At 41.2% G+C, this 288358-nt stretch overlaps 1 protein-coding gene across 2 annotated transcripts; it reads right to left on the reverse strand.

Annotated features, from left to right (window-relative positions):
- Positions 1 to 1747: 1747 nt before the first annotated feature.
- Positions 1748 to 204949, reverse strand: PDE3A (phosphodiesterase 3A). 2 transcript variants are annotated; one of them, XM_054281858.1, is made up of 16 exons: positions 204854 to 204949; positions 71865 to 71915; positions 30106 to 30366; positions 27450 to 27604; positions 24106 to 24221; positions 21553 to 21772; positions 19104 to 19189; positions 18496 to 18665; positions 17455 to 17592; positions 14942 to 15053; positions 13571 to 13684; positions 11945 to 12144; positions 10130 to 10333; positions 9648 to 9803; positions 5591 to 5831; positions 1748 to 2248 (listed from the first exon to the last, which is right to left on the reverse strand). In XM_054281858.1, exons 1-16 carry the CDS (start codon positions 204938 to 204940, stop codon positions 2001 to 2003), a joined length of 2559 nt encoding a protein of 852 aa, XP_054137833.1. In that variant the 5' UTR covers positions 204941 to 204949; the 3' UTR covers positions 1748 to 2000. The 2 variants fall into 2 exon arrangements, with proteins under 2 accessions (XP_054137833.1, XP_054137834.1); XM_054281859.1 differs by lacking the exons at positions 71865 to 71915; positions 204854 to 204949 and adding an exon at positions 68667 to 69133.
- Positions 204950 to 288358: the final 83409 nt, after the last annotated feature.

Genomic DNA, 288358 nt, shown 5'->3' on the forward strand with positions numbered 1-288358 from the left:
GAAGTGATAGCACACCTGTGATTGGCTTTGATAGAGACTTTTTTCCAACATTTTGGGGAGGTGCCAATGGGACCATGAAATTTGGTGAATGTGTAACAATAGCAAAAAGTGATGGGTGTAATGCCAGAAATTTAATACAGAAACGACTTCTACAAACTCTGCCTTTCACAAGGAATCTTACTCTCACAAGCAACCCTCCCTCTTGGTGATGGGCTGCAGAATCAAACTAGAAAAAGCATACATAGTCAAAGGAGTTCTGAGAGATACTGAAGTTTATATATATAACTCTTTCTGTGGGAACAAATCTCTAAATTGTGGGGTACTGCTTGGTGCTGCCAGTCCCCAAGAGCATTAATATTTTAAAGCCTTGATCCTGTAGACTGCTGGTTTCCCAGAAGGGTCTATACAGATTACTCAAGACTTTATTTGTGGGGTTTGAAAATGGCTACACTGTATAAAAATGCTTTTGTATTTATTTTTTAAAAAATTATCTTTACAAAACAACTTTTCCCTTTTTTTCTTTTTCTTTTTTTTTTTTCTTAAAGATATCATTATCTACAGGAACCCATAAAAATTTTTCCATATTTACATCTAGATAGCTAATCATTGACAAATATATCATGAAATAAAATATTGAAAGTGAATATCCAACCTTTTAAATAGACATTTGGCTCACAGCATAAACAACAGAGAAAACAAATGAACAGAATAACAACAACAACAAAAAGATCTGCTGTTCTTACAGGCATGATCTTTTTCTTTCTGTTAAAAAAAAAAGAAGAAAGAAGAAAGGAAAAACATATTGGTGGGATCAAACATGCTGCTCCTAAGCAGAATGCCAGCAGCAAACTGGCACTAAAAACCCGAGTTCTGTGAAGCCCATGGGAGCAGGTCCTGGGACACCGAGTGCCCAGCCCAGGCAGGACTGGCACCTGTGCCCAAGCAGCTCCTCATGCACCTTTACCTTCTTCCCATGGCCCCCACGCTCCCCTTCCTTTGTCCCCCAGCAGTTTAGCTTTGTTCTCAATGCCACATTTGGTGGTGGATGCCCAGAGGCAGGGTGAGGGCATGACAGGACAGCGTGCCCATACACGCGGGCGGCCCCGCGGCGCGTTCCCCCTGCAGAGCACGGGCAGGGCCAGCCTTCTGCAGGGCACAGGCTGCTGTGCCAGGCACTGCCCCCTCTGCAAACAGCCCTCCTGGCACATCCCTGTCACCAGCAGTCCTGGAGCTGCCCAGGAGGAGGAGGATGAGGTGGTGGTGCCAGCACAGCTGGTAGGACCAGAGCAGCGCCTGGGCTGCTGCTGAACGGAGGCTGCCCGCAGCTGGAGTGCAAACTGGGACTGGAGGGAAAGCAAAGCTCCTCAAAATTGTTCCCTTGCAGGCACAAATTCTCTAAAATTCTGGCCTTCTGTTTGTTGTGGTATGCTGGGACATGTGCTACAGCTAGTGTGATAAGAACTCAGAGCATGCTGTATTTCCTCACATCCACTCACACTTGCAAACACCCCCTCACTCACACATATGTGTTGGCAGGATACATCAGCATTCATGTAAAGCTTTGGAACTTTTATCCCTCAGCATTAAGAGCAAAAAAGCTACTTAACTGGTACCTTACTGTTAACTGCAAATGTGCTTCAGAAGCAGCATTTCCTCAGATAACTTTCTCCTGTAAATATCACAGTGACCATAATATATCATTAAATGTAATTTGCTGAAGTGTGCAGCCAATAACCCTGGCTATATATATATTTATATAATTCCACCCACCCCCAAATCTCTTCAAAGAAAGTCTGTAAAGCCAGTGTTGCAGAGTGAAAGCTTCCTTGAGCATAGGAGTTTAAACAATGTACCTCACCATAAAAAGGAAAGAGAAACAAATGAAACAGCTGTAGGCGCATTATCCCATACTTCTACAGTGTTGTGTCTAAATGCTGTGCTGGCTTGAGAAAGAGTCTGTGCACGAGTCAATCTGTCGTAAAATACTGCTGTAAATATTGTCATTGGTTTGGTTCTACAGTTGTGTTCTCCTCTTCATCCTTCTTGGCCTTGCCTTTCTCCTCCTCCTCCTCCCTGATGGCCTGGATTTGCTCTGAAGATTGGTGCAGTGGGGATTGCTCTGTGCCTTGCTTCTCCGACCCAGCTAACCTCTCCTCATCCTCAATCACCTTCTGCCACATCTTGTGGTTCTGAAGCAGGTGCTGAGTGATCTGACAGTAGATTTTCCTCCTCTTGAACTTCTTCTTTCCTGTAAAACACCATGTGACATTAATGTGCTGGTTTCTACCGGAGAAGGAAAAGCGACTGAAGGCATAGGAAGCAGACAGAGTGTGCTATGACAGATTTTTAAACCCCAACATTTGAACAGTATTAAAATTCAGAAAGGTGTGCCTCTCCAGATCTTGGGGAAAGTTTCCTGTACAGTTTTTTCCCCGACTTCATCCTATGCCAAGGCTGCATGTTGTGCCTGACTCAGCTGCTTACAGAGGTATCTCGTCTTTGAATGATTATGCAGAAAACACGTTGCTGAGTTGTTTCTGCTCATTTTACATCAAGTTCTAAAGACTCTGATCAACACCCATTCAATTCTGTGCCCTCCTCACCCCCAACAGATCCCTGCTGATTGTCCTAGGGGAAAAAATTGTGATTTTTTTTTTTCCTGTATTGTATTCCATTTTCAAATTTATCCATTGCTCCCCCATCACAGTGGAGGTGACCTTAAAGCCTAAGCACAACATTGCTCTGGCAGCAGCCTGAGCACTAAAGACGCACCCATACAGCCAAATACTAACACAAGAGCTTGCTTCTTTTTGCTTTTGAAGCACCAGGCCCCTGCTCTCAGCCTATGAAGTGTTTTTGTCCCTGGTGGTTCTCACGGCTCCTGACACACACTAAAAGTCTGAAGAGGGTTTTTTTTCCTGTCAATATAGTCTGTCCAATACAGATTCTTAACTCCTTAGCAGTACAAAGTTTGAAAAATTTTCCTGGTCATTAGCAGTGACAATGGCCATCACAGAACTGAAGTAACAGCCTCTCCAAAGACAACTGCTGCTTTTTCTTTAAAGGAGGTGACGTAGAGGAATGTTTTGTACCAGATAAATTTGCGTGGATTAGTACTTGCAGGTTGCCTGAAGTATGTCTGTGTCAGGATCCAAAATGTTTAGCCCTTGAAGCTTTTGAACTGGAAACAAAGAGCTTTTCACTGAGCACAGACCAAATCCAATTCAATCCTTCATTAGAAAGCCCTTGGTTCCCTGTAGGAAACCTTCAGGTTTAGCACTAATAAGAAGCCCCTCTGCTGCCAATGCTACAGCAGGACATTCTCTCCTGGGTTTCCCAGGTGATCCCACATCTTGTTTCTCTCTGCAGACACTTGCTGTGGAGTTAAAAATGTCTGAATCACTAAAGACTGAGTCTGTTTAATTCTTATACTTGCATGAAACCTTCACGACAAGTAATTGCTCCTATATAGTAAAAAAATTACTTAAGGCTACTTCAAGGCTATAACTCTTAAATTTATCTCAACCTCTTCAGTGAATTATCAGGACCTAGATGAAGTGTTTTCTGCCATAATTGTATTTCTATCTGCTTGTAAGGCATTGTCATCAAAAGATCTTTACCAACATCTATGCCAGTCTTAAAAGTCTGTGCATCTGACATTTCAACCTTTTACTGTTTCATTGAGAAAGTTTAGAAAGTCCAAAATTGGGTTGGCCACAGGCACACACTTCTAAGGAACTATGAGGCCCCTATATTGACACAAACAATGGCACAAAATCCTGAGTAAGGTTCACACAGCCACTGAGAATTCAGGAGACCTGAAGACAACAATTTGTCACACATTAGTATGATGGAGAAGAGGAGCATCCCCTATTCGGTATGAAGGAAGTAGAAAGAATTTATGGAATATTTCAAAACTTCTCATACATTAATTTTCAAAGCTTTGAAAAACATAGTCTAAAACACTATAGTATTAGGGTGCTATAACAAGGTAAAGAAGAAAACAGAAAATCACTAAAATCAGTCTTTTTGCAATGTGAAAAGGGTTAATAATGATCCGTACTTTTAACCTAAAAACAGCATTATTTGACTACACTAATGGTGATACAGAAGATAAGTGAATAGAGACATTAAATGAAAGGAAACCAAGGATTTCAAAGTCAGGTTAGAGACATCATGGATATATGAGAACATCCTTCATTTTTTTTTTAATACAGCAGTATCAGTTTCAGGCTTTGGGTTCTGTGTTAATTACCAGCTACATACATTTCCTCCTAGCAGGGACTTCCAGAAAGGCCAATCTGCCACAGAAATGTGGCTCTGCCTGTTACAGAACTGGCAGATCATAAAGTGATAAATTAATCCATGGATTTTAAATTACTTGATGCGTACTGTTCTCTAAGAGATTTTTTTGTGCATGTGAACGTGCTAAATCTAAAATATGCGCAAGGGGTGTGTGTGTGTGTATTTGCGTGTGTGAAAAATACCAATGATTTTTTAAATAAAAACTGTTTACCACTGGATCTTACTAGAGGTAAAAGGTTAATTCTGCACATCAGGAGACACAGATATGGTTAGGTTCCACATCCAAATGTGACTTACTGCACTCACTAAATCCTTCTCAGCTTTCCCAACAGAAAACAGGGATAACACCCAGGCAGGGCATGAAAGAACATGTGTGGGAAAGAGCAGAAAAAGTGAGGCTGCTGAGGGAAAAAAATATTGGTATTTCATGAGTGCAATTTAGGCTGCTGTTTCCTAAAACTTCTGGATACAGGGGAGAGAGAGAAAGATGACTCAAAGGAGGGAAATAAAGGAACAGCAGTAGAAAATTCAGCAGGAGAAAGAACATGAAAGGAAGAAAAAGGTAAAGCAGGATTGAACTGATTAAAGGAAGAGGTCTACAGTAATTTCTCTTAAAAATCACTTCCCACAAATGCCTGAAATCTCCTTTCAAGGTAAAAACTTTCAACTCAGTACAGCAAATATTGGCAGTGTTGCCTTTCTAGAGAAGAACATGAGCTTCAGTTACTGGTTAGCCAAGTGATGCAGCTCCCAGCACACAACACAGCAATGCTCAGTGCCAACTCTCTTCCCCCTCTTCTCCGTGTTACCTTGAGAGATGTGCATTAAAATGATTCCATTGTCAAAAACTCCTTTACTCCATCAGCATTTCAGATCCTCATTCTATTATTCCTCTTTGTCATGTTAACTCATGGAAATGATGAGTGTTTTCCTTGCAAAATATTTTCCCAAACATCCTTTTTTCAACTGAAATTCTTGCAGTCTACCAACACCAGTCCTGAAAGAGTCTAGAAAGCCCTCATGCACAGATGATCCACCACCAGAAACCCCAGCTAAGGTAGAAATAAGTGGTGGATCTGAACCACATTGGTGCTGAAACCATGGAGCATCTCCATTCACAATGTAAGTGGCTACAGCTCCTCCAAGGACAGCCAAGGACACCAAGGACTCACTGTCACTCTGGAGGAGGCCCATGCTGAACCTGCCCAGCTCACAGCCTCTGCTTAGTGTTTTGGTCACTACATGGAACTTGTTTTGTTGGAAAAGGGAAGTGTCGAGCACTTACTGGATTCGGCGTTTTCACAAGTTTCCATTTCTGCTGTTTCCTCCTCCTCCTGCTCATCAGTGTCTCCTGACTCATCACTCTCTTCTATCCACTTTCCTGGCATCAGCCCTGCTGAGTCATAGGAGTTGCAGAGTGGTCCCACGATGTGGGTGATGAAGGACTCCTGCAGGTGTGCCAGCTGGGGAGCAGAGCGGTCCATGAAAGGGCTGATGGGCAGCCCCAGGCTGGCCTCTTCATCACCCTGCAGATGAAAAAGAGCTGTCATTCCTCACAGATAAATGAAACAAAACCATGCCACAAAAAGGAGCAAAGCATATCCAGCCAATTAAAAATGCTGAAAGGACAACATCTGTTGTATTTGAGGGGCACCCCGTGGCAGGAAGGAATGATGAATCTGACTCCATATTCTCAGAAGGCTAATTTATTATTTTATGATACTATATTATACTAAAGAATACAGAAAGGATACTTACAGAAGATAATAAAAAAAGATAAAATAATGAAGATAATAATGAAAGTTCGCGACTCTTTCCAGAGCCCCGACACAGCTTGACCCTGACTGGCCAATGAGTCAAAACAATTCACATGAAACCAATGAAACAATCACCTGTGGGTAAACAATCTCCAGACACATTCCTAAGAGGCAAAAGACAGGAGAAGCAAATCAGATAATTATTGTTTCCCTTTTTCTCTGAGGCTTCTCAGCTTCCAGGAGAAAAATCCTGGGCAAAGGGATTTTTCCAGAAAATGTGAATGCCACACCAGCCTGGCACTTCCATCGTGACAGTGCCATCGTGTCAAATGGGCACAGTCACAGCTCTTTTCTTGTAGGAGCTGGTACCAACCCACTATCAATAATGTGAATTTAACAAGGATGAATTTAACAATGACTCTGCAGGAGGATGCCCCTAGCCCTGGACTTTACACTGTGTGAAAACTTGAAAATTGTTATTTCATTTCTTTCTTCACATTATTTAAAAAAAAATCCCTTCTGACTGTGTGATTGTTAATTCAGAGCAACCTTGTTTACAGGGAATAAGAAAACTTCTACAAGACAGGGCTATCTCACCAGACTAGTTTTGTTATTGATTTCTCCTTATTAAAAGTAACCTGGAGATGTCCTTTTGGCTTTGGGTCATAAATATTTGTTTCCTGTGACTATTAGAATGATCCCAATTAAAGCAATGTATGACACTCATTTGCTCAAAACCAGTAAATCTTTCCCACAAAGCTTTTTTTGGGGGAGACAGGGAGGCATAAGATGAGGTCTTTTTCTCTTTTCTCATGATGTAAAATAAAACTTCACTGCAGAGCCAAATCTGATATACTCAATTCCCTATCACAAAGCTTCTGGTGATATCAGTGAGTTGTCAGCTGAGCAGACACGACCAGACCAGATGCCATCTCCCCCCCAAAAAAATCTAACCCCCAAAAATATGACCTCCCAAATCAAGTCTGATATGTAACTGATTGCTATAATACAATACAGAGTTCTACATTATGGGATACATGTTAGAATTTGGAGATGCATTTTCAGTTTCCATTATGTTTGCTTATATTTATCTCCTTGTAATGTAAATTTTTCAAAAATAATGGTCTTCACCTATCAGTATCTGTATTTGGTGAAGGCCAAACAATGAGAGCTAAATTTTGGAGTATGTACAGCAAATATCTCATTTCCTTGTGTTTTCTTTGCTTTATTTTATAATAACCAACCCTGAAATGTTATGTGCTATCATTAAAAACAAAATATTTGTGTTGACAAAACACTGAAACATGCCATCCATTCTTGAAATAGCAAGCACATTAAGAGGAGGTGACAGTTTGCTCTTCTTTACAGAAACACCTCTGAGATTTCCTAGCTGTGAACTGGGAGAAATGCTGACTGTTGAAATGTTTACAAATTCTTCTTTATTTTTCTGTTAAACCATGATTTATTATGAGAAACATCTTGCAGTGTGGGTTTTTTAAATTCTAATATGTCTGTCTTCAAATAATTCTACTGGACTTGTGAAGAGAAGGAAACATCCTGCAACAATATGACACAGGATTTTGAATATTGTTATACAACACATTTTTAATAAGCAGTTTTTATTTATATGGGAGTGAAATTCTTCAAAGGAATTAGTGTTTATTGTAAAAAAGATACTTCATTATTTTCACAGCATAGGTTGAATTCACATATGTGTGTTTTTTGATAATACCTCCAGGGAAATTCAAATTTCCCATAAAATTCTCCTTTTTAGAAATGAGAATATGAAGACTTTTCCAGTTGCAGAAAAAAATCTAATGCTCAAAATCACGTGAACAGGGTTTGATACACCTCTTGTAGCATATTAAAGTAAAGAAAAATAGATTTTAATAGAGATAAAAGTAACTGAGAATCTAGCTTATCCTCCTTAATGCCAAAACCAAATCCAAGAAAGAGCATGTTCTCTGTTTTGGATCCCATTTCTAAATGATGGAAAATAACACAAGCTCATACTGTGAAACAGGTAACACAATATCTTCCCACATCTGTATCCTCACAAGCTTGATTCAAGGCTTTGCTGATGTTAATATATTGGGACACTTCACTCTGATACAGCTTATATTGGAAAAAAGGAAAGTCATATCCTACATCTGATTAACTGCTTCTGTCTGCATGCACTAGTCACCCACACAAGCTATGATCATCACCAGAACTGTGAAGCACATTGTTGGGACAGTGGTAATGAAGAACAAAAGCATTTCCTGAAAGAAAATTTGGGGCATGAAGGTTGTTTTGGGACACTCTCTCTTTATTTAATGAAAAAAAAGAAAACAGAAATGGAATCAGCTATATTCATACTATAGGTAAGGTTCATTGTACTTTCTTTTTCTTGGGAGATTTCAAAGGAATGAAGAAGCTTCAGGTCAATGCCTGAATTATGTCCCTTTCCCTGTCTCCTTACATTCTCCAGAAGGCAGTAGCAAATCCTGGTTGGAATTTTTTTTTTCCAAACTGTAAGTGCAGTAAATTTAAGGAAAGCTGAAAAAGCTCTAAAAGGGATTAGTCTGTGACTCCAAGTTACTGCACAGTCTCCCTGAGAAGTCTGTGGGTTGTCCTTTTCAGGGACTGAGCCTGTTTGCCTTGTCTGGAAAAGAAAGGATATGGAGTTTAATCTGAGAAGAACATTCAAAATGTTCCCACTCAGGAAACAGAGGAACAGTGTGGGAACAGCCCTGACCCTTGCACTCAGCAGGGCTAAATAGGTTAAAATGAGAAAATTAGGTTCAATTAAGGGCTCCTTTACACCTAGAAAGAGAGGAGCAGTGCCTGGCTGTATTCCCAGGGTTTCTACATCCATCTGTGCCTGTCCTCCTTCCTTGTGCCACCAGCATGCCCTGCATAATGAGTGCAGCTGTACTGACCAACCTCTGAGAGCTGCAAGGGCTGTCTTAAAACTGAAATATGGCTCTGGGAGCAGCTGTGGTTGGCCTGTGATTAACTGAAAGCCAGTGCTGCAGTCCTGCTCAGCACATAAAGGTTCTGGTTGTGTGAACAGAGGTGAGGCCTGCAGAGAAGCTGAAACAATCCCACTGCTCTGTTTAGACCATCAGAACAAGGACATTGTGACACTACATGTCAATAAAAGTGTGAGACTGCAGAGGAGAGCCATGAGAACCAGCTAAAAGAACACAGAAGGAAAGGTGAAAACATGGTTTGCACTAAAGAAGAGGGAAATGACAGCCATGATGGAAAGGAAAAATCAGGAGAAAAAGAACAGGGAAGAAAAGAGGAAAAACAGGAAAAAAACAACAGGAAAAAGAAAGAGGAAAAGAACACTTGTTCACCATGCCAGTGCTTGTCCACAGTGCCAGACTTGAACAGTCCAGCCTGTAGAGACACCATCACCAGAGGTCTCTGAGGACACATCAGAAACTTCAGTGACAAATGGACTTACACTTGTCTGGCAAAAAAATGGATTAATGTGACTCCAGCCAACATTTTCACCCCTACTCTCTGTGATTTTTCACTGGCCAGCAGCACTGCCATGCCCCAGAACACAGGCAGGCAGCTCTGGAATGCCTTTACCTGCTCATAGAACTCGTTGACAATGCCCTCTGTCCACTGCAGGTGCAGGTCCTTGCACTTGGCAGGCCCATTGATGTCAGCCAGCTTGATGCACATCTGGCACACCAGCAGGCGGTCATTCTCGTTGGTCCAGTCAATGCCAACATCATCGTTCACCTGGAGACACGGAAAGGGAAACAGGATGGTGATGTGAGGAAGAAGAGGAAAATCTGATCTGGGGTATTGCAATATTTAGCTGTTCAACAAAATCACTAGCATAAGCAGGTGAGCTAAGACCAGGCTGGAACTAACAATGTGGAAAGGGAAAAAGAAGTGAAAAGCAATATAATATATTATTATATATATATTATTTATCATATATAAATATATTATAATAGAGCAGCCAAAAGGACATTCAGAGGAAACAGAAATCCTTCTTGCTGGATGCTCCCAAGGCCCACAGTCTTTTCTGACCATGCCCCAGAAACCCAAACTGATCTCACCTTGGCGTTGAACTTGGCCACGAAATCAAAGTGCTTCTTCAGGTCAGTAGCCAGGATGGCCTCGATGACAAGGAAGCGGAAATGCTTGAACTCCACGTGGTCCAGGTTGACCAGGAAGTTGTACTCTGGCCTGGACATGAAGAGGTTCCAGGCAGCAGCAGCGTGGTGGTTCTCCAGCACGGAGCGGTCATTGTACAGCACCGCCTGTGGAAGCAGCACAAGGGAGGAATATATTGGCAAAATCATCTTGGCAAAACCATCTACACAAAACCATCCTAGCAAAATCACCTCAGTAATACCATCTCGGTAGAACCATCTTGGCAAAACCCTCTCAGCAAAATGATCTCAGCAATACCATCTCAGCAAAGCCATCTCAGCAAAATCATCTTGGCAATACCATCTTGGCAATACCATCTTGGCAAAACCATCTTGGCAAAACCCTCTTGGCAAAATCACAGCAATGGATCATCCTGTTTCAGGCCACAGGTTGATGGCTAATGTAACATATGTGTGTGCATCCCTGATTGTCAGAATGAACCTCACTTAATGAATTACTGCTCTTTGCTAATTGCGCCAGGCAGTGGTGTCCATGTAGGACTGATTCCAAACACAGAAACAGGTGAAATTCCAGTTTGCAACCCAAAAACACATACTCAGCCTGACAGATATGTCAGGGCTGAAATCTCAAATGGGTCAAATCTTTATCAAAATAAGATGCTGAACTCTCATAGGGATGGTAATTCCAGTCAGAAAATAACAAGAAAATTATTTTTTCCTATTAATTTAATTTTAAACTAGAGTAAATACAAAAAGGCTAATCACCTAACTTCCTTTTCTGATTTTTAAAAGCACAGAGCTATAGCACTTGTTTCTTACAATTAGATTTAAAGATAATAAGTATCTTCTCCCAGTCTATTTACCTGGCCAAAGTATCAAACGTTTTGATCACAGAAATGCATTGCAAGGATGAGAAGCATTACTATCAATTCACAGACACAAAGTGATACCAGAGTGAGTTCAGGTGACTTGCTCTTGGTGACAGAGGAATTTTGGTTGCAAGCTGGGGAGTAAATCCAGAATTTCTGCATCCCTGCCTGACCCGCAACCATTAAGAGATATATATATATATATTTTAAAATTTCCTCATCAATAGAAGTATTTTTCAGCACAGTGTGCTGAAGCCAGGCAGGTCAGCTATGTAAAGCAAGGAAAGATGATCTCATAATTAAGCCAATAAAGAGTGATTCACAATTGCGGAATTCAACTCTCAGGATTGGCAGTAACTTCTGTGTAACCTTAAGCAAGCCTGAATTCTACATTTATAACATTGAGATTATTTTCCACTCCCTGCTTCCAAATACTTTCATAAAAAGACTGAAGCTGCTCATATTCTAGAATTATTAAAATATTCATAGAAGCAACAGAAAATGTGTTCTGATCATGCACAATTAACTTGCAAAGCACAGTCAGCTACACAACTGGGATGTTTTATTATATTTAATCATTCTGTGCATTACTTGGTAGAACAATTCTTCCATTCTTCCACAGTTACAGGTTCTCTTTCAGTCAGCAGAGCTTTACTTTCTTCACTGGCACAGTTTATCAGTACCTTTCTCAACAGCTCTGCTAACTGAGGGTGTGTAAGACTCTTACCAGCAATCCCCAAGTGAAGTGATTATTTCTGTCACTTCGACAAGCTGTTTCAAAATATTTGGCAGCCTTGTGCTTAATGGAAGCCACAGGCACCACCAGCAAGGAAAAGCTGTCATGGAGCCCTTCCAAACTGCACAGCAACACTGCCTGAGGGTTATTTACCTGAGGAGCACTGGTTGCTACCAAGAAGGCATTGGTCCTTCCTGGGTGGTCATAGTCATGCATGGCTGCGGCCACATAAAGAGCCATCAGCTCCAGGGCAGGGATGTTGCCAGCCAGGCACCCGTAGCTGTCATCTGTAGGTGTGTATGTCTTGGAAAACACGTATCCCATGTGGCCGTGGGTGATCCCACTGTCAGAATCTGAGCAGAAAGAAAGAAATCGAAACAGTGAAAAATCCAGGGCCACTCTTTCAGTGAGGGAAGCAATAAAGCAGGGAGAGGAGGAGTGAATTTACAGTAAGGATAAATGCAGCCTGACCTCAGTGCTTTCTGTGCCTCTGATCCAGTACAATAAGGGAAACAATTGGAAAGGAATAAATTCTGATCCCACCTGGGGATCTTCCAGCCCTTCCAAAACCTGTTCTCCAACTATGTAAGTCACAAGCAGTAAAACATGGATTGACAGCCACGCTGGAACTTTTTGGGAAACTTGATCTTCCTGCTCCTTTCTGTAATTTCTTTCATCATGTAGACAAGTACAGGAGACACTTGTAGTCCTTAAAGCAATGGACTAGAATTTAGTAATTAAATTACAGTGGGTGTTTTTCAATACAAATGTCTAGACTTTGGATCTTTACTGATAATTCTCTTATCATCCTCTTTTTGAAAGATCTTGAGCATACCTGTCAGAGACAGATACTGAGATGCTTTGCTAATTTAATCTCAACGACCTCGAATGGATCCTGCATGCAGCTGAACAATGTCTTTCAAATAACAAACATCAAAAAGCCCCAGAACTCAACCCCTTTCATTCCACCTCACCTACAAAGCCACTGAAATCCCTTGCTAATAAATTTTTTCTGGGAATAAAACCCTTTACCACCACACAAAACAAAAACAAACAAAAAACTCAACAAAACCCAAACCAAACAGTAAAAAAAGAAGCGGAAATGGAACAAACTCCTGCTTTTCCAGCAACTCTCTGAGAACTCCCATGAAACACAGACAGGTCTTCTAGTTATCATACTGAACATGGAGAAATTAATATAAAAATGCAAGAAGAACAGCTGTAGTGAGCAATCATAAAACAGAAGAAGAGTGGTCTTGTAAAGCAATTGCCAGATGGTAAAAAGAGATTGAGAGGAAAAGCGAAGAACACTTCATGAGAGCCAAGCAGAGGCAAGTGCACAGCACTGCCTGCATGCCCCAGAAATTGTAGAATAGCAAAACAATGAAGAGTTTAGGGATTTAATGAAGAGTTTAAGGATTTAAATCTACAGTGCCTCTGATATAGCCCTGAAAAGCACTAATAATGCAGTTTTCCTAGGCAAATACCTTTTGCAAAAATCAAAACCTTTTGCAAAAATCAAATGGTAACAAAGATCTGTCGTTAAAGGTGGCCACAAAAGCTTGCATTCACACATCATTAAATGTCAAGTATTAAGTTTTGGAGGAACAATTCCATTCCCTTCAAAGTTACACAAACACACCTGAACACTTCAAACACCCATTATGCTACTGAACTTTAACACTGTGCTACAAATTTCAAAAAATTCTGCATGCAATCCCCAGCTGTTGACACCAAATTTCACGAGAGAAACTTGAGGGTGCCAACATTTAAAGATACCTGAATCACTGGCCGAGCCGTGGTCATTGATGACAGTGGGGAGTCCCGGGATGGGCTGGGTTGTGAGGTACCACACGGCGTGCAGCACATCCGTGGCATGGATTCGGTTGTGATCTGTGATGGGGAGAAAACCAGGCAGCTGTGAAACACCAGGCACTGCTGACAGAGGGCTGCCAGCACCATCTAGTGGGCACCGTGTGCCAAAATCCAGCAGAGACAAAACCAACATCAGCACGAGCAGCAGAGCTGTTTCTGCCTTTTTCACAGAAATGAAAAAAGGAAGATAATTCGATCTTGTATTAAAAAGATATTCTTCTTTAGTAAAACAAAACAAAACAAAAAATCACTTAAGAAAAAACCAAGGAAATAGAGTGCTAGGTTCACAAAAATCCCAGAGACTCTATGAATAGTTAAATGTTTCAAACAGAAAGGAATGGCTTCAGCAGAACAGGCTGTGGGACTTCCATCTCTGACCTCCTCAGGCTGTGATCTGCTGCTTTTGATCCGTGATCCAGATCAAACACAAGGAAAGGATCAAAACTGGGGGTCTCACTTTCCCAGAACAGACTCCAAACCACCTGCCTGAAGGCATTTTGAGGTATTTTTCCTTAAATCCTTCCTACTGTTTGAGATAGCTTTCCTTAAATCCTTCCCACTGCTCCAATTGGTATTTAATATTTGACAGAGAGACTACATGACTTATAATGATTTCTCCCACATTTTTGTGCAAGTGCAGAGAAAACAGGGTGTTCTGTATTCCTCAGTGTTGGGTTTATCTGCCACTAAAATGGGTAATAACTCTTTCCTCTTGGGAAAACAGGAGTCTTTTGCAGCTGAAGCACTTTGATAAATTTGATTTGAATTAGTAAATACTTTGGGGATGACTGAAAACAGGTTTTTCAGGGAATAGATGTTTCCCACTGAAAAATATCAGCTGAGCTGTAGTAACAGAAAATTCATGTTCAGTAATAGTTCACTCATGTTTTGGGCATATTTTTTCTGCTTATAAAGCTCATCTCATTTGGTAGCATAGCATGCTACTGTGTAAAAGTCCAAGTTGCCTTTAGAGAGTTAAATGTTTCAAAAACTCCAACTGGAGCACTGGGGTACACTTGCACTATAAGGAAACAGTCTTTACTAATAATAGCTTTATATGATTTCTGGATTTCTGGCAGATTTTGCCATGAATTGTGAAACAATGTAAAAAAAAATAACAGGCTGTGGTTCAGCACCAGCCTCTGCCTAGCCATCCACTTGGTCATGATGTACTGGAAGAGAAAAAGTAGTTTTATAATGCAAGAAGAAAGGCTTCAACACAAAATCCCCAAAACTTGAGGGAATCATCATAATGTGCCAGGAATTTTTACTTACAAGGTATCTCTCGGTATCCACACTCCAAGGCATGAAAGTAGTTCATAAATTCCCTCACTGGTATTTTAAAGGTTTCAAACAGCCCCATGTCATCAAAAAGCCTGTATGATACCTGAAAAAAAAAAACAACAACAAAAAAATCTATGTTGCTAAGTAGATGAGAAAAACTCTTCAAATTAGATATAAAACTCCTTAGGTTGAATTACCCCATAAAAAGTGTTTAGTGTGACTGAAGATATTACTGAATTTTATGGTCTCTTATGAAGCAACAGCTTAGTTCTGAGAGCTTGGCTTTGTTTCTGAAATGAGACTGAATTTATTTGTCACTGCCACATTGACTGAGCTTGCCACTCCGGTTTGCACAGATGCTTTCATGGCTCCTGACTGGTTTGGGGTCCTTTCATATGTCTGAATCAATTTAACATTCCACAAAGAAGGAACAGATATCTCAAGCAGCTTCAAAGATGCTAAGCCAGCATTTGCCTTCTAAACTGAATGCTTCCCTGGAGGCATGTGTCAACTCTGCTTTGTTCCATCTCATAAATTTAACCTAGCATGGCAAACACAGTTAATTCAGCTTTTTAATGTACTTTTTTTTTTTTTTTAAATGGGTTAGTCCATTTGATAGCAAAATACTGAGAATAAATCATTAGAGCTTTTGTTTACCTTTGTTAATAATATCCCAGGATTTAAAAATCAAACCAGGGAAAAAATAGCGCTTTTGGCAGAAAAAAAATTTATTTTAGTCTCCTGATTTCTGAAAATATTTTCATTAGCAACATCTGAGTAGGTGGGGGTAATAAGGATCTCTGTTTTGTGAACAAGGTAGAACTTGCTATATTCTGCTTTTAGGGAGAGGGAGTTATAAACAGCTGTTACAAAAAATGCTGAATTTTCATCACAAATATTAAAGCTTCCCTATTTTATTTCTCAAGTCTCATTCTGTGGAACTGTTAAGTGGAGAACATGTTGAGAACCTGTGCAAAAACCACATTTTGGGAAGTAGAGTGAGGAGCTTTAGTGCAATTTGAGGGAAGCACAGAGGACTTGTGTCCAGAGCTACAGAAGCCCATTCAGCTTGGAGAAGTGCTTAAAGCCTACAGAGACACCCAGGTAAAACCAGAACAAATTCTGCCTCATCCAAACTGTTCTTTTTGTCATTAAAAGACAGTTCTGGTTCTCCTTATGTTTCATTCATCACTCCATTATCATTCCATGCTATTAGAAAGATGAGTAGTATGATCTAGGAGAGCATTTCAATCCCAAACTCACTGTCCGGTGCAAAAGTGCCTCAATGAGCACCACTGAGTTTATCCAATAAATATATCCAATATCCACAGCTTGCCTATTTTTCTAAAGTGAACCTAGAGACTCGGCAGGCTGGTCAAATTCAGATGTTGCTCGCCAAGCTGCAGAACACAAAAAAGCAGAGCAGAGAATAAATCTGAATTCATGCCACGGTTCTCCTTGTTGACCACCAGATAATTGAGTGTAGCTGAATAACAGGTAACCACCAAGGGACTGTGGTTTGATCCAGCATTCTCTGGAGCTTGTTACACTGAAATCTGCCTGACACACTGACCTCTGTGTTTCTGGGGGGCTGATAATTGTACCACATTGTACCAATTAACTTTATCTCTTCTTTCCAGCACTCATCACTACATAATGCCTTGTAAAGTGATCTGACTGATTCTCTGGGGCTTTTTTTCCCTTTCATCCCTAAATAATAATAAAAATAATTACTTGCTTTTCCTGTTTAATAATCTTCAATAATTTTATAAGAAAAAGTGACTAATTTGTCAGTGTTCCAGGAAAAGGGGCATAACTGAGTAGTCAGTTCAGCCAAGAAAGTGATTATGGAGGTGACACCAATCGTGCTGGGTAGGCACAGGCTGTGTCAGCAACTGAATTAAAGCTCCAGGAAGGAATAAAAACCTGAGAGCTGAAAGAAAGACTAGTAAGCTCTCCCAACTCATAGCAAATCTTCCCTACATAATATTATATTAATTTTTTCTCAAAGTTCTGATTCTTTAAAAATGAGGAAATATAGTAAGGATTCTTTCTACCCCCACTTCCTCAAACCTTGCTTTCTTTCCCAGCCTGAAATCTGAAACCTTTTATTTCTGGGATCTTATACTGAAATCTTCAGTATAAAAGAGGACCAAAACTCTCTATATCTTTCATCCACTGAATGTATTTACTGTTTAGCCCTCCCTTGCTAAACCCCATGAGAAATCCTTTCCCAAAGAACTCAGTAAGGGCTGGAAGCATCTCAGGAGAATATTCAGAAGAGCAGAGAGCAGAAAGCAAAATAGGTGCATGATTTTTGTCTTTCACATTTTTAAATTTAAAAATAAAGACATTCAAAAATAAGGAATATAATGAGACAGAGTTCATGTTGTCAGCTTTGAATTAGGTGTCAGGGCTCATCAGCTTGTAAGGACAATGCCTTTAACATGTCTGTGTCTAAATCTGCCAACATTTAGACCCTGCAGACAAGGTGCACCTCTCACCTGACTCAGAATCCGACCGCATTTCTTCCCAATTTTTTCCACCAAATCAAAGATTGGGAAGTTCCAACTATTTAGCTGCTCCATCAGGGGATCCAAGTTGTCCATAACCAGAGGCTCAGGAGCCAGTACAGGCTTGTCCTGTGCCAGAAATCAGAATAAAAAGGATTGTTAGTTCAGTGAAGCATCTCAAGCAAAAACTGATGCTCTTAAAAGCTAAAGTCACATTAGCATCATGTGTAGGTCTGTAATACTTCACTCAGCTCAGATAGATGTCCTCATTTCTTGCAGCCCTGCAGCTACTCACTCTCCTTTATAACGTGTTTCACTTGAATGGATAGGAAATTCTGTTTATGAAACAGCAGTGCCTGCACTTAGCACTGAGACTCATTCATTCATTCCTGGGAATCATTCATTCATTTCCAAGGGAGGCTGCCTTCATTGTGAAATTCACTGTGGCACAGACAGAAAAGCTCTCAGCTTCTGCTTCTGCATCAGGACCCATTCACTACACTCTGGCATGGCTAACAGAGCTCAGTCCAAGTGAAGATTTGTAGTCCTTAAACTGAAACCTACCTGTTTTTCAAGGTCTGCAAATGAAAAGTTGGGTTGTGCCCCTCCTTTCACATTTCCCCCGTATACTCCCTGGAATTTCATTTTACTTAGAAACTGGAGATGAGGAAATGTTAGAACATTTCAAGCAAAATGCCTCCTCTCAGCAGATTACAATAAATTTTTCAAGATCTCCTGCCAACTGCAGATTATTAATTCAGTTGTACAACAGACTGTGGAAAACTTAACTAAACAGAGCTTTCCCTCTGCAGCTCAACCAAGCTCACAGCTGAATGCTGAGAGACAATCATCACTTGTTCATCACACTGCAACATTTGTTCTTTAAGACAATAACACCTTGCAGCACCCTTAGACCACAGTTTTCTGTGGGGATCTGGGTTTTTGGCTAGTTTAGTTTTCATTTTGGTTTTTTTTCCCCCTCAGTGCAGCATACACTCATTCTGTTGTGCTGGGGGAACTTAGAGGAGCTACCTCAGGTGGTGTCAAGGGATGCAGGATGATGGTCTCAGGTGTGTACGACCTACAGCCAGATCCCTTCCGTGGCTGCTCCTTGGAGCAATCCGTGTCATCGTCATTCTGCACAATGTCACTGCTGTCGCTGTTGTTGGTCTCGTAGTCAGAGGTGGCTTGGGCAGGATCCTCTGCAAACACAAATCACAAAGCTTGTGTTGTGAACAGCAAGGGTTTCATGGAAGCCAGCCTGTGGCCTTCTGAGTAGCAGCAACTGACTCACAATACATATGTGCTGCTTGGCTGGCTCTGTAGTCGGACAATCTGTCCAAGAGCATTAAAGATTTACCCTGCAGAGTGTAAAAAATGGCAGCAGGGAATGAAGAGAGAAAAAATTCTGAGGAACATTATTTAAGTAAATTGAGGGGAACAGTATCTCCTTCATAACTTAACTCCATAAGCATTTTGTACATAGGAAAAGGGAAGGTGCATTTGGACATGAAATTGTCCAAGACAATTTGTATGGACTCACCTGGGTGTGTTCTCCTTTTATGGCAGACAAGCTCATTGCCCTTTTAGTGGATAATTACTTAATTTGAGGGAACAAGGTGTTTTTGACAAAGAATTACCTGTTCTGTTCAGGGTGTGTGTAGTAGCATCATTTCTATTTAGTGTCCCATCACCAGCTTCTATTTGGTTGTAGGGTCTGCCACAGCTGAAATACATCAACAAACACAGACAATATGAAGAACCACGTGCCTTAGACAGTCCTGTGTAAAAGGATTTCCCACTGGCAGTGTGAGATTATGTCATGCAGTCTAAGTCATGGTCCAGGGTATGTTCTACAGACAAAATCACAGGAGAATAATAAAGTTTTATTGGATCTCGGGACAAAAATACAGAAAGAACTTGGATTAATTGCCCAACACCATTAAATGTGTGAATTGGTGTTTTCAGCAGTAAACCCGAACAATGTGATTTCTTTAAATATTTTTTTTTATTCTGCAAGTATACCAGCACAAAATAAACCCTCTAGATCTATATCTACAGCTGCCCTATAAACATGAATTAAAATTATGAAACTGTGCCAGAGTCTCATACAATCTTGCAGAATTCAGTTTGAACACAGTTATGATCTGGTTGCACTCTTCTTGCCTAAAATTTGAATATGTTCTTCTTAAGGAGGAAAATTATATTTAATCATTACTTCAGTGACAGCATACCAAGTACATAAGAACCAAGAGGGCAGAGTTTGCTTCATCATTTCCAGAACATAAATACATTTCAGGACAGACCACAATATCATGACCTTTTCAAATGACTGGCTCTTCCCTTCCATTAAAAAGCTTTATTCTTTGTGTATAGTTCCCTTTAAACCCTAATTACAATGTGACATTTTCTCTGGTTTAAGTCAGCATTTTGTGGCATATCTTATATACAACAGTCTTCACAAAGCAACTATTACAGAATTATTTGGATTGGTCAAACTTTGTACTAGAACCTTTGCACCATTTTAAGTTCAATATATAAAAATGGCATAACTCCTGGGCCAGTTAGCTTTTGGCTGGGTCATCCAAACATATCCTGGAGCTGGGTATGCCCTGCAAACAGCATGAGTTCTTGAAAGATTTCCAGATTAAAATGCTCATCTGTATTCAACGATACTTGTAGTGCATAGCCAAGCAAATAAATCTTGCATCAGTCAGATTCATAAACAAGATGAAAAAGTTATTAATTTCATTACTATCTACAACAAGCTTACATTGATTCTTTTCTGATATTTTAAATGCAATTCTTAGTTCCTTTTAATAGAAGGCTTCCAGAAATGAATTCCACTTGTGAAATAACAGTATTTTCCTGAAGCGATAATAAAGGCACAGCTTAGTAAGACTCCAGCACCTTTATGCTTTATTTCTGTTGTGTAATATACTTTTAATTTCAAATGAACTTCTCCAAATCCCAATTCAGGTATACCTTTGGAAAACTTAAAAGCACTTAAGTTTCTATTTAGTAATCTAAATCCATCTCAAAAGCCTGTTTGGATCTGACTCCAAACTCCAGTGAGGATGACTCCCTTGAGCAAAGCTCGAGTCTCAATTTTGACTTTCTCACAGCCACTTCCTAGCCTTACACACAGCACACTGAGACACATCCAAAATCATGTGACTGAAGGCAGAAACTAAAAACTATTTCCATAGATAGTCAAACTTGATAACAGCCATGCTCTCTGCTGGCTGGCCACTCGTGCTATGGCCAAAAGTAACATCTGGTGAACAAAGCAACCTTGAAACTGCACTGGAACAGACTTGGGAATACCAGTGCTTTCCACTGTTCTGAACTGGACACATATTGCAAACTCCAGTATTTGATTTAGCAACTGAATCCTTTCTGAGAAGATAAGCAGAACAACTTTCTTTCCAAAAATGCTAATTTTGCAAAGTAGGTGTGGTCTGTGTTCCCTAATAAAGGGGTAATTTAAAGTAAGAAATTAAACTGTGTTACTGGAGCTCTTAGCAGTAGAAAGAACTCATCTGCAGTTGACTTCTGGAAAAAAAAATATCCCCACAGTACCTAATCTGACTCTTCCTAGGGAAGACAGGACCCACTCCTCCAGAGAGAATGGGCTCCTCAGTGATTTTGAGAAGGCTCAAAATCACAGAGTCTTCAGGCACTTCTGGCCATAGCAGTCAGATCTTTCTATGCACATCAGGTGCCTGCTGTGCAAGCCTTGGCCTGTGCCCTAAAGGTGACTGCTCATGCCAAGGGCATGGCTCCAGAAACACAAGCTGCAAACATGAAATCCAACTTTGGGATCTGCAGGTCCTTGACAAAGAATTTGTTTAGGAATCAGGCTGTCCACCTGACAGGAGCAATAAACATAGGAATAAACACAGCCAACAGTCTCCCATTTTTAAAGAATTTTGTAGCATTGATCTACACATTTACTGAAGTACTATAAACCTGAAAAATCAATATAAATACTGCAGTAAAACACAAAAAACTTGTATGTGGGCCAACAGAACATGTTCATGAGAACAGCATGAAATGATTGCAAGGCATGTCAAATTATCATCTCACCTGCTGCAGATGATGGAGGGGCTGATAACAGGGTCTGACAGGGTAGGTGCACTCTGAGTAGAAGTTAAGACCTTGTGTGGCTTTAGGCCCTGCTTGGTGTCAGTGTCTGTGGGTTCTGGAAATGACACAGAAGATGTTTTCCCAGTAGGACTCGTGGCAGGCGTCCCCTGAATCGGCGAATGGCACGGGGAGGTGAGAGGTGAAATATTTGGTGGGATACCTGGCCAAGGACAAGAGGAGTGTTATCAATTGTGTTATCAATTATCAGAAGTGGCAGATGCTTGTATTAGTTCACTGTGCAGAAATACTCTTCTTGATATGCACCAGCATAGTCTCCAAAACCAAAATAGATAAAGAGAATTCCCTTCTCCACCCTGAGCCAAGCCCAGGGCTGTCACAGAGTGAGGAACTTCCATTGCTATCAGCCACTTTTACCTGCTGAAGATCTGGCCCAAAACACAAAGCATATTTTCCCTGGTGAGCAGGATGCACTGAGTGGACAGGCATGAAATGACAGAGGAGTTTGTGGCACCACTGTTGGTATCAACATGTGCTAGTGACAGAGACACAGCCCAAACAGGCAGCTCCCAGAGCCATCTGCAGCTCCTCTCTCACCATCTCTAAAGCAGGATCACACACATTCCCACAAAATTTGGATTTCTATAGGTTTGTAGGCTAGCAATAAAGCAAAAGAGCAATTTTTAGTAGCCATTCATTATATAAAATACTGCACTTCTGGGGCCATTTCTTAAAGATTTTGGCCTTGATCTTTAGTTTGAATTGATTTTTCTATATCTGTTGCTCACTAAGGGAGAATTGCAACCATTTCAGCAGCACACAGTACTGTACACCTGAGCTAGAGCACAGGAACTGCCAATATCCACATGTGCAACACCAGCAAGGTGTGGTTCTCTCAGTCCCTTACTCCACCTGAGCACCACTGCCAAGGTGAAATGCATCCAGTGTTTAATCAAAGTGTTGCTTTCTCTTGGAATCCACTTTACAATTCCTAGTCTCAGACAAAATGAGACTCAAAGTGCAAACTTCATCTATCTTGAAAGGAAATGCATGGAAATTGAGTTAGCTCCTGTTCGGAAGTTTGCAGGAACTCAGCCCCAGTGAATTTACCACATTCATCTTCACAGCCAAAGGATAGCAAGGCCTTAGGAACTTGAAGGGGTTTTATGTTTGAATTTTGCCCCCTATCTAAATGCATTCCAGACACAAAAATTATCTTAAAAGAAGGCAATATGTTGATCTAAGTTTATGAAATATTATCCTTGCAAGATATACATGCACAGTTCCAGTGTTTTTTCCCTGATAGAAACTTACTGTGATGGGAGGCTAAAATCTGATTTACTGTTGACAATCCAAGAGTTTAAAAAATGAAAAAAATCTGATTTACTGTGCTGTAGTTTAGAGATATTCAGCATCTCTGTTTTGATTAAGAGGATTTCTCCAGCAAATGCGGTATGTATTTAGTGTCTTGATTCAATGATTGCAAGTAGGATATAATGGCAATCTTGAGATCAGAACACTACAGCCTTCAGAGCAATTAAAATGTTATCAGATGGCCATGACACAGGGAAATGGCTTTAAAATACAGGAAACCTCTGTTTCACATTTATGAATTCATTGAGATATCAGCTTTCCATCCACCAAAAATGTGTCTTTAAAAACATTTCACAGTCTATTAGTTGCACAGGGGATTGAGCTGGATTATTGTCCATCTTTGAGATATAGGTTACCAAGGAATATTCATAACTCATACAGGATGCAATACACATGGTCTTTCAACAATTTGAACCAAGTCCTGAGAATTTAAACAGCACTTCTCACAATAATGTCTCTAATCACAGCAAGCTTTCTCCTGCTGGCAGAGATCCGGTCTCTTGAAATATTTTTGTTGTGTGTACTTTTGGGGTTTTTTTAAGGAACTAATTTACCAGGGAAGGTAAACACAAATAAAATTACCAGAAAAAAGCAAAACTTTTTTTCAATAATCCAACATTCAGCCATTTCCTGGCAAAAGTGAGAGAAAATGTGTCTTGCTACAGCAAGGATTTTTTCACAATCAAGATAAGAAAAGCATAAAAATACAAAGAGTGTTATTTAAGTACATCCATGCACTTAGGTCCTCCAGAACTACTTCAAATGTGCAGTGTTGAAGATATAAACAGATACAAACCAATGACTTCAATGTGATGCAAAACTACATATGAAAACACTTGAGTTTTTTCCAAAATAGGAAGACATAGCAGTATTTTAAAATGTGATGATGAGATAGAAAAATGAAAACTATCTCTCACAAACAACTTTCCCTGCATGTACGCATCAGGGGTTTGAGTGACCAGTCAATACAGAACAACTTGTTAATAACCAATAAAGTGATTGGCAAGAAAGCTCCTGACCAATTGGAGTCACACATGAGGTCTGTAAAACTGCACAAAAAAGTGAATAAAGACTGGGCTTTTTCCACCATGAAGAAAGCAGAGCCCATGTGATTTGCTGGCATGGTCAGGCCAGGCTGGCAGAGCTGGGGGTGCCACTCACCTTGGCGGCTCTGCCTTTTGGCATTCAGGTGGTTGGTGGAGGACACGGCGTAGGAGGTGGAGAAGGACCTGCTCTTGGTGATTGTCATCAGAATGGAGCTGTTCCACGAGTCAGAGCTGCCAAACCAGAGCACAAACAAGAAACATTTAACACAGGAAAAAGCCTCTTTAATGGCAGATCTTATCAAGTGAGGAGCTGCAACAAGGAGTAGGTGATACTGAGATAGCTCAAAATCTGGTGAGGGAAATGACATCCATGAGCTGGCTGAAGTGGTGTTTGTGAGGCACTCAGTACCACCTCCAGCAAAAATAGTTACAATGCAGCCAGTCTAAAGCTGGACTTCCCTCAGTGCTGACTACTATTTGCTTTATTTATACAAAGATGCCTTCATTATATTGTTCTGACAGCACAAAGAGGTTCAAAAGTTGGCTTGAAATAAGTTAAATTTATGTTCTCTTTTAACACCTCCTTAAAAGAGCCAGAAATGACACAAGTTCTCAGCAGAACTGGAAACCCAGTGTCCTCTGCTGCTGGCACCACAGCAGGCACACAACAACCCTTGGGGCACTGGAGGAACTCCTCAGGAGCCTGGGAAGGACTGGAAGCATCCTGTGTGGCTGTGCATAGTGGTGTGCCCCTTCATACCCTAACCAGGTGAAATACCTGCTGAACTCCCCAAAAAATGCCCCTCTCCAACCCTGGAGACATCAGTGCAAGGGAATTTGTGCTGAAGGAATCTAAGTGCACGTATCCTTGTGTGTGGGGAGCAGTGTTAGTCCCCTGCAGCAGCATGGGCTATGATTTTAGCCTTTGGGTGGTAATTGTATGCCAGAAGAGGCAAAAATTTTCTGCACAGCAAGAAAACTGTATTTATAATGAGTTTCCTGAATGACACCCATCAAATGTCAGCTTCTTGCAGGGATGCAGCACTGGCTCTTATCAAGCTGTGAGCTCTCTGGAGAGGTCTGCCAGGCAGCCCAGGCCCCACATTTCTCCTCACAGCCTCTCATCCAAGGGATGAAGTGACACTCAATGCTGAAGACAGACTTTTGATGTAGCACAGCTCCAGCTGAGCTTGAAAAAAATAAACTTGAAGGAAAAAAAATCATTCTGAAAGAAAAAGGCATGTGGTGCTGTGTTACCTCTGCAAACATGTTGTTTTGGACTATAAGTACTACCTACAAAAATACTTGCTGGCTGTCTTCATGGGCCCAAATTCTTAAAATCTGTGATGAAGTGAGGCAAAGAAAGAATACAGATGTTTAAAAAAAAAGTTTTGCTTTGTTTTTTCATTGTCATGAAGAATATAACACACTGGCCCACTGTACAGTAAAATAACCCAAACCAAAGCAAAAATCTCTGACACACATTCTTTGAGTTCCTACAGGCAAATCACCTGCTATAAAAGTGGGTGAGGGAAAGAATGTGGGAGCTCTATTATTTTTCCAGCATAATGTCTACCCAGTACAGTGACACGGGGTTGGAAGAATACAGAATTCTAATCTCAAACTGACAGTTATGGGGGATTTTTGCAAATATGTGACTCCAGAAATTCAGAAGTTATGTCCCACATTGTGAGGAACAAGCTGTATGTTTTGTAACTAGAGAATCTGCCACAGGGCAATTCCAGTGTCAGCCTCTCTCCTACTGTTCAACTTATGAAATGTTTCTTTCTCTGTGACCAGTGGAGTGCTTGAATTTGGTACAGGGGAAGTGGCAGATAACCAAGATATATTTTTTCTCTTCTGTTCAAAATTCTTCTCCTTGAAAGCAGATCTCTCTTGGTCTGCCAAAATTTTTAAAGGATTTTTTATAGGATTCATTTTCCCCCTTTCTGGAATACACATTGTTTCTCCTACTGTGAAAGAAGGAGTGCAAACAGTAGGCTGGGAGGCTTGACAGAGCTATAATTACACCACTGGCTATGACATCAAACATAGGAAGAATTGATAGCCTGCTTAGCTGGCTCCTCATGCAGAGTTATATAACAACCACAGGGAAGGACCAACAATAATATTTAATTGCTCTCCCTCACCCTCTGATTCCCATCTTGGGACACTTACACACTACGTGAGAGTGGGATCAACAGCATAAATCAAATGCACCCCCGGAACCACAGGTCTGGGAGTGAGGAACATTTGCATTTGGTTACAGCTTCCTTATATTTACTTTTACTGAGGCAGATGGGACTTCTCACAAAGGGAACTTTGGCAAACCACGTGTTTTTCTTGCATGAGGCTTTCAGGGTACTCTGCAGGCTGCCTTGAGCACCTCCACACCCTGTGTGACAGCCTCATCCACGGGACACATTTAGGTATCCAAAAAAAGGCCAACCTTAGAAGGAAGCTGCTCTCTGGAGCTGCATTCCCCCAATCTATCCAACAGCCAACACTGGTGATGTTGGGCCTTCCAAGGTCCTATCTCTTTCCCCAAATTTTGAATTTCAGAAAAGCACATGAGTCTTCTGATGTCCCAGCTCTGAATTCTCCTCTTGAACGTAGTGCTTTCACTCTGATCTTCCTTTCCCCGGTGTCGCCACACTCCTTCTTCATCCACCAGCCCCAAGGTGATGGCCCTTGCTGAGGTAGGGAGGGGACCTGAACTTCGTTCTCACAGGGTGGTACCACAACTGGCTGCTCTCCACCTTCCTTTGATGGCTCTGCTCCTCTCTGACCAGAACAGAAAAGTATTCACAGAGCCAGAAGGGAGGAAATCTTGTTGTAATGACATGGGGTTGAGGTAGTACAACTTTTATTAAAATCTCTGCACATTCCGCAAACAAGCTGGCTCCTGGCTATAAGCAGCTGAGCAGACACAACTCTCTCTCCATTCCATAGGAGAAATTCGTAGGATTCCTGAGCTGGAATCGTGTGCTTCAGGATTCCAGCTCAGGGATTAGACCCTGAGAAGAATGGGAGATGGAGAAGTGCTTTAGGAACTGGTTTAATGACAGGACCACATCAGTAGGTGTGTTCTTAGAAATTGCTGATGTAATTGCTGCAGTTTTTCTAGGCTGAGCAATAACCATCTAAGCAACCCCTACATCTCAAGAAAACTTTAACCAGATATCTTAGCCTTTCTTCCAATTTTATTGGGCAGTTCTGCACTCCATTAACATAAATAGTTCTTTTTTAAAATTTATTTTTCTACCCAATAATATGAATAATTTTGGCATAACCTGACAGAAAATGGGAATGCTGCTTCTTTGTCAAATCCATTTAGAGAAACATGAAGAAGTAACTCTAACACAGTTCACAGCCAGCATTTCTGAATGCATTTTGCACACAGAACCAAAGAAATCTGCCCGAAGAGAAAGATAAAAGAGAGAGGAGGCTATGTGTAACCTGGATGACGAAGATTCGTGAGGTTTGATGCTGGCACTGCGGTCCCTCCTGACTGGAGCTGGCTCCAGGGTGGGCAGTCCTGTGGCTGATGTGGTGGTGGTCCAGGTGGAGGACACTCGTCTCAGCAGTCCTGGAGGCAAACTCCTCCGTAAGCGCTGTGGGGAAACCAGGGCCCTTCAGTTGGTACAGCTGCAAAACCTCTGCACATGCACAAATAAACCACTTCCATTGGCTTCATTCCGCCAGACAACACCTTTAAATCTGGGTTCTCCCACGGATTATTCATTTCAAACACAGCCAATGCTTTAAATGCTTCGACAGTCTGGACCATCCTCCCTATCTCAAGTTTAAAAACAGGTATATATACATCAATATCTATATATATATATGCACAGCCCCATAGCCACACATGTTCAACACCTGATGTGGCCAAAGGTACTTAAACAAGTTAGCAAGGCCATAAAAGTGATTGAAGCATCTGTCATGAAAGGAAAGGCTGAGGGAGTTGGAATTGCTCAGTCTAAAGAAAAGTCTCAGGGTAGATCGTACCAGTGTACACAAATACCTAAAGGGAGGGTGTAAAGGAGAAGGGTCTTTGCAGGGATGCCCAGTGACAGGACAAGAGGCAGTGGAGCAAGAACTGAAGTACAAAGAATTTAATTAAAATTTAGAAAAATATTTTTTTTACTGTGAGGAGGCCTGAACACAGAGAAGTTGCCTGAAGAAGCTGTGAAATCTACATTAACGGAGATACTCAAAACCCAACTGGACATCTTCCTGAGCAACCTGATCAAGGCTGAGCCTAGAGAAACTTTCTCCTCAATGAGCTGAGGGACAGGACTGGACTAGACAATCTCCAGATGCACTTTCAACCTCAACTACTCTGATTTAAATTGTCATGGATCCTCAGAATCAGAGATTCAAGCCAAGAAAGTCTGTAAGAAAAATAAGGCAGGGGAGCTCCAACTTTTTTCCCTGCCATATCTACTCAATCCACTGAAATAAAACTTTCATGCTCTGGGATGTGATGTCTCAAAAAGCTTAGAGGAAGCATCACTGTTTACAGTAGATTTTTCTTAACCACCCCTGCATTTTTCTTTCACCTGTCTCCTCCATTTCTCCAAATAACAGGATTCACATGTTTTTTTTCAAATTTTTGAGTGCAAAGATAATAAAGGATCTTTTTTGGAGCCAGATTTGCTGTTGCAGATCCTATAACTTTGTAAGCTGTTTCTCTTGTGAAGTTCTCGTGAAATGTTTATAGCTAAGAACTAAAATAAATATATCTGCAATGGAGAGCTTGGACTTTGCCAGAGGGTTAAGAAATATGAGATGGAAGACATCTGTGGTTCTGAAGCTCAAAGTTGCAGATAAATATGTTAACACATTATCTCCTTACACAAAATGCTCAGTGTCAGATGGTTAAGGTGAAGGTCCTATATCTGCTTTTAGACACTTTAAATAAAGACATGCAAACTATTTATTTTATGAACCGTGATATATTCAGGTCAATGAATTCTTCAATCTAATTAGTTCTCTGTAGCATTAACTCATTTCTTCATCCTTCATTTCTCTCCTCCTCATAGGGTATTATGCAACAGCAAACTTGTATCTGTTCCCTGTGTGTGCTCATGTGATAGCAGTGCTCTTCCACTTAACTCTTCCCCTCAGAGCCTGGGGTACAGCCATTATAGATATGGTCACTAAAATAAACTGGGAAATGTGCTTAAAAACCTGTGAACATCCATTTTGTACATACAGCTGCTAAACAGGCAAATAGGGTGGCAATTATCATCACACTAAGCTGTAATAAAAGAATCACGAGCATTGCAATTCAGATGCCTGGAAATGCTGGAATGAATGACTGGCTGTGCCATTTAAACTGTAAAAACATAAAAGCATTTGACTGTGCAATGTACTCTGCCTATATTTAATTTTACAAGGGAAGCTGCAGTACAAAAGCATTTTGGTTTAGTTTCAGAAATGAAATGTAAGCCTTGCAGGACAGCTAATTAGCAACAAACCTACAATTCATACTACTTCAAATCTGATGTGCTCTTTCTAGCTGTTCACTTGCTAAGTGTGGGTGGTTAACACTGGTTATTTCCTGCCTGATCCCTGAGCATTCATAAAGCCATTTTTCAAGGCAGCATTACATTTATATTTATGGTTGTCATCTTTTTCTTCTCAAGACAACTTCCATGAGCTCACAGTATTTGTCATACTAATGATTGTGATATTTTTGTTAGTCATGAAGGTCATCAATAGAAACTTTTTAATTGACTTCTGTAGAGGACACAGTTTCCAGCTACATCAGGGAAGGTATAGGTTGGATATTAGGAAGAAATTTTTCACCAAAAGAATAATAAAGTACTGGAATGCTCTTCCCAGGGAGGTGTAGAATCACCATCTCTGGATGTGTTTAAAAAAAAGGACTGGACATGGCACCTGGTGCTACAGTCTAGCTGAGGTGTTAGCACACAGGTTGGACTTGATGATCATAAAGGTCTCCTCCAACCTCATCATTCTGTGATTCTGTAGGTTTCACCTTTCTAATTAAGGGAAGGAAGAAGAGATGGCAGTTCACACAAAAATCCCAGTGACATCTGACAGCCCAATGACATCCCTTTAGGGAGAGGCAGGCTCCAGCACTCACCTTGGGAATTGCCAGTTTCTCTCCCTTCTCGGGACATTCCTCCGAGTCGGAGCAGGTGTAGTTCTCGCTGAAGGACACCAAGGGATTCACCCTGGGCTTGTGGATGGCCTGGAAGGTCAGCTGTGTGTTGAGCAGGTTGCTCACTGTCCTCAGGGACGTGCAGACGTTGGGGGGCAGTGAAGGATCAGCCAGGAGATCTGTGATGAGCCCGTGGGCCTCTCCCATGACAGCGATGTCCACCGTGATGCTGGTGCCAGAAGACTAAAGACGAGAGAAATAATACAGGTGAGAAAACAGCAGTGAACAACCTGCTGGGCACTGCCTCAAGCTGTGGTGAACTCTTCACAGCTTCTGCTAAAGCATCTGCAGGTGGAAAAATAATAACATGAAATAATTCTTTAAATACAGAGAACAATGCTGAATAGATCGATCATCGGTCTACAAAGACTTTGGAATTCCATCATATCTGATTTCACAGCTTCCACCATCTGCAGCTGACTCAGCCCATCTGAATAAATTGTTCAGGCTCCCTGTGGAGACGTGGTCAATAGCCAGGGCCTATTTGCACAAACAGTTTTTTGGAGACATGGCTTGGGATGGGAGGAGACTCTCCTGAGAGATGCCTGAGTACTAACTACAGAACAACTAATCTAGAAAACTAATGCTCAGTGCTTAGGCCCAGATAAATGAAATTAATCCCAAGCATATACTGGGATTTGTAAAATATCTCCATTCAACTAAATTACAGTATTCTGGTATGGTAGCAACAACATTCTTCTCCAAGCAATTGCATATTGGGCAGCTATATCAAAACTGAAATGGAGTAAACAAGTAGATTTGTTTAAACCTTGAAGTTGTCAAGTCTTTGAATTGACAGCTATAGAGTACAATTGCAAAGGTCTGAGGATCTTTAAACTCCAATAAACAACAGTGAGACTTGGATGCATAGAGAATTAAAACACCTAAAAATGCAGAAGGCATATGGAATTTCAATGCAGAAGTGACATTTCAGCCCCACTAGCTGGTGCACTAAAACCCTCCATAAATTCTGCATGGAGTTGCTGTTTCAAGGCACTCCAAGAGTGACCATTTTCCCTTTGTTGTGTCTCTGACACATAAGCTCAGTCCTGCTGCTCCTGTTTGGGGTGTAGCAGGTGTACGTGCAGTTTCCCAGAGAGACCATTGCAGCAGATTTTGTGCTAATTTGCTTTCATGTATTTCTTAGAAAAAGCTAAAATACATAGTTTGCTTAATGGGGAAGTTATGTCTGTGAAAAGAATGTACAAGTTGCTTGGAGTGGCAAGCAAAGAGCATGGAGAATTGGTCAGACTGAGAAGGAGAGTGATTAAAGCCCCAGCCAGGAATGACTCATGACAGCATTCATGGACCTCAAAACACAAAGAACAGAGTAACACAATTTGACACTGCTTCGTTCTCAGAAAAGCCTTTACAGGCAAATAAAAAAGCATTTTTGAGGAAAATGGCGTATTAGTTAAGTAAAGCTAAACCCCTTCCCTCTGTCTTCCCAGTTGCATAACGTGGACATCAGTCCCTTGGCAAACAGATGTTTCACTCCATGGATCCCTCCTCATGTCCTGCTTCTTGCTAAGACTGAGGTAAGCTGCAGGACCAGAAGATGGGCTTCCTCACTCACCATCCTCTCCTGCAGCCAGAGAACCAGCCAGCCTCTTCCCACATTTCTCTGCCATGCTATGAAATAACATAAACCAGAAACTGCTTAATCTACTGGAGCGCCATTTCATCCAACTGAAAAAAAAAAAATAATGCCTGAATTTAACTTAATGGCTTTTTCATTGCTTAACATCTCAGGAGTGCACACAGAAGATTCTGGCAGATGCTAAAGAAAATCCCTAAATTAAAGAACAAGGCTTGAGATGGGAGTAATTAATTATCTAAACCTCAGCCATAGCAAATGGACCAAAGGGGAGTGAGGCAGAATACATCACTCGAAATGCGATAGAAGCCTCATATTTTCAGCAAAACTGTGTCATCCACTGCCTGAAATTCTATTAAGCCTGGAGTAGTTGACAATCAGAGGCAGAGATTAATACTTCTATGAAGTAAACAAGTCTGACTCAGTGGGATATAAGCAGAGGTTCTGAGCAGCAGTACTGATATTTTGCAAAGCAGCCAGCATTGTTCTCCATGATTAGTACCAAGGGGGGAGAGGGAGAGCCCTTCTCCATGGATTTCTGCCTCCAGCTCCCTGTGCTGCCATGTGCGTTGGTGACCCCTGCCTTAATTCTAAGACCCAGTCAAAAAGTAGGAATGGTTAATCTATCTCAGGGTCAATTTACAGCACCATCAGACTAGTCTGACTAGGTAAAATTACAGCCATTTAAATTATTGTTTTCTAAAAAATATTACAAATTGAATGCATGAGAACATTTTAAAACATTTTACTTTTCAGAGTCTGTGCTAAAAAACAGTAGAGAGCTGCATATGCTTTGCAGACCATTACTCAGAAAATAGATGACAATGTGTTTCCCTATAGGGCAAGGAAACTTGGAATTTAGTGTAAATCACTGTGGTGATGTGAAAGCAAGAGAGAAAACTGCTGAAAATTTGAGATTAATGTAATCACATACATGCATATGTATTGTATATATGCACATGCACTCAGATAGATATGCAGGTAGTCTTCTTTTAGGGTAAAAGTGCAGACAAAATCCTTGCTCAGTCTTTTAAAGTTGTTTTTTACTAAGTGCATAGCCTCTGCACGAACTGATTTGGATTCTTTGGATTTGGATTCTTTCCAAAGCACTTTACTCATTGAAGCTCCAAGGCCGGATACTCGGGAATTGTGGCATGAACAACATTTGCAAACAATAACAAACAACTAATTTGATAAAACAAAACAAAACAACGAGGAGCTAAGATAAGGTGGACTTAATTTCACAATGGTCATTGTTCATTTGCTCATCTATGCCAATAATTGTGAATGCAGTTCCCTTCCATGACTTTTGGATAAGACTGGCTTGCTGTTCATTTTGTGACTTCATTCCAACCCTGATTTTAGCAATGTCATGCAGTGAGTAAAACCGAAATGCTCTGGGGCATGAGAATGAGAAAGCAAACAGGCTGGGAACAAAAGCAAAACTAAACAGGCTCATTTTTAACTAAGATAAGAAGAAAAAAATAATTCCTTACAATGCTGAAAAACAGCTGGTTTAGGCCACATTGCCATCTGGAATTCCTAAGTAGGCCCAAATGCACTTGCTGCATGTTTTGAGGCTTCCTTTTATGTACAGAAATTAAAAAAAACAAACAAACCTAAAACACACTGCTGCATGTGCAGGATCAAACCACAAAAGTAGCATGTCCCAGTATCACACAGATGATTTTTGTCAAGGCAGGAAACAACTCTAAGGAACACTCTTATATTCAATATGAAAACAGTACCCTGGAAAATTTTAATATACTTTAAAATTTTTAGTTTTAAATTATTTGTTTTGGAGTCTGCAACATGACTAGAAAAGTTCTCAAAATTTTCATAACCTTCACTGGGCTTTTCTATGATAGTCCACAAAATTCCCTTTGTTTTCTTCTGTTAAATTATATTATGCACAAAGCTCGAAGAATAGCTTTTTTACTCAGTAGGAGGAAAAAGCAGATAAAACTGTGCAGGAAAAATGAATTTTGGAAAATAGGAATAACAAGTTCCTTGAGCCGTAAGACCAGATAGATAAATTTAGGTATGAACTACTTGTGTTGGCTCACCTGGGGAGCACATTTGACATCTATACACTCAACAAATGCCTTACCACAAAGAAAAGTCTTCCCCCTCCCCATTCATGTTTTGCATATGATTCTCATCCAGCTTGACTAAAAACCACCACTCTCTCCATCCTACAAAGGGGTGATTATCATGACAACACAAAACCAGTCGAAACTTATGCAAAGGGGAAAAAAAACCCCAAACCAATTATCAAACACAAACCACAATTCATTTCACACAGCCTCATGTTAGGGAGACATAAAATCTTCATTTGCTGTGGCTTGTACAAGGAAAAGCAATGAAGGCAGAGATGTTGGCCTTTCACCACGTTGCACTCAAGAGCACTCTGTAAGCAAAAGAATGGGGGAGGCAAAGAGGAAAAAAAAAAGCAAAGGAAAGCAGCATCCAGCCTATCTTCAATCTTCACACAATTACCAGCAGCTATAAATCACTATTTGATATGGTTTCCAAGTCACATCATAAATGTTCAGGCCAAGCTGTCTGGAAACAAAATTAAAAGCAAATATAATTCTCCATTATTTTAATGTCCACAGAGCAATTTGAAGGATAAACATCAATTGGCTTCTATGGAAATAATGAATCATTTTAAAGGCGCCACAGACTTAACTACTCCACCTTCCACTGAATGACTAAGGGAAAAAGCGTGCATGCAATTCTTTCACATTTCACTTTTCTCTATTTAAAGCTCTAGAAACTGAGTATTTTTATTTTTATTTCTCTCTTATTTTGTACCAGCACAAGATCTCAGATTTTGTCTTCTTTGGTGAGCAAAGAAGATGTTTATGAGACTTTTCTCCAGCTTAATGAAGCACAGCATTCCCACTGCTCTCTGGAGGTCAACCAGCCACAGGCTCTGCAAGGCACACTCTTTGGTAGGGCTGGAAAGAGCATCTTCCTGTTGTCTCATCACATTGATCAAAGAAATCCTTTCCAAGGCATCTATGTAGCCCCTGGCTTTGCTGATGAGTCTTTAAAGCACCCAGGGCCACATAACCATAAACCAGACACAGAGGCACAGAAGATGAGCCCACAATGAAGGAAACTCTAAATCTTGCCTGAGACATAATGATTTGAGTTTTAATCCTGGTTCCAAGATGCTGGGGATGGCACCAGCACAGCAAAGCAGAGCTACCTGACAGCAATTACACTGAACTCTGATCTGCAGGGCAGAAAGTGCCATGACTGCCACATCAAGTGTGTCTGTAATGCCAGGAAGGTGCCAGAGTCCAAGGATCACAGAGCAGCCAGAGGAAGTGTTTCAAAGTAGTTCTGCAAAGGCAGGATCTGATGAAATGGGTCTCATTAAAGAGTCACATTTTTTGTCCCCTCCCTGTATTGCAGTGAGCCCTTTCCCAAGCAACCCTGAGCCACAGAGTGATCAGCAGGCAGCCCAGCCTGGGGCTGTCTGTGCATGGATTGAGCAGCCTCTTGCAGGGCTGGCTCTGTCATCCCTCAGTATATTAAAATACCACTCTTCTACTACTACCAAGCAAGGCCACTGATTTGGACCTTCCTCCTGTATCCCGCCACTGGCTAACATAAAATTCCTAGGAAGAAAATAATCTCTGAAACTTGCTCCCACCCATCTGCCACATTTGTTTGAAACTGCCACAGAGTAGTATGACTACTTTCTTTAGAAAACCAGGATGACAACACCACCATTCTTTAAGAAAGAGACACTCATTTGAGAAGTAAATACTTTTTTCCCCCTTCTTATAAAACCTGTGGAATGTATCACTGTCTGTAGCAGGCTTTGTCTGGGGAGGCAGCTGCAATCCCCACATCCTGCATCTCCACCTTAGGTGACACCACTCACCAGGCTCACAGTTACAGCTGACTAACTTTCTTCCATTACAGGATCTTTCAGTTCGTGACAGCTTTGTCAGCCAAAGAGCTCAGACTGAAACACACACTGCCAGGTATTTGTCTGGGGTGAATTATTTCAGTGTTTGAGAAAAATTGTTCAGACATTTACAAGGAGACTGTTGGAGTCTTTTATCCATCCTAAAAAACTCCTGGTAAACTGATACCACTTAATCTGCAGCAGGCACTGGAGGTGCAGTAAGGCCTTTTTTGCTTTCCCTGCCCTGATATGTCCAGATTTGGTTGTGAAGTCCTTGGGAAAAATGAAACCAAAGCTGGCCCTGCATGACCTCTGTGAGTTGTCAGAAACCCACCATGGAAGTGCTCACCCCTACACAGTGCACACGTGTCCTCCTGCACTGTGTAAAATATTCCAAAGGGCAAAGGATCACATTCAAGAAACAGAGAACACACTGGAGCTGTTTTGCAGTTTTGGTGCCGTCTGTAACTTTCGAGGGAGGCTATGGGTTCTTGCTTTCGGGTCACCTAGCAGGCTTTTCCAGATTTGTTACACACACAGAGAAGGAAAATATCCTCGTGGTCACTAGCAACCAAGCAACAATAAAAAGATAGATGCAGAAATAATCTCAAGGAGTGGGAGGACTGGATTTGTCCAGCTTCAAGACCTACAGAGTAGGAAAGTCTGAACCCATGTGGACGCAAATACTGGACACAACCCAGTGTAACGTAATTAAATCCCTGTCATTTATATCTGACAGAAAGGACCTCACATGAACTAACTCCACTGGTACTGACATCAAGTGGTGCTTAATTTTCCACATTTCCTCCTGCCACAGCTGTAGAGCACAGCTGGAAACCCTGGAAGGCAGAGGAAAAGGGACAGGGCGTGCTGGGTGGCACAGCGTGGCAAGGGGCACAGCCATACATGTGCTCTGCCCTGGGCTCCTCGGGAAATCCCAGTCCAAGTGAAGACACTCAGCCAGTTGGGATGACCTCCTGCCATGAGGAGGATCCAGGGAAAGCAGCTCCTGGAAGGAGGGGAAAGCACAGGCTGAGCTCCCTGGCTGGGAGCCGCCGGTCACAGCTTGCGAACCTCGTGGAAACTCTGACGCTGGTATTTGATGTTCTCAGCAGAGCCCTGGGGACACAGTCACCCAGTTCCAAGGGACTTTCCGTGCTATTTGGCTGCCTAAAAACATTAAAACATCACGACTCTCCAGCCCAAAGAACTACTTGATGATGTAGAGCAGATCACAGAGTCAGTCACAGTCAGGGTTGATTACTTACAAAGTGGACGCCACTCCAACCAAACTAGGAACTTTAAAAATTATTGCTTTTAATTAAAGCACAGCAGATGGGAAAAATTAAACTCTAAATGGGACTCAAATCTGCTTTGAGTAACGCAGACCAAGGAGAACAATTCTGTGTTTCAGAGGCTGTCCTCAATTGTCTTACATTATTGTTCTCCAATTTGTACATCAGATGGTCACAAATTGGTAGCTTGAAGCTGATAGTTTGTGTTCATATGCAGAAAACAGTGACAACTGTCTTCAGCCTCAACTTGAGCTGCAGCAACACAAGTGGGACCCAGCAGGAGTGGGGTGCTGGGTGCACATACAGGAAGAATAAACCATCTATCAATACCTGGTGATCCTACTCGTTTGAGTTTACAGCTCCAACAGGCCTGCTCAGCATGGAGAGCTATTTTAATGCTATGGTGAACTAAAACAGAGCAGCCAAATTCACAGCATGAGTTAAAAAAAGATCCATTGAAAGCAATAATCACTGCTCTGCCTTCTGTGTACTAACTAATCCTCCCACATTCTCAACTTGACAGCCTCAGTTACACCAGAGCAAAGCCAAAGGAGCCACGTTCTGCCATATTTTCTCCCTTTCAAAGCACTTCAGGCTCTTTTGGGATGCAATTTGAGAAGCAACCTCACAATTAGCAGCAAACTGCAGAAATATGTATGAAAATAAACCCAGCTATTCACATCCATCCCAGCCCTTCACTAAGAACTGTGGAACAGTATGAGGAAGAGAATTAACAAATATCATTAAAATTTTAATGCGAATAAATGCAGCCTCTAAATGAGGACAAAAGATTGGCGGGGTGGAATGAAGATTTGCTACGCAGGGTGTCAAATATATTTTCAATTACTAAAAAGGAGTTGTCATAGGAGAATAAAGTAAAAAAAAGCAAACCTCATAAGGTTTTAAGAATGAGTGTTGAAAACCAGAATAAGTAAAAATTAGAAACTAGGAAGCAATTATCAGTGAAGCTGGAGATTAAGAGCCTTTAATGTTCAGTCTGTTCTTACTGGAATTCCAACAGGGATCTGGAAATGACAGCAGGAGCCAGATGTATATCTTGGGCCATGTTTCCCATATGCTGCAGCAGCAGAGCAGAAGGCTCCCATGAAATTCTCCAGTGACCATGAACACTACTGATATGTACTGGTCCGTTTTTAAGAACAGGCTTTCTGTGAAGCCAAAGGCAAGCAGTGATGTTCTGAACCCTTTGAAAAGGATAAATCCTCTGCACATCAGACTCCAGTGAGAGCTTCACTGCAGACAAATTGGTCCAACTTGAGCATTTTTTTCTTCTCCATCAGACCTTGTGGTTTGCATTATTTCAGTTCTCCTGACTTTAGGCACTCACACTAATACCAGTTAATAGCCACTGAGTGCTAGAGATGCCTCCTCCTCTTTCTCATGACTTTATGTCACTAATGAACTCCTCTGTAAAAAGAATTAATCATTTTTCTGTAACACTTGGCTTTGGATTCTTGTATTATGACTCATTAAAAAAAAAACCCCAGCTGTAGCCCTAGGGACTGGCAGCCCCCAAATCCTTCATCATAGCTGCTGCAGAGCTATTATTTCTCTAAAGAACAAGCTACTAACATCCAAAGCCATGACCTGCAAAAGTCACATTTAAGCATGCACTAGATGTGAAAATCCCCCACCTCTCCTGGATTATTTATTGGCAGACTCTTCAACGAAGATCAGAACAGAGAGAACCAGTAATTCATGTACAAGAAATACAAAACACTATCCTCTGCATGCCTTCTGTGATATTAAAATATTTTTTTTTTCACTTACCACAGATACAAACTGACAGAGCAGCAAGCCCTGAGGACTGCTTTCAACCTACTTCATCCTTGACCTGCAAGGACCAACTTAAAGACACACAAGGTTAGTTTATACTGTGGGCTTATTTTGCCTTTGCTGTCACAAATGAAACAGAAAAAAAAAATACTGCCTGCTGAGATACAAGGTAGACATCTGACAACCACAGGTCAATGTCTGCATCAGATGGCCATTTTCAGGACTACTGTTCTGCCCTTTAATCTACACATGGATGCTAAAGGCTGTAAGATTTTCTAAGTCATTTCAGCAATCTCTAATTTCTTCCATGTAGCTGGTGACAGATTTGTCTTGTGCACAGTTTTAATCTAAGAAAAGTCTTACTTACAACTGGTGTATTTTAGGTTGTGAGCAGTGCTTAACTTGCACTTTAGAAAAAGAAAAAAGTAAAATGCATGTAATATTCCTAATTATGACAGCCTGGCTGCTTCTCAATTCTAATTAGAGATAGACCCAATCTGTACTTCTGCATCATTAATATCTCCCCATACTGAACTCTGACTTTCTGGCTCAGGGTCTGCACTATTTTATGAGGGCCAAACACTTCTGTGTTTTTGGAAAGCTTGGATTCAAACTCACATCTAAATATAACAGCACCAGCTTCTCATTTACAAAAGGCAACAGAGCCATAGAGACCAGAAAACAGACACAGATCATGAAGCACTGGTGCTTATGCTGGCAACCACACTTGACAATGATTTCTATCTCCACTGTGAGTTATGTTTTCTGCTTCATGTGGACATTAAGGGAAAGAAAAATAAACTGTGGGTTGCACATGGGGCCTTTTTAAATGTTAAATATCCTTCTGAAGCTGAACTTCAGTAGTTCATCTGAATCTACTGCAGTAATAAATCAGTGATGATGCACCAGTAAGTGCAATAGAAGCACTTACTACCACTGAGTAGGTACACTACATAGGTCCTGGCAGACAGGTTAAAAGCCTCAACTGAATTTTTGTAAGGAGTTTGAATTTTTGAAAAAAAATTGGAATTAAAAGTCCTAATTGACTTTTTATATAAGGAGGTATAGAAAAGAAGTGTCAACACACAAATCTGTTTTACCATCTAAAATCAAAGACTTGGGAAGATACATCAACACAGAGACTTGACATTTTAGCTCAGAACTGATGCTGTTAATTGGTGCACACAGTATTGGGCTATTTGCTGATGAGATTTATCATCACATGATTCTGCCCCAGAGCTCTCTAACACAGAGAACAGTGTGGTGTCCTCACCAACGAGAAACAGCAGCTCAAGGATTCTGAGTGCACTGACAACTTCAGGCAAACACAAACAGTATTTTGTACTGACAGAAAAATTATTGGTTTTGGAATTGCTGGTGACAGAAAGGGCTTATTTTGGCTTTGCTTCAGCAATTTTAGGACAGTTTTATTAAAAGATAGGAACACGAAACTGCATCAACTTCTCAAAACTTAAATCTTTAGTTTGAAAATGATGAAATGAAGTTCCTTAGTTGTTTTTTTTTTTTAAAAAGGTTATGGCTTCTCTTTGTGAAGAACAGCCTGGTGCCCATATTTGCATTGTTTTCTGCATTAGACTTCTGCAGAAGCTTAGTGTGTCCTTTGTGGTCAGAGGCTCACAATTGAATTAAGTGGGATCCATAATGGATTAGACTCCAAAATAATTTCAATATTCAGGTTTGTTAACACTGGTGATCTAAGGCAGAGTATTGAAGCAAAAGATCCTCCCAAAAATCAGTTTAACTTTGAGGGGTTAAGCTCAGAGCAACACAGATAAAAGACCAGTTTCATCACAAGAAAACACTTGACTTCACAGGCCTGACCTTGGTGAGCAGTCACATGCAGCTCCCGTCACAATGCTCTGTGTAACATATTTGTTAACAAATTGGAGCAGACCACATGCTGGATTGTTTGCCATACGGTCCTCTGGCTGATCAGCTGATGAAGCATATGGATTGTGTCTTCCTAATGCTCCAGGATCTTCCTGACTGCTTCCATCTGAGTCTTACCAGTGGCCCCAGATATCCCATTTATCCCATTAAAGCAAAAGAACCAAAGACATAAATTGCTGATCAATTCTCTCAGTACACCTCCTTCTCCTAATGCATTTGAGAGATTTTGGCAACAACATTAGGAAACAAGCTTCTCTAGAAAGAGGAATCACTTCATTTAAATGATTTGTTCTTTTAATTACTGTCATTCCTACTTAACACAGAGCAGAAAATGCATATCAATAATGCTCACTGTGCAACAGGTTGGCATTTTCCCAAGAATCTGAAGACTACCCTTAATCTAAGTAAAAATTTATTTGTATCCATTTCCTCTTTTAATGCAAGCTACAACTGCTGTGGAGAGTAAAGCTGAAGCATTCTGTATGATGCTACAGCAAGATAAAATACCCAACCAAATTAATTACGGGCAATCCTCTTATGCACTTGCCCTTTTATGCACTGACAGATCAAAGAAACATTCTTGGTTTCCAATCAATAAAATCAAGGTGGCACAAGAAGACAACATGATGAGTACCCACTTCTTCTGCCTTTTAGGAAAGATGCCTTCCATTAGGATGGCACTTTTCTGGCATGATATAAACATGTCTATAATAATTACTAACTATATAATTATTTAATTCTATACAGAGCCACAGTAATATACCTCACACACATGCTAATAGCTCAGTTTAAATAAGGGAAGGGGAACTGATTGGAAATAAATGAATTAACATTTAGTTAGTCTTTTTTTTTAAACTGAGAAAAAAATGCAGACCAAAACCTGTCTCTAAAGACTGTTTAATGTTTTGTGTAGGCCCGTGCCAGCTACAAACAAACAGACATGTTACAAATAGGACTTCACACTCAACTCTGAAACTCGCTTTGTGTGGGTTTGGGTATACTTTGAAACCAGTCAAACAAGACAAAACCATGTTCTGACCCTACATAAAATACAGGGTCTGCTTTAAGGGCTTGCTGATGCGACCAGCCTAAATGCAAACCAGCCAAAGGACATTCCACCACATGCACAAAATATTTTTTTTAAAAAAAGAACCTGTCCATGGGCAGCTTCTAACCACACACAGTAACTATTTCTGCTTGTAAAAGGACGTTCATTAGCTCTGTATAAGCAATTAATGAACCCACCTTTGACAGAAGACAACCTTTTCCCCCGGCACCAAGCTGCCAGCCAGGGAAAAGCCCACATGGCTCCAGAGCAGCAGCTGAACTCTGCTTCCCCCCAGGCAGCAGCAGCCCTGGTGAGGATTAGGAATTGGCAGGAGCAGGGAGGTCATTCTGCCCCTGCACCAGGCACTGGTGAGGGCACACCTGAGTGCTGTGTCCATTTCTGGCCCCTCAGTTTGGGAAGATGTTGAGATGCTCGAGTGCATCCAGAAGATGCAATGAGGGATTGGGAACACAAACCCTGTGAGGAATGTTTGAAGGAGCTGGGGCTGTTTTGTCTAGAGAAGAGGAGGCTCAGAGGTGACCTTATTGCTCTCTGCACCTTCCTGAAGGGAGGCTGCAGACAGGTGGGGTTGGTCTCTGACAGAACCAGAGGACACAGTCTCAAGCTATGTCAGGGAAGGTATAGGTTGGATATTAGGAAGAAATTTTTCACCAAAAGAATAATAAAGTACTGGAATGCTCTTCCCAGGGAGGGGGCAGAATCCCCACCTTTGGATGTGTTTAAAAAAACACTGGACATGGTATTGGTGCTACAGTCTAGCTGAGGTGTTAGGGCACAGGTTGGACTTGATGATCTTAGAGGTCTCTTCCAACCTCATCATTCTGTGATTTGCACGCCAGCCCCTCATTACTGACAGGACATAATGAGGCAGGAGATCAGGGAGCAGCTCTGGGCTGGAACCCAGCCTCAGCCTTGCGCCTAGGAGCCAAGCCAGGCAGACTGGGAGCTCCCAGGGGATGGACCAAGGGAGCCCAAACTGTCCCTCCTCTCTCCAAGGGTCTCTGCCTGTCCACCGGTCTCTCACAGGGTCAGCAGCACAGTGAGAGGTGGAAGGGCAGGAGCACAGATGTGAGCACATCCAGCTGCACTGTGAAAATCAGACCAGGATAATGGGATGGCAGTGAGAAAATTACATTCAGACCTAGTCTGAACAGCTGTGCCATGCTGGAGCACAAATACTTCCAAAAATGAGCACACACCTTGTGCCAGGTGACCACTCCAGGTGAGTCAGTGCCTCAGGAGAAGGTGTGAGGTAAAAGCCATGGTACACCTGAGAGCAGAACTCTTCACACAGGCATCATCCTTTATGATCCTGCTGCTTTAGGTGCAGAAAAGCCTTTCCCAGGGATCACCAGATGGCACTACTCCTCCTTCAAATCAGGACTGTAGCTCTGCTGTGTCCGTGAAATGCCATCATCGATTTGGGAGGAAAAAGATCTTAATCCATGGTTTTTTATATATTAGCTCAATAATCTCTCACTGCTCGCATTCTTTCCAACGATCTTGCAGATCTTGTACAAACAACAAAGAAATTGCTGCATCTGGGGGAGGTGGAGGGAGCCTCATAGCACTTTGAACTGACTCTCATACTAAAATATTCCATTGCAGAAGGATTGCAGAAGTTTCTCTAGGAACACAAAACTCCCCAGCAATACGTGCAGTGCCTGTATTAAGAAAGCAGAATTCCTTTCACAGAAATAAGTCCAACACATAAGGTTAACATATACATGCCTCTCTCTTCTCCCCATCTTCTGTTTCTGTCTGTTATCAGAGCTGTTGAAGATGCTAAACTCTACCTGTAACTGTGAAGTGTTTCAGCATGAAAGTATTTTCTAATCTAATTAGAAAAATTTCTAATTTTTCTAATTTGGTTGAAGTTTACTGCACTTTTTTCCCCAAAAAAAGAGCGGTTGAGAGTTATCCACAAAGAAATAATAATGGAAGATAGAAAATGAAAGCAGATTAAAATGCTAATAAAGAAACATCCACACACATACACACAAAAAGCAATGTTTCCACGTGCATGTTAGTGTAAACAGCTTTCTTTCTTTTTGATGTGAATTGCAAAGAGATGCAAAGTATTCACATTTGCATGTCCTCAGCTGGGTACAAGCTGATGTCAGGCTGTGGAATACAGCTCATTTGGGATGGAAGGGACACATTCAAACTGAAGTCTCAAAAGCCTCTGATTCTTGATGAGAAGAGTGATATTTTTTTTTTGCTTGTTTGCTTTGTGTTTAATCCACCACAGGACTCCTCTACACTCAAGACCTTACAAATTGAAAAACAGAGGGGCAAATTAATCTTGCAGAGTGACTCCTCTGACTTCACCAGGAATCACAGCAGAACTGAAGTCTGCCTGCTGTGCTCATGAGCTGAATTCCCTCCCAAAACAGATTTTTTGTTTTTCTCTGAGCAGCTCTCCCCCCTTGCAGCTCCCTAGAAGTTGACAGGCTGTTTCCTGCTCCATGATCTGTGAATCACAACGTGCTCGCTGCTCCCCGGTGAAATTAAATTAGGTATGGGAGCACAGCATGAGCAATAACTTTCCCTGAGATGCCAGCCCTAAAGAAACTCTGCATTTTCTTCCCCCAGTTGAAGAATGGAGTTATGAAAGCAGGGTCAAATTGGTTATTACTCTTCGGACTCTGCAACATCGCCCAGTCTGCTCTGAGCCAGTTTAAAATTATTTCTCCACTTCCTAGTCAAGAATATAATGGCACCAGATTTGAAGAGTCCAATAATTCACTGTATTTATTTGTGTGTTCTTCTGTGACCACTTAACAGCATGTGAATTACAGCAATGCTTAACATACACAAATACCATGATAAATCACCAGACCTTAGTGCATGTCATACAGCTGGGAATTTGGTAAAACAACGGTAAGCAATATTCACACATGGCTTATCAAGCAGGAAAGGGGAGTTGGTGATGCTGCATTTCAAAGTGCCTTTCAACAGCACTTTGTTAAGGAATAAAATATTCACACTTGGAAAGATCATAGAGTTATGTTGTCCCATTTTTATTTTTTTTTTTCAGATATGTTGCCCTGGGGAACTTGTACGCATCTTTATCACTGCAGAGTACTCTGAGCAGGGATGCACCACAGGGACACATCCGAAAGCTGAAACTTTCAGAAAATAAAAGAGAAATGTATTAAAACCTGGTTTGTGAGCTCAGATTATTGCTTATTCTATGGTAATCTCAGACAGGTTTAGGGGAGTTTCAGTTTGAAATTGTGAGGTAGATGGCAAAACCAGATTATCTAGCCTCCTTTCTGCATCACCACAGAGTCCATGTGCTCCAACAATGGTAGTTTGTGTTTGCTTCAAGGAAAAATAAAAGATGCTCCCATCTTTCCTTCTCAGAAAGGAAAGATGGGAGCACCTTTTAACCTGAGAAACTACTGCAAAGATCAACTGATCTGCAAGAAGCAGAAATCTTCATGCCACCCAAAATCAAGTGTGGCTTTCCCTTCTCCAACATTCCCAGTTCCCCTGTGAGCCTTGCAGGTTCCTCCAGGTTCACTTCTCCAAGGTCCACTGAAAATCCCGTCATAATCTCCCTCTCTCCTGGGTTAGCTGCCAGGCAAGGATTGGTACTGCAGTCACAGCATCAGTGAGAGACTGCTCTGGCCTTCCAACTCTGCCATGTCCCCTGCCCAGCTGCTGTGGAGATGGCTCAAGCACAGCAAAGTAAATTGGTTTAATCTTGTGCATCTGGTAGTGAGCTCCCAGTCATCTGTTCAGGGGTATAAAGGGACTCTGTTCCATTTCAATGCATCCATCATGTCACAGCCCAGCTCTAGTGATGGAGCCTGAAAACTTCAAAACCTAAACCCTGACAGCTCCTCTTCTCTGCTAATATTTATCACACTGCTGGACTTACATGTTTGTTCCACAAGCTACTGAGTCACCTGGGCCTGAGAGACTGTAAGTAACCCTCTTACAGCTAAACTCTTAAGTCTGTTTATTACCCTAAATTCACAAAAGTATTCTTTTGTCATTCAAAAAGAAACCCACAAAACCTCTGCACAGCACAACTGTCTAGAGACTCTCAGTATTTCCACATGAGCCAAATGAACATGAAGTGAAGCCTTCATCTCTGCATCCCTTAAAGGATTCCCAAGGCAGCAACATCCCGCAGAAGGCCCTCTGGGTCCTGGAAGGTGCAGAGCACCCTTTGCCTGCAGAGTGAGCAAAAGCTTTAGCCCACTTCTGGGAATGCAAATGAATGGGATCCACGTGACCCCGGTAATAAAAGGCTCCTGTCTCTTTGCAAAGCATTGAAATGCCATCTGGCAATTTTGTTGACGTCAGCAGGCACAGAAAAACAACCACCACCTCCCCCAAAAAAGCAAAAGCCTTGGGCGGGAGGGGGAGGAATGCAGAGCTCCATGGTGTGTGTACTTCAGGCTGGTGCTACTGCAAACCTCAGCCCAGAGCCAGGAATTCTGCAGCAGCACTGCAGCAAAATTCACCCTTTGCCTGTGTTTTACCCTGCTGAGCAGCCCTGGCAGGCAGGGCTCAGATCAGAGATGCTGCCAAGCATCACACAAGCAGCACTACATCCTTCTCTCCCACTCTGCCTGGCCACTGTCAGGTGCTGAAGTTTGAATGTGAGGAATGGATTTCTCAGCACACACTACAGGGAAAGACACAAAACTTCCAGCACTGCAGGCTGGGGAAGATGCACCACTCATTTGGCTCCTTTGGCTACACTTCTTGCACACTGATCTGGAACCCACTGAAAGAAATTCTGTGCCAGGTTAAATAAAACCTCACACCAACATTTCATGGTGGCAAGAGAGAAAAGACAAGAGATGTACAAAAAAAGATGTACAACAAATTCTACACTTCTTTTCCTTTCTTTATACTTAAAATTAGTCTTAAAACTTATTTTCAGACTAAATCAACAAATAAAAATACAATTAAACATTGTAAAGTCACACTAGGACCGATGTCCAGATCCTGTGGGGGATAATATTATAAGCTGCAGGTACTAATTTGAAATTCTATTTAATAGAAGGTGTAATATTACCCCTAAGTATTACATGCCATTTGGAACAGAAAATCGGCTGCATTTTCATGAAAAATGCCAATATTTTAAGTCAGTAATATAAGTTACCTTATCTGTGATGAGCTATTATAATACTATGAACTCGTGTGCATGCAAAGAAATCAGGTATCTTTTAGTATTAAAGTACATTTTCCTGTTATCAGAGATCTCTTCAGTTATTTCAGTTAACAACTCACAACCAAATGCAGGAAAGGGCAGCAGAGCACTGCTTTAACACAAACTTCAAAAGGATGGACATGTCCTCCATGAAGCACATTTAAACCCTGAAAGAAAGGAGCTCAGGAGTCGCTTTTAACAAGGGATTAGAAATTTTACAGTAGCTTTGTGACAGAAACACAATCCCCTCAACATTATTCCTCAAAAAAATGAGAACCACACAGGATGGGTGATGATGAGGAGAGAAGGAGGAGGCTGACCTGTGGTCTAGGGCCACATGCTCTCACTTGTCTCACCAAAATATTGTAAAAAAAGTACATTCTAAAGGCTCTACTTCAAGGTTTCCTTGACTGAATATTCAAACCTGCCTGAAGTAATAGCCCTTTTTCTCTGCCCTGCTCATTGCCCCCCTCCTCCCCCTTCTTTAACACATCTCCTCTTACTGAATGAAACTGAGGCATTTTCCTTACAAAACTGCTCTTTGAATTCCTAATCTCTGCCCCAGTGTAATTTTTTAGCAGCAAGTCAAAGCAGCACTGTGTAAATAACTGCAAGGAGACAGCTCTGCCTGGAAACTGGAAAGTTTTCCTTGCTCACATCTTAAGCTTGAAAGCTTATGCTCAATTCAATTAAGAAAATTTATGGGTAATTCCACAGTTTCTTCCCAGTTCCTTATGCTCTCAGGCAGCCAACCCAGAAATGAACAAAATCCCTGACAAGTGACTACTTTCTGCTAGCACATGGGCAATTATGCAGAAAGTGTGTATTTAATTGAGTTAGTTGTAAATCCTGACTTAGGAATGAATCAGAGGATGGAGAAGAGATACAGCAATTCCCTGCTGCCATTTCAGGTTTAATCACTTCTGCTTAAGGTTTATTTATTGACTCCATAAAATGCATAAACAACAAAACCATCCTTCCATAATTTTATAGGTATTAAGCCACCACTTGAAAATGTAGGAGAGTAAACTTAAAGCTACACACATGACAGGCAAGAGAGATTTTCTGAATTCTCCTCCTATCTCTCAGGTCTGCATCACATCATATCTGTTTCAACTATAAACAATTTGCAGAGTTCACAGCTGAGTCTCACCCAGTGATTCTGCTTAGAAGACCTTCCAGTAAAGCTTACAAAGTTCAGCAATAAATAAGAAATTTTCAGGCCTTCTTTCACTGGTCCCAGGGTAATATTTCAATGAACTCAGGGCAAATACAGCCCCTGCACCTAAAGGGTCATCCTGAGGACTGTGTTATCTCCAAAATGAGCAAGATGCCTCTCCATCCATTCCAATCACCCACTCAAAGAAAGTTGTCCGCCCTGTGTCTGTATGACAAGTGTGTGTTTCACTTCCTGGAGCTGCTGCAGAGCCTGGAGCTCCTCAGCTAAGCAAAGAAATGGCTGCAGAGACATTCCCAGAAAGTCTCACCAGCTCCACTCCAATGAACTCTCAGCTTCTCGTGCACATTATGTCCAGACAGATAGCAAAAAATTCAGAATTGCCAAATTTATCTAATTTTCAAGGTTTGTGGGGGCTATTCACACACTGCCATCCACTGTGCATACATTAAATGTGCCTTACTCAGAGGGAGCCCATCACTTTGGCAACTGTACCTAGTGTGGGAGGAAAGCAGTGCCACTTGCAGATTCTCCTGTACAAATATTTGTTTGTTCTTGCACGGGGAGCATTTCCTAATGCTATTTCCTGTTTTCCAGTTGCTTTGTTCTGCTCCCCAAGCCAGTCATCTCTCTCTCTAATCAGTGCTGTCTGTTTCCCTGCCAGGTACCTCTGAAAATTTCTTTGGGCCAATTCCTCTGCTGTTCCAACTACCTGTGGAGTTCCCACCTGAACTCAATGCTCCGGGAAGTCCCTTGCCCCTTCACTATCCTCTTTTCTTTTGGAGATCCTTCCATATTTCAGTTTGGAGACTAGAGCTGAGCAAGCTAAACCAGCACAGCAGGCTGGCAGGTGACTGCCTGCACTGAATGACTTCTCTAAACTGAAGTTAAGCTGAGCTGAAAGGCTTGTAAAAATATTTCAGACTCCTGCATTCAATATTGAATTGTCAATCAAAGAAATTATTATAAACCTGTGGAAACCCAGGGCACTGGGAAAATTCCTCTGTCTGCTTTGGGGCACCCTGACCCCCAGGGCAGCACTGAGTTTGACACTCATCCATGGAGAAAGTTTCCTGGACTTCAAGATAGACTGGAACCCACAAAAGTGTGAAATAGAGAGAGCAGGGTAGGTGCCATCACTGGGTGAGAAATTGAGGGTTTGGGATTTTCAGTGTGTTGTGGAAGGAAGCAAGATGGAGGGTACAGGATGTCATCCTGGGTTTCTTCTTCTTCTTCTTCCTTCTTCTTCATGGGTTTGGGTGGCATTTTGTAATTGGGCAGAAAAGTCCCCATTGCAGCTCTGTGGGATCAGTTATTGGGTTAAAAGGGAAAATAATCCAGGTGTCAGCTCTTAATTGGGTAGTTTAGTCTGAAAAGACCTTGTACCAAGAGATTGTTGGCCATTTTGTGCCTTCTAATGAAAAGCTGCAGAACTCACAGTAGTGAGACTGTTTTACTGATAAGAAATAATAAACACCTGAGTCTCAACACAGGTGTTTATTCAATCCAGACCCAGAGAAACCGAAGTAAACCCAGGGCCACGTACGTGGTCAGGCCACTGGAGATGATTCCTCTGTCCCTGTTTGTGTGCCAGCCCCTTGCTGAGGGCTCTGTTTCCCCATTCACAGCTGATAGTGCAGTAAACACCTCTGGCAGTGGAAAGAATGTGCCCTTGACACAATCCTGGCAGCCACTGCAGAGCCAGCCAGGGAAGGCAGAATAAGGAAATCCCAGCCCTATTGTATTTGCAGGGAAATGCCTCAGAAAAGGCAGGAATAATTAATTTGACTCCATGTTCTTAGAAGGCTAATTTATTGCTTTATAATACTATATTATATTGAAGAATACTATACTATGCTAAAGAGTATGGAAAGGATATTTACTAAATATTAAAAAAGATAATAATGAAAAACTCATTACTCTTTCCAGAGTCCCAACACAGCTTGGCCCCAATTGGTCAAAGAGTGAAAACAACTCGCACCAGAATCCAATTAAACAATCACCTGTGGGTAAACAATCTCCAAACACATTCCACACATGAGTACAACACAGGAGCAACAAATGAGATAAGAACTGTTTTCTTTTTCTCTGAAGCTTCTCAGCTTCTCAGGAGAAAAATCCTGGGCAAAGGGATTTTTTCAGAGAATGTGAATGCCACACAGCGCCATGCACTGAGGAGTACAGATCCTACAGGGTGCCCTTTTATCCTCTTACAAGGTGCCCTTTTATCCATCCCAGTGGTGGAGCTGAGAGCACATTGCTCACCAAGGGTGTGAAAGGGTCCAGTGGAGCCCTCACTGCCCTCCTCTGAGGGCTGAGTATCCTCACCTGGGGGCACTTCCACAGATTTTACCACAGCAGCATAAATCACAGTCAGAAGCTCAACCAAAGGTTTACAATGCAGGTGCTATGCTCACATTTTTATAGCCCATTATAGAACAACAGAATTAAATATTTCCACTAGGCTGAAAGTGCAAAAGTGGTAATGTCCTGGGGAGAACAGAAATTTTAAAGATTCCAGATAAAATCTCTGTACTAGGATCAGCAGTGATGAGAAATTACAAGTCATTGATTACATTACAGCCTTGCAAAGATCCTTGTGGATCTCCGAGACAGCATGATCTTACCTCTCAAAAAAAAAAGAAAAAATTAGAAACATAGGTTCCCATCAAGCAAGTTAAGCAGGTGTTTACTTCAGTACTGTTACTTCATAATGGTGTGACCAAATTTGTTTCCCACACTTGGGTCCTTTACTACCTTTACAGCAGCCTCCACAACCTAAGCAGAGATGTGTACAATTATAATTATTTTGAGAGAATGCAATTTAGCCATGTTTTCACTATCACCACAAGAAGACAGAAAGGATTTTAAGGGAAATGGGGAACCACAAGAAGCCATGTGCAGACTATAAACTGTGCCTACAGTCAAGCATCTTACCAAATGGGGCCCTTGCAAGTGGAGCCCTCTCAGTGCATCCAGTGCCAGCTGATGTAGAGAAATGCTGGACCGGCAGCTGAGCTTTGCCATTTACTGCTTTTACTTTCTGATTTCATCAGGAGAAAATTATTTCTGACAAATGGCAGCTAATTCACATTTGTGAACCTGCCTTTTTGCTAACCCCTGAGTTCTCTGCTGTGCTGCTGGAATCTGAAATGTGAGGAATTCTCAGAACTTTGGGCCTGTACGCTAAAACTTAGAATTAAACACAGAATTTGATTTGAGACTTTGGAAAAGGCTTCTAAACTTAAGTGCTAGAAGTGGATTTATAGTTCAAAGCAGTTAAGTAGGAGAAAGTTTAGAGTTTTAGAGTTGAGGATATAAAAGTAGTTATAGAGGTAAACAAGGAGTTTAGAATGTAGTACTCTAGGTTTGTGTGTCATAACATGATTAATCAAGAAATCTTACACTGTAGTATAAGTCTATAAGACAAAATATTTAAAGATTAAGTCGAAAACATAAATATCCTTGTTGGGAATGTTTTATTAATTAATAAATCTTTAAAAAGTCTTATAACTAAGGGTTTTAGAACCTTTTAAACTATACTATTAACAATGTGAGCCAAAATCACCCTTCTTGCTTATGCAAAAGATAAGGAAAATAAACTGTATCATCAAAATCAATTCAGAAGTCCCATCTCAAATTCTTTCTAAAATTCCTCACCCTGTGCCATCCAATCTAACACATATATCATTGTGAAAAGTTTTAAATTTAATTTACCACTATGCTGAAGTCTTTAGCACTGAGCAATGTGACAGATTTTACCAACACTTATTAAAAATAAAGCAGAATGGAGCAAGCCATAAATAAAATAAAGTGCTGGCAAAGCCTGGAATGCAATGAATACATCTGCACTTACAGCAGTGGCCAAACCATAGTGCTCTATCATAAGAAAGTAGCTTGAAATAACTTTTCAGTGCATTTGATATATGATACTGCTCTTTTAAAACCAAGACTAGAGCAAGCTTGTGAACTTCAAAGTGAAGCTGTTTCCGGTGGGAGGTTTATTTTGTTGTGAGCCTGACGTACTGTAGCTGTGACACTGAGCAGAGTTGCAATGTCAGGGTTCACAAAGTTCACCCAAAGGCAGGCAATCACACGAGCCTGACAGCAAAAAATGCCACAGGTGGGGGGGTTCTTCCAAAGTTTAATTTCCCAAGCAGTTTATCTCACACAGATTGCACACAACACCCCCTACTCAAATCACAGCACAGAATGCGGCCTGAAGTGAGTGTTTGAATTTCTTTCTGCCTGGTGTATAATAAATCCAATTCATGTCAGGCAGGTTTGGCACTAAGCTATGTATTTGCACATTTCTGTTGGCTTAAGTCACACTTTCTGTTAGGAAAGCTGCTCAGAAAGGTTTATTTCCTCCACTCTTATAAATTGTTGGCATAAACAACCATTCCAAAATTTAACCTCAGTTACTTGGCATTCTAATGGTTTACACTGAAACCCACAAACCTGGGTTTCTTGTTAAAATCTGTGTGTGTGAATTTAAGTGTATTAACTTTCAAAATATTTAAATTCAATGTAAGAGAATAAGAAGGGGGTGGAAGACATCTGACAGCAGCAGCGCTCACTTGCACTGCTGCCTGACTGCAGAGTGACACAGGAGAGCCCACACAGATCAATCCTGAACTGGCAGAAAGAAGAGACAGGGAGATACCATCTTTTTTTTCCAAATTTTGCTCTTCCCTTTCTGTACAGTTTCCTCTGCAAAGCATGCGTCCCCTCTCAGCATTAGCTCCTTCTCAGTCTTGGTTCCTTTCTCATTCAGTGGGAGGGATGGGAGAGGGATTTGGTTGTTTTTTGGGGTGTTTTTCTTTTCAGTTTTTTTGTTTCTAGGAAGGTCAGCAAAAAGCTTAAATGCTTTAAAAACCAAGCTACACAGCAGCTTCAAAAAGAAGTGCAGTCAGACTGGACAAAAGGTTTGGTAAGAATAACCAGAGCACTTGGACAGTGGCACAGATTCACCTGGGTCATGCCTGAGGGTGCCACAGTATCCCCAGACTGAGAATGAAGGGATGAATAAAACATGCATTCAGGCACTGACTCATACACATCCAGGCACACAAACTCTTGGCACTTCTCCCCCTCTGAAATAATACAGGGGGAAAAGAATCCAAACAACTATCCCAGGGAAAATTATTTTGTGCTTCACAAATTCTGGTACAGAAAGGGGATTTATGTACAAGCAAAGTGTTTGTTCATGCAGCTGGAACTGAGCTTTTGGAGACAGGTACTGAAGCAATGACTAAGTCTTTTGTGTCTCCATTTACCTAAAACTTGATTTGCACATTGACATGCAAAACACAGACACTTTCCAAAAAGAGTTACAGCACATCTACCAGGGGAAAAGGAGCAGTGCCAGAACAACATCATACCATTCCTACTTTGCTAAAAACTCAGCAGCTCTGGTCAGTTAGCAGATTTTGAATGATTTTCCTGACATCTTGTTACGTCATCTGAGCCTGGTAAATGAAAGGCAGCTTTCTTTCTGCTCCCACAGCTTCATCCCTGATGAACACCCTGCAACTGGCTACGGGGGCAGTGCTGGGGAGAGTTTATGGGTAGGATTAAATCTGGCTCCCTCCTTCAGAAGGCTTTTTGTGTGCATGCAAGGGAGAGCAGAGGAGAAGGCAGAGCTGGGCCAGGAGCACTGTGGAAGGAAGCATCACTGCTGTGAGCTGAGCTGGGTGTTTAGGGGGTGCTCAGGCAGCAGCTGACACCACAGCAGAGCAGGGAAGCAATCTGCCCCCTGCCCTTTCTGCACAGGCTGTTTAGGGATGTGCAGTTTCCTCACAGCTGTGTTGGGATGGGTCCTTTGTTTACTTTTGAGAAGGAATTTGGTCTGTGTTCTATGAACTATATCCACCATCCATGTATTCCTCACATGAGTGTTGCTAATCCTTTTCCAAGTGTTTCATATGTAAAAGGGGAAAAATGAAAACACAAAAGGCAAGTAAATAGCTGAGCAGATATAGATCATCAAATCCACTGACACTTGACATAAACCAGATGCTGAATGCCTTAACAGTGATGCTTATAGAGTGATGTAGTGAAGTACAGAGACACCAAAGCTAAGCAGGGAAGAGCTCTTCATTGCTGGAAGCAGACAAGCCAGGTGAGCTGAGAAACTGGAGATGTAATTGAGGATGTTTAGTTCAGGCTGAACTGCTCCCAGTAACAAATCCAATTCTGGTTCAGTATAGGCTGAACTGCTCCCAATACCAAAGCCAACTCACTTGTGTCTGCACAAGTGTACTGCCAAAATCAATACTTCCCAAAACACGTTGAGTTTGGTAAGTCAGGAAGGAAACAACAGCGCCACACTACAAGAGCCCTTAAATGTTAAAATTAAGAGTGTGCCAGCTCAGTTCAAAAGCATTTGTTTTGCACCCTCTGACTACATTCTTTAGTTGCATTCACTGTAAAATTTTACACTATTTGGAGTTCTTTAATAAAAAAATAACTCTAAAACCCCATAACCTCCAAAACACAAGTAGTGACTAGTCACAGTCATTTGTAGGCTAAGCAAATCAGAAGTGGAAGAGGTTAAAACTGAGGCAAAGAAATGGATTCTTCTATACTGCACCTATTCTATTCAGGAAACCTTTCCAATGCCCCCTGCTACCTCCTCCAAAAACCAGCACACCCCACAACAACAGGGTATGTCTAAGAATTTGGAACCTCCATCAGACCACAACTTGTCTTTGAAAGCAGTTAAAAAATATTTTGCTCCTTTTTCTAATAAAATAATTTAGATAAGAAGACTTAGACTGTATCCAATAATGGGCTCCTATGGAGTCCAGCAGCATTTAAGCAGCACAAAAGATATTATCTGCTTTGAAATCTGTTTTGCCTCTTTGCTGTGGTCACATGTTCCTTTTGTTCTTTTTAATGTAATATAATTTTACAAATTTTATCAGAAAACAGAGGGAAGGAAGGTGATCTAATTTCAGTGGGAATGTCAAAGGAAATTTGTGCCTACTGTAGCAGCAAGTAATGATGTGTCTGTATCAAAGAAAAGGAATTTATTCTTTTAGTTGTCCTCCTGCTGGGAAGTGCCAAACTTCTTCCCAAAGATCCTATTCTTTAATTCATGCATTTTACATGAATGCTACCATGTACGTTATTCATTTTACATTCAACCAAGGAACTAATTAAGACAATAACTACAAATATGTGCTAATCCACAATTAATGAGCACCCTTGGAAGTACTGTATGCTCCCACATATGTTAAACTACCACCACAGCAGCTAAAAAAATTACACAAATGGGCTCATGTGTCAACTAGGTATTCTTGGCTGGAAATACCAGTTACTTGTAATAGAGTAATAAATACAAAATATCTGGCTTATCACCTTCCCTGATTATGTATTGGCAGCATTTTAGCAAAATAAAGTCAATCATGTGGTACCCCTCTTGCCATCACCCCCTCAGATACCTTCTGAAAACAGCTGAAGCTTCTTGGCCACTCTCAGCCAAGGCTGAGAGCAAAATAAAAGCCAAAACTGTTCAAACTCAGGCCAAACTTCTTTAGATGACCATCAATTTTCATGAGGGGTGATGCTTGGTATGGTGTCAGAAGCAGAGAGGGAATGGCTTCAATATGAGGTCAGTGGTCACCTCCTCTGCTGTCCAGCACTCCATGGATTTCCAGCGGTGACAGGGATTAGGGAACTGGGGTGTATACAGGATGTGAAGCATAAATTACTGACTAATTAGGTTTAATTAGATTTTTGCCTGTAGAGCAACCCATTTAAGCTGTAATTGCAAGCCATGGGAACCTAAATGATGGCATTTACATGAGGAGCACTGCCTAGCTGATCTCCTTCATCATCCTCCTTTGTGCCCCAAAAGGGAGCAGTTGATCTCTCCTAGGATTTAACTTTCTGCCTTTCCTGTTAAAAGATAATAAAATTATTCAATCCAAAGAAAATGAATCACTTAAAGTAAGAAATCCAAGAAATCATTACTCCTCTGAAAACTCCTCAAACTTGGACAGAAGTCCTGCAGATTGCTGAAGAGCCAGGAGAGCTGGAGCTGCAGACCTGCATGCACTTCTCCACAAGACTGTTAGGGAGAAATCTCCCTGATTACTGGGGAGAGAGCAACAAATAAGAACTGGTTTCAAAATCCAACAGTTTTCATGCTCAGGAAGTAATTTCCAAAGCTGAAAACTCAGGCTCTGCAATGATGCTGCTTCTGCTTTCTCCAAGGCCAGTCCTGGAACAAAACAGCCCAGCACAAGCACAAAACCCTTAATTTGTTCTCCAGAGCACATTTTCCTGATACATCAGATCCAAGTAACAGCAGATAAATTTTTTGTAACAAAGACATGATACATTTCCTCATGCTTTAATTTTTTTTGCATTATATAAGACAGCTTTTTAAATGCAGCAGACACCCACCTCCCTCCTACCTCCCCATACAGTCTGTCCATATACCTATGAAAAATGTATTATTAAAACATTACTCAGAAAAAAAATGCAAATCTAAAGAAATTCCATCTTGAGAGAAGAACAGAAAAAAAAAAGCTGCACCCAACTCTAGATTTGTCCCCCAGTATGTGATAACCTTTGCACCTGAGAAAGGATGCGAGATCCCATCCCTTTGCTAATACTTAAGGCTGTCACAAGGTGAAGTCTTTCCACATCAGAAGCCTCAAATGCTGCCACTCTGAGCTGAGCCTCTGCCAGAAATGCCAAAAGCAGGACTGTGTGCCCAGCACCAGCTCCCACATCAGCAAACACAGTTTGGTGGGAAACACTTCCTAATGCAGGTTCATAATCTGGTGTGGGTTAAAAGGCATCACAATTATTGGAGTTCAGTCATCATTTCTGCCATTCAGCTGACATTTAAAAGTGTTCCTTGCCCTCCCTTTAAACACTAGATTTTGAAAAGAAAGCACATCTCAGTGAAGTGTCGGGGTAAGCTCCCGACTACAACCACAACCTCAAAGTTGTAATAAGAAAAATAAAGCAATAAAAGCAAATTATTGAGTGCACTTAAGCAGTAGATTCCTCTCTAACTGCTCCAATACATCAGGTAATCCAGGAAAGAGAGATGGATGACTGGCAATTTACTCCATCTCCTGAGACTATTTGCCTGGAGGAGGCTTCTGTTTTCTGTCCGTGTTGGTTCAAGATGGAATATTCCTCCTGTCTTTTTCTTCAACTACTTTTCCAAATAGCTGAATTAAGTACAACTTCAGGAGGGAAAAAGGTCATGGAAATTCAGCTCTTGTTCTCTAAACCTGGAACTCTTCCTCCTCCATTTTTCTCCTAAGTTAAATCAGAAAGCACAAATATAGTAAGCACAGTGCCTCTTTTTCAGTTTTGCCATTTTTATACTCAATTTTTATTTGCTAGCTAGAATCTATATATGTACATATCATCATTATATATATTCTATATAGAACATATATAGAGAGCACTGTGAGCCTAATTTAAGAATTCTTGCTTTGCAGCTTTCCAAGAATGCTACAGTTTTTCACCATCCATACACGATGCAAATTTCTCACTAAATATATTTTGCTCAATCTCTGCCTTGCTGTTTGTTCATCAGACACACCACAGGTTCATCTGCCAGTCCAGACTGCATTAGACCCTCCAGAATGTCACCTCTGTGCAGCTGAATGAGATGCACTTCTGTCACTACAGCTCTCCAGACAGAAGAGACAGACTCAGTGTTAGTCCCCCTGTCCTCTTCCCCACTGCCATCCACAGGCTGCTTTTCTGTACTTTTGGTGTTTCTCTAACCTGCACCAGATGTTAGTCTGGCTGCTGCTGCCACTGAGGAAGTTAGTGACAAAAATTCTGGGGAATCCACCAGGAGGATATATCAGTGTGCAGGGATCAGTTTTTGAGTTTCTCCAAGACCACGTTGGTCTTTGGAAACAGAAAAAATTCAGTACAGAAGCTAAAGGTTGTACTCCTGGAGACTAGCAACAAGAACCAGCCCAAATTCAAAGATTCTGCATTTCACCTGGTCAGGATCAGTTTCACCAATCAGTGAATGACCACAGAGCAGGCACTGATGCAATGCAACAGGAGTGATGGCTCATCCAAGGCTTCCAAAATTGCTTCAATAGCAAAATTCTTCCTCTTTTCAAAGAAGAAAAGATGTGTTACTGTTATAGGAGAAGGAACAGAAGGCCCAAAATGCAGCGCAGACACCCTTAGAGAAGTCTGCTGCCTCCCTGGTGTCCAGGGCAAAGGTGGGAAGTGAAAGCTTCCTGCCCTGGTACAGCCCTTAATCCTTACCTGTCAGTATTCTCCCATATACTAACTAGGCTTTTAATTACTGGAAAATAAAGAGGCATTTCAACTTTTCTTAAGGAAAAAAAAACCAAACTGGGACACAGGCCCTAATACAGAAGAAATATCATCAAATGTGGAGGTGAAGATCAGTTACTAAATGTTGATATGCACTCTGGCCAGCTGAAAACATGTCTGGAATGCCAGCCTGGATACAGAACCCAGCAATATCCATAAAGGACTAGGCAGGAATTGCAACTGAAATGAAGTTAGCAGTCAAGCTAGGGACCCCAAAGAATTATCTGGAAAAATAACAATCATATGAATGAGCTGAAAATTTGCATCTAAACCAGATCCACAATCAACACACATGGAAAATTTTATGGCAGTATGAGAAACTTACAGGCAGGGCTAAGTTAAATTCCAATTTCATGGCAATGGCCAAAAAAGTCCTTTGACATGTCACTGCAACATGGCAGGGACTATGAATGGGACAGACTGGCTTCATAGTAGGAGGGGTGATCAGGCAAGTGAGAGAAACATGGAGAATCTTCCTCCAGAGGAGATGAAATGAGATGATGGGAAGAATCACATCAGTTAAAATAGTGCTGTCTAATTATTTCCCTAGTAAAGGCAGCTGATATCAAGAGACACCAATCTCTAAACAGAAATAGGAGGTGCACTTTGAAAATACCACCAGGAGAAAAGGCTGACCCAGAAATTGTTCTGTGCCTTTATGTGGCTGCCACCTCAAGTAGTTCCTTGAGAGCACACAAGACATGCTGACCAAGAAAGGTTCATCTACAAGGACTCTGAAAAGCCTGACTTGAAGAAACAGGAAAAGTGCAGATTCCACATCCACAAACATCTCCCAAGCACCGAAAAACTGAGATAGAATTTTCAGTGAAAGACACTCAACCGTTAGAAACCAGACTGGGATCCCCAGCTCATTTCTCTTGGGTCAGTTGTTGCTAACATTGTCTTGACATTTAAGTGGAGCACTTCCCTTCGGCAACAACAAAACTATGTGCGCCATATTAAAATATCTTGGATTTGTTTCTTTCTGCTCCTATGGTGAGGACTTGCTAAAAATTCCTGGACTTCAGAACTCCAGCAATAATTCCAAAACAAAATATTGGAAGTACATTTTTTCAGATGCCTGTAGCAACAAAAATAGAACCTTGAGCATCTCAGGAATCCAGTGCCCAGTTGCATAACTTTTCCACTCCCTTCTTCCCAACTTTAGGACTCAGTGTTGGGGGGTGAAGGGGGTTGGAGAAAGGGCATCAGAATCTTGAAAGAAAGGTACTATCTGTGGAGCTCCAAAGGCAATGGGAGAGATCCCATTCAAGAGATGAAGGGATTCACTCTGTGAGTGGTGCAGGATAAATCTGTGTGCCTTACATGTTCACACCACTCAAAGCACTTCTATTTCAGCTTCTAGTTTTCCTCCTCTTCCATGCTGCACTTGATCCTCAGGAGAAAACGTGCACTGCTCAGCATGAGCCCAAACATGCTGGAGGAGCTCATCACCAGTGAGCTGCTGATCCTCTGTCACACTGTGCAGTGTCCTTTGGTGAGGACACCCTGTGCCGTGTGCTGCTCCCCCACCAACACCAGGCAGCCTCCATCATCAATTACTACCTTACAGTACCTCAAAACCCAAACCTGATGTCTGTTTGTAAGACAGGAGGTGGCAGTTACACACAGGAGTCACAGGTACAATCCTGCATTTTAACAACTCCTATCTGGATGGAAACGAGTCAAAACCTACAGGGTGATTTTGTCCAGGGGCTGTTTCTGTGATGAAAATGCAGCCACATCATAATCCCAGCAAAATCACATTCTGAGACAGAGCTGTCTCACGTTGATCCTTGAAGATTCTAATCACTGGCTTCAGCTGTTCGTCACTTTCACATCCCACAGAGTTGTAAGGAATAGAAAGCAGTACTGCAGCTTCTCTTGTCAGCTAAGCCCCTCTCCTATTCTGCATTTTAATGAAGAATTTAATCTAAAATAATTATTTGCAGATTGTTCACTCAACTCCAACTGTTAATTTAAAAGAAGCAAGCACATGAAGCCCTCCAGGAGTCCTAAAACAATCTCAATATGCACAGAGTTATTATTTTTAGACACCTATAAAAATGCGTCCATGGTAATATGACACAAAAGCTTATTGCCATTCCACATTTCTGCTCATATCCATCATCTAACTTTGGAGAATCAGGTCCCCCTATCCTGGAAAACTGAAAATGCTGAATATGTGGGGGCTGCTCTGAAGCCAAGGGCATGTATATGAGACCAGCATATCAACTTTCAAAACTGTACATAACAGAAAGATCTAATTTTTTTCTCAGATACCAGAATAGACAGCATTAACAATGACATTTTCCTCATTTTTGGAGAAGTGAGCTTTTGTGCTTCAGAAGCAAAGTTACTGGAAACAGAAAGGTTATCTGGATTTCTACCAAAGCACTATCCATGTAGTCTGAAAAGGGATTACATGTTTTCAATCACTACCTTGGTAGCTGGTTTTTAATATAGCCCCAGCTTTGTTTGGAGAGATTTTTTTCCTGGCTTCACTTTTCCATCTACAGCTTTTTTTGCCTCCTCATGAATTTTGTGTGTTTGTGGGAGAAGGTGCAAGGGGAAAACAAAGAGAGAAATCAAAGGATGAAGGCTCCATAACCTTTCCACATAACCAGAGCTTGGTCACCCTTAGATTAAACAAGTTCCTGCCTATTTTTGAACAGGAATTCCTGTATTTTAGCTTGTACCCATTGGTTCTTATTGAGTGGCACCCCTGAAAAGAGTTTGGCTCCATCTCCTTCACTCTCACACCAGGTATCCATACACATTCACAAGATCCTCCTGAGCCTTCTCTTTTCAAGGCTGAGCAGTCCCAGCTCTCTCAGCCTTTCCTCAGAAGATGATCCAGTCCCTTAACCATTTCTGTGCTCCTGTTCTGGACACATGGCAGTATTTCTGTCGTTCTGCAGAGCACACAGTTGTGCCCAGCACTCCAGATGTGTCTCCCTGGTGCTGAGCTGCACCAAAGGATCCCCTCCCTCAGCCTGCTGGAGCTCCCAGTGCAGCCCAGTATGAAGCTGGAGGCTTTCTTTGCCATAAGGACCCCCAAGGACCTTCTGTGCCAGGCTGTTCCCCAGCTAGCCAGCCCCTCTGTGTCTCCTGAGGAGTGGGAGGGCTTTCTCCTCTCGTGTCCCCATCACTTAGTAAGGTTCCTGCTGGCCCCCTTCTCCAGCTGTCCCCCTGAATGGCAGCACCACCATCCCCTGTAGCAGCCACTGCCCTGGTTCTGTATCATCACCTGCACATTTCCTAAGGGTGCAGCCTGTCCAGCACCCAGGGTATTAACACAGACACCTTTCTCATGCTAAATGTTGGGGTTTTTTACTTTCTTGCTATTCCCTAACTGATGCCTCTACCTCTCCTCTATTCACCATAACCAGTAGCTTTTCTAGCCCTGCATAAGATCAGCAACTTAATAATTATGAACTCCAGATTCAACACCTTTTAATCTCCAGCCTTCCTTTATGGACTGTAAGAATTCCTACTGCTCTTGTCACATTCAAGGTTCTTCAGGAATTGAAAATGGAGCAAAGCAGAGCCATTACACAACAAACCTTTGATCTCTAAAATCCAACCCCACATTAATTTTTTTTTTTTATGACTTGACTTTAAGATTTACTCCAGCTCTAGCTTATTCAAAAATCTCAGGAGGCTGCTCCAATAACTCATTTTGAAATTTTGAACACTGATCTGTCAGACATAGAACAAAATTATAGCTTACTGCTGAAGTCAAGAAAAAGAACATCTGCTGTTGAGAGCAGAGCTGATCAGCTGTGAGCCTTTCCACTGGGGAACTCATAAAATGAGCTACTAGAGAATTCAGCATGTTTTCTTGTAAGGAAGGAACAATAGGAAATACTTTCACTTATTCTTTCAAACTATCCCAGAGAGCAGCAGTTAAAGCATACATATCTGGCTCAGTATGGACACAAAACTCAAGAGAGGAAAAAAAAATCCAAAACAAACCAGTAGTAATAAAAATGCTTTTAAAATGAAGTTTCCTTTATAGAGGGAAACCAGCCAGTTCACTTTGTCCTCATTAACATTGTTAATAAGACGTCTTCCAACAACAATGGCATTGTGGAAACTCAGTAAGGAAGGTTAGGGCAGCCCACATCCCCCAGAGATGCTACTATTGACATGCCAGGGGAAGCACACTGGCTGAAAAGTAGGAATAAGCCTTGCTCAGTAAAAAATTAAATACATTAATCACATTCATTCCATAATTGGGCTCATCTCTGAATAGAGAAAGCTAAAATTTTGCAATAATTGTGTTAAAAATGTGCTTGGGAAGGTGACAAATACCTGGAATGCACATATGCCATAAGTGAAATTTAAGGTGCTATTGGAAATTAAAATAACACCTTGTGGCACTACTCCCAGCTTTGCAGAGTTGTCAGGAAATAAAATGCAGTCTTCTATCATCACAAAAGTCCCAGTGCCACCTAATTTTAATGTGGGGGGTATTTTTTTTCATTACAAAGCACCTGACTGTATCAGTCATTATTAATTTGGCCATCCCTCCCTTCCTAAGTCCCTGTTTGCAGTTGCTTAAAACTTTTTCAAAACTGAACTTTTACACTGACATTTCCCCTTGCAGTCAGCCTGTAGTTGGAAGATTTTATCCAGCACAGGCATTTCCAGGAGACTAAGGGATACTTTTACTCATTTCTAACTACTCACGCCTTTTGGGGTGCCCTACTCTTGTCCCAGAACATTCTCAGTGTAGATTTTGTTTCAGAGACTGGCATACAGATGCCTGAATTTTGGCAATACAGAAAATATGCAACCTGAAAACCTGCAGAGAATTCCCTGTCTCAGTCTTGTGCTAAAGCAGAGGACTTGAATTTCAGGGATTAAACTCTCTGAAAGTCTGTAAGTTTTTGGGTCTTAAAGGTAGTCAGCAACTTTAACCAGATGCCAGTACATTTCCCATCCCCTTAAATCCAACAAACAAATTTTTCCTAAGTTTGCAGCTAGAAAACAAACCCACAAAAACCAAAGCAATCAAACAAACCCCACCAAAACCAAATCCCTAAACAACAAAAAAATCCCCCAAACCTCCAAAAAAGCACATGAACAAAATCTCTTAACCTGAAGACCTTAAGACTCAAAATTTATAAAAGGCAACTGAGAAATATAAGCTGTAGTCAGAAAATCATATAAAAACCAGGGTTCTGAAAACAAATGAGTTAACTAAATTAGGAAACATGCTGAAAATCAAATTATGAAAACTGCTGCAAAGAGAGAAAATGCAGACAGATTAAGGGGTGCTTCAGGAGTCTGATCACCCCAAAAGGAAAATAATCTCCTTCCTCTGCTCAGAATGATGACAGTTCACAATCCCACTTCTCAATGCAATTGCCAAGGCAATCCACATCTGCACCACACCAGTGAACATGCACCCTCAGCCTGAGGAAAAGCTTGGGGAAGAAAAAAGAAAAAAAAGGGGAAAAAAAAGGACAATTATCAGCTTCTTCCACTATCTCTGCTTTCCAAAATACCAAGACAAATGGCACTGTGCCAAATTTCTTACACTCCTACCATGCTGCTTCTCTCCAAGGAGTCATTTCACCAGCATGTATTTCCTACTCCTGTTTGATTTCAGTGCTGATTCCATTTCCAAACTGCATTGATCTGCAGCATGGCTATGATCCTACTGCAGCCTTCCTGAACTGGAACTTGCTGACTGAATAAAGGAAAATAAAATTTGAGTGTTGTCAGCAAGCTTCTCTGTGCCACAGCTGGACTGCCTGACCAGCACCAGGACTTGCACTGCAAACCTGGGAGGAATAAAGGTGGAGAAGGGTTTTGAAGAAGAATGGAAACATATCTGGAAATCTCTGTTGAGCTCCTGCTTAGGTATGAAGAACAGTGACATGACAGAGTGAAAGTCATTGCTGAGCTTCCAATCCACTCCTGTCCCCCTGGCAGTCATTTTGGGACAGAGAATTTGAGAGCAGAGAGGATTCTCAGGGTGGCTGACAGTAATTCAAAGGTTCTTCTCCATCCTAGGGGTGAGTGCTGGATGTGGAAGGCTGCAGGAGGTTTGCCCACATCACCTGGGTCACAGCTGCCAGTGTGACAGCTCCTGTCTCCCCTCAGAGCAGCAGGGAGAAATCCTGTAGGACACAAAGAAATGTCCCACAGCCCCAGAGAGTGCTGTGTCGACTCCTCACTCCAAGAGAAGCAAGGACAAACCTGAGGCAGATTATCAGATTATTCCTGTGAGATTGCTTTCTGCTCTGCATCACTCATGTGCTGCATTAGAAAGAAGGGAAGAATTTCCTAGGTTATTTCTTAATCCCAGGCTCAGTTTTCTGCACCTTTCCTGCTGTGCAGAAGCAGCTCTCCTCGCCCAGCTCCAGGTTACAACCAAACCAACCCAAACCCTGCCATGAGGCCTCTTTCTCATAATGTCCCAAACCCTGCAAATCTCTGCTCTGTCCCTAAAGCTTGGAAAGCTTGTCTGCTGAATGAAAGGATAATGTAAAGGTTTATTAACAATGAATAGCTGTGGAGACCCACAAAAACATTCTTAACAGGAAACCTTATTTTTTTTTAATTGTAAGCTGTTTTCAGGTAAAGTAGAAGGGGTTTGGTTAGGCACAAGGATCACTGCAATGACACGTTCCAGCAGGACCCTGCTTTGTACTGAACACACAGTGAATATATGGGGGCTGCATGATGTAATGCTATAGGAAACCCAGAAAATCCCTTGGTTTATCATTTTGCAGTTATGACTCAGTCAGGATGAGTTCATTTGCTGCTGAGCACCCTTCCAAAAACCCTGTGGAAGTTTGTCCCATCCACCACATCAATGGTCAGGAACAGGATATTGCAGTGTGCATGCAAACTGCCCTAGGCACAGCTGCGCTGTAAATCACTGGCAGGTGAGGGAAGCATCACTTCATTGGTTTTACACTAACCCAGCACAATCTAATCCTACAGAAAGCATTATCACTGCCCACACTGCTGTAAGCATTAAGTCCTACCTAAAAAAAAAAAATACTGCTTCTATTGAACTGCATGTTACATTCCTTTAAACTATCCACAGCTATAAAAATATCTATAAATACATTAAAAAATATAAAGTATATACATCCCTATAGCAACTATTGGTCATGTTCTTACATCATTGTGGAAATCTAGTTTGTGTTTTTAAGTTCACAGTCACCAATGGAACAATTAGAAGTTTCCATCATGGGATAATGTGACAAGATTTTTCCTGTCTTAGGACCTTATGCTCAAAGGCAACAGCTCATGGAATTTCAGGTAGGTGGAAATACTCAACAGCATCACAGCAAATATTTAACACCTCTGGCTCATCTGCCTACCACAACATTTTAAATCCATATCCATTCAGTGAAAGCATTCTCAGTTGCAGTCCTCAGGAACAAAAATTTAGGATTTTTTATTCCTAAAAACAAGATCATCAGGCACATACAACAAATTAAACCTACAGACAATGACTCCCCAAACCCCTGTACTTAAACTTCAGGGAGAGCTTTCAAGCAATCTGAACAGCTGGATGGGCAAGAAAGAAAAACACTCACAAATTCTTTCCTTAGTTATATAAAGGTAATTCCTTCTGAAATTATTGACAAAGCCATTCAAGATTAAAGAACTAAGAAATATTACAGTTTGTTAAATAGAGGCCAATAGATGGTATTTAGTTTATCACTATTTAGCTTAAATTTACCCATGAAAAACACCCCCAGGATAAAGATGTATCTTCCACATATAGAAATGAACAGGAAGATCAGACATTTTTCATCAACCAAATCCAAAGAGATCTAATTCAAGGTTGCCAGTTAAACCTACTTTCCTCACTCTTTCACATCCATAAAACACAAAACAATGAGAGGAAAATTCCTTTGTCATACCAGAGCCTGGAAACCATGGAGACCTCTGTGATGTAGTGTCTGAGAGCACAAACAATGCTCAAAAGATCAAAAATAAAATTATATAACAACCTAGCTCCAAAAAAACCCCTCCAAACCAACAACCTCCAACTATATTGTCTATAGACATCATAACCACTCTTGGTTTTTCACCACCCTTACTTCTCAGGCTGCTCAGCCTTGACTAAACAGTTCTGGGTATCATTTGATTTCATGCAGAGGATGCAAGATAAGAAATAAAATATCACTCTATGACTTAAAAAACCCCAAAAAGTATGTTCAAATAGAGTATCAAACTTCACTGTGGACTTACAGTTTCCACTTTCTTAAGTCACACCTGCCACATTGTTTTACACTAGGAACAAGATGAAGCCAAATATCCCATTTTTACAGTTTGATTTTATTTCCTTCCTTATTTTTTTTGTTTGGTTTTATTTTCATTTTAGGTGGCAAAAAGCCCATTGAGAGAGGTTTTGTTATTTGTTAACACAAATATCTTTTATCTACTCTGAGTAGAGAAGCAACCTACAATGTCACTGCTTACCTGTCAAAATACCAAGTAATTTTGTCAAGGTCAGCTGTAAGAACACAGTAAGAGACTGCATCCCTTCAAGGACTAAAGAATGGATTTTCACCAAAATCACAGGCAGAGATATTATTTTTATACAATAATTTGTGAGCAGGATCAGCCTAAAGCACTCAGGAAGTTGAATCTTTGGGGTTGTCATCTTGCACAGTAACTGCATTTTCCTTCAGTCAGCCCTCACAGACTCACACTACGCTCAAGTAAACTCTATTTATGTGCATCACTTTCTGGTCTCACTGTCCCACAGTGGCAGATGGGTCAGGCAAATTCCCTTTCCTCTTTTAAAGCCCTCAGAGGGCTTGAGGGACTGATGGTGGAACTGATGCCCAGCTCAGTGCAGCCAAGCACACCTCATATAAATATTCCTAGGTGAGGAATATTTATTTTTCCCACATACTGTGCTACAATAGGATCAATGATGCAACGCAACATTAGGGTTAGAGGGATTCAAAGGAAATGCTGGAAAAGTAAGGCTGAAAACCAGTTTTCCTTTGAAATAACATCAGTGTCTCTGCATCTTAACAGAAACAACATCACAAATGATTCACTTCCTACCAGAGCATTTATTTATCTTTTTTTCCAAGGACATTCAGGAGGAATGCTGGACTGATCTGGATCAATTAAATTCCTTTCAGTGCAATAAAATTGCACTAATCAACAATGCCTTATTATTTTATTGTGAATAATTATGTGACAGCATGGGATTCGTTTTTTTTTTTTTGACAACTAATATGCCTGAGATCTCCAAAAGTTCCAAGTGGCATGATTTACCTTTAAACATAAAATATTACATATAATCTTCCCTGTCCTTCTCCCTCTTAATAAAAATGCACAGGAGGATGCTTCTCAAAAACTGGGATGCATTTCTGTCTTTCTTCCTGTCAAACAATTGTCTCTTTTCTACAGATAAAAACTACCATTCACAGTCAACTGTTTTATAAATGGAAAACTGAGATGGAATTATGATTGAGAAGAGAGTAGAGCTGTTAGCTCACCAATATTCTTTCTGTAATTATTTCTTTTATTATCTGTACATCTCAAGCAAAGTATTGAAAAAAAAATCAGAGAATCTTGGAGTGCCTGGAGCAAGACGTAGGAAATACGCTAATCACAGTGCCATTCATCACATCTCAGTCCTGCTGCTGGTGACAGTATTTGCTTTTCCCAGCAGATGTTTACATATGTTCTGTTTGCATCTGCTTTACTCTCCTCTTGGTTAGCACACTTGGAACGACACAACAACCAAGAGGACCCTGAGAACACCAAGGTTCTGCCAATGCCTCGGTGACTTCATACACACACATGTAAGATATGAAACACAAAAATGTCATGCACCAACCCATCAATAGTAGATTACTATTTCCCTTAGCCACTCAGTTTAAAATAGTTTTTAATACTCAGTTTCAAATACTCCCGAAGCAAGTCTCCTTTTTGAGACAGGGAGACTGTTTTGGTTGAATACCTCTGCATTAATGGGCTGCCATGGCATCTCCACCTTCACAAGCACATGCCCTGGCAAAATCAGCTTTACCAGAGTTTGGCAGCATTCATCTTAGGAATGACAAATAATGAGCAGCTGTCTCTCCCTGTGTTCAGAGAGCCCCCAGAGCCCCATGAGGTCACTGTAATTCTCTTTACAGTGGCCCTGAGGGCAGACAGACACCCCAGACAGATTCCCAGAGCACAGTACCTGGTCCCCAGCGGGAATGGACTCCCACCTGCGCTTCAGCAAGGACAGAGATTTCCGGCTCATCCTCCTCAATCTGCTCTAGAGGCTTTGCCACACTTGACAAAAAAAAGGCTTCTGTCCCAAACCAGTGGCAAGAACCTCAGTTCTGACTCCTGCTCTTCATGGTAGGCTGCAGAGCTCCCCAAAGCACACAAGTTTTGGTGAGCTGCAAGGTGGAGACTGGTCAGAGCCCAGCTTGTGCTGCTCCTCTACAGCATCTGTGTCCTTGCAGTGGCACAGCTGAGGCAGTGAGCAGCTCAGCTCCCAGCCACCTCCCAGGAAGGAGCCTGGAGTAGGTAGACAACACCAGACGCACTCACTCTGGAAATAGCTGTTGCTTAGGAACTGGAGGGGTAAAACGCAGCACCTCGGATGGAGAAGCGAGAGCTTTTGTGGTTACAGAGAATTAAAAAGGCTGGACCTGTGTTCCTCTCTCCATCATCCTGCTTCTACAATGCTGGATTGCTCGATTGCACAGACTCTGGGGCTACGCCTACATCTCCAGCAAGCCAAACAAGCCTTGATGACAGAGCAACAAATTACTCCCACACACCCAGGAGCCCTGGTAAAAACATAAAAACGTGTGCACAGAGTGTGCCCTGGGGCCCACCTGCAAGATCCTGGCAGTACCAAGTACTAGTGTACTGTGTACTAGTGTATTGTGTTCTAGCAGAATGATTAAAGGACAATTTGCATATTTTTTTCTGCAGAGCAATAATATTCCAAGGATGAATTCTGCCAGTCACACTTTCCTGTGGCACGTGCCAGCATTACAAACATGTATGGATCTTCTCCCCTCACATGATGTGGTTCTACAAATTGCATATATATATTTGAGAGACTTTTCCTTAGGTGGATTGAATATTCCTAAACACTTTGGAATGTCTTTCATTTGGAACTCAGTTTTGAAGTTTCATGCCTAAATTCTTAATTATAACACATATTAATCTTTAAAATTAAGCACAAAATGTAATGAAATTCACTTTGCACTTCCTGCTTAATTTCAAATCCATAGAGAAAATTCCCAGCACTAAGCACTTAGAGCAGGCAGTGCAAACTTCAGGGATGAAAAAAGAAAGGAAAAAAAAAAAGAACAAGTATGTAGCCAGGAACTCCCTGCTCTTTGTAAGGCAACCTATAATTCAATCTAATTAGAGCAGCCTTAATAGTATAATTATTCTAAAAGAAAAGGAATCCTACAACATACATACACATACATGTGGGCAGTCTCAAAAGGGGAGTGCAGTGATGGTCATGCTAGAAGCCTGAGCAAGTTAAATATTGTAAAGACAGCTTTCTACTTGTGCCATTAACATTCTATTGAATTGCAGATGCTTATCACAAGACAAACTGCTGCAAACAGAAATTCCCGTGGGCCCCAGTGCATTTCATTTGAGATCCATCTCTACCTGGAGCTGCAGCACTTTGCATTTCACTCCTACGTGCAGAACAGGAACAGAAAAGAAACATGTTTTCCAAGTGGGCCATTAAGGAGTGTGACATGCACTGTAGTAGCTTCCCCTCATGTTTCAACACATGCCACAGAAAACCTACTAGCTCCTAAAAAAAATCCCCTTCACTGAATCAGAGCTTTTTTAATGAGTCTTGATGGAATACCTTCAGGAGTTCATGCGAGGATTTTAGTTTTACATTATGGTAAACCAGTGATTCCACTTCCCTTTTGTTCTTCCTAGGTTTTAAGGTATTTAAGTATAGCTAACACATCACTCACCTTAATTTTTCAGCAAGATCTTGGGTTTTTTTTACACAGGTGCATTTTTTAAAGGACACAAGCTGGCAACAATGTAACTGAATCACAAAAGGATAAAAAAAGTCTCTTCTATTCTGCAAAAACCAGAACCTCCCTAATTTCTCCTAACTTTTCAAGGAACTTAATTAAATTAGGTTTAATGCTGTTCCTATCTAGAAGATTTTCAGAATAATGTAAAAGAGAAAATCTAAAGCTACAGTGGAATAAGTGAGGCACAGTTTCTTCTCTCTAATGAAACTTTTCTTCCTTGGTTTTTGTGTCTGGGCGCAGGATAGCACACAGTAATCAGAAAGCTTGGGTCATTTTGGGACTCTTCATCAGGAACTGTAGTGAGAGAACAAGCGGGAATGCCTTCAAACTGCCAGAGAGCAGGTTTAGATTAAATGTTAGGCAGAAATTATTTTCTGTAAGGATGCTGAGGCTCTGGCACAGGTGCCCAGAGCAGCTGTGGCTGCTCCTGAATCTCTGGCAGTGTCCAAGGCCAGGTTTGATGGGGCTTGGAGCCACCTGGGACAGTGGAAGGTGTCCCTGCCATGGCACTTGGTTGGAACTGGGTGATCTTTAAGGTCCCATCCAACCCAAACTGTTCTATGATTCTACAGTTTTCTTTTCCCACCTTATTATGTATCCTTTAATGCTTTTATGACACCTCTGGACGGCCATTTGTACAAAATGCGCATGTGAAAAATCCTTTACCTGAAGTAAAACCCAGTGCAAAAGGCTGGAGCTCTAATAATGTATTTATGTTCTTTCAACACTAGATGGGAAAGGCTATTTAAGCCAAGCAGGAAAATTCCTGAACATCAATACTGGTAGTGATGTGTCATTTGCAGCAATTGCAATAGATAATTACAAGAGATAGTTATTATAGATAATTTTGAAAAGGACTGTGATACCATTAACACTACTGGCATAATTTCCTTCCAGTGGCTTCTCTGCACCTCTCCACACAGTTCTAACACCTGGGTCAACAATAGAAGGATTCATGGTGAGAAAGCCATCCAAGTTTTAAAAGTTTGTCAGGTTAAAAAAACCCCAAAACAAACCACCAAACAGAACATACCCACGCTGTTTGAAATTGCACTGCTTTGATGTCCTGATGGAGACAGCTGAGTAAGAAATGCTTTCTCCATACATCTAATCCATCCTCCTGCTACTGAAAAACCCTTTCTTTTGGATGACTCAGCTCTGTCTGGATCAACTGTTTGAATTACAGCTCAAAAATTACATTAATGAGAGCTGCCATGGTTTTATGCCTTTTTCCATTGCTCCAAACCCTGCAAATATTAACAAAATTAACAACTTTGCCAAACTCAGACGGAAAACTTGCTTGAATGCCTTGAATGTACAAAAAGCCAAAATCAAACACAAAATACTGAGCAACTGACCTGTGAGCCTCTGGGTCCTCGTTTGTGATCCCATTCAGAATGCCCCATGAGCTGCAAAACAAAGAAAAGCAGAGCTAAGTGATAAATTGCACTCATTATTTTAATTGAAACACTCATGCTTTTATATCCATTACACATTTTTTCTGGAAATAAACAGGTTTGCTTTTATGATTTATCACACAGAGCTTTTAGACTCATAATGAAGCCATTGTAACATTGTACCTTTGCATTCAGAACCCAAACACATCTGGCATCACAACTCTGCTGGTGCCAATAAAATCCCCACTGCCACAGATTCAGCTTTAGCCAAATGTTTAATACTGATCTGGCAAAAGGACAGCTGATACATCAACAAGGAGATTACCAAAACCAGGGCACATTTGATTAATCAGCAATGTACATTTTATATCAGCCATGATAATTAGCAACAGCTTTAAATCTGTTTCACCATTGAGTTATGGGGGTTTTTGTACATCTACTCAGGGATTTCTTCTGGGTATTGTTTGCTCCTCCACAAAGAGGCATTGCTTAATTCAAATAAAAAAATATGTGAATGAAAGGTAGGAGGGTTAATGTGACATGCACTGACTTACAGCCATGAACATTTTCTTGCTCATTTTTCCCAACATTCTTTCCCAAAGGAAATGCCTTCCCCCTGTTCAGAGGTAGGCAAGGAGATTCACAACCCACACTTATTGCAGAACATGCTTTCAAAACATTCATCCCAGGACAAGAGGTTAAAACTACTCTGCAATTCAGGAAAGCCACATGCACCTCCTATGATGAGATTTTTTTTTTTTAATCTTCTCCAGGAACTGTTCATCCTTACCCTTTTCTTTCCCAAGGGCTCCTAATTTTTAAGTTATTGCTCACAACTATCTATCTCCATAACTGGAGACAAAACACATATGCAGACAGGCATCAAAAATCAGAAATGTCACATCATTTTTTTACCTGATACAGCCTTGTGACTGCCACCCTCATTTTACTGCAATTTTTTCCTATTTTCCATGTACTCTTGGTGGAAACACTATCTCTGCTGGGTTTCCCTGTTTGCTCTCCATTACTGCATGAAGCACAGCTTTGATGTTTTTTTAAATGAATAACTGATGTGCAAAAACTACCAAGAGATGCTCCTACCAAAGGTTATGTGCTTCAAAGAAACTTTGCCAGAACCCTCCTACCTGTCTTTTCTCTGTGGACCAGAAACCCTCTTCAATTTTAATTCTTAGCCCCTGTGCCTTGGGAGGAAGTAACTCCCGCTTTCCTGATTCACTTGGCTAAAAGAAAATTAATTTAGCTCGAGTCTGACCACTGGTGGCTCTCAGGGTGATACCTTTACCTCCAGGTTCCTATCAGTGGAATTAGCACAAAAAGCAAGCCTCACAGTGAAAGCAGAACATCCATTGTGTAGAGGAGCACATAGTAGAGAAAATCCTGTGCTCCCAGTGCTGGGTTTATTTTCTCTATTCAGTCTTTATTGCAATTTTTAATAAAGTTTTAATAAGCCTTTTAAAAAAATTTCAAAGCAACTATCATTTCTCACAATAGCTCACTGAAAAGTGAAAGGTTGCTTTATTACTGCCACCAAAAATGAGAGGTGCAGTCACAAGCCAGGCCTGGAATCACTATTCACATATGTAGGGATGCTCCCAGTGCAGTCAGTCCCAGGAAAACACTGAAGTGTGTCAGGGTGGTTACCTGTGATCAATGTCACTGTCATATTTTATGAAAAATCCTTTGCCAGAATTTTTCTCCTGAGAAGCCTCAGAAAAGAAAGGTAAACAATAATTATCTGATTGCTTGGAGTGTGATCTGGAGGTCTCTCACCACCAGGTGCATCTTTGATTGGTTCCATGTGCATTGTGTTGATGTAATGACCAATCTTAGTCCAGCTGTGTTGGGACTCTGGTCAGTCAGGGGTTTTTATTGTCATTCTTGTTCTAGCCTTCTGATAGCTCCTTTCTCTTTCTTTAGTACAGTTTTAGAATATAATATAATATGGTATAATATAACATAACAGACTTCTGAGAACATGGAGTCAGATTCTCATCTCTCACCTCATCCTGGGGACCACTCACAAACTCAACATGGCTGTCCCCAGCTAAAACAGTGAGGCTGTTTTTAAGCATTATATATAATCCATGACCTATGAAACCAACCTTTTCCTACTGTTGTCATAAAATCTTACTTGGCTTTAAAATGCATTCTCCCTTGTTATCTAAAAATCTGTGCTCATGTCATGCTAGAATGTTCTTGGCATGTGGTGGTCCCTACTAACACAGGAGTAGAGGAATGAAAAATTAAATGGATACCACACAAAAATGCCTCAGAAAGAAGAGAACCCCAAAGGTTATGACAAAATCTCTGCCAGGCCATCATTCTGCAGAGGGATGATTGCCTCAGTGTGACACCCTTTAGCTCAACCAGCCGCACTCGGCTCAATTCCTTCTGAACCTGATTTTATTTGCATGGACAAACAGTGCTGGAGCATGATACCCAGAAAAGGAGGAAAGAAAGTATGCCTGAATTATTGGGCTAGGTAGAAATCATGATTTCCACAAGCTGAATAGAAATCAAAAGATGAAGAAAGCAGAATTAAAAACAAAAACAAAGCCGAAAACCAAACAAAAACTGCCACAAAAAAAAAAAAAAAAAACAACCAACCAAAACCAAACAACAAACCAACTACACTCAGAGAAAACAGAGCGTGTGCATAAATCCACTTGAGTGACTCAACCTTCTGAAATCATGGAAAAAGAAAATAATATACTGCTTAATTGGTGCATGCATGCAAACAGAGATACTGACATAAAAATGCATTTGGAAGTAGGGGGAAGTTATGTTTATCACTTACAGATGGGTTTGCTCCAGACCCCACCACCTCCTCTGGAATCAATTTGGTCCAGAGTGATGATGAACAGCCTCAGAGCATCAAATTTATTATTCTTACTGACCAGCTAACCAAGGCTATGTGTATCAGCAGCAGAAAGAGGGGATAAAACTGAAATCAAACTCCCACACAGCTTACATGCATGCAATCTCTGTTAGAATAAAAGGAGCTACTTTACATTTCATCTGAAACTGTCCTGGAAACCCATCTCTGGCAGTTGTAATGCTCACAGATGAAAGCAGCTTTTAGCAACAAGAACGAGCCCTGCATGTTCAGGAATGCACAAAAACATGGCCTGAGCTAAAACCACTGCTTGGTGCTACCCTAAGAACTGACTGACAGCTCTCCAGGGAAAACACTCCCCCATTCCAGCTGAGGAAAGACCCCAATTCCAAAATCCCAGGCACAGACAGGAGAGGAGAAGTGAAAGGACTCATCCCCTTTTGGAGATGTAGGGTGTGAGTCTGAGCTCTGAATTTTAGGGTTTTGCTATAAACACCATGAAGTTTTCTCAGCTTGTGGTTTTAAAACTTCTGTTCACTAATGCAGCAATACCTTCAAAGGAGTAAGGAATGGTATAAAGTACTGTCTACATTACATCAGATTTTTGAGATAGCCATATTCAAGTAGAACAAAGCCATTTAAAAATTAGCATCTTCAGCCCTCGCCTCTCTAAATGCAGTTCTTCTCCTATATGTTATTTAATTAAAGCCCCAGCAAATGATTACATAAGGATTTCAACTTTCATTAAAATTCATAAACCATAATTCTTAGCCTCCTTAGTATTAGAGAACTGCAGGAAAATGTGACCCACACAGATTGTAGAAGATCTAAGTAAATCTAAAAAGGACAGAAAGTAAAGTATGACAATTTAAACCTTTTTAGCTGTTTATAAGTCCTATTTTTCCCTTATACAATCTTTTCTGGACCAGGGTTTTAATTCTGGCACTACTGAAACAGCAATACTGCTAACTATGCAATTGCTGGGGAAAAAAAAAAGAGATAAAAACCTCCAACAAAGCAAACCAGAAAAAAACAACCCCAAAAATGAGTCAGAGTAATAGAAAAGGCATAATATTATTATAAGGACCTCCCCAACGGGGCACAAGTCAGGGAAAATCCCCAATATTTAAAATGCAAGCAGTCCCATGTATATTCTTTGAAAGGGGAGGGAATCCTCAGCAGCAGAATGCAGCAGCATTTTGAAACCAGATGGATTTATTAAAGCATTGTTTAAACTCAGCACAGTTTCATTAGAGGGAATGAGCAGATCCTTTCTTTGTAAGCATTAGAGAGGACCAATGAATTAATTACATTTAGTGTTTAATAAAACCCTTTAAATCCATTCAAAGTCTATTCTTATTCTATTCAGATTATAGTCTATTACTCTGGAACTTGATTGTGACACATATTTACACGTACATAACACTTTTACTGTTCTAAAAACAACCAGATGGTGAGGACAAAAATGAGCTAAATCAGCCAATGGAGACACCAAAGACAATAAATGGGATTCAACAAGGCTGAAACAAGATCACACAGTCCAAATGCACATGAGAACCTTGCCCCAGCTCACTGCCTCCTTCTCTTGGATTTTAAAGATTTCCACTGTGTCTGGATACCTCATTCCATTATAGTGAACATAAAAAAGTCCTGCTCTCCTTAGTGGAAAGTGGACACAAGGCAAAGCACAGGAATGTGAGAGAAATTGCTCCTCTGCTCCATGTGGCATTGGGAGCCAAGCACTTGCATCCAACATTTCCCACTGAACTGGCTATGGTACATGAACAGGGCAGCCTGAGCTCTCCCCAACAGCTGAGAACCTGCAAAAATGCCTTTCTGCCACTCCTGCAAGGACTTAGCACATTTAGTAGTGGTAAAAAAGAATTACCAATGAGATGACGAGAAGTTTTGGCTGGGTGGTAGCCAGTAGCTTTAAGAGTTGTTTATATTTGGGAATCAGCATCCAGAAGAGTAAGATAGGAGTACCCAATCAGGTTGGCACCTGGTTTCAGCCTTCACCAAAATAGCAGAGCTTCTATTTAAACATGAGCATAACATCTTCCCTCTTTGGGAGAGATGTAGTTGAATGGGCATGTTGAGGATGTGAAACAGTGTCTCACTGTTGAGCTCTCTGACACTGCCTCCTTACAGCCTGTGCTGAATGGGGCACAGTATGATCCATATTCTCTGAATATGGGTATTAGCCATGCTCCAGTCAGGATCACATTTCCACTGGCAATAAGAAACTGTTTGTTACCAGCATGTAGGCACAAAATGTTCCCGATAAGTTCTTTTTTGGGTAGCAAAAAAAAAAGCACAAATTATTTCCTTGATTACATATTAGGGGAAACATTTATTTTTACAAACATGCAGGAGTCAGGTCACACAGAAGCTAACAGGGTGTTGTTGCACATGCTATTTTGAGTAGGATTCCTTCTATCCCATAGACTGTTCCCTGCATTTTCATGGTAATCAAGATAAAAGAGATGATTTACTGACTCGATTGATTTAGGGAGGGAATTTTGGTGTGGATGCCATCAGCAGGAGCAGCTAAGCAGGCTGGAGCTGCTGAGATTGACCACTGCCAGATCCTGATAACATAACAGGGGAGCAACTGGCTGCTCTGACCACCTTCTCCACCAAATGGCAGAACTGCACCTTGCCCTGGGGCATCCCAGGTGTGAGAGGTGCTGTGAGCTGAGAGTGATCACACACAGGCATGTGCGGGCCATGACACACAGACAGCAAAGGGCTCCAGCATTTGGAAAAACAATGCCTTTTCCACAGCCCCTGGCCAGCTCCCAGGGTCAGCACAAAGCACAAGATGTCAGAGCTGCACTGTTCAGCCAGATGTGTGAGCTGCATGCTCGTGTCAGCACAGCCACTGTGGAGAGGAAACTCTCCACCCAAATGCTCCCAACATCTTCTAGCCCTGCAAATCACCAGGGCCAGACTCAGTTCCAAGACTGGTTTAAAAAAAAACCAACAACAACAAAAACCCCAAACAAAATAACTCACCACAACAAACCAACCAAAGTAATAAATTGGGGGTGAACATTTAAGAGCCATTTAGTTGCTTCCTAATCAAATTGTTTGAATGGTTTCTGGGCTGCTGGACAACAGCTGGAAGCAGAGATTAGCTTTTTAAACCACAGCAGAGGCAGAAATGGAAGTTGGAACTTGGTGCTGCTTTGAACTGGAGGCGGGGCACCAACGTTGGTACCTTGTACCAATGAGGTACAGTGATGGGTTTGAGGAGGAGCTGCAGTGAATGCCTTCTCTGCAGGCTCAGACCCATGTGGGGATGGAGTTAAGGCCTCTGAAGCTGCCACCCTGGGGAAGCTGGAAGTGCTGGAGGGAGCTGCTGGGAGGTGCAGCAAGGAGCTAGGGCCCTGCCAGGGCTGCAGAGAGCACTGCTCAGGGTGCTGAGCCACCGTGGCAGCAGGGAGTGGAGAAACCAAGGCCTTGGAGAGGCAGCAAGGCTGAGGGGAGCCCCATGGGCACAGCAGCACAGGGGACACCCAAAGGCAGCAGCAGTGACAGCAGTGACTGTCCCCAAGGCACGGCAGCAAACCGCCCCGAGCGCTCCAGCAGGGACGCAGCTCCGGGGGAATGAGCTCATCCCTGGCACTGGAGACACAGCAGGAGCCTGCGTGCTGGGGGAGGCTCTCATGGCAGCAAACATCCTTCTTATTTCCACACAATAAACTGCAGCTGACTCCTCCAGGGCAGGAGGATGCAGGGATGCTGGTTTCCTTACAAGGGACACAGCAGTGTCACACAGCAGTGGGCTCAGGGCAGCTCCACAGCACCCCTGGAAATGAGCAGCTTTCACTGCAGAGAATGTGAAGCTGCTGGGAAGTTTAAAAAAAAAAAAAAAAAAAAAAAAACCACACCAAAAAACCAAACGTAGGTGGGAAAAAGAAAAGGCATAGGAATATCCACCTCCACACCCTGTATCTGGTTTTATACAAATTTTTGTCACAACTACTTAAACAGATGACAGTAGTAAAACAAATCCATGCGTGTTTCTATTATTTTCACTCCCACCACTGAATTTCTCAGGTCCCTATTAATCCTTCACACATCAAGGAGGATTTTAAACAACAGGTTTGGGAGGCAGAGCTGTAGTAAAATAGAGAAAAGACCTGATTTTGAGGGGACTGGGGGGTGGAAGGGAGGAGGAGGCAGTGTTTTTTTATTTTGTTTTTTTGGAAGCAATTCTTATTCTTCAGTGATCCTCAATGATGGATTCCACACAAAGAGTTACTTGCAGGTTTTTTAACAAAGGCTTCCTAAATTAATGATCTAATCTGGATATTTCATTTCAGAATAAATGAGTAAAACAATTAAAATGATCATAAATAGATTTCTTATTCCCTTGAACTGATCTGGTAGATAAATAATAGGCGTATTGATCTGGTTGACTAGTAATCCACAAGTAAAAGTGTTCACCAAATTTTCCATATTTGAAAAATTTTCCCACTTTCCCATTCTGAGTATAGTCATGAAAGCCAAAGCCTTAGAGAAAAACATCTACAGTGGTCATATAAAAGCTGTGGGCACAGCTACTCTGATACCCTCCCAGCTTAGCTACAGAGATAATTTACCAACAGTCCCTTAGAGAAGATGATTTCTCAGTATGGGAATGCCAGGGCAACACAGCAACGTCAAGAGTGCTAAACATAGCAGCAAGTTAACAAAAGAACAGAAGTATATTGATAAAAAGGAGAAGAATTACTATTTAAATGTTGTTTGCTATTCACAGTACACACATGAAGTTCCTGGAACTCACAGCTACCCAGTCAAGTCCATTCTGGTGAAATTAAGTTCCTAGAAAAGTCAGAAAGCTCATTTATTTATTTTTTTTTCCCCATTGGGAATCATTCTCTGTGCACCAAGAATTCCATTCACAATACCAAGCCTGGCACTAGCTTGATAATTAGACAGCTACTGCATCAGAGTTAGCAAAGTCGGAAATCATGGTGAGGCATCTAACATAATTTTTTCTTTTGTTAAAGAGTCTAAAGATTTCTACAAAAAAACCTGCTCTGAAATCTATGTTTCCAATTCTACTCTCTCTTTATTGTGCATAGCTTTTCTCTCACTTTCCATCTTTTCAGAATCCTGGTGTCACATAGGTGTCTATGCACTTAGTGTTGCTAACACAAAGCTCCAAGGTGAGGTGAGCCCTTTTAGGCTGGTTAAAGTGCACAGCAGGGTTTCTGCTTCCACAGAAATGTCTTTTTGCACAGCAATTAAAAACCCACTGGAAAAGCAGGTAAAGCTTTTCAGGGATTTCTCAGTCAAGCTCTGATTTCAGGTGGATCACCCTCAATATGAACACAGATCACGACAGCTCATTTGGAAGGCAAATGAGTTGAGCAAGTTTTATGAGTTTAGCTCATATGGAAAGTCCAATGAGTACAGCAAGTGCATTCATCAAATGGCTGACCATTCTCTGGTAGTTTGCATAAAAATGGGAATTTTCGAATTGGATTCCCAGGGGATAAGTGTCTACCTCACAGGAAAAAGAAAACAACCCAAAGAAAACCCCAAACCATCACAAATTGACATCCTTACTGGCAGTCTCAGCAGAAAAAAGTCCTTAGGACTGAGTAAGCTTGGAGGTTTCACCAGACATTTAACCTTTGGAAGTGGTTCCAGATCCAGCAAGGGAAGTGAGCCACTGCAGCAGGGACAGAGACACGTGTGACTCATTGGTGTCAGCTCTGCACTTCCCTGTGCGCACAGGATGGCATTTTGGCACAGCTGCCAGCTCAAACCTCTCAGCAGAGTAGAGTCACTCCCAAAGAGGAAGGGGGCAGAGTGTGAGAGAGGAAAACAGAGATACCAAAGGTGGCAGTGCCACTGTGCCCCAAAAGTGGGAATTCTGTGAGCAGCAAATCCAGCAGCCTGACCAAACCAGATCTCTTGTGATAGCATCAGCACTTCCTGAAAATAAAAAAACAGACTTTGCTTATGGTAATACGGCAACTTAGTGTCCATCTGGTGTGAAACACAAAACATGGTGACTACAGGAATTGGTCCCTGGTGAGGCCAAAACAGAGTGAGGCGGAAAGCCAGCCATGTAACAGCTCCAGCAGCTCCTTTTACTGAAACACATTAACTTTAATGGCAGCACTGAGGGACAGCTGCAATGAAGTAATGAACATTTTAAGATAAGGAGAATTTGGCCTCCCACAAAGCAGCCTGACCCACACAGCCATCAGCCACTCTGAGAGCATCCCTGAGTCTGGGCAGGTGAAGCCTCAGCTGCCAGGGTTGGCCTGGAAAAAAAGCTTTGCTCTGCCAAGGCTTGTTCCAGCCTGCAGCCACACAAACGAGGCAATTCTTTCATTAACACCCCATTTTCCTGCTTCTGAGGCTTCACAAAGCAGAACAGCACTGATATTTCAACAGCTAGATCCCAGGAAGCAAATGTCCTAAAATCACACTGTAGAGTCTGGTAGCTTACTAAAAAACCTCAATGTCAAAACTCAAAGTACATTCAGTTTAAACACACCCTTGGGGGGATTTTCTACTAACTACTTTCTATTTCAGACTATTCACTTTTAGCTCAACCAGCGATGCTTCATCACTCATCCAGGAAAACTCCCCTCTCTGCCACCCAATCTCAATCAACCTGCCAAATTAATTATCACCCTGCATTTGGCTATTGCTAAGAGGGGGGAAAAAAGCAAATAGATGAACGGAGCAGTGACCCGAGCAGAAATGGATGCTCTGAAACGGAACTAATTAAATCAGCTCAGTGATCTCCTTCCAGCACGACACATTTTACCCACTCCATCCCCATCTCCTCCAGCTGTCCTCGGCAGGGAGCTCACATGGGGCTCAGATCCCTCTCCAGCAGCCAACCAGGGATCTTTTCTACTCATCCTTGCAGCTGCGTGATCTAAAATAAAGGGGGGAAAAAAGCCAAGTGCCACACAGAAAATTCACAAGGAGAATTTCCCACTGACATTTACATGCAGATTCCTGGCCACAGAAGATGTGTTTCAGTCAGACAGCAGCAGGAAATGATTACCTACCTCAGATTTATGGGACCACAGGCAGCAAAACTTTGGTGCTCTGCTGGCTCTATGGAATGAGCAGAGCTCAGAGCAGGGCTTTGCTTTTGAGACCCCAAGTCAGGCCTTGCAGCAGAGCTGTCAGGACTAACACACAGAAAGTGCAGAATTTGTGGGTTTTAGATCAATGCCATGAGTCAGACACTAAACCTTATCTCAAGTCCCTGTGCATGCATGGCCACAGCATTTGTGACCCTGCTGACCCTAAAGGGCCCAGCTCAAGGAAATACACACCATTTTAGGTTCTCCCACCAGACAATTTTAAGTGACAGTCCAGTTGAAATGCATGCAAAAACACCTTTGGGCCATGAATTTCCCTGCTGCTGGAACTGGTACCAATTCCTTTGGGGTCATGCTGACAGGCACAGCCTATGCCAGCTGATGCCACCATACCTGAGCAGTGGGAATACCCAAAGCTGCAGGACCAGGGCAGAAACACCAGCCTCTCCTATGCCAGTGCACTTCACCTCCCACCACCCTCCTCCTTCTGCAGAACACATCCAGAGCAAGATCAGCACAGGGCAAGGCAACTTAAACAGGGCATGAAATGCCAGGTGACAGCCCCACACTGAAGGGAGATCTCCCTTTACTACAGAGCTGGAGTATCAAGTCAATCCCACCTTGCTTTTCTCCCTACATGATTTTAACACACTCTGTGCTTTCTTAGACATCATAAATAGACATCAGCACTGAAATCTGGGTGCCTGTGGGGTCAGGATGCAGGAGCCCATAAAGGAGAGCAGGGACTGCTCAGCAACACACAGAGGCAGGACTCTGAGTCATCTCTAGGTAGGTGCCTACACAGCAACAGTTTGTCATTCTCACCCATCTGCTGCTCCAAATCACACACACATGCTGTCACATGGGCTCTTCCCCATCTGGAGGGCAGAGATGTTGGGTATAAACAGGGAAAAGCCAGCAAGATGCATACTGGGTTTATGCTGAACAAGGGAGAACTGTCAGGCACCTCCATCCACCCTAACAGGAGAGGTTTCAGTGGATGAAAAGAGATGAAAAGGGACAGGAAGAGATAAAGAGCCAAAATGCCAGGAGAGAAAGCATTCTCACAAACCGCTCTGATTCACCGAGGTGTGTGAAGCACCTCTGACATTGAAGTGTTCACAACAAGAGCTCCATTTTCTTCTCTTCCACTTTCAATTTTCCCATGCAATTCTTTTTTTTTTCAGAAAGGGAAACCATAGATAATTGCAGTTTGCCCACTTTATCAGTATAAAGACCCAAATACCACAAGTTGCATTCTGAATATTGAGTGCCTGTGCGCCTTGGGCCTTCTCAATGGGTCCCTTTATTAGGACAAAGACTCCTTGAAGGAGAACCAGGGCCACCAACAATTTTGGTTCAGGCCAAGGTGACAGAGGCTGAGAAACAGATGCTTTATGAGCTTGGGAGAATTACAGAAGATGAAAAAATAACTTCCCTTCTCATATCTAAATATAGAACACAAATAAAAATGTATATAACTGAAATAGTTTTGCTAACCTTAGACTTTTCCTCCCACACCTCCACCCTGTTCCCCCCACCACACACAGTGGAACCAGCAGTTTAATTTGCTTTTAGGGAAAGCAAAGTTCATGGTAAAACACCTGCAGTGCTTCAAGAGAAAATCAGAAGTCCAAGGTGGATCAAGGAGCTGCTCATGTGCCCAGATCTCACCAAGGAGCCACACAAAGTGAATATTCCCAGTGCCAGGCTGGAGTGTGACATGATTCAAGAGGGGAAAAGGGTTCCCAGATCCTTGTAATACTACTTTTGGTTGGCCCTAGGACTACAAGGTGACATCCAGCCTCCATATGCATAATGCTCCCAACACTTTCCACAGTATTAAATACAGCGGACGAAGAAAGAAGTGTGTAGAAATACAGGCACAGTGATCAGTGTATAACACAGTTATCAGTGTCCACACTGATAACTACTGATAAGCTCAAAACATGTGGAATCTCTAAAGACAACAGCACTAAATACTTGTACTGTAACTTACAGAAGACACAGCTGGGTTATTTTCTGCTGCTGTAAAAAAATTACAGCATTTAGAGTGTTACATCACAGCATTTCATTTGCTTAGAAATTGCACTTCCTGGAGTCTGAATCATAGAAAAAAAAAATCTTCAACATGGTTAAGGGAGGGAGGAAGGGGAGAGAAAGAGATAGAGAAAGAACGAAATTACATTTTCTCTAAGAGAGAAAGAAGGTTTTTTAACTACCAGGACTGCAAAGAGGAGAACAAAAATAAATGCAAGGACTGCAAACTGAGTTTTCATGGTTGATGGGTGGCCTGCAGCCCTAGCACTGGTGGGAAACCTGCTGCAGGGTAAAGCTCAGCTCGGCCTGGTATCCAAGGCCAGAAGAGCAGATATGGTAAATTATTATAAATATAATAAACAAGCTGCATCCTTCCACTCAGGAGGATGGGCAAGACAGAACAAAATGCCAGAACTAAAGCAAGCTAATGCTAAAAATAACCTTATCTCTCCTTCTTTATCTCAAGGGCCAAATAATCTCAGTTCTACTTGAGAAGACGAGGCAATGCCAGCATCAGGAAGGTCAGAAAGCATGTGAAAATTTACCCAGTAGCTTATCCACTGCCTAAATATCTGCTACTGCAACAGTACAGAATGGCACAAAAACTCCTCCTGTCTTACAGCACAAATACAAGCCAAGTCTTTATTTGAAGAGCACGAGTTAAAAATGCACTTTGGATACCACAGATTTAATGTCCTCACATCCTAATACACAGGACTTTCTGGTGTTTTTTTTTTCTTCAATGAAATAGCCTTCTGGTTATTCATTAAAAAACTGATTTGTGTTTAACATGAAGTATCTTGTAGAGATACAGATTAATTCCTTGTCTCCAGAATGCAAAGAGCATCTGCATAAAGGCAAATAACACAACCAGTTGACTTGACTGGAAGAATTAAACCTGGATTTCTTCAAAACTCAACTGCTTCACAAATTGAATCAGTTAAAGATTTTGGTTTTGATACATGTACTTCAAGGGAGAAAGAGGATATTTATCAGCCATCAGAACAACTTTTTCAACATTTCAATGTCTAGGACAACAGCATTTCAGTTTTGTTTTACTACAGAGAGATGAAGTGAAACTCTGAAAGGAAAAAAGCCCCAAAACCCAGGGAAAAACCCAGCACAATTGTTTGAATTTGTAAAGGGTTGACTGACTGAAATGAGCTTTTCTGCTGCTGTCAAACCCCACTCACAGAGTTGCTTAAGATATTTAGGCTGTGTCTCCTGAAATGCTTCCTGCAAGTCTGGTCACTGGGCTGTGAACCTGCTTGTTGGGCAGCTCCTGAGCCACAGGGAGTGGCTGGATTTTCAGAACTTCCAGGCTGCTCAGTCTTTCCAAGGCCAGGATGCAGGAGCTGCACACCTGGAGAGGGGCAGGAGAGGCAGAGAGCAGGGGCTGGCAGCAGCTCACAGCAGCCTCAGACCCAGCTGCAGACGGCCCTGCAAGTGCTGTGCTCCAGGAAAATCCCAGCACTGCAGCCTGCTGTCCCTGCTGTCAGGAGTGCATCACCCCAGGGCAGGGCAGATGTCCCGGTGGCACAGGAGCTGCTCCAGCTGCACTGCTGATGCCCAGCACAGCGTGTCCCTGGGCACACAGCAAGGAAACACTGTCCAAACCAAGGAAACACCTCCACACCTCCCCAGAGCCAGGCTGTGAGGACCAAGGAGATCTAACAGCATGTGGCCACCAGAGAGCAGAGACAGAATGGGGCCAGAGCCTGATCCACAACCCAGGCAGCACGCCAAGCTACAAGGCCAACAATTTAATAAATCCTGTTATTGAATGGGGGGGGGCAGAGGGAGAAGAAGGAATATCCTCTAAACTCATACAACCACCAGGTAACCAAACAAAGAACCCAGACCAGAAATGTGCCAGGAATGTGGCAAGCAGATGGCTGGTGTTGTTTTGCTGTCCAGGATTCCACACCAGGAAGGAGTTTCACTCTTGCAGGACAGGACACAGAACTCAGCGTTTTGTCTGGGTGGTACACCTAACTGCTCAGTGGGCAGACAAGTGTTCACTGGTTCTTTCATTTTTGTTTTGTGGTTTTTTTTTTTTTAAAGGACACACTTCCACAGAACTCACACAGAATTCACAGAATGACCAGGTTGGAAGAGAGCTTCAAGACCATCGAGTCCAAGCCAGCCCCAACACCTCAACTGAACCCTGGCACCCAGTGCCACATCCAGGCTTTGCTAAACACACCCAGGGATGGGGACTCCAGCACCTCCCTGGGCAGAACATTCCAGAACTTTATCACTGTTTCCATTAAAAACTTTTTCCTAATATCCAACCTTGACACAGCCTGACCAGTGTCCTCTGGTTCTGTCAGTGCTGCCTTTTAAAAAGGGATGCAAAATCCATCCCTAAATCTAGCAAACAAGGAAGTGATGAATTGGCCAATTTAGCTGCTCCAACCTTCTTGACTAATCTCCTCTAATTGTTCCCAAGTCCCTGTGGGAACAACAGGAAGCAGTAACTTCACTTACAGAAAAGGCCCATGGGATTAGCCGTACCAGGGTAGAGTTAATTCATTATTTTTGTCAGATTCTGACCAAACCAGAAGAAAACACCCAAGATATGGAAGAGGTATGAGACAAGGTTAATTTGTATCTGGAGCAGTCAAGAAAAAAAGTGAAAAAGAAGAGCCCAGATTTCTTTTTAGCTCTTGTTTTTCAAGTTCATTAGCATCTCTCCTATGCTAGAACCATTTCTTTTCAGTTTTTAACTCACAAAGTGCCCAACAATCTCCTGGCTGCTAGAAAGTGACTAACTATCTACTGCCTGAGAATTTTTTTTGCCCTAAGAGGACACAGTCAGTACAGCTCCAACACCTCAACTTTCAGCAGCCAAAAAATTGCTTTGTCACTGAATGCAGCTGCAAAAAAAGCCAGAAAAACAACTTGCTGCATTTTAAAACATTAATTTCCCAATGTGAGGGGAATTCTTGGCATAACACATGGGGGCCAGTTGGTATTGAATCAGTTCAAGGCAGAACTTTCCTCCAGCCAAAACTCAAAAATTCTCTGGGCTAAAGAAAGTGTGGCTCTGCCCTGGTTCTCTGCTGCTTCTAGAACAACGGGGCCAGATACCCAAGGGGAAATCCTAAGGGCTACTGTAAATAACAAACCCCCAACCAGCAGTTACACTTGAGCAAAGAACCACCCTGGCTACCACTGTAAATATGATTTTAACCAATCTATCGGCCTGGAAGGCTACAAAAAGGTCAAGGGTGATTATTTAAAGTACCAGTTATCACATAACTGATAGAGGAACAGCATGACTGTGCAGCTCTCAAACCAGAGACCAGATGCCTAGGCCTGAGAAAAGCTTATTATTGAGATTGTGTGGCTGAGGGGGAAAAGAGGTTTTAAAAACACACTCAAATAGCAACCCTTCTTGAAAACAACCATGCTTATACTATCCTGTAATACTAAACCAACACACTGAAAAAGCAAGCAAGCAAACAAGATTGAATATCTACATGAGGAAAATAAAAAACAAGCAACTAAAAAAGTGGGCAATATTGAATCTGTTTTGAGAATATTTATAAAAATAAAACTTTCTTTTCATAACAGGAACAATTGGTCCTGACAATTTATACATGAAGCAGATTTGAGCTCAGGCAGTTACAACTCCCATCAAAGAACTCTAAGGAAAAACTTAGATCGATATCAAATTTCTGCTTTTCAGACTCCTCAACCTAAGGGCTGATTGGATTTAAACAATATGATGAAAAAAGAGGCCATGGCCCTGGCAGATGGTATTATAAACACAGGAAAGTGCCAGTATAAACCTTTATCAGGAGACTGGGTTCTCTGTCAAGCCATGCCTTCCTTCCAAAACATCCCTGCTGCCGTATGTCTGCATCCAGCCAGCTGCAGGCCTAAGAAGAGGCTTCTTATTCATGCTGTATGATGTTTTACAGGTTTGCCATGGGGGTCACTGGCTGGGAGTCATTCTCGTCACACCCCACCAGCCTGGAGCGAGGGGAGCCAAGAAATGCAGGAGGGGAGAGGAGGGGGGCGAGGGGAAGCATCACACTGGGAGCCCTGTGATCGCAGCTCCTCACTGAAACCTTGGCTGCCCAACTTGCTCTCCTGCTCTGGGACCTTCCTGCTGCTTTTACACTCAGGGAAATTAAGTACACATACTTAAATGAAGGCTGCTGAAAGGCCTTATTCCCTCTGCTCTTGTTCCACGCCTCGTTGTTTGCAATCACTCTGCAGTTCTAACTCAGCCATCAGTTTTTGTAACCTGCTTGGAGTATCCTGTGCATTTATAAAATGCAAATTGAAAGACATGCCCCACGTGTGATGCAGCTTCATCCAAGCCAAAATGGAGCTGTTTGATGAAATCAGTTTTTAAAAGAAAAACTGCTACCCCACCCTCACAGTTTATCACCCTAACCTGCCTCTCTACAGAGGTTTTGGTTTGGTTTTCAATCAGTATCCCACAAGTTGTAGGAAAATGGCTTTTCAAATCTGTGTGTTGTTACAAAGAAGAGATATACTCCCACTACAGCCACATCTAAAAAGCAAAGGACCAAATCTGGAGTGACCAGAGCATCTCTTCCAACTGTCTGCAGTCCTGGAGGCAGGGAAATATTTGCCTTTCCTCCTCATTCCCTTTCACATAAACAGAGAATGACAGAGATGGGTGGAAACATGAGGGCAAAGTAAAAATTTGCCCTTTTTGCTACTGGAATAATTTGCTCATTTAATAGTCAGTGAACTGAGTGCTGAACAATTCAGTCTTGCACACCAAATTCAGAGCCATGCCAAGAAAATCATACAAAGCTGCCATGTAATTGCCCAATAAGTGATGAACAACAAAGGCCAGAGCTTTTCATTGTTCATTTCCAGTCAAGTCAATATTTCAAAGGTTTTCTGAAAGTGCAGGTATTCTGTAAGTGTCAAAGAGAACACGGAGGGGACAGTCTTGAAACATTTTCAATTCTTGCTCCACTTTGGGGAGCTTGGGGCTTTTGTTTTCCTTTCTGTCTGTCTCAGGGGATAGCAAGCTTTTTGCTTCAGTATTACCCCCTTCTTTTAAAGGTTTCAAACAAGCCAAGCCCTGCCCAGTCAGATGCTCACCTTTTTCTTTTTTAAATGCTAGCAGGTCATTCATAAGGCAGGATATTTTATTTAGTTAGGAAACAGCTGCAATGGAAAGTCACTAGGAAAATATGAGGCAGGTATTTCCATGGAAAGCTTCATAGCCACAAGTTATTTTGCGAAAATTTTAAAAATTTAAAGTTTTTTTTTTTTAAAGTTTAAGTTTAAAAAAGTTTTAAAAGTTTAAAAGTTTTGAAGTTTTAAAAGTTTTAAGTTTTAGACTTAGTTTTAGGATATTTTTTAAGGTAAAGGACATGAAATGTCTATGTTCCTTTCTCTTACCTGTCAAGTCATGATTTGAAAATATGCTTTAAAATACAGTCTACTCTAAGAGCTCCTTGTCTTGGAGTCACACAGCCAGAGGAGAACTGCACTTTGCACTTTTGAAATACCAGCCTTCCACCCTGAGCCCAAAGCACTGAACAACACATAAAAATCATCAAGGACAGAAGAAGAAAGTGAAAACAATAACCAAATAAGCAAAAAACCTGATGCTTTTAAATATTTGAATTGGTTCAAAATGATGCACGTCTAAAAGATGCATCCCCAGCATAAAGTGCAGCAAATCTCTGTGCATCCCACCCATCCACAGCTTCTGAAGGGAGGGAGAGATGGACAACCAAACCAGAGATTTATGAATGCAAGAAAGCCTCTCTGTGGAGAAATATAGATCTTTCAGGTCATCAATCCCTAATCAAGGCTGAAAATAGCACTTCAAAGCTACGGTGCACTTCACAGCAAGTTAAAATTAGTGTTTGGAGTGCTGAAAGTACAGCAGCTCTGCTGGGAGTCCTGTTAATGAGTGTACAGAAGTGTGGTACTGAAGTCCTGTGCCACAGACTCCTGTCAGCTAACCTAGAAACATTCTGGGCACTAAATCCAAACTCAGTCCTGGTCTATTTTTTGCCATTCTTCCCCTACAAGAAACTAAAAATAGGCCCATGAGAACCACGCATGGGACTTTGCTCTTCAAATGTTTAACTCTGGCAAAAAAACCCCCAAAAAACACCAAAAAACCTGCCCAGCACTGTTTATAAAGAGATTCTTCAAGGGTTTTCCAACGGGTGGATGAAGGATATATTTTATATGTAGATGCACACATGATGAGGGAATGATAACCCTAAGAAATTATGGATACACACTGCTGCCTATTTATGTATTATCTCTCAAGTCCATTTCTGTATTATTTATTAAGATAAAAACAAAGACATGAAGAAAATGTGGGCATGACCTCAAACAAGTATGAAGTTCAAAAAAAGAAAAATCAAAAAGTGAAGCAAAATCCTCATTCTTTTGAAGAATCACTGCAGTATCATCAAGCAAGGTTACACTGCTGGGTGTAAAAGAATCTCTCTAACACAGTGGGGGAAAAAGGAGCTGTTAAATTCTAAATAAAATATATGCCAGTAAGAAAAAACAAGAATCACCTTGCCTATGCAGTGATGCCTCAGGTTTAGCTTTTATATTTTTCAGATTCTGTGCTGTTTTAGGTGTGTGGGTCTGAGCTTTGTATTAGGGGATGGTGAGCTCTGTGCACAGAGCAGGGAGACAAAACAATTCCTGCTCCAGCTGGGCACCAAGGACAAATGATCCAAATCTCAGCCCAGGAGCACAAACCCCGTGGGCTGCAGAGAGAAAAACAAGCAGGGTGGGACTGCCTGGGCTAAAGCTGGAATGGGACAATGAACTGCAAGGTGCAAATGGAGCAGAACTGATCCCAGGGACAGACCCCGTGCCCGGCCGTGCATTTTGGGGCCATTTTGGTTCATCTTGGGTGCAGCCCTGGCTGGGCTCTGGTGCTGCCCAAGGTGGATCCATGGAGGAGATCCTTTGGATAAATCCCTGCTTTATTCTGGAACTCCATCCAGCCTCTGCTCTAGGGCAGCCTCTCAAGGCATCAGCAGCCCCTCCTGCCTCTGCTAAAGGCCTCACGGGGCTGCAAGGCAGCCAAACTGCAGGAAGGTCACTCTTAAATGCTGAGTGCCAAACAGGAACACAGGCATGCTAAACCAGCGAACTTCCACCTTCCCCTGCTCCTCTGGAGAAATGCTTCCCTGGTTTAGGACAGATAGCCTCCCTTTTGCTATCAAAAGGGCTTTGCTGTCTGTGGCTGCAGCCAGCTCCGGGGAGCAGATGGCAGCAGAGGCAGATGGCAGAGCACACCGGCTCTGCAGGGCTCAGAGCACACCATGCTGCATCTTCCAGTGGGGAAAACAAATGTTGGGAAACACCAAACTGAGGAGGACTGACTGCCTCAGCACCTCTGCTGTTTGTTTTCAGGGGCTGAAACTTGAAAGGAAAGAACCGCTGAGTTTCTGCAGGGATGCCCAGCACATGGCTGGGCAGGCTCCCTGCAGCTGGGCAGAAAAGTGCCTGAGTGTTTGTTTCAATGCACCATCACCAACTCCACTTTTCTCTCATTTCATTCATTAACAGTGGTGCTCTGTCCTTGCAGACTGCTGAACTGCTTCTTATCCAGATTTTTAAATATTTTGGAGAAGGAGACTAAACAGCCTTATCTCCTAGGTAGAAAAAGGAAACAGAGGGGTAAAAAGTACCATTGTCCTACTGCTGTGAAAGCTGAGAATCACTGCTAGGAAAAAAAACCAGAGTGGCTCAGCTCCAGAGTAACAGCAAGGGACTGCAAAGGGTCCGGGTAGTGAGGAGCTGGAGGAGAGGTGGGACAATCCTGGTCAGCAAACTGCAGTAGCAACAAAAGGGGCATTGGGCAGGTAGGCATTCATAGTGGAACCTGGCAAAACCAAAATCATGGAACCAGACAAAGGCTTGGGTTAGAAGGAACCTTAAACATCATTTCATTCCTTCCATGGGCAGGGACACCTTCCACTGTCTCAGGCTGCCAAGAGCCCGTCCAGCCTGGCCTGGGACATTCCCAGGGATCCAGGGGCAGCCACAGCTGCTCTCAGCAGCCTGTCACCACCCTAACAGGACAGAATTTTTCCCTAGGATCTAATCTAAACCTGCTCCCATTGTGAAGCCAGTCCCCCTTGTCCAGGATCAGAGGACAGCAGTGGAGCAGAAGAGACAGCAGTGGAGCAGAAGAGACAGGGAGTCACTGTGGCAGGGACACACAGACTGGGATCTCCAACACAACATCCCACCAGAGAGCTCCTCAGCACTGGGAACAGACTGGGCACCATGACCACAGGTCAAAGATAAAGCCAGGGAAAACTCTTGTCAGATGAGTCAAGAGCAGTGAGAGTTGGGAGAAATTCACTCAACAGAGCACTGGAACTTTTCAGACCTTGGGCTGAGACTCATGGCCCTCCCATGGCCAGAGGCAGGCAGACACCTGATCTCTCTGAATTACTGAATCACCTGAATAACGAATGAAAAAGAAAAAAAATGGCTGCAAGTAAACAAAGAGCCCCACTTTTTAACTCAAAAATCGAGTTTTACGTCACTCTTTCCTCTACAGCACAGCACGGAGCTTAATGAAGCGGCCATGAGGTGTTTCACTGCACGGTGAAATATTCTGATTTGGCAAACAGAATAGGCGCTGCCTACAAAAGTGTTTGAATGAGCAGCTGCATTTTCTCCAGAATATATAGCACTAAAACTTAACTCCAAGCTACGGAAATTCTCCTGTCTGTTCTTTTATTTTCTGGGAGCTTTTAACATTCATCACCACCATATCTGAGAGCTTCAGAAATATTTATGTGAATGAAACTTCCTTAAGGAAGAGAGAGCTATGACAAAGAATGTCAGGTCAAATCTGTCTACTAATCTGAAAGGTACAGCATGAGAAGTCCAAGGTCTATTTCTGAGAACTTTTCTTATATAATTCTTTCCAAATTCAAAAGAGTACCCATTCATCTCTGGAAGAATTCAGTAAATAAGATAAGGAGTCAAGCCATCATAAAAACTGGAACTCAATTATAAGAACCTGGATTTTAAACAAACTGCACAAAAAGTCATCACTCTAGAGCATCGCTCACCTATCTTCACCCTGAAATTTTTCCTTCTGCAGTCTCCTGACTCATTCTCTAAACATATTCTGGCATCCTCAAAGATGTGATCTGAGCAAATGCTGCTGCCCTCAGTGCAGAGCACAGATTTACTTCCAGCACAAGTTTGTGTGCAATGAGTGGATCAAAGAAACTATAGGAAAAAGAAATATGCAGAGATGTGTAGGAGATGGATATAATTTTAAAGGTTTAGGGCATGAGGTGGACATGAAAAGGATAATGGGATGCAGGTTACCATAATTTTAGCCTTCTCCTTATTTCTGAAAGCTCCATAAATCCTTCTACAATGTTTGTCAGTGGAGTTTTATGAGCTATACAGTCAGAGAAGTGAGACCTGCCTTCATTTCTGTTTCAAGTTTCATGAATATTTAAACGATGCAGCAAGTGAAATCATCCAGTGTGAACAAGCTCAGAAACTGTGCCTCGTTAAAGTATAATCAAAAATCATTTTAGGTTCAGATTTTTTTTTATTTTTTTTTTAGTTATGTAAGACAAGTTCCATTTACCTGATTCAGTCAAAACATTAGTCTCTAACAGAAGGAACAAAGCAGCCCTTCAATCATAAGTTTGGGTAACCACATAATGTATTAATGAAGGAAGAAAATGAGGTTAAACATCTCTCACAGTTTCTAAATGTTTTCTTCAATGAAGACCAATATTGCTTGGCTAACAGTTTATTTTTCCTGGGAACCCATTCTTTAACCCAACAATTTGTAACCCTCTTTGGTGTTCTTCCAGATGGGTTTCTTTGACATGCACTGGTATTGAGTTACCGGTGCTTTTATGTCATTTACCTTGTTTTGGAGTGAAGAAAAATAACCCTGAAAACCAGCATCCCACCGATGAGCACTTGTACTTGAGGCTTCTGCTTTATCAGATGTCTAATTTAATGCAGGATGTTGGTGTCTGTGCTCAGGGGAAGGACAGAAGGAATGACCATTTGAAGTCCAGCTGGTACAGTAGCATTCAGCTGGGTTTGTAGGGACTGTAAAAAACAAGACAGATCTCAAAACCAATCTGTTTTTAAGCCCTCAGACAAGTGACTTTTGCCCCTTCATTCACAGAGTTAATTTTTTTTCTGTTCCTTTTCCTTTAGCAAACAAGTTTCTAAGGCTGAATATTTACATATTCTGGGTTCCAAGAAGAAAAGCTGCAAAATATCAAAATACCTAATTACAAAGAGGATCTTTATATTGAAATAGAAAACCTTCCTGCAACAGCTCTGCTGCTTACAGTAGCTCTAGTGACCTGGTCAACATGGAAAAATACATTTTATTGAAACATTAACATTTTTATATCTCACATAAGATTTTTTATTTTTACTTTTTAGCCATAAAAAGCTTCTGGAGTTGAGTTCAAAGCAGCTGTTACTTTGTACTGGGTTTCAAAGACTAATTGTATATACCACTGCACATTTAGCTAAAAACATATGCTTTACTATGAGCATATTTCAAAAGAACCACTAGGCTTCTTCAAAAACATACAGATCTTTGGCTTCATTTGCTCTTCTGGACAGAATTACCTATGCCTAAGGATGTAAACTCTATCAAAAAATGAAACTGTTTTGTTGTTGGTTATTTTCTACTCCCTCTTCTCACTACAGAACAAGACAGTTAAATAAACCACATAGAGTTTAATCAGGATTGTAAATTCTCTCCTGAGTTGGTTGAGCCTTCAGCTCCCCTGTGACATCTCAGGGTGGCAGAACCATTGTGTTCAGGTCTATTGATGCTGGCAAGTACCAAAAGCTCAGGGGAGGACAAAGCTTTCAAGTTTTGAACAAAAGAGGCAGTGGAAGAGCAAGCAGAAACCTCTCCTGCTCCCACCCAAGAAGCAGAGGATGGGAATGGTGAATGAATGGCTCACCTTCCATTACAATGCTATTTAAACCTCCAGATTTCTCTCCACTCTGAACAGACTGAAGTAGTAAAAATTAATTAAGCAGTAATTTTTGACTACTGCCATGGGTGGGGTGATGGCACAGAAGTCACCTCTGGGTCACCACAGTAATCTTGCACATTTTAGGGTAAATTGCAGCCAATTTCACGATGTGAAAAACCTGCTCACTGCTTATGAGAGATCACCCAGAATTATTTCCTTATGTGGGGCAATGTGTAAAAAAATGCAAAGGTCTTGACTCATGATAATTACAAATTCGCTGCAGAAACATGGAAATTCTAGAAGGCAGGACAATCTCTCCATGCTGAAAAGACATACCATTTTATTTTCCTGTGCTGAGCCAGAGGATGGGCTGCAGAGCTGCCACTGCAGTCCTGTCCTACAGGCTGCTTTAAGGTTATCTCAATGAACTGCCTTGTACTGCTGGGGGGAAAAGAAGAGCCACAAAAACCCCAGAAAAGAATCCAAAGCAGCCGACCGCACATCAGTGCCTCTCCTGTGCACAGGGCTCATCCTCTCCAAAGTCAACATTTTCCTTCCCTCTCTGGTTTGGGGGGCTGGGGAGGGGGGATTTGGAACTCATCAAGTCTTTACAAACAGAACTAAGATAAAGATGAATATTTTTACCTTCATCTAAACTGTGACAAAGAGAGACTATGGGGAGCCCTTCGTTTCTCCTGCCCAGGCCTAAGGTTGGTTGAAAGGAAGATTTGAAAGATGCCACTTCCACTTTTTTATTCATTACATCACTTCAAATGACTGTACAGGCTAGGGAGCCTACATGATGCAAGCTAAAACTCTTTGGAGAGGAAGATTGTTTCTCTTGGACTCACTCACAAACTTCAGAGGCCAATGGCACAGTTGAAATTCAAGTATTTCAAAACCCAAACATGGCGTTTTCTTCATCAAATGATCTGTCTAGCAACAGTCCCCAAAGGAGCAGGAAGACAACAGATTCTTCCTATTTCTCTCTCATTTTCCATTCTCCATTCCTTTCTCTTTTCCCCCCACCTCCACAAATGAACAGGAGAAATCTCCTCCCCCTCTCCTCCATTCCTGCTTTTTGCAGGCAGTGATTGGGAAATCAGAACCTGAGGCAGCTTCCCAGCCCATTCCAAACATGTGGGCAGGCTGTGCACTGCTCCAGCTCCCTGCCTGGCTCCTTTCCATCATGAGCTCAGAACACACAGAGCCATCCCCAAATATTACAAGCACCAGACTGTTCTGCTTCTGCAGACTCCATCAGTGAAAATGATGAAGCAAGACAGGAAAATATCCCTCCTTCCCCTACCTTTCATTTATAATTGACCTCTTTGATCCTCTCTCTGGAAGGGTCTGAACTTTTCCTTGAGGTAGGCCAGCCTAATGACAGGAAAAACAAAAACTCAATATTCACTTCAAGAAGTGTCAGGCGTAAAAGAATGAAGTCCCTGACAGAAAACTGAAGGGGAAACTTGGGAGCAGCAAAACTACCAAAAAAATTTACCCTGAAAGAGGACAAACCAATGACAGTGTTGTCTTTCTTGCAAGCAAGCAAATAAATCTGCAAACTTCTAGGTTACTTAAGCAGTGCTTTTAAAAATTACTTGCTAGGGAACCAAGTACCAAAAAAAACCTGTCAAAGCAGTATGATATTTTTAAATTATTAAATGCAGTTTGAAATATTTTTTTCAAAAGGAACAGCATCAAGGATCCATGAAAAAAAGCTGGGAGTACATACTGGCACCTGAGATACAAGTAACTAGAAAAAATATAGAGTTTTTATTTTTAGTTTCATAGAGCCTGAGAAACTCCACACATTGTCTAATCCTTTTTATCTGTGTTATTGCAACAATAAACTTCCTGGGGAGACACAGTGCTGCCCCCTTGCCACGCTGGCCTTTCAGAGAGTACTTTTTCACCACTGCAAAAAAAAAAAGTGCAGACACAAAGGTCCCCTAGGCTACCTAGGTACAAATTTGGGGCTACCATGCACAATGATGAAGGCCAAAGAGAAGCTGGCACATCGTCACTGCCACAACAGTGAGGACACGCACTCCCAGAGGGACAAGCGGCACTGGAATTGGTCACAGACTGCAGCCAAAGCCCAAACCTGCACCATTCTTACTTCTACAATCTCACCTCCTGAAAATTTTTATTTGCCATGAATGCAAAATAAAACCCTCTTGAAGAGCAATGCTAAAAAATAAGCCATCAAGTTTAGAATGCCCAAAGTTCTTTAGGAAACCAGTACAATTCAAATGTTATGGGTGAACCTCAGTTTGGATTAAAACCTGAGATTTGGATTGAAGTCAGGTTAGAAAACACTGATTGAGAGCACAGGTAAACATGCAGATTTTTGAATCATGAATAATTCAGGTTGAAAATGACCTCTCAAAGTCACCTAGTTCAGGTGCCTGTTTAAGGCAGGTTAATTCAGGGTGTTGGGTGTTGTGCTGTGCAGTCTCCAGGACGAGGTGAAAAATGAGAATTTTTATTCTTAGAAGGCTGATTTATTATTTTATGATTTTATATTCTATTAAAAGAAATGCTATATTAAATCTATATTAAAGAAAGAGAAAGGAGACATCAGAAGGCTTCACAAGAATGATAATAAAAACCCGTGACAGACTCAGAGTGTCTGACAAAGCTGGCTGTGATTGATCATTAAATTAAAACAATTCACATGCTGGGTAAACAATTCTCCAGATAACATTCCAAAGCAGCAAAACAGGGAGAAGCTGGAGCTTCCCAGCTTCCCAGGAGAAGAAATCCTGGTGAAGGGATTTTTCATAAAACATCACAGTGACAGTTGGTTGAGGTGAGTTGTCCACCTCCAGGACAGATGGGTCCCAGCCTTACACTGCACACTGTTCTGCTGTTTAACTACCTTGCGGTGAAAAATTCTTCTACTTAATCTGACTTTCTCTTGCCCTGCTGATTGGCCCTGGATGTTACAAAATGCACCTTGGAGAAAAACTTGGCTCCACCTTCTCTCTGATCCCTTTTTAGGCAGACTGGAGAGAGCAAAGAGATCAGAACCTGCTCCTCAGCCTCTTGTCTCAGCCCCAGTGAGAGGAAATCACACAGAGCAGCCACAGAAAGTCCTGGGGTGCCTGGAGGGAAGCAAAGATGCCCTCCACCAGCTGCCAGCTCCACTCTTGCCAGGGCAGCGGGTTCCTGGGGAGCCCCCATGGGCACAAGGATGATTCAGGCTCTGGCCTGACTCCTTGCTGACTCATTTCCCTGGAAATGAGGAGTTAATCACTCAAGAGTGCTAATGGACTGCTCAACAGGGCAGGTTGCTGTTTTTGCCCTGGTATATTTTGTGATTCACAGAATTCTGCTAAGAGTGCTCTGGAACAGATTGATGCCATACTTGAGGCAACTGTCAAAGAAATAATTTTCTAGAAAAAAGCAAAACAAGGTGTCAGTGTCTACCTTAACAATGTCACCCACACAACAAAAAATACTTTCCATGGAAGAATATGTAGTTGTAAGGCTGACAGCTCCTTCAGGGGTATTGGCCTAAGGCCACAGCCCCATGAAAACCTTTCCTCTGAGATCAAAGAGTTTCACAGTGGTACAAAGCAAAAGAGAACCAGCACTCCAAAATAAATCTCATTTTCCCTGATTCCCAGCATGCAACAAATCAAGAAAACCAGACAACTACTGGTCAAACCAAACACCTGGTTTCCAGCATGCAGCCCTCCAGCCTGCACTCAATCACAGTTTTGGACCTGTCATACCATGAATCAGGAGGAAATACTTTAATTTGAAAAGCAAATGTAATTACACTAAAGAAAGAAGGCAAGTGTTCAATCTGCTGGCACCAGAGCTCCATCTACTTTCCCAGCTTTCCAGAGCAAACTGGGATGCATTTGTGCTGCCAGGTGTTTCCTCTGAGAACTGAGCCACACTGCTTCAGGGGCACCCAGGCAAGAGAATGGGTCAAAGGCTTCTGTAATTCCTCCCAAAAGGCCTCTCTTACAGCAAGTACATCAGGCATTGTCTTAGTTTAAGTCTTACCTTAAACTTAAGTCTTAACTTAAGCATTAGCTGTTTAAGTCTTTCCCCGCAGCATGCCAAAAATCTTTTGAGGTTCTGCCAAGAATAATTTACTATGTGTTCCCTCAGAAAGGTGGTAAAGGGGGAAAATCATCGAAAGGGGTTAAAGAGATGGTTTTCCTTTTGCCCTCCTGATAATTACACAGAATATATCTCAGCCTGACAACAGAAAATGATCCCCTTACAGCAAGAGAGCTGTTGGTTTGTTGTTGCTGTGGAGGTTTTTATGGGAAAGGCTTCAGCCCACAGCCCATTACTGCTGTCTTTTTCCATACAGTGTTACACACAGAGATTTGATGAAGATACAATACAGGGGAAGTCTCCTTTGCATTTGTCACTTTTCTAGGCATTTGCTACTGACAAAATCTATTCCAGCTCCATTTTATCCAGTTTTTTACTGTCAAGTTACCTGATACCAGCTATGAGCAATACATGTTTCAAACCCCACCCACCAGCAGAAAGGAAAAACTTATCTGTCTGGAGCTCTCCCTCAGAGACTCCAAGCCAAGGGACCATCCATGGCTTTCTTGGTATGGACTATTTTCCAAGCCTCACTGAGATACAGACCATTTAGCAGCCAATAAAATCATTGGCCAGTCATCAACTAGGAGACTATAAAAAGCACAAATGATCTTCTGCAGGGAGATACAAGCCATTTTTCTCATGCCTCAAGGCAAAGGAAAGACAAATGCAGTTCCTTTTAGTTTAATGTCAAATCCATGTTAAGAAAGTGGCTTAAATTAATCTGGTTTTCTTTATACCATAATGAAATGGGAGATCACTGACACTTTTGAGTCTCAGTGGAGGGAAAAATGAGGAACAGTTGAAGGTGGTATATAAACTGGTATTGCTGAAATCATTCATTGAAACCCATATGAGGGTATATGAAGGACCTCAAAAAATTTTAAAGCCTTTTTTTGTGATGCCACCGCCCTTTATGAAGAAAATAAACTGCATCACAATGGCACAGGGATTGTTTTATTTTGAACACTGTGAAAACAACAGGAGCAATACAGGATACTTCCTACTTCCAGCAAAGCACAGAGACCACCACTGATAGAGAACTTTATTCTACTGTGAGTCTAGATACCAACAGATCCACATTATTTCTCTTGCAGAAAGATTCAACAGGCAGTTGTCCCCTAAGTAACCTGTTCTCGATATTTAACATTCAGCGACACACAGATGTGCCTGACAGGCAGCAAAAAGGACTCATTGACTTCCAGTACTGACATTTCCACAAGTACAGAAAATCTTCTAAATGAAATAAAAATTTTTGAAGTGTAGTCTACAAAGGAAAAAATAAAAGTTACAAAATGACTAACTTTTTTTATCTGAATGGGTGACATTTTAATACTGTCTTGTGCTGTAAACAAACCAGAGTACCACAGATATGTTGGATGAATAAATTGTATTACATCAAAAGAAAATAAAGAATTTTTTCAGCAGAACCAACAGAAAATAAAGAATTTCAACAGAAAATAAAGAATTGTTTCAATCCCTACCAGGATTTTACGGATCCCAGTGCACACTGATCCCAGATGATGGGAGGGCTCTGTCTATGATACACATTCATGGACAAGCACAGACCAGCAGAGGTTTAGGAACAGAAAAGCACTCATACCTATGTATGGCTCTGTTATATGGCACTGCAAATAAGTGCAAATACAGTAAAATATATGAAAGGACTCACATGGTGAGCAAAATAAAAGCACAGACAGACTGGAAAGTTTCCCACTAAAACAGAATTCATTCCTGAAGTATTCATTTCAATGGAAATATGCTTTTGCTCTTACTGAATTTAATAAGGAGATCTGCCAGTTATTACAAACGCAGAAGAAGGACTTACCCTGAGAGGCTGAGCCAGTCAAGAACATTAAATCCTACGAGTCTCAAAAGGTTTGTCACTTTTAATAAAAGGCTCAGACGCTGCATTGGTAATCAAATCAATCTGTAACAACTATTACACTGTACACAAAAGAATGCAAAAGCTCTGTAATCGAGATATGGAATTGCCAGCTCCCATGTATCAGGTGGAATCTAACCCAGGCCAAGAGCAGCCAAAACCATTATCTGCCTGATAACTGTTTGGCAGCTTCTGCAGAACAGAAAAAAAAACAAAAAACAAGTCAGGCAGGTTCACAGCACTAATTCCAGCAGCATCCCTGCAGGCTCTGGGAGCCAGCTCAGGTGTGGGAGCTGCCCTGCCACGTCAGTGAGCTGAACTGTCCCGGATAATTAGTGCTGCTCAGGGCACAGTCCAGCTGTTTCCAAGAGCACAGCTGGATTCCTGCACGGCACTTCCCTGTCTAGACACACCAGAGCCAGTACTCCCTGCCAGCCCTGCACTGCTCAGGACAGAAAGGTGTCACAGAATCACCAGGTTGGAAGAGACCTTCAAGATCCATTGAGTCCAACCCAGCCCCAACACCTCAACTGAACCCTGGCACCCAGCGCCACATCCAGGCTTTGTTAAACACACCCAGGGATGGGGACTCAACCACCTCCCTGGGCAGAACATTCCAGAACTTTATCACTCTTTCTGTGAAAAACTTATTCCTAATATCCAACCTATATTTCCCTTGGTGCAGCTTGAGGCTGTGTGCTCTGGTTCTGTCAGTGCTGTCTGGAGAAAGAAGCCAGCCCCAGCTGAGCACAGGCACCTTTCAGGAGTTGAAAGGTGTAAGTCATATAATAAGGTCACCCCTGAGTCTCCTTTTCTCCAGGCTGAGCACCCCCAGCTCCCTCAGGGGTTCCCCACAGGGTTTGTGTTCCCAGCCCCTCTCCAGCCTCATTGCCTCCTCTGGATGTGCTCAGTGTCCCAATGACCTTCCCAACCTGAGGGGCCAGAGCTGGGCACAGCACTCAGGTGTGCCCTCACCAGGGACAGGTACAGGGGCAGGATGACCTCTCTGCTCCTGCTGGCCACACCATTCCTATCACTGAGAGCCACCACCGTGCTCCTGCTGGCAGGAACTGGCAGCCCCGAGCTGAGCTGCTGGGACACACAAAACTTCCCAAAAATGCTCTCATCCCAAAGGGCTGAGGACAAATGGATGGAAACAGCTGTACAAACTTGCTGCTGCTTCCCCAGCTCTGTGCTGCTCTCTGTGATGGGCAGACCTCTAAGGAACACTTACAAAAAAACCTTCTAACTTTCATGCTGAAAATTTAAAGGAATGTTATTGTTCCACTTTGCACTGATAAGGACACAAGACAGTTGGTGATACTGTGCGAGTGCCTCAGGCACTTTCAGTAACCCACCCATTGTGACAGCCACGTAAGAAAAACAACTTTATCAGAAGCTAAACTGGTAGGAAACTGGACACTGGTTTCTGTACTGGTGGTCCATAACTGGTAGCAGAGCCCTGGCCATCCCTGTGCTCTGACCAATTTATAATATCCTGGATTTCAAGGCAAAGAGCAATTTTTTTTCTAGTCTCTCTTGGTACAGCAAATGTGCCAGTGAATGCAGCATCAACCATTTCAACTCGTGAGCCCTAAAAAGTGCAGAAAGGTGGAGGACATCTGCTGGCTCTGCTGAGCTGTGAAGGAAAGCAACAGATGACAACCTTATGCTTCAGTGTCCCGTGGCACTTTTCTTAATAACAAGGATCAAGGAGACACTCAAAGAAAAAGCACACATTTATGTCATTAAAAAACTTACATCTGATGTTAAACCAGTGAAAGCCCCAACATCATTCCAAATGAGGAATCTAACAAGTCAAACTGTGATGATATCTTCTGGGAATTTCTAAATTAAAGCCTAAAAATCAACACATCTTGTAGGCATCTAGTAAAGATTGCTTTCTACAGGGAACTTCAAATCGTAGCACACCTTGACATTTTGTCTAAGATGGAGCCATTATTTTAAACACATACTTATGGCTTCTAGTCGCAAAGAAATGACTCACCCTTGCATTTGCAGTTTCAGAATTCCAGCTAAATGGAAATGCATATACAGCCAATGGTGAATGTGACAGAAATAAAGCAGTAAATGAGGTGTAGGAAAAAAAAAGAGAGAGAAAGAGTGAGAAAGAAATAAGGATCCAGTGGAAGCTTGGAAGGGACTAGTGTTTCTGAAATACTGAAATCAGAAACACTAGTTATATTCTCATCTCCCCGTATTCCCTCAGTATTTTTCCCCCTTTGTTTCTTGCAGTCAAACAACTGCTCCTAAAAGTGGACCTGATTGTTTTGGGGCGTTTTTTGAAAGGATTTCATTCCTCTTGGCAATTTCTGCAGAGAGTGGATCCTACTTCCATCAAGTTCTAATTAAAATGAAAAGGTTCATTTCTACACTTCTTAACACAACTGTTATGGCAAACTTCACCCTAAAGCAAACTTCAAAAGGATAAAACTAGAAATCATTTGCATCACTGTGATCAAAAAAAAGACAAAATAAAGTAGATTTAGGAATTTGATGAGTTGCATGTGTATCTATGAATGTATTCTTCTCAAATTAGCTTTGATCTGGAGAATGAAATCCTAGTAGAAAGAATTTCAGATTTTGGTCATCAAAGCATCATCTATGTGTGTAATTATTGAGAGACACTAAAATAAGTTACAAATTGCCAACAAATCTAGAAGTGGAAAGAAGCAGGTTCATTTCAAGCACATGACTGCCATCCTTCTACTCTGAACCACTCTGCCCTGCACCATACATGTTTTTCTAGGAAAGCTCAAGATCCATTTATGAACTGGACAGACAAAAACAATCTCCAAACTCTCATCTGGAATCAGACTCAGTGCTCAGACTGCCGAAGCTGTGCTGTTATACTGGGGTCAGAGTGTGGTCACTGCTGAGTGAAACCTGAGTGGCAGCAATCTGTGAATTACCCCAGGTCACAGCCCTGCCTTGGGTCAGGGTCACTCAGGATGGTGACATTCCTGACAGACACCCAGCTCCCCTTGTGTGACAGCACTGCTGCCACTGCCAGCACCCTGCTCTCTGCTCATTTACACAACAGATGATGACTTCCTCCTTGGGAGAGCCTTTCAAAGAGTCATGTTACTCCTCCAGATTTCTGCCTCCTCGGCTCAGATCCTGACAATCTTTCTTCAGAGGTCGTGCTTTCTTTATCTCCAGTCATTTTAAGAACTCTCCTCTGGACTTGAGTTCATATCTTTCCTGGACCGTGGGGAACAAAATTAGAAAGAGCCCAGTCTGAAGCCAAAGAGCTTTGCAATAAAGCAAATAAAGGTTATGTGATTTGTCTTGCTGATACAATAGCATAGTTTAAGGTATTCATTATGTCACTAACTTTTTTTCACATCCATATAATGTTATTCTTCCAAGTGTGGGCTGTGATCCACAAAAAAAAGCCCAGCTCCTTTTCTAAGTAGCTGCTCCCAGCAGGTTGTTTCCCATCCTCTTTAGGATTGCCTAGCTACACTAATCTGCATTTATCAAACTGAGCTGCACCTCATTTCCCACACTGAAACTGCAACTTGCTCAGATAAATTTTGGAATTTGAACCTGTTCTGCAAGATAATGACAGTCTCTCTTAGCTCCTCAGGGTTTCTGTATTTAATGAACATTCCCTGAGGTACACCATTCAGCTTGATAGTGAAATTACTAAACCACAAAATCAGCAGTAGTTTTTTTACTTTTGTTTTTCTAGGTGCTTAAACACATTCTGGCTACTTTGCTTCAGTGTTTTTCTGAGAACTGAACATTTGAAGTTTCCTCTCTCACCTACCTCCCCCTCTTCAAAAATCAATTTGGACACTAATCCATAGGTCTGTCTTACAGGTGCTCTCATATATGGCAGCTCCAAGATGTTAGCCAACACCTCTTCACATGTCCTAACCTGGAATTCATTGAGTCAAGGTCACCCTAAAAATGTGTGAATGTCCTCTAACCTTCCCCACACCCACATAAATCTGTCACCTGTGTGATTGCACCAGGCATCTTCCACACAACTGATCTTTTCCATAAAGACAGCTGCTCAACAGCCATGAGTAAATTTCAAAAATGTTGGGCTCCCACTGCATGAAGAAGTGGATTGACTCTTTAATCTTCCACTCAGTACTTACATACGACAACTCCCTTTGATTTTGTGTGTATCTTGCAGGTCACCTCTTAGTTTTTGGCTTAGCCTTTCCTGGTTTTCTCCATGGGTACTTCTAGTACATTTCCTCATTTTTCCTTAGCTCCTAGACTCAGCTCCCATGGGTTGGGTATGTGCCTATATATATACATATACACACACATATGTACACACAAAAGCTGATATTATTACTTTGCTGCCATCCCTCATCACTCATGTTGCTTTCCCTCCTGCATATACTCAAGCTGCTGCTTCCTATTGGCTGGAGTAAAATTTGAAATGTTTCTTTTCTATTTGTGCTCTCCACTTTCTGAAACAAAAACCACTTTAACAGCTTGTGTGTCCCCTCACACACCATGGTAAACCAGACCTGGCATTCATCATCACAAATTCTACAGTCTCTTCTTTTTCAACTGTCACATAAATATTTTGGGTAAAAGCCCTCCTCATATACAAAGGATTTCAGACCAAGTACATAAACAGGGTGTAGCCCTATTCCTTGCTTGCTCTTCTTAAGCCAATTGACCACTTTAATATTTATCTTCTGTTAAAATTATTTCCTTAAAATTACTAGCTGCCCCAGGTAATATTGCTCATAGTCACCCATGGCTTCTTTCCTGGGATCCCTCTCACTACATATGCAAAGCAGGTTTTCCAGTTTTTCTCCCCTCCCATTCCCTGCCCCTGGTTTTAAATTGCTGCAGAGTAATCAATGCAATATCTATCACCTAAAAAACAATTAGCAGATAATGCCAAGCCAGAAAGCCATCATCGTTCACTGTTAAGTCCTCAACATGGATGCAATATACAGCCTTGCTCCAAAGAGATTGTATTTCAAATAATTCCCTTCCTAAGCCAGCCAGCAGTCCCACACCATCAGAATAATTAGCCACAGCTTTCTGTTCTTCAGTGAAGATGTACAGGCTAACAGCTTGATTTTAATTCCCTGCTGGAACAAGTAACTAATTACAACCTGCACTAAAAGTTAGCTCCAATAATTTAACAGGGTAATTCTGGAGATCTGACAGACCTCTAAATTATGTGTAAATAGATTGTTATGAATGCTTGAAAAAATTAGATTATGTATTTAAAAGTCTCCTACAGAGTCAGTCAAAGACCAGCTGAGCATATGAGTCCCTTATCAGAGCAATTCCAGTTTTTGTGTTTAATAATGCTAACAGCCCCATATAGCTTCTGGCCCAAATAAATCAATAGCTATCCAGACAAAAACCCAACTTTTCTGAGCAGAAAGGGGTCAGCTACAAAAAAACCTCCAAGAAATGGTATGAAATTACATTAATCTTTTAAATTTTCAGACAAGAAAATGGTAATTTTGCATAAGCATCTTTTAAAAATAGAGGGCTTTATCATCATGGGAGGGATAACATAAAGAATCTTTAGGTTTTATCCCCAAAACTTGATAGCCAGGAACCACAATAAATACCCATCACACTGCACTGATTGCATCTGAAGTTCTTTAGTACTATTGCTTTCAAGAAATAAAGGTTTTCTTTAGTGACCAGTGTGTGGCTGCTCTCTGGTCTTACAGTGTTAAATCCTGTCTCCCAGAACAGTGAGAGACTGGGGAGGGGAGGGAGAGGCAGGCTGTCTTAATTCATGTTAGTTTGAGAAGTAGAAATGGGAGGGCATCGCCTAGAGGATTGCTGAGAGGAAATACATCAACTGCAAATTTCCAGCTTCAGCAGAAAATCTGGCTTATTTCAGTTCACAGTTACAAGATCACACCAAATTTAATATAAAGATTAAAATAATTTCAAAATTCAGCCTGAAGTTGTAAGAAGCTTTATACTCACACAGTCAATGTCCACAAGATGCAAAATGAGTTTCAAATCAATAATGTCCTAAAAGCCTTGAACACCTCTCCTTTCACTTTTGTGGCTGTGCAACAGAAGCATGGCCAAGGCAATACCTGCTGCATTTTCACCTCTAACTTCAATGGAAAACTGTCTCCTCACCAGAAAGGCACAGCATGCCACATTTCCTGAGCTTGAGCTCAGAAATATTTATATTTCTTTTCCAACTTCTTTTTCACACATCTCTCTTGCACCTGTTCAGACCCAGTTTCTTGGGTCCAAAAAGGCACAACCACCAGAGTCCATCCATTCCAAGGGCAGAGCAGGGACCATCCCCTGCACTCAAAGTGGCACTGCCAGCTGCAATGCCAATGAAAACCAGCCAGCATTTCCCAGCTGACTGTCTGACCAGGCACTGAGACAGCAGGGTACTTCTAGAAAGTGTTTAAAAAACCTCCAGGTATGTGCAAAACAGCTTTGGACAGCACACACCAGGCAAGCTGCAACTTAAAAGGACTCCTGAGCAAGAACAAGGCTAAAAAATCCAGAGGGAAGAGGAAATTCTTGTCTTTCATCTCCTATAGACATGAACTGTCACTTCTACTGGAGAAAGCACTTGCATTAGCTTATGTAAGGAGAATAAGCTTCAAGTGGAATATGTATCTAAATAAAATCATCCCTCCAGATGATAAAATTAGAGACATTTTGCCACTAGAAGCCAGTCTAGCTGCTGTATTTATCACTGCTCAGAGACTGCCCAAAAAGCTACACTTATGACACACTAAACCCCACTGGACCTACTGGAGATTTTTCCACATGAAATCACATGGTGCTACTACAGTTCTGATTCTGATTTACCCTTCTGATTCTGCTGTGGAACGGGAAGAACACAGCACCTTCACCCAGAGGGTGGCTGTGCATTCAAACAGGCTCCCCAGGGCCATGGTCACAGCACCAAGAGTTCCACAAGAGCTTGAACAACACTCTCAGACACATGGGCTGATTTTTGGGGCCATCCTGTGCAGAGGGAAAGATCCTTGTGAGCCCCTTTCAGCTCAGGATATTCTGTACCATGGAAGCCTCAGAAAAGCATTTTATTCTGTAACAGTTAAAAATTTGCATTCTTGAGCCTAAGAATAAGCAATTATTCCCATTCATCAGAATTATAGGCCCTAGAAACTGTTGAACCTATAATGTGTAGCCCAAGGCCAATTGCTGTGCATACAATTGAAAACAAGATTTATATGTATTTCAACTTCTTGAAAGAATTTTTAAAAAGGTTATTTCGATAAAATTCACCCCAGAGCACCACTCATAAATCAGTTTTATCAAAAAACTGAATGATAAGATTGGCTCAGATTTCTTTCTTGAAAAAAAATCCGTATCTAATGAAATGTATAAATCAGACTGATGATAAAGGAAATTTGTGCCCCGAAGACACAGCCTATGCTATCAACTTTTACCCAGGAGTTAGCCCCACACTCTTTCATTCGACTTCACTCAGCTTTCTCAATCTGTGGCTGTTGCTCAATTACCAAAATACATTCACGACCTGTCACAACCTTCTGTACCTAAGTCAATTCATTCACTCTTTCCAGGACAAAGGCAGATTCTCATATACATAAAAATCATCCAGACTGCTCCTGCCTTCACTTTTTACACAACCTGTGCTGTGTTCTGGTTTTAGGCTCAGTCTCAGACTGCAGGAAACCCCTTTTCTGCATGATTTCACCTCCTACACACAACATTTATTCCATTTAGGGTTTACAGCTCCAGCTGGAGTTTGTAACTCAAACAGTCCCAGCAGAACATGGGACAGGCAGATGCATTGATCTGTGCAGATGTATTGATCTGTACAGATGTACTGAGCATTCACAGTAGGGCTGGGAAATCAGTGCTGGCTGTGTGAGTCCTTTCCACTCAACAGAAGAGCCCAAAGGAAATCATACCCCTCATGAATTTGCGACTAGATTTGCACTTCCATGGTGGAAAGCCATCCTTGTTCTGTTTTTCTGTTGTTCTGCAGTCATTCCAGGCTGCCCTGCCTCACCTGCACGTGGGTCAATTAATCTCCTTTCATCCCAGACTCACACAGCAAACCCCAAATTCCAATAAATCAGCTTCTCGAGCTGAACTTGCTTTTGTGTTCTTTGCAATTATTTGCTTTTGAGAAAAAAAAAAAACCCTCTTGGAATGTTTTTCATGCTGGCCTGCAGAGACACAGCTTCCCCTTTTCTGCCTCTATCTGCGCAGAGCAAACCTCAGCTCTCCCCACCAAGGTGCTGACCTTGGCATGCCCAAGTGATGGCAGTGAAAGGAGAAAGCTTTCCCTTCAGACATGTGAGAAGCTGCTGCATAAAGCAGCAAAAAAAGGACACTTTCCCTGCAACCGGTAGCCCTTGGGAGATAAGGGCATGGTCAGCCAGAATCCCCAACAGTGTGACTGATAACCCAGCTCCAGTTACCAGATAATGCATGAATCCAGGCTTTCAGCCTCTCCGAACAACACACAGTCTCTGCTCACTGGATTTTACACACTCCACAAACCATTTATTCTCCTCTTTGAGATTCCTGAGTGCTCACCAAGCTCTGGACAAGGGTTGGCTGCCATTAGGTTATCAGCAAGAACTCCACCCCTGGCCTGCTCTCAAGACGACTTTACCATCTCAGCAGCCCTTGAACAAGTTATATGAGGAATAAAGATTCTCTTCAAGGGCCAAAATCCCCAAATTAGTATTTCCATAACAGTGTCCTTGACTGAGATCACCACTGCCACACCTCAAATGGTTTGCTTGGATCCCCCACGACAAGGAGGACATTGAGGTGTTGGGAGTGTGTCCAGAGAAGGGAAACAGAAGGGTCAAGAGAACACATCTTTTGAGGAACAGCAATGGGATATAGGGTTGCTAATCTGGAGAAAAGGAGGCTTAGAGGGAACCATGTCAAAGTTGTAGTGAGGTGGAGGTTGGTCTCTTCTCCTGGGTAACAAAGGAAAAAAGAAGAAGGAATGGCTTCAAGGGAAGTTTTTTTAGAGTGGATATTAGAAAAATATCCTCTCACCCCCCAAGAAGGAACTCACCCAGTCAACTGCAAAAATCATGAATAAAACCCCTCAACCTGTAGAAGAACAGCCATTACACTCATCAGGCCAGGGCTAAACTGTGACTTAAAGCACCATCCTATCAGAGACAAGGCAAAAAGCTCAGTGCAGAGAGATGCTGCACAAGTGCCTCAACAAGAATAACAGACATCTCCAGCTCTAATGCATTCCTCCTTCTTCCCCAAGATCAAGGAAATTTGCTCTAAAGAAAAGGCACCCATACTCATGAGTTTCAGAATGGATGTGAGGCTCACTCCCACACTCTGCTCCCTTGCTTGAAGACAGACTAAAGGGGATGATTATCAGCTCAGCAATTTGTTAAGCATGAGCCCTAGGCCTTAAAACATTTCCTACAGTGCATCAAGGGAAAGTTGCCATATTCTAAAGCAATTCTGTGGCCACTGTGATGAGGGCCCCATAGGAAGCAAATGCCATACCACTGAAATGGGCTGAGACTTGCAAGTGTCTCACCAGCAAAGGTGATGGCATTTCCCTGCCTTTCCTGAACTTGTTCCAGCTCTCTTAGAATATTACCTCCCTTAAAATTATCCACAGGCTTCAATGTCTACTGATGCTGCTCCTTCAGCCTCTGCTGCAGCCCAACAGCACTGCTAATGATGCCTCAGGTTTTGCTTTTATATTTCACATTCTGTGCTGCTTTAGTGTGCAGTTCTGAGCTTCACATTATGGGATGGTGAGCTCTCAGCACAGAGCAGGGAGACAAAACAATTCCTGCTCCAGCTGGGCACCAAGGACAAATGATCCAAATCTCAGCCCAGGAGCACAAACACCGTGGGCTGGAGAGAGAAAAACAAGCAGGGTGGGACTGCCTGGGCTAAAGCTGGAATGGGACAATGAACTGCAAGGTGCAAATGGAGCAGAACTGATCCCAGGGACAGACCCCGTGCCCGGCCGTGCATTTTGGGGCCATTTTGGTTCATCTTGGGTGCAGCCCTGGCTGGGCTCTGGTGCTGCCCAAGGCGGATCCGTGGAGGAGATGCTTTGAATAAATCCCTGCTTTATTCTGTAACTCTGTCCAGTCTCTCTTCTAGGTCAGCCTTCCCAAAGCATCACCAATACCAGGGCTCCTAACTTGCCTCAGAAGTGATGGGGAAACAGAAATAGCCAAAGGACAATTTGGCTGACACAACTCCCACTCCTGTTATCAATAAGCTAAGCCACGGCAATGACAAGCAGCAGGAGCTCTGCTGAAAGGCTGCTGTGTTTAGAAAGCTGAAGAACAGAAATAGCATCATGGGAACCCAAGCTCAGGTTGTCTCAAAGGACACTGAAAGAGATTCACAGAGACAGCCTACAGCATTTGCACATTTCAAGCCAAGGACAAAACCACCTAAGTGGTGCAAGTCTCATCATTAACATAAACAAAACCATACATCGTACACACACATATGGAACAGTCTGTGTGTTTAAGATAATTTTTGGTTTCTCTTTCAGGGGATTCAGTCCCAGCTGACACTATGGTAGAGGTGACCTGACATAGCATCTGTGTTGCAATGCATGAATGTGTTGCTGGGGTGAGCTAAGGATAGGAGCTAAGATTTGGCTCTGCATTTTCTGGCTTTTTTCAGCTCATGTCAGCCCTTATTGTTATTTCCACATAGGGAGAGGAAGGTGTGATTAAGAGGAAGAATACTGTTGCTTTGCTTGACTGTTTCTTGGCAGTTGGTGGATTTTGCTAAAACCTTATCAGAATAAACCTCTTTCATGTATTGGAAGCAATTTCATGGAGAGGAAAAGATATGCTGCAACTGAACTGTTCCCCAGACCAGCACTGCACACAGCCTCCCTACCAGCAGGGGCTTGATCCCTCTAATCTGCAGGAAAAGGAGACTGAAGTTGAATCTCTTTGAAATAACCTTTTCAAATACTTACTGGGAAATAAAACAAACTAGCACACTCAGGCAGAGAGATGATTCACTCCCAGCTCCTAGCACTACCTCATTTTACCTTTCCTGGAAATACAACCCACCCGATAATTTTTCTTATTTCCCTACTCTTCCTACCACCTATTAAATTGCAGATGTCTGTGTCCGCCAGTAAGAACTGTGAGATATATTTTGAACAGCTCTGAACTCCATAGACTGTGCTTGTTATTTCTGGTAGACAACAGAAAAGGGTCGCAATTAATCACTGTCTGCTATCTGCACTTAAAAAGTGGCAATTATTGATAAATGTGTTCCCACTTCAAGCACGTTACTGAGAACTGGTGAGAAGTCTGGACTACTACAAAACCTGAAAACATTAACTGGTCAAATAGCTTTTGAGGCCAGAACACAAACACCAGCCTGGCTAATTGAAAAGATGACGTCATTGCACTGATTTATGAAAGGCACTGCTGATGTTTAGATTAGGAAAATTTACTTGAGATGGCCAAAGTAAACTCCATGGCCTTTGTTTTGGATAGTTCAGTTTATGAAGCTGTCATTTAAAAGAGCCATTAGAAATAAACAGATACGTGGTGACAGAACCTATGGAAGAGGCTGGGCTCGGGGGTGCTGGTGCTGGAATTGTTTTATTTTTAAACCCACATACAACTGGCCCAGCAGTGTTTCCTCCAGGCTCCCACTCCTGTCCCCTCTCAGAAGGGAAAAGTTTCCGACACAGCCTCCTGCCTAAAATACTATTAATGACAGCAGCATATGTTGTTTATGATACAGGTCTACTCAGTGTTCCAACAACTACAAAGTAGGGAATATGCTATATTCCCAAGAGAAACAGGCTGAAAATACTCTCCCTGAGACAAAAAGGTTCACTAGGCCACAATTCAGGTAGTTTCCAAGGATTCAAGCTGTGGATGAAATGATTTAGAGTCACAACAGCAAATTAAAACATTTGGGATGCTTAGAATTATTACCAGTTTATGGACTTTAATTACAAGTAGTTTTCTTTTCTTAGCAATTTTATTCTTTTACTATCTAGTATATTTGACATTTACTGCTTTTTCCTGGCTGAAGACTAGAGTGCAAGGATGTTTGAAGGCACCTTACCCCAAAACCTTGGAGTTTTCCTTGTCCAACAAGGAAAGACATGCCCTCCTGTGCAGACTGCATTGAAACAAGTGCATCCATTCCCAAAAGAAGCAGCAGAAACTCCTCCAAAATCTGACTGCCAGGCCCTGTGATGCACAGTGAACTCATTCTTTTTCCTGCCTTTACTTGGCTTTACCTGTTTAACCAAACATGTGGAAAAGCTGCTGTCCAGCTGAATGGGGGCTGCTAAAATCCACTAGTAATCACTGGATCCCAACTATTTATTGGTTCACCTGCTCAACACACAGAAAGAGGGGAAAAAATTTAAAAATCCCTGATGGTTCCCGAAGAATATGGACTTCAGATAGAGTCACTGCTAAAGAGCACTGATAGGCACTTCCACCTGTCTTTGGTGGGTGTTCTCTTCAGGGAAAAAGGAAATTTGTGTAAGGGAAAGCTCCCACCTTATTGTAAATCCAATCAAAAAAGCAAGAAGACCTCAAAATTCCCAGCTTTTATAACCATGAGTAGAACTCAAATCAGCTCACAAGTAATTCCTGGGAATTTTAGATAAGTTAAGCATAAACTGCTGAGGGAAAAAGAGACTCATCCAAAGAATCCAAAAAGAATTACTGTGTTTTCTACCCACTGGACCACAGTAGGGCAGACTCTGCCCTGTAACCAATTAAAGTAACTCCAGTTGGCTCCAGTGGTTTACACTGAATTTACACTGAATTTTTAATCAATGTATCTATATTAATCTCTCAGTAAGCAGCTTTTCAAGGCCTATTGCAGTACAAGAAATTTCATACGTGCTACTTCAACCAGAAATTAAAGTGAAAAAGTTTAAACAAAACCAGACAAAGCCAAGCAAAAATCCCCCACGACTTCCCAAAAGCACAGTGTAGGGGGGGGGGGGGGGGGGAAGGCAATTTCAAATGCATAAATTAAAGAGCCACAAAAATAAACATTAACACTGCCTGTCCGTCCCCCCCCCCCAAAAAAAAAACAACCAAACCTAACCAACCAAAAAACCAAAGGAACATGCCACAAAAAAAGAGAGAACAACACAAAAAAATCCCAGTGGCATCTCTGCAGGCTCCCTCAGGGCCACAATAAACTCTGCTGGCTGATGAGCAGAGCACTCCCAGTGTTCCTTATCCACTGCCTCCAAACTCCAAACTCAATGTGGATTTCCCTCCTCTCACTGAACACCTGGATTTAACAAACTGATAGAAATTTAAGACTTTCAAGGAAAACAATGCAATGGTAAGGTTTTATTTGCAATGCCATTATCTCTATTATTTAACTCAAAAATTAGATATTTAAAAATAGTACACAAAATAATGGCACCCATAATTATAGGAGTTGCTTATCTTGAAGAAATTGTAGTCATTTACATTATAAAAGTAATTTCCCTCAAAAAACTGCACCTCCTGATATTTCACCTCAGTTTTGACAAAAGCTGAGGAGCAGGCAATGTCTTCCTGATTTTTATTTTTGAAAAAAAGTCCTTGAGGATGATGGTTTAAAATTCCAGTATTATATTACCTGTAAAAGACTGAAATACCCTGAAATCTTTTTGTAGACATTTAATAATTTATATCTACAACAAAGACAAGCCCTTCTCCAGGACTACTGAGGGAACCAAGATTAAAACTCTTCCTCTCCTTATTTAGGAACTAGTAAGAACTAGTTACATTTTAAAGTATCTTTATAGAATTCCTCCCCTGAATTTAGGAAACTCACTCTTAGAATGGGATAGTTTAGGAAAAAAGAAGGTCTCCTTGAGACATGCAAACTCACTCCGATCAAAAAGTGCCAAACAGCATTCCATTAAACTTTCCAAAAAAACCTTTTGGAGTGAGAATATAGAAAAATTTCAGCTCTGAATTGCCTGCAAGTTCACAGCTCCTGTTTTCACATACTTCTAACAATAAAAATGCATTACATAACTGCAGGGCTGCCCTTGCCATAGGAAGGCTCTCAGATGATTTCCACGTTGCATGTGACAGGTCATGGGAGCAAAGCTGTGCTCAGCTGATGACAATCCTCTCCCATGGCCCTCAAAACCTTTCACAGAAACACTGCAGTGGGGCCTGCTCCAGTCTGACAAACTCTAGCTATTTCACAAGATTTTCCTCATTTTAACAAAGAAAAAAAAAATTATCTTTCTACTTGGTTGACTGCAACCAATACCCTAAATCACAAAGCAATTGGTGTCAATGGACACTGTGGTACAGCTGCACCCATTTAAAAGAACAGCTGCTCAAGAAATAAAAGCACATTCTTTTCATCCAGCCACAAAACTTTCAGAAACATGAGTGACAAATCTGCCTAAGTGGATATTTATTAGCAACACTAAGGGCTCCTCCTTAGATCCCCAGTGTTTTGTTCCAGGCCCAAATCTTCTCTCAGCATAAAATTACTCATTTTTTTGTGACTGTCCTGGCTTCTACGAGCAGCTGCTTTTGCCAAGCATTAATAATTATTTGTCCTCAGATTCATCATATCCTCAGTGCTGCCCACCACGTGAGGGTGCTCTTATAAGGCCCCCCAATACCAGCTGCTCTTTATAGCTGCTCCTACACCCACCAAGGCCCAGCTTTGCTGCAGCCATCTGAGTTTGTGGCAAAGGAGGAGGTTTCACTTTTTCCCATGGCCTCTGTGTCATATCCTGTTTCTCAGAGTCCTCCCATTCCCCTAAACATGACTTATCTCTCCAGCACTTCTTTCTCAGACTCCAGGCTGACTCTCCTGCTGACATTGGAGCAGCATGGGTGCCAGCTTTGCATGTAATTATGTAAAGATTTCAAACCATGCTCCGCTGTTTCCTGGCCTTTGGTGATTCTAAGAAATAAAAACTTGAGAGTTTGAGGTTTGTGAAATGTTCTGGAATGCAGGATAGGAGTATTATGCAGAAGTACTGTTTATATTTATTTGGTACAATAGAATTTTGTTCAAATAAAACCTTGTAAGTGATAGGAGTAAGAAAGTATTTGTTTAAAGGACTACATGCTAAAATTACTAAAACGTGTTACCAGATTAAAAAGTTACAGATGCACAAGCCAAGACTGAATTTTGCTGTCCTTAATCAAGCAAGATGACCCTAAAGCTACTGGAGGTCTAAGACATTTTTCAAGAGGAGGAAACTGAATTTTTAACATGCTGGTGTATGGAAACAATACAACAATCACACCCTAGAAATGCTTACATCTGGGTCTGAGAGCAGATGCTACAGCAGTACCAGAGGTGGGGTGAGATTTGGTGGGTTTGGTTTGCTCCTTTTGGTGGCTTCTCTCCTTCCCTGGAAATAATCCAGGGACAGCATATGGAAAAGAGGACACAGCAAAAAGGAAGGAGTGTTCCTGAGAAAAATGTTCTCAACAGATCCATGCATGGGTCAGGAAATGGACAACTGACCCCTGCTCGGGGGAGAGTCTATCAATGAAGGGATTTTTGAGTTTACAATCAACATCCTTGCACAAGGGTGGAGGAAGGCAGCACAGCTTATCATATCTGCTGCTTTATTTCTCAACTTTACACAAGAGATTTGAAAAACTGCTATGGAAATGCTGGCCTTTAATGTACAAAAACCTTTTAAGGAGGATCACAGAGCAGGGGTGAGTATCTGGTAAGAAGTTCCATCTGCTGAAGCCAGTGGTTCAAGCAGCTTCCTCTGTGCAACTTGAAGCCTTTTCTAAACACACACTTTGCTCTGCTAGCCAAAAAAAGAAATACAAGATGTGCTCACATCTGGCCCCAAATGAAAGCCCAAAAATTATTATGGTTCTGGTGAATATCAGTAAAAACAATCTTCTTCTTTCTTAACAATCCTGCCCCAAACACCTCTAAGGAACAAAGGCGAGGACAAAAAATGCCTCAGTGCTCACCCAGGAACACACAGAAATAAATTCTCTGTAAGTCTGCAAAAGTTAGGTGATCAAGTAGTCCCAGAGCAGGGGAACCTAAAAGCACCACTTAGTTAAGTCCTGGAAGGGAGAAGATAAGCAGGGGAGGGGAGCACAGGTGACCAAAATCAGGGCTCAATGCCAGCTGTGAGGTCAGCTCTGCTCTCATGTATGCAGGCACACATCACTCCTTTATAAAATCAACGTTTCCACAGGAGCAGCAGCCAGCTTTAGGAGATTCACTCATATTTATACAGAATACACACACAGATTTGAGGTTATACCCTTTCTGGACTCAAGGGTGAAGGGAGCAACTTGGTTTGAGCTGCATCTGAACTGCACAGACAGCACAGAGAATAATGGTTCCATATTTTCCTATTCTGAACTGACAGAAAAAGGTGTTGCTCCAAATGTAAGGCTCACATTATTGAGCTCTGTTCAAATATTCCCCTCATTCAGACCACAGCCCTTAGAAATGGGTTTCATTTTTCTTTCCATTCTTTTTGAAAACCTAAAGCAATAATTCAGACAGGCAAATGTAAGAACTAGTTACATTTTAAAGTATCTTCATACCAGAAGGTACCAGGAGAGGTTTCTAAACTGCTTTTCCAACAGACATAACTCTCCACTTTGAGAAGCAAACCACGTCCACAGTGCTCCAGGTACAGAGGAAGGAGCTGAACCCACATGTTTTAGGTAGGATGATCTGAGGCAGTGCAAGTGTTGAATAAAAACCTCAGGCAACCATACAAACTAGGCTGCCTCTAGTCCACAGAAGTCCTTTTGCATCCTTAGATTGTCATGGCTGCTCCTCCAGCCTCTTTGGGGCCTCTTTGAAACACACACAGATCCACTTCAAATTCATTTGCTATCTTGGCTATTTAAATTAACTCCATTTCCCCAATGCAAACCCCACAATTCTCAACTGAAGTGCTGAGAACAGAGATAGGAGAGATGAGCAGCATGTATATTCAGCAATAACTGGTTATCTGACTTCATTCTTCAAAAGAACCTACACCCAGACAAAACAAAGCAGTTAAGAAGTAAACAGTAAAATGTATAATGCATTCAACTTCATCTTACTCTGAGTCAGTGAACAGATACAAACCATTACTGTCACTGGCCTATGTAGGAAATCTTTTGTCTTCTCTAACAGCTCCAGGACAAGGTAATCTAAGGAAACCCCACATTTTAAAAAGTACTTTTCTACACCCCAGCTCTGCACAGGTAGAACTGGGATCAGTCATCCCTAGTAGTATAAAAAGGCTGTGGACCCTTATCATCTTCCCACTTTATCTAACACATGCTTTACAAGCAGGGGTAGCAACATCCTGGTGGTTTAAAATGCCCAGTTCCAATAACATTGAATCAACAGCACATTTGGACCAGTCCATGAGCCCTTTGAACACTCTTAGGGAAGATTTTCAAGCTCTCTTTGTTACATTCACTGTTGTTTCAATTCAGCCTTCAAGGCATTGGCACTCTGGGCACTTGGTGGAGGCTGGCACAAGTGGCTGAGCACTGTCCCTGTCTGGGGAGAGGCATGGACTCAAACCTGCCCCAGCCCATTCATCCATCCCAAGGACACCATCCCAGGCCCAGCTGCCTTTTTTTGGTGCCACTTTACAGCAGGGCTGACTCTGAAATGGGTTTATTAAAATACAAGCAAGAAGCTGTTAGTCACGTTTAAGACCACCAGTGTCCCCATGTGAGACCCTGTTCTCCATTATTGCTGCTACTTGACATGCATTCCCTTTGCCCTGAGACATTCTTTCCATTGAATTTGCAACAGAATGAACATAAAACAGACCTTAAAAAATAAAAAAAAAAGCCATTACTCTGAAATAATAAGAAACAGACAAAGCCATAGCAATTTCTGTTGGCATAGGACAAATTAGTGGAATTTAACACACAGCCTGATGAGTACCTCCCACCAAAGGATCAACCATAGACAGATGAAAAGATTAGGAGCAGCCATTGCCAAATACAAATTCTTATTTGAGCTAAGAGTAATCCAGTTCCAAGCAAAGACTAAAAGCATTGCAATGCTAGCAGAGCTCCCTGCTTTTTCAGTAAGTCAGGAATTAGAAACTTGTTTGGTTTGTGAAGAGGAATGCATAACACGCTTGACCATGACAGGGAAGAATTGGAACAGATCACACCATATGTCCTTTCCAGACCTAAGATTTTTAAGATGACTGGGTCCTGAAGGCAGGATGATCCAGATGGTTTTTCATTAGCCCATTATCCTGCCCCTGTGAGTCCTTCCTTCCCAATCAAGTGTACTTTCTCTCAGCTTCCAAAGCACTCTCAGTCTCAAATGAAACATGCTCTCAGGAAACAGTATATCATTTCAGAGTGATAAGTTTGATGTAAATTGCAGCTGAAACAGGATAATATTTGAAGTGATCAATTAATTTGGTCAGCATTCTGAAATGCCCAATTGTATGGTTAACATAAGCATGCTGAGAGCTTGAAAGCTGAGTTAAATGAGCAATGAAATTCTCTGGCTTTGTGGTTCAGTAAAAATGAAGAAGGGAAGTGAGGAGAGCAGGAATTGTCTTGGGCCAAGAAACAGCAACATTTCAAAGTAACCCCAAGAGCAGGTTCTTCTCAAAATAAAGCTTTATGTCATTTTTGGCTAGCATATATCTCTATGAATCTTTTAAAAGTGAAACATAATTTAACATTTCAGCAAAAGTGACAAATTCTGTTTTGAAATTAGGTCTGAGAAATTCTTTACCTAGCTCATTTGGTATTTCTAGAGTTCATCCTATTGTTATCTTCAATTCCTTGCCTTAAAATACTCAAATCATGTTAGTCCTCTTCATTTCCTTAAATATTTGTGATAGGGTGACAGAAGGGACATGGCACTCCACTAACCATACTTTTCTTTACAGAAGTCAGCTTCAGATGCCACTGAAGCCTTAAAGACTTCGCTCCCAGATGATGCTCACACAGCTGCTGATGTCAACAGACAAAACTCAGGGGAACATGAAAAGACAGTTTATCTTCAGTTCCAAAATTACTTCTATCAAAAGTGCTGCACAGTCAAACTACAGAGTGGGAAGCTCAAAAAACCCCACATGAATCTTTAATTAAAATATTTTATAAGCATACAGTAACTGTGGTTGAAAGGGACTTTGGGAGTTCATCTGGTCCAACTCCACCCAAAGCACAGCCAACTTAGTAACTTCATATTTCTCATGCTTTTTCAAAGAGACAACAAGAATAAGCACAACCACAATGATTTAGAAAGGGATATCAAGAGTCTTTGTGACTTAGATGAAAACAGAGTGCGCAAGTCAATCAAATTAAATAAAATAAAAAAGGAAATGCAAGCCCCCATAAGTGCTTTCTAGGTTACCTGCTATTGACTTAACACTCTCCCTCTACAAAACACACTTAAGTCCAAGAAAAGGCATGATACGAAACCTAGACAGGAATGAGATGGTGGCAGATGAATGAAGGCACTTCAAAATTACTCTTTTCTCCTAATGTATTTTTTCCTTTCCGCTGATGTCCAAAATGCAGGCACTTTACACCAATCTTTGTAAATTAATGATAAATTAAACCAAAAAAGGGAATGTCTTTAAATGCTAAGTTTCTCCATGGTTGAACTTTCTGGAAGCCACACTTCTGGCATGGGCAAGTCCCTGAACAGTTCATTGCTGTTTCAGTTCGGGGTCCCTTGCCCAGCTGCTATCAGATGTCTAAGGGGATGCTCCAGGAGCTCCCTGACAAGCAGCTATTACCACATCTCCTTAGTCTCTGGAAGGTCTCTTCCTAAGCCCTAAAATTTGAATATAGTTCTCAAGAAGGCTGTATCTTACTCCTTTCCAACCACTTTTGTTTTTCTCTTTCTTAAAAAAAAAGACAAAAAAACCCCTCAAAACCTAACAAATCCTAAACTTCTTTTTTCCTGTAAAACCTGGACCACTATCATTGAGAGGGGCCAAGAAGCTCACATGTAACATGATAAATTTATCTGTACATTTTAATGTTTTAATGTCAACAAAGGTACAAACAGGCTGAGATCTGAGATGCACAAACCTCTTGTCAGGGCACCCATGAGAAAAATCAGAGTCCTCCTTTAACAGCGTGACCTTTAACAGGAATCTCAAGTGCAATCCTTTCATTCAAGGTGAGCTGACTGAGCACGAGGATAAGGTGAAGTGAGACAGCCAAGACTTTTCTGTGATCAGAGAGAGAGTGACAGGAAACCCCTGAAGGTAATTCACATTGGTGTAAAACAAGGAGAGAACTGAGAGGGAAAGGAAGTGGAGGAGAGTAATGAAAGGTTTCTGAAGGGGATTCAGGAAAATAGCACAACACCTGATTTTCCTTGCAACCTTCTAAGCTGTTTAAAAAAACCACACATATATTGAAGGACCCCTGAGAGCAAAGATAACACAGCCCTTGGGAAATGCTAAGGCTGGAGCTCAAGAACTGTTCATCCTGAAAAGTTCTGTCAGATAGAGATGTACATATAGTCTATCAAAAACAAACAAACAATACTCACTGTATATTTTCATATTCTGTACAACTTGAGACTGAACTGTTAAATCCTTATTCCCAGTGTAATTAATTTTAGATACTGGAGGAAAAAACCCACTGTCTTTGAACATGAATGGCAGCAGGGTGCACTTAACACTCTTTCTCCTTTTCAAACATATCTTTACACTTGACTTAAAAATGTAGAATGGGAGCATAATGCTCCATTCATTGCTAGCAGCACTATGAATGAAAGGCTCTCTGCACATCTGTTCAATGATATTTAATGCATGGCCTAATAAGCACTGGCATTTCCCACTCCCAGATTTGTAGGAATTACACATGGGCTACAGCTCTGCTGACAGATCCTTGCTCCTCTGGAAGGGCTGTGCCCACTCCTCCAGGCTTTGGTTTAATTCCTCACAGAAATCAGCAGGTTCCTGCAACTCTGGCTAGTTACACTGAGCCAGAGCTGACCATGGCAGTGGACGCACATTGTCAAATGTGGAGCATCAAAAGCCACTGCCCAAATTGGCTGTTGCTAGGAGACAAGGGGATGACAGGGAAACACAGGCAGCAGAAACACTGGGGTTTTTTCACACAGCTGGCATTATGAGGCACTATCATAACGTTTACACAGTCATGTCCACAGTCTCTTCCCAGCCCTTTAACTCATTGAAGAGTTAAAGCAGAAATCACAGAAAACAGCAACGAAGTTCAGAAACCACTTTCCTTATTATATAAAAAACAAAAGCCTTGATTTTTTTTACAGTTCTAGACTTGGAAATGCAAAGCACGTCAGTGAATTTTGATTTGCACATTAAAGCACACTCACTCCCCACTTAATCTTTTAAAATCCAGTTGGGGAAGTTATTTTACTTCAGGGTAGGAGAAGGTCAAGCAATAGAGAAAACTTTTCAAGGCTTATTCCTTGCATTTAAATATTCATGGAGACAAAAAGATCTGAAATTTGTGCAACATTAGTCACACTGAAGAGGTCCAACATAATGACAATGCAAGAGCTAACACAACATCTGCGTGGAAAGAAACCTGACCCAGCATAAGGAATATCTTTCTTGGTTTGTAAAGCTCCCTGTGGACTTCATCCAAGACGCTTTGTGGATCTGCTCTCTATTCCCCTGCTGCAGACTTGCACTCCTCTCAAGCTGGCTGCCTCCTCAGCCCTCTGCATAACCTCAGTGCTGCCTGAGCCATCTCCTCTGCAGCTCTTAGGGCTGGAGTCACCTCCCTGTGCTTCTACACCTGCACAGCCTTCCTCCTCCCTCATCCTCCCCCTCTCCACTGCAGGAATGGCATCACACTGCCCAGCAGTGCTGAAACACAATTCAAACCAAAAAAAAGAGAAAAACTTTGAAAATAGAGCCATTGGAAACAAGGTGGTGTTATCCACATACGCGATGATGGAACAGGAAACACAGCAGGATAAAAGCAGGAGTAAATGCAACTTTCAGGAGGAGGAAAAGCTGAGCAATGAGCCAGCTCAAATTAACTGCACTAATCCATACTGCTCACTGCTTGTCATCCTGCTTGGCCCTTTTCTCTTCCAGAAAAGGCCCTCACAAACTTTCACTGGATAAACACACCACTTAAATATCAGAAAACTCTTCTGTGTAGTGAATGCAAGTGACTTTTGCTGCTTGAGCAGCCATCCTGGCTACAAAACCATCCTGCTCCTCATCCCCATTCCCAAATGATGGGACTGTCACCTGACACCTCTGCCACCCACATCTGCCGCTCCCTAAGTGCAGATCAATTATTGAGCATCACATGGGCAATGGAGAGCAACCTGCCCTCCAAAGGGAGATAACAACCCTGGAGAGCATGAAATAATGCACTGAAATGCATGAAACAATGCATTTGTGATCTGACAGTGGGGCAGAACAAGGTGTAAAGGTGAGGGGCATACAGACAACTCAGCAAAGACTGAGGAGCCCAGCTGAGATATCAGACCCTGTGCATGTACTGATCTTGAACATAACAAACAGAAAAATAATGGAAAATTCTGATTAACCTTCCCCCACCTCTGGCTACAGGAAAAGATCTGTATTTCCCTGCTGTCAATGTGCTTTCCACTACACAGCATTACAGGTTAATAAAAACCTGCCTTCCAGAAAATGTCTCATTATGAAATACTTCAGACAGGCAACCTTGGTAAGAACAGTAGATTTTTACGAATTATGTTTGAATTTACAAAACTCACATGAATGAATTAAACTGTAGCCTTTGGTTTACTCCAAGCCACCAGGTATGGAAAATATGGCAGAAACCTTAAATATTTGGTGCCCGGGCTCTGCACATTTTGTAAGAGCAGACATAGACATTTCCATAAACCTGTTAACCTCTTGAGACAAAAGATCCCTTATTGCATGTAGGAAGCCTTTCCAACCTGTATTTTTTTTTCTTTCAAATGAAATTTTTGAAAGAACTCACAAAATGAAAGAAAGTGACATAGCAGTCTTTTCCCATTACCCTTGGTGGTGATCAGGACACATTAAAAGATGTTTTGCTTCACAGAGGTTGAGCAATGGGATGCCTTACAAGGACAGGGAAAATATCAAGTCATTCATATCTAAAAGGCCAAAATAAATTCCACAGTTGCAGCAGTAAAATCTAAGAAATTGAAAAATACAAACACTCGCTGAATATTTCAAACAAAGGAAATGGAAAAAAAAATAAAATTAAAATACACTCTGGAAAGCAAATGGTAACAACAACAATCCAAATACTAGATGGAACATTTTAATGTTATTCATCCTATTCCAATTGCTAACACTACATTTGAACATGTTTTTTAGGCAATCTACAACTTCACGTTTATTTTCCTCTACAAAAAATGTCTTGCTCGTGTCAAGACCCAAAGTTTCAGACAAAAGACAGAGAAGTGGAGCTTTTTAAAAAACGAAGAGAAACACAAAAGAAACACCCCCACACCACTTTTAACATGAACAGCAAAGAAGTTTAGCATTCACTTAAAGGCTTTACCTTCGACCATCTGTGACTTAACTGTTCTTATTCTTTAGTCATATATCACTTATTGCTGCATGCTGTGAGGAGAGGGGAGGTGGGCAGGGGGAAATGACAGTAAGCAGAGTACTTGCTAATTTAAATAACTCCCAGAAATGTTCTTATCTACTGAGCAAACATTCCAGTGTTTTAATTAAGCCAAGCAGACAGAGATCAAATGACCATGTATACAGCAACTTATGAGCAACTCTTAGCAGTGCAAGATGCACTTTTGTTCCTGAGGCCAAGCCAGCATTCGAGTAATTTTCCCCCCTTTAAATTAGGATACATGGGGAAAAACATTCTGGAAAGTAAGTTGCATGGAGATTCCCTAACCTACTTTGTTACTTCCTCTATAATTCAATGTTTCTAGCATTTAGCTGAGTAGATAAATGACTAGTAAAAATCGATGGTTTTGGTTGCTTTTTGGTTTGTTTTTGTTTAGTTTTGGGGGTTGTTGTTTATTTGTTTGGGGTTTTTTTGGTTGGCTTTTTTTTTTGAAATCTGCTGCTAGGGAAGCAAAGCCTCCAGTAGTAGACATTTCAAAGATGTATCCAGAATTAGCCACAACTGCTGAAAAGAAAGGGTTAAGAGCACAGCAATCAATGTGCACTGCTTTTGGCAGGAAGCTGGAGACCAGACTGAGCTGCAGGGGTGTCCCTGACACACATCTGCACAACCACAAATTTCCCAGCGCCTTTGAACACACACCACCAGGCTTTTGTAGCAAGAGGAGTCACACTGATTTGTTTGCTCAGCATCTGTCACTGCTCCCCATCCAGTGCTAGAATTACACATGAGTGCAAAAGGCAAGGCTCAGATGGGCCATCAAACAGCTTTATTACAGCTGATGTTGTTCCTCTTGATTTGTTTCAAGAGAAAAGGTTTATCTCCAGACAGCACCAAAGGAATAACACATCCTTGGTCACAACACCCGGAGTCTCAAGTCAAACTGAGTCAACCAGCAAGGCATTACCAAATACAAGTGTAGGTGAGTGCATCTTAAACCCAGTATTTCTCCATGTTATGGAAAACCAAATTAACAGGCATTCTGAAGCATGAGCAGAGAGCTGGAGGTGAAAAGAGGTTACATCAAGATTGCAGTCATGCAAAAGTGGAGCAATGCTTTTAAATTACTGAATAAGGAAATGTCACAAGTCTAGTCATAAAATATTTTTTTCACATAACCTTCTAAGTGATCTGTTCTTCATAAAGAAGAATTTTCCACTGTAGAAGGTACTAGGAACATACTTCAGAAATTTATTTCAGCAAGAAACCAGGATAGGATAGACAGGTTCTTCCTTTCATTATTTGATAGCATAATTCTTTCCCCTTTCAAAGCCACAAATACACTTTTCCAAAACTGCTCTATTAAATCACAAAACCATTCTGGAACACTTTGTTTCTCAGATATATGTCTGCTCTCCCACATCAGCATAACAATTGCAGTTGAAACCAGTGCAGACAACCTTTAGCAAATTCATGCCTTACAGTTGTCTTTACCTTATCATTAGGCACAGAAATAACTGAGGCTTTATTTCAAAACAGATTCTAAATACTTCACTGATCAATCAAAAATGTATAGGAAAACGTTCACTATATACAGACCAATTTAAAACCCACAGCTCTACACAAATTTCACAGTGAATACTTCAAAAGCATCAAAATGCAGTAGGAACCAGGTGTCTGTGTACATCCAAAGAAGAGGATAAAAAGGAGCCCAAAAATTTTACAGAATTATCTGGAAAACAGAGACTGGTGACCCATGAAGATAATCCAAGTTTAAGTTTAAAATTTGGGAATCAAGAATAAGGACCCAAACTCCTTGCATTAAATTCTAGGACTGCATAAAATTTCAGGATGGAGAATAGACCTCAGCCACAAACAGAACACACATGGACACTGCACAGGTTTTTTCTGAGTCTGTAAACTGAGGTTAATATGCAAAAGAGAGTGATTTGTTTACAAACAGCTACAAGGAAAGGAAAACAAGCCCACCCTGGCCTTATGACAGCCAGGTTGGTATCTGCTCAGAACAGCGTGCAATTTGCAAAGGCTGCATTGCATAACAGCACAGGGCTCAGCACTGGACAGAAGGGTGGGACTGGGAGCTCACAGGGAGTATTTGGACATCATTTGAGAAAACAAATGTTCAAGCAGGCCTTTTAAAGAGGCCCCCAAACTCCATCAGCCCCTGGCGCAGCCGTTGTTTTATCCAGCCCGAACCAGAGCGACGTGCTGATTGCATTTTTGCATTTTATTTTTTTTTCCTGGGAAGCGAGCAGACCAGTCTGGCACACTGATTCATGGTGTTACTACACTGGCTTTCCTCAGCTGGAACATTCCTTGTGCAGCCCATGAAGGCCTATTAAAACAAGCAAATCACGAGAACCATCTGTGCTGTGCAGAGAGGAGGGAATGGGAAGCTGCAGTGGGTTTCCCTCTTGCTGCTCAGAGCTGGCTCCTTCCTGCCTATGAGACCAGCCTGTGTTATGCTGAGAGTCACATCTGATATACAACATCTCCTCTGTTTAGTTAAACTTGCAGTTGCAAAGGAAGAAGAACTAGACCTGGGGTCACATGGGACAAAAGACAGCATCTCCCAGTGTGCTGGGAGAAAGGAGCATCATCTTTCTCTTCCCAACAAAACTTGCATCCGCTAGGGTTTTTTATTTCACTATCTTTTTATTTTACTTTTTACTTCATTATCTTCTTCCACTTGAGCTCACATCCTTCCTTTAGGCTAAAAGCTACTATAGTCTAATGAATATACATATATTATAAAAAAGAACTTTGTCACTGATCTTCCAGGAGAAAAGTTGCATTTTCCATGAAAATTCACTCCTTACAAGAGTGCCTGCTTTCACTTTTTGTTAAAATAACATTATACTGAATTTTCACTGACACCAGCAGAGTATTTGTCTGCCCTCTGAGCAAAGTGGTTACCCCTCCACTAGCATCAAAGCAGAGGAAGAGTAGGATGCAATTAAGCAATTAAACACACAATGAGGTGACATGATATACACCCTTACATGAAAGTGAGTGAAAATGGAAAAGAATAAGCACTCATAAAAGTGTTTTTCAAGAGCAGTATGTTTTTGCTTTGAGATAGGCATCTAATCCTCTGTGCCTCATCAGGAGGAAACACTACTTGTCATCAAAGGAAGTTATTGTTTCCAGTTAATTAATGACTGTGACATGCCTCGGGATCTTGGAATGTAAAATATCATTGCTGTTACATGATGCTGAGGTCTCCTCAGTCTGTTAAATATTTCTATTAATGGGGATAACCCAAGTGTGTTGTGATGTTTACTTTGAGCATATTTTCTCTAAGCCATTTCACAATCTTCCTCCAATCCTGCAAAATATGGCTTGAAAAAAATCTGCAAAAAGAGATATAAAAATACTGACCCTTATTGATCCTCAAATAAAAGATGCACATTCCACAAATGTTTTTACAATGTCTCCTTACTGCAAACAGCTCCTGACCTAGTGGAGCAATGTGTTGCACATGAGTGTGATAGTCTTTACAAATTTGGGATGTCAAGGGGTCCCAGCCATTAAGACCAACAGGATTAATTCCTTTCTGTATTAAAAGGTAGGCAGTAAGGATCCACTTTTTTTACTTAAAACCAAACAACATCACATAAGATCCCCTTTTTTCTGGCAGGAATGTGGAAATCACAGGAGAAGAATACATATTATATGCTGAATCCTTTCCTAACAGACATACAGACTGTTTCATCGACCTCTAAAATTCCATGTTTTCTTTGACAATCATCCTTCTCTACCTCAGGGTTTGTAAACAGGTTTTATAACCTCTCTTTTAAGAACAAAGGGAGCTTAAACCACAAGAAAACAATGTTTTTCATTGCTAAGTGGTGCAGGACACACAGAAATATAATTTATGGCAATCAAAAAGATGAACTCAATCAACATATACATATATGGGAAACACTCAGCTTTGGAGATACAGAAAAATCATGCCAAGGGTTTAAGAAATAAAGAAAAACAACACATTTCTGTTCACATATACATAAAATTTCTCTTGTGCCTTACGCATTTGCCAACAGAACAAATTGAAATTTGATTGCTAGAACCGCACAGCAATACAGAGTGCCCTAGTCAGAACCACCATAAAACCACAAATAAAAACCAGTCCTTTGCCAAAGGCTGCCTGAAACCAGGAGGAGTCAGCCAAGTTCCAGGGCAGCAACTGAGTCGTGACAGGGCAAATTAGCTTTGAATTCATCAGTGCCCAACTGCTCTACTTGGGACAGTCAGCAGGGAGACAAAACCCCATCTCAGATCCCACTGTTTAACTCACACTGCCCCATGCACTTTGTAAGGGGCTCTCTTGGCTTTCTGTAATCTCTAGAAGCCCAAGACGGAGTTTTTGTGAATCCTTATCAATAGCATGATTACAAGGGGTGTATACAAGGCAAATGGGGAAAAAAAATTAAAATACCCGGCTTGATTAATCAACAAGTTAGACCAGTGGTTCTAACCATGCCTTTCCTTGCTGTTCATGGTCCTGATCTCATACTGCTACTTTGATTTCAAACACTCCATGGAGCAGTATTTTTACCTTTAATAGCCTGAAATTTCTGGTTCATGAAAAATTAAAAGAATCCCTCTGAGCATAATGGGGAAAAAGCAGTAAGCATGAAACTCTAAACTTAAGCCTTTATGTAATGTTACTACAACAGGAAGGCAATTATACCTATGGGATAAAGGATTTTACATTTGTTTATAAACAAGAGACTTAAGCCAATGGAAGAAAAATCAAAAATAATGGGATGAAATAAAAATAATGGGATGAAATAAAAATGGGACCCCCTGAGGTCCAAACATGAAACCTGCAGGTGCTAAACCTCCTATTCAGAGGTTTGTAGAGCCATGAAGAACCTATGATGATCTCAAAGAAAGGATTCATCCTGTCCTCCTTCAAAGGATTTCAGGGTCTCCTCAGCTTCTAGGCATTACAGCAAAAGCAAGAGGCAAGCCTCAGACACAAGGGCCACAGGGAAAGTCAGGGGTCACTAAAGACTTTGATGGCATCAACAGGCAGAGCCTGCTGCCATCCTGCAGTGATAAACCACGGCCCAGGAACACACCTGCTGTTGTGTGAGTATATAAATCCAATTCCAGGCTCCTGGCAAAAACTGGAATAATCAAGGGATAACCAAAAAAGCCCAACCAAATAAAAAAAACCCTACAAACCCCCATTTTCAGCAGGGTCAGTTCCTGACAGTTTACTCTGCAACTGATTTCATAGCACTGCTGGTATAAAATGGATAAAAATGGTTAGAAAGCACTATTACTCTGTCATCAGCCACCTGAACTTAACAAAATAAAGTAACCATGAAACCACAGCCAGCTAAGCACCTTGAATATTGTATTTTCAGAAACTCAAGTTTCTGGGTATTTTGTCTGACCACCACAAATAACTATGGGAATAAGGAATCAAGTTGTCTTCATTGAGGAAAGAAATATACCTGCCTCTCTCTCATTACAAAAAAACCTTCACAGTTGTACCACAATTCTGTATAAATGCAGTATCTGCTTCCAAGGCAATTCCACTTCCCCTGACTGCAGCACTTTAATCCATACAGCCTTCAAATTTATTTTCACCCTCCAAAATAAAAAGAAGCCATGCAGCTTCTCCATTGGCTGGAAAAAAGAATTTGAACTTGATTGAGTAATGAATAAATTCCTGTTTACAAGAAAAACTGGTTTGCTTGTATTACAACAAGGACAAAGTAATCCACAGATGAATTAAGGTGAATCTCTGTTTAAGATGCTCTCCAAGCTGCATCATTTTGTTGGTGCACTCAAAGCATTAAGAAAGACTATACTGGAATGTCTGGAAAATTGATTTTGTGACTGTGAAATCCAGTTTGTGGGCAGAAAAATCCTTCTTCTGGGAGGGAAAAGAAAATGGACAGCCAAAGCACTTCCAAAGGAGGAAGATGATGGCATTTTGCCTTCAAAATCGGCATAGGTGAATGAAAACAGTTAAATAATCCATGCTTCCAGTGTACTTGACACAAAAAACACTGAGTGAGGTCCAAGCCCCATGTGCATTCCTGGCAACAAGGGTCTTTCCAGACACAGAGAGGCACATGCAAAGCCTGAGAATTAAAATAAGTCTCCCTGCTGAACATGGGTACCCTTGGTGCTGGCACTCAAGAGAAAAAGAAAACACCAGCAATCATTTCTACAAGACAGGAGCTGCCTTTTTTTAGTTCCACAGGAGTGGCTGAATCTCCCAGGTGCTCCAACTCCAGCTGGCACAGTGCAGCCTCATCAAGAAAATGCATGGCTCATCTTTTACCACTGCCACAACTGCCTGCACATGCAAACTCTCCAAAATGCATTCAGATCACCCCTTAATGTGAAAATTGCCCAGTCCTTCAAAGCCATCTGGAAAATATTTTATATTAGGCAGTAAGGTCCAGACATCTACATTGGTCATATATTTGGATGGGCAGCATCATACCACCATAAGGCGAAGCCTGGTATTAAATAGCTTATGTATTGCTGAAAGAAGTAATATTAAAAACCACAGAGATAAGATTTATAAAAAAAATATTCAAGCTGCAGCTTCAGAATTTCTGGAAATGCCACCAGTCTTCAAGTCAAGGACAGTAAAAAAAGGAACAAATTTGACCTGCATGTTTAGTGAGGGAGATGGAAAGCCAAGGATCAGATAACTTTCCAACACAGCAAAATGTCTCTGCAGAAACTGGTTTCTCACATAAGCCAACATGAATGCTTGGTCTGCAGGCACAAGGCTGTCCAAGTGAAGTAGCTGGAGCATCACAGGAAAAGGACAAAAAAGGCATCAGCTGTTGGTATGAGAAAAATCACAGGAACTACCCAAGACAGACTGGCTTGTGGTTTCCTTTGGGTTAGCAGAAATCACAGGAGTGCTTTGCTGATTGCCTTTGAGCATTTGCCAGCAAATTACCACAATGGTTTCCTCTTAAGGATAAAGTGTGTGCTCAGATTAGGATCCTGCACCACTGAGACAGGGAAGCTCTGCTATTGATTTTCATGGCTGTTAGAAAAAAAAATACAAACCAAATCCTTTGTAGCTATCTCTTCTGGAGCAAAGCCCTTAGCAGAAGCTAAAAGGCAGAGGGCTTTGCAGCACCAAGCTAAAGGAAGTGCAGTGTGGTAACTTTTGGCAAATGCTATCACTATAAACAGTGACCATGGTAACACAAAGGATGGGGTTTTTTTCCCTCCAGACCCTAAGAGGTAAAAAACCCTATGGAAATTTCAGTGTGTGTACATACATCAGTGTTGTACATCACTGTCATGTTTGTGTGTCAGGACCTTACTTAGTGTAATGTATATTCCTATTGATTTCCTGCTAAAAAAGGAAACAACACACACACACAAAATTTTTCTGTCTCTGCTTGTTGCCCAAAATGGAACACCTCTAAAAAAACCAAAAACCTGGAGAACTTTTCAGCTGACAAACAAGGGGCAAGAAAAGAAAGAGGATGCTACATAATAAATGTAGCATATATAAATATATATATGCATAAATAACAAAATTGTAATTGTCTTTTGATGTGTTATTTCTGGCCAGGTTTTCTTCCAAGTACATCTGTTTAGAAACCACAATTAAATTACTTTACTCTGCAGCTAGCATGGGGGTGGTGGCAAAAAAAAAATCAACTACTAAAATGCTGATAGCTAAAAATGTCTTTGGGAAAGTGAGAGGCAATTTTTTTAAAGAGATTACAAGGCTACAAGTCCTTACCAAGTTATAAATCACTTTCCAAGTATACTGTGGCACAGGAAACTCTTCTGTGATGAAAACAGTGTCTAGATCATATACTAAAGTGGCACCACATTACTCAAAACAAAACTTGTCATGCAAGACTGAGGCCTTTGAAATATCAGCAGCATTCATTCTGTGTTCAGCAGAACTGCCTGGACTAACTCACTGGTTAAAACCAGGTCCTGTTTGCCTTCCTTAAAGATGTGGGTGACATGATTGAGTAAAATTTTCACGTTTTTTTTTTTCTTGCATCATAGCCTTTTGCATCACTGTGCTTTATACTGAAGGCTTAAGAGACACCCAGCACTCCCACCCTACTCAGGCATCTCTGGTTTACCTACCACCAGGACACAACTATAAGGTACCCATCAGCCTTCTCGGGGGGATACCAAAAAATGAGTCATATGAGCATATTTGTGTTCTGAGTGCATAAAATAAAAGCTAATATCATGATTTCCTCAGGAAAATTCACTTTGAAGACTACTTTACCATAAACTCATTGGTCTTGTGTAATATCTACCACACCCTTCCACAAAACTTCCCAAGAACAACCACAGGACAAATAAAATTGGACATCCCCTTCAAACTCACCATGGTCTATCTGTGACTCACTCCTAAGAGTAAGCATATTTTTACTGAAATCAGGATATCTTACAATTCTGAATCAATGATATATTTTCATTATTTTCTACCCCACTGCCATCCTTCAATGAAGCACTGCTTTCAGATGCAAAAAAATCCTGTGTTCTTGAGCACTGCCACAGTGTTTAATAAAAAAGTGTATGTGGGAAAGCTTTGTGACCTAGAAAGGAGATGTGCTGTATGAATGATGCACCAAGCCCAGAGAGTGAGACGTCATTATTCTATTTATATCTATAGGCAGAGGAAAAATGAGCCCAGTAAAAAGATGAAACACTTCATGTACTGCAGGAATTTTTATTTACGTGAACAGATTTAAAAAAAACCCCAAAAGACCAAAAAAAATCCAGCACCCAGACACAAAGACTAAGATCCTTGTGGTAAAAAGAAAAAATAATCAGATTTATAATGATCAAATCTCAGTCTTGGCCAATTTGCTCTCTTGTGTATTTAGTTTGCCACATCTCCAGTTGTCTGACACGAAGCAAAAATATTTCAAATCCGTGGTTTATAAGTAGGCTATCAAACCCATTTTAAAATTGTGCTCAACTGTTTCCAGCGATTTCACAAGATACTTAGAAATGCAGTGGGTTTTTTACAGCTTTTCTTCAAGAAACACCTATCTTCTTTCCTCTCCTGTGGCTGCACAGTGCCAGGGGAATGTCAGACCAAACCACCACCCCAGCAGTTTATGGAATGAAGTTTGCAGAACACAGTGCAGATTCCACACATGTGATTTCATTTCAATTCAGATTAGACCAAGTGCAAGGAGGAAAGGATGATCCATCCTTCCCAGGAAATCACAATGTAGGGCAGTTTTAGTATCCATACATCCTGCTGTAACCTCTCAGGTGTTTTTCCTGTTATATTCCCCTTGTGTTGTCTGACCATCAAACAGCATCAACACTGAGCAGAGGAAGAGTTCCCTGAATTTATTACAAGAATGCATCACTGGTGTCCATTTGTAAGAAGTAACTGTCACCATAACCAGCATCTCTCTCTTATCCCTGCTCTTCATTCAAACTTTAATTCACACAAGTAAAAATCTGAGTGAATTGCCTCTCCCATTTTCCTAATAGTCAGAAAAATCACTGGCAAGCACAGGAAAGCTCAGGGACCCACTCAAAAACATTTAACCTACATACAGACAGCTAAGGGAGCTATTTCAGCACTGTCTTGGAAATAAAGAAAAAAATGAAAAAGACAAAAAAAAAAAGGAAGGGAAGAAAGGAAGAAGGGAAGAGGGGAAGAGAGAAAAAAGAAAATCTCCCCAAAAACAGAAGAAAAAAGAAAGAAAAAAGGAAAAAAAATTGAAAAAGAAAAAAAACAAAAACAAATAAGGGGAGAAAAAAATGAAATAAAAGAAAAATGAAAAAAAAAAAGAAAAATGAAAAAAAGGAAACAACAAAAGAAAAAAGGAAAGAAAGGGAAAAAAGAAAAAAAGGAACAAATAAATAAAAAAAAGAAAAAAGAAAGAAACACACACACAAAATCAATTACCATTTCTGCCTTTTTGAGTCTCTGGATCTAACAGCTGTGGCTCACAGACTCCCTCACATCACATGTTTATTTGACAGCCCTTGTCCGTATTTTAGTCATGGAAAAAACAAAACCTTTGATGGCCATTTCAGCTGTCATCAAAACAAGCAGAACCTTGTCTGCTTCCATTCTGCATTTCCTCCTCTGTGCTCCCCAGGGACTCAGAGCAGGCTCTGGAAGATGCACCCTCAGCCTGCCTTTCCTAGAGGACCTCTGATCTGCAATAAAATGAGGAGCTGCCATGGTTTTGGGGAGGAAGTTTCACCCGCAAGACATTCTCCCCTCCTCTCAGCAGGTTCTCTTGACAGGATGAAGCTGACACAAGCAGTGAGCAGGTCTAAGCTCTGGGAAGAAGGATCCATCAGTAACCTGCTGAAACATGGCCAGTCACAAAGGAGTAACATTCACAGAGTACAGAAGGGACATGACTTTCTAGTGCCTCACCACAATGAAAATGCCAGTAAACAGCACTATTCACCCTTTTTAGCAGCCATCAACAGACTGCCTTAATGCTTGCAAATGTTCTGTAGCTTCAGATACAGCTCACAGAACCACAGGAAGGCAACTCAGGAGAACATCATGTCCAATTCCCCAGTATTTAGTTGTAATTAACACCAGACCAATCTCAGAGCAGCTGACTCTAATCCTGTACTCATTAACATAACCAGTATCAACCCTTACAATCAAATGAAGGAACACAGAGGATTAAACACCCAACCTCATAAGCTTCCAAGAGCACCAGAATCTGTTCTCCATCGATTTCCTCACCTCTGATTTGCCTGTATTTTTGAGTGGAAGCTATTGTGTGCCTGCAGAACCCCAGCTGGGGGCTGCCAGCCCTGCACCCAGCCACGTGCTGTGCTCAGCTTGCTGGAAAGTGTTTGGGACAGTCAGACCCCAGAGTGCCAGCTCCTGGCTGTGGAAAAATACCAAATGGTTACTGAGGAGAAAGCTTGGATAAATCACCAATTGTTCACCGAGTGGTTTGGTCTTGTCTCCCCCTTTTCACTGAGTGTCTCCTCTTACAAAACTGCAGCTTTAGAGTTAGGACACTTTGTACTTTCCTTCCATATTACTAATTACTGCCACCAAGCCATGAAGAACTACCCCACACTAAGGAATTTTTCCTTCTTTTACATCATTACATTCTTGGGTTGGCTAGAGTCCTTTATTGAAAAAGGGGTAACAAAGTTTAATTGTTTCTTATATCTGGTTTATATGCACACAAAACCAAACCAGGCATTGTGCTGTTCATGACAGGTTTACTTTACTCAAGCAACAAAGTTAGCAAGTCCAACTTTACTATTTTATATATTTTTTTTCCAATTCATCAGGTCTCAAAGGCAAACAACTTCTTTTAGTGAGAAGCAGCTCAGGACATGTAAACAGCAGCGTGAAAATAGGTCAGATTTTGACAAGTCTCTGAGTTACCTCACAGAAAGTCTGTGAGGAAATTGGAGATTTTCTGGGAAACTTACCCACATCATGTTTCCATTACTGAACAAATAATAAAATTATGAAAACAGGAAGGAGGTTTTTTGCTGTAGCCTACTGTATTCGTTTCTTTGTCTCCCATTAAATTTCCAATGCTCTGCATACTTCTCAGTCCAATAATTTCTAGAATAAGAAACCCCATATTTGACTTTTCTTAGTTTATATGCACAGTATTACAAATCATATGCTGTCATAACAAACAAACAGACAAGTCACTGTGAAAATCCAAGTTGTTTGGTTTGGGTTTTTTTCAGCAAGCCAACTAAACCCATTATGGCAAAATAATTTATTTCTCAAGGAAGCATAAGTGGCAGAGTCTGAATGCTCAACCTCTTGTGTTTTTAAACTGAGATGGCTTATACAGGCACACATGAGGTCACAAATTACAGGAATGCTTTTAAGAAAGCATCTGGGAATGAGTAACTGTGGCACAAATTGAGCACATGGGAAGATCCCCTGACCTACCAGAAGGACATGCTAGAAAACATCTGGCTCCACTTCACCATTTGTGGAATTCCACAGGAGCACAACCAGAAATGTGTCCCCTGTCTGCAAGAACCAAACTGTTTCACCACTTCCAGGACTGATTAATTCAAGTGAAAAGAACATGAAAACAAAGCAAGAAGTCCTTTTAGGATATGCAAAACAGGCCAACATCAGAAAGGTAAAAGGAGCCAAGAGCTGAGGTGGGGCTTGCAATTTCCCCTCCATGGGCTCTTCCCAGGAGGGGCCACATTCCCCAAATCCATGCTGGCAGGTGCTCACATGCCAGCCAGCAAACAAACCTCACTGGAATCACTGCAGGCCTTCCCTTTTACTGCTGGGCTCAACACTTCAGCACAGTTAAGAGCTCTTAAGAGCTCATCTGGTTTAAGGCCAAAGTATCCAGTGTTTTACTCAGCCATGTTGATAAAAAAGGATTATCAATCACCTACTTAACACACTCTTTTGCAGTGTTTCCATCCCTCTGACTGCTCACCTATTTGTGTTGAAGATAACCTGTTTTACAATATATGCAAGTTAATGATTCTCACTAGTGTACAAGGTGTACACCATGTGCTTGGCAGAGATAAAAACTTGGTGTGCCCCATAAAGCTTGCCATCAAAGCAGCCACATTAAAAAAAAAAAAAAGCAAAGAAAAAAACAACATGAGGGAAATATGGAAAGTTAAGTTAGCAATTTTTTGAGCCCGTCTTTCACACAAAACTTAAATATCTCTGCATAAGGAGACATGTTATAATTTTTTTGTACTGCCAATTTCAACAAAATCCAGAATAAAAGCAAGCAAGGTCTGAACTACAGTATTCCAAGCAAGCCTCATTAGAGCACTGGTAATGGAACTGTGCCAGCTGAACACTGATCTCCAGAAACACAGCACACATGCACTTCTCTATGACCTTCACAGACACTGCCATGGGCTCTACACCTTCAAAAATTCAAACAGTGCCAAAGGACAGAAATGTCACTGTTCACACTTCTTTGGTGGTGGTTTTGTAATGTAAAACAATTTACTTCATAAATGTAAAATGATTTTTTTTCATAAAGTAAAATAATTTGTTTCAGATTTTTTATGCTTCCCTCACATTTTAAGAACCTTGCAGTTTGAATAAAGCAGGATGCAATTTGATTTAAAACCCTCCACTTCCTGACCTGCTGCCATTTGAAATGAGGCACCTTCTATTCTGTATGGAATGAATGCAAACCAGTCACATGAATATGTTCTCCATTCTTTGAACAACCACCAATGAAACTCAGGTCTGCATCTTTTTGGTCCTGAAATTCCATCTGAGATCAAGCTGAACATTTCTTAATTATTTCAACTTTCAGTGCTTGCAAGTCTAAATAAGTTTTACAATAGCTGAAGTTCTCTCTTGAAAATACCCATCAGTGGCCATATCAGAACTACATCACGATGTTCCCTTACACTTGGAGGAAAAAATAAAGCAAATCAGACCAAATTCATTAGTTATACCTGTGAGTGACATGCGGGAACAAAGCTTGAAACCCACAAACCCTTAAAGTTTTTATTTTTTTTTTTAATAGGTCCATTCATTTATATGAAATCACAGAACATTCTAAGTTGGAAGGGACCACTAAGGACCACTGCAGTCCAGCTCCTGCCTAGGATATCCCAAGAACCCCAGACACCATGTGTCTGAGAGAGTTGCCCAAATGCTTCTGGAGCTCTGTCAGGCTTGGGGCTGTGACCACCTCCCTGGGGAGCCTGTTCAGTGCCTGACCACCCTCTGGGTGAAAAACCTTCTCCTAATAACTTCAGAACATTTATTGTCACGATTTTCAAATTCCTCTCCCAGCTCTAAGATGTGTCACTGGCCTAGAATTTCTTGGCTTTTAACACTGTAGTTCTGTAGATTTGAGTTCTGATACATGAAGGCTGTATATGATTACTCATGCAAAAAAAGTGACATTAATCCAAGCTGCTCCAATTAGAAGCTCTAATTCCAGTAGAGGGAGAAGTCATTAAGTCCCAGATTCAAGGGCATCCCTTTGAGGAACTTCCATAAACTTTAACTACAGGGGCAATAAACACAGAGTGACAGCTCACATTAACTGAAATAAAGCACTGAGGTCATTTCTCTATAATGCTTATCAAAATTTTATCTCAAGTAAATGATTTATAGTACCCATCAGGGCTACTCCTCTTTCTGCCTCACAGTCAGACATTCTCTTAAGAGGAGATACCTTTCAAAAAGAGGAAGAGACAATCTTCCCTCAATTTGTCAATTGGCAGTCTCCAACAGATTTGATAAGATAATGTTGCAAACAGACACTAATTGCCCATTTCCACTCTGAGGGACTCAGTGCAGATCTACGGGCAAAGAACATTTTTATTTACCTTCTCCACTGGTCTGGCCATACAGAGATCAGAAGCCAGAACCTGCTTTTCTGTCCTGCTCACTTCCAGCACCACTACAGGCTCTTCAAGCATTGTTTCATTCAGCCCAGGGAGGTGGTGTTCCAGGTAGCAAAGAGAAATAAAGCACAAACAGTCTGTAAAAGACTTCACAAATGGAACCCTGGATTCAGAAGAACCCTTGGTTCTTGACTTTAAGGTACTTTGACATAAGGTACTTGACACTGAAATGAGCTGGGCCACTAACTTCAACCACAACACTGACGTGGACTTCCTCAATTTGTGCAATGCTCAAAACTCCTGATTATTTGACAGGAATGCTCCTCTTCAGTAGCAGTTACATAAATTTACCAGGCATTAATCTTTCCCTGTCTAGATGAAGCCTGTCACACAATACTGCCACCAAAGCTACTTTTCCAGAGTAAACTCTGTAACTTGCACAAGCTAACACCTTAGCCTGTTCATTTACATTTTTCTTAAATGACTGCATGTAAAATTCTATCGGCAAAGAAACTTTAAAAAACCAAACAAAACCAACAAAACCCCAAACCCTGCATTGCACTTCCTTATCTTCTTCTCGCCTGTCCATTTCACTTTACCATGAGGGAAAAGGAGAGCTCTATTCCAAATCAGGGGGGAGAGGAACACAGAGGTTAGGAGATCCACCCACATCCTGCAGATTGCAGAAGCAGCGTGAGAACCTGGATGTGAATATTCAAACACTCACTAATTAAAACATTCAAATGCCCACACGCTTTTTTCCTTCTGATGTTCTTCATTATTGACACTACATGTGAAGCTGCATTTAGCGGCCCTTGTGGGTGGGCACAGGTCACCCTCTGCTTCTGTATATTCCATTTTCCCCCAGAGAGGCTTATGCAATATCCTGATGTTCAAACAATAAGGGAGTCATGGAAAATGTGCTCTCCCATGAAAACTTTCATTGGGGGATGGGATGAGATGGAGATCTGTCCCATTATACTCAAAAGTTTAAATTTAAACCAGCTGTACAATAGAAAACTTCCTGCACTTTGCCACAAAGACACTGCAAGGATACTCTCTGAAAACAAATATTTTTTGGGTCAAGAGTGTATATCCATGATAATGATAACACTGCAAGCACTTCCTGCGAGCTCAGCAGCAGCCACATGGGATTCTGCACAACTGCACCTTTTCCAGGGTTGTTCTGCTGCAGAAGCAGGCCCTGCCTTTCCCTCACCACAACATTCCAGCCTGCTCAAGCAGCTCTCCTTGGTGTTAGGAGAGGGCTTCCCCAGGGAGACCCGTCTGCTGTCTCCTGTCCTTGTGCCAGTGGAAAGCCAAGCCTGACTCCATGACCACCGTACACCTACATGCCCAGTCCATACAGATTTTTCCCTGCGAAATTCAGGATGAAGTCATCTAAGTCTCTTCCCTTCAGCTGTGAAATTGAGGGAACTGAGTCCCTTTCTCTTTCCCTCACCCATCCATCTTTTTTTCTGGCATCAGGAAATCAGTTCCTTTCACCTTTCTATATCCTGTGAAAAATTTGTATCTAGCAGGCTCAAAGTCTTAAGTGGCCAAGGCAAAACACATCTTTATACAAGGAACAAAAACAAAAAATTGAATTTGTGTGACCAGAAGAAAGTCAGCTAAAAAAAACAGTTCATGATCTGCCGCCATAAATTGAATGCTTTTTGCCATATAAAGACACCCATGACCAAAAATCACAAGCAAGACACCATGATGCACACAAATTATGCATAATTTTATCTATTTTCACATAATTTAAATAGCTAAAGAAAACTACTACACATTTCTATTTTATTAGGTAATGCAAAGCATGGTTTGGGTTCTTTATTTCCACATGGAACCACTGAAATTATGATGAGCTGTGACCTAACACAAATCTTCTGGTATTTCATATTTTCCCCTACAAGTTTTGATGCCTGCTGAACAGTAACGATGGGGAAATATCTGTCTGCATTTTAAAGTAAAGTTTTTAGTGACAATAGCCTAGGAAAAGCTTGAGAAATATACCAGGAAAAAAAAACCAAACACAACGAAACAAACCACAAACAAAACAAAAACTCACAAGACAAGTGAAAACAATATTTGATATTAACAGGTATAAACAGTTTTACATTAACAGGTATATACACTCTACATAAAGGTTTCTTTCTCTCCTTTTCTAACTTGGGGATGACATGGCTCATTCAGGCAGCTGTCACAATAACTCATGACATATTTGGCTGAAAGAGCGGAGCTGTATTTCTTATCTATAAAACTTACTGTGTTTTAAAATTTCCCATGCAATTTTTTCCATTTAAAGCAGTGGGCAAACATGCCTGATCAAACAACCACACAAAATATACATTATATCTAACCTGAACCCATCTGTCAAGTCTTTGGGGCTTTAACAACTTTAGCTATGACAAACTGACTTGACCTCCTCCAAATCCTTTGGCATTGATGCGCTATGTAAGTGTCTTGTAAAATCCTTCAATGGTAAATAAAGACAAGCCATGCTGGCATAGAACAAACATTTTCAAGCTCCTCTGGTGGCAGGAGGAGGCTCTGCTGGAAGATACCAGGCATGTGTGACCTCTAATGACCCAAAAGAGCTGTGCCAGACCTGCACCTCAGAGGCCACGTTCCCTCTGGAGCTCTTACCTTGATCCACCAAAGCACTGCAAATTATTGCTGATCCAGGCAGCTCAGCTGTTCAAGACATCACAGTGAAGAAATGTACCATTAAATTACTTTTCCATGCACAGTTTATAGGTGCTGGTAGTCCACGCTGGGCTGGAAAAAAAATGGGGGGATTGTTCTTTATGAGCTTGGTGCAGCTTATGTGAGTGTTAGACAAACACCATAGAGGCTATGGCAAGAGAGTAAGGATGTGGAAATAAAAGAATCACTTCTTTCCTGCTGCCTCTGTGGCCATAGAACTTCACCATACAGTCAGTCTCTATCTAAACTGAGGGGGTTTTAAACTCATTGTTTGCTGGTTTTATCTTATGGGATGTTATGGGGGAAGGAAAAAGATTCTTCTCCCCTTCATACTAGATGTCTGTATTGATTAACACCTTCCCTTGAAATCCAGTATTTAGACTGTTTTCTTAAAGGAGCAGGTCACCAGACACCCTTCAATGATGATGTTACACAAGTCAGATGCCTTTTTGTGCTTAAATATTTTCAAAAGAGCTTCTATAAGTACAAGGCAAAACTAACAGCAGCCACAAAACTTGTCAGCACAAAGGCTAAAATGATCTCCACAGTACATGGCTTTAAGTCACCTCACCAATGTCAGCCTCTGCCCTCAGCTTCTGTCCTCCAAAGGCATCAATGTTCTCTGCAACCTGTCATTCCTTTGATTTCCCAGCATTCAGACTCCCAGCATTATCATAATGATAACAGCTATTGGAGACTCTCCTGCTATTCATTAATAATCATAACCCATCAGTTGGTGAGATTATTTGAAACAGTAAACATACAGCAAATCCTTCATTTGCTTTGAGCAATTACCTCAGCATCCCAGCCAGCCACTGAAGTGCTGGGCTCTGACTGCTTCAGTGCAATGACATCCAGCAATCTTGGGATCCCTTTCTGAAGGGATTCAGGGTGCTGGCACCTACAGTCCCCTGCCAGGGGTTTAGCATGATAATTCAGAATAAACCTGAATAAAGAGCTACCTCCAGGCAATCTCCAGGGCTTTGCCCCTGCCATAGCCCAGCCCCTTCAGCCAAGGGTCCCTGCACACACACCTCTCCAGTGGTTTTAATTTAGTCAGTTTTTCTCACCTGAGAGGGAATTTTCTGTCCCAGCACATGTCACAGTTGAGATGGCCACAATACAGAGAATATCCCCATACAATTTCAGAAAGCTTCAACTCACACACAGTAACACCAAACCTCTTCAGAAGGCTTCAAGTGTCTTCAGCCCAGCCCTGCTGCAGTGCCCCTGTGTGCCCCCTGTGCCTGGGCAGTGCCCTGGGCACTCCATGGCTCGTTCCCTTCAATGCTGCTCACCTGCGCTGCACAGCTGGGGCCAATTGGGGATGATTTGGCACAGCCCCACCCCAAATCACAACTAACTCTCTGCCTACAATTTTCTACCAATGAAGCGTTAAGACATTAAAATTGACCTATCCTGATGGCAAAATGGACTGGGTTTGCTGGCAAACCATGAAGATAAATGGACACAAAATAATCAGCATAAAGATTGTGCTTTTCATTCCGGTTTGATAAAGTTTTCAAATCAACACATCAAATGCTCAGCATAGCAAACATCTGCAGACAACCAGGAGCAGGAACACACCTGGCTTTTTGTGGAATTTACCTTAGGGCATCGCAACAGTGCTCACATATAGGACAGAAATCACTTCACAACTGAATATAGCAAATCAGATGTGCAAAATAAAACCACTACAAGAAGTTCATCTGACAAGATTAGCATTCTCTCCACCTTTTTTTCTCTTTGCCCCCATGGAATCTCCACGTTTTCCCTCATTTATGCTTATAAACCTCAGTTTTAAAATGCTATGGGCATAAGAGAGTATTTTTTATCTCCTCCCTTGCTGAAAACGAAGCCTGTGATGAAGTGGAAAGAAGTGGTGATTATTATTTCACTGCCCCACACACAGAAGGATCCATCACCACCTTAGGATAAGCAGAGATGCTGGAGAGAGAGGGAGTGTGTGCCTGTGTATGAACACACACACACATATATGGTAACAACTGGTTTTTCACTTTTCAAACTATTTGCTTGGAGACTGGAACATTCTGATCCTGGCAAAGTGACGCAACTTATTAGTGGCAAGAAGTGACTCAGTGCCTTGCACTATTTTAGACAGCCAGAAAAGAGGATTGCTAACTCTGCTACTTCCAATTCACACACACTTCCAAGTTCAAAGTTTATTATGGAAAAAGGGGAAAAAAAATAGAAGTACAATGGAAAAAACCTTCAAAATAACTCGTAAGAAAGTACAAAGAACGCTACAGAGCTTTCAACTTGTTCTTCTTAAAATGACCTGGAATGAGAAAACACCTGATCTACTATTTATTCTAATATTATTCTAGTTATTTTAATTAGTTCTGCTTTTAAAAACAGATCATGAGACAACAGAAAGAAAGGCTTACAAAAAGTCTCCAGACTTTCTCCATCCTTAGCTCTTTCGGTAAGCCAGAAAAAGATTGGTTTAACCCAACTGTACACTCATGTCTCATACAAAAATAATTTCCCTCAGGTAATTTAGGTGACCACCAGCAAGAGTGAAGAGGTATCCTCAGAGGTGTCTCCTCCAGTTGTTTCTGAAACTCTGCTGCATCACTGGCAGAGCACACACTGCATCAGGGCAAAAAGCACATCCCAAAGGCTACTCTAGATTTGCAAAAGTAAAGGTGGGAAGTCTTCAGTTCACTTTACTGTTACTCCTATTTCTCCACACCCATAGTTTTGCCTGGTTAAACAAATTTTCAGAGGAAGCATTTTACTTATTTTATGCATATATGATGAATTTATGTATGAAGGCTCTTTGACACAGTGGTCATAGCACTGTAAGGAATTACAAGACTCAGCTTCCATTTTGAGCACCTACATTTATATATACTGAAATAGAACTTATTTCCCCTCTCAGTTTGCTTATCCCCAAAGTTGAACTCCTCATACCTACCCACTTTGAAAATAAGGCTTGAAAAAATGTTAAGAAAGAACTTTTCTGGATCTGACACTCCAGCTGTACCAGCCAAGCCTTCTAATGCAACTCCCAGGCACCAAAAAGATTATTTTGATAAAGTTTGTGACTGGTTTGTGAAGTGAAACAGGCTAAATATACACCTGTTAAATCCAAGCATGTTTTAGCTTAACAACAACACACAGAGGATTGTAAAATTACTAAAGAAGAAAATAAATTTCCAACCCTAAATTCTGAAAAAATGTGGCACAGGTTTAGCCTTAAAGTTATTAAAGCAGTTTGAATATTGTGTATTCAATAAAAAAAAAAAAAAGAGGGAGGGTTTAACATTTGACATTTATTAGAGACTACAATAACGTCATACTGGCTCTGTGTCATACTTGGTCTCTGTGCCCTTATGCACACACTCAACACAGAAATGCAGGCACAACACCCAGGGAGAGCAGGAGACTCCTCTCCTACCTCTGTAGCAAGTACTGAAAGTATCAGCTAAGCAACTCTCCGACAGCTATTTCCAAAATTGCCATTTTTATGTGGAGTTTAGAATCCAGCAGAGATGGTGCTTGTTTTGAAGCCAGAGTAGTCTACATAATCCTGCAATTTCATGTAGTGTAGTTTCTGAGTTCACAGCAGTGTCAGTGTCATATACAAGCTCTACTACAACAAAACTCCCTGTAATCATCTGTGGTGACTGTTTATGAAGAAAGAGAAACCAAAGTATGCCTAGAGAGAAGGAAAAATTAGAAGTAAGATGATTAAAACACAGATGGAAAAAAAACCCCAAACCTAAGGCTTGGAAAAAAAATAGAGAGGATTATGGTCTTACTTAAGTGATCCCCTGTATTGAAAAGAGATTGCAATCAGAAATCTGCCACTTATCCAACAAATTAGCCTGACTTTCAAAGGCATCCTTTAGCAGATGTGTGCCTTGCAGTACCCAGTGCACCCATTACATGGAAAGTCATTTATTGCAGGAAGCAGGATTAGACTGAATCAAGGACACAAAACCAACTCTCCCTCCAAAAAACCCTAATTAAAATCAGGCAATGTATCTTTCAGACAAAAGTATTTACAACCTGAAGTCTGGTCTGAGTATGAAATATTGAGAATAACTGCAGGAGTAGAATTCAGGGCTCTCTACACCTTTTTTCCCAGTTTAAGCCTGAAGGTTTGTGAGTAAGCTACACAGTCCCTAGAAGAGACAAGGAGTGTGCTTTATATCACTTTCAGTATCAGCCTCCGACTTCATCAACACACAAATTCACTACACAGTGTAAAAACTTGGTTTCTCACCAGCCATGGAGGATGAGGGGTTTGTTTCCAGATCTGCAATCAGCTTTGGCACATCACACCCTCCTCTGCCTCTCTTCTCCTCAGGGGACGCCATAGGCTCAGAGCTGCCTGTGCCCCACAAACTCCTTCAGCTCCCTAAAACTGATCTGGGGACTAAGGAGTACCAGACTAGGGATGCAAAAGCACTCATTGATACTGGCAGAGAGGAAAAAATAAAAATAAACCAAAACAAAGCTACCAGGGACACACTTTTGATTGCAGTGTCCCATTCCACAACTCACCACTAGTGGCCTCATGGTTAAAACCATTAAAATTCCCCTCTGTCCCATTCCAAACTGCAGCACTGATTCACTGCAGAACCCTGACCAAGTCATTTAACCTCTCCCTTTGTTTTAACCAGCTGTGGTGGGAGGATGAAGCTCCACATCACCTGAAGCCTGGAGAAATTTCTTTGAACAAAGATGCTTTGAAATGAATCAGCTACTATAAAACAAAATATTTTCTTTAAGGAAAAAAACAAAGATAAAATCTGAAGGTCAGACTTCTAAGAAGCAGCAAAAGAAGTGAACTCAGATATCTGATTATATCTGGGATGCTCTTAAAATGAAGTTCACTAAGTAGCAAGTTCACATGCAAAGAAAAACCTTGTTACAAAAATGCTAATTTTTACAAAAAATGTGCATTTATAACAGTGTTCTAATCTTTCAGATTCTTTAGGGGTTTAAGTCCAGTTTCTCTAATATATGGGCATTTTTGGCCCTTCCTACTACCTCTTTGTGATCCTTTGCTTACGTATTCATCAGACGCAGGTAGCGAACATGGGAACCCCTCTCCTACCTGTCAAATATGCCCTAAAAAGCCTAAATGGGTTGGCATAGACAAACAAATACATAAGAGAATGTAATATGAGCTTTTGGACATTTGACCCAGTTTGGAAATGATCACTTTTTTTTTCAGCTGGTCTCTGCTCTTTCCATTTCCCAGGTGAACGTCCTGCCTGCCCAGCTTTCAGCCTCTCTGGTTAAAGAACGAATCCCAGGCATTCTCTGCTCCAGAAACCTTCACACCCCCTTTTTATTTAGCAACACATGTGAATGGAAGGGTGAGCATCACTGGATGACCATCTTGTCTATACCACAGTGCAATTTTGGTGCTTCTAAGAACATGAAAGAATAGAGCCATGACCTTAGCAGTTCCTGCAGGATAGTTTTTTCCTCACTCTGCACACATAATCAATGTGTTTCATTTTTTGCATGGCTGCCATTTTCTTGTGATTTATACTGCTCCTCCTCCAACCATTAGCCAGAGACATTCCCAGAACATTCAGCACTTGGAATAACACATGGAACAGCTCTGTTTACCTCAAACTCCATTAAATCTATTGTGCTAGACAAGAATGGAAGTAAAGACTGTAAAAATGTAGGCAGAAGCACTTAAATTTATTGTCAGTTTAGAGATTAATGAATTCCAAAACTCATCTCATCTGGAGTGTACCCCTGTAACAAACTCCACCCTGCACATACAACCACACGTGCTCACCCTAGAGCTTTGTTCCAGAACACTTTGCTTATTCATTAGCATTTTGCACCCCTTATTTTTAAAGTATATACATTGCAATCTGACCTCTTCACAGGAGTGAATTTTATACATTGTTATGATGATACATTTTTAAGAATTCAGTTTCTCAGTCCCAGTTCAGAGGGGATTTCATAGTCTCATGTGTGTTCTTGCTCAGGCCTCTGCAAACAAGTGTCTAAACTATCATCTGGTACTCTTAAAACTTTGACACTCCAACCTGGCCCTAACTTCTCTCTAACAGTGAAGCAGCAATTGGTCTGGACAAGAGCCCACTTAATTTTTTACCACCAAACCTTCTGTCAGGAAAAAATGCCTTTTTTTTTTTAATTGGTTCTGTTCAGTCCCTTAATGGCTGTCATTAATTGCCAGGGCCCACCTTTCAATTGAGCAGCTCTGGTGTTTAACAACATCCACAATTAGCTGGCCCTGTTAGTGTTTATCGGGGAGGCAGGCACGGAAATTTCCAAGTGTGTGGTGTCTGCCTTGCCCATTAGAAGGAGGAAGAGTGAGGACATTAGTCTTTGTGACATATGGCATTCAGATGCACCCCACTGACACAGAACATGAGCGGCCCCGGGGCACTGACGGGGAACACGTAACCTCTGAAGCCATCACGGCCCAACTGTCCACCAATTTATCACTGTCTCACAAAAGCCATGTGTGCTCACTCACTCGGGGTAGCCATCATGTCAGAGGGGCTGGCGTGTCACTACAAAAGGGACAGTCGATAAAACTGCCAGGGCACTCCAAAGCTTATTCTGTGCTGAGTGCTGGGTTAGGTGGAAACCAGCAAAAGAAATTCATCCTGCCTGCCTCTCTCTGTCCCCACACTCAAATGCACATCTGGGAGCAAACATCAAAAACAACTTCTTTGGAGGCAATGAAAAACAGGAGCCAAATGAAATTCTTACCTCTCATTTTGCCTCCGTGCTTTGCAAATTCTCTCAAACTCCTTGTAATAATGGAAATGAAAATAGATGCAAATGCAGGCAGAAGAACCAGTAAATAATTGACTGTCTGATTACCTTGTCTGCTCCTCTGCAGAGCTCATTTGGTAATTATGAGGAACTGTAAACAAGCTATATTGCTCTATGGATGCATTTAAAATCAACACATTTGGGGAGGCTGGGAGGAGAAACACATTGCAGCACACCATTGTTCCTTTTAACTCTTATTTTGAGCTTAATAAATCTACTACTTCACTTATTTTGTGTTTAATAGAGACCTGTAAGTCAGAGATTAATATTTTTGCTGCTGTACTGAAGGAAATCAGAATCTTGTATTTCTCATTTACCTTAATCTATAGCTTAACAAGCCCCATTTCCTTTCAGCTGTGTACAAATACTAGTGTGACTGACACATGTCCAGCTGAAAAACTGCTTAGAAGATGCATTAAGCATTATCCCTAAACCCAAAAAATCTCTCTTACCAAGACAAGGTGTGCCTGCATTTCCAGACCCAATGGCCCTAGCCTTCCAAAGGCACCAGAGCTGTGCAAAGCAACCAAAGAAGGGTTCCCAAAATCTACTTTCTGAATACAGCTGGGTATTTTTGATACTAGTTTGTACGGACAAAACAGAACTAGGCTAATACCAATATAGAATAGAATAACAGGATTTTTTAAATCCCCTTAGGCCAATCAAGAGCTGTCACTAGGAACAAAAAAAACCCAAAAAACATTCCAGTTGAAACATCTTTCCTCCCATGCTCAGTGCTTATGCAAGATGCAATATATTAATAATTTAAAAAGAATAGAGTAGTTAGGTATCCTGCCTGTTTCTTTACAGCTACCCCAAGCCCCAGTCTCCCACAGGCAGGTAAAAATTCATAAATTATTCCATAACCAGTCCACCAAGCCATTTTGTTAGGGAGGCTGAAGGGCCAAGAATGCTGTTTTAAGTGTAAAATAGCAAATATGGGACTAAAAGATAATGCTAGTTACTTCTGTAATAGTATTTTATTATTAGGTAAAAAGAATGGAGGGGAATTCTAAGTTCTTGCCCATGAGTTTATCCAAGAAGGAAAAGCAAAAAACAAAAAAATCTGTAAGTTACATGTCAAATATTGAAAGTAATTTAAAAAACAAGTTTAGCTGAAGTTCACATAAAAACAGAGAAAAAGAAAAGTTATTTTGAAAACATACACAAACAGATTTAGATTTAGAAAATAGGGCATTTTAGCATTTAAATTCTCCCTGCTGCTCTTAAACTGAACCTGAAGAGCTGGCAAGTATTGAAATGCCTGATTTAGGAAAATCCTACCTAAGATACAAGAACACAAGTATTCATTTGTGCTGGCCAGTGCAACTGCTTGAATATCCAAACTGAGGACATCACAGCCAGAACCAGAACAATTGCTTTTGCTGCAAGTCCTAAAGACTGCCCCAAATCCCCACTGCAGCAAGCACAGCCACAGCTCTGTGATGAAAACGTGTCCCAGGTAAGTTTAAGGCTGCAGTGACAGCTTCTACAACAATTTTCCTTCCAGCTGTTGTCCTCTGTGCCACAGGATGGCCTCTTAGGAGCAGCTGATGTTCAGCAGTTTTTAATAGTGCTGCCTGATTGCCACACCATAAAGCAGTACCTGCCCACATCCCTGTATTGAACAGTCTAATCAGGACAGATTTCAGTGATGTTTAGAGTCAGAAGAGGGCTCTTCCTTTTCCTTGGAAGTTACAGGAACAATTTTATTGTATTTCCTATTGACATGTGTCATTCAGTCAGAGGAGGAGAGAGAAGATAAGGAATGTTTTCCTCTGATAGGCCACTGGAATTTATTTAGAACCCCATATGTCTTTATATTTGTTGAAAGCAAGTCTGAACTGCAAGCATGGGAATATTTCTTCTACAAATCTGACCTCACCTTGTCCAGGGAGTGACCCAGGGGACCAGATTACAGTGTTACAGTCTGCAGGTAATTTAAGCATATTCACAATCAGTGGACAAATCCAGCTCTGTTCACGGCCTCATTCATGCATCAGAAAACACTCTGGAGTAGAATTTCAAACTACTTAGAAGACAGGGTCTTATCTTTGAAAAATAAGTAAGTTACCACCTCAAAAAGGGTTTTTTTAAATAAAACAGATGTCACTCAAGACAAGTGGCACATTCCAACAGCAGCCCTGTATTTGTAGAGAGCTGAAGTCTAAAGCTGCACGTGGCCATCACACCCTGGAGCTGCAGCTGACACAGGGACAACCTTTTCTCCATGGAGCAATGGAAAGCCCATGTGTCCTTCCAGAAACGCACATCCAGTCACACTTCACAAGGCCAAGCACAAAAAAAGACAACCACAAAGAGTTTGTTTGCTGACGAAGCGGCACCAAAGCCTTGGAAAATTCTACAAATAGTGACAAGGAATTTTGTGCTAAATAACATGTCTGTGGCAGAGATGAATCCAGTTCAAGGGTGATTAGGAGCAGGAAGTAATAAAGAAAGAGAGCCAGCATCAGACTCTGTTGAAAGTCTTTAACACCCAATTATCATAACTATAAACAGCAGGAAAAAAGTTTAAAATTTATTGAAATCAGGCTAGCACTGCATGCATCCTCATCTAGGATTTTTATTTCTATGAAACCCCCTAGCATATCAATCAGCTGTAAGGAATGACTAATAAATTCTAATATTCCTCTTGAAGTTCATATTAAAGCATTTTACAGCAGGAGTTATTAGTTTATTACTATTAGATCAATATTAATATTGATTTGACATAATAAAGTAAGTGAGCATTCATTTCCTTACTAATCTGAAGACAGCAGAATGATGGGAAACAAAAATTACCAAACATCATTAATAAATATTCAGTGTACACCAGATTTTGAAGCTCTACATTCTCCTCATGAAGCAAATGAGTCCTAAAAAAGGCAGAACTCCAATCTTAACTTCACTTGCCATTATGGTCACAACTGCGTCAAATGGAAAGGAATGTTCCCTTATTACCCCAAAAATGACATTAGATAAAATGTAATTTTAAATAAAAATTACATTAAAAGACAAGACCCGAGAAAATATGATTGGATTATATTATACATTAAGCCAACACCTAACAAAATGAGGAACTGCACCAGAGTATCAGCCTGAGGAAATTGCATTTACAGAGAAGGGGTCCCACAGGTAAAAACTTAAAATGCTTTAGGACTGCAGAATAACTACCAGTGCGGATAGGTCATTTGTGGGCTACCCAATAATGTCCAGGTGACTGAAAAGCTCCTGAGTACTTTTGTGGGTCCTGCTTAAAAGGTATCATTATAAAGCACTTGCACTTCCTTAGCTTCCAGCCAAAAAACCCAAGATAATAAATCCATTTTCCAGCAAAGTCGTCAACAAGCCTCTTTATTACCAATAAAATTGCTAGTAGCAAACATATAAATATATTTCTAAACTATTTCCTTATTTTAAGTCAAGTGCTGTAAACTAGTTAGCTTGATGGTAATTTTTCAGTCCTGAAATTTATTTCTGCCTTGGCTGAAAAAATAAAGCTGGAGGTGTAAAAAAAAAAAAAAAAAAAAAAAAAAAGAAAAATCTTAAATCCCAGCCTTGCAATAGATGTGGATTTATTTTCCATGATAGCATGTGAGGTTTACTGGTGCAAGTACCACAAGAAAACACTCCAGGTCTGTACTTGACTCACAGGCAACAAGTCCAAGCTGTATCATCAGTTTAAAGTGGCCAATACTTTCCATAATACAGCTTATTTTAAGTTGCATGTGCAATATTTGATTCTTTATTTTGTGCCTAAGATTATGGATATGGGTTGAATCTTTGCTGTGCAGATGATAGAGAAACATATTATTCTATCTCTGTGGAAAATGAAGTCTGCTTTGTTATGAGTCTTATTTCAAATCATGAATTTCACAGTTTGGAGGGGACACAGTACTGCAGAGGTCATTCGGTATCCCTCTCACAAGCTCTCCCAAAATGGCCAAGTTGTAACACAATGAAAGCAGAGCCTTGGACGCCTTAAGTCCTGCAATTCCTGCCCTGCCAGGAAGCTGCCAGGGCTGGGGCACCCAGACAGCAACACCCAGCAGAAAGGACTTCTCCAGCTCACCTGGCAGAACTCTGCATTCACTGTCTAGGTGATGCCTAAAAGTCACCACACATGTCACAGCTGAGATGGCAATGGCACACAGAATGTCACCATACAATATTAGAAAGCTTCAACCTAAACAGAGTAACACCATACCTCTTCAGCAGGCTGCAGCATCTGCCCTCCCTGTCCCTCAGGCCAGCCTTTTATGCCCTGCTGCTGATGCCCTGCACCTGTGTGCCCTCTGTGCCCAGGCAGGGCCCCTGGGCACTCCATGGTTCATTCCCTTCCATGCTGCTCACCTGTGTGCACAGCTGGAGCCAATTGGGGATGATGGGGCACAGCCCCACCCCAATCACCACTGACTCTGTGCCTACACCTAAAGGAAGCTGTAGTCTCATTTAAGTTTCACACCAAACCTGCAAAATTTATCTTTAATGAACGCTTATGAATTTCAGTTTAGAACAAGGGAACAAATACACAAACTTGGAATGGCTACACAAATAATTTTAGAAGTTAGTGCAGAAAGTTGATTGTGATTCAAGACATCAGGACATCCAAACTCTCTCCTCTGCTTGCTGCATGACTTCAGACAAATAATGCTGCTCATTCTCTTAATATTTCTGTTCCCTTGCAATTTCCTGTGATGAAAGGAGGATAGTGAATCAGATCTCACCATTCAGGTAGACATCAAAACACATGTGAGAGGAGACTCATATGAGAAGGTGAGACAATCAAGGTTCCTGTAGGTTGAAGTCCCCAGGTGAAAATTAATCCCATTTAAAATGGGGCTGACTGTAACATGTTTGATAGCACACAGACCCCAACTTGTTCACATGTCAGAATCCCTTTGAGCCACAGAAATTTTACGGCCCGACATCTTTTTCCTTGGGGAGCTGGTAATGTCTTCTGACATTCTCACAGTTCTCTTTCCCCTTTGTGCTGAGGAAGAGCCACCTGTGTTTCTCCAGTCATTTATAATATTCAGATTCTGCTTTTGAACTTTCCTTTGCCCCAGTTTCTTGTCATCACTGCTTAGTTATCAGCATGGGGAAGCGAGCAAGTAGCTTTCTCTCTTCCCTCAGGCAATACCATTGCTGTGCTTTGATTTGCGTCACAGAGACAAAAAAGTAGAGCAGCTGCAGCCCTTAATTGCAGAAACCACGTATGTGAGGCCAAGCTGCAGTTTCACTGTTGCTCTTTCAGCTAGAAAAATTATTAAAGGCCCAGTCCTGCTTCCCCAAAAACACGTTTCTCAGCTTGCACACTAGAGCAGTATGCCACTTTCAGACAGTGAAATATAGTAAAAAATTAGAAACATCAGTACTTTTAAGAAGAATAAAGGTAAGTGTCAGGAATAGGGTCCTACCCCAGGTACATCACCTGAGTGTTTCCCATAAGTCTGTTAAGGAAGCAAATCCATCACTGCTTGTCCCAGTTCTCCTTGGAGAGTACAGATGGGCACAGGCACTTTATTCGCCTTGCTGACGTGGGTTACTGCAGAGGGGAGGGTCAGGTGTCTGGGTTGTTTTTTTAGGTGCAGGTAGCTTTTTGTTAATAAATACAAGATCTAAGAGCCACATCTGGCATTTGCAGCGAGAGGCAGACCAGCAGGTTTGGCAGTACATCCCAGGTTCCTGAGGATGTCTTTCCCCAGATTTGAGCCCTAACTCTTTCACACGCACACAGTTCCTTTTTACGCATCCATAGGTACACTCCCACAACAAAACAAGGAGTGGCTTTCATTAACTGAGCATGGAAATGAGGAGCTTGACCTGCTGGGAATTCCCAAGCAGTGGAACCTGGTCACTCTGATCCAGCCCTGGCCAGGAAAACAATGACTATGGCCAGGCCAATACTGATATAGACTAGAAAATACACAAGTTTATTATGTGCAGCTTCAGCATATAATACCTTTTTCCTACTGAAACACTTTCTTGCAGGTATATAATCCCTCTGGTTCTGAAGTTTTCATCAAGATGATCATCTCCTTCCATACTGTCCAAGTTACCAGATGGTCCCAGAAAGTATTTTAAGATATATTTTGTTTACTCTGTAGAGCATTAGGACAACTTTATACTGAGAAGCATCATCATCTGCTGCCGATCTTTTGCGTCTAAAGAAAAGAGCAGTTCTGTATTGGATAACGTGCTTATACATTAATATTTCAGAAAAAGGAGTAAGGATATCAGGGTGGGTGGTGCAAATATGAAGTGTAGAAGGAACACAACACACTAAGAAAGAGAAAACCATAAATTAGAATTCCTAAGCAATGTAATGATTAATTACATTAGAAAGAAAGCTTCCAGTACCTCAATACCTTAGCAAATCCTTACACAAATTCAGATGCAGAATGCTTTCAGACTGTGCATTTAAAACCTTCACCTGCAGTAGCCACATGCCAGTGATGCAACAGCTGGATAAATCCACTCCCCCATCCAACCTCCAGCAGCTGATTCAAGAACAGCAAGGAGCATGAGAAATTTCTTATTTTACTGTAATCACATGCATGTTACTGATGCTTACACAGCCCTGCTTTCATGAGGCAGAAAAGCCAAAAATAAAAACGTCCCAACTTAAAAGAGTACCCTGTTCTAGTGGTATTTACACTGCTGCAGAAGTGTAAGGTTTGGATTACTAACGTGGGCTATTCACCACCAAATTCCCAGGAAAACGCAAGCTGGTAAAGGTTGTGCTTGCTTTAACTTCTTGACCAAAAGGTAAAACTCTTCTAGACAACTTTGCAGTTTTGTTTAAAAACTATTTTGGTCCTGATGAAATTTGTCATTTAACAAAAACCACCCTTACTACCTTGAAAAAAACCAATCACCTGGAAGCACTGTTTCACCAGCTTGAAGAACAAGAAAAATCTCCAAGTCACTAAGATTTGCTTTTGCTGGGAATTCCATAATTATTTTCCCTACATTACTTGCTTGTACTGGGTGAATATAGTGAAGGCTCTGATCTTCACTGTCATGTTCTCAGCACATCTAGTCCCTCTTTTCAGGAGAGCTCAATTTTGCCATGAGTGCAGGGTGCTCAGTCAGGAATATAGTTTTTTCCCTATTCAAGGGCATTGCTTGATCATACCAAACAGCTCTGGCTTAAAGCACAGACCTGTCCTTTTTCATGAACACTCATTTTGGCGCCTCACAATCAAGCTGTTTGCTCTAGGCAGTTACTATGGCTTCTGCTCATGAACATGCTTTGTTCCTCAATCTCCTTCCAGAAAATAGGAAGCAACAGCCTGACATCAGAAGGGTAAAGAAGACACTAGAAACTTCTGTATCAGAGCTACCCTCACACATTTGCTTCCAGGTCTGGATGTACTTTTGGGCTCACAGTTGCTTACTCCAATCCAGTTTTGTCATGGGAAATTTTGACAGACATGGAGAATAACAATGTTTTTCACCTACAGTGAAATGTTCTGAAAGGCAAGATGCCTGGTGGTTAATTTTCTCCTTGTGGTAAATATGCATATAGTCTGCCCTGTTTTTGACTCAAATGATATTTGAAGTATTTTTAGAGGCAACCACTGGCTAGACCAAACATTCTCCCTTTCCTGAAACAGTAGCTCTGTTTTATGGTCTCTGAAGCATCCTGGCTTTCCCCGTCTCAACTGCAACTCAGTTCTGCTGATCTACTCAAGCACAGCTCTTCCCCACACCTTCAGGGATGGTCCCAATTCTACACAGCTCACCTCAGCCTTTGCCTACCAGAGCTGTATTTCAGTGAGCAGCATCACCCAGATAATCCAGCTTCTGGTCCTCTCTGGACAGAAGAGAAAACAATATGATGGTATCTCTACTCATCCCACACAAAGAGATGGTCTCAGGAAAAATGGACTCATTCTCCAGTACAATCAACAAGAAGAGATGTGTAACAGGACAAATTCTTTCCTCCATGGGCACTGAAATCTTCCACCAAGGATGGACCTGGCTCTGAGGAGTGCTGGCTGAATTCTGTGCCCTTCAGATGAGTACCTCATGTACCCTGATTTCGTTCAAGTTTAACGAAAGCATCACAGAGGAACGAGGTGTGCGCGCTGGAAAGGCACCAAATGGTGACATGATTGTACTGCTGTTTGGCCAGAACAATACAGCATTTATCAAAAGTTAAACATTTACTCAAAACAGAGCTTCTGAACACTTTCTGCCACAGTGTAAATTGCTGTAATACAGCATGAAGTTCCACAAAGGAGCACACACAATGCAAGAGGTAAAACAATTCTGCTGACTTGACCCAACCCTTTCTGCTCTGTTTTCTTTTTTCCTGAGCATGAGAAGAGTGGGATAAGACTATTCCATGCTTAAGGAAGATAATAAATTACAACAGCATCTTTCCCTGTTTGATTTCACCCTTATTTAACTTAGTTAAGGAGAAAAAAATAATAAAGATGGTGGTACAACAGAGAAAGTAATTGACTTAGGATTTGTTAGTCCTGTAGCCTTGATCCAGTTTCACCTTTCATATCTAGATGCCTAAACACAAGGAAGAGTCAGGAGAAAAGAATCTCACGGTCCAAACAACTGTACAACACGTATCAGTAAAGTGTCACCCAAATCATCCTACTTCTCGATGGCAAGGAATTTGCCCTAGGATATGTGACTCAGGCAGCAGAATTCTGAGGTCTTAGGATAAAGGAACCCCTCTACTGCCATTTCTCAGTTTAGAAGGGCAGCAGCCTGTCCCAAGAAGGATCATAAAGCAGCCCTGCCACACAAAAATTGCTTTTTTTTCTAGCATGCAAACTTTAAGACTGGTATTGCTTTAACACTGTCATTTAAGTGATGCTAATTTTCATGAGTTCTCCAGCAAGCACTCAAGGAATTTAGTCTTTGCTAGAGCCAATTCTTGAGGCACATATGCTCCCAGCGTCCTAAAGTGAGGGATTGGCCTGAAATCTCTGAAAAAGAGGACTGTAACTTGCATTTCCCTTCTTACCACCACTGCTGAAATGTTTATGTATTCATATACAAAATCAATATGCAATGACAAGCATCTAAGACTCCTCCAGGGAGAGAAATGACATGGAAACCGCCCCCGCCTCCCAAAGGTACCAACTGGCAGATGGACAACTGTAACTGAGATGAGCATGAGGCTGAAGAGCTTTTCCATATGTACTGGCTGTCCTGCCCTGCTGCCAGTGGTGTGTTTCTTGCTTTGTGTTGTCATCTGATGCAGACTGAAGGAATGAGCCCATGCACAGGACTAAGGCAGCACAGAAATGCATTTACCAGGCGCCGTGGAGGCACTGAAATAATTGCCCAGCATGCAAGGTCACAGTGTGCTGTACTAAATCTTCCATGTATTGTAAACAGGCAATTTCTGCACGACAAAAGCACGGGCAGCATTGTTCTGCTCACCTATTATAGTGGCCTCACCACCAGAACCATTACAAAAACAGGATATGTGATTAGAGAGGAAAATAATCTGAGTTTTGTCCTCAGGCACAGGCTCTCCATCCCTGCAGCTCCTCCCAGCAAGCACAGTGGTTTCTCTTACACAGGGCTCGTGTTTCTGCCATCTGCCCACCATATTGGTAGGGAGGTTTGGAAAAGGGCTGAACAAAGCAGGGCTTGTGTCCCTCCACCAGCCAAAGGGAAGCCTGGACTGGCACCCAGCAGGCAGCCTCTACATCAACAACCAGCCAGGAGACTGTGAGGGCTAAACACAGCAAGAGATCATCTTTCCAAGAAATAATTTAAACAGAGTTGAGGCTATATCAAGAGCTGGAAAAGGGCCTATTTTTATTGAAAGAATTGGGGGGAGGAGGGAAAGACCCTTCAACTACATGTGTGATAAAACTAAAGCAGCACAAAAATCCAGCAGGAAGCAAAGATTTATTCACAGCCCTTTCTGTAGAGTTGCTTAACTTACAGCTACTTTAAGAAGCCTCTCCTAATTCCAGGTAATGAGTGGCTAGGGCATTGCCAGGGAGGCTTTGTCAGAGTTACAGATTTCCCTGTTACAGCAGGTGGGAAGAAAAGACAGCTACAGGGAAGAAACCATAATTAAAACCCAATAATGAAATAATTAAATCCCAAACATATTTGTATGAAATGAGTTAACGCAGACAACAATTCCATAAGAGGAGAACGAAGAACTCCAGTGTGACCAAAATCTTATCCAGAAATGGAAATTCTTTCCTGGGAACTCGGGAGAGGCACTCAGACAATTGTTATCTCCCATTCAGTTTGAGGCTGGGCAAGCAGCTAGGGCTGAAAACAGCAATTTCAGTCACTTGCTCAACACTAGAAGTTGATACAGCAGTGATAACAAGTGTCTGTGGCAAATTTCCAAAACCAGATTTTATGTCAAAGAAAAACAAAAATACCACAGGGTGCTCCATCATTCCCTCAGCTTGGAGTCTACCTTATTTTCCAGTGAGTAGGGGGCCATAAAACAGTAAAAGCCCTAGAACTGAACACAACATTTCTGAATAGCTGCTAACAATCTGGAGATTAGCCCTAGCTGGATTTTTAATAAACAGCTGCTGGCACAAAAGTCATATTCAACACAAACCAACCAGAATACACACACTGATCTTACCATCTCAAGGAGATTCACAGTCTACTCAAACACACAGCTTCTTCATCAGTTATCAAAGATAGAAAAAGAAGGTGTGACTGCACACTGGAAAGACCTAATTGTTTAAGAAAAAAAGAGCAAATAAGAGGTATTAAAAGAAGCAATAAAATGGAGAACTGAAGTGAATCTTGTAATTTTCAGATCAAAATAAATTAACGTGGTCTGAAAATTAAAAACATCCCAGATTAAAACTCAGCCACACCATTAATGCATTCCTCCCAGACCAAGTGGTCTGAGGAATTTATAAATTTGGCATCATATAAAATGTGCTATTCCTGGCAGATCATGGAAAGAGGGGAAGTGGAAAGGCCAGGAGCACAGGCAGAGCAGCAGGGCCAGCTTCAAGAGCACAGCTAAGGGGTATTTGCTGCATTTCTGAGTATTTTAAGTCCCAAATCCAGAGCACCAAAGAGGGTGAACAAGTTGTGCTTGTCAGCATCCCCTTGGATTAATCTACAGCTCTGACACCTGCTGGGATTTGTAACAAATCCACAGCAAGTTCAGCCATGTAATATTCATGGATATCAACATATAAACTTTTTTCATTCTTTTAATTAAAAGGTACAAAAGTCATCAGCTGGGACGTCCCTTTTTAAAAGGTTTAACATGGACAAATTCTGAACTACAAAACACTACAACTTTTCATTTTCCATGCTAAAGAAACACTCATGAAAAAAAACCCCAAGAAACCAAAAATAATGCAATCAAAACAACAAACCAAATAGAAAATTCTTTTCCCACAAGGAAAAGCAGATTTATGCACAAGATTATCTTTCACCAACTATGCAGATAGTCTGTCTCAAGGGAATGGAAAGACTTATGAGGCATCTGTCACACGCAGCAGCAAAAAGGTAGATGGCAAAGAAAAAATGGAAGTCACAAACCCATACAAACTCCCAAACTACCAGGAGGGCTTGGAAAGAAGGACTCTTGCAAATGACCCCATCTGCCCACAGCAACGACATCTACATTGGAAACATGAAGCTGTTCTTGGCTGGGCCTGATTTTTTAATATCTGGAGTATTCATTGCAAGCATTATGCTTCTTCAAACGTTAGGAAGAACACCTACATATCAGCAAAAGGAAGGAACTCACTTCAACTACTCAAATTCTACTGGATTTCCAAGTGAAGGCAAACAAAAGACTGCAAAGTTACTGGTATCTGCTCAAACACCTCCATGTCAGAGCACGTTAAATGTACCAACTCCATCACACAATTCCAACTCAGTTCGTGCCACAGATCCAATCTCCATCAACCCCAGAGTTTGTGTCAGCCTTCATGAGTTTCTCTGAGACATTGATCTGTGCCTCTGTGACAGAAAGTAGCTCCACCTGTCACTCATTAAGGACTGAAGAGCTGAGAGCTTGAAGCACAGCACTTCCTCACTGCAGCAAAAGAGGCAGAGACGCTACACTATGCTTGGGACCAGCTTTGTCCTGCCTTTCTACAGTTAGCCAAATTGTTGCTCAAGATATCACGGGCCTAAAAACTTAATCTCCTCACTGAAAAGTGTGTTGTGCCATTGATAGCTGCTCCTACTCCAAAATATGTTCAAGAGAGATAAGCCACCTTTTGGAAGTGCCTGGTGACACTGAGGGGGACAGTGAGGAGCTGTGAGTTACGGACTGAAGGGGAGCTTTGTTTTCACAAGTGTGATCATCAGAAGATATCTCAGAACCAGCTCCCCAACTGCTCCTGACACAGACCAAAAACCCAGAGAGAAACACACAAAACACCTGCCTCAGAAGACAAACACGGGAACCTGCAGCACTGCAGCAAGAAAATATTCTCCAGTTTCCTTCTGCACCCCAACCACATCACCTCTGCAGACCCTTTGGGCACCATGTCCTACCCCACTCCCTGAAGACCATAAGAAACATCTTTGATTTGCAGAAGGAAAACACACATAGAAAGAAAAGATCCTTGAGGTTTAGCAGCTAAGGAACTTCTGAAATTCTCTATTTCTAAAAGCAAGGAAAGGCAACGGGATGAATCAGAGGTACAACGCAGATCTAAAAGCAGAGCCACTAAGAAGAAAGGAAGGAACAGCAACCAAAGAATGAATTTCCTCAAAATCACACATCCTAATTCTGCCCACTTCCTTTGCACTCCCTCAGCTGAATTTTTGTCCATGTGAATAAACATGTGCAATGGGAATTCAGCTCAGGACTTCGCTCCCATTACTGCAGCTTGCATTTAATTGAAATGTGCAATCCCATGGAAGTCCAAACTTGAACCCATTTGGGTGGAGTGACTATTATTACAAGCTTCATATTTTTTCCTAAAGCTCCAGCTGCTGGAACTGTAACACTCAGTGAGAATCCAAAGATCTCAGTTGCAGGATTTTTGTTTTGTTTATTTTAAAAGATAACTCAAGTTCTCATGCTTGTGGAGAAATAAAAATAAATAAAAAGAAAAAGCTTAAAACCATGACTTGCAGGTTTATTAAAGGCTCAGAAACCAGGAAAGGAGAAAAAAAATACTTTCCATCTTTTAAAAAAAGCTTATGATTCTTTTAGTTTCCTATCTGCTTACTCCTTGGAGTTTTTATTCTGCAGCACTTTCTCTCAAATAACTTTTTTTCAGAATATAATTACTCCTCAATAAAGAGACAGATTAGAGGACCCATTCTTCCTGTAGCTTTACTGAAGGTGATCATATTTCCTGAGTCCAAAGCCATTCCTCTTCCATGCATATAAGATGTAAAATTATTTCAAGGGTTAGTTTAGACCACAGTGCAGGAGATGAGAGGGAAGAGAAAGGTTTGATACAAGACTTCTTAGATAAAATATAAAAAGGTAACAAAACATTTATGCAGCCACAGAACAAAGGAACCAGGCCACAGTCTGTCAATCAGGTTTGTACCTATCACCTAATCAATACCAACAATAAATGAAGGCCTGGACAAGCAGAGAATTTACTTGATTCTCCATGGGCATTTCTCTGGGAATTCACTAGAATACTTTATCTGCAATACCAACACCATCAATGCCAAGGGAAAAAACACCCAACACAGTGCCTTAAAAATTGCTCCATTACTTTTTAATGGTGATTTCAAACTATTTTCAGACTATGCTTTCAGTCTCATCACCTGGTTCACATGGTTTATTTGGTTTTTCAGAAGCAGGGGAGCAGCTTTGTGATGCAAATGTGTTTGGTGGTAGCACCAGATGACCACAAAAGAACCAGACCACCTGTATCCCCTCCACAAGAAGAGTAAAGTAGTTATCAGAACTCATTTTCTTCACAGATGTTATGAAAGAAGTTGAGATACACTTTGTCCAGCTCTAATGCTTTTATGTTTTCATGGAGAAAAAGGAAAATATTTTTTTCTAAGCAGTTTCCAGCTTCAGGGCTCTCAAGTTACAGAACTGAAACCCAGTAAACAACACAGGATCATTGGTGATGAAGATGAGAGACAGAATGAAGTGCAAGGAAGAGAGCACACGTGTGTGTATGTATTATTGTATTAAGCTATGCATAAGCACTGCTTGGCCAAATTAAGTTTTCAGTTAAACTCCCACTACTGAAACACAGATTACATAGAGTTAATTAAAAAATAATTCTCGCGGAGTAAAGCAAGCTACAGCTATGTAATAGTAATGGAGACATTGACCAAAATTCACTCAGACCACAGTGCAGCTAAAGGGGTTAAGCACTGGACGAGAGGGCAGAGAGGTGCACTGCCATTTCACTGCTATGATGCAAGCCCATAAAGCCTGGCTGGCTCAGGAGGAGCTACTCAGTTCTCAGAGCTGCTTCAAGTAAAATTCCACCCATTTTCCAATCTGCTGCGAGGTTTCCTCTCCCTCCTCTGCAGTATCAAATGCTACTGACCACAGCTGGAAAAGACATCTAAAATGAAATGAAGCCCTGTCTCCTACCAGTACAAACCCACTAATGAGAAGTTATTAAAAATATCCTGTTCATTTCACCCACAAGAACACTTCCCAAAAAATTTATTGTCAATGTAGACCTTGGTGAGGCCACTGATCAAGCTCAGCCTTTTCCACATGGATTGCAAAAGCCTAGCACAATGCAAGCAGTACCTAGTCCTGATGCAGCCTCAATCTTTTTAACATGTCTAAGGAATTAACAATCAATTTCTTTCATTTTCAGGGCAATAACTGCTCGGGCCAAAGGAAGAAAGCAAGGAATTGTTTCATTTGGCATTCTCTTGTATCAGTACATTTACCAAACAGCTCTTACGTAGAACTTGTCATGGTGATTCATTTTATTGCATCCAAGCCTGTTGTACTGCCCCAGTAGGTATTCCAGCTACAAATGAGTCATAAAACCCCTGAATGTGGTGTTTTGTAGGAAAGGCTGAATTCTCCATCAAAGGAGTCTCAAGAAAAAATTTAAAAGAACAAAAAGAAAGCACCATTACTTGGGGGCAAGGGGCTGGAAAAAGAAAAAGAATACATGAATAAATAATGTGGAAGCAAACAAAGTCCTTGCCCGTGTTGAGCACAGCTGTTCTACAGCAATTATAGAGGCTCTGGTTACAGAGTCAGGGCCATTTCCCCAAGGAAAGAAAAGCCCTGGATTGCACAATATGGGAACAGGAACACACAGGGAATATGCATTGACTTGTTAGAGCTCAGGAAGTAAAGATTTTGAAGACATCACTGATCTACAACAATTTCAAACAAACAAACAACCTGATGCTGCCAGAGGACCTGCACAGAGATGATTACACTTGGAGTTAAAATTCTTACAAAGCCAACATTCAGCCTACTGTGGTTTTGGGTTTTGTGTTGCTGAAAAGGCTCCCCAGGTATTAAAGAGTCTTGTTTTTCAGCCTCGTGACTGAAGAAGTAGTCAGGATTCTTCCGTTTTGGTTTTCAAGGTTGTTTATTTTCTCTCATCTAATACATTCTTTCTGGACTTGCAGAGGTCTGTCCAGCAGGTCAGGTTGAGGTATACGGACTGCCTTCAGGGTGTTATTTTTTTATACTAAAATTTTTGTGTACTTTATTTACAATAATTTTCCAATACCTATCACCTATGTTAGACAGTCTGTCTCTACTATAAACCAATCCAGAAGTGTCACCATCACAGCAAAAGATGGAGGACAAGAAGAAGGACAGGACACGCCCAGATTCCTTCATTTTGCTTCTTGAACCCCCATTCTAAAACCCCCAAAATTCTACTTTTTCACCCTGTGGCAAATTAAATATCACTCTATTCAAACTTTTGTGGCTTGTAACTCCTCACACAAAGTTGATGATGGTTTCCATGGGCTAAAATCAAAGGCACAGGTGTTTGTGACTCCATACCAAGGTCTCTGAGCCCCTGCCAGGGTCTCGAGTCCTCCAGGGCAGCCAGAGGAATGTCCTGGGTTCTGACACTGTGCTAGACACCCACCTAAACACAAGTAATTCTGCCTCTTTGAAGCCCTCTGTGGATAAGGGAACAGCCTATTAGGAGGTGCAGACACTGAGGAAATCATTGCTCTTGCTCAGGAACAGAGAACAAGCTGTTCTGCTCTGCCCTCCTCATCCGTGTCTGTGGAGTCTGTGTCCATTCCTGCACGGGGATGGGAAGGCAAGAAGTAACAATTATAATGGCATTAAAAGATGCCATGTGTTGGTGTTTGGTTTTTCTTTTGTACTGAGGTTGGGATTGAATGTACTTGGGATGACAGTTTGTGTTTGGATATAGCTATTTATTTTTTTATATATGTTACAGTTTTATAAGTAGAACGTTTTGTAGTATTTTACTAACAGGGTATAAAACGGTTAACTATTTTTCTTTATCAAGTTTTTTAAGGTTCAACTATCTAATTAAGAAATGACACCTAAATTGTTTTTAACTTAATATCTAATTATTTAAAGTTCACAATGTGGACTTTTTTGTTTAATTCTGAAATACAATAACTTATGAAGAAAGAGGATTAGTTACTGTTTTAAATCTACTATTTTAGTTTTATATATTATTATATTTTAAAACTTTCAACTCTAAGTTTTTAATTTGTGATATTATGTATTTTTATTTAAACTGTACATTCATAAGTTTAGCATTATTGATTAATTTTTGAGGTTTTCCCTACAGTTATAGGTTAAATATAGTATTTTCTTGTGGGTCTGTGCCTTGCAGCACAGGAAGTTTAAAATTCTCAGCAAAGTCAGTCTGTAGGAAAGGGATGAGGCAGAGCAGGCTGACAGAGCAGAGCCACAGCACATCCATAGGGCTGTTTAAAGTGCATTAACTCAGAGAGCCCATGGAACTCAGAGCAGTCCATAGGTGTGGGAAATGGATTTGTAGAGAGTTTTCAGGGTTTGACATAAGGTTTATGTAGTAGGTATTCATATGTAAATTTTGAGATAAGAAATGTTCACTTAGAAATGTTATGGAATAGGATAGATATTGTTGAAAGACAATGGAGTCATAAAAAAGTTTTAAAAACTTGCATTCCATTTTCAATCTCATAAAAAAACCCCAAATAGTATAGCTCACACTACTGCAATCAAAACCCAACTGCTTCTTAACTACCAAATACTATAAACATTTCTTATCCTACCAATTTTTTACCACACCATATTATAAATACCTTAAAACCAATAATTTAAAACCACCCTTCATAAATCTTACTACAATACATCTTTCATAATTCTATTTCTCCAAAGTACCTAATCTTATTTATAAATCCATCCTTTAAAACTTTTTTCCTAACTCCATTTCTCTTTCAACAATATCTGTCCTCTTCCATAACATTTCTAAATTGACATCTCTTATCTCAAAATTTACATATGAATACCTACTACATAAACCTACTACATAAACCTTCTATCAAACCCTAAAAACTCCCTACAAATCCATTTCCCACACACAGGCAGTGCAGTTCTCTGCCTTCTCAGGGCCACAATAAATACCCACAAAAGCAGCAAACTAAGCGGGAAGTGGTGTTTTCCAACAAGTCTGACAGCAAGAGACACTTGGATTCATTCTCCTCCTCTGGGGGTGGACATACACCACCAGGCAGCTAAATGCACAATTTTACAGGACTCAGGGAAAGCTCTTCTAAACTCACAGCACTGCAGCACAGAGCTAGCTCAAATATCCAGAATATAGCCAGGGAGTCAGCCAGGGTTTGTTTTGCTCAGCTGGAGAAAATTGTTGCTTCTAGTAAGGAAGCCAGCTCAGTGTACCCATGTCTCAGGGCACACAGATGTTCTTTGGCACTGCAGAAATACCATAAACAACCATCCTTCTCCACTGTTGTTTCCTTCAGATTTATTCACACAAATCATCCCTTCTGTTGAAAGACCAGGGCTCTGCCCAACATTTCCAGCTGATCCTGGGGTGACAAGTCCATTCTGAAAATCAAAAATCCCTGCTTTCCAGTTCAAGCAAGCAAACCATTAGTCAGAGCAATCTCCCAGCAGTAAGAAAGCACTGATTGAATTTTCACTCCACCCAATTCAAAGGTCAGAGAGTAGTTTTCCATCCTGCATTGCTCTATACCATGCAGACCAGGAAGCTGAACCAAGTCTTGCACATCTGAAGGCAGTCCCTTAACAGCCTACCATGCATGTGCCCACTCACGTGCACACACACTCTCTCTCTCTGAGTTTCTTCAGAGCTCTCTATCATTTTCCCCAGAAAAAAAACCTAGCAAAACTGATGAGTCTTGCAAAATACTTTGTCTCCAAAAACAGAAAAAAAACCATTTCGACAAAATTCCAAGTCCAATTTTTCTGAGCAATGCTAGTATTGACATCAATTGTCAAGATAACAAAACCAAAGTGAGCTCGCAGAGTAAAACTAATCATACAAGACCATGAGGTAATTAGGATGGAAAACAGACTTCTGTGGCATTATGTTTGTATTGCTCAATGTTTGTGAGGTTTCAGGTGGTGTTAGACAGATCTGGAATTCTCACTCTTATACTGGTATGTGTCTAGAGCAAATACTATACACTCATCAAAGCTGCTTTAGTGTTTTTAGGAATGCAAAGATGTGCTAATAAAAATTAGATTTTGATTTTAACATAGCCTATTTTTAAAATCATCAGAAAAAGGGGTATTTTGTGTAGAAAGCTGTTTTTCTTTCACTGACTGCAGGGATGGAAAAAGGAAAGAGAAAGGAGAGGAAAAAAAAAAGACTCAAAAGCCACATTCCGACTCCTCTGCCTTCTTGAATGACTCCATTATGAGGCTGAAAAGGAGATTTAATTAAATCAGTTCCACTTACCAACCAAACCTTACCTGTTTCCTTGCCAGAGACACCATTCCTTCTTGTTCCCAAAGGGATGTTGAGGGGAGGGAGAGAAGAGCAGCAAAACTGGATTTTAAGAGCAGGAAAGCAGAGGGGGCTTTAACTGTTAACCCAGTGAAAAAAAAAAAAAGCAGTGGAAAAAACCCCAAACAGAGATATCAAGCACTCACTAGTGCCAAGGCACCACTGCTAAGACTCTTCTGAAGATCCAGGATACCACATGCCAAACTCTCAGATACTAAAAATAAGTAAATATTCTAAAAGGGCTTCTGCTGAATTGTACTTTCACAGCAGAAGCTGGACAAGGTCCAAGAAGAACCATGAAACTGAGGCTTTCTGTATACTGCAGCCATTAAAATATGCAGTGAGTTAAAAGGCTGCAAGGAAACCCTGTACTGTGGTAGCCCCTGCTAAACCTCATAACCATCTCTTTCTTCTCAGCTGTTGCATGAGGGGAGAAAAATTATTACCCTCTGAAAATTAAGAATCAACTTCTTTAAACAGATGAGTCAGCAGATGTAAACTTCAGCAAAGCTAATTCCCCAAGCTGCTGACATCACCACACACACAGAGACCACCTAGGAATTACTGCAGGCATGCTACTGTTCTGAAAAACATGGAATTAAAAAAAGCAGAACAACCTCTGTGATGGTAGGTGTTGTTTTACTGTGATTACCTAGGATAACAGAGCTGCTGATTACCTGAAATAGTCTGAGTGCATTTTGCTCTTCAGAAGCTTTCATGTAGCATCACCTCACACTCAGCTGTTTTTGACAACAGAGCTGGCATCACTCTGGCTCCCTGCTTAGGCAAAACAAGTCCCAGCACTGTCAGGGAGCTGAGAGCAAAGGGGACCCATTTCTGCAGAGACACAGGTCACCTCTGCCCAGGCACACTGCCAGCAGCAGCCTTCACCCACAGCTCTGAGGGGGCCCAGGTATCAGCACCAGCCATCCCAGTGGGGAGGCTGAACTGTCCAATCCTCACAGCCACAACCCAGATTTTTGCCCCAAACTGAAGCAGCACTGCAGTCAGCTGGCTGGATTAGGAGAAGAAGAGAAACACCGCATTGTCACTGCAAATAACATTAAGAAGTTGTAGCTCTATTATTCCCCGTACTGCAGAAGAAAAATGCCACTATTAAATCACTTGCTGATAAAAACAACCTATGGTATCAGCTGGGCTTGACCAGAGCCACCCATGCAGGCCTGTGGCCAGATCCAGACAGAGCCACGAGGCCACACATGCTTTGGACCATGCCAGACCTCCCCAGCCTGGCTCTACCCCAAGTTTCACTTCTGCAGGAGGAGAGGGAAGCCCAAGGTCACCCATCCCTGAACCTGTGTGGGCTGCCTGAGCTTCACAAAGCTCACCAGTTGGCCAGTCTGATAATAAATCACACTGCTGTCTCTGCCCTGACATCACAATTCACTGCTGGACACACACCATGCCACTGCAGGATGCCAATTCTCATGAACAAAAGATCCAGCTAGTTAAACAGAAAAATAAATCTCAGCTGCTAATAGGAGAGAAGGGAATTTTCAGACCAAATAGCTGCAGAATTTCTTAAGAATATTTTTTTTTTCTAGTTGGAATAATTCAGACCTAGAAAAGGCCTGTTAAGCCAAGCACAGTAAGTTAAATCCACAGCCACATCTGAAATAGGCATCTGGCTCACTAATAAGAGACCCTGCATTTTACACTTTACCTAAGCATCAGTATAAAGGAAAATCTCACTATGGCAATGCCTACAGACTTCACAAATTCCTTTTACTGTAGAAATTTAACCTTTTAGACTCAGACAACAACATCTGTATTCTAGAAAATCAGAAAAGATCTCAGCAAATTTTATTTTATTTTGTCTACTTCTTTAAACAACGAAGAGAAAAAGTAGACTGAGCTGCTCACTATCTGTTTTGCAGATTAAGGTGACACTGACAAATGAACAGTCAATTTGCCAAAAATTCAAAGAATTAACTTTGTAAGAGGAAACAGAGATACTGAACGTATTACAGCTGCCTTTGACTTTGTAATGCAAAGCACTGTGCTGAACCATGGAAATCAGAAAGCCAAACCCACTTGGAAACAGATCAGTCTGCATTTCACTGCAAGCAGTAAACAGGAGAAAAGGCTTTGAGTCTTAGGGATTTTTTTTCAAAGCATAATATAACAAACAAAAAGCAGCTTTTCCCACCTGCCATCAAACTGAGTATCTGCCTTTTGATATTTGTGTCTTTTACAGCAAATACAATATTTATCATTTTCCTAGTAAGCATTCCAGAGCCTCCCCAGTAACTGTGTGCCCAGTTTATACTTGAGGTGCCTCTGCAACACATATATTGCCTGCCTGAGAAAAAAGCTAGTTTTTCTAAGTCATCCCTACATGAACAGAGCACAAATTAGAGTTTGACCAGGTGACTACCTAAAGAAATTATCAGAAGATTAAGCATAGATGATTATACATTTGTAAAGCTTTAAAACTCTTCCAAGCCCCAAGGTGTTTTAGGTTAGGACACTGCTCTTCATGGCTTGGGATTCTCTTCATGGGAATCTGCAAACAAAATGCAAACAAACAAGAGCACACAGCTACTCTGGCAGGGTTCTTCAAAGCCCTGTGCTGTATTTACCCCAAGTCACATTAACAGATGCTGTTGGTCCTTTCAACTACTGAGAAATATGTATGACCTTTCACAAGATCCCCAGCGGACTGAAGTGGCCGAAATTAAGAACAGTAGTTGCAATTTTTACTGATACATAACTCCCTGGTCCCCATTTCCTGCTGCACTTTTGGACACCGTCCTGCCAGGGGATGGAGAAGGGTGAGGAAACACAGAGTTACCTAGCGTGACTTGGAACAGAGGGCCCCTGCTGGGATGGAAAAGCCACAGAGTGTTTTTAAAAAGTTGCAGGCCAGCAGGAGAGCTGATGGGAGGAACAGAGAGATTCACACACCCAATGTCGGTGTCACTTCTGAGCTGTCACACCGAGCACCAGGAGATAAACACTGCACATGTGAAATAATTATCAGCTACTTCAGCCTGTCAAACATTTCAATGGAACATTGTCATCTCAGTGGCAGACAAGTAAAAACACTGTGTTTAAGTAAGTCTACATTCGTTCAAAACACACCTCACAAAATCACAGGGGGATAGAGGGAGGGCAAATAGAAAGCACCCTTCATTTGTCCATAGAACACACTGAAAGCTCATGACAAAACCCTTAACGCAATCCTTTGTGCCCATTTGTGCAGCATACCTACTAAACACTGCTAAAGTGACATAAACCTTAAACCATGGGAGCACAATGTGGCTGTGTCTCAAAAGCCTTGTTGTTTCAGCTGGCAGCAACAAGATGAAACTAAAAAGGAAATATGCTGGTGCACACAGAGCCTCAGTTCCACAGGCAGGACAGGCTGGGCTCGTGTTTGGTTGTAGGATGGAGAAGATTCAAAGTGTACCATGGAAACAGCTGGTGCCAGCATGGCACTACTCGGTTGTTAGGGAATATTCCTTGACCAGAAATCCAGGAGCCACCCTGGAATCACCCTCACACCCCCTGAGCTGGGCTGAAAGCCCCTTTGCACCTCCACACAGGCAGAATAGGTTTCCTATAGCAGAGTCTCAGACCTCTGGATCCTTAAAGCAGTTTATTCATGGCTCAGTAGCAGAGAAACAGCTCAAGGTGGTGTCTTGGAGAGAGAATCCAAACAAAGGAACTGCTGGGCTTTTATCCACTCACAGTTAGGCCTGGGATCTTCCTGTTGAGTCCCTGGCTCCTGCTGTGTCTGGGAGTGTCCAGCCACCTGGATGTGCCACAGGTCCCCCATGCCCTTCATTATCAGCAAGGCAAATTTAAGCACAGCCTGGTCTCTGCCAGAAAATATCCACTGTTGATGAACAACAGCATTATTTCCTCACTTCATCATCAGCTGCCATGCACTGCACAGCCCTCAAGGCAGGAACTACCAACAGACCCAGGTGGGGCAAGCCACGGCAGAGGTCGCAAACCCTGACAGATGTGGTCCTGACCCAATCTGGTGTCCCAGAGCTCTTCTGGTTCTATCAGCACCTTGTGAGCAGCTGGACTGAGCAGGTTAGAAAGAGCTGGCAAAGCTGGTGCACCACAGAACCCCAGGGGGAAAGATGAGTTTGAGAGCAATGAAATTGGTCAAACACACACTTTTGGAAGGGCTCTCCAGCTCTGTAAAAGCCAAGAGATTGACAACACGACCACGAATGGCCAAAAGCTGTCTTCTCCCAGTTCTTAACATCTAAACCACTAGTGCAATTAAAAAGCAAATATTTCTGTGAGCTAGAAAATGGAAAACAAAATTGTTGTTTTTTTTAGTTATTCTCTGTTTCTGGAAGTCTGATTTTTATTAATGTAATATTTCTGTTAGCAGCCTTGTCTGCGTAAGGCATCTGTATAAAGTTTTTATTGTTAACTTAATAGTGAAAATCTAATAGAGGTTCATTTGAATTTTCCTATTAAATTGACGTCAATCGCAGTCTGAGAATCAGATTGTTACAACCCAGACTATGAAACAAACATTCAAGTCAGATGCTATAAATGTAGCCACTGCACACTGGTAAGTGTGTTTTAATATTTTTAATCAGGTCTCTGGGTAGAGCCAAGATACACTTGGCATAGAGATGAGGGGAAAAATTATAAAAATGTAGATATTTTTACTTGGAATGTCATTTTTAATTTATTTCCAGAAAAACTGGGGAAAAAATTGACTACACACAGAGAATTGTACTTTAGCAAGCAGATGTACAAATATAAAAGTAACTAGAGCTTGATGTCTTAATCAACACTTGCCACACAGCAGACTAAGTGTGAGACATCATCTTTTTCTTAAGGTTACTCCCACAGGAACATTATATGTGGCACAGGGATCCCAAAAAGGAAGGGGGAATAATGGAATCCTATGGCAGCATTGGAGCAGCTGAATGGACTGAATAATGGTACACCAGAAAGAAAACAAATTGTCTGTAGGGAGAGGAGACTTGTTTGGAGGATTTATAACAGAATTACAAGAAATCTGAAAATTCTAGCTAAGATTCCCATCAAAGGGACAGCAGGGTCCTACACCTCCTCTAAACCTTATACACTTTGGAAGAAACTCATCCTCCTCAAAGCTATAGATTTTTACAAAGAGACCGGCAGAAAAGCAGATAAAATAAATACATCACAAAGAGGTAACAAAGAGCTGTGCTGGGAGAGAGACAGCTGGGATGGCCTTCCTCCCCTCTCCTGTGCTGGTCCCCAGAAATCCATGGGGATGGCATGGGGTCCAGGGCACACAGCACTGATGCTTCTCTTGCCAAAAGCCACAATGAGATCAAAGAGAGTTGAGAAGAGTAAAAAAAAAGTCCACACAAGTACACACAGCTCTATTATTTGCAACTGTTTACTGCTACAAAGAAGGTCCGAATCCTTATCAGATTTCAAAACCTTTTAAGGATGTGTGAAAGAAGGACGAATCAGAGCAGAAGAGCCTGAAGAGCTTTGTCATTCTTCCAGCAGAGGTGAACTACATAAGTCATACTTTCAACTCCAACAGAAAAACATTGGAGCTTTGTGCTAATTATAAAATTATTTAGGATATCACCCAAAACACAGATTCTTTTATTAACTAGAAAAACAGCTGGGTAAAAGTTTTCTTCTCTTTAGCCCACAAGATATTTCTAAGGCCTGCAATAATGAGGTTTGAAATTAAACAGGTTTTTAAATTAAAAACAAACTAACAAAACGAAAAAAGATAAATTACAGTTTACAGAACTTCAGATTATTTCTTATTTATTACTAACAGGGCTGTAAGTTATACACAAGTGCTATAAAAGTGAATTCTCTTTCAAAAACTCTTGGCAATAATAACCAGCTCGTGTTTGGATTTTAGATTAAGGAGAGGGGGAAAGAGCCCTGTGACCTGTATTGCATGTTAGAGTAAGAGTAATGAATGGTAATGCACAGCTACCTGCCACAGACCTGACCTCTGTCTGGAAATTATTGGCACTGCACTGAAGAATGAAGGGATGCCAGTATTGCAATACAAAATGACGGTGCTGGAGCCCTCAATGCATCCCTCTCCTTTACAAACCCACGCTCGCAAAATGCAAACTCCCAACATTCAGTAAGAAGTCATTTACTTGATGCAAACATAACATTCAACCTCCTTCCAAGGAGTGATTCCGTGGGCACCGAAAGGCCGTGGGGAACACAGCTTTGTTGTGACTTAGCTGGGGGACATTTGCCTTGCACAGAGCCCCAGGTTTCCTGAGCAAGGCTGGCAAGCTCCCAGCGTGATTTATGGTCTATTGTTCCAGCCCTGTCTAGACGTGACTCGCTCGCTCAGGAACCGATAACAGCCGTGAGCCCACGACAGTGCCAGCCCAGCAGAGCCACCACGTCCTGCCAAGCCTGCAGCAGGCACAGCTCCCTGGGACAGACCTCTCCTCTACAGCCTCCTCAGCAGCTGCCTCCTGCTCCCAACCTGCTCAGGGACAGGGAGATGCACACTGAGCTTTACAAGCTGTGATGTGCCCACCACAACCTTGGCTAGATCAGCTCTGGGGGTTCTGCAGCTGTCCCATGTCACTTTGGCCAGCTGGGAATGGCAGATCAAGGTATGGCTCCAGCAACAAACTCAGGCTGGAGCACGAGGTGGTGTTTGAGGGTCCCCAGGATGAGGGAAGAGATAAGAATTTTGACTCTCTGTTTCAGAAGGCTGATTTATTATCTTATGATATATATTAAAAGAAAATGATATATTATAACTACACTAAAAGAATAGCAGAAAGGATTTCATCAAAAGGCTAGCAAGGAAAGTAATGGAATGATAATAAAATCTTGTGACTGACTCTGGTCAGTCACAAGACAGCTGGACTGTGACTGGACATTAATTAAAAACAACAAACACAAACTAATCAAAGATGCACCTGTTGCCTTCCACAGCAGCAGATAATAATTGTTTTTCTTTTCTTCTTAGGCTTCTCAGGAGAAAAATCCTGGCAAAGGGAGTTTTCAGAAAATATCATGGTGACAGGAGCACACTCTGCAGTCATCTCATTCACACACTGCGAAAGAGCTGGGTGCCTGCTCTGGGGCCTTGGGCAGGATCTGATGGCTTTCTTTTGCCATACCAGTAAATGCCATCACCTAGCCAAGACACAGCTTACTTTGGCACAAGACTCTGCAGGAGGATTAGCAACAGCACCAAGAGGACTTTCATGCTTGGAATAAGCATAGCTGCACCTGGGCTTCTGTTGACAGAATTATGCTGGTAAAAGTGGAAGGGGGAAAATGAGGGGGAAATGACTTCCTGACCAACCAAACATGCCAGCAGAATCAGCAAGTGTAGGATCAGGCTTCAGAACAAACCACACCACAGTCCCTGGCACACGCTGTTATAGTGGAAATTTCAATCACAATAACCTGCAGTAATTAAATGGACCATGGAAGGACTTTTGCCCTCAGGGAAGGGATAAAAAGAATAATATTTCCTTCAACAAGCTGGAATACATCCAGCACCAGCACAACTGAGCAGGACTGGGTGTAGCAGTATCGACCTCTCACGCGACAGCCACTGGCAAGGAAACCAGATGGAGAAGTGTGGGAAATGCCAGAGCTTTCTCTTTTCAGTCCCATGGCATTCCTTGATACCTGAAACTGCTACTCCAAGGAGGAAAAAAAAAAGCACAGCTGACTTGGAAGTCAGCCAGTGTGCACTGCTGCTTGGAGAGGTAGGTGTGAAGAGAAACTGCAAGTCTGGAGCATTCCTGGAGGAGCACTCATTGATTCCTTCCTGCAAGCAAGTTCACGTAAAGTTTCAGTTCTTCAAGGGCAGGTCCTGGAGCAAGTTTGGCCAATCAGAACACCAACTTTTATGGAAACTACGCATCTGAAAAGACAGTCACCAATTCTCCTTGCAATAGCATCCCTCCTATTTTTGTCATCACTTGAAGCCTTGTTTAAAGACATGTGAGATTATAAATTTGCTTTACTTCTTTCTGGTTGACTTAGCAAATCTTCCCCAAATCAAATGCTAGTCACACATACATTCTCTAGAACTTAATGCTTAGCAACACCCAGAATAATAAACTCCTCAGGATTTTTATGAGTCAGTATGTCCACACTCCTGTCCTACTAAATACCAAACCCCTTCCTTTGATCAGCTGGCACTAATGTCATTGTGGCTGACTCTGGCCATACTCATGTATTAAGCAGATCTATTTCTATCTGAATTTCTTATTTAATGCATTTGCAAGTTTTTAAGAGTTAAACCAACAAATCCCTGCATCTGTAAATTTTTTTTAACCAAACTTGAAATATTTCAACTCCTTTTTTATCGCAACCACAGCCTGCTACAGAGCTGGCACCTCCAGGACTGCAACCACAGGTTCACCAAGATATTTGATAATTCCCTTCCCAGAAATTCCTTAATACAGATTACCAAGCATTAGAGAATCCTGGATAATGAAGAGCTGAATGTGTAGTCAGCAAAAGAGGAATGTCCTTTCTGAGCCCAGAAAGTAACAAAATATAAATGCTCATATTTCATAGAAGACACAAAATTGAGCAAATCTGCATGGAGAAACATGTTTTAGGAAAGGGCCAGTGTTTATCCAGCATTATTCTTGTGTGCAAGCTCACAAGCACAAAGAACATCAGCTACTCTGAGTAATATCCACACCATCTCTCTCTGTTAATAACAGCTGAGATCAGAATGCTTTTAAGCTAGGAAGAATTATGACAGCTAATGAAATCTTCCACTACAGTGTACTACACATAAAATTAGTGTCTTGTAGTGAAACACATAATACAGTGAAAAATAAAGCAGCCTGTATTAGCAGGAACATAGCTGGAAAATTGCATGTTTTCTTTGCTATTATATTTTATCTACCACTACAATTTCAATACCTCAGTGTCATCTTGCTTTTTGAGTACATGACAAGTCAGAATTTACAGGTCAGAGAATAAAAGAAAGGTGAAAACAGAAAGACATTTACCTACAACTCTGCATTTTACAAACCCTATTTTATGCCTAACACAGCTATTCACATTTGGTCAGCTACTGTACGTGTGTGGGAAACTGTTCTGAAAACAGTAATTTGGCAAAGGCAGCAAAAATACACAGCCAGGACATTGGCTGAACAGAAATATGTGTAAACTCCATGAAGGGGGTTAACACAAAGCCAGGAGTGCTGGTATTCTAAACAGTGGTAGTGGCAGCAGCATAAAACTCAAGCAAGTAATTTAGACAACCAAACAGCGCATTCTCTGTCTTTCCTTTACAGAGGGGAGAAGAAAATGATGACAGACGTATAAAGAGTTTCATTTCTATTCCCCTATTCTTTCCATTTGGACAAAGCACCAAAGTGCATTCACCACCCAGAGAGAGCAGGACCTTTCATAGCTCACTCACTTGGGTGAACAGGATGGAGGGTATCTGAAGTGTGCTGAGCAACAGGGGAAATACAGAACCAATCTTAGAGTCCTGCAACACTGTCGGCACCAAAGGAGCAGCACTACAGCAGGCTGTTGTGACCAAGAGCTGTTCTTCATGTGGGAAAACCTGTGACAGCAGATCATGGAGGGGAGAAAAAAGTGGGGAAGAGAACCATCCACCAGGCAAGTTAGCAAACCAGGCTGGCTCCAAGCAGCTTTTGTCACTCTTTCCTTGGGAAAACCTGTTCAGGGGCTGTGCTGGTTTTGGCTGGGATAGTTTTGGTGCTCAAAAGGACTGATTTGGTTTAAGCCCAGTCAGCCCCACAGAGCCACTCACTCACTGTTCCCTGCTGAGATGAGCAACAGAATCAGAAAAGTGAGAAAACTTCGTGGGTTGAGACAATGACATTTGAAGAGGCAAGGCAAACATTACACATACAAACACAAAACAAAACAAAGAGTTCATTCCCCACATGCAGTGACAGGAAGGTGTTCAACACTTCCAGGAGAGCAGGGCTCCATCACACGTAACATTGTCTTGGGAAGACAAACACCATCACTGCAAACATCCCACTCCTTCCTCCAAGCTAAGCATGATCCATATGGTCTGGGACACCCCTTTGGTCAGCTGGGCTCAGGTCTGTACTGCCTGTGTCCCCTCCCAGCTCCTTGTGCACCCTCATCCTCCTCGTTGCTGGGGTGGGGTGAGGAGAAGAAAAGGCCTTGTGTAAATCCTGCTTAGCAACAACTAAAGCATCCCTATGTTATCAACAGTGCTTCCAGCACAAATCCCAAACACAAATCACACTAGCTACTCAGAAGAGAATTAACTCTACATGGCAGCAAAAACTAGCACAGGGGCTCAGTCTGAGAACTCACAAATACCATAGCCACCAGTGTTTGGATGTACAATCTGGGTTCTTTCAGAACTTTCCTCTAGTGCTAGGGTATATTTTCTTCCCTCTCTGGCTCACAGAGTTCCTGTAACCACTCAACCACCCAATACTTCCAGATTTGCTTGGAAATTTATTCTTCCACGTGCCTGCTTTCAATCTCTGTCTCAGGAGCACAACAGCAATAGGTACAGGTTCCATTCCCAGCTGAAATACCAACTGCAACACCCAAGTCAAAGTTCCAGGAGTGACCTTAGCTCCTATGGCCTCAGGGACACGCTTGGTGGCACATAAAAGCCTCCCCTGCCCATCTCCTCAAGGAGAAAAGGAGCACACAACAGTTTTCATCTGGGGAGAGACTATCAGGGTGTCAACAGCAACACTAACCCTCAGAAACTCATACCTTCACCACGAAAATGGACATTAAAGCTGCCTGAAAAAGCATCAGTGAGCAAAAAGTCATGCTGAACTGCAAACCTGAACATAAATGACTGCAAGCTAACTTAGCAGGATGTGAACACCAGTCACCCTTACCATGCCTCTGTCTTCCCAAGTGCTGGACTTGCATGGTTCAACACATGCAAGTCCAGCAGCTGCAACCAAGTTACCTTTCAGCACACCAAGAAATGAAACTTCTATTTTCAACAGCATTTCTATCTGTCCCAAGAATGGTCTTGCAGGTGTAGAGAATGAGAACCTCACACTATGATGTTGGGACTGGAAATAAACATTTACAGCATTCTACTGAAAACCTCTATCACATTAATCAAAATAACAGCAGGAAGATGAGAAAAAAGAACATGTAGTACTTGTGTTTTCAAATTCATGTGTGCATCTCAATTTTCAAGTACTAAAAAGATCCTATTTTTCCTTTAGCTACAAACAGAGTTTGGATACCAAAATGTTCACAAACCCAGAAACTCAAGTCTGCATTTATATATAGGTGGCTAGAAAGATGAAAAAATAATAATCCTTCCATCCAAGCACATGTACATACTAGTGTCTTATGGTTACAGAATGAAAATCTGCCAACTTGAAAAACAGACAAACCACCAAAACCTGCTTCAAAATCCATGCTACTGAACACTTTAAGGTAAGGCTCTAAAAGCTTTCCTTGAGGAGGTACCAGAAATGGATAAATTTTATTCCCAGTCATTTCTTTCAAACACCTGTGGGTTCTTCACAAAGAAAATTCCCCCAGGGATAACAGGCTAGTGGTTCAACTTGGGGATGCCCAAGCAGATGCTCTGTGGTCACCATTTCATGTTTCTCACCAGACAAATCCACCCCCTCATGATAAAACAGCTCGTACAAAGGTTCCAACCTCAGGCTGTTCTGCATATTAATGTCCTTGTCCCAGGACAATTAATCATAGAACCACAGAATCATTTAGGCTGGACAAGACCTCCAAGCTTATGGAGTCCAACCTATGACTGAACACTCTGTGGCCCTGAATGTCACATTGTCATTTCTTGAGCACCTCCAGGGGTGGTGACTCCATCACTTCCCTTGACAGCCCATTTCAATGCTTCCCAACCCTTTCCACCAAGAAATTCCTCCTGATGTCCAACCTGCAGCTCCCCTGGAGGCTGTATTTATCATATAACATGTAATGAAGCTCAAGCAAGAGGAAACGAGGGAACACAAATCAAAGCGTACCAGTGTGAAAGGGCCCTGTGTCTGGATGCACACCAAAATAATTACATATTATTACTTGCAAAGCATAAAATACATGTCCACACATCACGTTTATAGGTATTTGTAAAATCAGAAGTGTTTCCAGCTTGATGTGTTTGTTACCAGCTGGAAAGATGCTGCTGGAGTTACACACAACCAACTTTAAAAGGAGAAACAACCCTAAAGGTTACAGGGTTATTTGATTGCCCACATACACATTGCTCCCAAAAAGCTGTAGACAGGAAATCCTGCACTCATGCTACCTTCAAGCAATTTGCAATTGCAATCAAATTTAAAACATGCAATTAATCAATAAAACTCACTACAGGATTCAAAAGTGTTCACATATGCAGTTAATTCTGAACTTTTTTCCATGACATTAATTAAGGAAAATTCATCCCGTTTCTGTTAACACTGAGAGTATTTCATTACACCCAAATGCTATGGAAATACCATAAACCAGAACATCTTCATTTTGATTAGTAGACCATCACAATCTAAGCTCTTCTTATTATTGAAGAGTTTTCTTAAGATAAAAAAGATCATAAGTCCCTTAAAGCCACTTAATTCCTGTTTTAATGGAAAAAGTAACTTTTTCCAGCTGTGAAGCAGCCCTAAACCCCTTCAGGCCTAAACTCCCACAGCCAGATTTGACTTGAGAGCCTTTTCAGGATTAAGAAATTGGTTTGAGCTCAGGGTGTACTGTCAGACCACAATAAAAGGAAAATGAATACAATATGCTGGAAATACAGCACTAGTCACATTTAAAAAAAACACTTTCTGACAGCATTAATTATGACACTGTGCCTCCCACTCTTATCACGCACAGCCCTTTCACAGCAGCTCCACAGACCTCACCCTCAGCCATCCCAGGCATGAAATAACACAACAACAAGCCTTCTGGAAGGCACAAAAAGAGAGTTACTGCTTAGTTCAAGTTCACAAAAAATCCTTGCTGAAAGGGGGTTTTTTTGTCTGTTTTTCAGTTTCATCTGTTTCAAAGAAACTTCTGCATTTGTCTTTGGGAGAGAGGGTGATGAAGGCAAGTGGTAAGGAAGGGACAAACACTGGCAAACCAAAGAAAGTCAGTTTTCATTCAAAAAAACCCAAAACCAAAACCCCATGCTTTATGTATTTCTATTGAAAAAATTCTTCCAAACGGGAGGAGGGAGAAGGAAAGAACAAAAAGTGAAAACTTTTGGGCTGCTGTATCTGCCACCCAAGGATCCAGCATAACCCTGCCAGAGCATCCTTGGGCTTGTGACCATTTCAACTGCACAAAGAGATTAAACAGTCAAGTCACGTTTTCCTTTCTCCTGCAAACCCACAAATAAGAAACTGGTGCCACAAGTCACACTAATGACATGAAACACTCAGCTGAAAGCAGTCAGTGAGTGATGTGCCAGCCTAACTCAGGCAACCCAGCACACCTATAATCACATCATGAGGTCTGAGTGCCAGAAGAGCCAGGCTGCCCACATGGCTCTGCCAACCCCACTGGGGAGTGCCAGCAGCTGAGATGGGCAAAGTGGCAAACCCATGGTGATGAATATAAAAGCTGTGCTGTACAGCACTGGGACAAACTGGGAATGAGGTCTAATCCCCTTTACCTGGAGTTCTCTACCAATACAACACAACCCCTTGCTCAAAAAGACTGCTGGACCCATTCAAATTTGGGAAAATCCTCTGCTTTTGGGGCTGCTCACATGGGCTGGTCTGCACAAGAGAAACACAGAATAAGCACAGTGCAGTGCACAGCTGTCAGGTAGAGCTGTGCTGCAGAAACCAGCCAAGGCCTCCACACCAACAGGTTAGGTGTCAACAGCTCTTTCCCCTCCCAGTTTAGGCAGTATTAAAAGTTGCCACAGCAGCAAGACCAAGCAAAAAAACAACAGCCACGTGCTCAAAGACAATGTACAGATTTACTGCTCCTTATCACAGAGCAGGTCAAGAAGCAACATGTGTCCTATACACAGGTATTCCAACCCAGGAGAAACAAAGTACAGCAAAACACAAAGCTGCAGGATCAATGACCTGCAAAAGCTGGGCAGTGAATGCCTGTAGCTGTTCTGGCATTTGGAGTGGCTGCACAAACAATGATTTATGGGTTCTGCCATTTGGGACTGTCAAACAGCAATAGTACAGGAATAATCTTTAATTATGGAGGATTTAAATCACATATGCAACCATCACAAGAGTAAGTTTTGAGACAAAGAGATGGATTTTCTTTATTCCCACAAAATTTTGGCCAAATTGTCTCCCTGACTCAGTTATTTTTCCTTCATAGTAAAACCCATCCACATCACTGTCCTACACAGCAACACTCCCTGCTAACAGAATCCACATATGCGGTGATCTTTAACAAAGTGTTCATTTTTAAGAAAGAGCTCCCAAGCACACATACATACCACAGAACATCCAAGTCACAAAATCAAGAAGAAAAGTTAAGAGTTGGCTTTGTTCAAAGAAACAATACATGTACCAGCATCTTATTTCAACTGCACAAAGAGATGAAACAAACAGAACAGGGGGCCTGAGCCCATCACAGCTTTGTGATAAAACCATCCAGGGTATCTGAGTTCCCAGAAACCTGCCACCCTGAGAAGAACACAGATGATGATGCTGATTTGTTTTTCTGGCAGTCACAATCCCTACTCCTGCTCAAATGCCCATTTTCCAGACTCTGCAGGACCATCTCCCAATGCCTAGCCTTGATAAAGTGTCTTTTTTGTATTTTGAAAGTATAGCTGATCTCCTGTTGTCAGTAAATATGGCAGCAATTGTATTCATTTCATAGACCTTTTCCCATTTTGTTGTATCACATGTCCAGTTTGTGATTACAGAGCTTGACACACTTAGCATATTACTGAATAGTCAAGACAGTCTTTCAGAAGGTGCAGACACTGAAATTACACAAATCCCTTTCTCAATTAGTAAATTAATCTCTTATTTTTAATTTTTAAATACAAGGCAGAAAGACCAGCAGTAATCAATCTCTGATGGCAATTAATGATTCTCTTGCTATCTCCCAGCAGGGAAAAAAAAAAAAAGAAGCTGCTTGATTTTTGCATCTCAAAGAAACTGAATGAAATAAATAATGTCAAAGTTCCCATAAACATGAACTACAAATCACTTCTTCTTTGAGCAACATAGATGAATTCAGGATACAAACTAGCTTTCTTTATCAATTTCAACTCTTTTGTTGATCTCCTTCCATTGCTACTTTATTCCTCTTCCTTTTCCTACATTTCAACTCTGTAAAAGCCTAGTAATATGCTTATAAAATTTTCTTGAAATAAATAATTTATAGCAAGCAGAATAAAGTTGTACTAGTGCTTTCCCCAGTGCAAACATTCCAAATAAATTTCAGTTTTGGTCAAAAATCAATTCAGAAATACTTTGATTAAATGTCACTTTTATAAATATAGAGGCAATTAAAAACATCTGGAATATAAAACACTTCTTTGTATGCAATGCTTTGAGTAAAATCCAATAATTTCTTGACATTTATTTACCATGTGCTTCGAAGTTAACTGAGGTGGCTGAAATAGGTGTTACCTCTGCAGTCACAGTCACTGCTTGTGCAGAGATTCCTGCTTCCACCCACACCAAAGGAGCAGAGCACCCACACACCAAAAGCTGCTAAATCCTTTGGGAATGGCACCAGCTGAGCCACACAGCTCTGGAAATGGCAATTTAGGCTGTTCTGTAACAGCCCCAGGCACAACTGCAGCACCTCGGCCTTGAGCAACCCCACAAGCATTTTCTTCATGCAGGAAAGGGACAGAGTGACAGCAGGATAACACTGCCACAACAGAGAGGCTGTGCCTGACCCGATAACCTGAGACAAGCAGGGGGGCATTTTAGGGCTTTATACCAAAAGCAGACACAAAGATGACTTGTTCAATCTTTCTGGGAAGAATACACCCTGAAATCCCTCTGCTGTTTCTTGAAGCAGTGCAGCCAGCGCACATCTTCCTAGGGTGGATGGTGGGGTGCAAAGTGATGCAGCAGTACTTGGCATGTAACTGCATAAACAGCTGGATATCAAACCAGGGGCCCAGCAGCACCCTGCCTTTGAAATGTGCTTTCAGTTACCTGGGAAGGACTCAAAGAAATGCCTTGGGCTCCCCAGCAGACCAGATCACCTGTGACACAGCAGAAAATGCCCCTCAAGCACAAGCTCCTGCAGAAACCTCTGACTCCTGAAATGCTGAAACTGCATTTCAACACTGCAGAAACACTTTTTCCCATTCCCTCCACAATTTAGCCTTCTACAATATATTTAGAAGATAAAGCTATGTTTGAAAACATAAATCTTATCATTAAGTATGAAGATCACACAAGAAAAGCCACAGCCAGAAATCCTTTATTTAGTCCTCATCCATCATTCTTTTCCAATCTATGTGCTCAGTACAGGCTAGAAGGGAGCTCAAGGTTATGCTTCTTGCAAATCCTATTCTGTCCTGTATTATCAGCCACTGTTATTACCTAAACTTTCATTCAGAAACAGCATTTGGAATAGTTTTTCAAGGGGGAAATTATTTTTAATCAAGTCAGGTCATGGATGATGTTAACCAGATTTGTTTTTATTTCTAGTCACTCTTCATATTATTAATATAATTCCCTGCAGACAAATGGTGTGTTTGTGGTTTGAGAGACACATCGAGAGGGAAGACTTATGAGCACAAGGCATTCAAAGTCTTTTTGCCAATGAGAAATGGGAAACTTCTCTGGGTAGGAGAAAGTAGAGCATCCAATTAAGTAGTATTTTCCCTTTTTTATCTCTTATTTTTAATTTCCACCTCAAAAAGGCTTTTGGCTGCATTTTTGACAGGCAGCTGAAGCAGGAATGGTATTGAACACAGTTCAAAAAAAACCTTTCTAAAAACAAAGACAAAAATAATTGAATGCTAGAGAGGTTTAAGGACTTGCAGTGTTAAGTGAAGTGCTGCCCTCAGGCAGATGAAGTTTGGCAAGATGAACCTGCAACATTTTAAGAGACAAATTCAAGCCATGGGTTCACCAAGCATTTTCCAGGTTCTTTCACCCAAACCACTTATCTCCCAGGTTCTTTCACCCAAACCACTTATCTCCACGCCTCTGATCACCCATGGTGCTTGACCATTTTTCTGCCAAGACATTGTTAGGATTTCAGATGCTTGAGAGCTGGAAACAGTTGCGATGCAGACAGGGCAAGGCAATTCCTTCTGCCTCCTTTGAGCAGCTGCACAAAAGCTGTGACTCCTCCCAAAAATTGGTGGTGAGGCACTGAACAGGTTCCCTATAGAGGCTGCACATTCCCCATCCCTGGAAGGGTTCCAGGCCAGCTTGGATGGGGCTCTGAATAAACTGAGATAGCGGAAGGTGTCCCTGCTCATGGTAATGGGATTGGAGCTGGATGATCTTTAGGGTCCCTTCCAATCCAAACCATTCTGTGATTCTGTGACCAAACCACACTGAGGGGCACCTTCTCTTCCTCCACTAAATGGAGCACACCAGGCAGGAATACCAAGTTTTCCCAGCCTTACACTGAGGGAACATCAATGCCCTTCAGCTTCAGCACACCTTATAGTTAAACACAAAACTAAATCCCTTCCCCACCCCACAGCTGCACTTTTTAGACAGTTTTACAGGCCAGGTAAAAAATCCCTTAAAGAAGAATTTGACAAGAGGAAAAAAAAAAAAAATCTGAAGCAAACAGCCCAACATCAAGAGAAATGGAGGAGGGGAGAAACAATAATTTTAAAGTGACCCTTTGTGGGGGGCAGAGGAAAAAGTCTGTCTGGTTTTCTTTGGATGTAGTTGGGCAGGAAATCGTTGAGGTGGGTTAAAATACCTTTCTTGTACATGCTTTACAAAGAATTTCCTCTGAGTACTAAAATAATATTTGTTTTCATGTCAATCTTGATAAATCACAGCTGTGGTGCTTTATTTCCTCTTTTCCCTCTCCTTATTTCCATCTATTAATAGGCCTGCATCTACCCACATATCAGTTAAAACCGCTGATATGTATTTATTCTATACATAAACACTTCTGCTTTGCAATCAAATTCCCTATGTAACATTGTTCTGCTCCTGCAATGAGCCCAGGATCCCAGGGATGTCCTACACTTCACAAAGCCCCATGCTTGCAGAAACGCAGAGATGATGAGGAAACTCAAGCAATGCCCCTGCACCCACTGCAGGCTCACAAGTCAAAATGCCAGAGCAAAAAAGCATTTTTTGTTTGATTCTGTTTTTTTTTTTTCTTTCTGCTTCCCTAGTTCAAGAGAAGGAAGGTAAGACATCTGAAGAAGCTTTAGTATAATTCAGAGCTATTCAGTTCTGCAATTTCAAAGCTATAAAAGGCTCTGGAAGCAGTTTTAACCAAGTATTTTAGGCCACCAATATGGTCAGCATCAGTTCCAACTAACATTCTTCAATATTTCCACTGCTGAATGTTGGAATACAGCATAGGAAGGAAGGGATTTATTCTTCAAGTTTGATACACCAAACCTCACATATTTTTAATCATTTGACTTACAGGAAAACTATGAAAATCTCAGTTCTTGTTGCAGCTTATCTCCCCCAGGTGTCACTTACCCCCTTAAAATGTAACTCTGAACAAGTCCTCGGGCACAAATTCAACATATTTCTCAGACTCCAAGGAGAAAATGGAGATAAGAATGCACTGCCATAGCCCACCGAGTTTCAGCAACCGATCAAGTGGGAATTCTTTGCAATTTCAAGTCTTTCTTAAAGCCTCTGACAGTCACAACAGCTGCTTTATTTCTATGCTAAGCAGAGCAGCATTAATGAGAAAGTTGTTTGCTTTCTTTAAGAGGATTTAGCACATCCATAAAAGAGGACTTTTATGACAGGTCCCACTAACCAGTTCCTTAGTCCTTAACAAAGCAGGGTAGATACAGTTTTGAAAACAAGGCTCCCTTCCCACAAAGTTACCTGGAGGCACCTGACCTATTCCTGCTGACAGTCAGTGCATTCAAAGGTCTCCCCTGGGAAAGATTATCTCCTGCAGTTGATTAGGCAACTTTACAGCTGCCATGCTGAGATTTTTAACAGCAATCCAGTTAGTTCACAGTGAAATGACAATTAAAAATAAATAAATAAACCAACAACAAACCAACATGGAGTGACAGGAAGGATTAAAACCCAAGCAGATGAGAACTACTCAGCTGGGCAGCAGGGCATAGCTCAGGTTCCGAGTTGTTGGAATGGCTCCTGAGGTATTATAAGGTCTTTTTTCCCAGCCCCATGCTGGAAGAAGTAGTCAGGATTCGTCAGCTCTGGTTTTCAAGTTTTTTTCTTTGGTTTGTCGTTGTGTTTTTTTTTTTTTTTTTTTTTTTTTCTTTGTGTTGTTTTTTTTAATTCTTATTTAATACATTGTCTTTCTGACCTGCTGAGATCAGTCCAGCAGGTTGGGTTGTGGCACAGTCTCTGCCCTTGGGGTGGTGTTGGCTTTTTATACTAAGAACTACATGTACTTTATTTACAATAATTTGCAATACCTATCACCTATGTTAGACAGTCTGTCTCTACTCTAAACCAATCCAAAAGTGCCACCATCACAGCAAAAGATGAAGGACAAGAAGGAGGACAGGACATGCCCAGATTCTTCCATCTTGCCTCTTGAACCCCCATTCTAAATCCCCAAAATTCTACTTTTTCACCCTGTGACAAATTCACTATCATTCTACTCAAACCCTTGTGGCTTGTAACTCTTAACACAAAGTTGGGAATTGTTTCCATGGGTTAAAATCTAAGGCACAGGTGGTTTTGACTCCATGTCAAGGTCTCTGAGCCCCCTGCCAGGGTCTCAAGCCACCCCGAACAGTCAGAGCAATGCCCTGGGTTCTGACAAGGCATAAGGCACAGAACATGCTGTACCCTTCACACACCCATCCCAAAGCTTTTCCTCCTACAGGAGCTCTCTCCCAAGCCCAGTGCTGCTCCCTCACGTGAGCAGGGGTGGCACGGTGCTGCTGTGCCCTTCACACAGCTGTCCCTTATCTGGCTGCTAGGAAACCTCCCTGCACACAAAGTCTAACAAATCCCAGCCACTCCATCTCACTTAGGCCATGTAGCACTCTCTTGGCAGCCATAAAAGCATTAAGTTAACAAGTGGACTTGATAAATCAGCTTTGGAGCCGGGCCAAAATGAAGAGCAATTAGGAGCCTACCTGGAACTTGAACATTATCATTTACAGGGAAGAGAAGAGGGGAGGAAAAAAAAAGAGTCTGCCACCAATCATGACTTGGTAATACAAACTAAATAACACAGCACCTCCTGAATCAGAGAAGGGCAACAGTACAAGAGACACAAGAAACGTGATCTGATCTTGAGTAATCCCCTCTAAGGGCAGGCACCTGGGCTCTGGAGTGGGATTAACACTCCACTTTAGGCACTGACTGGAACATAAATGGGGCTTACTGGCTGGGTCTGCACCAAACAGAACAACTGGCACTGCAGATGAATCTGGCCAGCAGCTGGGGGCACAACCCACAGGCAGATGCAGGAAAAATTGGCAGAAACATCTATGGCTTCCTCTAAGTACCTACACCCACTTGGGAAAACAACTAAAATGCTATTCTGAAAGAACCCTCCACCTCCATGTACAGGGATGAAATTGCCCTACATAGCTTGTTGCAGAACTTAACAACTAGTACTCATAAAAAACCTAACCAAGCTTTTTTCCTCTACAAAATAAATAGGAAAAGATGGGAGAAAACCTATGGTTTTCTCTAAGAAGAGAAATTCATCTAGACCCACTTGGAAAAATATCTAAAACGCTATTCTAAAACAACCTTCCATGTACAGAGATTAAATTGCCCTACATAGCTTGTGGCAGAACTTTACTACCATTATTCAGAGAAAAGTTTTCCTCAATATCCAACCAAACTTTTTTCCCTCTACAAAATAAATAGGAAAAAATTGCAGCTACAACTATGAGTTCCTCTAAGAAAAAGCAGGTATCTAGAGCCACTCGGTAAAATATCTAAAATGCTATTCTGAAAGAACCTGCTATGTACACAGATGAAATTTCCCCACATAGCTTGTTGCAGAACTTCACTACTACTATTCACAGAAGTTTTCCCCAATATCCAGGCTTTTTTCCTCTACAAAATAAATAGGATGAAAAGAAATCAGCTACCAGCAGACGTGGAGCACCCTATTCTTCTCTCGTATCTTCTGACATATCAGAAAATATGAGATTTATTCATAGCCATTTCCGCCCTCTAGGCCTCTTAAAGAATGCTGTTTGCATATAAAAAGCAGGGAGGAGCTGTAAAGTACCAGAAGAATTCCAGGGGAACTCTGGACTTCCAGGCTTCATCCAGCCAAGACTGGATGTGATGGCAAACAAGGGAACACTGAGAACCAGCTTCCCTTCAAAAGGAATTTTATCCAAACACAACTGCCCAAGGATTTTGCACCAGCCCAAGCCAGCCGGTCTCAGGTAAATCACACAGCTGAAGTGAGGAAGACGGGAGAGAAGAACATGGAGCTAACTCACCTCTCCTGATTGAGTATTTCATTTACCTCAAGAAAGGCCAACAAGATATATTACACCCAACACAAAGAGCTCTCACTTTCCCTCCCTCTCAGCTTCCAAGAATCCCACAGAGATCCAGGACAAGCCTAACTCAAGAAGACAGCAGGTCAGGGCTAACAATTTCAGTACACATCTCACACCCAAGCAAGGAATAACAGCGATTTCTGTGGCTCTCCCACAATGCTATTTAAAATAAAAGTCAACACAGGATTAATCTGTCAGCATATTCATTCCTGGGAGATGCCAAATGCCCTTGTTGCCCATCCAGCTCAGCACAAATTGAATACATGACACACCTCAGAAGGCCAAGCCAGTAGTCTGCACAGCATCCTAAAAGTAAGAAGACCAATACAAATGCTAAGCAAGATTAGCAGAGGGGACACTGATTTGCCACTTAATATTCAAACACCAAAGAAATAAAAGACTTCAATGCTGGCAGCTGTGTGTGGAAGCATCTGACAAAACCACTTAATGATAAAACCTACTGGCCTGAGGAAACATTTTCTTGCACCATTACTGCTCCCAGAAATGACAAAAACTTCAGGAGCAGAAGTCGAGCACTGGTGAGGATGGAAGCTCTGAAATCTTACCAAGACTTAACAAAAAGAACTATTCCATCTCAGGAACCTGAGGAACACACTGCTATCATCACAAGGGCACAGCCTGGGATTCAAATGCAAGATAGCAATTTCCTTTCCTGGCCAACAAGCCATGTGCAGGATAGCAATGCCCTCTATGCAGAATGCTTTCCACTGCCTCCAGATCAGGGACAATTTAAGAAAAGTGGAGGTGAGCTGTGTCTCCAGGTTCTAAGCAACAGCTCATGGTGAAGATTTTTACCCTGGCAAACATAAGGAGATATAAATTATCTTCTCATCCAGATAAGAATTTTTTCCTATTTTCTTCTTTGTTTTGTTGCAGCTTTGATCTTCTGAAATGGTAACAATTTCAGTAGCAGTGCTAACAGCAGGCCTAAAAACTGCACACATCCAAGAAGCAGAGGTAAACAAATACAGAATAAGGTCTTGCTCTTATCTTGCAGCCCTAAAGGCTAATTTATTGCTTCCTATTTCAAAGCAGTGTGTGGTCACATCAGGAGTGAGCTTGGAATATCATGCTTGCTGGGAAAAATAACACACACATGGAAAAAGTACAAGACATGTGCATGGATCAGTTAAAGATCTAAAACACGATATCCAAATGAACCAAAGGCCTAGGTCATCACAGTAATAGCTAAAGCAAACCAGAACTTTTTTCAGTTACAGATTCAACAGGAACAATATATTGCAAATTATTTCCAGGACAAAAAACTCTACCCACATGCAACGAGCACATAAAGGTAGTTTTATTTATAAAAGATTTCTGTGTATACAATGGATTATGCCATAAAGGAAGGTAGGTTTTCTAGGCAGAAAATCTTACTGCAGCTGCACAGAGAAAAGCTTGAGCCTTAGCACACACTGAGCATCAAAAACTCCTCTCCCAAGGCTGGTATCAAACATGTTATGAAAGAAACTGAATTATGATTTCACATCTCTGATACAGCTCCTTTTTCAGCCCTCACACACTGTAAGTGAAAATTATTTCCCCTTCTTAGCAAACCACTTTGATTATAAGCACCATGTAATATCTATGGACATTTGGAGGCAGTGAAAGATCTCACAGCAAGGCTACCATTAAATCTTTGCTGAGGAACAAGAGGACACATCTGTGTTTCATTATCTTTGAAATAATTAACTGATTTTTGCATTAACAAAGTGAAAATTATTTTTTTTCCTGCTGTGAGAAAGTTTGGGAAAAGTCTTTAGTAATCTTCTGGAAAAAAAAAAAAAAAAAAAAAAAAAGTAGTCTAGATTAGGCCAGACAAAGAACCAGTTCCCACAAAAGGCATGATGGAGCTATGCCAAATGTTTCTAAGAACAGAGCATTTTTTGGTTTTTTTTTGGAGCCAAATTTCTTATGCCTCCATTCTCTCTTTTATGGGTATTAGTAAGATTTCCACATAAATCTGTCTCTTCTTAGTCATCCTCACCACTGTCAGACTCCAGACCCCTCCAGGAGGAAGGACTGCCAACACAAATGTTTGTGATGTCACCCGAGCCACACCAGCCATAGCCCAGAACAAACAGGCCCAAAAGGTGAAAGGCCACCACAACCCTATAGAGGGGCAAAGGATTAAACAATTCATAGATCCAGCATTAGAATTGAGAGGGGAGAGGTGAAATAACAGCAGTAATCACCTCAATGCATTTCTTGATTAACAAATGAAAAAGCAGCGAGCATCTTTCTGCAGTTAGTACACATTCTTAGGGCAGACTTCACACACTAGTGGGAAATTTGGCCTGTGCCCATCTGAAACTGCCTTCCCATGCTCATCTCACATACTGTGACCAGAGCAAACCTGCCTTTGATGTATGGAAATTTCCTCCAAGGCATCAGTGAGTTTTTGCATTCAAGCTTTTGCATTTAGAGCCAGGTAACTCTATCATCCCTTAAAATCTGAGGTAGCATCTCCACAGACTGACACCCATGGGTGCATCTCTGCTTCAACACACACATCTATCTCCCCCTACTCCAAAACAATCAAAAGCAAAGAAACAACAACAAAAAAATCACCAGATGCTGGATGAAGGGAGAGAAGTAGGATAAGCTAAGGAAAAAAAAAAAACATCTCACCAGACAAAACTGCAGTCATTCTTGGGTGGTTGTTACTCACAGACAAGCATCAAACAAATCTAATTCACTTTTCCTAACATGCAGAAGCAGAATCAAGAACCCAAAGCCCGCCCTTGTGTTGTTTGGCCTGTCTTTAACAAGAGAGGAAAGGGGGATCAGATTTGCAGGACTAGAAGATAGGGAATGAGGCAGGAAAAATCAGCTCATTGATGTAAGTATTCCTAGATCAAAAAAAACTTTTTGACCATTCAGAAGAGTGGCACTGAGGAAGCTGTTAAATCATGTAGCCATCAAGAGCATGACCTTTAAGTTTGCTTTTTATTAAATAAACACATGGAAAAAGAAAACAAACCTGCATACAGCTAAGAAGCTAGATAGCTAAAATTTCATTAAAACCATCTGTGACTGCAGATCCAAGCATCCAAAAGATAGTGTATGACATAATTATGCTTACAAGCACTGACTCACTGGTTTAGATAGCAATGCATTAAGATCACAGGAAAGATACTCCCTGGGCTATCAAGTTTCTCCCTAAAGTTCTCATCTCCTTAACCTGCTATTATAAATGATTAAGACAACCTTATTTTTACTTTTATCTCAGTTCTAAAAACCTTAACTGAATAAAAGAGCCAGAGCCCTCAGGCCAAGTTCTCATGAGTGCACTGAATGACAGCAAAGGAAGCTGTTTCATCACACCTGAGGATTTTTTGGGCTGGGTTTCTTTCAGTGCATATCAGTCAATTTTGCAATACAGTGACTTCAGCTTAAAAAATCAATGTCTTTCTCAGCATCACATTACCACTTTCATTTGAGAAGAGACAATATATAAAGCAGATCTGAACATGAAATAAACACATATTATTGCAGCTGGAAGAATTTTACCATTTTTTAAACACAGATAAGTTGCAGCTTCCAAAAGAAAAACAAAATTCAAAGGTCTAAACATGACACCATGTCTAGGCATGACAATATGACAAATTTCCAGAATTTTCAATTTTGAGTTTTCAAAAAGTCTGCTCAAGTGGCAGATCACAGCCAGGAAGTCTTAAAGTTCATCTTAAGGATCTTCTTTTTCATCTACGCATAATACAAAAGGAAAAGATAATTCTAGATCCAAGGATAAGGGCAGATAAAATGTTGGAATGAAAACCACTGAAACTCTGCCTCAGTCACTATAATCCCAAGTTCCTATTATCCATCAGCCCTGAATAGGAACATCACACATTTCAGGATTAGATTTATACACCACTCACAGCAGAAGAAAAAGTTGAAATAAAGATTGGATAGCTTTGAGAGGAAGGGGATAGACAATCTGTCTTTAATACGTCACTTAAAAATGCTCAGGAGCTCTCCAAGAAACATTTGTGTTTGCCATCTCTCTGCTTCACCACAGCAGATGCATCCAGAAAGCCAGGTTTAGATGTCCTCAATTTCAGTTAAGCCCTGGTTCCTCAGATTTCCTCTGAGCTGGCCCTGATTCCAAAGGTGCCTGGCCAAGAGGAAAGGACCAAGGATCCAAGGCTTGGATCCCTGAGAGGAACTGAAGCTGGAATATGTGACTGAGTGCTGGCACCCCAGTCCAGCTGATTGTTGCGCTGTTACCCCGGGCTCCTCTGTGACCCTGCTCGACACAAACACAGCAGGCTCAGCAGGAGTCAGCATCCTGGATTCCATGGCCCACAAGTCAGTTTGCAGTCCCAACAAAGCACAGACAATATTTCTCTTGTCACTGAGCAGATTTCTTACTGTGGTCTCTGTAATGAGGCACATGCTGCCTGGAATGATGCCTGGAATGATGAGATTGCACACACCTATGGATACACCTGCTTGTTCCTGAAGGTTCTTTGCTTCTCCACAAGCCACAGGAAAGATGAATGCTCTGCAACTCTCAGCAGAAGCCTGCTGGAAAGGTTCAGGCTCCCTTTCCACCCTTATCCCCCTTTTAGCTTCCAAACCATCCTCACAGTTCCACCCCTCACATGAAGCACAGCATTAAATCCTTTAATAGAAACTGTTTATTCATTTGCAGTTTTTTGTAATCAGTAGACAATTAGGGCTGCATTTAAGAATGGCACTTACAGACACATTAAGCTGGTTTTAAAAAAAACCAAACCCTCAGTAATGGCATATGAATTAACTTGAAACATTTCAGCTCAACAAAAATGCAGTGACTTTCAGGGAACTGTTTTAATAAACAACAAATATAAACTAGTCCACATCTTCCCAGAGAACTGGTACATAGCAGCAACAACATATCCACTACACCTAACAAGAGTTTACCTGAAGCTCATTGTGCTTAGCTGTAAAAATGCAAGTCACCTATTTTTTCCAACTGGTCTTATCATACTTCTCACCAGCCAGAGCTCCAAACTGAACAACTGTCACAGCAGATATCACAGCTGAAATACCCATAACACACAGAGTGTCAGCACAGAGTTTCAGAAAGCTCGAACCCAAACAAAATAACACCTTACCTCTTCAGAAGGCTTCGGGCATCTCCCCACACACAGTAACAGCTTTCCATTCCAGTAAGCTGCATCATCCGCCCTCCCTGTCCCTCAGCCCAGCCCTTTTATGCCCTGCTGCTGATGCCCTGCACCTGTGTGCCCTCTGTGCCCTCGTTACTGTCAATGCTGCTCACCTGTGGGCACAGCTGGGGCCAATTGGGGATGATTTGGCACAGCCCACCCCAATCACCACTGACTCTGTGCCTACACCTAAAAGAAGCTGCAGTCTCATTTTAGCTTCACACCAAACCTGCAAAATTTATCTTTAACAAACACTTATGAAATTCAGTTTAAATAAGGGAACAAATACACAAACTTGGGATGGCCACACAAATAATTTTAGGAGTTAGTGCAGAAAGCAGGTTGTGATTCAGGACATCCAAACTCTCTCCTCTGCTTGCTGCATGACCTCAGATAATAATGCTGTAATGCTGCTCATTCTCTTAATATTTCTGTACAAACAGCCCCTTCTTTGTGCCCCCAGGAGTGGCTCCAGTTCAGGCTGCACTGGGACCTGCCCAGCTCCTCCTGCCCAGCCAGCCCTGTGCTCCACATCACAGCTGAAGCCAGCAGCAAGGCAGCCCAGGGACACCTGGAAAGCATCTTTATGGCTTTCACCTCTAGAACAGACTTGTGGCACCCGTCTCCAAATTTAACACTGGAATGTATCATTTGTAAGATATAAGTGGTAATCTGTTGATTAAAATCACTACTCAGGTGTTTACAAATAATTGCACAACTTGGCATACATTTGCACACCAAGAAAGAAGAAGAAATATTTAAAGAATAGAGTTAAAAGTCAAACCATAGTTGCTAAAGCTTGCATATTAATAAACAAGCCTGCCTGTGGAAACATCAGGAAATATGATTTAATACCCAAAAAGAACCCTGTCATATGTAACTCAGGCTTGCTGACTGTGCTGTCAGAGTCAAGCAAAGAATTCCATCCCTCTGAACTGCACAATACTAATTTGTGTATATACATACATTCATTTATGAACATTTACATAGATGTTTATATGTGTGTGCACACATCTATAAAAACACGCTACAAGGTGTCAGGTGACATTTTCAGCAGCACAACAAATGTTAGCTTTGAATTTCTTTCTTTAAAATAAGAAAAGGAATTGTTAGCTGTTAAAAAAAAAATAAATTAAGAAGCTCTCATTGGATTTTAGGATGTGAACACAGATCCTTCTGCACTAAGGACTGAACTGAAAGGATCACCCAGTTACCCTGGAAGGGCTGAAAACAGCAGAGACAGGAGGAGGTGATTACTAACCTTTACAAAAAGAATTTTAGAAAAATAGTGTTTTTAACAAACCTTCGCTTGTTCAACATGAATTTTAAAATATCACTGAGTGAGAAGGTAAAGGCATCCATTGTTTCACAAGAGTAAGAGGCGGGCTGCAGCTCAGCACAAGCATTCCTGTAACAATCCCAGTGACAAATTCCAACTAAAACTCCAGCCACATGAAACATTTTCCCAGTTATCTTGGAATTACAGATGCACCCAAACATGTTGAAGCTCCTCATCAACACAAAATACAGTGATCAGACTTTGCCAAGACGAACCTATAGTTAGCACCACCAGCACAGCTGAAGAGATACACCAGAGAATTCAGTGCAGCATCCAACAGGTTTTGCCTTTCAAAGGTGAGTTTTGGGGGAAGGACTTCAGCATTTCCAATATAGAAATAGTGGTAGCTGCATTGGGGGGTGGGTTTGTAGAGGAAATTAAGCAGCAAAATGGAAATCCCAGTTAGATCTGTCTGCTGGTGAGCTCAAACACACGTCAATAAAAAAGAAAGAAAAGGAGAAAAGGGGAAGAGAAGCCAGGAAGGGAAAGAGAAAAAAGAAAACAAAAGGGAAAAAAATTCTCTCAAAGCACTTGAAACTGCATTCACAGAGGCAAGGGTAGACAGTACATAAGACTTTACAGCCCTTTTTAATCTCCACTTTCACACACAGCTCTGCACCTTTCCACAGCTGTCTTCTCAACTGAGAGAGTCAATACTCCAGCACAGACAGGGTTTCACAAGTTTGACTCTGCAGGCAACAAAAAGCTTGGGAGAGCATACCTAGATTTCTGCCCACAAACTGGAGTAAAACTTGCTTGGACGTGGCTTTTCAGCCCATGCACAGCCTGCAGCCACATTTCAAGGTAAATGTGGGGTGTATGTATTTGCCAAGAATCAGTATTTTCATCTAACATCAGTAACAAAACAGATGAATGCTCTGCCTCTCCTTTACGGCACTGAACACAAACATGCATGGAATTATTTAAAACCATACAGTCAAAGTGGAAGAGACTCAAAGTATCTGTAGTCCAGGGTGAGGAGCAATTTAGGTTATTGCTGGTGCCTGGCAGCAGCTCCAGCACACAGAGATGCCAGCAAGGTATCATCAACCTGCTGGGAGTGCAATAGCTCAAAAAACAATTAACCTTCACCACTCAAATACTCAATTCTTGCCCTGTCTGGAATTCATTTCACAACTGTGCTTATGGACAAATTTACTGAGAAATCAGTCAGAAGGATGCTGCTCAGAATAAGTAATGTTCAGTTCTGAAGTTCAGTAAAAACTGATCCCCCACAGTATTATGATTTACTCAAAGACAACCAGGAACAAGAAGCTTTTTTAAAACAAAAAATAAACCCAGCAAGCCTCAGTGACTTGATCCTCAAAACACACGATAGTTTTCTAGCAGGCATCATTATATTTATATTTCCCACAGCTTTTAATGAAGCTGAGATATTTCTAAGAGGACCAACCAGTCTGAGAGGAAGAGTTGCTTTTTTTAAAGTGTCAGCAGGGAGTGCCTCAGGACTTCAGCAGCCATCAGAAAAAGCATCATGAGAATATTTGAAAAGCACCACTCCTACAGAGTTAGGCAGACAAAAAATCTCATTAAAAAAACCCAAAAAACAACAAAATGACGCAGAATGTAATTTTATTTTACTTTAAAATTCAAACCAAAGCATAAATCTTAGTACCAAACAAAGCCAACTCCAGCAACCTACAAAATACAAAAGTCAAATAAACCACTTTAACCCCACATATTTCACTGGTGGATTGGGGGTGTTAGCCAAGGAGGCCTCAGCTATGCTCTGAGCTATTTCTGATACGTGGAGGTTTTGTAATTTTCCAGCCCTCTGCAGGGGCAGGAGGAGAGCCTTTAACTGTATTGATGCTCATAAATATCTTCTCCCTAATTTTTTTTCAGTAGTTAATTGCAGTAAAAGTACAGACAGTTGTGCAGTGATAGGTTCAGATAAAGCAGTACAGTCACTAAAGCAGAGTGAGCAAATGGGAACTTTCTTCCTAACTAGTATCAGATTAAAAAAAAACCAAATAGTTTTTCTAATCCCCAAACTGTCTGGCATCAGAAACTTCACACATTTCAATAACTAATAAATACAAATGTCTAAGCTGGAAGAGCTTCGTTCATACCTTGTGGCATGCACGTGTTTTCCATGATCAGTGTCTATTTCTATCTCACACAATCAGACTTCTTCATAGCAGCTTAAAAAGAAAAGGTTTGGGGGGAATTTGTTTGGAGGTTTGGGGGGAGTTTGAGGTCTGGGGGATGGGTTTGTTTTGGTTTGTTTTCCAGATTCCTTTTTATTCTTTCATTTTTTGGCAAACCTCATCAATACCCCTCCGTCAGATCTGGTTTTATGTACAATTTCAGTCCCTTCTTAGATGAGGCTCAGAAGTTTGGGCTATCTGTGGATCCTAATGGTTCTGTATGTCTGACTAAAACTCGATACACCAGTCCATACCATGCCTTCACTAACCCAATTTCATTTTAAAACCTCCCACACACAAAACCTTTTCAGTGACCAGCACATTTCCAGTGGCCAGCTGACACAAAATCCTTTTCTGGACAGGTTCAATAATGAACAATGCCATTTCACTAACCAAACTCTTATAACCACCAGTATCTTCCCTGTGCCCCATATTTTCCCTTCTGCTCAGCAGCCCTTGAGGCGGCACCATGAAAACATCCATCCATCCATCCATCCATCCATGTTCAACAGCAGCGAAGGACCATCTGTCCCATCAGCACATCACACAGAAGCAGACAGGCTGGGCTTGGAAGGCACCTCTGGAGATCTTCTAGTCCAACCCTTCTGCCCAGGCAGGCTCACCTGGAGCAGGAGACACAGGTGGTGGCCAGGCAGGTTTGAATCTCCCCAGAGGAGCTTCCCCAGCCTCGCTGGGCAGCTGTTCCAGTGCTCAGTGCTTTTGGCTCACATTCAGGTGGAGCTGGCTGTGTTTCAGTTTGTGCCCCTGCCCTGGCACTGGGCTCTTGTCACTCACCCTTCAGACATGTGGGTGCACTGATAAGATCCCTGTCAATCATCTTTTCCCCAGGCTAAACAGGCCCAGCTTTCCCAGCCTTTCCTCCCAGGAGAGATGCTGCAGTCCCCTCGTCATCCCCACAGCCCTGTGCCGAACCTTCCCCAGCAGTTCCTTGTCCTTCTTGCTCTGAGGAGCCCAGAATGGGACAGCGAGCCCCAGCTGTGGCCTCGGCAGGGCAGAGGACAGGGGGACATCCTGCTTTTCCAGTTCCATTTATAAATGCTACACAGAGTCAGGACGTTCTGCACCGGGCCGTGCCACCGCTGGAGCGGCAGCGGCGGGGCAGGTCCGGCACGGGCTGAGTTAAGGACCACGGACAGATTTTGTGGATGATGCTCCGTGCCCGGCTTGGCTCTCGTGCCCTCTAGGGGGCCGCGCCCGCCAGCGCCGGCACCGCCCGCCCGCCGCGGGAGCGACCGGAGCCGCCTTCATCACCACCATCATCATCATCATCACCAGCGCCACGAGGAACTCGCGACAATGACAGGCACACACACACAGGGAGAAGAAAAGCGGCTCAAACCCTTCATTCAGAATAAATAAATAAATACAAACATACATAAAAGAAGCCAAACCGGCTCAAACCCTTCATTATAAATAAATATATAAATTAATAAATAAATAAATAATAGAAGCCAGAGCTTGACAAAGGGGTAGAGCACATCCTCTCCCCCCAGCCCCAGCGGATCTCCAAAAGCAGCTCAAAGCCTTCATAAAAATTAAAATAAATAAATAAATAAATAAATGAAAGAAGCCAGAGCTTGACAAAGGGGTAGAGCACATCCTCTCCCCGCAGCCACAGCGAATCTCCAAAAGCAGCTCGGAAGGAAAAGAGCTGATATTCCACCCACAACTTAAAACCCAAACAGATATTGCATTTCATGATATTTTTTTTATTGCTCACAATATAAAGAATTGATGCTACCACTTGCAGCAGGGCTTAAAGCAAAACTTGCTGCAGGACTTAGAGCGAGATAACTTGAACACAAAAAAACTCCATGAACAAACAAAAAGCAACAAAACCCCACAAACACACACAAACGCAAAAAAAAAAAAAAAGGACAACCAATTAAAAAAAACCCAAGGGAAAAAAAATAAAAAAAGAAAAACCAACCCCACCACCCTCCTCCTGAAACCTGAAAAACTACATAGTCCAAGTGAGAGGTGTGACACCCTGACAAACACAGAAAAGACTTTGAGGAAAGTGTTTGGTAATTGATAAAAAAACTTCTTCAAAACCAAGCAGAGGAAAAAAAAAAATTAAAAATCCCTCCACAAAGTAAAACACGGCTTCCGCTTTGTTATCTGAATCTGTACATTTCTTTCCTTATCTGCGAAGGGATATGCTACGAGCTGTACATCTTCCATCAGATCGCCTGGGTAAATCACAGCAACTGCCTCAAAGCTTGACTTGCAGCAGTGTTCCTTTCATTCTCAAATAGTTCAGGAGGCAGTCAGTTCACCCCATTCCAAGCCCTGCGGTTTGCACCACCAAACCCAGCAAACCTTTTCACTTCCAGGCTGAGGTTATTTCTTTATATTACTTTAAAAAAAAAAAACACCTAAGTACTATTCCTTCTATTTGCAACACTCAGTCTCCCACAAAAAACAGTTGGAATGCAAGAACACTAGCAGCAGATTAGGAGAAATTCATACAGATGTCACAGTTAATGTCCAAAACATCATGTGTCACTGTTTTTCCCCTCCAACCCCCAACAAGCTTCCCAAAACACATTTCATACACAGGGTCACTGTTCTGGCTGTTTATTTAATTAACATGACAACCCAGAGTACACAGGATTTCTTTCAGTTCCCCAGCCTTGCATTTTCACACTTCAGACAGAAAGAGCAGAAAGTCACTACTGTACTTTACTTTTTAGCCAATATACCATCATATACATTTCTTGATTTAACCAATTGACAAAAATAGATTCTAAGCCCTTGGTGAGAGTTTCAGCAGCAGTTTCAACATTTTCATGAGGCTGAGAGAGAAATGAAAAAACCCAAGTGGAGCAGGTTTGCGTAAATGAAGCCATGCAAAAGAAAATAAAGCATTACGTCTGGAATCCCTGGGTGATTTTTCCTGGAGCCTTTCTTTAATATTTGATATGGTTGTGTTTCAGCAAGTCACCAGATGACATAACTCCTCAGTATTCCTTAGTTTTTAGTGACCTAAATGGCAATGCCATTAAATCTTATCAGAGTAATTACAGCTCAATAAGCCCTATTAGGAGGAGGTACATGGTATATAAAACCTCACATGTCTAACAGACACAAAGTTCAGTACCTAAATTCAATCTGCCAGTCCCCTCTAAAATTTTAAATTTCTCTATGTTGCACCCCGATCGCTCCCATTTTCAGGCCAGAGCACAGGATCTGTATTAATAAAAATTGGTTTTAATTTAAGGGAACATTTCTCTACTTTTTAAGGTAAAATGAAGAAGAACCAGCAAAGGGGAAGAAGCAACATATTCCTGGCACTACCAAAGCTGTCACTATCAAACAATGAGAAGAGATAAAGCTTAAGTTTTCCCTTGGAAACAAAAAAGAAAAACTGACAAATATATTTCTTTTTCTCCACTGTTTCTTAGATCTTATCACTGCAGAGATATCTTTGAACATGTGAACTGTTACAGGATTGTCTTCTCAACTCCACAGACAGGCAGTGATAACGACAGTCCTGCACACAACTTTCCCAGGCTAGGGCTGGGAACAGGCAGGGTTACCACCCAGAACTCCATGAAAAACAGTCAATTGAGAAAAAAACCTACTGCTGCTGCTGAAGGAAGGTAGACAAGTCTGGCACCAAGTTACCAGCCTGAAAAAATAAGGAGAAAAGGGATGGGAAAGATGCAGCAGAATAAAACAAGTCTCAAAGCAACAGAAAATAAATGATAGACCCTCAGATGTCCCTCGGGAAGGCAAAGAGCTTTCTTCCTCTCCTGCTGCCCAGAATAGAAATAAAGAAAACAGAAATACAAAGCAAAAGAGAAATGCATAAGGAAAATGGACAGAAAACCTGTCTGCCTTAGGAGGCAGAGAGCAGGGGCAGGAGTTTGTACTTGGAGCAGCTGGCCTGGCAGTGGGGACATGGGAGAAGCTCCTCCACCAGGACTCAGCACCTTCTCTCACACAGGGCTGTGTCACCCTCTAGTTGGGGAACCAGAAAATCCTTCAGACAGTGTGCTGTACCCCTACCTTCTCCTGACTAAGGTAAAAAAAATAAATCCTGCAAAAGCAAATCATATTATTTGCAGCAGCTGCAAATAACGCATACTTGTAATAAATCCAGGGTAGCTGAAAGCTTCCCTAAACAAAACAAACAAGAAAAGCTCAAAAGCAAAATCAGGAGTGTTCAGCATGGTTTAGATTTGCCCAGCTACAATCTCCTGTGCAGCATTCTACCCACCAAGGCAAAATCATCCCCTTGGACTGCTGTATGTCGAGATTAACACATCATCAGAGGCACAAGCCTCAGAGCACTTGGGCATTATAATATTTTAATGGGAAAAAACAATACATACAACACATTTCTGCTCCCCTCCCTATCCCCACCAACCTCCTCTCTGCACTTTTAGGAAGAGATAAAAATGTTTGCAAAAACCTGAAGAAAAAAATCCAAAAGCCATCTTCTTGGTGGTGCTTTTGGATTTACTGAAAAAAAAAGAAAAAAAAAGGCATTTCTTCATTCATTCACTCCCTGTCTTATCCATCCATTCACAATTTTGCTCTGCATCCTCTTTCAAATCTGGCTGAGTGAGCCCTCAAGGAGCAGCCTTGATGAAATCACAGGCAGACAAGACTCAGCTGGGAACAAGATCAGGTACACACTCCTCAATGAGAGCCACACTCACACCAGGCTGGAAGCTTGTAATCCAAAGACTTGGCCAAAGCTGGGAAACAGAAAGATCATATACAAAAAGCAACCACAAAAAGCACAGAATTAAACTGAAAATGGGGAAAGAGCACTTTTAGCAACAACAGAAGGTTGCATCATGGTACCATTTGAATTCTGGATGGTGGCATTTTTAATGAAAGTTTTTCTTTTCAAATTCTTTATGGAAGTGATAAGATGCTAACATAAGGTGTGTTAATACAATATTAATGTTGTCAGTTTGCAATTCCTGGTACTGTCCTTTACAATGCCACATAAATTCACCTTCAAATTCTAGTAGAGAAGAATTTGGGTTAAAATTGAGATGTGTGACTAAATAAGAAAAATTCAGAAATTCCAACTTTGATAGAATCTCTTATTAACAGAAAGAGTCGGATATGAAGGGAATTGAATTCTGGAAAAACAAAAGCTCAATTAAGTGCTCAGCAATAGGAAAGGTTACACGGGAGGTGATGGGAAAGATCATTAAAACTTTGCTTAATGTTACTCACTAAATTCAAGTACGTGTTTCAAAGCAATAAAGTGGATCTATTTCCTGATTAAAACTATTGGCAGCTCACAGATGTACAAGCAAGACCAGAAACATTCAGAGGATGTTTTTTAAAAACAGGGGGGCAAGAGAAGGCCTGGTTTTCTTTCAAAGCCCTCATGTCTATTTTTAACATGTTATATTTAAAAACTGTCTAAAAGAAAAACATTTACCTATACTTTCTTTGAGTCTACAGGGAGCTGATTTTTGCTATAAACATAAACTGTGTTTGCTTTAAGAGAATCCCACTCTCCCATCATTTCTTCAAGGTCCTTACAGAGCTTTGTTTCAACTTTTCCATTTTTCACTCACGTTAGCATTTATTTAAGAGAACAGCTTTTAGGGAGAGAAGTTCACATACACACAGCCACATTGTGCTAAAAAAAAAAAACAAAAACAGAAAGTCTCCCCAAAGTCCAAAGTTATCATCCATTTCTAATCACACGGAGACACAAGCAATACCAGATCTCACTACTGATTAATAGTGAGTGAGAACAAAAGAAAGAGAAATTTGCCAAAGTCCTGCAGCGGGTGAACGGAACAGTTGCAGATAACTCCAGGCCAGCTCCACAGCCTGGAAGTGGGAATTGCTCGGGGCAAAGCTGGCCACTGTCCCCAGGTAATGCACCAGCAGGGACGGAAAAGGAGTCTGCCTTGTTATCCATCACCAGTCCAACCTTCTGGTACATGCAGGAGATTTGAAGCTCCTCCATGAGAGAACACAAGGACCACGGTCACTGAGTCCTGTTTCCAAATGACTACATTTAGAGATGTTAAGTAAAAGGCTGCATTTATTGGAAGTGTCAAATCAAGTGGAAAACATGTTTAAGACCTTACAAATGATTATTGTAAGAAACCAGCAGAAATGCCTAGCTTCACCAAGTAAGCATAAACAGTTTTAATTTTGTGCCTTATTGTACTTACAAATTACTCTTACACCATTGCCTCTCAGTTCCTGCTAAAGTCAGAACTCGCTCCGTTTTCTACTTTTTCACACTGTATTTGTCTGTGGTAAATATTTACTTTACCTAAAGAAAACTGTTAAATAAATAAGTACGTTTGTTGTAAAACAAGTCTCAAGTATGTAAGGTTGTCAGGCCCTCTTCTAAGAAATGTCAATACCAACTACAAAGGGATGTAATCAAACGATTTCCAGAAACAAACCAGCCACCCACACCATATAGTTAGATATAGCCATTACTTGGAAAATACTTTGCTGCTTATCCAGCAAGCTACCTGAAAGAAAACCTTAATGACAACATGCTTCACTTGATCACAGCGCACAGAATCCTTTTCAACACTAGTTGAAAAAGAAAACTTAACACAGTTTGATACTTATTTCCCCCCTAGGTTTCCCTTTCCACTGCTCAGCAGGAGTTGCGCTGACTTTCAAGACACCCAAGTGTCAAGTAATATTTTTGTGCGGCAATCTTAAATCTCAAAACAACCGAAAAACCCTTCAAGCTCAGAACCAAGCCCACTTTGTGTCCGTGTCAGGGCTCTCTACACAGCTGTGCAGTAAAGATACCGGTGCCTGATTGCTTCTTCCTCCAGCTTTTTTGAGGTGTGCATTGAAACGAACGCATCTCTGGTAATAAAGTTCTCACTCAGCCATTCCAATCACAGCCTCGCAGAGGAAACAAAGTTGAGATAAATCGCGTGTGCCTCGCACCGGTTCCCACAGCCAGGGCAGAGCCGGAGCTATTGATTACAGCACGGGAACAGCGCTGGGGAGGCAAAGTGCAAAGACGAGCCTGGGCTACCGCCCCGATAAGGGACTTCTCCCACCGCGGACAGCCGAGCTGCTCGGCTCACACACGCACACACCCCTTTCGAGCTTAAAGCAAGTTTTAAAGGGCTGAGGTACCTTTCTAGGAAACTACAGCTTTGAAACAGCGGGGTTCTTAAGTGATGCTGGGGAACCCGAGGGCTGCGCTCGGGGCAGGTTCCCACCGGCTCCGGGAGCCCAGCGGGCACCGTCCACCCTTTAGCAACCTTTTAGCAAAAGCCGGCGCCGGCCACAGCTGTAAGGGAAAAGCACACCCCGAGCCCTCTGCCTGTCCGGAGAGCCCGGCTTCAGCCCGGCTTGCCCCGGCCCCGTCCCGAGGCGTCCCGGGGCTCTCCGCGCCGAGCGGGGCAAAGCCCGCACCGTGCGCGGCCTCCCCGGCCAGGAGCGGCTCCTCCGCCGCCGCCGGGACCCCCGGCAAAGTTTGGAACCCGTCTCCCCGCAGCCCTACCTGCTCCCGGGGGATGCAGGGCAGCGAGGTCCTCCGGTGGGTCTTGTTGCCGCCGCCGCCGCCGCCCGACATGTCGGGGGAGATCATGGAGCTGGACCGCCGCCGCCGCCTGAGCACCGGGGCTTCGTCCGCGGCCGGGGGGGCGGCGGGAGGCTCGGCCAGCGGGGCGGCCCGCCGCGGGGGCCAGAGCCGGTCGGCGTAGCCGGCCAGAAGGATGCCCAGCAGCCCCAGCAGGTAGGCCAGGTAGGGCCGCCAGGACGCCGGGACCCTCTCCAAGGCGACGAGGGACGTGGTCTTGGCCGCGCTAGTCACGGCGAGCATGAGGACGCCCTGCCTCAGCTTCAGCACCAGCCATGTCACGGCGGCCAGGCAGCTCAGCACCACCCCCGTGGCGGCGAGGGAGAGCAAGTGATCCTCCTCCTCCTCCTCCTCCTCCCCCGCCGCCAGCGCCGTCTGCGCCACCGCTTCCCCCCCGCAGCGGGCGGCCAGCAGCAGCAGCAGCAGCAGCGCCGCCGCCCGCGGCCGCACGCCGCCCCGCACCGGGCAGCGCCCCGCGCCCGAGGAGGCGCCGGCCGGGCACAGGGGCACCGCGCCGGGCGGCACCCGGCCCCAGCGCCGCTCCCCCCGCGCCAGCCTCACCGCCGGGGCCGGCAGGGCCGAGAGGGAGCCGCCGCTCAGCGCCGAGCAAAGTTTCCGGCGGCGCCGGGGCTCCCGCGGCGGCGGCGCGGTCCGGGCGGGCGCCCCTCGCTCCGCCGCTGCCGCCGGGCTCCGCTCCTCCATGGGCTCGGTGGGCCCCGAGGTTGTTCGCAGCCGGGCAGGGTCCGGGAGGGACCCCGCGGTCAGCGCTCGGTGGCCGGGGGGCGGCGGGCCGGGGGCGCTCCCCGCCGCGGCAGCGCCGGCATTTCCTGCGGAGCGCCCCCCGCCCCCTCTGAGGCACGGGGGGCCGGGGAGCGCCGCGCCTCTCCGCGGGCTTGGGACGTCAAATTAAAATGTCTTTTTTGAAAGTACAGGACCGGGAGAGACACGGAGAGATCGTAAGCGGTGTAAGGAAATGGTCTGGGGGGAGAGGCAGATGTACCACCTCGGAAGTGCTGCTTAATTTCTAGGCCATCCTTTGCCTTGCAGGCGCTCCCGGCGGGGGCGGAACAGCGCTGCCCGCCTGAGGGTCCGGCCCGTGCCCCGCGGGAAAGGGGAAGGAGCCTCCAGGTCGTTGAGGATTGCGGGGTATGAGAAATGACAGGGAGAAAAAAAAAAAAAAAAAAAGTACAGGGCTTAAAAAAAAAAAAGCAAATAAAAGGCCAGCGGAACCGCGGCAGAAGTTGCGAAGTCCTGCCGGGAGGGCGAGAAAGAGACCTGCGGGAGAAACTTGAACGTAAGCCTGCTAGGGAGGAGAAAAAGAGGACGAGCGACAAGGAGAGGATTTCCCTCCTGAGGGCTGCAGGGATAGTGCTTGAGCCTGACACGGGAAAAGCGCTGCCCCCGGCCGGGAGAGGAGGGAGGCTGCCCAGAGCCCCGGAGCAAACCTGCACCGAGCCAGCGGGACCCTCTCAAAGCCCAGCAGCGGAGCGGGCTGCTGGAGGCGATAACCAGGGAGGTGAGGGGAAAACCGGGGGCTTTTGCCGCTCCCAAAGCCGCCGGAGCGGCTCCTGGGGAAGGGCAGCCCGGCCCTGCCCCGGCGGAGCTCCCAGGCACCGGCCGCTGGCAGCCAGGGCATAAATCCGCCTGTCAGGGTCGGGGCAATTACGAGGCCGTAAAAGAGTCAGGAAGATGGATGTTCATGAGTGATTATTACGGGTTGTGTTGTTGTTTTAATAGGAAGCCCGAGCTGGAATCCCAAAGCCAGCGGGCTCCGAAGCGTTCTGGGTTTCCAGGCTGTAGCTCCATCCAAAAGCCGCTGTTTCCTTCCTCAAAACCTGCCTCGCTCTCTGCTCTCAGGGCAGTCTGGCCCTGCCCCTGGGCTGCCCAAAATTGGCCTTCATACGAGTGGAATCAGGTGCGGACAAAGTCTGTGCAAAACCCCGAAGTGCCTGGAGTAATGTATTTAGCACTTAATACAAAGCACGGAAAAATACAATCACCAGCTGTGAAGTGACAGAGCATTAAGAGTCAGGAAACGAACGGATTAGAAAACAGAATTTCCCAGCCCTCCTTCCCCCCTTGCACATCTACAAATCACTAATTTGAGACAGATTTATAGCCTTTACATATTTATTGGTGCATCTATCTGGATAGCATGCCTATCATCCGGGATCTGGGTGTCTGAAATGGTAGCATTAGTGAAGCATACTTGGGATTTTTATTAGAAATGGGTCATAAAAACTGAGTCCGTCTTAAAATAATAGTTTTCCAGTCTAACTATTATGGAATATGGATTTATTAGTCATTTTTATGTTTGAAGCTTGGTTTAAAAACAACCTAGATATTGTTAGCAAAGTTTGGCTCCGAGGAATGGAAAGCCTCTGGTTTTTTTAAAGGTTAAGGGGCCAGATTAAGAACAGCTGGAAAGGTTTGAAGTTTATTCTGGTGAGACAGCAATCAGCAGGTTGCCATGCACATCTAGAAAAACATAGCTGGTTCCATCTACCCTAAACATCAACCCATCAACCTCCCAGTAATTATATTACTCTTTTCTACTATTTTTTAAAAATAAAAATATACGTCTTTCAGGTGTGTATATGTCTAGATTCATCAGAACAAAATACAAATAAATGGATATTGCAACACTGGATAGCACACATGCAGCAGTTGCAAATCAGATAGATCAGACTTTTGACCTAATACTCCCTGCCAAGTAGCATTTGCTTACATCTTAATTTATCTCCACTTTGTTACTTTACACTTACACCTCCTAATACCAGAAATGTTGACACTTTAAATAAAATAATGAAAACAAAAAGAAGGACTAGAGGAATAAACACCCCCTACCTTAATGTTTTTGCTGCCACCCCATTTAGAATTATAATACATAGATCAAAGCAGATAATTGACTATATTATTTTAATTCCTTAAGCTAAATCATTAATTATTCTGTTTAGATTAAAAGCAGCAGCTTTTTGTTGTTTTTTTTTTTTTTTTTTTTTGGCTGGACACATTTTAGGTTCTTTCCAGTCTCACATGAAACAGACCAGACCTCCCCAAGGCGTCTGCCACTTTCTGCACTGAAGTTGACACAAGAAAGTATATCCATTCTCACATCCTGCATTAGGTAGCATGGTGAAAGTCAAGGCTCAAAAAGTCAAGGCACAAATTCTCGTTTATTGATCAGTACATGGGAAGATGAACTTTGCTGTGGCCTCTGCCACGTGGGATTTAATAAAAATACTAATTCTGCATGTTTCTGAATGAAACAGTGTAATTGTCAGTTATTCATCTACTATCTAAGGGCGTTTCAGGCACCTAAGTTGTGAAGATCTTTCATAAAAATCCAGCAGCAATTTAATTTTAGAGTCTCCATCAAAATCACTGCCAGGTGGGAAGGCATGGTGGGTGATGAGCCAAAGAGAACATGAATTGCACAGAAGATGAGAAATAATGACCGTTGAGGAGATTTCCTGTGCAGGGACACACAGAAAGCAGGGGAAAGGCAGGAGTGTATGTATTTGTGTTATTTCATTCATGATTGGTTCCACTGGATTAGGCTGTCTACAGCTGACAGGTACTCCTTAAACAGTATGTTGAGCATGTAGTCACCTAAAAATTCTGTCTTCCTTCTCTAGAGAAGATAAATTCTGGAGATTTCTCTTATTCTCTACCCCTGCAAATAGTCAAGAGCTCAAGACTTTCCTGAAGTCCTGAAGTTCTGGTGCTGCACCATTTTGGCACTTGCAGACTCAGCCTCCTTTTGATGAATAGGTGCCTACAACAACCCAAAGAAAATGGGAACCATTCCATAGGATGAGGTCACTGTATCAGTCATTCACCAAAGAAACTGCAGCAGTTCACACTCCAGTGAAAACCAGAAATTACCCCTTCTGCTTTCTATTTGCAGCACAATCTTCCATAGTGTTGGTGGAGACTTCTTGGAGACTGCAAAGGAGAGAAACCCAGGAAGTTTCATGGGTTATGTCACAGAAAGGTCTCTTAGAAAATAAAGGTGAACTGGCTTTAACTGAAGAAAAAAAAATATAAAAGCAGTTTGCTCTGGACAACAAAGAGAAGGAAATGAATAGTGAAGAGAAGGAGGTGTAAAGAATTTTTGGACATAATCATCTATCTCAGAATCACTTCATCTTTAGTCACTGGTGAAGAAGCTGAAGTGAATTTTACGTGTCATTAGTAACAGTACTTTACCTAATCCTCTCAGGGGACTTTAGGCATCCACACAAAACACAACTCTTCATCCATAGGGAGAAACAATGATTTTCCCAACCACTGAGGAGAGGAGGAGAGATCTCACAATGGAAATGTGAGATCTAGCACAACTCTCAGATCAGACAATCAGCACTTGTTTTTTGTTTGGTTTCCCCACACCTCCCTGCAGTATCTTCTCATGCTGCTGCTGCTTTGTGGTCACAGGGTCACAGCTGCTCTGAGAAACCACCAGAAACATGTATAGCCACTTCCCATAACAGGTTACACACTCTGTGCCCCGAAAAATAGAGGTGCAACACAACAAAAGTCCCAAATCCTGCAGAAAGGCTGGGATTGAGCTGAAGTGAGATGCTCTTCTGGGGGTAAAGGAGCAATAGTGAAAGTGAAGTAAATTCTGCACCATGTCCTACTGAAGAGTGCCATGGGGTGGGGAATGATGAGTCCTGTTCATCCACTTTCAACTTTACCACTCTTGGTCTACACTTATGGTAATTATTCTTACATTTTTTGTTATTTTTTTTCTCTCATTCCTTGTCATTAAACTTTCCTCGACTTACGACTTTGCATGTGGATAATTCTATGTAAATTTTTATAATGCTACTGAATATTAATTGACTGAGTAAAGTTAAATTTGCCTAATTTGTGAAATGTACTGTGATTAAAACCTACACATGGTGGTAATGTTGTGGACATTAATGCTAGTTTTCTGTGTTAGGATATCAAATTATTTTACAACATTTCTAAGTCATTAAAATCATCAGTAGTTTAAGTAATGACCAGTACATTACAGGACAGATTTATCTGTTTACTGGAGCACTTAAAAATATGCTTATTTACAAATATGAGCATTTCTGACTTCAGTAGCATTTCACAGACTATCACATGAAATTCAATTGAAAGTTTTGAAAATTACAGATTTTTCATTTAACTCATTAAGCATCCAGAGTAATGTGTAGTAAAAAAAGTAATGTGTGAATTATCTTGCTGATTCAATGATTTTAATAGAGAATGTGGCATTGAAACATGTTTACCGTGTGAATTAGATTGTTTTTATACCATTTTCAGCAAAGAAGTAAATAATATTATTTTGGAGTTGAGTGCAGGCATACTCACAACACCCACACTGCATGTGTCTTATTTAATTCACCATTTCAAGGTTTTCTTCATAAGGGGAATGTAAAATACATTACTGAGGTATGTAATGAGTAAAAATTAAGTCCTATATTATGAAGAATATCTACTTGATGACAAATCAAATTTATTAATTTATGAAAATTTCCATTGCCTTCCATTGTGGTGTGCATAGAAAGAATTCCAATTATTGTATTAGGAAAACAATTAGAATCCTCATGCACTGTAAAGAATAGGCTGATTCAGATTTTTTTCCAAGCACAGAAGTAAGTTTTCAGTCTCTATGAGTCTGTTACACTTCCACTGGAGGCACTTAAAGAAAGTACAAACTTTATATTTCAAAGTAAGGATTGCTGAGAATGCAATGGATTACTTTTAGCTTACATGAATGATCATGCTAAAGAGTAAAATTCTGATTCTGGAGAGGAAAGAGTGTGACTGGAGCCTTTTAAAGGTTATCTTTTGTAACTTTTATATATATATTTTTTTTTGCCTATGTATCTTTCGTCAGTAGAATCATGAAATTGTGGAATGGTTTGGGTTGGAAGGGATCCTAAAGGTCGTCTCCTTCCAACCCCCTGCTATGGGCAGGGACACCTTGCACTACTCCAGGTTGTTCAGAGCCCCATCCAGCCTGGCCTGGAAAATTTCCATGGATGAGGCAGCCACATCAGAATCACCCTGTGCCAGAGCCTTACCACCCTCATAGTAAAGAATTTTTCCCTAATATCCAATCTAAACCTGCTCTCTGTCAGTTTGAAGCCATTTGTCCTTGTTCTGTCACTCCAGGCTCTTGTAAAATACACGTGAATGGAAATTTTTTTTTATGATGCCCAATGAGGGAATCTCATTTTCAAAGAGTGATTCCATTTTATTGCAACTGAGAATTCACATTATGCAAAGGTTTTTGCTGCAATAGTGAATCCTGGTCAGTGGAAAAACCTGTGCTTTGAGTTGTGAAACAAACTTTTAGCAGTGACCTGATATTTTGAAAGAAATGTCCTATAGCAACCTGATTACAAGCACTCTGTTTGCTATTTTTTTTTTAAAGATGCCAACCTTCATAATACTTCAATGACCGTCCCAAAATTTGGTTTGTTTATTTTTGCTGCCATTAAATAATTATGCCATAAATTTATCTCATAAATTTAGGTTCAGGAAAAAAATTACTTTTAAACATTCTGTGTGTTATAATTTTGAAGCCACCTGAAGTACTGGTTTTGAAAGCAAATATTCACCTTCTTTTAAAAGTAATAATTACAAGTACACTGGCTGGTTCAAATCTGCACAGGAGCCTCTGGTTATTTTGTGCTTCAAATGGTGTTTAGTTTTCTGATCACTGAGTTAAGTTTAAGTATTCCACTATTCCTTTTTTTTTTTAATATTCACTTAAAAAACTTCTCACTCAACAGATTTGAGTGAATACATAAATGTTTGTAGGATGGGCCCCTATTTCTCATAAGTTTCCATTTGACTAGACTATCGAGCTCATTGATCCCTAAACACCAAATACTCTCTCTGTCTCTTTTTTTTTCTCTGATGGTTTTGTTCTTTTGGGGTTTTTTTCCTAATTCTTAGAAATATTCTGTAGAAATACAAGGAAGTCACAAGTTCCTCTAACAGGAATTTCAATGCTCTTTCATATAACCTGTTTTGTTACAGTTCTGGGAGACAACACAAAAATCAAGATATTTACTAACCTGAATACTGTCTTTGGTGTCAGTTCCATTTTATTTTGTGTTCCAGAGCTAACAGTATCAAAAAAATGTCAGCAAATTACTCTCATTTTTGAGTAGTTCTGTAAGCACACTCAGTTTTACGCTTTCTGATTTTGTGATTTATAAGTATGTATAAAAGTGTGCAACTTTTTTCCTAGGCAATAATTTTCAAAGCATCTTTTCCTAGTAAGACTGAAAAAATGAGTTCTGCTTAAACAGCTGAGAAACAGAAATCTAGGCTGAAAGTCAATTTTAACTAGTGTCTTCCAAGGAAAATGACCAAATCTCTCTGAGTAAAGGGAAGCTAAGAATGAATACTCATTCTACTGATTAGCCAAAAAAAAAATTAATTTCATTGAAACAGTTCTCACTTGACATGTAATGCACACAATCAAAAGTACAGGCTCACTAATAACTTATTAATGAAAATCCCCCTCTGAGCCATGTTAGGGAGTTTCTTTTAGAGTGAAAAAAATGTAATGCAGTCTTAATATTCAAGAAACACAAGTTCTTAAATTGATGTGGAATCAAACTATTGTAGTTAGATAAGTATCTAGAAATGCAAATAAGTATTCGGTGGGATTTTCAAAGATTGTTTACCTTAATGTGCCTGCATCCAAAAATTCTTCAGCTACCTCTACAGTGCTCTGCTTCTTGTGTTAAACCAGGTGCTAAAGTTTCACTTCTGGGCTCGTCCAGGAGTCTTGCAGTGTCAGCAGAGCTGAATTTTCTGTGTCTAAGTCATGCCTGGAAGGATTCTCAAGCACAGTTCCTCCACCTGTGTCACCTGAGAAAAAAACCCCAGAGGCATGTGGTGAGCACATGGGGCAGCTTCCCAAAAATCACCACTCACCAAGGATGGAGGGCTGGGTAGCAAATTCCTCTCATTCTTCCACTGGGCTTTAAACTCCTGCCCATGGAATATTTTGTTCATCTTGCCAGCCTTGATGGTGAATCTGTTTCACTTTGTATAAATAAATAAAAAATATCTGTGGTAAAAAGGGAGAAGCAGTGAGTGTGGCACCACAGCCTTGTGGTAGGAACATTCAGTGAGGGGCAGAGACACCTGGATCCCAGCCCCTGTTCCAGAGGCTGGTTTTACAGAAGATTTATAGTGTAAATGTTGAAAATAAGATTTAAAAAAATATTTAAAATACATAAAGTAACCACTGGAGCGGGGACAGGTGTCTCCATCATGAATATCCCTACTTTTTGTGTTTGCCAGATTCCACAGCTCCATGAGCTGTACACCCGGACCTTCACATGGCTAGGAGCCACAATATACATTCTTGCCCCATGTGCTGGGCAGCAGAAGCTCTCAGCAGGGACTGCTGGTGGCTCTTGAGGAATTCCACCAGCCCAAGATGGAAATTTCATTTCCATCTTGGGCTGCATTTTAGCCATGCAGTTGAGCCCTAAATCAGTGTTATAGCACCTTCAACGGCCTGGACAGCCATGCTCCACCCCACAATACAGAAATTCCCTCATGTTGCAGCTCCTTCTTGGGGATTTGGTCCCAAGTGGCTGACTGAGAAACAAATATATCAAAAAAATCTGTGAAATAACTCTGGCCTTTGACACTGAGTCTCAGGGAGAGCTAAGTCTTACAATGAAAGTTAGACTCCTGAACCTTTACAGGCTCCCTTTGAGATGTCATCCTAGATCCTGAAATCTTGACATTTTTAATCAGTTCCTTTTAAGCACAAAGAGGATACAAACGAATCGATCATCAAAATATAAATCATTCATCCATTTTCATATCAGATTGCTTTAATACTGTTTCCCCTACCCACCACCAAAGGCAGCAAGTGACATTGTCCATTTCCAAGACTTTGTGATCTGTGAAGTATCAGAACTTCTACAGATATTATGCAGTGAACATGTACAGATATTATAGAATATACATGTACAGATATTATGAAATATACATGTTACAGAATCTACATGGAATATTATGGAATATACATGTACAGATATTATGAAATGTACTTGTAAAGATATTATGCAGTGAACATTTACAGATGTTATGAAATGTACATGTACAGATATTATGGACTATACATGTACAGATATTATGCAGTGAATATTTACAGATATTATGAAATATGCATGTACAGATATTAATGCTGCATGATTTCACACCTGTCATGAGATTATTTTCTTGGAGAAATGAGGAACTCACCTGTATGCTAAAGTGGCTTACAGACACACCACAGAGTAAGCTTTAGGCACAGCACAGGTGGGTTTGACTCCAGTAAAATCAAGGGAGCTGCAAATCCCCATCTCAATCTGACCTGACTCACACAGCCATTCACACCAGTGCAAGAACACGAGGAATTTTAACAGCAGCTTCGCTGAGCTTAATGAAATTAATTTCCTAGCCCCACTAAGAGCTGCAATTTGTTTGCAGGTCCAGCACAAGAACCATATGGAGAGAGGTGCAGAAAGACAAGTGGGCGGCGCGTGCCATGCTCACCATCTGTGCAGCAAGGCGTGCAGAGCCAAAGGAGGAGCAGCCCGTGGCTCCCACAGCTCAGAGCCTGTCGGACAGCCAGCGTGCCCCACAGCAGCAGCTGGCAGCCGGGGCACACAGGGGAAGGGGCTCCTGGAGCTGCCCTGCCAGATGAGGACAGCAAGGGGTCGGCTGACAGTCTGTCTGATTACCCTGTTCTTCTAAGCCTTCTGATGTTTACACTCTTTAACAAACTTTCTCACAGTTTTATGTAAATATTGTTTTACATTCCTTTCTGGAGGAGGAAAATTCTGATAGACTGCTGGTTTGTCCAGTGTCATTGGAGAGGTGGCACTGCCATCCTCCAATCCACTGTCATTTTGAAAACCTATAAATATTGAAGTCAGAAATTAAACTTTCTTCTTGTTACCTTAGAAGTTCCAGTGTCCGCATCGTTTTCTTTTGTGTCCTATAGTGGGTGAAGACAAATGCCTGAGAAGTGAAAGCCTGTGTTGAGAGAAGGGCTAAAAATTGACTCAGTGGTGTAGATTGTAAAGGCATAAGTGATCCAGCAGCTTAAGATGCTGACATCAAGGTTTTTATTGCAGTAGAAAGCCCTGCATTTACTAAGAGCTGGAGATTTTGCCCGAGGCTTCACAACCTTTTAATGTAACATTATTCCAACTGCTATTGCTTTCTCAGCAAAAATTATAAAAATAAAAACACATTTTAAATCCTGTGGCATGTGTTTCACCAAGATTTATAGGTGAACCTATCCACTGTAGAGCTGTGTTCTCAGAGAACCTGCCCTGCACCTGCAGAGGGCTGGGAGGATAATTGTGAGCATTGAGAGCCTACACCAGGTGTCCCAGGAATGCAGAAATTCCATCTCTGGTTGGCTGGCCTCAGAAGCAGGAAAGCAGCAAGAGGAAGTGCTTGTGTTTGAGCTGGCATGGCCATGCAAGCCCTTGGCTGGCCAGTGCTGGCAGCTCCTCGCCCTCTCCTTGCCTGGGGCTGCTGCCACAGACGGGCAGAGGCAAATTGCACAGAATTTCTGGGGAAGGCTGAGGTGCTGAAGGAAACAGGATTGTGAAACAGGAGTGCATACAAATGGAGCGTGAGGCTCAGAGGACTCGTATTTCCAACTCAACACGTTCCAGAGTGCTTCAGGAAGATTAGGTGTCACTTCTGTGCTTGGATCATGAAGATTTTGCATTTAGATTTTTATCATAAAGGGTATGTAATAAAATATTCAGCAGGAATGTTAATGCTTTGTGTCTTAGGGTTTCATTGCCAAGATGATTAATAATTTTCTTTTTAAACAAAAGAGATTAAATAATAGTTAGCCTTTATCTATTGAGTGACCAACTTTGGACTTATGCTTTCCCGGTATTGGAAACATCCATTTTCACATCCTCTCAGCATGTTAAGCAATACCAGGAAAGCAATCTTACAATTTAGAGCAAGAATTTTCACCTCAAACCAGAAGCCTTGATACTTACAATTGTATCCTGTAGATTCAGTTACAGAATAAATTCTAAATCAGTTTTTTTCAGTTCCTTCTTCTCTTAATTTTCTTTCAGAACAGCAACATGAATACATGATCAGTTAAAGAATAATAATAAATAAATCTTGGTCAACCACTCCCAACTTCTTTTTCATTAATTCGTACAAAACTGTCAACATGTCACTGACTGCAGTGCTTGATTTCAGAGAGGTCTGAAGGAGGGAGGACAGCATTATTGCAAATGTATTATTGAAAGCAGGAATATCTCTGCTGAGTTTCAGAGAGGCATTTTAAGATTTAAATAATGAATCCTCAGAATGAAAGAAAATGCCTGGGTGACACAGCAGTGACAGACACAGGGACTGTTCCTGCCTGGTTGGTTTGTGCTCTGTCAGAGCTCACTCCTTTTCACTCCTTTTCCACCAATGTGGAAAACAAGGGCCTCTTTATTTTCTGGTCCCTGCTGGTCCCCAGGCAATGCCAGTGGAAGTCCTGTGACATGGAACCATCCATCCCTTCTGTCCCACTGGGGCAGCCCCTTGAGTTTGGACTGGAGGGTACCCAGGGCTGCAGCTGTGTCGGGGCTCTCAGTGGCACCACGTCCCTGTCCAGGCATCCCTTTGCTCCCAGACATTTGAAGGAAGGCTTTGTGGATGGCCTGACAAGCTGATGTCCTTGTGCCTTCACCCAGATCCTTTCAATCCTCGAGGAGGAAGCTGATGAGCCACTTTGGAGGTCTGTTTTGCAGGAAGGAGAAATGGAGGAACCATTCACTGAGGGCAGCTGCTCTCACCAACAGCTGAACTGCAGATCCTTCAGCAAGGCTGAAATGCACAGAAGGGCAGATGAGAGCTCCAAAAGATAAATAACCCCCTAAACACCCCATTTGCATTGTTTATAGGCTTATCGCAGCCAATTTAATAATGGGGGTATCTACCACTGTTAGTAACTACTAAGGTTTATTTGAGAGACCTTTGCTGTTGTTTTCTTCAATTTCAGGAAGTTGGCAAAAGCCAGTGAAGAGCATTTCATTAAGGACCATTAAGGATTAAGGACCAGAAAAACCTGAATGATTGATTAAGAGAAGGTTTGTGTGAAGTGAACAACAAATAACCACTATGGATTGAAGTCCTTTCAGGATCAGGCTTTGTTAACTGGCACTGCCTGAATAATCATTTCTAAAATAAATTTAGGGGACAGTCTGGCCTTACTTAAAAATCTGAAAATTATTTAGATATCTTTCTTGATTTTAAATTCATCACCTCTGTGAAGTTCTTGATAGGACACAGAGAAGTGACACTGCTTAGTTTGCCCTTTGTTTCTGTGGCACACACCAGAGCCTGGCAGTTTTACCTCACTGGTAGCTGGTTCTTAAGAGCTCAGGATTTGGGTGACTCTCCATTTCTGAAAAAACATCTGAGCAATTAATTAGAAGTTTTATCTCCTTCCTGGTGCCTCTGTGCAGCAAATTAGTTGTTCTCATGTGGTGACCAAATGTGGGAGTTGGGATGTACCTGTGACTCTGTAGCATCTCAGAGGGGCACAAGCGACACCTCATCTTTCTGGAGGGGCACAAATGACATCCAGTCTTTCTGGAAGGGCACAAATGACACCCAATATTTCTGGGGGGACACAAGTGACACCCACAGGAGGCAGGCAGGCAGCAGCCATCCCATATTTACCCCATACTTACCCAGCCAGCAGGAGAGATGTCTGCATCCAGGGCACTGCATGATCTTCTTTTGCAGCCTACGGGTTTCATTGTGTAACTAAAAAAAAATGTGAAATGACAGGCCCCAGTTTAGGATTTAGTCTGTTGCATTATTAAAAAATCCCCATTAATTTTGGAAGCTTCTAAATGTACTCAGTGCTGTGTGAAAAGAACCCAGAATCAAGAGATCATGAGCTAGACTTGCAAAGTCTCAAAAAATGTTTGACTTCCTTTGACTCTTCCACAATATTTTTGAAAATTTACTTGCAACTCTTCTAATTAGCAATATCTCATCCTAACAGTCATGTTTGTGGGGTTTTATTCTCTTAATAATCCGTTTCAAATCCGGTATCATTTTTTCTTGGCTTTAGGACATGAGCAGGGGCTCCAGCCACATTTCAGTTCATTGCTGGCTAAGTGAACCTACATGCAGTGTACCTTTTTAGAAACTGAAAATATATACATCATGTGAAAATAATGGTTTCTCTCTTAATTAATAAGAAAAAAGTCAACAACAAATGAGGCTGCATTTTGAGTAAAAGAATAAATTAGGCATATTTGTTTGAAATGAAATCTGCTTTTCACAAGTGTACGTTGAATGAGATTTAAGTTGCTCTTTGTGAATGTGAAACAACTCTGAAGTTGCTCCACAAAGACTGGTAAAATAAAGAGTATCTGGGCAGACAAAGGAACAAATCCCAAACATTTTAGTTCTCCTTTTTCCATCTATCTGCATGTAGTTGTTTTAAATTGTGATCTCTTTATGACTGTAGCATGATTCCTTATTCCTCCCAGAGAACTCCTTGTAATTCATGTTTGAATATTTTAGCAATACAGCACCCCCACAATAATTACAGAAGGACTTATTGGTTAAAACAGAGCCTTGTATAGGAGAAAAGCAACATTTTCATTTAGATTGCTAATAGTAATTGCACTCCAGTATTTTACAGCTGAAAAAGAGATGAGCAAATCTTGGGGTGGAGAGTTCAGCCCTTCCTTTCTGTGAACTGGGTTTAAACCTTAAGCCAAACAAAACTGTGAATTGTGAGGTGGTTTTGATTTTACTCTGTAGTCAGCAGCTGGCTCTGAAATCATAAATTGCTCAAGTCTATCAGAGGTATTTTAAGACAACCTCTTAAATGAATCTGGGGCATTTCAAATTCGTAATGAAATCTTAACCCAAACAAGTTTCATAGGCAGCAGATACTGATCTAAACACCATTGATTTAAAAATAAAAAATAAAATAAAAAATAAAATAAAAATAGGCATTTCAATCTCAAAAATGAAGTTACCTGCAAAGCTCAAAGCATGCAGCAGTGGTGAATCAGGAAGCTATTAGCTATTCACTCTAGGTATGGTTTAAAAAGCTGAATTTGGCATCTGCTATCATTTCAATGTACAAAGGAAAACTTTGAAGAGAGAACTGTGGATTGAGGGCCAGCCTAGGTGCAATTTGTTCCTTGAACAAACAAAATGCCAGTTTACACCCACACTGTGGATGCCTTTGTTACATTATCTTTCAGAAGAACTGAGGGGACTTTTGCTAAAGCACTGAGAAATCACAGACTGTTCCCCACGTGTGATTTGGTTTTCTTGAGTGACTATTAATAGTCACTCCAGTAACAATTAATTTATTTAATTAAATATCAATTTAATTACATTCCTAAGCATGCTCACAGCTATGTTTAATGGGACACAAACTGTGAGACAGGTACTGCAGAGGGTGGTAACTCCAAGTCTAAACCACAAAAATCTATATTACAAAGATCTTTTGAAGAATCATATGTGTAAAGGCAGTGAATTAATGTGCTGGCTGGGACTTGCATCTGACAGGTCCAGCTCATTACACTCAGACACCACTGGCACAACTGAGTCTACTGGGAGCCCGAAAGTCTCTGAGAACCTTCAGAGTGACATTTGGGATAACGGGGGTGAATTTCAGCCATGCCCACTTGCTGCACTGTATTTTTGGCTGCAGGCACATGCCAAGATCAAATTCCCAGACTTTCTCCGTGCCCGAGCAAATATTGTTGGACCCAGATTTGGAACAGTCACCAAAGACAGACGCAGCACGTCCCGGTGCCCAGCTGCTGTCACACACAGTCCCACGCAGGGCTGGGCACCAAGGGGTGCTCCTGCAGCTTGGAACAGCCCATGGCATGGAAGGACAGCATGCATCCACTGCTGGCATGCCAAGGGAGAGAATCCAAGGGTACCTTGGTCCTCAGGGTTTGATCTCCAGTCAATCTTCAGCCAGCTGGGGTAGAGCAGACAGGCAGCAATGTAGGGGCCTGCTCAGCCCCTTTGGATACCTTGGGAAGGCTGACCTAGAACAGAGAATAGACAGAATTTAAGAATAAAGCAGGGATTTATCCAAAGGATCTCCTCCATGCATCCACCTTGGGCAGCACCAGAGCCCAGCCAGGGCTGCACCCAAGATGAACCAAAATGGCCCCAAAATGCACGGCCGGGCACGGGGTCTGTCCCTGGGATCAGTTCTGCTCCATTTGCACCTTGCAGTTCATTGTCCCATTCCAGCTTTAGCCCCTGCAGTCCCACCCTGCTTGTTTTTCTCTCTCCAGCCCACGGTGTTTGTGCTCCTGGGCTGAGATTGGGATCATTTGTCCTTGGTGCCCAGCTGGAGCAGGAATTGTTTTGAAGACCCAGGAAGTGAAAAAAGGAAGGGAAACAAACAAACAAATTTCCCCCAAAAGAAAAAAAATTCACCTGATGGTGTATACTGATGAGAACAGAGGTTCCCAGCCAGTGCTTAGATATCATCACATCTGAGACTGAAATGGAGATATTCCTGGAGACCTGTAACAGCTTTGATGATATCTGGGATCTTTATTTTCTTTAAAATGAAGAAAAAAATAAAAATAAAGGAAACTGTGTGAAAATAAAAATGAACAGGTAGAGATCCAGGCTACAAAGCAGCACTAACTTCAGAAAATATGGAAGTATCATTTCCAAATAAAAAGAAAAAAAAACCAACAAAGCCTAAACATCCAAACCCCCTTCCCACGAAAAACAACAAAAAACCCCCAATAAACACAAACCCAACCAACCAAAACAACAACCATCAACCAAACTGAAAAAACACCAACAAATTCTGCCTTAATTGGTGGAAGAACTCACCCTTATTAACCACCTGAATGGAATTTACTTTCAGCGTGAAACCTGACTTTCAAGATTAAAAATACCCCAAAAAAACCCAAGAACTCAAAATAATAAAAAATCCCATAAAAGACCCAGCTATGAGTTTCAGTGCCAACATCACCAGAGTCATGTCCAGCTCACTTTAAAATATGAAAGGCCATTTTAAAAAGTTTAGAGAGCAAGGTTGAAATACTGAACAGGATGGACAAAGATGGTAAAATGGTCCTGTGTAAAATAATCCCGTGCAGCCTCTTTTGCTTTTTTTTGAGTTGTCAGTAGCACATCCTCATTAAATATTCAGGATTCCTATCTCAGTCTGGTAACATTCAGAATTTTTGTGTACACAGGAGATAGACAAGGAGCACTTTTCTTCCAAAGCCATTAAAATCCATTCAGGATACAAAAATAGTTCTTACATCACAGAACACCATGAAATATTTCTGAGTTTCCTTATTATGCCAGACTGCAGGAGCACAAAGGGAAAATGAGATTTTGCTGCATCCTACATTTGTGGTCACAGGTACTGACATATACAAGCAAGTTGCTGCTTGCATATGCATTTCTGCTCTTGGGCTGTCACTGCAAAGGAATATTCTGAGATAAATCATCTGAAGATACAAAGTCAAATACTCTCTTTAAATAACTGTAGCTGATCAAACCCACCTGTTTGTCCTGCACTTTCCATGAAGAAAAGGTTTCTAAGCACAATATTTGGAGCATACATGTCCAACAGGCTTTTAAATCAGTCTACTTATGAATTTTAATTTATTAATAAAAGTGAAGGAATTTGCATCCAGTGTCTAATTTTTTTCCCCCCCAAATTAAGATAAGAGTTATGATTCTGAAAATGTTTGACACAAAAGGAAATAATACATGATCTGTTTATAGTATCAGCTGTTCCCATTCACTGATCATGAAAAATTGAAATATCTTCCCACTTAACTAGAATATCATAACATATTTTTTCACATTTGATAACTGACAAAAAATATACACACAAAAATTCATGTTAATGTAATAATAAAAATTATCTTGCCCACAACAGTTATATAAAAAAACCTGTACAACACTTCGAACACTAACACTACTTATTTTTAGAATCAGTTTGGAGAATAAAAGGATGGGTAGAAGTGGGGGAAAAAAGATATTGCTCCAGGGTGTTTGAAATAAAACAAGCTGTTCAGTTACATTGCCACTGTTGCTCTTTTGCCTCTTGATATTTTATATGAAAGAGATATTTTTTCACATCCAGCTTAGCATAAAACAAAACTTATATAGGCCATTAAATTTTGAACATATTCTCCCAATATCTAGTTCCCTGTCTTGAAAATACAGCATTTCAGTGCATGGGCAGGCTGACTGAACTGCATGCTTGAGGGATTAAAATAAAAATATTTACATACCTGTAGATGGATAGATAGATATGTGTGTATAAACACAGACATGTAGAAATGTGTGTATATGTATTTGCATTGAGAGATTATGGATGGAAACTCTTTCCAGCCACAATTTCAGTAAGAGTAAACCATTTCCCTCATTGGAAATGGAGCAGCAAGGACTACAAGACTTCCACAAAACAAAATAAACCACACTGATGGTTTGCATCATCCATATTTTTCATTTTAAACCCAGGGGTTTTTTAGGATGAATGAGCTAATAAATGTATGATTTGTGATCAGGTTTGGTTATTCCAAATCTTTCACATTATTTAGGCTTCTGTTCACAACTGGTGCCATTTGACTTCATGATTAGTGAAACTTTCATCACAGTTTCTGAGTATTTGAGGATAATAATAAATTTAGAATTTTATTTCTGCTTCAAGAAGACAAAGACATTTGATTTTTGTTTTCTTCTAAATTAGAACAGAACTCTTGCGCTACTCTATCAAACTCCATTTCAGTTTCTATGCATTTTAATTTCAATGTTTTCTATAAGGGGAAATCCAAGTTCAATGCTCACTATGAAAATTTAATTTCTGGGAAGTCCTCAAAGACCTTTAACTAAACTCTTTTCCTCTGCCCATCATTCATACCAGCTCCATATGTCACTGGGGATCTTCCTACAAACAACCAGGAACTGATTTTGAAACTGTTTCCATTAATATTTAAACTTATGATCTAGAAGGGAGGGAACTCCTAATTGTAGAAATCTTGTACAATTCTGGTGCTCGTGATTATTCCCAGAGAGAGAGCAAATGTTGAAATCAAAAGCAAGTAAACACAGAATAATTACTAGTGCTAGAAATGTATTAGAGTTATTTCTGGTGTGTTTTAGAAAGATAAAATACCTACAATTGTACAATTACAATTATAATGTAGCTAGAAACCAATACTAAAATCAAGACTCCATCAGTGTTCTCAGACCTACTGAATTAACTCTAAATTTTCTCTCTTCTAGACAGGCATGTACAGAATGAGAAAGTACTTAATTAATATGAGAATTAAGCACTTACAGAATAAGAAAATTTACAGAATAAGAAAATAATTAATATGAAAATTAAGCATTTCAAGAATAAGAAAATTTATTGAATAAGAAAATACTTGATTAATATGAGAATTAGGCACATGTAAAGTTGATTTTTCTGGACAGAGTCAACATCATTAGTGTCGTTAAACTGACACATATGCTGAAGAGTGTTACATCCTTATTGTTGTTATTGTTGTTATTATTATGAGATTATTATTATTATTAGCTTCCAAACAAATATTTGGAAGCATAGGGGAAAAAAACCCATTCAAGAAAAGAACTGAACAAAGGCGAAGAATAACTGTGAAACAAATTTGCATAGCTGATGAAATAATAATGATACTTCCCATTTTTAGAACATTATTTGTTCTGTACTCTCAAAAGGGTAGAGATTTGTCAGTTAGGAGTCAAAGACTATATGAAGCTCACACTTGCAGTATAACTTATTGAAAACCACTTAAAGATGAGTAAAGTAGAACATAAATACTCAATGGAATAAGTAGCATAAGAAAAAACAATTTTTTGACCTGCATATAATATCATTTTAAACCACTGGAATCTGTACAAATTCCCAGCATTTTGGAAATACATCTAAATTTCAGCAACATTTATTTTAGAGAATCAGAATGTTTTAGATTGCAAAAGTCCCTTAAGATCATCAAGTCCAACCAACATACCTTAAACCATCAAATCCACCAGTCAACCATGTCCCTAAGCACTGTGCTTGCATATATAAAATTATAAATATTTCATACATACAATATACAACAAGGATCATCTCCTAAAAATAGCTTCTCATTTCTGTTTCTTCTGGTATACCTCAAATTCTACTTCACATTTACAAAATAGCATTTGTTGAGAAGTTTCAGAAGCTTTCCAAACTTCCAGAATTCAGGCATCTCCAAAGAAGATGATGATTTGGAAGTGTTTTACTGAATTTGATTATGGTTTCTCAATTAAGCAATTGATAATCTTAACAAAGCCATTAAAAGTCTCATTCATCTGCCCCATGGCCCATTTATTTCATCTTGCTCCTGGTAAGCAGCACAGAATTATTAAAACATGTGTTTTCTATGGTGAACTGAGCTTTCCCATAATTACTGTTACATCACCAATACAAAATATGGCAGTCAAAGGCCAAATTCACAGTAGCATGTGAATCTTAGAGTGCTACTTAAATTTTCAGCCCTTGTCTAAAAAAGTTTTAATTTTATTTACGCTTGGATAGTTATGATGTGGATACAAGGGCTGCAACTTGTGCATTTTGAGAAATAAAGTTGATTTCTAACCTCTTTACCATTTGCCCACAATCTCACAAATGAAAAACTCATTATTCATTATTATATTAATTGCTTTCAAGGACAGTAGCTTTAAACAGATGTGTAAACATCTGTTTACTTTATTTTTTTAAATAAGATTACTCTAATCTTATTTACTGGCAACAGAGATAAATAGCACAAATTTTGAGTTTCACCATTGTATTTTTTGTGCTTAGCCTCTTGTTATGCAAGCACAAATACATTATTAGATAACTGGGCACAAGCTATCTAAAATGAGATAATATGTTTTAGCCATTAATATGTTTGTATTATTTATTATACTTTTCCTCAAATTAAAACGTAAAAGAGTTTTGAAATTCAGATTATTTTGGAGCAACTCAGGAAATTACATCATCTCCATGGAAATATTAAATCCAGGTTTCCATCACTCCTCTGCTTATATGGGGGAAGGGGAGAAGGAGAGGAAGTTGTCAATGAGACAATTAACACAAAATGAGGCTTAGTTGAGATCTAATCTTCACCAGAAAAAACATTCTTCTTGCTGATTAAACAATCAACTCTGCTTCTAAGGAAATAGCACAAATTTTACACAGCTATCAAAAGAGAATGAAGACTAAGCTAATTATTATAACTCAACAGCAAATTGCCAAGAAGTTTCCAATCATTTAGGAGCAGCTCTTACTCACACTTTGGGGTTAGCATGTCCCAGCTGTAATTTACCACTGAAATGATACACAGATGTCAGTAATTCCAGGCTTAGGCACAGTCCCTGCAGGAGAACAAGAGGGAATACAATTTACTATTTCACTTCATAATTATAGTTAGAAATGTTTAAGAAAAATACATACATGTACACTGGCAGTTACAGCTCCTTTACATTAGGAATAGTCCCTGTGGTTGGACTATCCCAGGAAACCTTGTAATTGCTTGCCTTACATGACTATTATCATCTTGTGGCTGATTAGTGCAACAAAATTATAACAGCAATCGGGGAAACTCAGCAGCTGGGGTGGTGAACGTGGTGCATGGCTCTTCTGCAACCTCCTAAAGCCACCACTGTTCAGCAAAAAAATCGATTTATTTGATATGTCACTGTTAGGTTGGATTAGACAGACACATGTGATCAGGGTCTAAGAAGAAAAAAGTTTTTATTCTGCATGTTCTCCAGTTTCTATACTCTTAACAAAGGGTGATCTTAAGTCATTAACTACATCACAATGACTTATTATATTCATTAGTACAAAATAACTAATGTCAATATAATTGACAAAAGTTTTACAAAAATTTAATAAAGTACATATACAAAAATTTAATAAAGTATGTATAAGTATAGTATATCTACTTATGCACATAGTCTAACTTAAAAAAAATTAATATCTCTTTTCTAATCTGTTTCCATGCTAACTGCCTTTTCTTCCTTGCTATAAATTCACTGAAAAATCATCGATTGTTATTTCTTTTATTAACTCAGCTTTACTTGCAAGCCAACTATCAAACCCCTCCATACTGATAACAAGATTTTCTTGGTAAGACAGCACAAGCATGATGACATCCTCCAAGTTTCCAGATAAAAGGGAACGAAGGACAGGGGAGGATGGGAAATGGGATTATGATGTGATTTTGATTTCCAAATCTGCATGGAATGAACAATAATATACATGTCCTTCCCCCACAGGACGAGGAAAATTGCATAAGTAATGAAACTATTGGATTAGGAAATGGACTAGAATGCCAGAACTCTTTTGGGAATTTTTTCCAATCAACCAGATGACAGATATCCTAAGAAATGACAGCGGAAGACAGCAACATTATTATGTTATTAAACTCCTTTCAGCAAATATATCTAAGCACAGCAGAACCATTAGGCCTCCTGCTCTTGTGCAGTCAGAAATAGGGTCAATTCTTCATTTAGCTTCGTGCAGGAATACAAAGTTACTGCAGGGAAATTATACCTCAAATATATATGAGTGTGTGTATACACATGAATGCCTTACTTTATGAAAACCCTTGTTGGATAACTGAATGTAGCAAAGGTGAGTTATATGACATGAAAAATGAATGAGACAGCAGGGAGCATCACAGTTTTTGTTTTCAAACACATTTGTTTTATGAATTAAATTCCCTGCTTGCTGAGAAGTCACAGCCATAGTTTTTCCTGGCTTCTCTTTAAAATAATCTCACAGCTCTATATTCCCTTTACCTTTCATGTAACTATAAAACACTTTTTCCAGCCTGTGAGACACGTTCCAGCTCGCAGGTGTCCCAGCACAGATCCCACCAGTGCTGGCTGAGAAGCTGTAATTACACCTGGGTCACATGTGAGCTCCCCAGAACAGGACCAAAGACCAGAGGTACTTTTCACAATGCCTGGAAGGAAAATATGTGTGAAAAGTGACTTTAGGTAGTTCTAGAAAAAGCCATTTCATCTGTTAGCAGCACAGGTTGGATACATCAGTTCTGTGTAATGTTTTTTTTTAAATAGAAAAAAATATGTTTGAGTTGCCAATGATGCAAGGAAAAAGCTCTGGGGAAAACAGGGGAACAACTCTCCTAAAAGGAAAATGTCAACAATGTCAAAGGCACAAGGAAGAAGGAGATAGATAAAGGGAGGTGCAGCACAGGGAGAAGAATCTGCAGAAGAGCAGCAGGCTCTGGGGGGTGAAACCACAGGAAAATTGAGACTTGCTGCTAGAAATTTCCCCTGAGAACTTTAAGAATAGGCAATTGTCATTGGGAGATGTTATTTCTCTTATAATTTCCTTCTAGAAACAGTATCCAAATCCACATGTGCAGACAAAGACATGCTTTTTCTTGGCTTTTTATCCAGACATATTATATTTTGGGTATGTGCACCGGAGCTTGCCAAACAGACATAATTTTCAAATTCAGAGTTTTATTTCAAGCATAACTTTGTTATATTCAAAATTTGCTTTAACCAATTTGAAACTGAAACCCCTGAAAGTTCCATTTTTCACAGCAGGCTTTTTTCCTCGGGCTGCAGGAGGAGCAGAGCAAAGGCTGATTTCCTCAGGAAGGAGTTGCCATATGGCACTGGTGCCAGTAGCCGAGCAGGCTGCACCTGCCTCCGATACCCACCGAGCCCTGGCCACCCTCAGAGCAAACCAGGCTGGTTTGATGGAGCAGCTCATGAGGTTTCACAGCCCATGCCTGTAAAAACCTCACTAGATTTCAGTTCATCTCAGCACCAACCTCCCTCCTCTCCCCGCCAGCCCCAGCAAGAAAATCCCCCCTTTTCTGCTTCCTGTGATGAATCCAGCACAGATACTCACAAACACCTGGAGTGATGTGTGTGGGATGGTGCTTGCTCTATTCAGCCATCATTCAGCAGGAAGATCTGGGTTTTTCTGTAGTTTTGGCAATAATGGCTTGGCCCTGGGGAAGGCAGCTGCTCCAGTCCATCCCCTCGCTGGTGCTGGCACACGCCGTGCCAGGGTCACGGTGCAAAGTGAAGTGGCCTCATTAGCATCTCTTGACTGAAAAAGGATAAAACTTAAAATGAATCCATCTGTTTTCTGTGCTGCTTTGTTTATACTTTCTAATGCTGGGTTTTGGCAGGCCCAGGCACTATTTATTCATCACTGTTGTCACTTATCCGTTCATCTAGCCACAGAATTTTGAATAGGAGTGCTCGCTTGCTCAGGCAAATTTTTCTCAGCGTATTTGTTTGTCTTTTTGGATGCAAGTGCCAAATATTTATTTGAAAGTGAAATCCCGAACAGCAGTCATGTGAAAGCAAAGAGACTGGGAGGAAAAGGGAATAAAGGTATGTTTGATAGCACTCAAACTGCAGTTCCTGTCAACAGATCCCACTTTTATTCTGTATAATGAGCTTTCCTCACTGTATCGCCAACCTCTGCCTTAAGCTGAGAAAAAGCAAAGCATCCTTGCACCTGTTTCAAATTTTCATGTTTGGCAGTGGTTTTTATTCTTAGAAATAAGATCCAAAATCGACCATAACCAATAGGATCAATAAGAACCATAACCAATAGGATCATAATCCTGTCAATAGGATCGAAACCCATAATGGGTTGAAAGGATTCATCGAGTTCCGGTCCCCTACCATGGCCAGGGCCACCTTCCACCAGACCAGGTTGCCCAGAACCCCATCCAGCCTGCCCTTGGACACCTCCAAATATGTAAATATACAAACCTCTCCTATGAACTGAGGAAATGAATCCCTTTAAGACCAAAAACATGGATGGAGAGAAGTACAAGGTTAATGGACACTCATGAAAGAGGGGGAGCACCTCTGAAATAAAGATTCCCAGAGCTTACAAAGAAATTATTGTGCCCCTTCAGTGCCTCAGTGACTCCTCAGTTAGGGGAGACAGCTCCAGCCATAGTCATCACGATCAGGGAAAACATGGCTTAGCTGCCTGGTTAAAAGGGTCTGAACAGATATTGGGATTGCTAAAATTATGTTTTTTAATAACTGTAGCCCAAATCTTCATCAGGGCTGTGGTCTGTGGTTCTTTAATTTCCTCACACCATTAACTTCCCTTAAAACTGAATCTCTGCTCACTGCAGTAAACTTAGGTGGGCAAGAATCACCCAGAGGGGAATATGATCAGCAATAATTTATATCATGCTCAGCAGAAGAAATATTGTATGTATGACAGTTTGTATTATTGTGGATTGGGAGGTTTGGGCTGGCCAGAAAGAACAGTCCTTATTCTTAAATAAGCTTTAATTTATGTAACCTTGACTCAAATCAGAGATGATTTCAATGCATTTGTAAAACTACTTAGCACTGATGAAGTTGCACAGATACAGAAATGGAATTGTTTATTCTGCCTTGCTAAATAGTTGTGGCTGGACCTTCCAGCACCTAATCAAGACATAATGAATGCATTCATGTTTGCAAAATCACAAGAAGTGGAAGTTACTTACAGCACAAGTGAGGTACTGTGAATAGAAATCAACTCTAAAGTAACAGGATAAGGGTTAGAACAACGTAATTAAAAAAAAATAGCATAGTGATAATTTTTCACTTGCAGAAGGAATTATGGGAAAAAAGGGAAAAAATGCTTTCTGTGCCTTGGGTGCTGACATTTCTTTCTGACACAGATGGAGGGAAATTTCACCTTTCAAATTATATCTGTAGATAACCTTGTACAAGAGCACTGGCCCCTCCTTCTTGCTAATAGAAGCATCATTTTGACTGTACACAAATAAAACTGGAAGGTCACTGGTTCAGACAGACAGGCCAAGCAGGCTCTGCTTGCAAATATACCTATTTATTTTGAAAGAAAGGAGTACTGCACAGCAGTTTTACTACATTTCTGCATCCGAATATGCCTTCACCTCCACTCTCCCACATACTTTTTGCGCTGTCAGATCATGTTTCAGATGAATGAAATCACAGATATTTCTGTGTAAGCCAATTTTCAAGTGGAACAGGATAAAATGTTGGAGGAGCTGTGACAGGAAATCAGTCTTCAGATCATGCTGAGTTTCTACTTCAGATCAAGCCTCAGGGTGCCCTGCTAGCCCTCCATGTGCACTGTGAGAAGCCAAACTCAAAGCTCCAGGTTGTCCTCTGGAGCAGGGCTCCTTTCTAGGTCTAGCCAGGAGTGTTTTACCTGGACCTGTACTTTGAGAGGACACAGCCCAAGGGCTGCCACGCCCTGCCTCATGGAATGTAAAATATCAGCCCACACTTGATATACTGCAGATCCATTGCTCTGGACAAGGGTGCCTGGAAGGACTGCCCTCCAGGTGCCACCTGAACCCCCACAAGCCATTTATCCATTAACCCTTTATGGGAAAAATCCATTTAAAGAACTCTCCATTGTGTTGACTTTTGCACCCTTTGCCGACATTGAAAAGACCTCATCCTTAAAGGCACTAAAACTTCACAGGTTGTGCAGTCATTCCAAGCACAAATTTTAGAATTTTAGTCTCTGTGACCTGCTCCAGCATCACTTTTCCCATCTGATTTGATCTCAAGCCTAAGCACCAGTGACATTTTCCCTTTCCACATGAGCTCAGGCAGTTGTAGCTGCTCTCCAGATTATTTTCTTGGCGGGTGTGTTGTGACCCCGTTTGATGTGTGCTGCTGCAGCTTTATCTGCTGAGATAAATCTTCCTCTGTGAACTCATGTGGGGAGCCCCACTTTGAACTAATTGTGTGTGCAAAGCAGGCGTGATACAATGCACATAATCCAAAGGTACTTAACGTGCAGTAAGCTGCCCTACTTTTGGTAGAATTGTCCTACTTTTCAGTCAGCAATTTTGCTTTTCTCCTCTGTAAAAAACTGGCTAAATATCCTACTTTTTGCCATTACACTTTTACTTCCTTGGGGAAAAATAAGGAAGAGAAAGCATACAGAGAATGTGCAAAATATTTTTCCAGGTTTCTCTTGTATCCCTTTTTTTTTTTTGTTCTATCAGCATTCATCTCAGCACCAGAAAATACAGAATCAAAAGCAGGCCTTGCTTCAGTCATGCCTTGTGTTAAAACAAACTGATCAAAGCACTTTATAGAAACTTATTAAGCCAAATGAAATTCAGTAGAAGTATTAAAATTGTCTTGTCATTGCAGAAAGAAAAGTTAAAGGATTTTCTTGTGGTACTGCTGGTCAGTCATAAAAACAAGAAGCACAGATCAAAATTATTATGCTGTTCCCTTTGTTTACTGCCTCTGTTTCACTGGGGGTTTAGGTGCTATAAGAGCTGAAGACACAGTGCAATGCTTACTATGATCTCTATTGGGTTTTTGTACTTAAATTTTAAGGAGCGATTTGTAACTAATACAGAAAAAAAATTAATCAGGCCGTACATAGGGCCAAATAGTTGAACCACCAGAAATGCTTTTTTCTTCCAAAGTATGCACATATCAAGAGCAAACTGCATAAATGACTCAAATTACTAGTAGTTGTGTTGAAAACAAGGTGTTGACAAAATCAGCCTGGCCACAGGACAAGGGCTGAACATTTCTCCAATTTCTCCCTGCACTCCACCTCTGTTTCTTTAATTCTAGATTCCTAAAGTTCAGCTTTGGTTCCAAAAACAACCTTGTTTTTAAACACACCCTCCAAACAGATTTTAACGTCTCTCTGCCATGGTCTTTTCTTTCAAAAGGCCCTGAAAAATGGCCCTAAATGACCCTCCAGCTGGGCCAGACAGGCCTTTACCATTCCTTCCAGTTGAGCACATCCATTTTCCTCCTTCACACCACCTCACCTCATGGTCCTCCCTTGGGTTCTTCTTCCCCTCCTGCCCAGGAGAGCATTCAGCTCTTGCTGTTCTGATGCAGATCATGTCTGAGCTGCACCTTCTGAGCAGGCAAAGCCTTTCTGTTGAATCTGATAGGACATGTGTGCAAAATTAAGACAAAATTTTTGCCCAGAGAGTGCTTTTCCTGAAATTATTTTAAAGGCAACCTGCTGAATTTAAATGATTTGAATGAAAGAGCCGATCTTCTCTTTCCTGGTTGTGGTGTGAAAGAAAATTCCTTGTCTTTTCTCATCTCTATCTGAAGCAGTCAGGAATGGGGAGCCTGAGGCCAGGTTTTTCATTCATTTCTACAGACAGGACTTTGTTCTTCAACCTGAATCCCTCTAATCCAACCCAAGACACCTCAGCATGACTTCAGCCTCATGTTTCACAGACCCACCTCAGCCAGAAGTAATTGTGCCTACAAAAGGACAGTTCAGCTTGCCAAAAGCTTTTGATCCTACTAGATTTTTTTAAATTTCCCCCCTCTTTTATCAGTAATCTGAGAAATGAGGTGAGTCATTCAGGCAGCCTTACAAAAACTGACCAGCACCTTACAGTTTTGGCACCAGGTTTGGGAGAATTTATCTAGGAATGGATAACTGGAAGGAGCCAGGATAAATGTAGGTGGAAGTTGCTTATTTTACAGACTCCCTTCCCCAGTGCCACAGAGGATGTGACACAGGCTGCCAAACAAAAGTCCAGCTGCAGCAGGGTTTGCTCCCTTCCCACAGATGGCCCCAAAACGTTCCTCATCTAAAGCCCAAAGTGAGCAGCATGGATGGAAACCACAAAAGCAGCAATTCTGTGGCAGATGCTGTTTTTCCTTACACCTCCCAGCCTTGGCTCCTTGCTCAGCTGCTAAGATCCCATTCCTCCACAGGAGCATTTGAACATGGGATGCTGTAGCTGATCACTGACATCCCTTCATCTGATTCATTTTGGGTTTTTCCTAGCTCCACCTCAAGCTCTCACACAGTGCTTAACAGATCTATGGCATACATAGCAAATTCAGGATTGTTTCTAATATTTTTTTTTGCTCTAGTTTCATCTTTGCTGTTGGCTGCCTGTACTCCTGACAGTTTCAGTTGTTCTTTGTTTCCAAGCAGTGGCTGCTGCACAGAATATGTGCAGATAACCTACAGAGTTTATTCTGTGATATATCACAAAGTCAAAGCACCTCCTGAATGTGTCAAAGATTAATTTCTTCTTCAGAATTTACCAGAAAATACTGTTATACATGTACACATCTCTTGCTATCCAAGCATTTTTAAAACCTTTTAAAAAAATAATAAATACTTCAGGAATCCATTATAAAAAAGCATGTGCTGAGGTCTCCAGACATACAAGGCTCTTGGAGAAGTATTGCTTCCAGAGGGTGGGCTACTATTTTAACTGAAACTATTATTATTACTACTATTAACTGAAACTATTATTATTATTACTACTAACTATTTTAACACTTTGGGAAAAAGTGGGGAATGGGAGGAAATCTATCTGCATATTGGCTTTGTCCAACCACGTACAGTAACCTATGTTGACTAGTAGCCTAGACAACACAGTATGTACTCAGACATTGCAATTTTTAATTTCTTTATCAGGAAACCCACTCTTAAACCCTATCAGTATTTTCCAGAGGAGATTTCTGAGGCACCCAAAAACCATCTGATTAAAAAAAAGCACTTTATAAAGGCCCCAGTGAAATCCTGCAGCCTTCTGCCGTTCCCCCAGCAGGGTTATTATGCCTTTTGTGGCCATGAAGTGATGCAATCTCATTGCAAACTTCATTTTCCCAGCAGGCCCAGAGCCAGCTGCCACAGCCCACAAAGTGGTCAGGCTTGGCAGGGGAGATGCTCTGCCCTGCACACCTCTGGGACAGCCCCAGCTCTGAGGGAAGCAGTTCCCAAATCCTCCCCTGGTGGAACCTTGGGAAAAGCTACAGAGGTGGTTCTGCTCAGGATTTCCTTGTTAGTGCAACAGGGATGGGTTTGCATCCTTTCTTCAAACTCCCTCTGAGCCCAAACTGGTGCAGGTGGAAAAGTTCTCTATTTAACTTTTCATTCCCCTGTCAAATAGCAAAGTTAAGTGTTGGCCTGCACATCTAACATTTCTCAGCTAGATTTTCAGGGAGAAATCTGATGGTTTTAATACATTTCTATGCAGTAGGCAACACTCTTACTTCAGAGGGGATAAAAAGTCAGGAACTGCATTTAAGCATCTAAGAGCCCTTCAAGATCCCTGGGAACACACCATATAAAAGGATCAGGGGGCCAGCCAAGGATTCCCTTCTGCCACACTTACTCCTAGTCTCAAAAATCAAAAGATTCTGATCAGTCAAACAATCAAAAGACTGCAATTAAAGGATCCACAAATGTCATCAATCATGCAGTGTTTGATAGAGGCAGTGATTGCTAACACAGTCTTTCCTCTACACTGAAATGATTGTGGTGTCTCCACAGATATCACATTCCCAGAAATAATCATTTTATGGGAGCTCTGAGTTATTTTTCCCTGGTCTTTCTGCATAAAATTCACTAAAAGCTGTCCTCTTTTCTTGAAAGTATTTTCTCTTGCTGACAAAAATGAAATAAAATATAATAAAACCAAATCAAGAATACGTCAATACAACACTCTGGGACTGTGTAAACTATTTCAAAGTGTGACTGAAGCATAGAGAATAAAAGAGATCATATTTGAGTTTGGCATATAAAGAGTACAGGTTTGTAGCTTTGAAATGGGTTGCCTAAGTTAAGTGAGACTCAAGATAATAACAGAGTAAAAATGCACCCAAAATAGCCACTAATCCATCTTTTAAAACATGCATTTAAGTAGACAAGGTAGATAATGTGATACTTCTTATTGGAACAAGAATATTTTATAAAGTTCAAGCTCAGAGGCCCAGAAGTTCTGCTTCTGGATGTATTACTATATAAAGATTAGATTAATATTCTTGTTTCAATAAAAGATATAATGTTATCTGTACTGTCTTAGATTGAAATTTCTTGTTCTTGGACCAATAAGGACACATATATTCATGTTTTCCATTATTTTGACTAAACCTCAGAGTGTTTAAAACACATCTTTAAAATACCAGTGGTGAATTATGCCTAAAAGGCAATTTTATACAGAGATTCATGGCTGTTTCTGTGTCAGTGTATTCCCTAACTAGCAAAGCCCCCTACTAAAATCCAAGAGAAATTAAGGTCTGATTTTGATTTGTCAGAATTGTTGAGCAGAACCCAACCTGTTTTCCAAAACTTTAACTGTCTTTTTGTGTTTAGAATTACACTCCATCTTCTAACAAATTCATCAAAAGGCAGGATGGCTGCATGGAAGAAGTGCAACAAAAGTTTTGGCTGGTTAGGAGCGAGTCTTTTTTGCCAGAGTGTGATTTTGGGTTTGATGCACAAAGCTGGGGAATCTGGGGACAGCTGAGCTATAAATTGATCTGCCTGGTAGATTTTTATCTCCTGCTGCTGCCTTGCCAATGAGCAGGTCAGATCTCAGGAGCTTGGATGCTCCTTTGCAGCCTGACTGTGGATTTCACTTTCCTTCCCAGGCACAGGGGTTTGGGCTCAAAGATGGGTTTGCAATCCCACACACACCAATGACTGCCTGACTCACAGGGCCAGCTCACAAGCTTTGATCCACAGCATAGAAAATGTCCTTAATGGCTCAGTCCAGCTGATTAAAATTCTGCTAATGTTACCTGCGTAAGAAATGAGCCATAGGAGCTTGGTGGGCACATTGAATTCAGTAATGATCAGGCTGGAAAATCCATGAGCTACATAATCAGTAAAAATTATAGGATTGAACTTTATGGATTCTGCTTGAAGATAGCCTTGAGACAAGAAGGTTTAGAGCTGCAAGTTGTGGACATATTTTGGCTCAGCTTAGCACAATTTTGACTTAAAATACATAGTTCTAGCTTCTGGTATAAACAACTATAGGGTTACATTAAATATTTGATAAAACTATACTTTGAAGCTGCAATTAGTTCTTCAAAAATAACTAAAAAACTTCAGCTCCTGCTCTGTTAAGGTGCCTGCTATTGGAAAAAATTGCCTAAAATCTGTGCACGTGGAAACAAGGGATTTTTCTTTCCAAGTGTGCTCTTATGAGAAATGTAGAGGATGGTGTTGAAAAGCGGGATGGCACAAACACATCAGGGCTCTTTCCTCACCACTCAAACCACAGAGCAATTCAGCTAAATAAAAAGGCCAGGCACATCATGATAATGGAGACCTAAAGTGAACGTGGCCAAACCACACTTGATTTTGATTCAGTTAAGCAAATCAAGAACTTTCTTTGTATCCTTTCTGCTGTGGCATAACAGAGAGAAAACTTCAACAGATGAGCAAGGAAGAAAAGCTCTTACATAAAGCTCTATTCCAGAGGTGCTCAGAACTCAGAAAACCAGAGTGATGATATAAGAAGAAAGCAATTTCTTCTGTAATTTCTTTCAATTAACCTCATAAATCTGGTTTTTAGTCGAAGTAACAGACATAGGGAAGTCAAGGGGAACATTCGTGTGCACACATATTCATGCAATGGAATATAAATACATATAATATAATATATAGATACATATATTCGTGCAATGGAATATAAATACATATAATATAATATATATACATATATAATAATATTATATTGCATGAATATATATATATAATTATATATATATATTCATGCAATGTTTGCCCTTTGCTGGTAGCTGAGGCACTTTTAGCACCCTGGATGGATTTTGATGAAGGATTGACAGAGTTCAAGTTCAGTAACTGCTATAACCATGCCAAAGAGGAGGAGGAGGAAGAGGATGGTGTTTCCCCAAGCTGTGAATAGCAGTAGTGTCATGACAAATAAGATGATTTTACAGAATCTTTGTGATCTCAAAATCAGAACAATGGCAGCAGCTAAGCCAATAGGGAAGATGTGTGAATGGAAGCCTTTAACCGTAACCTTTACTCATTTCAAAACATCCTAACAATTATATTCTGTAAGGAATGGGAAAGGTTCATCCACCTTTTTAGCTCCAGGGGATGGATTAGAGCCTTAACCTTTGGGAGAACACCAAGCCTCCTTCCTGGAGCTGAGAGTCCATCTCTCAGCAAAGCCAACTCAAATTCTCATTCTTTAGGAGCAAATGGGAGAGGTGAAGTGCCTCCAGCTAATTAACATTAGTACACAAGGACTGCTGCAGCTGTGCCTAAAGAGGTTTGGGAATTAAATTTATTTCATTTTTCTCTGCTTTATTTCCTTTTTAAATGTCCTTTTAACACATAGCATTGTGGGGTAAAGAAAGAACAAATTCCTGGGCCATTTGAGTCCTAAATCAAGGGAGCTCTGCTGCTCTGTGTCCCAAGCCTGGCTAAACCTGTCACTCTCTTTTTTTAAATTGTAATTTCTACAGCTATCTACACAGTCACTGCTAATCAAGTTTTCCATTTTTGGCAGCCAGTAGGAAAGCAGCAAGCATCCAGGAACTAGAGGAACAGCAGCAATGCCAGTGCCTTTCATTCAGATAACTGAGAGCATAAATCAATTTTAAGCTGTCCACTGAAACACGATAAGGCCACCATCTTTTGTAGATGAGAGAACAAACAGACTCACCATTTTTGCTTCCTCTTGGAGTCTAATGAAATGATCAAATATGATTAGTCATTCAGGAAGAATTCATACCAAAGCTCTCCTAACTTCAGTGAAGTTTCCACTTATGTGGAAAAGTCTTCAGTCCTTTGGACCATTGTTTTACTGGAATTAAAAGCATTTAAAAATGGCTATAAGAACACATGAAATTTATGGACAGGATATAACCTAACCCCTGGCTTGCTTTTATTTTCTTTTTCCAATTTTAAGTCCTCTGTCCTGCTTTTATCATCCTGCAGCTTCACCAAAAATACCCCTAACTTTTTCTACTCCATTCTTTGCTTCCAGCAGTTTCACTGACAGAACATTCATGGGTTTAATGTCCTTATAGGAAGTAGCTCTTTCTCTCAAACCCCAGATTTTATCTCCTCCCTCTTTATTGATTTTACATTCATCACTTGTATGGAAAAAAGACACCAACACACACACACAAAAGAAAAGGGAATTGCCTCTCCATCCCTTTCATTGATCTTTTGGGCTTCAGCTGGACTCCCTTCCTCAGCCTTGACCATTCCTGAGGTGAAGTGCACAATTAAAAAGGCACAGGAATGAGAACTACAGAACACTAAGGAAAAATATTAAGAAAAAAATCACTTTTAAACTTCCTTCAGATTTATAACCCTTTCTCAGGAACTAATTTCAAGCACGGTGCTGGTTTTACTGCGCAGCTCTGTGCTTCCCTGTAATGACCAAGCTGTACTGAGTCGGGACTTTTACTGCCAAGAGCGTATTTGCAATCCAATATTTCAATAGTTTGTCCTGACCTTGCACATCATGATCAGCAGGAGCGTGAGTTCATTTCACTTTTTTCATACAGCTCAAGTCACAGGCTCTTATCAGGTCCATAATGCTTACTGACACACAGCCTTTTATTGCCAGCTGTGCAAGTGAACCAGCTCTCAAAGGTTGCTTCCCTGCTCCTCGAAGGCCTGATCACAGCAAAGCAGAGAAATACAAATTAGAGCCCTGAAGTGCCCTGTCATTCAAAAATAAACCTCTGCAAACTTCAAAAAATGCAGTCTTTGAGGAGAAGAATAGTCAGGGAATATGTGATGCCTACTGTTATTGCATTATGTAGGTAAGGTCTAATTAATTAATTAATTGCATCTCTGATATTGCAGAGTTAATACTCTTCAACAAAGCAGTGCCATGATATGGGACACTGGATGCTCAGTGATGCTAAAATGTAAATTAGTGGACTGCAGTCAAAGGAATGACTTCAGGGGAAAAGAGTGCACAATTTGCATGGCAAATTTGGGTACAAGCACAGGATGCCTCACCTGCCCTCTCCAGCCTGAAGGACAAGAAATATCTCAATAAAATTTTACTCTGCTATGGTCCCATTCACTGCAGAAAGTGCCCTGAATTAAGGAATTTCTGAGAGCCCTAGATCCAACGCCTGAAGGTTCCCTTAGGGATTTCCACATGCCATCATCTGGGAGTGCCCAAGATGCTGACCCATCATCCTTCATCCAGCCTCGTGACTCCTTTATTTGCATTTCTGATGATAACATGAATCTTTAGCTGGACTTCAACCTTTTGACTTCTCTTGAGCAAGAGTACAGGAGCCAATTCTCCCACTAGCTACACCCAAACAATCCCTTTGATATCAGAAAGGCTTACTCTAGAGTTTATGGAGAGAGAATGCCAAACTTGACCTTTAATCTAATCAGCATTGTAGAATAGTTCAAACAAAACAAAAAAAGAAAAAAAAGCACAACATAAACCAGATTCAATAGCAAGTTGCTAACAATTACCACCAGAGCAGGAAAAGATGGCTTTATCTCAAAAGGCAAATGGAACCAGCTGACATCAGACAAAGAACAATCCACAAGTCCTCATCACCATGACAGTGCAAAGCGATCAGGGCACCCAGCTGGCACAGCCCTCAGGCAGAAGTGGCACTGGGAACTGCAGCAGATCCACCTCACAATCAATAGCTGGGGCTGCCATGATCACCTTTTGCTAAGTGTGTTTGCCAAGCGCAGTACAAGTTAATATTCAGTGAAAGTTCAATAGGCAGCCTTGATTCAGCATGTGAGCCCAGGGCAGGAGATTTCCCTGTTCTTCTGCAAATGTGTGCCCTGACAAAGCACCAGAGAGCAAATGCCACCCCTGAGCTCCTGCACTTCCTAATCTGGGCTCTCACTGCCCAGCAGGTGTTGTGGAGACTGAACCTGGGCTTCTCCCACAGCTGTGGACCCCATGAAAGCATCACAATGAGAGGACCAAAGCCTCTGTGCACAGAGGTTTGCAGCATCATGGTGCCAGGGCTGTGATCCCACCAGTGCAGTGCATGGAAGAGCGGAGGAGCAGCCCACAAGCAGACACAGTGCAACCAACACTCCAAGCAAGCATCATTCCAAGGGGCATCATCTGGTTTGACTGCAAAATGGATGGTGTGAATTTATGGTAACAACGAGAACTGCAGGTTATGCTCCTTCAGCTGAATGAGATCGACCCCAGCCAGAATTACAAATACGTTCATTCATTCCCTGTGGACTTCTGAGAACATTAAAAAGCTACAAAAAAAAAAAAAAAAAAAGTGTTGATTGGCGTTTTAAAGGCATGTCAGATGTGCAAATAGCTGTCTTCAGCAGACAAAGGTCAGTGCAGCTCCCAGGGACTCAGCTAGAGGGAGGCTCCTTCCTGGATATGAACCATCAGGAGTCTGCACTGCAGCTCTGCTGAATTTACTCCACAAAGGAAGCAAAGGTATTAATCCAGGCAATACTACCTCTCCTTGCTACAATAAAATATACTCTGTTCTTCACCCTGGAAAATAATTTGGCCAGACTTGGAAAAAAGTGAGAATTCCTGGCCTTTCCAACTCAACTCGAATTTTCAGAGCACCTCCACAAAAGAACACAGCCAAGGTGCAGGGCCAGATCTCCTTCTGTTAACACAAAGGAGCCACAGTGGGATGTGCTAAAAGTTACAGGTGAGTCACAGCTTTAGTCTTTGGTTATAGACTTAAACAAACCTGTAAGGTAGGACACAGATTTGAAATTTGGCCAAGGCTCTTGTTCAACTGAAAGGGCACCAGGTTGTTCAGTAAGATTAATTCTAAATGGCACAAGGCATCAGAGGTTATAATTTTACTAATCTTTTTGCTGTTTCTCTACAGCTCTAGTTTGCATAGATTTTTCTGCTAAAAGACTCGGCAGGTCCAGAGTCCCTCACCTGTGCCTTGCTTACCCAAATTCCCAGCAGTTCTGCCTTTCAGACTCTGACACTCACTCTCTGTGCAGAAATTGATTAAATTACAGGAAAAATATCAAGGATCTTTGAAGATTGCTAAAAATACTCCAAACCAAAACCTTAAAAATGTTCTGTCATCTACATCTTCAGTGTAGAACCTTTCCTCCAGCTCTTATTGGAAAGGATAATCTTATTTCCCCTCACAGAATTGATTTTTCATTATTTAACTAAACTCTCAAATTACACATGCAAGGAAGATCATTTCTATGTACAAACTGAAAATATTTAACCTTCTAATGTGGATAATAAACTTTGAATTATCACATACATCAGTACTACCTATAAAGAAATACAGTGATGAGCTCAGTTGACTCTTCTAAAACTCCCACAGCATAAATCTGTGCAGAACTTGATTGATTTTTATCTGCTTCTAAAAACTTCACCAAACTTAGACCAGATTTAAACAAAGTAAAATGGGTATGCATGACACATGTGGAAGCCAAGTCTGCTGCTTTCTAAGGGAAAGTTCAACTCCAAAGTTAAAAACTTTTCTATTCAAACACCAGTTCTGGAAGGGATAAAGTCAAGCCTTTAGAAGTGAAATTCTAGTCACTCTTGGTAAACCAGTGTCTTGCATGACAATAGTTTGCTATCCATTACTATAAAATCTCATTTTTGTTGGTAATTTGCAGACAAAGTTTTGCAATAAATTTGCAGAATAAAACAAAATGTGTAGACCAGCTCATCATACTTGCTGTTGTAATTTTTCGTTAATACACAGCTACCACACAGAGCTTGGTGCCCCAGACATTTAGTGCAGAGAGGGAATGCACAACTCTGATTTCCTTGGAAGCAGTGGGTATCCAGCACCACTCAGAAATAGGCCAAGAAGCTTAAAATTAAAAGAATAATCAGCTTATTATTACTACAGGAGGAATTTCAAGACTGGAAATGGAATTATACACCTTGTATTAACTTTTAATCCCTGAAACCTGTCATCAGCTAGGGGGAAGTGATTTACAAAATGTGACTGTAGATTGGTTGAGAATGTCATCAGCCTGTGATATAAATGCTGGGGCTTTGTGAGAGTAGCTTCATTTCTTTATTTTGATTCATAAACAGGCTGTGAATATAAAAAGTGAGACATGCCTCAACTGTCCTGAAACACATGGGAGATGTCAGCAAAACTCAGATCAAAATAGGGTCTATAAAAAAACCAACAAAAAAACCCAGAGTAAGTATGTAGTAAAGACATATTCCCAGTACTACAAGCACTACCTTTCAAACATTTCAGATTTGTTTACAAAAGTTTACAGCACGTTCTTGCTATGCCACATTTTATCCTGACTGTGATACTTCTCATCTAGATTTCCAGGTATTTGAACACAGCTGTTGTCCACAGTGAGAGCTGTGACAGCAGACACCTGCCTCGGTGGCTCACAGCAGAGCAGCAGCAGAACCTGGAAATTATTTCAGATCTCCTGATATTCAGAGATGCGTCACTGAATTTGACGTGTTGGGAAAATAAAAGTATTGAAAATTAATTTGGAAAGTGTAGCATGTTAACATTATTGATTTATTGAAAAAGGGTCATATCAAAGTTTCCTAAAGTTGCTTTGAACACTGTTCTTACAGCAGCTAAGTTCAAGAAAAGACCCAGAATATCCCTACTGAACAAAAGATGAAGGAAAAAACAAAAATTGTGATAGCCCATGGGAATAGTGGAAAACAAGAAAGCCAAGTACAGCAGCTGAGCACACAGTGCTCAGGGCTAAAACCATATTTTCCTGAGTAGCCTCTGAGTCATGGCTGCTTCATCAGTTCTCCAGAAGAAAAGGTTTCCAAGACTTCAGTCATACTGTATAGGGATGTGCTTCATATCTGTCTTTGCTGAAGGAAAAACTTTCTTTGGGGATGCTTAGCCTGGGTTGATTACCCCAATTTACAGCAGTGAAATCTGTCATTTAAAATGAGCTCTCCGTAGAATCCCAAGCCTGTGGGAGAATCTGAGCTTGAATTCATCTGCTCAAACAGCTAAAAATCCAATAAACTTCTTTCACTGCTCTTTTAACCCAAGTTAACTATACTTAATGGAGCTGTAGGACAAATGCACCTCTGATACAGAGAACAGTGAGCGCTCATTTGGCACCTCAGTGCCAGCCCATGAGACCAACTCAGGACCATTCTGAGCTACATGCAAGAGCAATGTCATCTCATCTGAGTGAAAAAACAGCCTCTGTTCATTGCTTTCATCTTGGCTAATCCCTGCAAGTGTCCAAGGCCAGGCTGGATGGGGCCCTGAGCAGCCTGGGACAGAGAAAACGTCCCTGTCTGTGTCAGGAGAGCTGGAATGAGATGGTCTTTAAGGTGCCTTCCCATCCCAAGCAATTCCATGAATCTATGATTTTATTTAAAACCATCACTTAAAAGAAGGCAATCACTTATAGGGATGGAATAAGAAGCCAAGTGCAACTAAAACTTTTTTTCACAATATATGATCCATTAAGGTTTGGAGAAAATTGAAAAAAATCAAGTTTAAAGAGCAAAAGCATTACTTTTTTTTAATACATTCATGCTGGAAGTCCAGCAGCAAGTCACAGAACACTAATTTTTAATAACCACAGCACACCTAGGAATTTCAGCTATGCTGACTGGTTTGTTGTGAGCAAATTGGTAACATAACCTATTATTAGGATTGCATAATACTTCCAATTTATACGGTCTTGTTTGAAGTCCAGGAAACTCATAAAAACTGAAACCACCAAGACTCAAATTCTCCAGGCTCAGGCTATGCCTCAGGGTGAGTGTGTTTGGACATTTTCAGCCAAAATTATTTGGTCATCCTTAAGCCCAAACTCAGTGAAATTCTTGCTGTTATTTGCCTCCCTCCATCCCCATCTGTTTAAATAAAAAATGGTGACACTGTCAGGTGATTTTAGTATTTTGAAGCATTCATAACCTTTTAAAACACTGAGTCTGACAATGGGACTGATGATATTCACTGTCTTTGCACAATGAAAACAGCAGCTTTTTTTACAGTTCCCATTTCAATAAGATTGTTAGAGAGTAAATTTAAATAAATACCTCAAGATTTGGAAGACATTTATAATCCAAGCTGTTCACTACCAAAGGAGCAGGAGGTCAGGGTACTACCATAGAAAAATCAGATTTGCAGCCACCAAGCTTCCCACAGGTGCTAGGAACTTGCTCATTTATCCGAGAGCATTTTTGCATTGTATAGCTGGTAATTTGATAGGTTTTTTCCACAAAACACAGCTATTTGTTTTGTCTGCATAATGGAAGGTGATGCATCTGTTCAATTTATTTGTTCAGGCCAATTTCCTTCCAGCTTTATTTATAAACAATGGAGCTTTCAATGTTTTTTATCTCAATGTAAGAGGAAGACAAGCAAAATGTCGTCCGTCAGTCATGTGTCAGATCAGAACAGCAGAAATTTTCTGTAAGTTCTTCAAATCCTATTCAGATTTTGGGCATTTTATTCGGATACTGATAGAAATCTCTCATTCATGTTCGAATTTTAAAAAATTAAAGACCAAAACAGATGGGAAACTTCACATCTGATGGAAATTCAGCTTGGGATTTTTTTTTCTGTTTGCTTTTCTGTGGAAAACAAATCAAGCTAAAATAATAAACAACTTTTAAAGTTATACTTTGTGTATCATCAGACCTAAATGCAAAATGTTTGAATATTGCTTCATCAAAGTAAATGAAGGACTGACCTGTTTCAAAACATATCTTTGTGCCTGTTTTGAGTGGGACAGAGTTTATTTCCTTCACAGTAATTGATATGGGACTGTGTTTTGGATTTGTGCTCAAAACAATATTGATAAATAGAATTATTTGGCTGTTGCTGAGCAGGTCTTACACAAATTCAGGGTCTTTTCTGCTATGTGAATTATGAAAATGAAAAATTAACTTATAGAATTACTATTCAGGAAATTACAATATTCATCCCAGATTTCAGACAGTATGAGCCCATGGAACAAAAAACTGATCACTACTGATCTAGAACAGCTCAATACCTGGTATTTGCCTCCTTTTTTAGACTTCAATATTGACATCTCAGCTGAGAAAAGAGAAGAAAATATCAAGAAAAGGCCTCTAGCATAAGAATTTAAGACAAACCTGTTGGCAGACATCTTGGGGCTTTTATTTTAGATTTGAAGAAGTTACTCAGGAATATTTAAGTTTTATATAACTCTCTTACAGTATGATAACCTGCTCCATAAGGAATGGATGAAAATTCTTATCAGGTCTGCTGCAGGTAAACTCATCACCTTTCTTTCATATGAACTTGTCAAATTATTTCTTTCAACTGCACACTGGGATTTCATTAAACAGTGTCAAAGACAAGATTTTTGATGTTTTCACCTTACAATTTTTGTTCTAATGGTATCCTAACACATAAATGTAACTGTGCAGATTCCACACACAGTAAGAAAGTTATGTATATTCATTTTGCTTGTCTGATTAATTTTAATCTCTTCAGTCACTATTTAAAATTGTGGGGAAAAACAACCAGTAGAGAAGTAACTGTAACATAGAGTGGGTGGTAGAGAGGGCCCTTTCTGAAATATTTGAAATTATCTAGTAACCTAAACAGAATTTTCAACTTTTCTGTCTTCTCATCTTTGTTGCTTTTGTCCTAGTTTGTGATATTTTCCATATGGAGCAAATCTGGAGAGGAAGAAGTGTTTTGGTGTTTGGTTTCAAGAGGAGAGAATATATTTTATAAACATGAGGAAGATTGTGTGCTGTGCAGGAAGTTAAAGAACATAGCTTCAGATACCTTCAGGGGATTTTATCTGGACAGTAAAACAATCACTTCATTATCAACCTCACCTCAAGGCCTTGCTCCTTTCTGGGCTGGAGCTCTTCAAAGGGTAAAGTGGATTTATCTGTGTGAATGAACTTTGCAGGACTGAACCTTCAGCCCCCCAAAGTTGATAACTCAACTCTGAACGACTTTGCACATGAGAAGAGTCCTCTTGAGCTCATTTCAGCACTGTTAACAGACTGCAGAGGAAAAAGTCCAATGGAGTCACCCCAGGAGTTATTTAAATACAAAAGTCTATTCAGATCAATGCATGGATTTGCAGTCTGGGAAATGCCAGGAGTTGACCTTCTACATAATCTCCTGAGGAGCTTGAATATGCCTTTGTTTATTCAATTTGTTTATGAAAGTATAGAATCTTTAGTTTTTATGCAAGAATAATTCCCCCTCCCTAGTCTCAGATGTTTTCCTGGATGTAATTTCAATGTTGTGTGTCTTACTTAATGCTTTTGATTAAATTTGTAATGCATTTCAAATATCAGTATGTCCAATCAAGTGCAAAGAGACATGTGCAAATGAAGTGATTCATGCAATGGGAATTAAATGTTACACTGCCTTGTCACCTATTCTTTCAGGACTGAATTTCATTTACAGCTTGAGCTTCCATCACACATCACCAACCCTGCAAACAGCCTAGAAAACACATTGCATACTCATGGAACCTGGATATGCATTGCAGAAAACCTATTATATGTTTTTTAAACAAATATCTTTGGTTTTGTGGTTGAGCCACAGCTAGTCCTTCCTCTTGAAAAGTAAGAAAACGCATGAAACAATACTTCAAGGATTTTGTAGAAATACTGTAATTAAAATTTGCAAAGCTCCCTTAAAAAGATAACGAATTGGGCAGCAGACCCAAGGTCTGTCAGAAGCCTTTCTTTCCAAAGCATCTTCACACCAACAAGTAAATTGCAAACTTTAAGTAAAGGAAATTTTAGGAGAGGGAAAGCCTCTGTTAAACTGAGGGCTGGGATATAACAGTGAGCCAAATCCTGAGCTTTCCTAAGTCAGGGCAGTGGGACAAGGCTGATGTCAGTGAAACAGAGTTCAAATACTCTGCCTGAAGATGTAATTCAGCATCTAAGGAAAACCAGCTTCAATGGCATGGACATGAATAGTAAGAATAGTTCCCTATAGTTCTCTGGGCCTTATTTCCATTTGCTTCCTTCTCCATCAGTGTCTCTCACTGAATTAAAACAACTTCCAGCTTTCAATGTTGTTTCTCAGTGTGGTGTGCTTGCCCGCACCAAAAAATGACAAGGGTGAGGGCAAGATGAAATCCCTGCATACCAAAACCTGTCTCTGGTGTGATGACTTGCCAAAAAAACCCTTTTCAGTCAAAATTCAGCCTAAGGATGGCAGGAGTGCAGTGATCTTTGGTGCTGCTTGCAGGGTTAATAGTAATAGCAACAAACTCTAGTTACTAAAACCTCATCTCAATTTTCATGTATCTTTTAGGTTGATAGGAACTAAGTTACACAAATAATGCTGGTATTTGTGATCCTTCATGAAGCAGCCATTTTGATAACAGCTGGAAGTTCTGGCACTTAGTTCAATTGCTGAATTGCTAAATTAATTTTTTGTAGTCCTTCCTTTAAATAGTACAGTAAATAAAAATTTAACACAATCTTTCCTTAGTTATGATGCTTCTATATTTTAGTTAGGTTGCACCCTGTCCTGAAATAAAGGTTGTGATAAAGAGGCACCATTGGGCAGGAGAAAGACTCCCAAAATAATCAAACTGACAGTGATTTTCTGTTTTCTTTTGTTATTATTGTAACAGCAGTTGTCTGATCACAAGCTTTTCCTCTTCTCAAACTAAAATTCTCTTCATCTTAATAAGGTCACAACAATGTATTTACAGCCTCAGATCCTATTGTCCCTGAAATGTTTCTTTGGATGCTCATGCTTTTTAAAAGTAAAAGTGTTTATGCAACAAACCTGTTATGAACAAATACAGGGGAAGCAGAGCCCCAGTGATTGAGGTCCCTAAAAACCCATGGCAAGTGGAAGATCCCTTGCTGTGCCAAACTTAAACCCAGAATAAAGACATGGCTACAAGATTCATGAGGAATTTCAGGACCAGTTATGCCCATTCTTGAAAAATTAGCATAATCTCCTAATTTTAATCTGGTAGATATTCACATACACTAATTGGTGCTTTCCTCCCCAGTTTTACCTCTGGGGACCCAAAAGGAGGGTGAGGCAGGGAACACCCTGTGGTTGCAGGGTGAATTTCCTTCTCCCTGCGCCCTCCACCCAGTGCCAGGAGCTGTCACAGGGCAAAAGCTCCAAAGGAAAAGTCACCAAAAGCTGCAGGAGCCCCCAGGGTATTTTTTTCCATCTGTGCATTGCTGCACAGCTTCTGATCACTCTTCCCCCTCCCGTTGTTTTTGCAGCTTTCAGGATTTATTGTGATATTCATGACATTTGTTTTATCTGTATTCCTGAACAGCTGGAATAGAGAGAAGCAGTATTTCACAGCTTCTGTTTTTTAAGGAAAGCCCGTTACACCACAGAGCATCAGAATGGCTCAGAAAAAGGAAAGAAAAAACCCAGTTTTTCAGGCCAATTTCACAATTTGAACAGAAAGGGAGCAGGGAAGCTGGTCTTCATCTCGAGATTTTTCTTAATCCACGGGCAAGAAACGCATTTTTGTTATTGTTTGGAAAAAGTACAGTTGTTCTTTGTATGAATAAGCCCCTGCAGAGAAAGATGCTGTTTTTCAGTGGATGAAAATTCTTCCTCCAGAACTCCTGGAAACTGGAGACGTGAAGATCATGTATGTGATGCTTATCTGCATCACAAAGGAAACTTTGGATCTGATTGTCAGAGTGCTTTATGAGGCTTTAAGATAAATCCTGTTTAGGAAAGTGAGATTTACTGGGGCAATTTTGAATATTTCACTGGATTAATCACAACTTCAGATATGTGGAAGTGAAAATTAAGGAAGCATTAAAAACCACAGTTGCTGTCAAAAAGAATCGACAGTTGTTCTCTAACTGCAATATATTTTCATCATTCATCCAGATTTAATTTCTTCAATGGCTTCTGACTTATGGAAGAAGCAAATTATTTCTGAGGGTTATGGCTGGTGTCCTTAGAAAACACGACATATATTCCTGCTATTTCACATGCCAAGAGAATGCATTCAGAGGTAAATGATATGGAAGAAACATGTAGGAAAAAGATCTTTACCTGGACAATTCAGAGGCCAAAAGCAAGCAATCCATGAAATTCCCTTGGGCCAATTTCTTTGTTGATGTAAAAAAAGAAAAGCATGTGCACCAATTTCAGCAGCACATACACCAGGGGAAAAAATAGTCTAACCAAAACAACCCACTAATAAATAAATACAGTTAGCACACTGGCCTCAGAACAGCTGCTGAAACAGAGAGCACTGTGCCCTTTCTCATGTCCTAATAGACAAAAATATATAGCTCTGCTTTACACCACAGCTATCCCTATCTAAATATGAAAACAGAGGGGAAAAGGTGAATAAATAGATTTAAAAGTATGTGCCCAGAGAGGCCTGGGGCTTTTATGTGTAGAGATTTATTTACAACCTTTTTTTTCACTAGATCTAGCAATGCCCTCACAGCCCATCCTCAAGAGAGTCAAAGACTTGAACATTGCACAAAGGCAGCAAAGGAGAACATTATTGATTATAAACTATTTCGTGTAATTAAAGATGAATTGACTCCATTTCTTTCCAAAATATTTGAATGAGAAATTCTTAATCAGGGAGAAGACCTTCTCCTGTCTCCAGGCAATTCAAAGGAAACCATAGGAGACTTGTCCTTATCCACATCTTATTTCCAGGCTGAGTCCCATGTTTCCAGCTTGGCACAGGGATTCCAGTGCCTGAGACTCTGAGCTCTGGCAGCAGATCTCAAGTGGTCTCAGAAGATCTTCCAATTTCCCCCCAACCCTGCACATCCCACTGAGGGTGCACAGAAGCCAACCTCGTGCCACCTTCCCTCCTCCAGCCCCTTATGGTGCCCACATGTTGGTCCTTTTGTCCCCTAGAAACCCCAGAACTTTTGTGTTAAAAAGTCATTCATGTGCCCCGTATTCATGTGTCCCTTCAGGCAAATCTTTTTCTGGCTTGCTCAGAAAAAGCACTCTGGAAAATTTGTGACACAACCAGCAGAGCCTGTGCCCTTTCCTAAATCCTACATACACTCCAGAGAAGTTCTGCTGATTTAAACAGCAGAGCCTCAGGGTCATGACCCCCTTCCTTGTCCTAAAATAAGTTTTCAGAAGCTGCCCTTGTGCCTGGGCTTTTTTTTTTTTTTTTTTTTTTTTTTTTTTTTTTTTTTTTTTTTGATAAAGCAAAAAGAGGTTCAAAAGCTCCTGCAAATGGCTACGTTCACTGAAAACAAGAAATCCACCTCCAGGGAAGTGTTCTGCAGTGCCACCAATGAGGGATGAACTGGAGAGCAGGGCAGGCACAGGAAGGAGCTGAGTTCTGGCTGGGACTCTCGGATGGAAGCTCAGACCCCTCAAAAAGAGACAGCCCACTACACCTATTTTTTATTACTGAGACTGTTGGGAACCTCTATCGCAGCTAAACAAAGTCTGGAATAAACTTTGCAAAGTAGCCCAGAGAAGAATGGTTGTTTTGTTTTGTCTTGGGAGACACTGATAATATTTAGCAGACAGGAACACCACAGCCTGAGAATTTTTGGATCACAAAAGTGGAAAGCTAAGCAATTATTTCTGATGATACTTTTATTTTTTTTTAATGAACAGCCAGTTTAACTGCTGATATTAATTACCTCTGGCCCATACCAGCTCTTCCCTTGTGCTGAGAGATGTATAAACATTGCTTCTTGTCTGATTTGAAAGAGTCCAGGCAACCTGAAGCTTAAAGAGCTTTCCTGGGGTGTGTTGAGCAAAGCTCCCACTAGACCTAGAGCCATTTGCACCCCACATTTCCCTGGTACACAGCAGTCAGCTCCTCATCATTCCTGAAACACAGGCCACGAACACGGATAGAAGCAGACTAGGTTCAAGAGGAGGATCAGAAATTAATTTTGACAGCTGTTTTTATCAGCCTACAAAGTTGAACAGCTGAAAGGTGATTTTCCAAAAGCATATAAATTCACATTTTTACTCCTTAAGGAAAGAACTCATTTAACAAAGCTCAGCAAATTTAGAGAAAAGTAATTGTCCTCCTGCTCCAGATAGCACTGGATATCTTGAACTAGGAAAGTTTAACAGAGTTGAACATAAAATGTACCGAGCAGGTGGTTTTTATTAAGATTTCTGATGTCATGCATTACTTGGAAGCCGCACAAAGCATGCAGGGAACATTGTGAAATGAAGTTAACAAGAGGGTCACACACTCTGCAGCTTCTGTAGGCTGAGCTTGCAGCATGCCAGAGAGGTTTCTTGCCTTCCTCCCAAACCTCTCCTCCACACTCCCCATCTGTCCAAACCAACTTTTATTATAAACCTTCTCAGAGGTGCTGTGTGTTCCACATCTCTGTCTCTTCCACTCTCCCAGTTAACATGCAAAATTTCTTACCATTCTCTTGCCCTGTCCCACCCCCAGCAGCACCTCCTGGTCTCTGGCACAGCAGGATCCTGCAGGTTTTTGTCCCAGTGTTCCTTCTTTCCTGGCAGCTCAGTCTCCACTTTTTTCTGGTCCACAGGGGCCAGAGAAATTGTCATTTTTTGGAGCCCACCTGTCCCCAGTAACAGAGGCTCCTCTTTGCTGCTCCTGTCCCTGCTGATGTTTGAGCTGCTGTCTTTATTTCCAGGATATTCTCACTACACAAAGTACTCCTCCACCCTTTCTCACATCTCTCATTTGCCCTTCCATTTCCTAACACCAGTCCATCAGAATAACACCATCCTGAGCAGCTGTGAGGAGAAGGTGTCATTTCTACCCTGCTCTACAGGAAACTGGCCAGGCCTCTGATCAAAAACCACTCCAACTGTGGCTGCATTTGAGAGAAACCATTTGTCTACCATTTTCTTTTATTACTTTTCTGTGAAATCAAGGTTTTGGCTATCAAAACCTAAAACTTGCCCTAAAGTTTCAGAAGCATTTGGGTGTGATGTTCAGAAGTTGCTGTGCTGCAGACATACAGACAAATGCCACTGGGTTGAGTCTGTGTCCTTTTGAGCTAAACCAAAAGCCAGACCAGAGATCCTCCTGAAATAATTCCACTCCAGCTGCAGAGTAAAATAGGCCCTGCTCACATCCAAGACACAGTGAGCTTTCTGAAAGTGCACTTATGTAAGAGATGAAGAAAAGGAATGTAGCCTCTACCCCATGATCAAAGCTGACAATTAACTTCGTATACAACTTTTTTTCCCTGGATCCAGTTGCAGGCTTTTATATTTACCAGGCTTTATATTCACAGTTCTGTGTAGGTCAGAGCCTGATCCATCATCTACAAAGCCTGGGGGTGACGGTTGCCTTTAGGGTTCTTTGCCATCCCCTTTCTTAGGTGGAGACCAACTGCAAGCTTGTAAACAGACACATGTGTCAGCTCAGAACTTCTGGGGATTCTGCCTCAGACCATATCTGTCTGCTTCCTTTAATTAACAGCAAAAAAGTTCATAACCTTTAATCCTCTTTTTTCCATATAACAGAAAAGGAAATTATGGCATGATTTAGAATTTTGGTTTTGAGCTTGCAAACAAAAAGAAAAAAAAAGTAAACTGGAGCTGTGTACTTCAAAGACACTTTCTTCCACACAGACTTTTCCAATTTGTTCTGTATAACAAAAAGACTGTCAAAAGTGGCATAGAGCTGTTCTTTGCAAAGAAAAGGCTACTCATGAGATCTCTCCTCCTATATCACTAAATTCACTGTTTCTAGACTTTGTGTTGTTGATATTGAATATTCTCCATAATGAGGAAGAGATTGCTCCATAGCAGAATGTTAAGTATGGTCCCAGTTGCACTGAGAAGAATAATTTGTTTTGCACATTTTATTTTAGAATTATTTCTTTCTCTTATTCATGTTCAATAGAGGACTTTCAAGCATTTATTCTGTGCTCTGGGCACATTTGATATTCCTGTAGATAGACAGCAGAAAATATCCCCCTGAAATATGCTGATGATATCTTAAGTGAAAACAAGTCCATGAGACCAGAAGCAATTTTCCAAAGTCCATAGATGCTCATAAGACCTCTTAAATTCAAGAAATTTCAACTTTGGCATTTGTAAATAAAACTGGTATGAAAAGATCAGTCAATTATCAAATTATCTAAGAGCCTTAAGAGCAAGACCAACATCACAGACTTTGCTGAAAACCTCAGAGTCAGCAAATCTAATGGCAATGGTGAGAAAAAACTTCAGCTAATAACAACCTATCTGCTTCCAAGTATATTTAATATTCCCAAGCAGAAAGGGCTACATCAGTCAGATTCTTAGACAAAAGACACAGTATTCAACATAGATGGAAAAATACCTCAATCACTCTGGAATTAAAAACATTCTAATGGCCTTGAAGCTGTCCCAATGTGTAAATGCGTTAGAAAATAAAATGTATCTTCCATAAAGAGCCTGAGTATATTACACACAAAGAATAAGAGCTAAAGTCATCTTGAAAACTGTTCTCTACAACCTCTCTTACAAGGCACAAGATTGAAAGCACTTCACACTGACTTTGCATGTTATCTCTTAAAGAAGTGATAAAATGACATCCTCTTGAGATCAGAGGTAAGACAACAGCTCTAAAAATACCATCAGGGTTATAAAAGATCACATTAAAAGATCAAACTCACCATCTGTATGGCACCTGGGCTGCTCACAGACTACCTGGTCCAAGAAGTGCAAGGAACTCGACTGGAGCTTGCTCCTGAGCTGGAACAACAGGGAAATACTGGCACAAATGGTCCCAGACTTCACAGTCTGCATCCTGCAAAAGCTTCACCAGCAGCAGCTGTTCCCAAGAAGAAAAGCTTATTTTCCTGAAAGGAGAAAGTAATGGCAGCTGATGGAAAGATCAGGTTTCCGTGTTTCTGCTGTTAGCAGAGGGTGCTCACCTGTGGAGCCAGAGCCTGGATCAGGGCCAAAGGGTCACTGCACAGCTAAGGCCACCTTCCTCTGTCTTGTGCTAAACTCATTTTCTAAAATTGTCTTCTGTCTTCTGCCATCAGAAGTAGAGAGTTGGAAGGGAAAGAGGGAAACCCATCACCTATCTCACCTTTCCCTCTGGCAATTACTGTAATTCCCTTCCATCTCACCTGTGTTTTTTTATCTTTACCAATTAATTGCTGAGGCTGCATCAGCTCCAGTACCTGCTCCTTACACCCATGAAAGTCAATACAATGGCATGAGAGATGGCAATTCCAAACCTATAAATCCAATTTTCATTTACTGTGGTCTGAAATTGCTGGCCTTACCATATATCTCTTTGCAAATGTTTAGTTTTCAGGCTGAACTAATTATCTGTGGGTTTTATCTTCTGTATGCATGCTTTATCTTTTATATATTTGTGTTCTGGTAAACACTACATACATAATACAAATTACCCTGATGATGCATCTTAAAACTGAGCTTCAGCCACGTGTTCTGCTGGAACCTTTGACAGTCACAGGGAGATGAGTTACTGTCCACACAGAGGTGAATTTGGGCTTCACAACTGAGGTGTTTTTCATGGCACAGCTGTTTTGATTTTTGCTTGCCTCGTGGTAGAAAGTTAAATTTAATATTAGCCCTTGACTGGGTCCTCCTACTTAGATCTCGAGAGTGGAATTGGGTTTTTTTCCCCTGAAAGACAGAGGTGGCTGATCTCACTGAAATGAAGCTTAGCCAGGCAAAGCTTGTGGTTTATATTAAAAAACCCAAAAAGCCAGCAATATAAACCCACATTTATCATACAAAATCAAGAAAAATAGAACACCTAACCACCTTCCCATTCTAATGAAATTTGCCAGCAGTTTTTCAGTCTGATCTTGGGCTTCTCCTGTGTAAAGTTCATGTCAACTAAAATTGCTAAAAGCATCTTTCTTCTGCTGCAGGGATGGTAACAAATGACTGTGCTCCCTAAGCCGTGTTGCTGGACTTGTCATGCACCAGAGACACAATTACATTTTTGAGATAAATAGCATTTTAAGAGCCTGACAGAAATGCTTTCCTGAGTTGCGCCATAAAGAAAAAGTGTTGTATGCCCAAAACTGAACATTTGTCTGCAATGAAAGCAATTTTTTAAAATAAATTTTCAGGAAAACCAAAAGGAAACTTCTTTAAATTTTTTTTCAGTTTATCTAAAATGTTTCCTTCACTTAATTTTCCTTTCTGATGCAGCACAACACCTTCAAAGTTGGCATTTGCATCTGGCTGCCTTCTGCTGTGGTACTGAGAGCTGACAGCCACCAGAATTCAATTTAGGTGCTGGAGACCAAGCTCCAAGGGACAGACACCTGCATCATGGCACAGAGAGTGTTTGGGGAGATGAAGCCCAGACAACATTTATGATAAATCCATATTTTTATTTTATTTATCATCCCACTGCTCATATCTCAATGGTGGAGTGAGTTTCCTTCACACCTTGCTTCTGTCCTATTATCTAAACTACAAAAAAAAAATTGCATTAAAAATCAAAAATTTTTCATTAAGAATTTTGCTGTGATATCATTGTTATTAGAAGGGATGGGGAGACTTAAGCATCTGTAAGAAAAGTATATCCAAGGGTCTTGGGAGTTAATTCAGGAAGTGTTTCTTTTTCCCAAATGGTATTTGAATATCGTAAAAAAAGCTGGCTATGTAATTAATTTAGTTACATGGAATGTTGCATAAATGCATGAAGTTCTTGAAAAATAGATTTGACTGAGAAAAACACATGTTAATAAGGAAAGTGGTAATTTGCTGTTCTAAATTTCCATAAACAAGCATTCAAAAAATCCATAGTTTTAAATAAAAGCTGTATAAAAAGCATCTGTCCTTAAACAGAAACAATTCCATCTGTCAGTAATATAATTTTTATTTCTCAACATTTTGCCATGACTCTGCAAATAGCAAAGTGTGGCAGCAGACAACAGCACAAGACTCCAGTTTATTGAGTGTTTAGCAGGGTCTCTGCTTCTCTTAGAAACTGAGCCCTGTATTTCCACTAATAACAGTCTTGGGGTGTGTCTTCAAAAAAACCCCAACCACAAACCAAAACTCAAAAATCCCCATAAAACAGCAAAAAGAGCACAGCAAGATCCTTTCTCAAGCTGAGGCGAAGCATAAAAAAGTCAGTTTTAATATTCCTCATTCTCCTGGAAGCACTGGCTGCTATCCTTTGCCTTTAGAGCTCTGCTTTTCTGTTTTCCAAGGCTGGGTGGAAAAACATTGTTGTTTCTAGGTCACATATGATGTGGTTTCTTATCCAGCAGTGTCCTGCTCAGAGATCAGCCAGTTCTCCTGATGCCACCAGGATGCTGAGGGTGTCCTGAATGTGCAGCTCAGCTGGAATCAGCAGCCATCCCTCATGCTGAATGCTTTTACTGTGCAATAATTATCTGTGTTTGCTTTGGGCTGCTCAGTGTGCACCAGGCTCATCAAAGTGGTTCAGTGTATCAGAATTACTGCATGGGCTATTCCATGGCACCGTTGCCACCTTGCTTTCAGTTTATTTAAGCTGTTTAGCAGCAATAATAATTTTCTGTCCTGTGGATGATAATTGGCAATGCCTGCTCAGCTGGCCTGGCTGGCTGCTGTACAAGACTCACTGCAGAACTTTTCTTTTTATTCTGTATTCTCCAGCAAGTACAGCTCTGCACTGGCATCTTGGGGTGCATTTTTTGGGGTCCCTTTTTTGTCTGAATTTTAGACTGTGTCCTTTCACATATTGTGCTCTTGTGCCTTGGTTTTCACATCTCTGTTTATGTCTAATAACTGCACAAGATGGAGTGCAGTTGAGTAATCAAGCTTTACTGCAGAAAACAAGCAAAAGAGAGGAACATGTCCCACTGAACAACCTTCCTGTCCAGTTTCCTGGTGTTAGGCAGCAGCACTTCTCAATTCTATCTAGAAGAAACCTCCAGCTACAGAGAACCCATCTGAGCACAGCCCTTACCCAAAAAATCTCTCTTGGAGTCAGACCATCAGTGTTTCTCTACTCCTTAGGGGCCAGAGTGTGATTCAGACTTCTGATAAGAAGTTCTATATTTGTCCCCAGCAATGTGTGCTCTTTCATTCCCAGGGGAGTTTGAATATTTGGGCACATCTTTAAAAGAATCTGTTCACCCTGCTGCAGGCACCATCAAACAAACAACTCCCAGTGGTGCCTCTTTGGGTACCAGGCTCTTGGTAAATTCAAAAATACTCAAATGCTGTGATTTTGATAGTAGGATTATCTTGCTGGAGAAGTTCACAGAACAAAAATTATTAAAGACCAACCAGCCAAAAAAGAAAAAAAAAAGCCACAAAATAACCCTGCTGCAAAAGCAGTCAGGCTGCCAGGCTGTTCTTCCAGTCTCCTGTAGATTTGGCACATTTGTCTGTACATTTGTAGTTATTCTGGACCAAGTTTTGGAAATGCATCTAAAGCAAACATTCCAGCTGCCTAGACATGGTATCTGCTCCATGTTGGCATCAGTGCCATGCAGGAGCTCTACCATATCATGCAGTCCCCAGACTTGATACTCTGGGAGGAAATATCAATACAGTCCCATTGAAATAAACTTCCATGTTATATCCTTCTAAATAGGAGAAGGATAGGGAAAAAAAAACTAACTTGCTTTCATTTGGAGCACTCTGGAAGGCAGAACTTCCATCCCAGTATCTCCAGGCTTTAAAAACAGAGCACTAAATTATATTCTCAAGTCCCAAAATAAATAGAATTTTCAGCACAAGAAAAAGACGTACATTTTTAAATGGTAAACATTGCATAGCATCTCTAAGCATTCAGTTCAGCACACATCAGCTCACTGCAGTTAATACTGTCCAATACCTTGTACACAATACTTTTGCTGCTGCTAAAGGTGCCATCATAATTTACTTGATTTTTTAAAATGAATTATTCTAAGATTCTGATTATCAGAATGCAACAACTACTGCCATAATGATCACTGGAATTCACTTTGAATACGTATTCAGAGCCCTTTGTAATGGATCCTGATCTAGCAGCTTGGTTCCGAACTGGAATTCCTTTCTTTGGATTTTGGACCCCACTGATCTTTTGCATCACAAGTTGTTAATAGATTTATTGAGTTTTTATTTTGGTTTTCTAATAAGAAATGCCATAGAAAGCAGTCTTATCTGAAGTTCTCAGTTCCCAGGAGCATCCTGCGAACTAGCAAGGTCTAACCACAAGCTCTTCAAGCCTTCAACTGAGCTGAGCCCCAGGGAGTAATTAGTCACATTAACAGCGTCTACCTGGTGTTTCAGATGTATTCTATTAGCTTGTTACAAATTAATTTTAAGAGATGCCATGTGGCTTTACAGCATTAGTAGTCCAAAGCATGTCACAGAACAACTAAGTGGCTAAAGATTAAACTTTAACAGGTGGGAACTGAACTGCAGTGCCCCTGTGTTTAATCACTTTTGTAACAAGACTTGTGGGAAACAAACTCACACAGAGATTTGTCATTACTCCATAAAATTTAAAATAAAACCAGAGAGAACTAAAAATGAAAATACTCTCCATAAAACCAATATATTTACAAGAAACCTTACTTTTTCTTCACCAAATAGGAAGGATTTCTGTGAAATATTATCTGGCAAAATATCAATTTAGCAAGCTAATAATTCAACACAACATAGTCAAATATCTCTCAGTGAAAATCTTAGTAGAAACAGTGCATCACATTGTTTCTCAGTGGCTCTGACACCTTCAGATATTTTTTTCTGACATCCTTCCCTCTGTAGCAGATCACTTTATTTTCTGGAGCACGAGCAGGTTATTCCTCCTCATTGTTTTCCCAGGAAGGCAGGCTGGCAGGGATCCACACTCTGCCCTTTACACTCCATTGTGCTGCAGTGCCTCAGAGCTGAGCTGGCAGGGTTCCACCTGCAGAGGAACCACTCACCTGCCAGGCAAGTGAGAGCTCCCATCTGTTCCACTCCCTGCTCCTGTTCTAATTTACCAACAGCTCGAGAAGGCAGCAAAAGGCTTTGATCTCATATTTATTTAGTCAAATTACCATGAAACACCTAACCTGGTCAGCTGTGTCACCCTCAGTGAAACAACAACAACAAAATCTGAAATTAAATATCTCCAGTGACAGCATAGCTGAAATTTGTCTGAGGGCTCCAAGTCCTGGCACACACCTGACAGCAACACTGTAATTGCTGTCAGCATTGGGTAAAACCTTAAAGATGGAATTACTGGCATTTTTAGCTGTAATGCACAGAGGAAATGTTTGTTTTTAAGAATTCTCTGTGATCTAAGGTTAAAAATACCATGGTTATAAAAATCCTACGTGTAGCATATATTCTTTAAAGCTCAAAAAACCAAAGTGACAGATATCAGATAAAAATGGAAAGGTATTCTTAATTTATAAACTAAAGGACACTGTGCCTTTAGTAATAGGAAGGTAAGGAAGGAATAGTATGGTAGGTAAGGAATAGTAAGGAAGATGCACAAGTCCTGGAATGCAGAGGTTTAAATCACCATACGCTCTGAACAAAAGGCTCTTTAACTTGTTCACCTTCACTCAAATAAGACTAAATATATGTAAAATGTAGCAAATGCTACAGGGAAACTGCTCTTTATTGGAAAGCACCACGTATTCATTTTAAAGGTACTAAAACCCAGAAGACTAAGCAAAAATACAACCACACTCAGTACTCCACCAGTGCTTACTGCTGCCCCCAAGCTGATGCTGACCATGTCTTACACCAAATGTGTATAAAACCACAGGGTGGTTAAACTCCCAAGCAGATTTCTCAGTAGTAACTTTTCTGCAGTGTTTTGAAAAGTTGCTGTAGTTCTACAGCATAAAAAACCAAATAAATAAATAAAAAATCTTGGTTGCAAGTTTTACTCTCAGAATTTGGCAAGTGAAATGAACTCAGAGTCCAGTAGAATAACTTGCTCACCAAGTGGTCATTTGGATTTGAAATATCTGCAACCTATTTTTGAGTGCTAAACAGTGATAATCAAGAGGAAGTAATAAATTAGGGACCTTCAGCACATGAAGGTTGCCATGGTCACCCATGATGACCCCATGGTCATCTTCACTCTCAAGAATTCCTCCTGGTCAGTGAGCTTAAGAGAAAGCGCTCTGTCACATAGCTGAAGAAGGTTATGGACTAGTGTAAACAAGAAAGAACATTTACTAAAATTATGGGGGTTTAACAAGGAGTACAGATGAAAATACTGTTGGCTCTATTACAGTGACAAGGCCTCAGTAGCTCTCGGGTATTGATTCTTTTTTTTCAAGAAGGAGCAGGTCTGTGTTTGTTGAGTACTGCTGTGGAAGAAGGTGCTGCTGGCCTAAGGTTGTCAGTTTAAAAGGGTGTTGTGTCTTGGTAGCTCATACTTGGCTGAGCTTGGAAAGGCACATTCCTGATGCCTGAAGTAAGGCCTGTGCTGTGATCCCAGCCTCTTTCTCCCTCACCAGCAGGGATGGACACAGGGAACCAGAGGAACATAAAGAGGGATGGAAAGTCCATAAAGGCCTGCTGGTGTTGTCCTGTCCCTTCCTGGCACAGCAGCTCTCCAACATTTGAGGGGTTGAAAGTTGAGTTTCCACAGACTGTGCAGCGACTGCTAGGCAGGGAGCAGCAGATCCATGACAGGAGAGGCAATAATTCAATACTTTACAGCTTTCCTTTCAGCTGAAAGGATAAGCCAAACAACACCTCCATGATTTCCATTCCAAATTTGCTCTTAGCTCTGAGAAGGAAGCTGTGCTCAACAGCAAGGTCAGGCTGACTAAATGAATGACCAATGCTAAAATAATCCTCTTTTCTGTCAGCATTTATGGATTTCACAGCTTTTTGAAGATGTTCCCCCTGTCATACACATGACTCCCCATGAAAAGTAGACTGGATGATTTTTCTGCCTGGTGTTTTTAAAGGAACTTAAAAAAACCCCAACTAACTACTTAAGAGAATAACTGATGATGTTTTTAAACAGTTTATATTGATGTGTACATGCTTCCCTTTAGTGAACAGATTTGCTGGTTTTGGCTGCATTCTTTAACCATTTAGAAAGTAGTTATTACACCAATTTATGACTATAATTTAAGAAGAGGTGGTTGCTTTAAAATTTTAACTTCAAGCACTTAAATCACTAAGGCAGGCAGAGAAATAAATTTATTGCAACTTGAAGAATGTTATGGGAGTAGTGCATATTGTTTATAGCTGCCACAGCAGTTGTGAGTGCATGGAACTTTGTTTGCAATCCCTGCAACTTCTGACAAATTTGTGTCTGGAATCTGATTCTAAACAAAGGCTGCAAAATAATAATTAAAATTTGAAATAGGCCTAATTAAGGCCATTAGAAATAATTTGGAACTCCATATATACCATAATGAGACCATCCTGGCATATGGAAGGGATAAAGGCATTAAATGGAATAACAGATCATCAGGCTCAGGTCTGTGTGAATTTACAGGAAGACAAGAACAACATGTGTTCCAGCAAGTGCACACATGAAAACTATACACCCACCTTTAAAAACAACTCCAAACCCACCTTTCGTTTTGAAAACATCTTCTATTTCATATTGTTTGAATACATAAATTGATATTAGTTACCAATAGTTATTAGAACTAGTTAGTTAGTTAGTTAGTTATCAATAGTTATTAGAACTTATGTTACAAAATGTTAAGGATGCAAAGTCAAAGACTGAAGCATTAGGAACCACAGCAGAGTTTGAGTGAGTGCCTTGGAGCAAGTTTGTCCTTGTGTAGTGCTAGAAACAGACATCTAAAGGAAAAACCACCAGGAAAAAAAAAGAAAATAAAAACAACACTTTGACACTCAAAGGTCTACCTGCCATGTTCCTGCTCCGTGAGATCTCATTCCTACTGTCAGGATAAGGAATACTGTAAATGACAAAAATTCACAGGAGGCAGATCATTGGAGTGAGGAAGAGGAAGACAGAAGAGTGGCATGACACAAGGTGTTAGGAGAGCATAATGTAAAGTTGTGTCAAATTAAAAAGGCATCACTTATCTGGAGGGTTTACTCAGAAGCATCTTGTTGCACTCATGGGAAGAGAACATTCCCTTGGGAACAGCAGCGTTCTGTTCTTCAGCTGCAGCAGCAGAGCTGCTTTCATTTAACCATTAGTCAAAATAGCCTAGCGAAGGATAAAAAGAAACAGCTGCTCAGTAAAAATAATGAAGGTATCCAGGTGAGAAATTGAGGCAACGTCAGCAGGAATAGGAAGCCCAAAATGAGGCATTGAGATCCGTTGCAAGAAAGCTGAACAAGTAACAGGATTTTCAGACATTTGTGCCACCCTGCTGTTCATGGAATGAAGAGGATTTCTAAATCCCTCTCCTGCTAGAGCAGGAACTGTTTTGTCTCCCTGCTCTGTGCACAGAGCTCACCATCCCCTAATATGAAGCTCAGAACTGCACACTAAAGCAGCACAGAATGTGAAAAATAGAAAACTAAACCCTGACACATCACTGGGGTGCATGAAGCTTGAACCCCCCAAAAAGTGGATCCAATCCTGCTCCTCAGGCCATTGGTTTCTTAGGTATATTCCCTTGGAGATGACCATACCTTGTCCTTGTAAATCTCTGGTTTCTAGTTAGATGTTTAAGGGACAATATGACATATTAACAAAGAGCACTGCTCTCATTTCTTAGCCACCGACAGTACATGCTCAAAAATGACACCAAGAGAGTTACCAAGTCCTGTATGTGTTCTTTGCCAGTCAGCAAGTCTGATTAGCAAACCTTCCAATTTATCTTCACAGAGTTCTTTTATCCCCTCAAAAAACACTCGAGCTTCCCAGAAAAGCTCTCAAAAATGTAAAAAGTGATAAAAACTCCTATAAACAGCCACCACACACACAAGAAACACCTAGGCATGTCCAGTCCCAGGCTGGGAAAAAGCTGCAGTGGATGCAGGCAGTGTATCCAGGGAAGACACCTTTCCCTTCTCAGGAGGAGCTGTGCCTCAGAGCTACCAGGGAAGCTGCCCACCAGCCAAAGTCAATCAGATTTTGGGTTGCAACAGGACCTTTCATTTCTCTTCCCTCTCAAAGGAGGTATGAAACCCAGAGGTATTTGCTGTGGTTATGTCTGGGGAGCACCAGGAGGAATCAGAGAGAATCCCCATGCTGGAAATGCTGCCATCACCCTCCCTCCTCCTGGCTTTGCAGAGATAGGAGGGGGTCTGGACTCCAAGCAGCCCTCTAAAATTCAATATTGCTCAACACCAGCACCAGGTCTATAGATGAATATTTTCATTGACAAAAAAGCTTTGTTCCTGGTAGCAAAAGTAGCAAAAAGTATGTAATACCCTCTAGAAAGCGTGACACTTGTACATTATGTAAAATTCCTGTATTTACAGGGTTCCCATGCAGCATGGGGCTGCATAAACCATTCCTTGTTTTGGTAAGGATATTATTACACTGTGTGCACAGTAGGGCTGAAGGTAGCTCAAAACTACTGTGCATGGTTTCTTTTATCCTTCCCGACTTAAAAATCTATATAAATTGTACTATGGTTAATCAAAAAAACACCCATAAATGATTAGCTCTCCTTCTTAGGTGGATAATTAATTGCCTACTTTTTTCCTTGAGAAAAAAAAATTGTTGTCTATTGTTTCTTTGCTTGTTTTGGAATTTGCTCCCTTGAAATGATCTAAGGCACAATATTTGTTCAGGTTAGTTATGCAGTAAGGGAGTCCAAGCTGCTAACCAAAATAAAACGCAAGAGGGTTGTGGAGTTTGTAGCCTGAAATGGACAGAGGAAAGTATTTTCTTTTTGATTTTTCCAGAGGATTTTTTTTTTTTTGTAAAGGAGAGATTGTGAGAGGCAGAACATTTTGTATTGGGTTTGGTTTTAAGACAGTGCATTTCTCTGAGGATTTTTTAAAGTTACAGAGTTCTTTTCAATATCTTATAATTTGGAGCTTCAAAGCCAAAGCCCAGGGAAAAAGAAGCTGAAAGCTATTCTTGTGCAGTATATCCATATTGTAAATGTCCTTTACAGCAAAGATTAACACCTCTCCCCTTGTGTTGATCCATGAGAAAAAACTGCACTTTTATTTTACTGGCAAAATAACATGGTTAAACATCTTGGATTCAGGACTTTGTGTTTTATTTGATAGTGAACAAGGCCAGTTGTCCTGATTTAATGTAAGACATTGAGTCCAATGCCTGCAGACTTAAGGATTTACAGTGAGATGTGTGTTACAGACCAGAGATGGCCATAATTGCTTGAAGCAGTGGGTGAGAGAAAAGTTTTTAGGGACATGTGATTAAATTAAAATGTGTGTCTTGGACATGCTGGGCTTCAGGTTCCTTCCTGTGTCCTGATGTTAATACTTACACTATGTTAGGCACCACTCACACAGAATTAAACAAAACACAAGTTATTCAATATCCCAGAGAGTTCAGAAGGGCAACAAACAGGTGAAAAGAGAGCTTCAGATAGGAGCTGGCTTTCAGGAATGACTTGGCACTCTTCTAAAACATTTTATTAAAAATATATTCTTCCAGTTACAGGGGGATAACTGCACAAGGCAGCACTGTGTGAAGGAATATTCTTTTCTTTTATTTTTCTTTTAAGAGAAGCCAATTGTAGAAAGGGAGGCAATATATCCTCACACACCTTACTTCCCTAAAATCTCCATACCATCACTGTTACAAAAACACTGGATAGATTGTTTTAGGTGAAACACTGGTGTGCTAAAATATTAAATAAAGTTATTATCAATTTTTGGAACTGGACTTGAACTGAAACTTTTACATGACAACCAGGCAACTCTTCCTCAAAAACTGAATGAGAAATATTATGGCATTCCAGACTCTTGGAAGAGAAAACAAAGAATCAGCTTAGAATTGCCAGGAAATAATGAGTCAAGAAGGAGATTTTAGAGAAACTTCTGGCTTGTGAAAAATCATCTGGGGGAAAAAAAAAAAAAGATTACAAAACCTGGATCAGCTTTTCTGAAGAACTAATGGGCTGTAAGGTAACTACCACATAAAAGTCTGTAAAGGCTGAGTTAGGGACAGATTGTACTAAAGTAAAAGAAATCTTTCTGAAATACCTTAGTATTTCCACAGCACATAATCTCAAAAAAATCCAATTAATTAAATGGATTTAGTAATGTTATAAACCAAGGCTGGTAAATAACACTCAATAAACATCCTGAGGATTTTTTGCCTGAGCTCTGGTGCACGAAGCACCTTAGGTCTGTTAGTCTGTGAATCAAATCCACCACATCATCACTGCAGAGCATCTGAGCCTCCCTTTCATGACAGTTCAGAAGGGATTCAGTGAGAGATCACAATTCTGGAGTGGTGTTCAGCCTGCAAATGTGTGTCATATAGATGCTTGGACAACTATTTCCACATCGCTGTGTGGGAAAAGTCTTTTTTCAGATTCTTTCACCTCTATTAAAATGGTCTTCCACCACATACTTGAACTGGGTCATCAGTTCACTGTTCATTCAATCAATGACTTTTTGTATTTTGATCCTTTCTTCTTACTTATGGCAATGCCAAAATTAGATTTTTTGCATTAAACCATCTCATTTCACCACAAACCTGGTCTGGCAAACACAGCTAGAGTAAAGGATACACGATTATGGTTATTTCCAACTAGTCTAAAGTTGCATGAGAGGATATTAGAGCAGACAGCACACATTTAAGGTTTTGTGGACTTTCTGTACCTCTAAATGAGTTTGAAGAACAACTGACAGCCCCATCTTATGTTGCACAAGCAGCCTAATGCAGCTTGATTGTGCACTCAGGTTTCAGTTGCTTTCCCTTTTATCTGACAATTCTGTTGTATTTTTTCATTTCCATTTCTCCTCTTGGATGGAAGTTGATGGCAAATGAGAGAGGGGCTCTTTCTGGATCAACATCTTTGAGTTGCAGAGGTCCCAGCCCCAGCCACCTTCCCCCATTAGCTCAAACATCAGCTGCACTTCCACACTATGCGTTTGTACAAGTTTACAGAGAGGGAGCCATGACTCACTTTCAGACACTACCTTTCCAACTTCTGTACATCCTTCTGTCTCTTGAGAGATCACTGAGCATTGAGTGTATCAAACATTTAATATTTTCTGCAATTTGCATCCCAAAAATCCATAAAAAGGCTCTGGAGATCCCATTACCACATTGAGTTCTTCCAAAGACCCTTCGTGCTTAGCCTGTTTGGGAAGACTGACAACATTCACTTGAGCAGCTGTTCAACATTGCTTTAATCTGCATGACACATGTTGAACAATTCTCTACAAATGCATTTCCATTAGTCTGGTATTCCTAATAACATCCTCCCCCTCCACTCAACCTCCTCAAACTGCATCCAAGCTCCTTTTAATTCTCATCTCTTAAGTTACAACCACGGTATAGTTGATGACCAGAGCAGTGGGTGTGTGAGCCAAAATTCATTGCAGTCTATTGAGTTTCTGCATTGACTGGACTTTGGACTGCATGCTTCAATTCTCTGTTCTTTACAATTAAGAAGTTAATTAAATAATCCTAAACACAAATAAGATCTGTATCCTGGCAACATATGAGTTGACATTAGCTAGTATGTCCCACACATGACTTGTAAAACGTGCTCTTCATTTGTCTGCTACAGAACAATTAGTGGGCATGTCTGAGAATGCCAGATGAAAGCTCAGTAATCTGAGACTGAGAGCATGAGAAAGGAAATTGGTGGCTAACCAAAGAACCATCATCATGTTTCTAATGCTCCCTGATCAAGCTGTACTTAGGTCTCACAACAGAAATTGCCTTGTTGAGCTTAACAACACATGTAAAACCTGAAGTTAGAAGAAGGGACTAGAATTATACAGCCCGAAATGATAATAATTTCTGTTGTATTTGTAGGGAATGCCCCAATGAAGGTAGGAATGACGCATTTGACTTTATGCTTTTAGAAGGCTAATTTATTACTTCATGATACTATATTATATTAAAGACTACTATACTCACTATACTAAAGAATACAGAAAGGATACTTAATGATAAAAAGATAACAATGAAAACTTGTGACTCTTTCCAGACTCTTGACACAGCTTGGCCCTGATTGGCCAGAGTTAAAACAACTCACACCAGAATCCAATCAGACAATTACTTGTGGGTAAATAATCTCTAAACACATTCTACATGAATAAAACAGAAGAGAAGTAAATAAAATAAGAATTGTTTTCCTTTACTCTGAAACTTCTCAGCTTCCTAAGAGAAAAATCCTAAGCAAAGGGATTTTTCTAGAGAATGAAAATGCTACAAAATTCTGCTTCCTCTTAAAAGTGAGAGTTGGAGCTGATGCCACATCGTGGTATGTTCTAAAGAAAAAGTCAGCCCAGAGAAGAAAAGAATTTAACCTTATAGGACATCTGACTTCCTGCCTCTCTAGGGTTTCTTATGCTCATCACTCTGGTATGTGACTTCACAAAAGTCACTGGAACAAAAAGCATTCCCTGTTTTGAAGATCATAAAAGCCTTGATGGACTATACATGGGTAATTCCAGGTTGTTATTAAAACCAGCTTTTTTAAAATAAAGAAGAAAAATTACTACAATCCCTTACTGTCCTCATGGAGACAGTGTTCTGTATCATTTCCTGAAAAAGAAAGTAGGAAATATTTCTTGTTCTTAGAGTCATTGAACAATTACAGAATGGCAGCAATGATAACAGCAAGGGATTGAGTTTGAAACGTAAGCATTGAAAGTTTTCTGTCACATAAGAAGATCTTTATTAATGTCTTAATTATATCTATGAACTAAATAATGTTATTCCTTCATATAGTTATAACACACTGCAAGTCACCTTCACAGTTATTCCCAATAGGTCTGAATGCTCCTTTCTAAAACAACAGTGGGACATCCACTTAAAAAAAACCCAAACAAGCAAAACACAAAATCCCCAAAGCAGCCAGCATACAGGACAATCTGCAGCCCTATAAATCATCTCTCAAAGAAGCCGGCGAGTCAGAAGATGCAGAGGAGTAGCTGAAAAGTGGACAAGAGCCAGCAAAGAGATGGAAGATAAGAAGTGGTATTTCAGCAAATAATACTTGCCAGCCAAAACAGAACAATTATGTACAGAGCTGACGTGAAAGAGCTGTTTTAAAAGTGCTGCCAGTTTAAATGAGAGAAAAAGATGAAATAAAGTTCTTTCCCCGTGGCTCTGCTCTAATGTTGCACACAAGACTAAGATTTTTTTTTTTGAGCATGTTCACATATGTACTTCATATTTTACACATCTGTAAGAGTAAAAATTCATCTATTAACTTGTTAATATTTCTCCACTTAATATTTCACATGTTAATTCAAAATATTTCAATCTCTTCCACAAAGGATGTGTTTATAATAACTCCTGGAAGTGAAATTAATATTGTGTCAACTTTTCAGCTGATACAAAATGCAGATAGCAAGAGCAGTTTCTTAGTGCAAAGTTACTCCCAGGTGCCATTCAAACCAAAAATGACATTTATTAATCAACAAAACACTGGTGCTGCTACTAAAAAAATTGGCTAATTCTCACGGACACTTAGAAATTGCAGTAAACCAATATTAGTATATGCATTAAATTGAGGGCAGAGACCCCATGAAAGCCAATATTTATGATGAATAACACATAAGTTAGCTACAAAAGTAGTAAAACTACTGAAATCTATGTAAATGAGAAAAACACAGCAGAAACTGAAAGGACAATGAACTGTTCAATACAGGTAAACCAGAACCTGCCCTAAATACAAGGGTGCAGTTGCCTGAAAATTCTCCTCTTTTTTTTTTTGTTTTGTTTTGTCCCAGCTGGTGGAAAAGAAGGAGAAGAAGAACTTTTGGGAGATTTTCAGTGTTCATTTTTTTTGTGTTATAGAAAATGTATTTCTAGTTATAGGTTCATTTGCATGTTTGTTGAGCATCCTGGTCTCCCTGCCTACCACAGGGGTGTTGGAAACAGCTGATCTTTAAGGTCCCTTCTAATACAAACTATTCTATGAATCTATGATTTAAATAAAATAGATAAATAAATGAATCAATCCCTTAGTGTGATTTTTTTCATAGTAAGTTGTATTTTTCCCACACTGGAACTGTGAATCAGATGTTTTGTTTGCTTTATGGACATAAGCTTTATATAAAAGCCCAGCTTGTTTATCTGCTGAGAATCAAAACACAGCTTCCTGTAAATACTTAAAATAGGCTTGATTACTAAGCAGAAATTAAACATGCAAACAAAATACTCCCTTTGTTGTTCAAGGGAAGTTTAGCTAATGTCGAAATAGGTACAATCAGAGCTTCTCATCAGGCAAAGGAAAAGGATTTAATTTGTCCCCAGTCAGCACTAAAGTTTGTTACAGGCCACTTAAAAAAAAAAAAAAAAAAAACAACCACAAAACCCCCTCCAAATTTAATAAATATTAATATATTTTATATTTTCTATCTTTATTTCTTGCATTGATTGTCAAAACCACAACTGTTTAGACCTCAGTCACTTCAGGAAAGAATTGCTTTTCCTGGTTTATTTTGCCAGTTTAGTTTCATCAAGGAACAAAATCATGGACACAGAAAGAGCTGCTCAGTCTCCACAGCATGCTAAATGTTAACCTCACAGTCTTAGCCTCACATTAATAGAAAACAAGAATAAATCTGTTAAACCTGTCAGGTTTACAATCTGGAAACATTAATGGTTGATATGGAACACAGAGAGTTTTATAGGGAGTGAATTGCGCTTGAGGAATGCAAGATATCTCTGATCCTGGAAAAAAACCCTTCTTAGAACAGAGGCACAGACTTTTTAAATGAGCAAGATAAAAAACACTTAAAAAAAAATAAAGTCAAATAAAAAGGAAATTTTCCCATTATCTTAGTTTTGAGCCAGTATTTGATTCAAAGCCAGTAGACAATTTGTCCTTGATCTCACTGTAAAAGCAGAGTCAGCTCTCCTGTGCTGGAGTCTGGAGCTGCACTCCTCCTCCCTCTTGCACAGTTTTATATCCATGGTTTTGGGGATGTTTTCTGCCTTTTCAGATCCCTGGCCTCGAGTTTTTACTGGTATAGACAAGTCAGCATTACATTCTCTTAAGAAGATCACTCCTTTTTTAGTTAATCTTTCTGTAAGCTGTGAAAAGAAGTGAAATAAGCTCCAAACATGCACACCCTTCACTAATTGAAGTTCCTCTAATTGATGCTCATGGTTTAACCACTCTGTGTCCAGAGGATTGCTGGCCCAAACCAAGCTGCATTCTCAGTTGTTAAGGTTTTTCTCAGGAAACCCTGAAAGCAATTCTCACTGCTCTACCAGGTTTCCACCATCACAAACAGATAAAATTAGTGTTGGGGAAGTTTTCAAACACTTGAGTGATTATACAGCCTGTACTGTATTTAAAAAAAAATCCTTCAGGCACTGAGGAGCTCTTGCCTTGCTGGAAAGCAGCAGGGCATGAACTCATAGATCACTGAGGGAGCATTTTTTATTCACTTTGTTAACTCACCTGTATAAACCAGAGAGAATTCACCTTAATCATCCATATAGTAGACCCATCCTTTCTACCACTGCCTTTTCTCTGATGATGTAACTACTCACACTGCTGCCACATTAACTGGAGAAACTCCTCACTGCTAGTATTATTATTTGGGATAATATTTACTCCCCTTTACAAGGTTCCTTTTGCCCACAACTTGTGTTTGCACCCCAGAGGGAGCACGGGTGGGAAAGTCAGTGGTGTGCAGCACAGGGTGGCCTGGGTTAGAGCTCCTTATTCCCTTGGAACCAAACCAACCCCAAAATCAAACGCTGTGATTTCTGCAGAAGTTCACAGCAGTACAGACCCTATTGCAGCTCCTTGGCAGGGCAGCAAGCAGCCTTTTTCAGTCCTGGACATTCCTGGGAATGTGTTTTTTTAAAGGGTGGTAGAGCCTTAGTCCTCCTCTCCAAGTGTGACCAGAAGTGCTCCGCCTGCATGAAGCAGATAAAAACTCAAGCAATTATTTGGATCATTACAAGACCCAATAAAGATGAAATATAATTGCAGGGTTTTTGCTGCACCATCTGACATCCCATGAAAAAGTGGAAGCAGGCAGGGGAAGGAGGGGAAGGCAAGGCAAGGAAGGGAAGGAGCATATGCATAGAAGTGGTGCATGAGAAACCATTGCCAAGGCCAGCAGGGCAAATGTCCCCAGTGTGCTGAAAACATTCAGTGCTGTGCTCTCTTCCTGACCTCCTTGGCTGCGTGCTCTGTCTATTCCAGTAAACAGAATAAGGCCAGGCCACAGGCTGAGAGCTGGGCCACAGTCATCCCTAGCTCCCTGCTCCTGGCACATTCCCTGGCACAGTTGGGGCTCCCTCAAAGGCTTACCCTGGCACTCAGGGCTTGGCCTGCCTTCAGGGGGAAGCTCATGCTCATGGCCAGCATGCAGACACCTTGTCTGGGGGAGCCTGAGCACTGGCACGTGGGCAGGGATGAGAGCTGAGGTGAGCAGAAGGAGCCAGCTGGCCAGGGAGAACCTGCTATGGGTACAGATATCAGAAACAAGGTGACCCCAAACGAGGGGAGGGGTGACAAGGAGGACTCTCTTGATATCCAAAGGCTAATTAATTACTTTTTTGTAATTATAACTATAACTTTTGTAACTATATTACACTACATTACACTGAATTTGCACAAGCACTCCACTGAACAGAACCTCGTGACTGTGAGCCGACAGTCCTGACACACACATATGGATTCAATTGGTCAGTGAATCAAAACACTCACACCAGAATCTAATTACTAATTCTCTTCAGGTAAACACTCTTCTACATGTATTCCACTTGTGCACAACAAGAGGAGCAGCAATTAAGACAAGAATTGTTTTTTATTTCTCTGAGGTTCCTCGCTGCGATTCCCAGAAAATATCCTTGGGAAGTTGTGCCTTGCTTTTCTCTTTGAAGAGAAATGTGGCCACATACAACCATTACTAAAGCTGGGAGACATCGGCTTTATGCTTTGTTCTGGCTAAATCAAACTGTACAAAAGCAAATGTTGAAGCACTCATATATCACAGTTATATTTTCTGGAAAAATTCCTTCACCCAGGATTTTCCTCCTGGGAAGTCGAGAAGCCTCAGAGAAAAAGGAAAACAATAATTATCTGATTTGCTTCTCCTGTGTTTGCTCCTTTGGAATGTGGTTGGAGAATGTTTCATTGGTTTCATGTGAATTATTTTGACTTATTGGCCAGTCAAGACCAAGCTGTGTCAGGACTCTTTCCAGAGTCACAAGTTTTCATTATTATCTTTTTAGACTTCTGTAACTATCCTTTCTGTATTATTTAGTATAGTTTAGTATAGCATTGTTTAATATAACATAATATCATAAAATAATAAATTAGCCTTCTGAGAACATGGAGTCAGATTCATCATTCCTTCCTGCCACAGGGCACCCTACTAATAATATTCTCATATATCCATACATGTGTCAAATAGAGAAATGTCACTGGGGTGTGCTCTTCTGTCACTGTGCTGAAGCAGTCTGTCAGCAATCCCTGCATGATGTGCCCACCTTCTGCCTCTCTTGGCTCCAGCCTGGCTCTGCTGCTCCTAGAGCACTGTGAGCCTCCACCCCTGACAGAAGAATTTAGTAATAGAGGGATGGAAGGCTTTTCCAGACAGGACTTTTCTCCAAAAATACCACAGACCTTAACCCAGACACTTTTCTCCAGTGTCTGGGTTAAGGCCTGTGGTATTTTTGGGGTTCCCTAGGTGGAGAAGGGAATTGAGAATCTGACTCCATGCTCTTAGAAGGCTAATTTATTATTTTATGATATTATATTATATAGAAAATGCTATACTAAACTATACTAAAGAATAGAGAAAGGATACAGACAGAAGGCTAAAAGGTATTCATGAAAAAATCATGACTCTCTCCAGAGCCTCAACACAGCTGGGCCGTAGTTGGCCAATAAGTAAAAACAATTCACGTGTTGGATAAACAATCTCCAACCACATTCCAAAGCAGCAAAACACAGGAGAAGTAAATAAGATAATATTGTGGCTTTTCAGCTTCCCAGGAGAAGAATCCTGGGCAAGGGGATTTTTCAGAAAATATGACTGTGACAGAGGCCTGCCCTCCAGTGCCTGTGATGCACTCAGGATTCTGGAGGTAAATTCAGCAGAAAAGAAACTGGTTTTTCTATGCAGATAGGTGCAAGTAGCCTGTGTGACAAGAAAGTGGCAGAGGGATTATCTTCTAACCTTCCTTCTTCCCCACAGAGCACACTGAATTGCGCACTGTCTGTTTTCCTGTTAATGCTCAGGGCTTAGAAAGCCTTGCAGAAGGATTTACTGTGAAATTTATACCTTTATTTAGAGGATTACTCACAGGTGGTGAATTGACTGAAATCTCACTGTGCTGCTCTACACTGCTATTCAGAACAGCAATCTTGGCATCAATTTAGCTTTGCATTTTACAGAGAGCTTTGTCTTTTGCATGTTTGTTTTCACAAGGTGCCTTATTCTGACTTGCCAGCTCAAAGCACACTTCTTACTCATTGCTTTGCTTGCAAAAGCCTTGTTCAGGTGGCAAATTAATATGACTGCACTGAAAAACAATATCCCAGCAAAACTGCCCATGGGCTCCTTCTGAGGAGAATTCAAGCTTTGAAATACATGTTTTATTTATAAAATGTCCATCAGAAATCAAGCCAGCAAGTTAAAGCTGCTGAAATGCTAGACATTCTGTTTAATTTTTAAACAAAATTCTAAACAATGTATTCTAGTATAAAGGAGGCTTTTATGAATCATGAGTCATTTTCTGTTGATGGAAATATGATTGCTATCTCATATAACTTATTACTTCCCTGTGCTGCCCCTGCTCTTTCCTATTGAAAGTATCTGACAATCTATCTTTGCTATTTATAAAACACCTAAATGGGCTGATAACCAAAGAGAAAAGAGACTGTTTGAAGTTACCATTCTAAAGGTCTTTCAGTGCCCTCTAATACCTCATAACTTGTCACATGCCAGTCTCACACTGCTAATAAAAGCTAAGTAGGACTGATTTGAACATGCACACCATTTTCCATCCTTTGTCTAGCTGCCTTAGTATCAAAGGCAGAATGAACATATGAAATATGTTATTAATTCAATCCTATAAATTACTTTTTTTACCCTGAAATTCCTCAGCAGGTCCATCTTTTTCTATTGAGTCATGGCACCAAATTTACAGACAAGTATCTGTTCTTCACTTCTTCACTTCATACAATTCCCTCTGTGCTGGTTGACGTATTCCTCAAGAGAAGACATTTCCAGGCTCCTGATAAATATATTTCATAAAAAGAATAATTTTTGGAGGCATTCTTAGACAATTCTCATTTAAAAGTTCTCCATAAACACAGTGGACTAAGAAAGCTGCATGAGTTTTCCAGCACCTGGAAGAAACCAGGTGAAATGCTGCTACTGTCCAGGCTGCAGTCATTATGACAGCATGTAGATTAAAAGCCAAAATTTAAAACATTAAAAAGAAACCAGGTAGAAACAGGGTAAAAATGCACTTTTCTAATTGCAAGGCACAAGTGCTTGGGCTGGGCTGGCCCAGCATAACAGCACTTAAATATCACTGCCTGGTTTATGGATTGGATCCTGCCTGAATGTGGAGGGTATAAGAGTCAAGCTAAGTAAAAGAAGGGTCATTTCCACCTCTCTCATGATACAACGTACCCTTTTGACTGTGTTCATAAATAAAAATGAATCACAATAAATAATAATCACAATAAATATTTTTTTCAGAGAGGACTTTGTGTCCTAGAGAAGGACAGTTCATTACCTGTAACATTGAAAGGTATATAAACATAAATAGATACCTTTGTTAAAAAGGTTTTTACTGAAGAAGCTTACTTCCAAATTTATTGGCAATTTTCATAGTTCCTCTGGCTGTCCCAAACTTACAATCTGTCCCAAATATTTCCTTTGCAGACCCTGAGGAGTCCAGAGTAATCCCCTTTGAAGTCCACTGTCCTGTCAGACAGCACTGGATAGATTTTGGAACAGCAGCATCACAGAAAAAATAAAAGTGGGGAAAGAAAAGAAAAAAAAGTAAAGGATGCCTTACTTTCACATCTCCATGCAGAAGGGGGAAGTGAGGTATTACTCAGAGGAATGAGGTATCATTTCACAGATGCCACCTGGGCATCTCCTTTACCTTCGCCTCTCCCTGCAGGCATGCTGAACACACAGAATACTACATTGAAGTGTATGGCCATTATTATACTAAATATTATATACATTTATTTAATATACAATGTTATACTAAAATGAAATGGTCTCCCCTCAGAGTGGAAATACAGAGAAAAAGCCTCTGGGCCTTTGGCTAAAATGATCTTGAATCAGTTACAGCAAGAAAGTGTGACAGGAACCAGCAATAGGAACCAGGGTAATTCCAGGGCTATAAACCACTCTGCCACAGTCAAAGGACTGGGCAAATATTATTTTAGGGGTTAAAAAAGAACAGGTACTCAATCCATATAGAACAGATGTGGTAAATTTGAATGCAATGTGAAACCTGCAGATCAATGAAGTCAAAAACAAGCTATACAGAATGTTGACAAACATTAAAATGGCCACATATGAAAACTGGAAAAAAATAAAAAACAACTTCCTCCTGGTAAAGGGCTTGGGATGCTGATCACTTGCCAAGCCCTGCACCTTTGCCAAACTGAAACTTTTAAGCCTTGGACCCAGAGGGGCAGTGAAAGGGTAAAGGTAGCATGCCAGGAAAGGATAAATACCAGAGTTTGTTTGTACATTAACTGCATATAATTGCAACCAGAAGTATTAACAGCATTGTTATTTGACTAATAAGTATTTAATTAAGACTGTTTAGAATTGAATTAATTTAATTAGATTAACAATGAATTTTGTGTTTCCTCTGTCTTTGACGAGATGCGAAGAGAAACAAACCAGTGGGAATTTGAGCAGCTGCTCTGTAATTTACATGCAACAGATATTCCATGCAAATCAAAGGCCTGGCAATCAGAGCTGCAAACAACTTCCTGAGGAGTAAAAACTCCTTGCCTGTTTCTGAAAAAATAGTGTCTTAAGGAAAAGAGAATTTCCTATAATACAGAAATTTAACTGCTCTGATATGGAGGAGCAAAAACCCTGCAGAAATTGAAATCTGCTCCTGCTGGGGTTATTACCAGCCACGTTAGTTGACTCAGCACTCCATGAATTGCAGAAATTCACAGTTTTAGAAGCCATGATTGAATATCTTTCCTAGGGAAGCTCTGGAGAGGATCCTGGTCCCAGCTCTGCTATTCTCACAGCTCATGTGTGCTTGCAAAATCCCAGCAGTGCTCAGTGTGTGTGTGCAGAATCAGGGAGAGGAGTGGAGGCTGTGCTTTGAGAGAGAAAAGGGTGCAGCTTCAATAGATCTTGCATTCCTAAACATGGGAATTACATCAAGAAGTGGGTGTGTAGGAAACCAGCAAAAATAGAAAAAAAAAAAAAAAGAAAAAAAGAAAAGAAAGCAAAAAAAATTTAAAAAAAAAACAAAAAAGAGAAGAAAAACATAGAAGAAAGGAGGAGGAAAAGGAGGAGGAAAAGGAGGAGAGAAAAAAGGAAAAAAGAAAAAAGAAAAGGAAAAAAAGAAGGAAAAACAAAGAAAAGGAGAAAAAAAGAAAGAAAAAAGAAAGAAAAAAGAAAAGAAAAAAAGGAAAAAAGAAGAAAAAAGGAAACAAGAAAAAAAAAAGAAAAAAGAAAACAAGAAAAAAAATGAAAAAAAAGAAAAAGAAAAGGAGAGTGGAAGGAAGGCTTGAGTTATTGCAGCTTTCCAGATGGAGCAGATGCAGAGTCATTTAAACAATACTTTTGGGTCTGAAACCTGGCTTACAAGCTTTTATCCTGATTATTCTGTTCAGGGTTTTCCACTCCAGGAACTGAAACACACAGGACTGTAACAGCAGCAGAGCTGCTCAGCTACAGCAAAAACATCTTAGCAACAAAGGAAGCAAGGGAGTATTTTAAAAACAAATGTGTTTTTTCTTGCTTCTTACGGAACAGACAGAGGCGGAAGAAATGGGCTTGACAGCTTTACTCATGTTTAATGGATTTTCAAGTGGCTCTTGGCAGTGCAATGTATTCCTGCCCAAGGACCAGGGAGATAGGAGGCAGCTAAACCTTGCAAATGCCTGCACACCAAGTACGACCTGAAAACACCACTTTGGCAGCTGAACTCGTGCTCTTTTTTCTACCCAAAGTTAAAATAAACTTTGCCCTGCTTTCCCATCCAAATTCTATAGTGAATTTTTGAAAGAGCTGGCCAAGGTGAGGAGTATGCATTTGTCATCCTTCTTGGAAGAGCACCCAAAGCACACTCAGTCTGCTCTGCCCCTTCAACCTCTATATTCATATTAACAGTGGTTTCAGCTCTTTTGTTTCATTTTCACTCTTGTCCTGTACCAATCTGTCTTTCCAGCAAACAGAAAAATGAAGAGTTACACTGAATGGAAACCATCACACCACATACCCAGCTATTGTTTGTTCTTCTGAAAATTTTGGATTAAAGAAGGCTTCAACTGGGTTAAGATTTTTCAGAGGATTGCAAGATAAACAACAGACAGAAAGAAATTTATTGGTGCCTTGGCAGGTGTTTCTACTACTTTTTTGTGTTTTGAAGGAGTGTGATCATTACAAAAGTTATTAAAGGAAAACATAAACAGCCCTAAAAAGAAACCAGTTATCCTGATTAATTTCACTAGCTAATAGAAAAATTGGATTATCTCCACATATGCTGGATTATGACCTGCACTTCCAGCTGTCCCACATCCCCCGTGTCCAGCTGCCTGACTCAATGCCTCAAGCAATCCCTTACTTCCTCAGTCTCATCAACTTCTTCCAAGAAAGTGGTGATGGAATATGCTATTTCACCATTCCCATTTTTCTTCTCTCTTTTGGATATTTTTATTCATCTGTATTTTAGGTTCTGAACTATTGAAGCAGTAACATTAGGAAGACAGAATATCCTTCAGAGTCCTGCAAGACATTGGATTACATCCAGGAAGTCATTAAGGCTGCCCTGGAGACCATAGTTTTGGAGGATTCCCATACATCAGTGTATTTTGGGAGATCTGACACAAGGGTCTTATAGATCATTTTGGTAGACTCAAAGAAAAATTTTATTGAAACTATTGCAATCTTTTGTATGAAGAAGTTTGCTCAGAGTGTGCAACATTATAAACAGGGAGTGCCGGTCTGTGAAGAGATGAAAAAAACTGAAGTGTAAAGGGGCTTAAGAAGGTGGGAGAAATAGCTACAAAATGTTTTAACTGATGGCTGGTGAGAAAAATATACTTCATGAATTAAGAGTTTTGAGCATCAGGAACTGTACAGTATTTGTAGGATACCCTGGACAAGCACCAGCTCACCACAGCACTCACTTTTTGAGAGACACACTCTTCAGTGCAAAACCAGAAATTCATGGCTGTTAGAAGTCATAGAATGTCACCCACTAATTGGTATTTGTAAACTGTTAATGATCTGAGTGTTAATGGTTGCTTTTCATTTTTCTTTCATTGCTTGCTGGAAAGCAGAAAATCATGCAGCTGCAAAGGGATGCCTGGAGGCCACCTCATCCAACCTACTGCTCCAAGATTCCTGCAGCAGATTGCTCAGGCCCTTGTTGTGTCTAGTTTTGTCTATTCCCAGGAATGGAGAGTTTGTAACCTCTACAGGTCCCTGTAGTGTTGTCTAACCATCCCCAAAAAGTTTCTTCTTATGTCAAATTGGAGTTTTCAATGTTCTCACATTATTGGGCTCCTACTTCTACCCTTCCGTCACATACCCCTGAAAAGAGCCTGGATTCCTCTCCTCTTCATTATCCCATCAGGAAAATCCAGCTCTCAGCTGCTCCATCAGCACCTTCAGATCCAAACCATCCAAACCCTCACTGGGCTCCCTCCAGAGGGTCCATGCCAGGCTGGAGCTGGGGAGCCCCAGGCTGAATTTGGCCCTGCAGGCTTGGCTTTGGAATACCAGATAAAGGGAAGGAAACACAGCCAATATACTAATTAACTGTAGCTAATTACTGCTAATCCAGCCTCTGTGCTTTGGCTTCAAGTCCAGCATTGTTACAACTACTGTCTGTAGTTCTCCTTTCACAAAATCTAATATATGGTGGAAAAAAGCTAATTTGCATTCACTCCATGGCTTAAGTAACTTATGAGGATCCCACAGGTTTATTTCTGCACAGAAGAGCCAGCTCTTGATTTCAGCAGACAACTGTTTTGATCTCTCTCCATATCAATATACAAATTCCCAAAAACCTAAGTGTTTGGGCTCCTTGAATAAAGTAAATTTAATAAAAAGTTTTCATAGTGTACTGCTCAGATGAACATTGTGCTGAAATATTGTATAAACTATGTGTTCCTATCTTTGAAATTTATAATTAAATGCAAATGTCAATATGATTTATTTTTAAAACATCTCTCAAACACCATATTAGGAAAGGATAGAATTCTACAATATACAGTGGAGGAAAAAAAATAGATCCTTAAAAGCTGTAGACTACAGGCATGGTATTTTACATGAAAGATAGCACTAGATTCAATAAACTTCACCGGGTCAAGAGTATTGCAGTGATTTATAGACATGAAAATTACAATCTGAACCTATTCTTTGTACATACCCCCCAAAAATACCCTAAACTTCATCTCTGACTTTCCAACAAGTTCACAGGCACTCATAAGAGCACAACAATGAAAAATATTATTTTACGTCAGCAGTACTCACAATGCTTAAGAAAATTGGCTCTGACACCATTCCCATTTTATATATACACTCCAATAATTTCTGCACTGTCCTTGCTTTACTAACTAACCTTAACATTTAAAGGTAGGATAAAGTAAACCATTCTTTTATCCCCTAAAAAAATCTAGCTAACCTTGAACTTATTGATTAAAATTTAGTTTTTTCAAATGTCTTATGTTCATATAAAGTAAACACACTCTCTACAAAGCAGCATTTGGGCCTTGGCCACTCAGAGAGCTGCAGAATGTCGTGTCTGCCCTGGGCCAAGCACGAGGAGCAGCTCGTGCTGCAGAACTCAAGCCTTGGCAGGCAGAGCCTTCCACAGGGCAATTCCTTCCAAGAGGATGCAGAGCTGCTTCCTAGTCCCTTCCCAAATCCCAAACACCACTTGGTGGCTGTGCACTCTCATGTGTGAAGGCTGGCAGAGCTAAAAAGCAGAAAGAGCATTGGCAGAGTGGCCACTGATGGCACTGGAGAGATGGAACCAAATGGGGAAGCTCAGGGAAGGTGTCTGACAGAAGTGTAAAAGCATGTGGGATAAAACACAGGATAGATGTGCTGCAAAGTCAGCTGCCTATGTCCAGTGCTATGCATTCTTTGCTCTGGGTGTTATCTGCTGAAGTTTTCTTCTCCTGGACAGAGCACTGAATTGCAGATTTTAAGTGGTAAAGGGAAAACACCTTTTTTTTTAAATTATTAGTGTTATAGACCTGTATTCTCAGAGCTTACACAGACAAAGCTGTGATTAATAGATCTTGGGTTGAGTGAAAAATACACATCTTTCCTCTGTCTGTATGTCTGGATAAAGTAAAACCAAAGCATAAAGCCTTTGTAATATGTCCATTGATGCCAGTTCATTTATCAGAGATTATAGAAAGGGATCTGACCCAGGAAAAATATTTACTTCAGCCACAAATACTCTGTGCCTGTGATGAATTCATCATCCCATTTTCTCCTTCCCCTGTGCTGAGATCTTGCTTGCTTGCTCTTTTTGCCTGGTTTAGCACAGGGGCTGCTTGAGCAGAGCTGAGCTGTAAATGTCATGGTCACAAATCCAGCACCTGGCTGGCACCAGGGAGAGAAAAGTCTCTATTTACAGCTCTTCTAGGCAGTGCTAGCTAGTGAAAATGCTGCTGCTCTGCCCATCCTTGGGATGGCCTTCACAGGAGTACACCTGATGCCTCAGGTTTAGATTTTGTATTTTCAGATTCTGTGCTGCTTTAGTGTGTGTGTCGGGGCTTCACATGAGGGGATGGTGAGCTCTGAGCACAGAGCAGGGAGACAAAACAATTCCTGCTCCAGCTGGGCACCAAGGACAAATGACCCAAATCTCAGCCCAGGAGCACAAACCCCGTGGGCTGGAGAGAGAAAAACAAGCAGGGTGGGACTGCCTGGGCTAAAGCTGGAATGGGACAATGAACTGCAAGGTGCAAATGGAGCAGAACTGATCCCAGGGACAGACCCCGTGCCCGGCCGTGCATTTTGGGGCCATTTTGGTTCATCTTGGGTGCAGCCCTGGCTGGGCTCTGGTGCTGCCCAAGGTGGATGCATGGAGGAGATCCTTTGCATAAATCCCTGCTTTATTCTTTAACTCTATTCTCTGTTCTAGGGCAGCCTTGACAAGGCATCACACCTTTTGCTTTGTGACAAGCTATGACAAGGCCTTCAGGTTTGTCAGGATGTTCCTCTCATCCCCTCCCTTCTCCTCTACAATATTCTGGAGTTGCTCAAACCTGTGTAAGAACAAAAGGCATTTGAAGCAGCTGCATCTGAATGGAAATTGGACAGGTTTCAAACAAAGAGGAAGACAAATGCTGACCTTCATGGTAAGTACTGTGAAATACTGAAAGCTAGCAAATTCTCTTTGACTCTATAAGCTTTTAAATCACCCTTTTTATTTTCCTTTTTATATTTTTTTTCCTCTCTCACCTTTGTGCAGCTGAGTTAAAACAGAACTTTTTTCTCCTCAAAGTAATGAGGTAAAAAACCAGCTTATGTAGTTTATAGAGAAGCTCAAATGAACTTACAGACATTGAAGCAGAAATTTCTGAGCGTCCATTCTGACAAGGAGCAGAAAGGTATTCTGAATTCTTATTGCCATCAAAACTACTACACAAATCTTAAATAAATACAGTGAACAACAACAAAGAGTGTGAGCTGGAACAGAGAGGTCAATGTGCACATGTGATCACAATATTCATGTCACTGAAAGTGCACCTCTGTTACCTGCTGAGATTTATTGCCTTAAATAAGTCCTTTAAACTATGAGGTGCATGAGTTGCATCCACAATGACAATTGGAACACTAAGAAGTACAAATAAAAATCCTCAAGCAAAGTAATTATAACCTGACCACTGTCAGTGATGTGCCATATAGCCTGTCCTGGGGTCACATAACAACAGCAATGAGGAAATAAATACCAGTAAAAACTCTTCAGAAACCTTAGAATTGCTGATTTAAGGCAGAAATTGATTTCTTTAGTGTGTATTACAGAGTATATGGATACATCAAACTTAAATATTTCCTTTTAAATATGTGTTTCTTAGAGAACCTAAAGAAATTTTTCAGAGTACCTTCATTTGTTAATTTTGTGCTGATGGTTAAATAAATGACTACTTCTTGCCAAGACACGCTTGTAAAAGCAGCTGTTGAAATCAAGTGGTTCTTTCCTGACTGTTTCCAAGATTTAAGTAAACAATGTTTTATCAACAAAGTCACCTCATTTCAGAGTTTTGGACTGAGCTGCAGCAAACTGAAGACAAAGATCTCAAATGTTGCTAGGTGAGATTCAGTGGAAGTGCAAAAAGGTAGTGTGGGATGCCCAGATCTCACCCTGTATCAACTCTAAGGTAAATATTGTTTACACAGACAATGTGATAATCATAAAACCTTGGTAAACACTAGCTAATAATTATACTTTGTACTTATTCAGAATCTTTTATCTCATTGTCTCAGAGCCCTCTGCAAACAAAAGTTCATTTTTACTACATTGTAGGAGTAGCTAAACAATTACTGGAGATGCCAGATCTCTGGGGAAGAAGCCATAGAATCACAGAATGGTTTGGGTTTCAAAGGACATTAAAGATGATCCAGTTCCAACCCCCTGCCATGGGCAGGGACACCTTCCACTATCCCAGATTGCTCCAAGCCCCATCGAACCTGGCCTTCCACTGTCAGGGGTAGGGGAGACAGCTTCTCTGGGAAACCTGTGCAGGGCCTTATCATCCTCACAGTAAAGAATTTTTTCCCTCATATCCAATCTAAACCTCCTCTGTCAGTTTGAAGCCATTCCCCCTTGTCTTGTCACTGCGTGCCCTTACAGAAAGTCCTCTCCATCTCTCTTGTAGGCCCCCTTTGGGGTTTCCCCAAAGTCCTCCATTCTCCAGGCTGAACAACCTCAATTCCACCAACCTTTCCTCACAGCAGAGCTGCTCCATCCCTCATCCTCTGGGCTGGCTCCAGCAGCTCCATCCCCTCCCTGTGCAGGGACCCCAGAGCTGGATGCAGCCCTGCAGGCGGGGAAGAATCCCCTCCCTGGACCTTGTGGTCAGGCTGCTTTGGGTGCGGCCCAGGCCCTGGTTGGCTTTCTGGGCTGCCAGTGCACATTGCTGGCTCCTGCTGGGTTTCCCATCAGCCAGCACCCCCAAATTCCTCTCCCCAAGGGCTGACCTCAATCCATGGTCCCCCCCATCCTGTGTCAGTGCTTGGCATTGCTCCAGCCCTCTGCAGGGCCTCACTCCTGGCCCTGTTGAGCTTCATGAGGTTCACAGGGGGTCACCTCTCCAGCCTGCCCAGGTCCTCTTCTCTGAAAAAGGACAATTCTCCACATCCTCACCTGGAGCTGAGGGCAGACTCCATAATTCTGCTCCAGGAATTCTAAAAAAAACTGGAGTTTTAACATTAAAGGTAGCAGAGTAAAAACAAAGCTCTGCTTTCCTTGGGCTCTCTTAATAATAACAACAAAAAATTATTTCTCAAAACTAAAGGTCAGGCTCTTAAACCAGTGACACAAAGGCATCCTGCACAGCAAACCACAGACCAGAAAAAGTTTGCAGCACAAACATTAGGAAAGCCAGTCAGCCATCTTAATCTGATAAACTCGTTTTGGCAACAAATTAAAACAGTTCTTTCATGTTTGTGGGCAGTTTTTAATGGTTTGTTCTTGCATTTTAAGGTGCTGGCTCCAGACTTCGGTTTATGACAGGAAATATACTTAACTGTTTTTCCTTTAGGCTTTTGCTCTAAAAGGATAATGATGGTGCAGCGACTACAGCAAGAGATAACTCATGTCCTCATTGGAATCAGTGAAGAAATGCCTCAAGGTGAGTATGAAACCTAAATTATGCATCAATTTATGCGAATAGCATACATGGAAGTTCCCTAAGTAATCTGGAAGGCTGGCAGATGGCACAGGCTCAACTCCTTTTAGAAACAATGCGAAAGAGCAGACTCCAGAGTGAGATTTCCTCTCTAAAAGCAGGAGAGGGAAACAACTAGAATGGAACCACTGTCAATGCCAAAGGACACATCTAGTTTTCATGTTGCTGTGACCAGTGTTTTGATTAAAGAGGCAGGGAAAGTGACCACTGAGGTGTGAGGTGGGACAGAAAACAGATCTGCTCTCTCACAGATGAGCACAGCTTCCCTTGCTAGGGAAAATTGCAGATACCAAGGACCTCAGCTGCCATGAGGAAGAGGAGTGAAGTTCCTTCCTGAATTTCTGATGTCAAGATCACTTTGTGCTGGTGTCATCCCTCACATGGAATAGAAAATCCCTCTGTACAATACCGGTAATATAATGTGTTATGATGTGTTCAGGAATTTTACTACAGTTTTCATTCCATATATTTCCTCCCAACTTTCTCTTTGACACTTCCCTTTAGCCCTCAGAGTACCTGCTTGCCTCATTTCCCTTTCTCTTATCCCTTCTGAATTCACTCCAGTGCTTCCCTTCTCATCTCTCCCGGTGTTTGTTCTCCTAATCAAATAATCCCCTTCCATTTTTTACTGAGCACCACTTACTTAATATTTAAACAAATTAAATAAACCAAATCAAATTAAATGAACCAAATAAAAAAAATCTGCTGTCCCTATGTAATGTTGATCTGCTTCTTTAATAAAATTTATTGTTCTGTGGGATACTGAAACTGTGGTTTTCATGGATTGCCTTAGCCTCTTTATAGGTGAAACAAAATCATATTCAAAAATGGCATTGAGGTCTTACCATAAGAAAGACAGTTAGTTGTATGCAACTAATTGGTGGTTAATAGCACCAACAGCTTAAATAAAAAGTATAAGCATATAGATGTAAATAAATCCAAAGAAATGTAACACGCTAACTATTGTATACTATACTAATTTAAAGTACATTCTAAGCACAAACAACCCTAAAAAAATTAACAATAAGAAAACCAATAAACCCCCTTTCCTTTCTTGGAAACTTCCCATCCAAAGATAAATTATTTCTCGTTTGAGCTGAAGTTCCAAGATGTTGGAATCAATATTACATCTCCAGCAGCTAATAAGGACTGGTTATGCAGACAAAACATTCTGCTGTTATCTCAGTAAGCAGAAAAAAACAAACAGAATATTTTATAGCTTAAAATGTTTCCTCCATAAAACATTTTTAATACCATGTGATCCTGCTAGAAAAATATGCCATGTTTTTTTTGTCATTTGGGTTTGAAATATATAGATGGCTCTTCTATCACTTATCAAAACACTAATTTTTCATTGCACAGACAAGCAGCTGGGTGTATATATGGTTAAATATGCTGAATATTCAGTGTTTTTAGAAAAGTCACTTAAATGGCTAAGAAAATGCAGCCTCTGACACCCTTCAGGGTGTTTTCTTGGATTTATTCCTACAGGAACCAACCAGAATCACCTCCTGGAATTTTGTTGCACAGTATGTGTTGATATTTTGGCTTGCTGAGCCTAGTATGAAGGTGCTAAAGGTTTTGATTTTCCAGTGAGGATAGGGGTACTTTATTTTATTCTGCAAAAAACAGAATGGAACTCTCTAATGCATCTCTTTCCAAGTCAAAGTAACACAAGGTGTGATGTTATCTCTCAGAGTCATAGCAACACAAATAAATAAGGTCTGGTGAGCCTTCTGTAAGACAATAACACTATTCCGGTTAACAACTGCTTCAGAAAGAAATAATTTTCAGAGAATCAAGAGGAATCAAAGAAAGGAAAAAACCCATCAGATAATTTCCTCTATAGACTTTTCTAATTACATTTACTTTCTAAAAGACAATCTTTTTCTCCCTCTCCAGGAGTATCTGGTATCTATTATGTCAGCAGGAAAACTTGGGGAAAAAAAATTATCCCAGAACAGAACTTCCCACTCTTCAATTTAAGTCCATGCAGAGATATTGGGGAGGGTTTTATCTCCATGCTATGGACAGGGATGTGACAAACAGGGGAGGTGCATGGCTTGCTTGTTGGCACAGGAAGAATTTGCATAAAGCAAATTCTTTTTTCATTAGAAGGCACAAAATTGCCAACAATCTCTTGGTACAAGGTCTTTTAAGACTAAACTATCCAATTAAGAACTGACACCTGGATTATTTTCCCTTTTAACCCAATAACTGATCCCACAGAGCTGCAATGCAGACTTTTCTGCCCAATTACAAAATGCCACCCAAACCCAGATTTACAACTGCTCAAATCAGCACAATGTGTGCTGATTTGCCTTGGGTGTGACTCTGGTGCTCTGGTGACCATCTCTTTTTTGTTTGTTTTTTTTTTCCAGCCAAGTAAAGAGCAGGGACACAAGCCCTGCTGAAATATCTCCAAATGGGTTGGTCCTACCTGCAGTAGCCACCTCTTTTTGCCTTCTCCACTGTCTCTCTGGCTCTGACCTTGCCCCTGCAGCTCAGCTCTCATGTGTGTTGGATTGGTTTTTCTCAGGGACAAGAGGGAACTTTTGAGGTAGTGGATTAGTGGGTGGTACTCATAAATCTCCTTGTTGGAATCCTGGATGCTGAGAATCTTGAACTTTCTGTGCTGAAAGGCACAGATCCACAAGAGAACACCACATTTGACCTGAGGCTGTGGAAAAGACTTCCAAAATGGGATGATAAAACTGGGATTGTGGGTGTGTAGCTGGTTAGAAGTGTGTAATAACACAGGATAAAAAACTTAGAGTTTGGAATCTTAGAATATAGAAATAAATACGAAGAAAGATGGAGGTTTTAAGGCAGAGGCAGGTTGTTCTTCTTTACCTCCTTCTTCTCCATGGGTTTGGGTGGCATTTTGTAATTGGGCAGAAAAGTCTGCATTGCAGCTCTTTGGGATCAGTTATTGGGTTAAAAGGGAAAATAATCCAGGTGCCAATTCTTAACTGGCTAGTTTAGTCTGAAAAGACGTTGTAAAAGGAGATTGTTGGCCATTTTGTGCCTTCTAATGAAAAGCTGCTGCACTCACAACAGTGAGACTGTTTTACTGATAAGAAATAATAAACACCTGAGTGTGAACATGAGCTACTGCCTCAAGTGCCTTCAATCCAGACCCAATACCTGCTAATCCAGCAAGTTAAATAACCATTAGGACCAACAATGACTGAGCTAAAACAAAATAGCATTTCTCATAAATAACCATGGGGTTATCACCCATCCCCTTTCCACCGAGTGCTCTGGATCAGCCTCTACAGAAAAAGGTCTGTAAGCACTCCGTGTATTAGCTTAGATTCACACTGAAGATTTTCTGTGTCCTACTTCCAGGGGAGACCTGATAGCCCCAGACTGCAAATTCAAAGTGAAATTTTGAGCAGCAGAGGCCTCGGGTACTTTGACCTCAATATTTTGAAGCAGAGGACATAAGGCAGTTAAAATGGCCTATGGATTTAATCATTTTGCAATGTTATCTTCTGCAGAAAATATGATTCAATTGTCTTGGTGATTTAATCTATCCCTTGATGTCACAAGCGCTTTCAAATTTTTTAATCTACTTGTTCAGTTCTGTGTGCAATGTATTGTACAGCCAGAAAATAAGATCATTGTCAGTGCAAGCCAAAGGTGGAAGGAAACCTTTCTGGCAAACCTGGGCAAGGCAAAATCAAGGTTTTGGCGACCATAGCTGTTTTGGGATTTCTTGTTTGTTTTGTTGGATTTTGGGGTTTTTTTAAGATAAAAAAATAAACACAAATCAAAATAAAACACAACTGTAGCACCTCAGTGAGCATACTCTCCTGGAGAGTAAACCTCCACTACACATCTTGTTATTCCAGAGAGTTTCTGAGAAGTGGTAGCTGAAAAATATATTTAAAAAAAAAGGAGGATGACAAAGGTGTTCCAGACAGAGTCCTTGCACAGTGTCATACCTGGATTTCACACTTTGAATGTGGTAGGAGAAAAGGCAAAGGGTAAATGAGAAACCTTTACCTGGACCTATGGCCAGAAGGCAGCACTGTGGTCACCTAATCTGACTTCCTGAACAGCACAGAACCCTAATCCAGACATTTCAGAAAGGGCCACAGCCCAAAACTCTTTGCACAGAGGATTTTATTCCCAAATTAGACAAAAGAGCCAGCATTAAGAAACCATTTAGGCTAGAAGTGATTATAATACAATTGGAGTTGCTTTCACATTTCTTGCTGGAGCTGTTTCACAGATGGCAAAGCATCTTTAATTAGAGTTGAGGACCATCAGGAGCACAGCACAGCAATATGCATTCTCTTGTCTTGTACAGAAGAGCTCTGGGATGCAGTGTGCCAATTACAGCTTGGCCAGGGGGTTTCTAACAAAATTACTTCTTTTGTCACAAACTCTTGATGTATGAAGAGTAAAACTTTTCATGGAACAGTACCAGGCACAAAGTTGCATCAAGAAATATGGAACTTCCAGTCAAGAAAGCAAATTAAATAAAACACAGAGACAGGACGAGAGGCACAGAGAAGAAGAATAATAGCAGAGAAATTCAGTGCTTCAGGCACTTCCATAACACGAGCAAGTTTTAGTTTCCCCTTTTCCTGGACAAAAGTCGATGTAT

This window comes from Melozone crissalis, unplaced genomic scaffold (assembly GCF_028551555.1).
Source record: "Melozone crissalis strain CALT ecotype California unplaced genomic scaffold, PUWL_Pcris_2 ptg000033l_1, whole genome shotgun sequence".
Lineage (NCBI taxonomy): Eukaryota > Metazoa > Chordata > Aves > Passeriformes > Passerellidae > Melozone > Melozone crissalis.

Bases quoted from the DNA above. Each gene is read 5' to 3' on its own strand.
- PDE3A (XM_054281858.1), bottom strand. From the start codon at position 204,940: ATGATCTCCCCCGACATGTCGGGCGGCGGCGGCGGCGGCAACAAGACC. The intron at 15,054-17,454 runs GTGAGAGGTGCA...TTTTTTTTTCAG, and splicing joins GCGGTCGGATTCTGAGTCAG to GTATCATACAGGCTTTTTGA. The intron at 9,804-10,129 runs GTGAGATCAGTT...CCGTGTCTCCAG, and splicing joins TGGCCAAGTTCAACGCCAAG to GTGAACGATGATGTTGGCAT.